Here is a 288,358-nt window from a genome sequence, read left to right as displayed (position 1 = left end):
GATGTTTATACAACTGAGTATCCATCTGGAAGTTTATGGAGAAACATCAGGGCTGCATTAATAGATTTTAAAGTCACCACTGTCTAGATAAAACTGGATGGAGACCATATACTCTTAGCCTTTGTAGGGCATGTGGAAGAATTTTGTCTTTATTCCCAAAGCAATAGAAGCCACTGGCAAGTTTTATGCAAGAAGTTGACCTAAGGCTTGTCTTTTGAGAGGTTCAGTAACTACACCACAAACACCTTAACAGGGGAGAGAGAGAATTGCAGGGAAATAAATCTTATAACTATTTCAGTAGGTCAGATGAAAATGATGGCCTACAGTGCTTTTGAATAAAGTAGGAAGATTTATGAGCTATTAAGAAGGTAAAATCAGAAGGGTTTGTTGATGGATTTGATGTTTAGAATGAAAAACAGTTTCTTCTGGCCTGTGTAACTACATATGAGATTGCCATTCACTGGACTAAGGAAAGTGCAAACTATACGTTAATTTTTTAAATTTATATCTACTTGGAAAGTGTGTAAGCCTTAAGAGAAATTTTTTCTTTTACATTTAAAACATTTGATCTCAAAATTAACGTAAATATAGAAGGAACATATCTCACATAATAAAGGCCATATACAATAAGCCCTCAGCTAACAGCATGCTTGATGATGAAAAGCTGAAAGCTTTTCCCCTAAGATTAGGAACAAGGCAAGGGTGCCCACTCACTACTTTTACTCAACAGTGTTGGAAGTCCTAGCCAATTAGGCAAAAAAGAAAAAAGGAAAAAGAAAGAAAGAAAGAGCATCCAAGTTGGTAAAGAACAAGTAAAACTGTCACTATTTGCAGAAGACATAATACCATATGTAGAAACCCTGAAAACTTACCAAAAAATAATTAGAACTCATAAGTGAATTCAGCAGTTGCAGGATACAAAAATCAATATGCAGCAATCTGTTATGCTTCGCTAATAACAAACTATCAAAAAGAGAAATTCAGCAAATAATCCCATGCACAGGGACAGCTGGGTGGCTCAGTGGTTTAGTGCCTACCTTTGGCCCAGGGCGTGATCCTGGGGTCCCTGGATTGAATCCATCAGGCTCCCTGCATGGAGCCTGCTTCTCCCTATGCCTATGTCTCTGCCTCTCTCTCTCTCTCTCTCTCATAAATAAATAAAATATTAAAAAAATAATAATCCCATGCACAATTGCATCAAAAGGAATAAAATACCTAGGAATAAATCTAACCAAGGAGTGAAAGACCTGTCCTCTGAAAACTGTAAGATATTGATGAAAGAATTTGAGTATGACACAGATAAATGGAAAGGTATTCCATGCTCATGGATTGGAAGAATACATTAATAGGTCTGTGATACCCAAAGAAATATACAGGTTTAATGTAATCCCTATCAAAATACCAATAGCAGTTTTCACAGAACTAAAACAAACGATCCTAAAATTTGTATGAAACTGTAAAAGACCCCAAAGAGCCCCAATAGTTCTTCTTGAAAAAAAATAACAAATCTGAAGTTATTACAGTCTCATACTTCAAGATATACTATAAAGCTCTAGTAATTAAAACAGATACGGGAACAAAAATAGACATAGAGATCAATAAAACAAGATAGAAAGCCCAGAAATAAACCCATGTATATACAGTCATTTAATCTACATCAAAAAAGGCAAGAATATACACTAAGGAAGAGATTATTTTCTAACAAGTTGTGTTGGGAAACTCGACAGCCACGTGCAACAGAATGAAAAAGGACCACTATCTTACAACATACACGAAATAAACTCAAAATAAATGATGACCTAAATGCAATATCTAAAACTCCTGAAAGGAAACATAGGCAGTAAACCCTTGGACATTGGCCTTAGCAACATTTTTCTGGATAGGTCTCCCCAGGCAAGGGAAACAAAAGCAAAGAATAACAATTAGGACTACATCAAACTAAAAATCTTTTGCAAATTGAAGGAAACCATGAACAAAATGAACAGACAACCAACTGAATGGGAAAAGATATTTGCAAATATATTCAGTAAGAATTTAAAGTCCAAAATACATAAAGAACTCCTATGACTCAACATGAAAAGAAAATCTGATTAAAATTGGGCAGAGGACCTGAATAGACATCTTTCAAAGAAGACATCTTTCAGAAGCCAACAGGAACCTGAAAAGATGCTGAGCATTACCAATCTTCGGAGAAACACAAATCCATATCACAGTGCGGTATCACCTCACACCTGTCAGAATGCCTAGTATCAAAGATACAAGAAATACTAAATGTTGAGGAGGATCTGGAGAAAAAAAAGAACCCTTGTGCACTGTTGGTGGGAATTTAAATTGGTGCAGCCCCTTGGGAAAACAGTACAAAGGAAGACGAGTGAAATGAGTTAAGGAGTTTAATAAGTAAAAACATAAGGAACACAGTCAATAATGTTGTAATAACTCTGTATAGTGACAGATAATAACTACACTTATCATGGTGATCATTTAACAATGTATATAAGTGTCAAATCATTATGTTGTACACTTGAAACTAATATGTCAACCATTTGTCCATTAAAAATAAAAACTATAACAAAAAAACTGAAAAAAATTAACATGAATAGCCTGTCTAGACACATGAGACTAACAAAGGCACTCCAGTTGCCTAGTAATATTGTCATACCTTTTAAAACATGATTACAAAGAATCATGCTAATATTGTCACACCTGTCTCTACCTCAAATTTTCCCACACTAAATTGTCAGCGTAATTTCAGCTCCCGGTAAACAACCTAGCCTATTTCTGAGTCTTAGTCCTTCCATAAGTTTTAAAACTCCTTCAGCTTCTGACACTAAGTGATCATATTTATTGCTGTTTACGTGGCCCACCTTAAAAGTATTCATGTGTTACTGGATGAAATATGCAGAATAATGACCTACTGGGGGGACACCTGGGTGGCTTAGTCTGTTAAGCCTCTGCCTTGGCTCAGGTCATGATCTCAGGGTCCTGAGATCAAGCCCTGCATAAGACTCCTTTCTCAGCGGGGAGTCTGCTTCTCTCTCCCCATCTATCTGCCTCTCCCCTTGCTTGTGCTCTTTCTGTCTCTCTCTCTCTCTCTCTCAAATAAATAAATAAAATTTTGAAGTGACCTATTGCTACAAGAAAAAATTTTAAAACAGGTCTTTCTAGCATGTAAATAATTATAATAAGCATTGAGTATTAATATTTAGCATAAAACTTTTGGCAAATTCATTTATTTTCCCTTAAAACACTGATAACATTTTGTAATTGTTGCTCTGTGTTATATTGATTTTTGTGACAATATCTAATTGCTTTCTCATTTCTCTAAAAAAAAGTCATTCATTCTGATAGGTATCATATAAATAAAAGTGCATTTCACAAACCAATGCTAACAATTAGTTCAAATAGAAATTTTAAAGTTAGAAGACTACAGAGGATAAATACGTATCCCGTAATATTAAAGATAACCATTTAGTAAGTATTAAATTATAAAAATACAAGCCATACTAAAGTTACTCAAATGTGAACCACGGACTACATAGCAGTTATCAGTCATATATCATTATGTGATACATCTCACACCTATGTATTTTCAGTGCCTAATTGGAAATGACAAAACCTGACAAGAGTATTTTTGACACTACCTGACAAGAGTATTTTTTAAAAAGATCTATTTATTTAGAAAGAGGGATGGGGAAGGGGTGGAGGGAGAGAATCTTCAAGCAGACTCCCTGCTGCACATGAGAGGAGGGAGGTTGTGGGGGGGGCAGTACTTTATCTCACAATCCATGAGATCATACTAGAGCCAAAACCAAGAGTCAGACACTTAGCAAACTGAGCCACATAGGCACCCCTTGACAAGAGTCTTTTGTGTCCAGTAGAAAAGAACAGCAAGGCATGATAGAGACACAGTATCTGGAATGTGTGGTGATGACCAAGGATGCAACAGTCCTCAACAGTGGCGCCTAGTAGGCATCATGACACCCAGGAAAAACAAAAGTGGTTTCTAAGAGAGCAACACAACCCAGAACATATATTCAATATAAGCAACAAGACTGCTCACTGCATAACATATGGTCATCCAACCAATCTGTCAATGAAAAGATGTGAAGCATTCAGCAGGAGCTCCCAGAAATATTGAATTTAGAGGTAAGAGACTTTTGAAACCAGACGACACCCTACATGAGCCAAGGGAAATCTTGGTTATTATCATTAATATAAGCCCTCAGTAAGGCCTGAAGAAATACATGATTCTGGTGTACTCTATAAGGGAAAAGCAGAAGGGAGAGAAGTTTATCCCAATCATCACCCAAGTCCTTGAGTATATAATCGTTGAATTTGTTATTAACAAAGAAGGAGAAGTAGCACCATCCTCCAATCTCTTCCTTGGTATCAGGACAAGAGGAGAAATGGCTTGGCAATAAAAATGATGTCATGGCTCCTTTTGGATCATGATAGGAACATAGTTGGGCCATCACTTCTACTGTCTGTCCCGGGGAAGCTGAGGAGTTGTTTTAGGTCAATAGAACCTGAAACAGCAGATTGCACAGCAGACAGAGGAGACTACCTGGTGACCTTGGCAATCCTTTTATGTTGTTTCTCTCTTGTTTCTGTCTTCATAAATGAGAGCTTGTGTTTCACTAACCCATCTCTCCTAAAGCAGCACTGATTGCTCAATGCCCCAAGTGCAGCTGTATTTCTTAGTGTAACCAAGTAGATGGATATCAAGAACTATCACATTTCTTTCAGTCATTAGGCAGGCAGAGTTTCTTAAAGAGAACCAATTTATTTTACTTTGTGAAACATTGGGAGTACATAAATGTGCTGACACTTGATCTTTCCTGACTTAACATGTGAGTAACTTCAACCAATACTTTAAAACTCCCCTAGCCAACTGTGACATTACAAAATAAGCTCCATGAAGGCAGGGATTTTTGGCCTGCTTTGTTTAACGCTGTACCTGTGGGGCCTAAAATTGTGTTTGACACAGATTAGATTTTCAACATTTTTAATTAATCAACACCAGTGACTTCGCTCAAGATAAGATGAATTAAGCACCACTAATAACTTAAAATGAGGACAGTGTATTTCAAGTATCTGGGGAGAATAGTAGCATGCATTCCAGGCTTAAGGAAAGGAATAGTTAAAATAAATCATGAGAAATAAAAAGTATGTGGGTCATTCAGATAAAAAGAAAAGATATCCCAGGTAGAAGCCAACAAAGTAATCTAAGTCCCTGGGGCTAAGAAACACACTGTGTGTACAAAGAAGAGCAAGTGATGCAGTGAATTCAAGGAATGGAACATGAAAGAGAGAAAACAGAATGAACATTGGAAAGACAGGTTATGGTTAAGGTTGATGTAAGGCAAATACAGAGACTCAAAGGGCAAGCCACAGGATATGGATTTTATGCTCTCGGAGTGGAAGAGCTGCTTTCTGCTCTGAATGTGAAAATCTTATCTGACTCCTGGAAAAATTAATCAAGCAGCAGTCCAGATTGGTAAGGATAGAACTGAAGACAAAATGCACAATAGAAAGGCGGGTCATACTCTTCCTGAACAATCTAAAAAACAACACCTGATAGCAAGGAGTGGCCTCCTCCAGTCAAATCTATCTGATTTTAAAGAACATGAATTCGTATAACTTACTTCAGATGGGCAGTAAGAATAAAGGCAAAAATGCTATAAAACCAAGAATTGTGGTTTTCTTAGATCTGTCAAAAATTGATTTTTTTCTTATTCTTAAAGGCCTTTAGGCACCAACTGTAGAATAGTAAAACCAAAGAGTAAAAATAGCTTTCAGTACAAAAGGTAGGAACACAAAGAGAAAGGAAAAGCCCAATGGCAATAGACTGCAATGATATGAGAAAGGTGTGTTTGGCAGAAAGAGCAAAAAGCAGGTAGGAGATGAGAAAACACTGAGACGTGACACCTAGAAGTGTATTCTGCAGGACATGATCCATGATACACTGCAAAATCCATAGGATGCATATATTACAGAAAGAGAGAGTTCGGGGAAAAAATGAAATTCAGCTTTAAGAATTTATACAAAGGGTAGTACAGCCCTAGTGATTGATTATCCAAATCCCAAGCAAACAGGAGTATTAGTCTGTCATCCCCCTCAATGCCCAGGAAGAAACCACAGGGTCCAAAGCACTCAGGGCACAAAAGCAGAAATAAAATTTTGACCTAGCAATGTTTGGATAGAGCCAAGACTAAAAGTCAAGTGAGATGAAGTTAGATGGCAAAACTAAATTCACTTTTGTAAAGTATGCACACCAATTCATAATGCCTGATTTAAATACAAAGTAACTCTTGAGCACAATTTTATCTCATGCTATTCATTTTTGTTAGAAATTTCAATTACATTGTTTTGCCATTTTCTAAGAATCATTAATTATCATTAAAGGAAAAATGTCTAAATCTGGTCATGCTCCACCCAATATCTTTTCATTTGAACTGGTGGCCAGGTGACACTTGATGCACATTTGATATACACAATTGGGTCTCTAGGCTTTAGAGAGAAAGGAATGAGAAGAGTGACTATCTGATTGGCCTTCTGAGAGAGGATGGCAACATGAAATGCACATGTTATACGTTGAGCTCTTCCTTTCATATGTGAAAAGATTGGACATTATTCTGTCCCTTCCTTACCCAACACATGCAGAGAGTTTGACCATGATCTCTAATCCATTCCTGATGGTGCTCATGCATTGCTGTACTTCTTTTGTTTAAGATTTTATATATTTATGCACAAGAGACACAGGGAGAGAGAGGCAGAGACATAGGAAGAGGGAGAAGCAGGCTCCATGCTGGAAGCCCGATGCAGGACTCAATCCCAGGACCCTGGGATCATACCCTGAACCGAAGGCAGACGCTCAACCGCTGAGCCACCCAGGCATCCCTGCTGTACTTATTTTTAAGATTGAATCCTTAAAGGATAGGAAGCAGCATGTCATTGATCCACGTCATATACAGCAGCCTGAAAATTGCTCTTTCCTGTTGTGAACCAAGCATCTATGAGTGGAAATGAGTCAAGGGACATCAGTATTTTTTAGTCATAGAAGGAGAGCAGAACATGAGAAAGCTACAGAGAAGGAGACACAGGCTTTTACCCAAAGACAGAGCAGAACATATAATTCACTGGAGGCTATAAGAACCAATGGGTAGGAGGGAGATGTTCTCTGGGAAGAACTAGGAGGAGGAGGAGGATAACCAAAAGGCTGTTTTCTGAAAAAGAAGTTGAGCTAATCTGAAAAGGATTGCATTTTAAGCCACTAATTGACTCAAATGGATAAGTTGAATCCTTTCACACACATTCACATATCTTGCCCCACTCCTGAGAGAAATGAACTAACACATACACGGGTTGTCAAATCAAACAAACGAATCAGTCATATCCAGTAGCATACTTTACGAAATAATTTCGAGTAGACATGAAACCAAGAGGTTCAGATAAGATAAACAGAAGTCTGAATCATCAAAGGCAGCTCCTCAGGTCTTTCCTTCCCATCTTGAACAAAATTAAGGAGGTTTGGGGAGTGCCTCACAGAGCAGAAAGTGTTTAGGTTATAAAACAAGTCTGTTTTACACTCCAGAGTGTTGAAAGCCTTTGTGAAGTTCTCCAGGAAGCTAGGCCTTAACCTCTGGGTTTTACTTGCTATGGCTAATCTTCACCTAGGGGCAATCTGCTAAGGGCATATCAGGGATAAAAATACATCAGTATATTTATTCAAAAGTCCATTTGAGATTAGACTGAGCCACCCAATTCTTTCCACTTCCTCATAAAATCTCTCTCTCCATATCCAAGCAGGACAGATTGCAGGTCAGCTGCTCTAAGCCCCCTCCATGCAGTAAGTGGAACTCTTATAGAAGAATAAGAGTAAAGAAAGTTTTATTCCTGCATCTATGTGTCATTGATTCCAATTTCCTGTGATCTAACTAGTTCAATTTTGGCCATGATCTGTCTTCTCGTTTAAATGCTATTTTGCCATTTATTTCATGAGTCAGCAGCTCCTCTACAGAGTCTTCTTTCCATAAAATCTTTCCATAAAAATCCTATTGCCTATCACTTTGAGTTCATATTTTGGAAATCTTAAAAAGGTCCTTACATTTGGAAGGAATATTCAAACTGACTTCAAGATAGAGTATATTTAGCACATAAAACTTCAGTAACTATTTTTTCAAGTTAAAAAACATTGTCCTGGGCACCTGGGTGGCTCAGCTGGTTAAGCATCTATCTGCCTTTGGCTCAGGTCATGATCCCAGGGTCCTGAGATCAAGTCCCACACGTCAGGCTACCTGCTCAGTGGGGAGCCAGCTTCTCTTTCTGCCCTTCCCCTTGCTCATGATCTCTCTCTTTCTCAAATAAATAAATTAATTAAATGTTTTAAATGTACAGAAAAAGGTCAAATATATTCTATTAAGAATAGAAAAGTCCCTCTCTCCTCCAGCAAGCCAAGATGCTAAAAGGGAAGAAGGCAAAGGGGAGAATGTGGCCCCAGCCCCTGCCGTTGTAAAGAAGCAGGAGGCCAAGAGGATGGTCAATTCCCTATTTGAGAAACAGCCCAAGAATTTTGGCATTGGAAAAAAAATCCTGGCCAAAAGGGACCCCAACTGCTTTGTCAAATGGCCTGGCTACATCTGGCTGCGGCAGCTAAGGGCTATTCTCTAGAAACATCTAAGAAGTGCCTCTTGCATTTAACCAGTTCACCCAGGCCTTTCACCACCAAACAGCTACTCAACTGCTTAAGCTAGCCCACAATTACAGACCAGAGACAAAGCAAGAGAAGAAGCAGAGATTGTTGACCTTAGATGAATAGAAAGCTGCAGGCAAAGGGGATGCCCCCACTAAGAGGCCACCTTTCCTTCGAGCTGAGGTTAACACTGTCACCACCTTGGTGGAAAACCAGAAGGCTCAGCTGGTAGTAATAGCACATGATGTGGATCCCATTGAGCTGGTTGTCTTCCTGCCTGCCCTGTGTCGTAAGTTGGGGGTTCCCTACTGCATTATCAAGGCCAAGCTAGGGCATCTGGTCCACAGGAAGACCTGCATCGTTGTCACCTTCACACAGGTTAACTGGGAAGACAAGAGAGCTCTGGCTAAGCTGGTTGAAGCCATCAGGACCAATTACAATGACAGGTATGACAAGCTCCACTGCCACAGGGGAGGCAATGTCCTGGGTCCAAAGTGGGTGGCTCGCATTGCCAAACTGCAAAAAGCAAAGGCTAAAGAACCGGCCACCAAACTGGGCTGAGTGGATGCTGTTGAATTTTCTGTACATAAAAGTAATAAAACGTTCTCCTCAAAAAAAAAAAAAAAAAGAAAGAAAAGAAAAGTCACCCTAAAATGTGTTATGAAAACATTTTCAATGCAACACAGAAAGTGTGCAGTTCTTTTTGTCCAAATACATGGGATGCATTTAATACTAAAAGGATTCTGAGAATGTCCTCAGTCAGAGTCTTGCTAAAATTAAGTAAGGGATGTTCATAAGCAAGCAAACAGGTATATGGTCCAAAAATGACATAACATAGCTAAAGTCTTCTTAGTTAAAATTTACTCAAGGCATTGCATTTTTTTTCTGGCAATAATTGGAATAGATGTTTTTTCTTGCCCTGAAACAGTTTGTTGTTTCTTGATTAGCATCCCTTACACAATTCTGCGTTGTAACATGACAACACTGCAGTGTAGCCCACTTGATTATCTCCCACATTTCAAAAGAAACTCCTAGTTCTGCTGTTTTTTTAACCAATTTTTGACCTTCTTTTTTAAAATGGTTTTATTGGTTTGAGTGACTAATGATTAATAAATACGTTTTTAGGTTGAATGCCGTTTGGAAATATATTAGAATTGACTGCTTTTTACCTGAATATTTGGACTCAGATAAGATAGTATGATGTTGGGATTTTCTTCAAAATAATCTGGAGTGATAACCTCATCACAAAAGATCTGAAATGAGCTGATCAATATTTTAAGCTAGCTTATTAGTACTTAAAATTCATTATATTTTTCCTTTACTTCCAAATTTTATGCTGGATTTCTTTGGTAACAAAAGTTTTGAAATATCTTAATGGACTAGGAAATCTCATCAGGCTACTCTCTTATATTGTAATATCTTCATTCTACTCACTGGGAGAGAGGACTTCACCATTTATTGCCAAGAAGTTTCTTTCTTGGGATGCCTGGGTGGCTCAGTGGTTGAGTGTCTGCCTTTGTCTCAGGGCGTGATCCTGGAGTCCCGGGATCGAGTCCCATATTGGGCTCCCTGCAGGGATCCTGCTTCTCCCTCTGCCTGTGTCTCTGCCTCTCTCTCTCTCTTTCTCTCTCTGTGTCTCTCATGAATAAATAAATAAAATCTTTTTAAAATTTTTTCTTTCTTAGCCCTGAATTAATACTGTAAGTAAAAAATATTTGGCAAGCTATTCATCTTGTTATTTGTGATGATTTGGCTTTCTGTCCCATCCCTCTGAGTCTCTCAATGCTGGCTTCAAAAAAAAAAAAAAAAAGTTAATTCCCAGAATCCCTCAGGAGAGAGAGTCAGATATTCCACTTTTGTTATTACTTTAGAAGAGCTTTAAAAACTTGTTCAAGGTCACAAGCAATTTGCTATAAAAATCAACCCAGGAACCCTAAACTACGTGGCGCTGAAACGAGTTCTAATTACTGGTAGTTGTCTGGGTTGAGAGTAACCTTGGCTTGTTGCTTTGATTGAGATTAATTTAGATTATAGACAGGTCTGTACTTTTCTGCTAAGTCTTCTCTTCTCTGAGAGTCATTGGTAGTTATGCACTAATTCAAATGAATCATCCTCAAATTTAAATCAAAAATGTGTTTGGCAATAAACTACAGGCTTTTTGGATCCAAGCAGAAGCTTTCTAGCAGTGCTCTCAATCAGTCATAGGTTTATGAGTCATATCAGTCATGGTGAGTAAGGACTGTCAGTATCACCAACATGGACCTTGGCTGAATAATCAGTGTTATGCACCCTAGTGAGGTAAGTTATAGCAGTTAATGAGATTTATGTTGTCATATCCATAAGAACAGTGAAGTTCTTATGATTATTTTTAGAGCAGATGGGGAGAGTATTTCCTGTTCTGAGAGCTATAATCCTTCTCTAATAAATAAGCAACTAAATATTTTGAGTCTATACATTAAGCTTTGACAGCAATATGTTTCAGAATTGGTACCAAGGATATTTCATTAAAATAGATTTCCCAGGAAACAAAATGCCAATGCATTGCCCTGAAGAAAATGTTGACATATAAAATGTGTTTCTATTTCCTTATTTGCCATTAATTAGTAAACTATAGTATAGAACTTTTTAAGAATATTATATTTATTTGAGAAAGAGAGCACGCACATAAGCACAAGGGAGGAAGAGAGAGAGAGGGAGAAGCGGGCTCTCTGTTCAGCAGGGCTCAATCCCAGGACCCCAGGATCACAACCTGAGACAAAGGCAGATGCTTAAATGGCTGAGCCACCCAGGCATCCAGTATAGAGACTTTAAAGTTTCACAAAGGCCTGTTAATATTATGAAATTATTTCATACATGGCCCTGAAAAGGGGAAATGATAATTATTTCCAATTAAATGGCCTGTTTTTAATTGCCACGTAACAAATTACCACAGAGTCTTATGACAGCCCCCATTTATTGGCTTACAGTTCTATAGGACAGAAGTCCAGCACAGCATGGTTAGGTTCTCTGCTCAAAATATCACAAGGCTGAAATCAAGGTATAAGCCAAGCTGAGTTCTTCTTAGGAGGATCTGGAAAAAAGCCAATTCCATACTCAGTCTTGGAATGAGTAGAGTTCTCCTTCTTGCTAAAGTAGGGCTGAGGTCTTGTTTCCTTGCTTGCTATCAGCCAGAATGAACACTCTCCACTCCTGAAGGCTGCCTACATTTTTTGTCATGCAGCTTTCTTCATCTTCAGTTCAGAAATAGCATGTCAAATCTTTCTCTTTTTTTTAAGATTTTATTTATTTATTCATAAGAGACACACAGAGAGAGAGAGAGAGGCAGAGACACAGGCAGAGAGAGAAGCAGGCTCCATGCAGGGAGCCCGATGTGGGACTTGATCCTGGGACACCCCAGGATCACACCCTGGGCCAAAGGCAGTTGCTCAACCACTGAGCCACCCAGGCGTCCCTCAAATCTTTCTCATGCCTTGTGTCTCTGAATTCCATGACCAGCCAGAGAAAATCCCTGCTTTTAAAGAGCCCATTAGATTAAATATGCCCCACCTGGATAATCTCCCTATCGTAAGGTCAACGAATTTGGGAACTGAACTGCATCTATATATACCTCAACAGCAATATCTAGATTATTGTTTAATTAAATAGCTAGTATAAAATGAAATTTTACTGCCTTCAAATATTTATAACAAATCAGACAAACGACCGTCTTCAAATTCCCTTATATACCTTGTGTCTTAGTCCATTTGGACTGCTATAAAGGAGTACCACACACACACACAAAAAAAAAAGAGTACCACAGACTGGGAAACTTATTAACAACAGGAACTTATTTCTCACAGTTCTGGAAGGTGGGACATCCAAGATCAAGACAGATTTGGTGTCTGGAGCGAGCCCCCACCTGGCTTACAGACAGCTACTTCTTGTTATAGTCACACCTGGTGGAAGAGGCAAGGGAGCTTTATGGGGTCTTTTTTATTAAGGCACTAATCCTGCCCATGAAGTCTCCACTCTCATGACCTAATCAACTCCCAAAGGTCTCATCTCAAAATACCACCACATTTGGCGTTAGGGTTTAACATGCGAATTTGGGGAGATATGGTATTCAATTTTAATGACATGCAGATGGCCATCAGACATATAGAAAGATGCTCAAATTACTAATCTTCATGGAGATGCAAAACAAAACCATAATAGGATAGTGCTTCACACCCGTCAGAATGGCTAGTATCAAAAAACCAAGAAATAACAAATATTGGTGAGGAGGCGAAGAAAAGGGAAACTTTGTGCTTTGTTGGTGGGAATGCAAATTAGTACAGCCACCATGGAAAGCAGTATGGAGGTTCTTCAAAAAGTTAAAAATAGAAACATCATGCAATTCAGTAATTCCACTACTGGGTATTTACCCAAAGAAAACACTAATACAAAAAGAGACATGCATCCCTATGTTTATTTATTGCAGTATTATTAACAATAGCCAAGATATGGAAGCAACTTAAGCGTCCATATGGATAAAGAAAATGTGTACACACACACAGCATGGAATATTACTCAGCCACAGAAAATGAGATCTTGCCATTTGTGACAATGTGGATGAACTTAACAGGCATTATGCTAAGTGAAATAAATCAGGCAGAGAAAGACAAATACCATATGTGGTATTTCACTTATATGTGGAATCTAAAAAACAAATAAATGAACAAACAAACAAAACTCAGAAACAGAATCATAAATACAGCGAGTAAACTGGTGATTTCCACAGGAGAAGGGTTTGCGGGGATGGGTGAAATAGATGAAGATGACCAAGAGGCACAAACTTGCAGTTGTGCAATAAGTCACAAGGATGAAAAGTACAGCTTAGGTACATAGTCAAGAATATCATAATGATGTTATATGTGACAGATGGTAACTATACTTATGGTGAGCATAGCATAATGTATAGAATTGTTGAATCACTATGAACGCCTGAAACTAATGTTGTATGTCAACTATATTTCAATAAAAAAGAAAAAATATCAAACAATAAATAAAAGTAAAACAAAAATTCTGATGCATGACTTGTGTGTATATATTAACAGGTGCTATTAACAGGTGCATGTCTTTGCATGTCATTAAAAAATGTATATTCAGGTCCTCTGCCCATTTGTAATCAGATTTTTCTAGTATCGAATTGTATGAGATGTTTAATATATTTTGGATATTAAGTCTTTTTTTGAATATAACATTTTGAATATCTTCTCCCATTAGTAGATTGCCTTTTTGTTTTGTTGATGCTTTCTCTCATCATGTAAAGGCTCTCTTATTTAGGTATAGTCCCAATAGTTTATTTTTGCTTTTGTTTCTCTTGTCTTGAGGGGACATGGCTAGAAAAATGTTGTGAAGGCCAGTGTCAAAGAGATTACTGTCTATGTTTTCTTTTAGTAGTTTTATGGTTTCAGGTCTGTGGTTTTCTTTTTCTTTTTCTTTTCTTTTCTTTTCTTTTTTTTTAGTTACCTGTTTATTTTCAGTTGGCCATATATAATAGTTTCCACCTCTGTAACATAGACCCAAATTTAGCAATGCATTGTTTTATCCATGTACTGATAGATCTAGGTTAACGCATGTACACTTATGTCCTAGCCCAATGGCCTCTAATCAATTTTGCAGATTGTCAGTACAACTGCTTATGACAAATGGTACTATACATAATAAACACAGAACAGAGCAAATCAAATTTGACTACTATACTAGTCTATCGAGTACCATCTGTAGATAAAGGCAATGGTAATGATCGTCTAGATCTCTATCATGTTACCACTTTGTTTTTCATAGGCATTTAGAGCTTCCTCTTAAAATAGATTAAAATCCAAGCATTGTCTGATTGGGCTATCAGGTAAAGCATTATCAGTCTTCTCACTAATCCTGGTAAGAATTAATTTTTTTTTTCTGAAAAAATATCAGGTCAACTCAAGGTTTATCGTGATTCAGAGTCTTTGACTCATCAAAGTGAATTGAAAAGTAATCAGATTTTAGAACCATCATTCTGATAGTATTAATATCAATTACTGACAAGTATAGTCATAGTAATACCTGAGATGAAATAGTATACTGTCATAAAAATCATTGCCTATAAGGAATAATGTAGTTTCCAACAACAAGTTTTGTTGCTTTTTAACCAGGTCCAAAGGAAATAAGTCTCCTTAAAAAACCAATATTGTAAAATACATACATATATATGTATATATATATATATATATATATATATATATATATATATTTGTTTGTTTTGGAAAAATATATATATATAGTTATTTTACTAATTTCTAGGTTTGTTTTGGAAATATATATATATATAGTTATTTCATAATACTGTGTGTATTAGCATGTGATCATGAGGCATGGTAGACAGAACTCATTGAAGAGCTAGGCCACAAAAAAGTAAACTGTGATGTTCAGACAAGAAACTAAAATCAAATACAATGTTGATTACTTGAAATGAACTTGGAATTGAGATCTCTATCCAAGATAGAATACTCAGGATACCAAAGCCATTGAGTCAGAATCTGAGCAAAAAAGGCTGAGCAAATACCTAGTCAGAAACAGAGTTTGCATACCAGTAAAACCTTAGAATTGAGGGACCTCGATTGGCTATAAAAGGAATAATATGACAAAAACACGAACCATATTATTCATAAATCCTTCAATGTCTCCCCCTTGTACTTAGTATTCCAAATCCAAATTTCTTACTGTATCCCTCATGATTTGGTTAGAAGAACAGGAATTCACTCTATGAATTCTTCCTGTGAGGGTTTAATTTAGATATTAGGGGTTTTGTACAACTATAAGAGCTTGAGCAACAAGGGTCAAGGGAGCTGCTGTTGAAGCATGATATTCTCAAGAATCTTTGTTGATTACTGTGAATAAAATACATTTGATTTTTAATATCATACATCTTGAGACATTCCTAAACATGTTATTTACTTCTAGTTATTTTGGGGATTTTCCATTTATAGCAATATATCTGACAATAAAGACACTTTTATTTCTTCCATTCCAGCATAAATGCCTTTAGCCACCCTCTTCTCAATATTCTTTGCCTTGTGAGTCAGCCAACTTTTTCTACAAAGGGTCAAGTACTTAATATTTTAGGTTTAGCCAGTTGCACATTATCTATCACAACTACTCAACTCTATTGTATCAAAAAGCAGCTATAAACAATATGCAAAGAAAAGGGATCAATTGAGATACAAAAAAGAAGAAAGAAAAAGAAAGAGAAAGAAAAGAAAGAAAGAAAGAAAGAAAGAAAGAAAGAAAGAAAGAGAAAGGAAGAAAGAAAGAAAGAAAGAAAGAAAGAAAGAAAGAAAGAAAGAAAGAAAGAAAGAAAGAAAGAAAGACAGTGGCAGACCATATAGGGTTCATGGGATATAGTTAACTGACCCCTGACCTATTGTGCTGACTAAAACCTCTTTAAATGCTGAATAAAAGCGGAAAGAATGAACATCCTTGTTCCTAATCTTAGAAGGAAAAAAGTTTAGTCTTTCCCCATTAAATATGATGTTATTTGTAGGTTTTTTGCAGATCCCCTGTACCTGGTTGAGGAAATACCCTTTAATTGGAAGTTTGCTGAGAGTATTTATTTAAATGGTAGTTAGATTTTGTCACTCTTTTTGTTGTGTCTTATGAGATGACAATATAATTTTTCCCCTTTATTCTATTAATAAATTGAATGAGTTGTAATGTAAAGTTTGTAAAAAAAACTGTTATTTTTTTCTTTAAATATTTGATATAATTCACTAGTGAAGCTATCTGGGCCTGGGATTTTATTTGTATGAATATTTTTCACTACTAAGTCCATTTTTACTCGTTATGTATCTATTCAGATTTTCTATTTCTTCTTGACTTAGAATTTTACTAATTTCTAGGTTTGTTTTGGAAATTTTTGCATTTCATCAAAGTCCATAAACACATTTATAGTTTTCTAATTCATTTAACTTCCATAAGTTTGTGGTGCCCCCTCTTTTCTTTTTTTCTCACTAAACTTATTTTAATGGGTCTCAAAATTCTGTGATAGTTTTTTTTTGGGGGGGGGGTCAAGTTGTTTCCATTAAAAAAGTAGTTATTTTAAAAACTAATTACTTAGAACTGACACACACACAAACACACACAAACACAACACAAATAGTCCAAAAACATTCTCCTTTCCTTTTGAAGGTTTTATGATGCCCTCTCTTTCATTCCTGATTTTGTTATTTCATGTCTTTAGTCATTTATGTTCTTGGTCACTCTAGTTAAAGCTTCCCAGTTTTGTTTTTCTCTCCATTACCAATTTTGACTTTATTGAATATCTCTATCGATTGCATGTTCTATTTCATTGTTCTATTACATTCTGGTCTGTATTATTTCATTCCTTCTGCTTGCTTTGAGTAGAGTTGATCTTTATCTAGTTTGTTAAGGTACAAGTTTAGATTATTGATTTTAGAATTTTTGTCTTTTTTTTAAAGGTTTTATTTATTTATTCATGACAGACAGAGAGAGAAGCAGAGACACAGGCAGAGGGAGAAGCAGACTCCATGGAAGAAGGGATGCAGAACTCCATCTCAGGACTCCAGGATCACACCCTGACAGTGAAGGCAGATGCTCAACCACTGAGCCACCCAGGCATCCCTGTCTTTTTTATATTGGTGTCTAAAGCTGCAAATTTTCCTCTAAACACTGATTTAAATCCATTTGCCAAGTTTTTTATGTTGTGTTTCACTTTTGTCCAGATAAAAATATTTTAAATTTATCTTGTCATTCAATCTTTGATTCAGAAGTTACTTAGAAATGTGTGTAATTTTGAAATATTTGTCAATTTCCTCAAGTTTTTCTTTTTTTGATTTCTAATTTGGCTCAAATGTGTTCATTTGACCTAATACCTTTTAATTTATTGAGATTTGTTTTATGGTCCAAAATATGATCTTTTTTAAAAATCCATATGTATTTTATTTTTTTTCCATATGTATTTTAAAAGAATGTTTACTCTCCTGTCATTATGCAGAGTGATGATATCAATTTGAATTAGGTAAAGTTGATTGATAGACTTGATCAGATCTACTGTATCCTTTCCAATTTTCTGCTCAGTTGTTCTATTAATTTTTCAGATTTAAGAATTAAATTCTCCAATGATTTCTTGAATTGTCTATCCTTTCAATTTTTTCTGGTTTTGCTTTACTTATTTTGTATCTGTTTTTAAGTGTGTACACATTTATAATAGCTATATATTCATGATGTATTGATCTTTTTATGATTAGGTAAAATCTCTTTGTAATATATAATATTCTTGGCTTAATATCTATTTTGTCTGATATAAAAATACCCCAGATATCCTGTGGTTACTTTTTACATGATATATTTTTTTATGTTCTTTTATTTTCTACCTACTTCTGTCTTGAATATATACTGTGTCTCTTCTAGAGAGCAGATAGTTGGATTTTGATTTATTTATCCAATCTGATGATCTCTGCCTTTTGATATGAGCTCTTCTAAGTAAATTTTTACTTATTGTAGTCTTCAAATCAAGAATTTCCATTTGGTTTCTCTTTTTATAATTTTTAATCTCTTTATCAAGATCTCTATTTACTCAGCAAGTGTCATCATGTTGTTCTTTCAGTCTTTAAACTTGTTTGCCTTAATTCTTTGAACATAATTATAATAGCTCCTTTGAAATCTTTATTTTCTAAATTTCAACATCTGGGCTAACTCGCAGTCCCTAATTGCTTCTTTTTTCCTGATTACGGTTACACTTTCTTGTTTCTTTTCCTTTCTCATAACTTTTGATTTAAACTAGCATTTTAAATACTGTCATATATTGTAAACAGTCTAGATTCTGATAACCCTCCCAAGGGTTGTAGTTGTTGTTGTTTGTTTATTTGTTTGCATCACAAGCATGCTATGAAGGCACACACATGAGTTGTGTCTCTCCACGATGTCAGCTTTATTCAATCATAAAGCAAGGTTAGCATAACATAATTGTAAAGCAATTTCAGGATTCCAAACTCAATGATATTTCATTACATGTTAACTTGGTTTCTTACACATCACACAAAGCAAAGCCCAATACAAAATCATACAATAAGGGGTACCTGGCTGGCTCAGTTGAGGGAGCATATGCCTCTTGATCCCAGGAGTCAGGAGTTTGAGCCCTGTTTTGGAGGTAGAGATAGCTTAAATAATTTTCTAGAGATTTATTTATTTATTCATGAGAGACACAGAGAGAGAGGCAGAGATATAAGCAGAGGGAGAAGCAGGTTCCTCAGAGGGAGTCTGATGCAGGACTCGATCCCAGATCCCGGGATCACATCCTGGGATGAAGGCAAATGCTCAACCGCTGAGCCACCCAGGCATCCCTTAAATGAATTTTTAAAAAGTCACACAAGATATAACAAGGCATAGGAAGTTTTTGTTTTATTTTATTTTATTTAAATTCAAGTTAGTTAACATATAGTTTATTATTAGTTTCAGAGGTAGAGTTCAGTGATTCATCAGTTGCATATAACACCCAGAGCTCACTACATCTCCTTAATTTCCATCACCCAATCACCCCACCCCCACGGACCTCCCCTCCAGTAACCTTCAGTTTGTTTCCCAGAATTAAGAGTCCCTTAAGGTTTGTCTCCCTCTCTGATTTCTTATTTTATTTTTCCCTCCATGGGTAGGAAGCTGGTGCACCAAATGCAAAGTCAGTCTGCAAGCATACAATTGAGATGAGGCCTTGGTGCCCTTGAGATCAGTTTTCATGCCGCTCATTATGTTCAAGTAGTGGAGAATCTCTGTTATATTCAGAGATCAATTGGGCAGGTCCTTCAGTAGGAATTGCCCTTTTGATGTGGCCAGATGAAAGGGTCAGCATCTGGAAAGTCTGACAATTTGCTGCAAAAAAGGAGTTTAGCCAGTCTTGGGACTTTGGAGATCTCTCTGGTTCTGCTGGTTGTTTCGGATGCCATCAATCTTCACTGATTTCAGCGATATCTAGTCTTGGCTGTAATGCCATTAGTTGCTTGCATCACTACCTGACATAAGTCACTGCTTGACACCAGCGACTCCACTTTGCTTTCCACAATTTGTTTGGTTGTTTAGTAACCTGCCTGGATTAAATCTGTGGAATTTGTCTCACTTATAGAACATCACTGCTGATGTCTCTACTTGGGGAGTTTTTTTAAATTCTTGTTTTAATTTTTAAGATTAGCTTTCTAGGGACTGGTTCTATAGATAAAATTATGGTCATCCAGTCATTGGCCATAGGTTATGCACAAACACCTTAATCCAAAAAGGGCTTCTACCCTCTGCCCAAGGATCTCTGTACAGGTTCAGCATGTTTCAGGTATGCTCCTGGTTTTACTTTCCATCAGGCCCTTTTATATACTATCTGTGCATGAACACAGTCTCTCAGACCACCTGTGATTTGTTAAAACTCTGGAATCTTTTCAATCTCCCATGAACATTTACATGGGCCTCCAGTTAGCCACGGATATGTAGAAAGTTTATCAAGCCCTCCTATGTTTTCCTCATTTCCTGGATGTTTTTGTTAATTTCTATCTAGGTCATTGCTGGCAGCCAGAGTGACAACCTCAGACTAGCTGAGATGTTGGCTGTCCCTGGTGACTTGCCATCAAGATGACTACTTTTACTGACACTGCTGAACAGAGTTTTCCCCTCCCACTCCAAATCAAGAAACTCCTCCAAAAGTAAAACTTCTGATGTTTCTAGTCTTCCTGCCCTAGTAGGATAAAAGGAAACATCCAAACTAGGATGCAAGGGAATAGCCATAGGCAAGAATGTCACTGATTCCCACTGATCTTAACTGAAGTTCAGTAATTTTTTATGAATTAACACTTCTCATTTTGTTGCATGACTTTGGTAGATTTCCAAAGCTCTAAAATTGTTGTTTCTGAAATATGTGCAGTTTTATGGTTGCTTTTTGAGGAAAGAATTTTCTGACCCCTTTATGATTCCAAACCAAAAGTTTCACCTCATGAGGGACTTTTTTTACCTAAGGTCAAAAGCTCTCTTATCTCCATATTACTTTTAAGCAAAGTACTGCCATGTTTATGGCTTTTCTTCATTTTAATGGAAATACTGAGAGGAAGCAATTTTCACTTTCATTACCCAATTGAATGAGAACAACTCAGTGGCAAAAACAAGTACCAATTAGCTAAATGAAAAGTTCAAGCTGTGAATTTATCTTCAGGGCAAACTGCAATGATTTGAAGGGCAGCAGTGGGAGGCAAAGTATACAAGCAAGATAAAACAGATACTCTGGAGGTGGGACCTGCCTTTGTTGTTCATTATAAATTATAGATTGATTGATTTTATATCAAGATTTATGATATACAATCATATTTATTTAGGCTATAACTTGGACTGAATGAAGGTCATTGAATTAATTTGAATAAATTAGTCTAAACAATATACTTACAGAATTGTTTTCAAGCTTAATCCTTTCACTTAAAAGTATAACATGTTGAAGAAAAGTTTTTTTTTAAACCTATCTGATACCCATTTAACATAATAAAATGATGCCTGGTAAAAAGTAAACTGAAATATATGCTTGTCAAGAAAATTAAAAATATAGAATAATTCGATTTTAAAAATTGAGAATAATTAAAAGTTGGTGCACCTGGGCTCAGTCAAAGTGTCCAGACTCTCGGTTTTGGCCTACTCAGGATTTCAAGGTGGTGAGATCCAGTTCAGTCAGGATTGTGTTCAGCAGCATAGAGACTGCTCATCCTTCTCCCTCTCTCTCTGCTCCTCCCGCCCCCCTTCCCACATGTGCATTTCTGTGCTATGATAAATAAATAAATAAATAAAATCTTTATAAAAAAGAAAATAATTACAAATTAGGGGGTAAAGAAATTTTTTAAATCTCTTTCTACCAAATATTGCCAAAGCTGTGGAAACTCATGGGAACTCTCTACATGCTGGTGGGAGAATAAATTACTACAGCCACTTTGGAGAACAATTCTACATTACTTAATAAAGTCTTTAAAAGCACAATTATACAACTCAGTAATTCCATTTCTTCCAGGGAGATATAAACAAGAAAAGTCAATTAAAATAAAATGCACTAGATCTAAATGTATCAAAACAGAATAGGTTTAAAATGTAATAATAAGTAAAAAAAAAACATAGAAAGATATTTAGTATGTTGCATTTATTTTTTAAATGTATTTGTTCATGTATAAATATAAGAAGTTAATTTTAAGATGGTAAAGTAGAAGAACATATTATAAATTCATAGTAGAGCTTGATTCTGAGGAGGGCATGAGGAGAATATGGTATGGGGAAGAAGGAGAAAAGGGAATTCATATCTCTCAGTAAAGATTTATGAGTTTAGAAAATAAATGAAAATATTGACCCTACTAATCCTCACTGATAGTACATGAGGTAGCTAATATTTTTATCTGTATGTCTAGCTATTAAAATATGTAAGTTTCAAAAATATGGTAAGATAATATCAAAAACAAATGGAGCTATCACACATGACTGTTTGTTGTACCCATCTAAATTACCAGTTTATAGAATGAACTAATACATTTCCAAAGTATTGCTTTAAGGAACCTAAGTGATTTATGGAATATTCAGTAAGATCATCTATACCAACTCTTCTATAGCACTTATATTTATACATTACTTACTTTCAGCACATAATTATTTGGGGTACTCAACTTGGTACAAAAGCATTTTCAGAGAGATCCAATCGAAATAAAATTTGACATCTGATTTCATCTTTTAAAAATATATGCCTCAGGGCACCTGAGTAGCTTCGGAGGTTAAGTGCCTTCAGCTCAGGTGGTGATCCCGGTGTCCTGGGATGGAACCCCCCACAGGGCTCCCTGCTTATAGTGGAGAGTCTGTTTCTCTATCTCTCTCTGCCTGCCTCCTGCTTGTGCTCTCTCTGTCTCTCTCTCACACTCTCTCAAATAAATAAAATCTTCTTTTTAAAAAATAAAAAATATATGTCTTATCAAGAGTCTAGGTATTATAGATTTCTTTTATTCCTCTGATATTTCAAAAGGAAAAGCTGCACTACAGCCAGCATTCTTGTTGGCTGACAATACAATTAGCCTCTAGTGCTCACACTCCCTCCATGAAGTCCCCCCATGTACTCTAGAACACAAAAAACTTTTTTTTGTGTCCAAAGAATTGAGAAGTGAATTTAAACATCTATCTAGGGATCGATTAAATAATTACTGTTTTACTCTAAAGCATGACTCTTTTCATCTGTAGGTCAGGACACCTATGTCATAGCTCTGGATTTCTATTTTGGGAACCTGAACAAATTTGGGCCTTATCAATTAGGGGTCAGTCAGGTCACTTTAATTTCCTTCCTAACATAAAATATACATCAATTTACTTGAGCAAGTCATTTAACATGGCTACACTTCAATTTCCTTATCTTCAAAATACTAACCTACTAAGAAGGATTAGTGTAAAGTTTAAAAAGAAAGGATATGTAAAATATACTTGGAACAGTGTCTGGTTTATATGAAATGCTCAGTAAATGTTTGCTATGATCACTATCATCATCATCATTTTTATTTGTAACAGTAAGAGTTGTAATAACCCAAAATCCTAGTTTTATAAAAGTCATTAGAAACATTCACTTATTGCATCTTTCATCAAATTCATCTATTTTTTTTTACTTTAAATTTTCTGTGTTTTTATGTAGATCAGTGATGCACATCCAATGAATAAGATATTTAAGATAGCAATTATAATTAAACCACCTCAATTTCTCTGTGGAAAAATACACAAGACAAAAATTTACAAATGCATTGAGTGTGAAATTATAGTATGTTTCTAACAGAAGAAAGTATCTAGTCATAAGTAAATACACAATGAGATTTATAAGACTGATAGTAACTTAAGTAATTAGTTTTGTGATCCTTAACCATTTAATCCACTCATATTACTAAAATTCTACTCATGTTGCTTTTTATGTAAGAACAAACTCCTTTCCCAAATTCCCAAACATCTTTCTTCCCTTCTCTCAAATAACAACTAGATGAAGGGATAATATTCTTTTTAAATATTTATTTATTTATTTGTTTGTTTGTTTATTTGTTTGTTTATTTATTTATTTTTGAGAGGATGAATACACAAAAAGGGTGAGGGGCAGAAGGAGAGGGAGCAAGAGAATCCCAAGTAGAGTCCCCACTGAGCACAGAGACCGAGGTAGGGCTCAAAGCAATGGCTCTGAGATCATGACCTGAGCAGAAACCAAGAATCAGATGCACCCTAGGATGACATTTTTATAAGAAAACTCAACCTGACCAAGTGCAGGAGCCAGAATCTTTCAACACGATTACCAAAGGACTATAATCCACCTCCACATTTTACAGTGTAGGCTGATTATATTCTGTATCAATAATTGCTGTTTCCTTTGGGCTCATTTAGTTGTGTGACAGAAGCATTTATCATACACTCTATCCATGTGCTCACCCACATTTCAGAACGCCCCTACAGTTTGGCCCACTGCCATAGGACTAGTTCTGGCCAACAGGCGTTGCACAGAAATAATATGTATTCGTTCCAGACTGAAGCATTTAAAAGCCAATATATAAATCTTCTGCTATCCCTTTACCCGCTGTGGCAACAGTGGGATCCACTTATTGAGATGGCAAAGCCACAAGACTAAAACAGCCTAGATTTCTAAATCTACCCTTAGAAGGGAGCCATCCCATATAACTGTAGACTTAATGTGAGAGAGAAATTAACTTTCATATGTTAAGCCATGAAAATTTCAATTTTGTTTTCTTAGCAAAGCATAATCACTTTGGGGTGTTGCATCTCCATGAAGTACCCGTCTCCATAAGCTAGTTGGCAGCTGTCATATAACTTATGTTCACAGGTACATAAAATATTTTTATCACATTAAGATTATGGTAGCACATTGCTAAGGAAAAAGAGAGGAAGAAATTGGCAATTCTAGAAGGAAAAGATTTATCCCAAGATAATGACCACTCATTTCACATAAATTGTTTCCCTGCACATATTTATATAAAATATAAATATAAAGAGGTGCCTAAGTGGCTCAGTTGGTTGAGCATCTAGCTCTTGCTTTTGGCTTAGGTCATGATCTCAGGGTTGTGGGATCGAGTTTTGCATTGGGCTCCTTGCTCAGCAGGGAACTGCTTAGGATTCTCTCTCCTCTCTCTCCCTCTGCCCCTCCTCCTCCTCCTCTCCTGATCTCACTCATGCTTAGTGTTCAGTGAGGAGTGTGCTTGAAGATTCTCTCCCTCTGCCTCCCCCCCAGCTCTCTCTCTCTCTCTCTTTCTCTCTCTTTTTCCCTCTCTGTCACTCTCAAATGAATGGATAAATCTTTGAAAAATATAGAGAGAGACATAACACATCTCAGATTTATAATGAAAATATATCTTCTAAATAGCAATCTTTCCTCTTGGATATCCAGATAGAAAATTAATTTTACTTCAAGAAATATCTCCCAAAATAAATACCCTTTCCCACATATCCCTCTTCCACATATACTTACGGAATGGAAATTAGTAGCATAAATGTGATTCAGAGGTAACCTGGGAAAAATAACTGAAAGAAAATAAATTGGTAGATCACATAACTATAAGTTTTTTCTTTTATGTTTTTCCTACCAAACTCCAAAAGGATTTGTAGGTGTTTTAATGTTTCCTACAGAGAACTTGAACACCAAACTTAAAAGCAAATGTGTGTTGGGGTCAGTAATCAATTATTCCATCTTAAAATAGCTCTTTCACAATTATCCTTTGTAATAGATCCATATTATAAGTTCTAATGATGAATTGTTTCATAATGCATCAAATGTATAAGTAAATCTTTCCTTAGATTTCCAAATTTCTGTTACATTCCATTTTTGATTCAGATCAAAATTTTCCAAATAGAATCACATTTTTTTCTAGTTTGCAAATTCTTTTTGGAAAGGAAGAAAATGGAGAGGGAGGATAAGGTCCCAAACACATATCATTGTCATTTACTACAGCCTTTACATTATGATGAAAGTAGTGGTGTAAATTTGCAAATAAGTTGTAGGTCAATCAAATTACAAAGACTATGTTTTCTATCAATGTTGGCCATTCTACATAATGACTTTTAATGTATTTTAATAATATGATGTTATGAATATTTTGGAAATTGCAATTTCAAGCCTTTAGGGGAAAGGTATTTCTTGCATGATTTAAAAAAATAAAAAGTTCTGAAGACTATATTTCTACCAGTCCATTTTCAAAAGTATGTAACATCAAAAGATTTTTGGCTCCAATAGACATCCAGTTTTATGCCAAGATCAATTCTATAATTTGTAAGTGACAGTTTTCTCCTTATATAAAGAAAGCAGTGCAAAATCATACTTTATCTAATTAACATCCTTTCCCAGTTTGGCTTTCAATACTACTGCTATTAACTAGTACTCTGCTACCAATCACCAAATCCTACCATCCTTGAAGGCTCTAGTGATGCCAAGCCAGGTCCCAATTCTATTGCTCTTTTCAGGACCTGCTCCAATGTGGCTGCCCCCCACCCCAACCCCTGCTACCACCGCTTCCATTATTGCCTTAACCACTAGCGTCACAGTTCCTCCAATCTCCAAACGAGAAGATATTTCTTCTTAAGTAGAATAGTTATTTCAATACATTAAGAGATATTACAACCTTTTCATTTGTCACCAACAATAATAGCACTATCCTTTCAGAGTGGTATGTCCCTCAGATAATGGGCTTTCATCATATTCATGAGATATTTGACAAGGAATAATTTCTGTGCCACTATTTTGTCAAGTGCTCTGCTTTTCTCAGCACTAATACCCAGAAGCAATCCCATGTTTTCCAAGAGTTCTCTTGTTAAATGAGATGTTCTTGATGAAAGAACAAGCCTCCGTGTTAATTCACTGCTTTCATGTTCAAGCAATTAGGTCCAACGTAAACTTCCTTCAGAAAAAAATCCATGCAATCAGTTGACTTGCCATAGTTATAAACAAGTCTTTACTATGCCTTCATTATCTATTCAACAAAATTTCAAATATAAGATACTTATGAATTATCTCAAATTTGGTCTATATGCCAATGTTATTATAATTTTCCAAATTTGGAAGATATATGTAGCTATTTGGGACTGGCTATTGTGTACCTTCCCTGTGATTTTTATGAGGATTTTTATGAGGTAGTGCATTTTAAAAAATGTGTGTTAAACATGTAATAAATACTTAACATTAGTTACCATTGATTATCACTAGTTATTATTATCAAAATTCTTTCTCCTACATATAGTAGGATTCTACATGTTATAACTTATATCTAAAAAAAAATCTAATTCCCCTGAATTTTACATATCACATCTTCTTTATCCACTCATCTATCAATGGATATTTGAGTTGCAGCCCTATCTTGGCTATTATAAATAATACTACATTATTTATTGTATATATTTTTTCAGATTAGTGTTTTCATGTTCTTTGGGTAAATACCCAGTACTGGAATTGTTGGATTGTATCCTAATTTTAATTTTTATCTTTTGAGTAACCTCCATACTGTTTTCCACAGTGGCTGCACCAATTTACATTCTCACCAGCATTGCATGAGTGTTCCTTGTTCTCCACATCCTTGTCAATACTTGTTATTTCCTTGTTGTTTTTTTTTTTTTTTTATTTTAGCCATTCTGGCAGGTGTGAGGTGATATCCCATTGTGGTTTTGACTTGAATTTCCCTAAGAATTACTGATATTGAGCACCTTTTCATGTACCTGTTAGCTATCTATATTTGGAAGAAATGTCTATTCTGCCCGTTTTTAAATTGGGTTCTTTGTGTTTTTGGTGTTGAGTTATATAAGCTCTTTATATATTTTGGATATTAACCCTTTATTGGATATATCACTTGCAAATACCTTCTCCCATTTGCCAGGTTGCCTTTTTGTTTTGTTGGTAATTTCCTTTGCTGTGGAAAAGCTTTTTATTTTGGTAGAGTAAGTGTGTTTATTTCTAAAGGTTAGGTTTTTTTTAACCCCTCCTATCTCTGAGTTTGTGATGTGTAGTAATGAAACCATTTAGTTATTATAAATACCTTTATCATTGTTATTATTATAGCTATCTTTTATGTAGACTCAATATAATGCAGATACTTTTTATACACACTTTATGCCACTAATCCCTAAATTAGCATACGATGTATCTAATATTATCCACATTTTACATATTGGAGAACAGTTCAGAGAGATAAAATAACTTACCCAACTTTATACAACTACATAACTAGTAGGCTACAAAATCAAGTTTCAAACACAGGTACATCTGCCTCCAAAATCTCAGTCTGACAAGCTTTGTTCTTTTATTAAATGGGTGATGTCTTAATAAAATCCATATATGAGAAGCCCACAGCTAACATCTTACTCAGTGATGAAGAGCTGAAAGCTTTTTGTCTAAGATCAGGACAAGACAAGGAAGCCCACTCTTGCCACTTTGATTCAACATAGTATTAGAAGTCCTAGCCAGAAGAATTAGGCAAGAAAAAGAAGTAAAAGACATCCCAATCAGAAGGGAACAAGTAAAATTTCACTATTTGCAGATGACATGATATTTAGAAATATTTAAAAAACCCTAAAGATTCTACCAAAAACAATGTTAGGACTAATAAATACAGAAAATTTTCAGGCTACAAAATCAATATACAAATATCTATTGCACTTCTATAAACTAATAAGGAATTATTAGAGAAATTAATTAAACAATCCCATTAAAAATTACATCAAAAACAACAAAATACCTAGGAATAAATTTAACCAAGGAAATAAAAGATCTGTACACTAAAAAATAGAAATCACTAAAGTAAGAAATTTAAAAGGACACAAATAAATATATATTCTGTCTTCAAGAATTGGAAGAATTAATATCGTTAAAATGTCCATATTATCCAAAGCAAATTATAGATAGATTCAGTATAATCCCTATCAAAATTTCAATGGTATTTTTCACAGAAACAGATAAATAATCCTAAAATTTATACAGAACCACAAAAGATCTCAAATAGCCAAAGCAATCCTGAGAAAGAAGAACAAAACTGGAGGCATTATACACCATGATTTCAAACTACATTACAAAGCTATTATAATCAAAACATTTCAAAGTTATGTAATCAAAACAAATCAAAATCAAGACACATTGACCAATGGAACAGAAAAGAGCCCAGAAATAAACCCACGCACAATGGTCAATTAATTTATACTAAAGAAGCCGAGAATAAACAATGGGAAAAGAGCAGTATCTTCAATAAAGGGTATTCATGCAAAAGAATAAAATTGGACCACTATCATATACATAAAAAATAAGGGGCGCTTGGGTGGCTCAGTTGGTTAAGCATCTGCCTTCAGTTCAGGTTATGATCTCGGGGTCCTAGGATCACCCTGGTGTTCAGCAACCTGTTCAGCAAGGAGTCTGCTTCTCCCTGTCCCTCTGCCCCCACCTCCTGGTCATGCGAGGGCACATGCATGCTCTCCCGCTCTTCCTCACTCTCTCTCAAATAAATAAAATCCTTTTAAAAAATTCTTTTAAAAAATTAAATCAAAATAGATTAAAGATATGAATGTATGATTGGACACCATAATATTCCTAGAAGAAAACATAGCCAATAAGCTCCTTTTGATATTGGTCTTGGCAATGATTTTTTGGATCTGACACCAAAAACAAAGGCAACAAAAGTAAAAAGAAACAAGTGGGACTACATCAAAATGTAAAGCTTCTGCCCAGCAAAAGATGCTATCGACAAAATAAAAAGGCAAACTATGAAATGGGAGGGAAAAAATATAAGTCATGTATCTGATAAGAGGTTAATATCCAAAATATATAAAGAACTCACATAACACATCATCAAAAATAATCTGATTAAAATGGGCAGAGGATCTAAACATATTTTTCCAAAGGAGCCATACGGATGGCCCACAGACACATGAAAAGATACTCAGCATCATTACCATCAAGGAAATGAAAAACAAAACCACAAGAGATATCACCTCACACTTGTCAGGAATGGCTATTACTAAAAAGAAAAGAAATAATAAAAGTTGGCAAGGATGTGGAAAAAAGAGAACCCTTGTGCACTTTTGGTGGGAATATAAATTTGTGCATCTACTATGACAAACAGTACAGAGGTTTCCCAAAAAATTAAAATTGAAATATATACCATCCAGCAATTCCACTTCTGGGTATGTGCCCAAAGAAAATGAAAACACTAACCCAAAAAGATATATACACTCCATTATTTATTTATAAGAGCCAAGACATGGACACATCCTAAATGTCCATTGGTGGATAAATAGATTTAAAAAATGTGACATATATACACAGTGGAATACTCTTTAGCTGTTAAAAAGATTGAAATCTTGCTATTTGCAACCATGGGTGGACCTTGAAAGCATTATGTTAAGTGAAATAAGTCAGACAGGATAAGAAAAATACTGTATGCTCTCACTTATGTGGAGAATATAAAACAAACAATTAAAAAAACCCATGGATAAAGAGAACAGATTGATGACTGCCTGAGATGGAAGGGTGGGAAATAGACAAAATGGGTGAAGGGTACAAATTTCCAGCTATAAAATGAGTAAGTCATGGGGATCTAATGAAATATACAGCGGGATGACTATAGTTAATAGCACTGTATTGCATAAGTGAGAGTAGCTAAGAGTAGATCTTGAAAGTTCTCTTCACAAGAAAAAGAATTTTGTAATTCTATATAGCAACAGATGTTAACTGGACTGTTGTGTTAATTATTTTGTAATCATATATACAAATATCAAATCATTATGTTGAATACCAGAAATTAATATCTTATATGTCAATTATACCTCAATAAAACAATTTTAATGACATAAATAATATAAATGGAGAATATCTTGATATTTGCTAATTTACAGGTCCCACGTAATGAATGTTCAACTTGTGAATTACCTGTGAATGTAAACAGTAGGTTACACACTACTTTCCCCTCCTACTCTACTCGAGTTTTTTTTATACTCCAGTTTTTTCAGCTAATTTCATTTTTGTTCCCTCACACAGCAACCTATGTGCAAAAGGAAAAACTCAAAGATATCTCTAACATCTCTTGATTCCCTACATGTACACTCCTTATTTCCCAATAGTTTTCTATTCTTACCAATAAACTTAAAAATAACCTCCTTCTCATGGCTCTTCCCACCTTCATTTTTTTTTCTCAAGTGCTTGTTCTCCAACCTTTAAGTAACAATGATTCAATTAGGGCTAAAAGAATTCTACAAATCTAAATTAACCATAATCTTATTAGGGCTACGTAATGGGCTGAATTGCGTGTCCCTCGCCCCACTCGCCCAATACACAAAGTCATCTGTTGAAGCCTAAACCTACTACTTGGAACACGACTGTGTTTGGAAATAGGACCTTTAAAGAGGTTATTGCATTACAATCGGATTGATATCCTTAGAAAAAGAAGATATCGGACATAGAGAGACAGCAAGGATTTACATGAGCAGAAGAAATCCCTGTGAGGACAGAAAGGAAAAACACAAATAAATGGATATTCTATCTTCATGGTCTGGAAGAATTAATATTGTTAAAATGTAGGTAGCAATCTGCAAGCCAAGGAGAAAGGCCTCAGAAGAAAGCCAACCTTGATCTTGGACTTCTTAGAATCTAGACTGAGAGAAAATGAATTTCCATTGTTGAAGCCACTCAGTCTGTATTATGTCATGGCAGCCCTAGCAAACTAGTACACGATAGAAGAATTCTAGTAGTCCACATGTTTTTAGGAATATAAGAATTATGTTAGGAAATTACATAATATGTTTGTAAAGAAATTATAAATGCCTTCAACATGTAAAGTCGAATAAATGTCCAAAGTTTCCTTTCAAAAACTTTACAGATTTCTTCACTTAATTCTATAAACAAGTTCCTTCTCCTTGAGCCCTAAAATGCAAAGTAAATAAGAAATGATTGTTCAAGCTTAGTTTTCAGTTTTAATTCATACTTCCACAACTGAATTGTTTTCATCTATTTTCTGTTTGACAAGATTTAAGCTACATTACAGACTACGTTATTTTCTCACTTGGGCAGAAGACAAAATGTTAATTATAACATTGCTTATTTGAAAAATATATTGTAAGTTTCAAACAACCATTTTAACATTGAATTTTCAGAATGTAATCAAATGTCATTTAAGGTATAACTACCTTATACCTTAATGTGCATATGCCATGAAATAGACTTAGTAAATATCCTATCATACCTTAAAAGTATGCTAATTGTATATAACATCTGACCAAATTTTTTATTACAAGGATCCTAGATTTCTTCTTTTATTGACATCCCCCTTAAATCAGTGCTGTTAAGAATACAATTCAGTTAGAAGCTGTATTTAGATTAATTGTACTTTGCTGTTAGTTTTATACTATTTTTTTTTAATTAACTTTTATTGGTGTTTAATTTACCAACATACAGAAAAACACCCAGTGCTCATCCGGTCAAGTGTCCACCTCAGTGCCCGTCACCCATTCACCCCCACCCCCCGCCCTCCTCCCCTTCCACCACCCCTAGTTCGTTTCCCCGAGTTAGGAGTCTTTATGTTCTGTCTCCCTTCCTGATATTTCCCAACATTCCTTTTCCCTTCCTTTATATTCCCTTTCACTATTATTCATATTCCCCAAATGAATGAGAACATACACTGTTTGTCCTTCTCCGATTGACTTATTTCACTCAGCATAATACCCTCCAGTTCCATCCACGTTGAAGCAAATGGTGGGTATTTGTCGTTTCTAATTGCTGAGTAATATTCCATTGTATACATAAACCACAGCTTCTTTATCCATTCATCTTTCGATGGACACCGAGGCTCCTTCCACAGTTTGGCTATTGTGGTACTGGCACAAAAACAGACACATAGATCAATGGAACAGAATAGTTTTATACTATTATCCTATGTCTTATAGTAACAAAATTGTTCTCTGGCCTTTTTTCCCACTTTTCCATTATCTACAACAGCCTTTCAAAGGACCATGGGGATTTGTCAGTAAGATACCTACTGACATCATCTGAGTTCCTAAATATTAATGGATGAGTTTACTTCTTCCTATTTAGTATCTGCATATGTTTTGTTTCGTAGTTTATCTATGGCATCATTAAATACCTGAATTGTCCTCAAAAGGAAGCTGTTATCACTGGCATTTAATTACTGAGTACATTAAATTAACCTAGATGACATGTGAGCATATTCCTCCAGCTGCTCAAAAAATATACAAGGGAGGGATGCCTGGGTGGCTCAGCGGTTGAGCATCTGCCTTCAGCTCAGGATGTGATATTGGGTCCTGGGATCGACTCCCGCATCGGGCTCCGTGCATGGAGCCTGCTTCTCCCTCTGCCTGTGTCTCTGCCTCTCTCTGTGTGTCTCTCATGAATAAATAAATAAAATCTTTTTATAAAAAAAATATACGGGATCCCTGGGTGGCGCAGCGGTTTGGCACCTGCCTTTGGCCCAGGGCGCGATCCTGGAGATCCGGGATCGAGTCCCACGTCGGGCTCCCTGCATGGAGCCTGCTTCTCCCTCTGCCTGTGTCTCTGCCTCTCTCTCTGTGTGACTATCATAAATAAATAAAAATTTAAAAATATATATACAAGGTAAAACCAGATCCATTTCAAATAATGGAGAAAAATGACTCTATATTTCCTTAAAATCTGTCTCATTTACTTATTTTTACAAAAGCCTCCCTCTTACTGGAGTTATTAATCCCAAAAGCCAGAGGACAGAACATCAGGCAGTCAACATGTGGAAAGGGTATGTCCTTATTTCTTCTACCTGTGATTGACATTTTAATAGACATCTACTACTTTTGTGCCTTTCCTGGGATGCATTCAGATGTCACTTCTCTGCTGTCACCATGTTGTGTTTTTAAAAGCCACACATTGATTTAATTTCCATGTACTATGGTTTTCAGTACTTATGTAAGTCTTCATTTTTCCTCCATGTTTTACTTAAATACATTTACATCTATAGAAAATAGAACCACAGCATGGTAATGATACGTGTCTCCTCACTATCTCAAAAACAACCTGTGTAACTAAGAACAGGAGAAAATTTATGTTCAGATTATTGACACATAAGTATATAGAATGCAAGACTACCATTATTTACAAGTGGTTTATTACTTTCTTTTCTGAGCAAATGTAGAGAGGTTGGTTAATTATACACTGAAAATGTGGAAAAGAGTTTTTTACACCTTTTGAATGATATTTTTTCACATAATTACCTTTAAAGTAAGACAAGCATCTTTGTATATCCTTAACTATAGTTAAATGTATATTCTCTAATATATCTTGTATACCCTAAAATACATTCATTAAATATTAAAATTTTGTCATCAGAAATTCATTTTCCTATTCTAAGACTTGTACAAGTATAAAGGTTCAAATGTGGTAAGGTTTCACTATAATACTTTTCTCAGACTATACCTCAAATCCAACACATAGTCAAGAGCCCACAATATGCAGGGCACTATTCTAAGACTTTAAAGGAATTAGAGATAATTAGGATATTGTTTCTATTCTCTGTGACAGTAAAACTTACACTACCTTGCTGCCAATATGAGATAAATAAATCCTATATGAAAATAGTATTTCGGTAGTTGAAAATAGATGCTTTTAAGAAAAAAAAATAGTGATTAAAATATGAAAAGAGAAAAATTATGTAAAAGTAACTGAAGAATTTATAAAATATATAGCACCTAAAATGAACCAATTGTAGGTAGTTTTACAGGTCAATTGCATGAGTTCATCAAAGAAAGGAAATACATTACATGAAGAGATAACAGGAAGAGAGCTACATAGTCAATTATGGAAATAGATGCTGAAAATACATTTTATAAACATGAATGGGTAGTCTTAATTTTAAAATGTCTTTAATAGGGGCAGCCCAGGTAGCTCAGTGGTTTAGTGCAGCCTTAGGCCCAGGGCGTGATCCTGGAAATCCAGGATCGAGTCCCATGTCGGGCTCTCTGCATGGAGCCTGCTTCTCTCTCTGACTGTATGTCTCTCTCTCTCTCTCTCTCTCTCTCTGTGTGTGTCTCACATGAATAAATAAATAAAATCTTAAAAATAAATAAATATGTCTTTAATAAATTAGAATAGAATTAAAATGCCTTAATATTTTTAAAGTATACAAAAATAAAGAATAAACATTAGTCTTGATAAAACACATGAGGCATTTATGGGGCACCCTAGTGGCTCAGGCAGTTAAGTGTCAACTCTTGGTTTTGGCCCAAGTCATGATCTCCAGTCATAGGATTAATCCCCAAGTTGGGCTCTGCAATCAGCACAGAGTCTGTTTGAGATTCTCTCCCTCTCCCTCTGCCCCTTCCCCTGCTCCCAGTCTCTCTCTCTCTCCAAAATAAATAAATAAATATTTTCCTAAACAATAAATAAATAAATAAAACACATGAAGCACTTCTGTCTAAAGTCAGAATCAATATCAGGAGACCACTATCATCAATCCCATTCAATAGTATTCTTGAGGACCTAGTTGATATACAAATAAAACAAAATTAAAAATATTCTTGTACTAGAGGGGATAAAGTTTCACAATAAACATTATTTGTGGAATTTTAAGAGTTTCTACCCAAAATTCCTAAAGAATACAGCAAATTAAAGTAGTCATTTACAAGAGAAAATAGATAACTATCTTTTTTTTTTCAGATAAAAATACTTCTATTATAATGGACACCATATTGCAAGTGCATTTGAAATTAGCAAGGCCTAACATTTATTTCCTTGACATTTTTCTTCCAAAGAAATCACAGTACTTCATTGTCAGTTGAAACAGGGGAAGAATCTCAGGGAAGAATCCTTCACATCATAATAGGACCATTGATGATAATGTCTCTCATTTCTTTCCAAATCCATAAAGATGCATTTCCTGATGAGTGACTGAGCTTGGGGTCCAAGTCCCTGCTCCGCTGTGTCGGATATAGTTGGACGCAAACTCGAGATTGTAAATAAACCCTCGTGTGTTTGCATGGGTGTCGGCTTCTTGGTGGTTTCTCAGATTCGCAATCTTGGGTACAACAGTCGTGTGTCCCTAGGAGACCGGAGCTCCTGTCAGCATGAACGCAGGCCAAGGTCCCCCTGAAGACTCCCCGCAGGTCCTGAGAAGGCTGTGGCTCATCAGCGTGAGTATATCTTAGTATATCTTATAGTCAGCCACGGTCCAGGAGTTCCTAGAGAACAATGACTTTGGCAATCACCCATGGATGAGTGAGCCTTTGTGGAAGTCCAGGTTTTCAGAGAAGTTCTAGCAATCTATTACTCCATTAGAACAACTACTATATATATATTTATATTTATATATATATAATATATAAATGAGTTTGGATGCCTAGCAGTGGGTTAGAGGAACATTTTGACTTTACCTATATTACTCTTCCCCTAAGGAGGCACAGCTTAGGGCCAAGAAAGTTCTTCCTGTACCCATAATTTAGCCCAGGGGAAAAGGAACAGTGTGTGAGTGAGCACCCACCTTCCGCAGATGTGTGGGAAACTGCCAAAGAGGTTCATTTCACTCTCAAGCCATCCAGAGTATTGAATCATGACTTACATTATGGGTAGCTAGAAGAGGTGGGGAGAGTGGCAGATAGAACTCTCAGAGGACATCAAAGAGATACGGATTCTAACTATATCACTCATTCCATCAAGAATATTGATGCTGGGACTATTTCACCTGCAGATCCCCCAAAACGGCCCACAGGTAACCATAGTGCTCCACATGCCTCAATCATACACACTGCCGCCCTATAGCCAGCTCCCTATATGTGGTCCCAATAGCAGTATGAGTGTGCTTTGTCAAACAGCTAGGAAGCAAACACAGAAAGTCAGCGGAATCTGCAGGCCAGAAGAGACCACAAACCTGAGCCTTAACCCCACTTCTGGGAAAACAAAACAAAACAAAAAACATGAGCCTTGTCCATTACTGGTTCCAGAGAAGGCATATAAATTTAAGAATTCTGCTACAAGAGTGATCAAGAAGCATGAAGCAGGTGTATCCACAGATGTTTGAGATAGCCACAGGATTTTAGCAGGGGTAACCGAAGATATCTCTTTCCAAAGACAGTTAATAAAGACTGGGGAAGGTAACTGCTACTTTAAATATGAGGAAAGCAATGCAAAACTTCAAAGAATGCAAAAAAAAAAAAAACTCAAGGCAACATGATACCACCAAAGATGACAATCTTCTGGTAAATGAACACAAAGACTTCTGCACCTTAAGATATCTTTTGCAGGGGATCCCTGGGTTACTCAGTGGTTTGGTGCCTGCCTTTGGCCCAGGGTGTGATCCTGGGGTCCTGGGATCGAGTTCTGCGTCAGGCTCCTGGCATGGAGCCTGCTTCTTCCTCTGCCTGTGTCTCTGCCTCTCTCTCTCTCTCTCTCTCTCTCTCTCTCTCTCTCGTCTATCATGAATAAATAAATAAATCATTAAAAAAAGATATATTTTGCAGATAAAGATTTCACAATTGCTGTTTTAAGGAATCACAATGAGCTACAAAAATACACAGAAAGACAATCCAAAGAAATCAAGAAAACAATACAGGGGGAAAAAACTAAGAAGTTAAACAAAGAAATCAAAGAAATTATTAAAAAGAACTAAAAAAATTTCAGAACTGAAGAACACAAAGAACAAAATGAAAGATGCCATGGGAAGCATTGCCATCAGATTTTATCTAGCAGAAGAATCTGTGAGATTGAAGACCGGACTTTAAAATTATCCATTCACAGTAAAACAATGAAAAAAGAACAAAATGGAGTGAAGAAATCCTACTTGATCTATGAAATATATAAAAAGGACCAATTTATGAATTATTGGAATTTCAGAGAAAAAAGAGCAGAGGGGAAAAGAACACTTTTTTTCAAAAGGTTTTTGTTTTTAAGATTTTATTTATTTATTCATGAGAGACATGGAGATAGAGGCAGAGACACAGGCAGAGGCTCCCTGCATGGAGCCTGATGTGGGACTTGATCCCGGGTCTCCAGGATCACGCCCTGAGCCGAAGGCAGATGCTCAACCGCTGAGCCACCTAGGCGTCCCAAGAACACTTTTTTTTTAAATAAATAATGGCCAAGAACTTCCCAAATCTGGGGAGCGATTTGGATATCTAATTTCATGAAGAAACTAAACGAAAAAGAAATCTTGTCCAAGACATATAATAATAAAACTGTGAACAAAGACAAAGAGAGAATCTTAAAAACAACCAGAGAAAAAAGTTTGTAACTTACAAGAGAACCTCTATAAAGCTATCAGTAGATTTCTCAGCAGAAATCTTACAGGCTAGAAAAGAGTCCGATATATTCAAAGTGCTGAAAGAAAAAAGGCCTGCCAGTCAAGAACACTTTACCTGGCAAAGCTATCCTTCAGAAATGAAGATAAAGATTTTCCCACACAAACAAAAGCTGAAGGATCACCACTGGGTCTGCCTTCCAAGAAATGCTAAAAAGAGTTTCTTAAGCTGTAATGAAAAGAACCTAACAAATAACATTAAAACATATGAAAATATGCAACACTCTGATAGAGGCTAAATATAAGCCAAATTTGGGATCCCTGGGTGGCTCAGCGGTTTGGCGCCTGCCTTTGGCCCAGGGTGTGATCCTGAAGTCCCAGGATCGAGTCCCCTGTCCGGCTCCCTGTATGGGGCCTGCTTCTTCCTCTACCTGTGTCTGTGCCTCTCTCTCTCTCTCTCTTTCTCATTCTCTCTCTCTCTATCATGAAGAAGTAAATAAAATCTTTAAAAAAATGAATATAAGCCAAATTTAGAATACCCCAACTCTATACTCAATGGTATAATATGGTGGCACGGTTCACCACTTAACTTTTGTATAAAATTTAAATGATAAAGTATTGAAAATAGCTATAGCCACGCTAATTTGTTAACAAATACATAATACAAAAAAATATATTGTGACATTAAAAACCTATAAGAGGGAGTAAAAGGTAGAGTTTTTGTATGCAACTGAAATCAATTTGCTATTAGCATAAAATAGAAATAGACTGGTATATTTATAAAATGTTTAATATAAGTCTCATGGCTTCTGCTAAATAGCAAAATCCTACAGTAGATTCACAAAAATAAAGAGAACAGAATCAAAGCATACCATTACAAAAAATCATTTCACAAAGGATGGGAAGAGGAAGAAAGGAATAAGGGACAATGAAACAGCAAAAAAAAAAAAAAAACAATTAATAAAATGGCATTCATTGCGGAATACAAAATCAACATACAGAAATCAGTTACATTTCTATATACTAACAATAAAACAACTGAAAAAAAATTAACTCTTCCATTCACAATAACAGTGAAACAATAAGATGCTTAAGATTAAATTTAGTCAAGAAAGTAAGATTTGTATGCTAAAAACTACAAGATTTTAATTAAAGAAATTAAATAAAATGAAAAGATAGTCTGTGCTCATAACTGGAAAAATTAATGTTGTTAAAACGCCCTTACTACCCAAAGAAATCCACAGATTTAATGTAATCCCTATCAAAATGCCAGTGACATTTTTCACAGAACTAGAACCAATAATCCTACAATTTGACTTGGAATAACCAAAGCAATTTTGAGGAAGAACAAAGCTAGAGGAATCATGCTTTCAGATTTCAAACAATTCTACAAAACTATAGTTCAAAACAGTCTGGTACTTTCATAAAAATAGGCACATTGAACAAATAGCCCATAAATAAATTCACACATATATGATAAATTTATCTACAAAAAAGAAGACAATCAGGAATGCCATCCCTTAAATGGCATTGAGAAAACTGGACAGCCACATGCAAAAGAATGAAACTACCATCTTACACACTATACAAATTTACCTCAATTTTTTTTTCAAAATTTATTAAAGGCTTAAATGTAAGGCCAGAAACTACAAAACTCTTAAATTTTTTTTTATTTATTTATGATAGTCACAGAGAGAGAGAGAGAGAGGCAGAGACACAGGCGGAGGGAGAAGCAGGCTCCATGCACCGGGAGCCCGACGTGGGATTCGATCCCGGGTCTCCAGGATCGCGCCCTGGGCCAAAGGCAGGCGCCAAACCGCTGCGCCACCCAGGGATCCCCAGAAACTACAAAACTCTTAGTAGAAAACATCGGTGGAAAGGAACTTATCATTGGTCTTCATGACTATTTTTTTGGACCTGACTCCATCAGCAAGTGCAACAAAGGCAAAAACAAAACAAAACAAAACAATCTATTGGGACTATATCAAACTAAAAGCCTTTTGTGCAACGAAGGAAATCATCAACAAAACAAAAAGATAACCTACTGAATAGGAGAAAATATTTACAAATGATATATCTGGTTGGTGGCTAATATCCAAAATATATAAAGAACTTATATAACTCAATAGCAAAAGGAAAAAAAGACTTATTAAAAAATAGGCATTTTTCCAAAGAACACATATAGACGGCCAAAAAAATACATGAAAAGATGCTCAACATCATTAGTCTTCAGAGAAATACAAAACAAAATAACAATGAAACATCATCTCACATCTGTAAGAAATGCTTAAAAAAAAAAAAAAGAAAAGATAAAACATAAGTGTTGGCAAAAAGAGAACCCTTGTGCACTGTCAGCGGGAATGTAAATTGGTGCAGCCACTACGGAAAACAATACAAAGATTCCTCAAAAAATTAAAAATCAAACTACCTTATGATCCAGCAATTCCATTTATGGATATACATTTGAAGAAAATGAAACACTAACTTGAAAAATATATGCACCCCAAGCTCATTTCAGCATGACTTATAACAGCCAAGATATGGAAGCAACCTAAGTATCCAGTAATAGATGAATAGATAAGGAAGATGCAGTACGTATGTGCAACTAAATATTAGCCAGCCATACAAACGAATGAAATCTTGCCATTTGCACCAATATGGATAGACCTTGAGGGTTTAAAAAAAAGATTTTATTTATTTATTCATTCATGAGAGACACAGAGAGAGAGAGGCAGAGACACAGGCAGAAGGAGAAGGAGGCTCCATGCAGGGAGCCCGACGTGGGACTCGATTTCGGGTCTCCAGGATCACGCAGTGGACTGAAGGCGGCGCTAAACTGCTGATCCACCCAGACTACCCGACCTTGAGGGTTTTAATTTTTTTTATTTATTTATGATAGCCACACAGAGAGAGAGAAAGAGAGAGAGGCAGAGACACAGGCAGAGGGAGAAGCAGGCTCCATGCACCGGGAGCCCGACGTGGGATTCGATCACAGGTCTCCAGGATCGCGCCAGGGATCCCCGACCTTGAGGGTTTTATACTAGGGTAAATAATTCAGAGAAAAACAAAATGATTTCACTCATATGTGAAATCTAAAAAACAAAACAAACCAACAAGCAAACAAAAAACAAAGCCAGACTCATAGAGAACAGACTAATGGTTGACAGAAGAGAAGGGGTTGAGGGGTTAGAGGGAAATGGGTGAAAAGGTACAAACTCCCAGTTATAAAACAAGTCATGGGGATGTGTTGTACATTACGGGGAATATAGTCAATAATATTGTGTTAACTTTATGTAGTGACAGCCAGTAACTAGACACATGCTGATCATTTCACAATTTATATAAACATCAAATCACTATGTTACACCCCTGAAACTAATATGATATTGTATTTCAATTATGCTTCAGTTAAAAAAAGTTATTTATACTGCTCTTGCCATATATTCATACATTTGGAATTATTGCAAAATAAAACCTCAGCATTTAAAAAAGCAGAATATGACTAAGTATTTCTTAAGGTAACACTCATAATATTGTACAGACTGCAGTTAAAATATAATAAGGGGGACATTAACTGAAAAAAGTCTCCAAAACAATTGTTTTTCATTTAAATTATTTATATAAAATAATGATTTAGTTTTTAAATATGATATTACATTCTTGCTGTTTTTTATTGTATGGTTAATAATGTGGCTTTATATTACATACATTATTTGGTATTTATCAGGTATTACATTGAAAAATTATGTAAGATACATATTCTTAAAGTATACACTCCATTATGTAAATATAAAAATAGAGACTCCCAAACAAAACTGATTAATAGTATCCTCAAAAAAAAAAAACACACACACAATTAATGATTTCAACTTTTAAAATCATTTTAAGGGACACCTGGGTGGCCCAGTCAGTTAAGTATTTGCCTTTGGCTCAAGTCATGATCCAGGGGTCCTGGGATGGAACCCAAATGTGTCTCCCTGCTCAGCTGGTAGCTTGATTTTTCCTCCACCTGCTGCTCCCCTTGCTTGTGCTCTCTCTTTCTGTCAAATAAATAAATAAATAATCATAAATAAATAAATAAATAAATAAATAAATAAATAAAATCACTTAAAGTTTCTCTAGTTTTTTATATGAATTGGTCATTTTGAATCTTTTATAAAATAAAATTCCATCCAAAGAGGAAGATAAATATATTAGATGAAGTGTTTTTACTTACTATTTTTAAAAAATAACTATTTATCAGTGACTTCTGAAAATGACAAAATATTCAGCAAATAAATTGTATCAGTGTATAATAGACAATACAAAATGAAAGTACATGTGCACAAAAAACACATTTCAGTAACATAAGAATACTATTTTTAAGGAATTTGTTATTTCCCCAAAAATCAAAATAGGATTTCATTAAAAAAATACAACCTTGTTGAATAAGTCATTGTTTTATGATGTAGTATTTATTTTAATCACCAGACTATAAACATAAGAACAATTTTTTTTTTTTTTTACTGTTTGTCTCTGGTGCTTAGAACAATACCTGAGCAGATGTTCAAAATCAGTTTTGAATAAATAAATGAATCACATCTGGAGATGATGCACTATAGTCTTTTTAATACTTAGGAATTTAAATAGTTATAAGTCAGCTCCAGCCACCAAAGTGTACTGTGCTATATTTCAAATCTCAATAAAAAATAATTTGAAAAGAAAAAAAATAATTTAAAAAGTTTCCCTTTTCACTTACAAAATCAACAGTTATGTAGGTGAAAAATAAATCCATTTTTCCTGCCCTCTATTCAATAGTCTTTCCATCTTCATTCTGCTTAAAATTAAGCCCATATAGAAGCAGAAACCCAAAGACCTAAATCTGATATGTTCATTCTTGTTATGGATCAGACATAGCATGAGTGCCTTTGAGGAAAAGAAATTAAGTTGCAAGGTGCTGTAGTAGTGGATTATGGGAAGAGTGTAGAAGGACAAAGAGGCAGAAGATTTTTAATCATAGGCTTTAATTTAAATCAGAAATTTCTGCTGAGAATTCCTTTGATAATTGCTTCTAATTTCTCTATCATTTGTCTTCTGTGTTTTTAGCTATGTTCATTATGGGGAAGATTTTAAATTTAAAATAATTGTGCATACTGAATTCTCTATTGCCTCAATTTTCATTTCATTACATTCCTTTAATATTATAATGAACAATGTATTCTCATGCATCCAGTTATTAAGGAACATTTGACTAGTCAAATACAACTTTAGAAACCTTACATTCTATTATTTTGGTATTCTATTTTAATGCATTCTTATAGCTTTTATTGTTTTTATTACACCAGTTTTCAGATCTAATTAATTCTGCCAGCACAATAGCTTGTTAAAATGCTTTGAGACAGTAAACAGTGGAGATGTATGCTGTGTATATATATATACACAAACGGTTTGATTATTTTAAGTAAAGTGATTGGATGTTAATTGCTTAAAATGAGTAAATTCATTCAAAACAGTTAAATCTGCTGTGTGCACAAAAAACTGCAAGATCAAAATAAAAATATTGGGAGCTCCATATAATGCTACTCTCTCCCAATAATATTTAAAAACAAGCAGTACATTTATATTGTACCCAGAAAGATTATTAAACAGTTTCTAATTACAAAGAATCATATCTCATTTCTAGATAGTATATAATAGATATTGGCTATCTATTATATTAGGATTTTATTTATTTATTCATGAGAGACACAGAGGGAGAGGGAGAGACACAGGCAGAGGGAGGAGCAGTCTCCCTGCGGGGAGCCCGACATAGGACTGGATCCTTGGACCCTGGGATCACGCCCTGAGCCGAAGGCAAATGTTCAACCGCTGAGCCACCCAGGTGTCCTACCTATTATATTAGGATGTAAATTCAGCCTAAATCAAAATCGGATTATACAAAGCAGACATCAGTAACTAAAACTCCTGTTTAAAGTGACCAGATGTCTCGGTTCCTTCTCTCTTGTTTTTACCATCCATCAAGTGTTATACTTCCCCTTTACAGCATAAACTAAAAGTTGCGCACATAACTTCCACTCACATCCCAATGGAAGACCTTTATCAATGGCCACACCTCACTGCAAGGGAGGCTGCCATGCAGTGTCTATTCTAAGCAACCATATCCCAAATAAAACTTGAGAGAATAAGCAATAATCTCTGCCATAAGAGGTGAATACAATAAATCTCACGAATTTATAAAATCACTTTACATTTTAAAAAGTCCTGCATCAGGCTCCTTGCAGGGAGCCTGCTTCTCCCTCTCCCTATGTCTCTGCCTCCCTCTGTGTCTCATAAATAAATAAATAAAATCTTTTTTAAAAAAGTAAAACTTTACTGTATGCAGCTATATGATTCAGAATTTAGAGCCTCCATGTTAAGTGGTCATAACTGAATTTCAAAAAGAAAGCAATAATCAGGGAACATATGAATTTTTTTCAACATGATTTTGAATATTGCTTAATGTAATACTAATGCAGTGCAGTCAGATTTTATTAGAATGTGCCATCCAAAAAAGTTTATCATTAAAACATAATGATATGTTTGTTTTCTTACATTACTTTCCTTTGTTGGACACTGATAATTACCCAGCATCCTTTCTTCCCTTCCCCTCTTTCCTCAATAATCCCAGTTTAATTCAAGTATTCACAGAGAAAGCCTCTCTCTGGGTGTGTCATATACACACACAGGACAAGAACAAAAAAACATAGCAGATACTTCACAATCATGAAGAAAAGGAGCCTGTATGAAAAGCTGCTGTTGCAGGCAGCGGAGTGGAGAGGCTAAAAGAACTTGGATCCTTGACAAGACGATTGAACTCCCAAATCAATCTACCTCGATGCTATATCCCTCATAAGTAATATATTTTCTTATTTTAAAACTGGCTTAAGTCAATTTTTCAATCACTTGCTCCACAAAGCATCCTAACTGAACATTATTCCTAAATAATGGTCTTCACTACTTACAAACGCATTGAGCAATACAGTTTCCAGAATAAACATAACTCTGAAAGACAAAATTTTAACCAAAAATTGTCAAACTTTCACAGAACAATTCCATACATATTCTAAGTAAGTGTGTATGGGACTAAAATGATGCAACTTAAATTTTAGATGATCAAATGAACACATTGTAATTTTCAAGGCATTGATTTCAATAAAAATTCACTGGAATCTGTAAAATTTCTCACCTAACATGTATTAGTATGACCTTCTGAAGTTCAACTGAGTACAGATACAGTCATTAAATCAAAGACAGATGCCTATTTGTCTAGAACTAAAAAACTAAGTGTTTTCCTGCTAAGATATGTCTACCAATGTATTTTTAAGGTGTTTTTACTATTATTATTAGGCTTATCTTTCCACAAGAAGAATTCTGGAAGCTTATCTATTTTCACAGACCAGAAGTGCTGCATTATTTAAATGGAACTTCAAATGTTTTCACTTTGCAGTAGGAATTGCCCTTAAAAGGTCTTACAATAGTTAGATTCTATTGCAAACAAGCATTTATTTCCATGACTGAAAGAAGAAACTATTATATACTATCTGACTGGGTTTCTTTCTTTTTTTTTTTTCTCAGCCTTCCTTCTTCTTTGTGATTACTATTCATGACTTATTTACAATTTATTACACTCTGTATCACAAGACACATCATTATAATTGTTAGTCCTATTTAAGGTTTTGAAAGGGAGTGAAAGAGATAGATGTTTGAGACTTTTGAATAAGAAGCAAAGTAATATTAACATGTTATTGAATGTCAGCTGCTTGAGTAAAACAGATGATCCAATGATTTCTAAAGGGAACACATTCTGGGCTGAGATAGTGTTAACATAACTAACTAAGGCCTCTAAAAAGAATGAAAATAAACATTGATGGGCAACTTATAACTTCACAGAGAACATACTTCTCAGTTCACAGCAATTCACTATAAATTGGTTCCCTACCTGTTAAAAGTAAAAGATTAAAAAAAGCATTGATATATTCTAGCACACATGATAGCAAATTATATAACTGAATTACCTCTCAGACTGAAACAAAAGAAAAAGTTGTATCACAGCTACAAAGGATAAAGAAATAGAAATTGTAGGGGTGGGGGAAGGAGAAAACGATACATTTTTTTGGGCTCATAGAAAGATAATTTTTTCCTTATTTACAAGTAAGCTCGCAAATAAATAAGGACATAATATATTTCACATAATTTAGTAATGCTTTCAGAAATCATCATGATAAGATACCAATATTACATTTGGTTAAGAGCATAAAACCAGAATACTGGGGTTTAAATCTTGGGCTTACCACTTACTGATTGTGTGCCTTTAGGCAAATTAATGAACACCCCTGGTCCCCAATTTCCTCACCAGCAAATTGGAGATAATAATAGTAAATAGCTTATAGGGTTGTTACAAGGATTAAAGAGTAAATAAAGGTAATTATTTAGAGCAGTGCATGTACTCAAAAAACATAAACTAATATTAGTAACTTTATACACATTAAAATTGTCTATTCATTCTGTATACATAAGAAATGTTAACCAAAAGCATACTTTTATGTTTTTCTATTTTAATTTTTAGTGGTCATGCAAATACATAATGATATGTGATTCTACTCGATAGCCTGTTGAGAGCAAAATGTAAACCTGCAGTCTCTTTCCTTACTTGTCTAAATATTGATTTCCTCCAGTATATATATTTTTAAGTAGTGAATATACTGGTTATATTCACAAAGTGTAAGCACCTCAAAAATCTAAAAAGCTTTATTTTAAATATATTCATCACATTTAATATATTCCAACCAGGGATCCCTGGGTGGCGCAGCGGTTTAGCGCCTGCCTTTGGCCCAGGGCGCGATCCTAGAGACCCGGGATCGAATCCCACGTCGGGCTTCCGGTGCATGGAGCCTGCTTCTCCCTCTGCCTGTGTCTCTGCTTCTCTCTCTCACTGTGTGCCTATCATAAATAAATAAAAAAAATATATATATATATATATTCCAACCACTTGGCACTTCATCAAAGATAAAAATAATAATGTTTACTAGGTATTTTCAACTAGTGTATTGGGTATTCTATTTTCACTTAATACATTTAATTTTTTTTTTCTTGAGAGAGAAGAGTTGGGTAGGGCAAGGGGTGGGTAGGGCAGAGGGAGAGGGAAAGAGAGAATCTTAAGCAGGTTTCACACCCAGCATGGAGCCAGACATGGGCTTCATCTTATAACCCCGAGATCACAACCTGAGCCAAAATCAAGAGTTAACTGTTTAACCAAGTGAGCCACCCAGAAGCCCCCCTAGATTGTCTTTAAATAAGAGCTATTTCAATTTGACCTAAGTAAGCAAAATTCATTCATTTTAATCACATTGCTCCCAAAACATTCTGCTTCCCAAATTACAAGTATTGAGATACCACAGTGTTTCCATATAACTTGTTACTTTGTATTTGGAAGTCAAACATTATTCATAATCATCAACTACTTATCCACATACCAGCCAGATTCAGGGCATCTCTTGGGCTGTAGGTAAGTAAGCCAAAGAACTTTAGAACTGGAAGGACCTCAGAATGTGTTGGGCAACTCTCTTTTTTCATTGGTGAAGAAACTGATGCCCATGAAATGAATCAAGAAAAGAGAGAAGCTAAAGATCACTGGTTTTGACAAGGCAGAAATTTCAGATTCCTGTTCACTACATTCCACTGCTTAATATTTGCAGAGTCCCTGTCCTCAGGTTATGGCCAACTTACTAGGAAACTTGCTTTTCTGTAGAACAGCAAATGGATTTGATCCTAAGGGTATTGTTATGGCCTTTCATAAAGTTGTACTGAGACCTACAGAGGGTCCTGTCTTCAACTCCACTAAAGATACAGCATTATTAATAGATTAAAAAAAAGATGACATCCATAGTCCTATCTAAAGTTTGTGATAGAATCATTATGTTATCCTGATTAAAGAAATTGCTCTCCTTTGGTCAATCTGCCCCGGCTATTATCTGAGAACATGTAATCAAAAAGTGCTGGATGACATGTTCTAACAAGAAAAGATGCAGTTGTGAGTTATTAGAAGATGATGGTTGAAAAAAAAAAACAGTACGAAAAAAACAAACTGCAATAAGATATTCTTGTATCCTGACATATTTCTTGGAACACTCACAATTTTAATCTTTTAATCAATCAGAATATTTACGTTATATATGTCCATTTTGCTTTACAGGCAGTGACAATTAGAGGATGATCTTTTCTAAAGACTAAAGATGAGGGTTAAGCATCTACCTAATGAATCTTATCTATGTAGAGACCAAACCCTAGAATTCTGTAGGAAATTTCACTTATTTTTCAATTGCTATTTTTAAACCGAACATACTGATTAATTGCCTTAATATTCAATTCTCTTTGTTAATACAAATTCAACCACAGAAAGGCCAGTAATTAAGGAGCACTTAAAATGGAGAGAATTTCCATACCTCCTTGACTCCTATTTGACAAAATGGTTTTTTGCTATTTCTTAAGACTCATTTGTATGACCGTAATTGGTGAAAGTAATAGGCACACTTACATACAAATTTGGCAGAATATGAATGTTTAAATAATTTGAATATGGACAAAGTTTTTGTTACTCTCCTTTCTCTTTGCCATACGAGACAGATAGTGTACTATCCCCTCCTTCCAGGACTATCTTAAACATTATGCCCTTTGGTTCAAGGAAAAATAGATAATACCTTTGTTGGTAATGATTCAGATTCTGCTTTTATGGTAATCAATATCAAATGTGAAAAAATAAAGGGAAAGTAGAGCTTAAGAGAGGATGTGGATTGGAGATTCCTCTAAATGTAGTACAACCTGTAGTAAGAGAGGTCTGGACATGATACTGTAGATAGAAAACCCAAAAGACTCCACCCCAAGATTGCTAGAACACATACAGCAATTCGGCAGTGTGGCAGGATACAAAATCAATGCCCAGTAGTCAGCGGCATTTCTATACACTAACAATGAGACTAAAGAAAGAGAAATTAAGGAGTCAATACCGTTTACAATTGCAGCCAAAAGCATAAGATACCTAGGAATAAACCTAACCAAAGAGGTAAAGTATCTATACCCTAAAACCTACAACACTTCTGAAAGAAATTGAGGAAGATACAAAGAGATGGAAAAATATCCCATGCTCCTGGATTAGAAGAATTAATATTGTGAAAATGTCAATGTTACCCAGGGCAATTTACACATTTAATGCAATCCCTATCAAAATACCATGGACTTTCTTCAGAGGGTTGGAACAAATTATCTTAAGATTTGTGTGGAATCAGAAAAGACCCCGAATAGCCAGGGGAATTTTACCAAAGAAAACCATAGCTGGGGGCATCACAATGCCAGATTTCAGGTTGTACTACAAAGCTGTGGTTATCAAGACAGTGTGGTACTGGCACAATAATAGACACATAGATCAATGGAACAGAATAGAGAATCCAGAAGTGGACCCTCAACTTTATGGTCAACTAATATTCGACAAAGCAGGAAAAACTATCCACTGGAAAAAAGACAGTCTCTTCAATAAATGGTGCTGGGAAAATTGGACATCCACATGCAGAAGAATGAAACTTGATCACTCTCTTGCACCATACACAAAGATAAACTCAAAATGGATGAAAGATCTAAATGTGAGACAAGATTCTATCAAAATCCTAGAGGAGAACACAGGCAACACCCTTTTTGAACTTGGCCACAGTAACTTCTTGCAAGATACATCCACGAAGGCAAAAGAAACAAAAGCAAAAATGAACTATTGGGACTTCATCAAGATAAGAAGCTTTTGCACAGCAAATGAAACAGTCAACAAAACTAAAAGACAACCTAAGAATGGGAGAAGATATTTGCAAATGACATATGAGATAAAGGGCTAGTATCCAAGATCTATAAAGAACTTATTAAACTCAACAGCAAAGAAACAAACAATCCAATCATGAAATGGGCAAAGACATGAACAGAAATTTCACCAAGGAAGACATAGACATGGCCAACAAGCACATGAGAAAATGCTCCGCATCACTGGCCATCAGGAAAATACAAATCAAAACCACAATGAGATACCACCTCACACCAGTGAGAATGGGGAAAGTTAACAAGGCAGGAAACAACAAATGTTGGAGAAGATGTGGGGAAAGGGGAACCCTCTTGCACTGTTGGTGGGAATGTGAACTGGTGCAGCCACTCTGGAAAACTGTGTGGAGGTTCCTCAAAGAGTTAAAAATAAATCGATCTGCCCTACGACCCAGCAATTGCACTCCTGGGGATTTACCCCAAAGATACAGATGCAGTGAAACGCCAGGACACCTACATCCTGATGTTTATAGCAACAATGTCCACAATAGCCAAACTGTGGAAGGAGCCTCGGTGTCCATCGAAAGATGAATGGATAAAGAAGATGTGGTTTATGTATACAATGGAATATTCCTCAGCCATTAGAAACGACAAATACCCACTATTTGCTTCGACGTGGATGGAACTGGAGGGTATTATGCTGAGTGAAATAAGTCAATCAGAGAAGGACAAACATTATATGGTCTCATTCATTTGGGGAATATAAGAAATAGTGAAAGGGTATAAAGGGGAAAGGAGAGAAAATGAGTGGGAAATATCAGAAAGGGAGACAGAACACGAGAGACTCCTAACTCTGGGAAATGAACAAGGGGTGGTAGAAAGGGAGGTGGGCGGGGGGTGGGGATGACTGGGTGACGGGCACTGAGCGGGGCACTTGATGGGATGAGCACTGGGTGTTATGCTATATGTTGGCAAATTGAACTCCAATAAATAAATAAATAAATAAATAAATAAATAAATAAATAAATAATAAAAAGAGAGGTCTGGAGATCCACAGCAGTGAGGAAAGTCACCCATTACCCTTGGAAAAATTCTTGAGAGGAAGATTGTGATACCTAAGAGAAGAATACTGTGTGGCCCATCCAAAAAGTTTGTACCAAGGCACAAATAAGCCAACTGAGATGATGCTGAGTTGGCCAATATTCTTCGATCTAAGAAAAATATAGATGCAGCAATAAGCTGATAGACCCGAAATATTCATTCTTAATGGTAATCAGTATTGATGGATGATTAATGATTTGTAATCCTCCTTTGACCTCCAAACCATAGCACAATTCTCATTGAAGCTCAAGAAGGAAAAACTTCATTTTACCCTTCACCTAGTGATCAGGCTGTGCTTGACAGAATATCACATGAGGGCAGCCAAGATTAAAAGGCAGATAAGTGACACCCAGGGAAGAGATTGGTGGAATAGTTCTGAGAACAGATAATACGCACACCAGACCAAATGGTACTATATTCACTCATAATAAGAAAGTAGAGAAAGTGTGCACAAGATCCAATCCATTGGAGTGTACCACTCCTAGGACAACAAATTCATTCCACAGCCATCACAGGCAGTGTGGATGCATGAATCCCAGTTTTTGCTGAATTACAAGGACCCCACCCCTCTCCCCTATTGCATCTGAAATACAGAAAGTCTGTGGTGTGCCTATGGGCCATTGAAACATGTAATTTTTTTTTTTAGATCTTATTTATTTGGAGACAGAAAGAGAGAGTGTGTGTGAGGCAGGGAGATGGGAGGGCAGAGGGAGAGGGAGAAACAGACTCCCCTGCTAAGCAGGGAGCCCTATATGAGATCATGACCTGAGCCCAAGCAGATGCTTAACCAACTGAGCCACCCAGGCACTCCTGAAATCTCTTTATTATTTTTTAAAGATTTTATTTATTCATGTGAGACACACGGAGAAAGAGACAGAGACATAGGCAGGGAGGCCGATGTGGAACTCAATCCCAGGACTCCAGGATCACACCCTAGGCCGTAGGCAGGCACTCAACAGCTGAGCCAGCCATCCAGGTGTCCCTGAAACATCTCTTTAAATAGAACAAAGGAGTACATATTGAGTTTGACACAAGGAAAGACATTCTCATCCAAGGCAGTAAGCCCAGAAAGACAGTGAGGGTCCCTATCTCTTGGTAAAGGAAGTAATCCAGGCCTGAGGACTATTCTTAGGCAGCCAAGATGAGATTGAAAGACTGAGGCAGGAGACTGCCTTTCCTAACAGGTTTCAAGAAGTATATCTGGATCATTACATAATCAATTTTTTAAAAGATTTTATTTATTTATTTGAGAGAGAGAGCACAAGTAGGCAGAATGGCAGGCAGAGGAAGAGAGAGGCAGGCTCCCCTCTGAGCAAGGAGCCCAAAGCAGAGCTCCATCCCAGGACCCCAGGATCATGACCTGAGTCAAAGGCAGATGCTTAACCAACTGACCCACCCAGGCATCCCAATTTAACTGCTTTTTAAATAAATAAATGTGATGTGTCCTGCAGAAATTAAAACCTTCTGAACACACATTCAGAGGCAGCTAACAACAAAATAATTCTCTCCTCCATCTTCTATGTTTGCTCTTACTCCTTTTTCTCTATAACCACTATTTCCCCAGTTAGAATTTAAAAAGCCATCCTAGTCTCCTAGTCTTTGTTAACCTCCTCTCTAGTTTTTGCTCATGTACACGGCCAACTTTTAGTAAAATCTGATGAATCTTTAGTAAAATCTGATGAACCTGAATCTTCCATCATCCTTAACATCTTCACTACTTTCATTACTTCTACTTCTCCCTACATCTAGTCACTTCTTTTCACTAAACTAAATTCTCACTACTTCCTGACATCTTACAGTCTGCTTCAATGGGTGATAGCGAAGACCAGTAACTTAAAAACTATAGGTTTTCACCACTCTCTGAGAGTAGAGTGCTCCTATGAAAGCTTTTATAAGCTAAAACGGCATAAAATGAAGAAGTAATCACCATTGCGTAAAAAGTGAAAAGTCTCTTCACATTTCTTTTGAGATAGTGAAGGCAGGTATTAATGCAGGTCTTTTGTAGAAGGGAACTTTAGGAAAGCACGAGAAACCTATATTTGCATTTGTGCAAGAAAGCTATCGATTATATATGGCCACATATTCTAATAATGTTTTACTCAATATCAGTAACTCTTTTGGACTATCTCTTTTTCTTATTCTTTCTTCTTTTTTCATCTCATTCTAACGTACTAACTTCCCAAATGTACCCACACACACACCCAGAGCTGTGTACCCACACAAACATGCATGCACATGAACATACATATACACAAACACACAGAGCCATTTCATCCACTTTGACCTAGTGACTTACAATGATGATTTTTATGGAGAAAAAAATTTAAGACCAATTATAAATAACAATATTGTCTTTAAATACACTATATAGATTCATAATTTCACATAATTATATAGCCAGCCAGCACAGATTGCTTGGTTGACTAAATTCAGAAAATAAATGATTAAACTGCTGGTAGCTTAAAAATAGTTGTTTGCTATTTTATTGTAGGCTATAATAATTATTTGGAGAGACCACTCGTGCTGGTGGCAGTTACTGGTTATCAATAATTAATCCCCTTTGGGTTCTAAGGGATTAACCACTTCTTAACTTCCTCTTAATCATTTATCTTGAACTCTTTTGCTCTACATTTCCTTCACATACGTACATACATGAGTCCTCTTTCTATCACCGAGCAATATTAATTATACAAGCATAGAAAATCTTCTCATTAAAGTCCTGAAGCTCATTAGGGAAGTTTAAGTTATTCTAACACTTCCCTGATATTGTTGTATCCATGTAGTGAAGAGTGCTGACTTTCCTGCCAGTTAATTGTCTTATATGAGCTGACCTAAAGACCAAGTGCATATTCTATGCTGAGTAGAAGATGGAGTTGTAGCTGTTTTTACTAAAGCAACTAATTAATGTCTCTGCCAAAACACTATTCTTCCTTTAGTGCTATTACAGTAGCATGTGCGTGTAAGCTTGTTACAGACATGCTTCATTTTGTACAACGGATGCATTTCTGAAAAGTCAAAGATATTTGGAACCCATCTGAGGTACACAGAAGATTTGAGGCTAAAGGAAACCTATGCAAAATAATTTGTTAAAGGAAGCACTCTGAGGTATACAGCTATCCTCTAATGGATAAATTTTCTTATAAAGTCATTGTGGGAACACAAAAATAATATTCTATTAAGCTGAAAGAGCATTGGCAAGACAAAGACTGCAATGCAAAAAAAGGAAAGGAAAAAGGCACAGAGTCAAAAGAAATACGACAGGCAGATTTGGCAATGTCTGAATGTGGGCAGTGAAAGGAGAAAGTCTCACCTTCAGAAAGCAAGCCCACCTAAGACTGATTGTCAAGGAATTTCAGAAATCATCTAAAGCAATAGTGAACAATTAGGGAAGCTGTTGAAGAAAGAGAAAAAAGACTCTTATGTAGTCTACCCAAGTGGAAAGTATACACATAAAAGATTTCCTCTCTCAATGAGTCAATGCAATAGAAAAGGCATTCATGAAATTAACTAAAGTGAGTATCAATTTTAAAGTTCCAAGTCTTTCAAACTAAAGAGTAAATAGCTTGACAAATGTGAACTTTTTTTTTTTTTTAAGTTGCAGGGCAACCATGGGATTAAACAAGCTAAACAAGTATAATTTTCCCACAAGCCTTCACTTACTAAGTATATTAGCATATATGGTAAGTCTTCAACAGAAAGAGTGTTTCCCAAATTTAACCCACAGAAATTTTTGTTACAATTATTACCAGGATTAAAGATTAGAGCACCATAAATTATCATAAAGTTGTACTGAAATACAAATAAAGATTATATTTAAAATGACATTAGGAGATGAAATAATTAAGTCTAAGTAGTTGATTAAATTTCATTTAACATATCAAGACTTGGGCAGGCCGGGTGGCTCAGCGGTTTAGTGCCGCCTTGAGCCCAGGGTGTGATCCTGGAGACCCTGGATCAAGTCCCACGTTCGGTTGCCTTCATGGAGCCTGCTCCTCCCTCTGCCTGTGTCTCTGCCTGTGTGTGTGTGTGTGTGTGTGTGTGTGTGTGTCTAATGAATAAATAAATAAAATTTAAAAATAAAATAAAATATAAAGACTTTAGTATTCATGTGGGACTAGACACATAGCTAGTGTAGAATAATGTCTATGTTTGACATGACTACAAAGAGAAGAAATGCATGTGTGGCAACCAGAAAAAAAAAATGGGTTTGCCACTGCTAACAGTAGCAATGCGTTAAGAAATGTATAAATAGTGTCTTCCTCCTGACTAGTCTTTGGAGTGTTCTGTCTCAGAGCTGCCAAGTCAAGATGTCTTTAGGAAATGTCAAAATTGGGCACTCTACCCCCAACTTCAAAGCCATGGTTGTTATGTCAGATGGCCAGTTCAATGATATCAGCCAATCTGACTACAAAGGAAAATCGATTGTGTTCTTCTTTTACCCTCTTCACTTCACCTTTGTGTGCCCTGCAGAGATCATTGCTTCCAGTGACAGAGCAGAAGAATTTAAGAAACTCAACTGCCAAAAAAAACAAAAACAAAAATAAAAACAAAACAAACAAACAAACAAAAAAGAATCTCAACTGCCAAGTGATTGGTGTTTCTGTGGATTCTCATTTTTATTGCTTGGCATCGATCAACATACCCAGGTAACAAGGAAGACTGGGACCCATGAACATTCCTAATACCCATGAACATGGTATTAGATCTCAAGTGTAGCAACATTCAGGACTATGGAGTCTTAAGGCTGTTGAAGGCATTTTGTTCAGGGGCACCTTTTATCATTTGGTGATAAAGGTACCCTTCAGCAGATAACTGTGAGTGACCTCCCAGTGGGCTGGTCCCTGGATGAGATTCTGAGACTTCCAGTTAACTGACAAGCATGGGGAAGTGTACTTAGCTGGCTAGAAGCCTGACAGTGATACCATCAAGCCTGATGTCCAGAAGAGCAGAGAATATTTGTCTAAGCAGAAGCGAGCACTGGGCCATTTTAGGGCAGGCTGCAGAGGGCAGCCATGAAGACAGAACCTCTTTTGCCATGCTTAAAACACAAGACTTCAGACTCCGTACAGATGTTGGACAGGACAGGACAGGCCTTTTCTCCAGGGGTTGAGGAGGCCAGGTTCTTCCTCTAGGGAGAATGGCCTGAGCTATGGCTATGGGGCAGGTCAACTGCTGTATACAGTAGTCGGGCATCACTTTTGATCTTTTGTTGCTTCTATTAAACTTGAACTGAGGGGGAAAAAAAGCAATATGTAGAGAAATGAATTCTATATGGCTGATTGACATCCTGCAGATTAAAATTCGGCTGAATGTATGTAGTCACAAGCCTCTATAGGTTTGAGCATGAAAAATAAACAAAAGATAGAGAAGATCTAACTCCCAAGGGTTGCCAAACTGTTGTAGTTTACTTAGCACATCCCAAGTATCACACAACTTGTAAAGTGTTCTTTACTATTTATACACATTGCTGCTTCATACAACATAGAAATTCCTGTATCATAGTATATACGGTGGGTTATAAAAGCCTCAAAGTTTTCAATTACCATCTATAGACAGGATCCTATTAAGATTGTATTTATTTATTTATTTGAGAGAGAGTGCACAAGCAGGGTGAGCGGCAGAGGGAGATGACATGATCCTTTTTTTACAAACATATAACCAATATGATTTGTGGTCTCAGGTCAGAATTTTTTTACTTAAAACTCGGATTTTGACTGAAACATCTGGGTGGGTAGTGAACAAGAGAAATCTGTGGGGTAAGGGTGAGGTGTTGAAGAGTTGGGTTTTACCACACTGGTACATGTAGGTGAAGATTTTTAGTAAGCAAATGAACATCCACATCTGAAGTTCAAAACTAAGTTGACTAACGACTTGGAATCCACTAACAACTGATAGAAAATGAAGCCAGTGAAGTTGTGAAGATCATTCAGATGGGCTGTTTAGTATATAATAATATGAGAAAAAGTCTAAGGAGAGAAAAGCTCATTATTTAATGCTTAACCAGAGAAAAGCAAGAACTCCTTACAGAATGACAATTGAACAAAGCCTGTTTTATAGGAAAGTACATCATATTATTGCCTTTCATTTAGTTTATTTTCTCAGGCCTTGCAAATCACACACACACACACACACACACACACACGCAGAGTTCATAATTGTGGTAATGGTACAAGAATGCTATAATAGCAAAAATGTTTACCAAATATTTACTGTGTGCCAGGCAATGTGCTAAGTGTTTTATATAAAGTAAATCATTTAATATTCATAATAGCCTATTCTAGTCACTTGTTGCCATTAGTAAACTAAACTAAAGGTTGATGTTTTAAAACACAGCCATTTATTATATTTCATGTTGATTAAATCAGTTAAAAACTCAGACAGGGTTAGGATTGATGATACTTACACTCCACATGGAGTCAGCTGAGGTCACTATATGGTATTCAGTTGGTAGATGGGCTGTTCTGAAAGGTCCTAGAGGCTTAACACACATGTGATATACCTTGACTGGAATGGCTGGAAAGTTGAGTTCAGCTGGTACTGGTATCTGGAAGACTTACACATGATGTCTCCAGTGTGGCTGTTAAGAGTAGTCAAATTTCTTATATGATTGTTAAGGACTCTGAGAGACAGTTTTCCAAGGCAAGAATTCAAAAAGGGATGAGTAAAAGTTGCATAGCTTCAGATCTAGCCTCATAAGTCCCAGAATCTCACTTCCATTGCAGTCTATTCATTAAGAGCTTCACAAAGGACAACTCAGACTCAAAAAGATGAAAATTGGACTTTACCTCTCAAAGGAAAGAGTAGCAAAGTATTTATAGCCATCTTTAGTCTATCACAAAGCCCTGTATGATAAATATGATTATTAATACATATTGTGAAGCAATTGTTGTAGAATAGCTATGGCCATTCAGAGGTGGAAAATAGTCCAATTTGCATTAATACTTTATATAGAATATTCTCTCTGCCATGACTACCCTTCTAACCGACTATGCAGCTGTATGACCACCTTTCAAAGTTCAACCTCAAATATTACATCCTCCTGAAGCCCGTCTTCAATCTCCAAACTCTGTGTAAGCTCTCAGCCCTTTGTGTCTCTATTTTATATTGTTTACATTTATCTCAGGATACTTACCTTACCCCATTTAATATTATAGTTATATTCAGACTTGTCTAATCTCTCCTCTGTTAACCAGACATTTGTTTTACTCATCTTTGGCTCTTCTTTAGCACATAGCATTTAAAAAATGAATTGATAATTACTCATGAATTAATGTTGAATGTTAATCTATTAAGGAAGTATCAGATATCCATTTAATATTTACTTATTGTTTATTATACACCAGAAACTAGGTATAGAAAGGTTAATAAAACATGGCCCACCACTTTACAAGAGTTGACAACATAGTTGTCTGTAAGATCTAAACCCAGGGTAGGGGATCCCTGGGTGGCGCAGCGGTTTGGCGCCTGCCTTTGGCCCAGGGCGCGATCCTGGAGTCCCAGGAACGAGTCCCGCGTCGGGCTCCCTGCATGGAGCCTGCTCCTCCTTACTCCTGTGTCTCTGCCTCTTTCTCTCTATATATCTATCATGAATAAATAAATAAATAAGTAAGTAAATCTTTAAAAAATAAAAATAAAAAATAAACCTAGGGCAGCCCGGGCTGGCTCAGCAGTTTAGCACCGCCTTTGGCCCAGGGCGTGATCCTGGAGACCCCGCGTCGGGCTCCCACATCTTTAAAGGAAAAAAAAAAATCTAAAACTAAAACTTAGAGTTCAAGGATTCACACCAAGGATTCACACCAGTACAGTTATGGGCAGCCATGACCATGTCTTGAATCCAATTTAAAGTGAGAGATTTACCTAGCACAAACTTTAAACTTTTATTTATTTACTTTACAATTTACAAAGGCCTAAACATTCAGAAAATCTCAAAACAAGCAGGACCCATTTTTTGTTAGGACCTATTTTTTGTTCAGTTAGGGGAAAAGGTCTTCTTCCTTCATCACCAAGCCATCTTATCTGCAATTTATTTAAAGTTCAGGGCTGAAAATAAATGTTAACATTTGACTGACAACTTCAAAATATCAATGATAGATCAATACCCTTATTAACAAAAGCATGTTAATTAAATCATATTTCACCAAGCCTTTGGATGTATCACCAATATATTTTATTATTAAGGTGCTATATAAATTTAAAAATCTCTTCATCAAAATTTTTAGCATGATTAATGAAAATTAAATCTTGGTATTGTCAATTCACTATGGTTTGTCCATGAGGTTGTTTCTTTTCTTTTTTCATTAAATCACCAGTAATAATTTTCTAACTTAAAAATGAAGACTAAAAATTCAGGCAATGTTGCATGTCTTCTGCACATAAATTCTTTTAGTGGGCATGATCAGTTCTAATTTATCCTGTATAAATCAGTTTGAACTCAAAGTGACCCTCCGTGAAGAACAATTCCACAAATTAATCTCATCTTTCAAGCAAAAAATCCTTTTGTGTCCATTTCCCTAATCAGTGGACCCGCTCACAGCTACTTCAAGCATTCTGCTTGCTCATATCAAAGTGAAACCTCAAGAAACTCAAGAACAAATTCAGCCAATATAAAATTATTATAAAGTTTAAAGCATTAATCTTGCAAAGAAAGCTGAATTTTAGCAAGGCAAACCCTTCAGCCAAAACAAATAATTTCTAATTGACAATTTAAGCAAATGTTAGTAAATAATGGGTAATGAGGGGTTTCTTGGGTCTGTTGGAGACTTGCTATATGCAAAAAGTCATGTTACATCAAAACATAAATTTGGTCATAATATAAAATTAGAGGATAATAACTACCCTACACAGATGGACACCATTCTCCTTTCTTTCTAACTATAAGGTATCTAATATTCTATCTCAGTAGAAGAATGAATTATTAACCATAAAGAAAGCCGTATCTTTTATTTCTCTGACAAATCTCCCATTAAAAGTTACCTGTACTCTAGATAATTTTAAAAGAGCACATATTAGGTACACCTGGGTGGCTCGGTGGTTGAGCGTCTGCCTTCAGTTCAGGGCATGATCCTGGAGACCCAGAATCGAGTCCCACATCGGGCTCCCTGCATGGAGCCTGCTTCTCCCCCTGCTTGTGTCTCTGCCTCTCTCTTTCTCTTTCTCTCATGAATAAATAAATAAAATCTTTAAAAATAAATTAAAAAATTAAAAAGAGGGGATCCTTGGATGGCTCAGTGGTTTGGTGCCTCCCTTTGGCCCGGGGCGTGATCCTGGAGACCCGGGATCGAGACCCGCATCGAGCTCCCTGCACGGAGCCTGCATCTCCCTCCGTCTGTGTCTCTGCCTCTCTCAGTCTTTCATGAATAAATAAATAAAATCTTAAAAAAAAAAAGATTAATCTCTTAAAAAATAAAATAAAAAAGAGCACATATTAGAAGGTATCTATTAAGCAACACTTAAATCGAGCACTGATTCAGGAAGAAAGATTAAAATGTATTTTGATCTACCATGAACTTATTTTTCATTGCAGTTAGTAGTAGAAGCTGGCTTTTTTCCCTCTAAATAAAAAGTACTTGAAACAGATTCATGAGACAGTGGTAAATCACAATTTTTAATATTGCTCTCTAGTCTTCTGAGATCAAACAAGTTTTTTAAAAGAGTAGGAAGGATCTTATTCAAAGAAAGATTATAATTTCTCACCATTATAGTCAAGATATAACAATGCACACAGTATGCAGAAAAATAAAGGTGGTATTATTTCTCCAGTTTAAGGGTCCAGGCAGAAACTATATCAATTCTTACACTTTTCAGGAAAAAAAAAAACCCTGCATATAACCAAGAAACCTTACCACGATCAACAGAAATAACACACACCATAAGGCAAAGGCCACTAGTTTTCTATTAAAATCTATTTTCCCTTTATGCCTAGACATAAAGCTTAACAGAATTTTCCAGTCTCCTTTCATAATAAAGTTCTATGACTGTTTTCTCCATACAATATACTGAGATATATGCCTCTTATGGACCTACATCTTGGGACCATGTCTATGCATCCACCATGTTGTCCTTCTCCTTTTCATCAGCTGGGATTTATAAAGATCCTTCCTCTACCATACAGGGAAAGACAGCTCTTGGGGGTGATAGAGCAACCAATAGAAAGAATCTGGATCTCTGAATAACCTCATAGAACAGAACCATTCCATTTGAACTATTATGTAAAGGAGAAATCAACTTTTATCTTATTTAACATACTGAATCATTATTCTCTTTGTTATAGCATCCTACTCCCCTAACTTATAGAGACCAGTATTTCCTATTCATGAAAGCTATCCAAGAAACTCCATCAGAAGTACTTTTCTTCATTATTTTTTTACGTAATTTCTGTGCCTAACATGGGGCTCAAACTCATGACCCCAAAATCAAGAGTCATATGTCTGACTGACTGAGCAAGTCAGGTGCCCAATTATTCTTGATCAGTATAAGCTTGACTCTAATTGAGAGTGGCAAGGCATTCATATATATAAGTACAAGTTAAAAGACAACCCCACCAATATAATCCAAATATAGTAATAATAATACCTAAATTTAGCTGTATATAATCAAGTTTCATGATTTGACTTTATGTAAAACTTGAAACTTCTGCATTACTTTAGGGCACAGTCTGGTGACCAATAAAGACGAATTATAAAGTGACATTTGATTTTTTTTTAGAAATAATTTAAATAATTTTCAACAAGCAGATATTAATAACCGGCTTAGGTATCTGTATTATTTTAGGGTGTGTTTGATATATACATAATTATTCCCAACCTAATTTAATACATTTCAGGAATTTCTGAAAAGGTCACTTCATAACTTCCCAAAGTATGCCTTGCTTACTCAAAAATGTCTAGATTTCCTTTAGTAGAGTAAAATATCTAATACAGGGAAGATCAAATTTGAGACAATCTTCTAAGGAGAAAGAAAAACAAATTGAATTTATATCCAGTTATAAATGATTGATTTCAGATGCTTTTCTAAAAATAGTTTTTACAATTGGAGAAGGACAATCATCATATGGCTTCACTCACAGGTGGAATATAAGAAATAGTGAAAGTGATTATAAGAAAAAGGAGGAAAACTGCGTGGGAAAAATTAGAGAGGAAGGCAAACCATGAGAGAATTCTAACTCTGGGAAACAAAGGGTTGCTGAAGGGGAGGTGGATGAGGGGATGGGTAACTGGGTGACGGGCACTAGGAGGGCACTTGATGGGATGAGCACTAGGTGTTATATGTTGGCAGATCAAATTTAAGTAAAAAAGTAACAAATAATAAAAATAAAATAAAAATAGTTTTTATGGATTTGTACTAGTTTTTACTAGTTTTACCCAGCATCTGGCTGGCTCAGTCAGTGGAGTGAGCAACTCCTGATTTTAGAGTTGTAAGTTCGAGCCCCATGTTGGGTGTAAAGCTCACTTAAAAAAAAATCTTTTAAAAATGTAAAAATAGGGACACTTGGGTGGCTATAGGTTGAGCATCTGCCTTTGGCTCAGGCCTTGATCCTGAGATCCTGGGATAGAGTCCCGCATCGGCTCCTCGCAGGGAGCCTGCTTCTCCCTCTGCCTATGTCTCTGCCTCTCTGTCCCTGTGTCTCTCATGAATAAATAAACAAAATCATTAATATATATATAAATAAAAATATAAGAATAAATATAGTTCTTACCGAAAGATAGGGCACATGAAAAGTAGAAAGGAGAGAGGTATTTCTTAGCATGAAAAGATATAATTCATTTACTTTCAATTCTGTCTAGAATGGATTGATTGACTCTACTACAAATTCTTACCATTTATCAGGAATTCAATAATTATTTGTTTTCTGTTTTCACTCTTTCATTATTATATAAAATGTAAAGTTCCTCAGGTACTTCCTTTGCCTAAGGCATTATATAATTACTATGACTGTACTAAGTTTGCCAACTTTTCATTATAAGAACAGCTAACAAAAAAAAAAAAAAAAAGAACAGCTAACATCTGAAGAATGTTTACAATTTTATGCTACAATCTTTAAAAGGTTGTCTAGATACAGAAACTGAAATTCAGATAGGTTAAGAAGCGTCCAGATACTACCGAGCTAATAATTTGAAAAGCTGCCATTTTCACTTAGGGAAATGACCTCTAAAGCCCATACCTTTAATCACTATGTTGTACTGCTTCTCAATTTTGTTTTCATAATATCTGCCTGGACATTAAATTGCATAGCCATATTTTCATATTTACTGTCTAACAGTTATTGAAAACACCTACTCTGACTCTCTTTATAAATCGTATATTGTACACAGCCTTCTTTTCATAATTTTCATTTCATTATATTATTGGCCTTAATATATTTTACAAATATTGCCTCAGTTGATCTATGTCAACTTTCTTATGATAAGTATAAGGAAAAGGAGATGTAAAAATGATTAAACATTAGAGCAGAAAAGAGTTTTTAAAAAGTTGACTCTTGGGGTGCCTGGGTGACTCAGTCAGTTAAACTTTGATTCTTGATTCTTGATTTCGTCTCATGTCATGATCCCCAGGTCATGCAGGGACCCTGCTCCCTCTGCCTCTCCCCTTGCTCTCTCTCTCCAATAAATAAACAAATCTTCTTTAAAAATGCTGACTCTTGCTTCTAGATTGTACACGACTCTTAACCATTTAGAACATATTAACTACTGAGCATTTAAATCTCTTAATTGCTCTACCTAAGCCCATTATCTTCCAAAATTAATTATTTGAATTATACTTTTTCACAGTGATCTCTCAATCTCCTGAACTCAAGTCAGTAGTTTTTCTGCTATGAAATCTTTCTTCTCTTGTAATTTTGCAGAACAGTACAGCATTCCAGGAAAATCTTGTCTTAATGAACAGTGGCATCCCCCATTGGATAGCAAATTATTTTTTTAAGATTTTATTTATTCATAGAGACAGAGAGAGAGAGAGAGAGAGAGAGAGAGAGAGAGAGAGAGAGAAAGGCAGAGAGAGAAGCGGGCTTCATGTAGAGAGCCTGACATGGGACTCCATCCAGGGTCTCCAGGATCACGCCCTGGGCTGCAGGTGGCGCTAAACCGCTGTGCCACAGGGGCTGCCCTGGATAGCAAATTAAACAGAAGTAGAAATAGACTAAATTTTAATTATAAGCTATGACACATCTTATTTTATTTTAGCACATCAAAGATTATCACTCCTTTATTTCCTTGCTTCCACTGTTTTTTAGAGAAAATAGTTGATAATCTTATCTTGTCTTTATTAGCTCCTTGAAAAGTAATTCATCTTTTTTTTTCTAGATGCCTTTAAGGTTTTCTTTTTATCTGTAGTTTTCCGAAGTTTTATCATGATTTGCCAAGGTAATTTTGTTTTGTTTTGTTTTACTTTGTATTGCATTTATCCTATTTGGATTCTTAGCACTTCTTGCCTTGATATTTTTAGTTAATGTTAGAAATTTCTTCTATACTATCTCTTTATTATTTCTTCTTAATCTTCACTCTGATCTTTCTCCTTTAGTTCAGATTCTCATTATCAATATGAATTCTTTCAAAAGTCTTCTAACTTTCCTCCCTGCCTCTAATCTGTAAATATATCTTCCCTCACTACTACTACTTTCACAATCAAAACACTCAGTGCCTGTAAGAGAAAGTCTAAAGTTCTCAGTAAATGTATCTATAAGGCCCTCATGATATGATGCCTAACATTAATGGAGAAATAACAGACCAATTCCTCACAACTGAAAGATATGAGCACTTAAAGTACAAAGTAGAGGGCTGAATTACCGTAATTAAGATCTCCACCTAGAGAAGATCATAAAAGCTTTGAAGATTAAAAACAGGTTATCTAAAAAAGTGAGAATGGGTTGATTTAGATTTATCACCAATACTGAATGCTAAGAAAATAGATCAATGTCTTCTATTTTATGGAAAAAAGATTTTAACTCTAGAATGATGTACCCAGTCCAATCTTTCCACCTCTCTCTCTCTCTCTCTCTCTTTCTCTCTTTCACAGGCACACACACAGAGCAGAATAAAGGCTTTTGCTTATATTATATGTACTTACTACCTATCTTTTCTTAGTTTATGATGCTGACTAGAAAAATAAGGGGAGAGAGAGAGAGAGAGAGAGACAGAGAGAGGGAGAAAGAAGCAATGTGATTCAGCAACTATGGGTTCTACCCAGGAAAGGACTAGAGAAGAGAAAATGACTGGAGAAAGGTATCTCAGTCCCAGAAAGCAATTGATTCAGAAGAGAGTGGTATGATCTATGCTGCTAGGAGGAAGGAATTTGGGAAAAGATCTCTGTTTGAGAACATGTGGGGAGAATATGTGACAATGCATATTACCTTTTTTAAAACAAGAAGTATCAATTGCTAATCCAAAGCATGGGAAAGAGTGGAGATAGAGTTTTGTTAAAAGTCATGATTCACATGTGGAGTAACTACATCTTTGGTATGTTTTTAAGTAATTGATAGTTAAAAGAGAATCCATTTCATCATAGCACAGTATATGACCCAGCATAGTCACAAAAATGTAAACTTTCAGAGTCAATTAATGCAGAAAGAGTGCAAAACTTGGTTGCATGTCTCATATCAAACTACAAATGATAAAAATCATAATATATAAACAATAGGTTAGTTGATAAATAGTGAAGAGAGATAAACGTAAAAACATGGAGGAAACAGTAGAGGCAATACTATCACCTCTTAACAATGTATCAGGTCATTATTTATTACCACAAAAGTAACCTGTAGAAGTTATCAAATAAGTAACTCTAAAAGACACCAAAGAGGTCTAATCATATAATTTAGTAATATGTAAGAACCACCAAAAGAAATGAAAGCAAAAATATTTAAAAGAACTTACCCTTAGGGAGCCAATTAGCTATGGAATAGAATGATTCTGCTTTCTTTGATTACAAAATCTTCTAAGTCATTTTTATTATTGTTACATGTCCATGTATTCCATTTATAATTATTTTCTAAATTTTTAAGAGGTATATTAGGTGGCATTACGCTTTCCAGAAAGTCTTCCCTAAATATGAAAATCAAAGTGATTTTCCTGTAGTGTTTCCATAGTACCCGATGCATACCTCCAATGTGGCACTAATTTTACTGTACACATATGACTATATGTTCATCTCCTCCACTAGAATCTGAGTTCTTTTGGAAAAGGAACTAAATTTTATTCATTACTTTACCCTCACTATCTGGTACATTGTCTGGCGCATAGTAGGTAATGATTATACATTTACTTAATGAATATATAGACAACCATATTGGGTAATTTATCTTTTTAAGTAAGCTCTGCACTCAACATGGAGCTTGAACTCACAACCCCAAGTTCAAGAGTCACATGTTCTACAGACTGAGCCAGCCAGGTGCCCCCCATATTGAGTAATCTATGTTAAATTCAATATTTCAATCCATGCATGGGATTTAATATAGATATTCAAGAGATATTTAATCCCTTCCTTACCTCACTGCATATTTTAACTTTGTAATGACAGCAAATGGAATAGAGATAATGTAAAGCCACATGTTTCCAAACCATACGTATTTAACAGACACTGCAAGAAAACTTGAATTATAATGTAATATTCAAAATTCTCACACCTACAATTTAAAAATAAATCAAAAGTTGGTTCTGTCTCGTTTTAAATCAACTTACCAAGTTCAAAAATGTTAATATCCCTCACTAACTCACAGCATGCCACTATCAGCCTTAATTTGGTATTATTTCATAGAAATGTTGCAATTACAATTTAGTCCACATTGATCAGCAAAAGTTAAAGGGCAAAATTAATTAATGGAAATGGTAAAGGGCAAAAAATTAATATGATGACACATCTAAAATGCTTAGAGTAAAAGAGGCACTGTTATTTTGAGATTACCCACATTGATTTGCAAAAGAACAGAAGGAGAAATCTGCGAATAAAGCTGAATATCAACACACTAAATTGTATATCAGCAGTTTAAAAAATAATGACTAAAAATGACAGCCACATTATATATTTGAAACTTCTGACTAATAGGCCTAACAATGACTAATGAAATTACACATAAGCTGCGATGAATATGTACAGCAGCTGCATTAAAACTATGCCTTCCAAGTTGATGTGTGGATTTATATCAAAACCTCATATTTAAAAAGGATGCATTTCTTACTAAAATGCATGAAAAGTTTTGGATACTATATAAAGTATGTAATATTTTTTAAGTTGTCAAGATTTTCTGGTGGTATTTATTTTGAATACTTAAGGAAGAGTATAATGTTCAAGCAATTCAACATACTTGTAGAATATATGAGGATAAAGGTTAAGTAGTGGGTGACAATATATATTCTTATCTTTTGGGGGGTTTGTGAGACTTTCAGAGTCCCAACATAAATCAAATCCAGAAATAAAATCAGAGTATCACATTTGCTATTTATATACCTCCATCACTTACATCTCACTTTCTCTTGAGAATAAATTTCAGAGTTAGACTTGACAGGTGTTTTGAACTCCATTTCAGCTAGAAGGAACATGAGACAGATTAGAATGAGAAGCCCTACATCACACAGTTATTAAGTAACAGAATGGACTCTAGGACTTGAATTTCCTGATATTCAATGGTCTTCCCACTAAATGCTGGTTTCCAGTTCTTGACAGCTACTAAAACACACATATCCCATCAGGTCTCAAGTCATTTTGTAAAATACTGAAACCTGTGGTGAACCATTTTCAATGTAAGTAATTTACTTTTACATTTTTATTTATTTATGATAGTCACAGAGAGAGAGAGGCAGAGACACAACACAAGCAGGGGTGCACGCTCCATGCACTGGGAGTCTGACGTGGGATTCGATCCCTGGTCTCCAGGATCGTGTCCTGGGCCAAAGGCAGGCGCCAAACCGCTGCGCCACTTAGGGATCCCCAATGTAAGTAATTTTTAAAGCCTCTTCCACTTCCTCATCCCAAGAAATAGCTCACCACAAGTACAGTAAATGGGATAAATGATAAAATTTTCATATAACAGCAATATTTTACATTTTCCCAACAAAGCAGTTAGCAGTGATAGTGAATTCTAATAGGTCATGAAAGAAGTTTAAGAAACACATTTTTATAAGTTACATTTAGAAGGCCATCTACCATATCTTTATGTTTAAAATGATCTTTTTGATCAATTTGAAACAATCAATTTCTCTCTTACTCCTCCTCACCGAGGAGATATAAGGGAGCTTTCAGCAGGACATATTTTTTTGAAAAGAAATGCCTATGGGTTTGCCTTAAATTATTTATAATAATGCAAACATTTTTAGAAAAAAATTTGGGGTGCCTGGCTGGCTCAGCTGGAAGAGTATGGGACTCTTGATACTCTTAGTAGTGGAATTGCTGGGCCATAGGGTAGATCTACTTTTAACTTTTTGAGGAACCTCCATACTGTTCTCAAATTCAGAATTTGAGACCCACATTCGGTAAAGATTACTTAAAATAATTAATGTTTATTTATTTTATTTTTTAAGAAGATTTTTATTTATTTATTCATGAGAGACACAGAGAGAAAAGCGGAGACAAAGGCAGAGGGGGAAACAAGCTCCTCACAGGGAGTGGAATGTGGGACTCGATCCTACACCTCGGGATCATGTCCTGAGCCGAAAGGTGGACACTCAACCGCTGAGCCACCCAGTTATCCCTAAAATAATTAATTTAAAAAAAAAAAAAAAGGTCTTAGGTGGGAAACAAAAGCAAAAATGAACTATTGGGATTTCACCAAGATAGGAAGATTTTGCACAGAAAAGGTAACAGTTGTCAAAACCAAAAGTCAACCTACAGAATGGGAGAAGATATTTGCAAATGTCTTATCAGATAAAGGCCTACCTGGTATCCAAGATCTATGAAGAACTTACCAAGCTCAACATCCAAAAAACAAATAACCCAGTCAAGAGATGGGCAGAACACATGAACAGACATCTATCCAAGGAAGACATACAAATGTCCAACAGACACATAAAAAATGCACAACATCACTTGGCATCAGGGAAATACAAATCATAACCACAATGAGATACCACCTCACACTGGTCAGAATGGCTAAAATTAATATTCAGCAAACAACAAATGGTGAGGATGCAGAGAAAGGGGAACCCTCTTACACTGTTGGTGGGAATACAAGCTGGTGCAGCTACTCTGGAAAACAGTATGGAGGTTCCTCAAAAAGTTAAAAGTAGATCTACCCTATGACCCAGCAAATCCACTACTAAGTACTTACCCAAAGGGCAAAAACATAGTGATCTGCAGGGGCATCTGCACCCCAGTGTTTATAGCAGCAATTTCCACAATAGCCAAGCTATAGAAAGAGCTGAGATGTCCACTGACAGATGAATGGATAAAGAAGTGGTATATATATATATATATATATATATATATATATATATATATATAATGGAATATTTTCAACCATCAAAAAAAATGAAATCTTACAATTTGCAATGATGTGAATGGAACTAGAAGGTATTATGCTAAGCAAAATAAGTCAGAGAAAGACAATTATATGATTTCACTTCTATGTGGAATTTAAGAAACAAAACAGAGGATCATAGGGGAAGGGAGGGAAAATAAGATGGAATCAGAGAGGGAGAAAAACCATAAGAGGCTGTTAACTATAGCAAAAAACCGAGGGTTGCTGGGGGAAAGGGGGGGGGCAGGGTAACTGAGTGATGGGCATTAAGACGGGCACATGATTCAATGAGCACTGGGTGTTATATGCAACTGATGGATAACTGAACACTATCTCTAAAACTAATGATACACTGTATGTTAATTATGTGGATTTAAATAAAATTTAAAAAAAGAAAAAAAGGCCTTAGGTAATATGTTAGTGAAATAGCCTGGTATACTCAGGAGAAATATATTATGGTCTTAGTTCCACCAAAAATAATGGTAAAGATACTAAAGAATAAAAGAAATCACACTATGTAATCTTTAAAAATAAATTTATGAAGTATGCTAAGAAAGAATAACAATTAAGAACATATTCACTAATTTTGATAACCAATTTCTCTTCTTGAAGGCACTGATACCCTTTACTTATATGTTAAAGACAATAAATGCCAGTCACTATTCTAAAAGCTTTAAGACCAATTTACTTTATCCCCATAATAATTCCATGTTATTGTTGTTTTATAGTTCTTCGTCTACAGATGAGGAAACTGAGGCACAGAGATTAAGGAATTTGTCCTACATTCCCTGGTAAGTAAGAGTCCCTCTTACTGTCAAACTGCAGTTTTCTATCAACCCATTGGTAGTTGTTACATCACTTAGAGGCCCCAACCAGTAAGGTTTTTTTGTTGTTGTTTATCATCAATTTCTCTCTCTCTACTGGACGACTTCTATCAGCAATAAAACATACTTTTTCTTTTTAAAAACGATCAAAAAAACCCTTTCTCGGATCCATGTTTCCCTAACTAATGCCTCTTCTATCATTTCTCCTTTCACAAAACCGCTCAATAAATTGTCTACACTCTATCTCATAGTCTTCTCTTTTCCATTCATTTTTAGTGATCACTCAAGAGACTTTCATCTCCACCATTCTAACGAATCTGTTGCCCTCATGGCCACCAATGACCTCCATAGTGCTAAGTCAAACCAATTTTTTGTCGTTATCTTACTGGCCCATCAGCAGCACTTGCTACAATAGACCACTCACACTCCATTCCTTGGTTTCTAAGTCACTGTGTACTCTTGGTTTTTAATCTAACCTCAGCTAGTGCTTTTTCTCTCTCCTGTTCATTCTCCCCTTCTCCCTAACCTCTAAAATTAGAGTCTGCTGGACCCAGTCCTTGGTCTTCTTCTCTATTTAATATTCCATTTGTGATCTCATCTAGCCTTACTGGCTTTAAATGTCTTCTATTTATGTGAAACACTCACAAATTTGTATCTCCAGCCAAGACCTAATTATGAACTCCAGACTCATATCCAACTGTCATTTGACATTTCCACTCAGATGTCCCCTACACATCTCAAACTTACCATAACCAAAACCAGTAATCTGATGTCATATCCAAACCTGAAGCCCTCAAAGTCTCCTCATTCTCAGTCATCTGAGACTCTAGTTTTCTCATTGTTCAAGCCAAAACTTTTCTAATCAATGTTGACACATTTTTTTCACATCCCATCAGGCAAATATATAGACTCTACCTTCAAATTACCTACAAAACACAAACTATTTTTTATCACCATTGCTAGTCCAAGGTCCCCATAACTCTCACCTGAAGTTTTGCAATATCTTCTAAATTGTCCACTAGCTTCCCACACTGATACTCCATAATTTGTTCACCGTAGGGTAGCAGGAGGAATTCTTTTTAAAGATTTTATGCATTTATTCATGAGAGACACACAGAGAGAGAGAAGCAGAGACACAGGCAGAAGGAGAAGCAGGCTCCCTGCAAGGAGTCGGATGCAGGGCATGATCTGAGCCAAGGCAGACGCTCAATGGCTGAGCCACCCAGACATCCCAAGAGCAATTGTTTATTTATTTATTTATTTATTTTTATGATAGTCACAGAGAGAGAGAGGCAGAGACACAGGCAGAGGGAGAAGCAGGCTCCATGCCCCGGGAGCCCGACGCGGGACTCGATCCCGGGTCCCCAGGATCGTGCCCTGGGCCAAAGGCAGGCGCCAAACCGCTGTGCCACCCAGGGATCCCCGAGGAATTGTTTTAAAGTGTTGGATTATATTACTCACCTACTCTCAAAATCCTGCACAATGGCTTTATCTATGCATTTACTTTATTCATATTAAAGCTGAAGTCTGGGCAGCCCCGTGGCGCAACGGTTTAGCGCCGCCTGCAGCCTGCGGTGTGATCGTGGAGACCCGGGATCGAGTCCCACCTCAGGCTTCCTCTATGGAGCCTGCTTCTCCCTCTGCCTGTGTCTCTGCCCCTCTCTGTGTCTCTATGAATAAATAAAATCTTTTAAAAAATAAATAAATAAAGTTGAAGTCTTTTCAATGACCTACAAAAGTCTATATAATAAATACCCTCCTTTCCATTGTTTCTCATCTCCTCAGTGTTTTTATTCAGCTATACAGACCTCCCTCTCCAGTACTATTGTTGTTTAAAGATGCCACACATGGGGGGCCTGGGTGGCTCAGTCAGTTAAGTGTTTGCCTTCGGCTCAGGTCATGATCCCAGGGTTCTGGGATCGAGGTCTGCACTGGGCCCTGCATCAGTCTCTCTGTTCAGCCAGGAGCCTGCTTCTCCCTCTCCCTCTGCCAGCCATTCTGTCTACTTGTGTGCTCTCTCTCTCCCCCCCCCCTCTCATAAATAATTAAATATATTTTAAAAATAAATAAACATGAGGCATGTTCAATTTCGTGGTCTTGCAAGTACTATTCTTTCTGCCTACAATATACTTCCCCAGTTACCCACACGATTCATTCTAAATCCTTTGATGTTTGCTCAAATATTACTTCTGTGAAAGGCAAGACTCTAAGAGGTCCCCAAGACTTCTGCTCGCTGGAATACAAACTCTATAATTCCATGTATAACACCCTGAATGACCTTGGAAGATGACTCTGAGTTGTGGATAAGAACCATGAGAACCAGAGCACAGTCAACACCTTGATTTCAGCCTTGTGAGGCTGTGAGCAAAGGATCCAGGTTGCCTGTGCCTGAAATCTTGACCTCACCCACAGAAAATGTAAAGTAATAAACAGTGTTGTTTTAAGCCACTAAGTTTGTGTTAATTTTTGACAGCAATAGAAATCCAATACAATCAGTGGTCTCTCCTGGCAAACCTACTGAAATTTTTAAACATTCTCTTTTACAGTCCTTATCCCCTCTATTCTCCATTATATCTTTCATGACGCTAATTTACTTTGTTTATTGCCTCTCTCCAAATGGAACGTAAGCTCTACAAAAGCAAAGCTGTTTATCTGTCTTATTCACTATTTGTTCATCTGGTACATAGCAAAAGTTCAATAAATATGTGTTGATTGAATGAATAAAATTGTTAGACACATGGGAAAAAAAGATGTAATAGTATTTCCCCCAGAATAGTCATTCATTTAACTTATAAGTCAAGTTAAATTAGTCATTCATTTAACTTATAAGTCTATATATCCAAAATCTTAGCTAAAGGGACACCTGGGTGGCTCAGCAGTTGAGCGTCTGCCTTGACCCAGGGAGTGATCACGGAGTTTCAGAATCCAGTCCCACATCAGGCTCCCTGTGAAGAGTGTACTTCTCCCTCTGCCTATGCCTGTGCCTTATCTCTGTGTCTCTCATGAATAAGTAAATAAAAATGTTTTAAAATCTTAGCTAAATTTGAAGTTTAGTCAACAAAACAGTAATATTTAACTTACCTCTGGATGTGCAAAATACTATTATCTTTATTATTAAAAGCAATGAAAAAATCTTTAAAATTCATAAAGTTGAATACAATAAGCAATAATGCAAGTGGTAAATGTTTATTTTGTGCTTATCATTTTCCTATTGTGTAAGTACCCTCTTTATAAGTTTAAGTTATTTTTTGTCCTCATAAAAACATCATGAGATAGTTACCATTATTATTCTCATTTTACACTTAGTGAAACTATAGCACAGAGAGGTTTAATAATTTACCCAAGGTCACATACCTAGAAAGTGATGGAATCTGATTCAAAGCCTGGCAGTGTAACTCTAGAGCTTGAGCTTTCTAGCCACCATGCATTTAAACTTTGAGGTTTCAACATCATTAACTTTTGAACAGTTGAGTAAATGTAACATTTATATTTTTCTATAACCAAAAGTATAAATTGAAAAGGTCAATGAAAATTTGCAAAACATATATGAGCCAGATGACAAAGGGTTAATATTTTTAATTAAAAAAACTCTGAAAAGTAATAACAAAAGCACAATATTGTAACTAAAATAAAAGATTAAACAGCACAAAAATAGACAAAATACATAAAGATACATCACAGAAGAAGAAATAAAAAATGTAAATAATACTCGAAAAAGATACTTTAATCTTGATGGTAAGATAAAAAATACACATTAAAACAAGTTTTAGATATATTTTTCCTCTTCAGCTTACAAAAGAAAAGTTAATATTTAATAATGGTTCAATAAGACACATACTTTAACAGATTGCCAGTGTAAGAAAATTCATACTGTGAGACCCAAAAAATCCATCCCCTAAAAAAAATCTATTAAAAGGAAATAGAGTTCTGGAAACATCTCAAGTCATTTTAATGATGAAAAAGTAGAAACAACCTAAATGTAAATCAATTCATAAATTAATATAAACATGTTAATCCACAAATTAATAGCAGTTTTCAAAAATCAAAATTGTGATGGGGAAATGCTGATGGTAAAACATTGAATCAAAAAAGGCAGAACACAAAGCATACACACAGGACCATTCAAATTGTTTAAAATGTACCATATAGTATTGTACATTTATACATAGGAAAAGGCCCAGCTTTTAAAAATTATGTAAAATGATAAGTGAGGTTACCTCTGGGTTTGTTTTATTTTATTTTATTTAGATTTTATCTATTTATTTGAGAGAGAGAGCACGTGCACGAGTAGGGAGAGGGGCAGAGAAAGAAGGAGAAGAAGACTCCCCCCTGAACAGGGAGCCTGATATGATGCTGGATCCCAGGACCCCAGGATCATGACCTGAGCTGAAGGCAGACATTCAACCAACTGAGCCATCCAGGCATCCCTCTGGGTTCGTTTTAATAGGTGATTTGTATTTATTTTCATACTGGAAATTTTTGTATAGTGAGTCGTGTTAAGCCAAAATTAGAAGTAAGCAAAAATTAAAGATTTTATAAAATATTTTATTAAAAATATACACTTCTAACTGATATATAAGGACAGAAGAGACTTTAGATTCTTACCTACTGCCTTGATTTGCAAGTTGCAGATAGTGGCATGTCTGCCTAGTAGACCATACCATAACACTACACCATAATAACAAAACTAGAAGGTTCCACTCAGAAAAACCTCCAAGGGAAGAATAAAGCTTCTCACCCAACCATCCAGAATCAGTTTTATATTAGGAAGATTTTTCCAAAATATGGACTATTTTTTCTTTTAATATAAAGATATTACTTAGAAACCCTGAGATTTCTTAGAATTCCTATCAAAAATTAAAGTTTCCAGCAATTATTTTTCAAATATCTGAGAACATGCTGAAATTTATAATTGTCCTATTATAAAGTTTTTTTGTAATCATAGTTTATGGTTCTTCACATTGTTGTAGACAATCTGTATTTTTACTAGACATATCTTCCCAAGAAGCTATGCTGTCATTGTACCTAAATTCATTTCAAAGCAGATAAGGAAATACCACATTGCATACGATTATGAGATGTACATATTTTAATATCTATGAAGTGTGGATGCACCTCACAGTTTATGGCATGTCACAGAAAATTTGCAGCACTTATTTTTCTTCATGATCTATAAAACAATGGTGCACCTTACAATGGACAATGTATTCAATTCAATTAAACAAACGACCCCTCACCTCTTCCATTTGATCACTTCTAGTCAATAATCTAAACACCTAACTGCCAAACCCTTTATAATTTAAGAACATCCTCTAAGTGCAGAGCTCTTCTCTCAAAAATGATAAACTACCTAACCTGACCAAAAAGAATCGGTTTCTGGTGCAAAGAACAAGGGGGACATATACCAAAGTGTTGTTTCATAGGGTCAGTGCAAGGAAAGTACCCATGCAACTTTATAACATGTTAAATGACCTTTACAGGTTAGTCATGAATGATATGGAAAGATTGTTGACACCTATGGCCAAAGACATTTTTTAATGTGTCAGCGCTGGCTCTGGCTGAGATTCTGAAACTAGACCACTAAGCTCACTATGAAAGAAGGGTATGAAACCATCTAAACTTCATATTCAACTAGGAGAGCTAGAAGCTGCTGTTCTAACAAGGAGTTAATACATCTCCAGCAGATGGCTCAGAACTTGGGTGAGGGGTATGGCATTATTCCTGAGGAAGGATGGGCAACTTAGTGCAACCCTAGGTTCCTGATAACACACTCACAACAACTCTTCAACCAATATAACACTAAAAAACATGTATATGTGCACTATACTAATGCCAATACTACTTTGTTATTTGTTTTGTTTTCTTTCCAAACAAATTGTTTTTTCCAAACAAATTTTTTACCTGGGACAAACACTCATTTCAAACAGGCCTGGTACAGAAGAGAAGACCGGGTAATTATACCTGCTTCACTGTGACTGATCATTCTGCCATCCAGGGAAGGAAAAACTCATTCCATTTGACCAGTGGTATCTCTTAGAGCTAACCTGGGGGAAAAAGTAAAAGATATAGAAAGAAAACATAATAAAAACAAAGGGGGAAGGAAAGATAGTAACGAAGCCCATCATCAAGGGCACCAGTAGCATAGGTTTCTGTGACAGCTATTACAGGGGGTCACAAGGTGGCAACCACCAAGACACTCTAACAGAACAGAAGATTGTAATAGAATCAAAAGAGAGATCCATATACTCATCTGCGTCAATTATTTGTATAGGCCCCTACTATATTCACAGCCAATTCATGAATGAATGAATGAATGAATGAATGAAAACCACTGAATATTTGTAGCATACACAGCCCCTATTAAGCTCTAATTATGCCTCTCTTAATCTTAATACCAACATTCTTAAAAACATGGAATCATTATATTTATGATAGGAAATAGCTATGGTAATGCTGTATTACAAAAGAGTATTTTGCTTATTCATTTGTTTAGTGTTTATCTTTCCCAACTAAGAAGCAAGCTCAATAAAGGCAGAGCATCATTTTGTTTTGTTTTGTTTTGCTTTGCTTTGCTTTGCTTTGCTTTGCTTTGCTTTGCAGGGGGGTTTTGGTTTCCTTTTTCCAATGCAGTATTCTCTGCACCAAGAATAGTGTCTGGCATATATCATAATATATGTAATGCCTGATAGATATTTTTTGAATAAATGAGAATGTGTACATATTACCTAGGGGTTTCGTAAAATTCACTGTATCTTTATAACATTCAAGATAAAATGTTTGATATTCCTTAAGATTGAGTCAGTACAGCAAGTTCAGAAGTTTATGGCCTAGTCTCATGTCAGCTGACATATATTTCTGCTTGATAATTAAATAGAAGGTTAATATTTTCAAGAAGTCCTTCCAAACACTCTATCACAAATACTTTGATAGTTAGCTACACTCCTTCACAGCCCAATCAGCAAACTTGTAGGACATGAGAATGTGGTATATAAGCAGCCACAGAGGGTCTGGGTTCTATTTTTAAGTGCTACAAAAACCAACTGGTGGTTAATAAAGCTCCCATATCTTTCATTTGGAGCCAGAGATGCTCTGGGTTAGCACAGATGCGGAAGGCTAGCTAGCTCTAGTGGCTGAATGCCAGTGGAGGGCAGCAGAGAGCCATTTGAGAGACAATACATTCAAGAGGAAGATTTAACAGCTCCCAGCTGAGTCTACGGTCCTTAGCCAGATCTACACAGTGCTACTCAAGAGGCAGCCCATTTGGAAAACCAAGCCACAGGGTAGCCATTAACAGAGGAAGCCAAGAAGCAAAGGAGATGGGCAGGAAACAACACCAGAATACTCAGGATAATCTGGACTCTCAACTAAGCATAACTCTGAGGAGCCATCGATTCAGACAGTGATCTCTCTCCCGAGCTGCTGAAACAGATGATGTCTTACATCCATTGTAACTCCAAAACCTTGGATCCCAAGACATTAACAATATGTTTTGAGTATAATATTTTTGCAAAGATTACCTCTCCTGTAGAAAACATAGTATTATGCTAATAATATAAATTGTTAGTATGAGGAGGATAAAATCATACATGAATGAAGAGTAACGAGCACAGACTCTCTCATGTTCAAGGGGTCCCTAGGATCCTCTAAAAGCTGAAGCTTCTCACACATGTGTGTGTAATCTTAGTGAGGCCTGACAAATGACAACAGGTTCGATCAGTTACCCTGGTCTCAGCACAAGGGCCCTCACCCTCAGGACAACTAGGAGTGAGATACAGCCTATCCAAGGCCAAGATTCATGTTCCTTTTCCATATCCCCTTACTGGAGTGAGCTTAGGTGAGTCATTTAGCCTCTCTAGGTCAGTTTCCTCACTTCTAAAATAAAATTAAAATAAATAAAATAAAATAAAATAAATAAAATAAAATAATAAAATAAAATAAAATAAAATAAAATAAAATAATAAAATAAAATAAAATAAAATAAAATAAAATAAAATAAAATAAAATAGGGCAGCCTGGGTGGCTCAGAGGTTTAGTGCTGCCTTCAGCCCAGGTTGTGACCCTGGAGACCCGGGATCAAGTCCCATGTCTGCTCCCCGCATGGAGCCTGCTTCTCCCTCTGCCTGTGTCTCTGCCTCTCTCTCTCGTGCTCTGTGTCTCTCATGAAGAAATAAATAAAATCTTTCAAAAAAAAGTTTAAAAAATAAAATAAAATAAAACCTGTCTCTACTGGGGAATTCACAGAAGAAAGCATGCCTTGTTAATTTTATACAAATACAGTGTATTTTAATCAGCAGTCTGAGTAGTAGGAAGAGCAGGATGATATGTAAAGAACAACAGAAAAGCATAATAAACCTAAATCTTTGGCAGATTCAGAATATTCTTTGTAATGAACACTGTTCCTTCTACCAATCCAGGCAGCATAGTTCTGATTCTTCCTGTACATGTCTTCAGCCTCACTGGGACTCACGTTAAATGATGAGTATATTTGCATTATGGGGTAATAGTTGCCTCCTGTTAACAGTCTTCTCCTTGCTAAACGTGCATAATGATGTTCCAAGGCAGGCAGAAATGGGGGATATTTTACTGTCACCTTCTGAAGGAATTTATTCATAGGGCCACAGAAGCAGGAAGGAAATGTAGGCTGTTTGCAGCCAGAACACTTTGGCTGTGGTCCCCCACCCCCCCAAATTAATAGTAATAATAATCATTACCATAAGGATATGGGAACAAGATAGAGAAACTCAAATACAGCTGCCTCATCTTTGTGTTCAGCTTAGTCCCATTCCTATGCTGTGATTTTTCTGGATGGACCGCAAGAGAGAGCTGGGTGCATGCCAATGCCTGAGTGAATGTTAACTGGAAAGTCTAAGATTTCTGTCATTTTAAAAATCAGACAGAGGGGAAGATTGGAGGGACAGGGAGAAGACAGTTTCATCAATTCTTCCAGTTCTTATTTCTGATAAGATGCCCAACTGGAAATTTCAGAATTGACATTGAAGAGTCACAAATTATAACAAGGGCACCAACAGAGAGTCTTCCCCAATGAAGGCTGACGATGTATTACTTTATAGCTCTTTCTAGCTATAAGGGACAATGGAGGGTTCAACTTTCTCATTTTTCATATGAGGAAACTAAGGTTAAGGGAAGTGGCATGACTAGCTCAAATTCTCCAAGGTGTTAATAACAAGTCCAATTATCTTATTATTTTAGAATACTACCCGGCTAAAATAGCTATCATACCACTCAGTGGCCAGACTCCATAGTAAAAAAAAATTAAAAAAAAAAAAAGAATGTTGATCAAAACTAAAATGGAACAAGTAAAATTGGCTTCCTTTAAAGTTATGAAACATGGATCCATATATTCCAGGAGTCATCAGCTGCTTTTCTAATAGGAAATTAATCACACTTATGCTTCAATGAGTGCATGCACAAACTATGCCTACACACATGGCCAATTTATAAAGTCATAGGGAATGAGATGAACTCTTCTGTTACCTCTGTCTGAAGTGTTAAATTCCAAGCAAATGCTAAAATTGTTATTCTGAAAGGTCTTGGGCCATTGCTAAGTCTCTGCCATTGTTAAAAATTCACCCATGCCCAGATATTCCATTTAATCTTTGCTATATAAAGAAGAGTTGGAGTCCATCCGGAAATAGGAATCGCATTCCTTTGAATTCCAAAATATTTTGAGCAAAGGTGATATAGACAGAGCATACATGTGACAACTTAAAGGAGAGGTTATCCTTAATCAGTTTCCTGATATTGACTAGACAGCAATCTCAAATCAACTAAATGGTTGATCCAGACAAAAGGAAATCTCAGAAACTTCTACCTTTTCCAATTTTACCAAGTATTTATGCATTAATAAATGTGATTATAACTTTGAAAACTGGGAAATTAAAGCACATCCCACAAAATTATTTTTTTAGAACTGGTATCCTAACATGGAATTTAAAGCAGAAGACTGTTCTTAAAAATTGTAATTGCTCTATGTGCAGATTTGAGGTAAACATCTTTTGCTTTCTGTATATTATTACCATAACACGAACACAGTAAAATATCCATTGATATCAAGAGAATACTGTTTTCCAGACAATCAGGATTTACTAGAAAAAAACACAATTTCTCTCTCCTGTGAAAAACCTATTCCTCAGGAAACTATCCTACACTCTCATCACTACTATTGAGCATTATGGTCACTAGATGTCGCTGCTGTCGTTTGAATAAGATTTCCTTCCTGCTTCCAAAAAAAAAAAAATTCTTATGGTTTTGGGAATTGCTTTTTATTGTTGTTGAGATTTTGGTAAGTGGGTGCTATTTTATATATTAATGAATGCAGATCACTTATTTCTCAGATGAGAAGAGAAAGAATTAGAGTGCTGAAGCAACTTGCCTAAGAATCCGTAGGTAGAGAGTTGGTAGACACAGAGCTAAAACACTCTCTTCTCATGTCTATACTTTATAGGCTTTTAAAAAGCAAAAATGTTCCAGAGGGGAGACATGAAGACAATCATCTTTTTAAACTAAGACCCCATGAATGAAATGTACTACACAGTAAGTCAGTTTTGTTGTATTTTCTCCCTGATGGCCTCCTTGGAACTAGATACCTATGAATCATGAAAACACATGATTTTCCCAGGCCAGAATTTAAAAGTAAGAGAACATGACAAAAGCCATATCTAGGCTCAGGTGATTCCTTCCTTCAGAGTCTCCTCCATAAAGTTATTAAAACTAGACAAACATACAAGACACACAACAACACAAACAATTCTAGACAGAGAGCATCTCCAACCCAGCTTTTCAGCCAGCAGGAAAGAAAACCAGCAGTTTTCTTCAGAAAGCTAGAGCTAAGAAGGGTACAGAGCAATCCTGAGCTGCTTTCACAGATGAGGTGAGGAAGAAGAAAGGAAAGATGACAGAGGCAACCAAGTGCCATGGCTGAAGCTTCCATTTATTTCTGCTCCCAAGGGAAAACCAAAAATTCACAGTCCCTTGGGTGGGTTGGCAGGCAAGAGATAGAGGAAGGAGCTCTCACACACTTGCTCAAAGTTGTTGGACCCCCTTTTTTCAGCCCCCTGAGTAGGAGGGAGGAATTGACATGCCCTGAAAAGAAAAGAAAAAGGAGCCAGCATCGAGACCAGCCTTGGGAAAATCTCCACAGATGAGCATTTTTGTTGCGTTAAGTGGCCCGCATTAGCAGCCTAAACACGTAGGGGAAGGCTAACATCGCTTGTTAATATGATGCGGGAGAGCAATGATAGAACTGGCATTTGAGAGTGGAAGCGCCAGTTGTACATTAAACAAAATGAGACATTTTTGAGGATTTAAGTTCTTAGGGTTTGGGTGGAGTGCGTTTTGGGGCGTGCCTCGTTCCATAGGCCAGGCATGTACTAGGACATCAGTTTGAGGGGCTTGTTATTTTGTAGATTGTACACACACACACACACATTTATTTCAACTATCTTTAAAACAATAATTCTATAGTATGAAAAAAAGCTTCTTAGTCCCTGGTTCTGAAGTTGCCTCTGGAAGAGAGGAGAGGAAGAGTCAGCCCCAGGATATGTCCTTTAAACTCCAGCGTTGGGACTGAGAACTGACACACCGTAGTTCTGAAATTCTGCATAAAAATGGTCACTTCCACCCTCTCAAGCTGCTGCTTTTCTCTTTCACCCACAGAGATGGGGTAGGGATGTGGACAGGAATACGGATAGGGATAGGAGATGAGGGAGAGGAGGAAGAGAGAGAAGAGGGAAGGGAAAGGTGAGAAATTGAGAAAAAACGGGGGAGGGGGAGAAGGAAGGGGTAACAGAAGAAATTAAACCCCCCCGAATTCCATTTATTTATGAGGGTTTTTTTTTTCTCCCCAAACGAATTCAACTTGCTTGTTCCCTCCTCGCCTTTCTAGCAAACTTCCCGTTTTAACAGTATTCCAGCAATACATGAAAGCAAAACAAAACAAAACTTGGGACGGGTTGGGGGGTGGAAACGCCGGAAAGCCCGCGCGCTGCTGTCAGCAGCCTGCTTGCTGCCCGGGTGTCAGCCGGTCGGGAGCGCACGGATCACCCTCGGGTGTCAGCCGGTCGGGAGCGCACGGATCACCCTCGGGTGTCAGCCGGCCGGGAGCGCACGGATCACCCTCGGGTGTCAGCCCGCCGGGAGCGCACGGATCACCCTCGTCACTCTTCTTGCCACAGCCTCGGTTAGCATCTCCTTTCTCCAAGATTGGCTTGAGAGCAGCGAGGCAAGATGAGGGAGTGAGGGTGGCTTTTTCTTCGAAAGAAGCCGACAGGATCCACCGAGACTAAGATACTGCAAGGCCCCTGGTCCCTGCGGGCCCAGCCTCAAAGTTCCCCGCGCACTGACAAAGTTTTTCGAAACTCCGCGACTCGGTGTAAAGACCGGGGCGGGGTGTTCTCCTGGGTTGGTCTCCCAGGCCACAGGGGTCACCCATCCAAACCGATCCTCCCCTTTGATGCCTTTACCTCAGTACATCAAGCACCCCACTTGGAAAACTCGAAGGACCCTTTGGGCTCCAGGAGCTGATTAGAGAGAGCCGGGATCTCAGATCTTCGAGCTTGGGGGTGGAGGGGAGCGGGGAGCGACGGAGAAGCCGGGAACCCCCTCCCGCAGCTAGCAACCGGCCGGCAGAGGAACCCGGGCTGTTTTCTCTAAGGAAGCCCTACAAAAGCACTGGAATGTGGTGGGGTCGGCATCAGACGTTGCTTTACGAGACCCGAATTCGGGCTGCTCTAGGCGAATTTTGGATAAAAGTGGATTATCGCTCCAGACCCAAATATTCCCTGACCTGGTTCCCAACGCGCTCTGGCGCTTTGCTGGGAGAGCACCGCGCTGCCGGAGACTTGGCGCTTCTGTCAGTTGCACAGAGCAATTACTAAGAAAATATTGTGACGATGTTGTAGGGCGGAAGGGGATGTGAGGGGGTGTGGGAGGGGGGAGTTAGTTTGGAGAGCGATTTGCAAAGGAATATTAAGTTTGATTCCCGAGGTCACGGCGGGAAAACGGGTTGGCGTTGGGTGAGCTGCAGAGCTTTTCCTCTAGGGGGCGGACGTTGGTACCGACAACAGGCGGGTGCTGACTCCAAACACAGGATGAAGCTTCTTGCTGGTTAAAAAAATAATAATAATAATAGTAATAATATAGAGGTGTGGGGCTGTTTTTCCCCCTTTTGGATATTTATTTATTGTAGGGAAAAGTCATTGATTTTCCTAAGCAAACTGTGTTTCTCCTTCACTTGGTGGAAAATAAAAACTGTTTGAATAAATAAGTTATTTCTGAACATTTTGTTGTCAAAGTGTTAAATGTTCCCGTCATTTTTATTCAAACACTAACATGATTACAGCCAATTATATATTCACCAGTGTTCTTTATTTTAGAGTAATTGTACTTGTCACTAATAAAACAGAGGCATAATGGATCGCTACTGTTCTGGATTTTCAAGCAATTTTGTGTAATTTGATTGAATTATACATCTTATCTGCTACTTTTTTATTTTTATATTTGGGGATCCTATTTTCTTGAAAATTGCAGCTCTATGCTTGTTTTGTTGTTTCTCCAGTAACGTACACTTCGGTAACACTGATAAATAGAAAGAGTCCTTTTCAAACGTCGAAAATCAGCTGTTTCTTTCTCCACCCCTATCCCCACCCCCTCTCTGCACTTCAGCGCGGGGAAGACCTGAACTCTGGCTGCCAGGCAGTCTGAACCAGTGGTTGCGCTTACCCGAAAAGTCCAACGCCAAGACAGACTCCCCATTCACCCCAAAGGCAGCAGTCTCCCTGCCTGGAGTCTTTGGGGTTTTGTGTCTTTCCTGTAATGATACTGTTGGGTGTCTGGAGCTTCAAACATGCCAAGACAAGCCGACCATGGGTTCAGTTCATGTGCAATATGTATCAAGGGAAAGAGTATGCACATCACAGCCGAAAGATAAACTGTATATATTACTCCAATTACACAACCCCCAAATGTCCTACTTACCCAAGCACCGTCACCGGGAAACCCCTACCCAGCTCATAATTACAATTATCTGTCTACTCGCCTATGTTCTTTTTGGTTTCAGATATACCAAGAGAACTGGGATCAATAGTTTCTCCCTCCTTTTTTTAGAGGCAATCTCAATAATAATAAAAAAAAAACATACATGAAAAGACACAAACATCTACCCAATGTTCACATATCTGAGCAAATCAAGAAATAAACGTGACAGCAGACAGACTGGACATAGGATTTTAAGAGACCATCTCTGCGACTGAAAGGACACAGAATGTGCAATTCTTTTCCCAGTAAATCCCTCCAGTTCTTAGGACGCGACTCAAACGCCCCGCTAGGAGCTGCAGCTGCGAGATGGAGCCAAAGGCTCTGACAAGTGCCTTGTGTATGACCCAATATTTATCAATAACAACAACAACAAAATCAAGTGAAACCAAGGCTGGAGATTTTGAACTGCTTCTAAAGCCCTGGCGTGGATACGCACGTGGGCGAAAAACATCGCTGAGGATGGGTTGGCTCCATTTGTCCGCCCTGGGGAGCAGTCTTAGGGCAAAATCTACGGCTAATTGATCCCAACCAGCCACACCATCAGCTGAAAATGCTTCAGCAGACAAAGAATGAGGAGTGTGTGCTAAAGATACTCTAAACGTTTTCCAAGTAAATCGCGGTGCGTAATCAATAGCGTGTACGTACATATAAATGGGGAAAGGGAATTACTTCTAATTAATGAGAAAAATAATGTTTCATGTGTGACTCCAGACTTCTTTAAAAACCTAGTGTCTCCGATGATCCTTTGACTGTTTTGTGGTCGGACTTCCACAAACCCCGCGGGCCCAGTTCAGTGCAGGGAGCTGGAGAGCAGACACTCGGCCCAATCAGGGGCCGTCCTCTCATCTTCGGGGCTGTTTACTCCAGGGCCAAAGGGTAGGCTGCTTGGGCAGCGGTCCCAGCGCAGCTCTCTCCTCGGTGTGGCGCGCGGCCGCCGAGCAGCAGTTGGGACAGCTCCGGAGCGAGCCCTGCGCGGCTCAGCCCCTCGACTGCGCGCCGCCGCCTGCCAGCTTCACACGCCGCTCTCCAAAGGAGCTGGGCTTTTCCTGCGTTTCCACCTCCTTGGGGCCTCATCTATCTTATCTAACAAGTTCACGCTCCAAAGAGAAAAGAAAAGAGAGAGAACAAGAAAACCTCTTCGCCGTGGTGATTCACAGTTCACAGGCTCACGAGCCAAACTTTGCCGACCGTGCCTTTCTCGGGAGCATTACTCTCTCCCCTGCGTGCCTTAGGACAAACCCAGAAGGAAGATACTACAATTGGTGAACAAGAATCTAGGATTGTGTTTCAGAATAAAAGTGACCATCCCCACGCCCCCACTACCTTTGTCGTAGATTCTGCAACCGAGGAGTCGGGTTGTTTTGTTTCCACCCGCTAACGGAAACCTGTTCCCGGCGCGAGTCTGCGTCTAGCCTGCCCCGGCCGCTCCTCTCCTCCCAGGATGCGGCTCCTTGCAAAGGGCGGGAGAGAGATGGGGTATCACTGGTCTCCCCTACTGGGTTCAACGCCCCTTACGTGTAACCGAATATTTGAATCAACTTCACCTACCCGTACCCTAAGCTTTAACTCGGAGCTGTGCTTTATACAAATGATAAGCTTAAAACCATTAACTGGTCTCTATTTTCTTTTTTTTCCGCCTTCAGCGTAGCAGATGACCTCTTGGCCCAAAAATATTGATCTGTGTGCGTGCCTCCGGCGTGATGTGCAAACACGAGACATCTCGTCTGGAAAGGTAACTATAAGGGGGGGAAATCCGGAAATGAAACCTAACAGCAAGTCCTGTGAGCTCCATTGCGCCCGGCAGGCTCGGCGACAAAGGAGCGCGGGGCAGGCGCGCGGGAGGCGCGGGAGGCGCGGGAGGCGCGGGAGGCGCGGCGGGCCGGGAGCCGGGACTCCGCGACGCTCCGCGCCGGGAACCCGCCCGGTTGAAGCCTCTCGGGGCGAGCGGGGGAGGGAGAAGATCAGGACCTTTTGGCAACACCGCTCCAATAGTTTCCACCGCTCTTTGGAGGAGGAGGGAGGGGGAAGACCCACAGGAACCGCAGTTCGAGAGTGAGCAGGCAGGTGGGTACGAGATACGCAGGAAGTCAAAACTGGCTCATTGGTTTGTCCATCTGGGTTTCTAGAAAGGGAGCTGATCTATTGGATTAGCAAATAGTTTACTTTCTCTCATTTGACTTTCCCAGTGAGAATGACTCCGTGATGGAGGTTTCTCCGCGTGCCTTTTGGCCTGCCCGCCCCAACGCTTGCAGTTTTTTTCTTTTCTTTTTCTTTTTTTTTTTCTTTTCTCATTCCTTCACAGACCCTTAGTGGGTAGGAGCATTTTCTCAAACACACTCATCACTCTCTTATACGGACCCTGGGCTGTTCAGTGCCCTTCGTGGACCTTTGAGAGGTGACCACCTAAGAACCGCGATTAACGCAGATCCATCTTTCCTCACAACGACCGGAGTTTGGGGGGCCTTTTAGAAGGGTGCTTCAAAATAGAGGAGACTGGATGCACCACAGTCTCCGAAGACTGCTATAACACTTCCCAAAGTAGATTATTCAGGCTCCTGCGGGAAATCAAATTGAAGCTCCAACTAATTAAGGAGAACGGTGACAGGATAGTTAGAAGCTCAGCATTTTGAGGCCTGTAAGTTCTTCGTTAAGCCTGATATATATTTATGAAGTCTTTCTTTTTCTCCCTTGTTTGATGCCCCACTGATGGAAAATCCATTATCTTGTGTTCTGACTTTCACCAAGCACTGTCCCTTTTCAGATAGACTCCAGGGTTAAAGCTAAAGACAGACCTCCATCATTCTCATCATTCTCGGTTACCATCACCCTTCCAACTCTTTGTCTTCCTCTTTAGCATTTCCTGACCCTTTGAAGGAAGAGCTGTGCCATTTCCTTGGACAACTTGAGGACAAAAAGGACCTCTCAGAGCACGCTTGCCCAAAAGGTGTGGGAGCATTTCTCCCGATTGGATCAGTTCAAGAAATGGAACAGGCTTGCCCTCACACTAGCAGGGACTCAGCTCCTTCTGAAAATTGTCTACCCTCGGAGATCTTAAGGGGGCTGGCAAATAATGGGAAACAAGTAAAGAGTAATGGGCATTTTGTATATTTACAAAAAATGTGTAGAGTATTTGACTGAAAGACTCGAAGAGACTTTTTAAAAGTCCTTGGCCCTGGGAGATAATATTTCATTGTCCATCTCTCTGTGCCTGGCTCTCCACAAGCTAATATTGGGAAGAAGCTACTCCCGAGTGTATTTTGTTGCAGAGCTCCTGCAGTTTCTTTGGATGAGTGTGTACTTGCCTTCAGAGAGCTTGGAGCCTCTGACAGCATCACGGAAACCTGCCTGTGGAGTCCCAGGGGTCTCCATTCATCCAGCCCTTCTTCTTCTTCCTTTACCTTGGACTTTCTCGCTTCCGAAGCCTCGATAGCTTATACCAGTTAAACATTTCGACTCTGAAATACGAGGCTCTCCCATAGTTTTTTTCTTTTTTTTTTTTTTCTCGAGGTTCTCAAGCAAAATTGCCGGTGCCACAATGTTATGATGGAAGGATGCTGAAATGACAGGCCTAGTAGACGCTTGTCTTAATCATCGGCTTCTTAATTTAGTTTTAGTGCGGTGTGTGTGTGTGTGTGTGTGTGTGTGTGTGTGTGTGTGCTTGTGCGCGCGCACACATGCTCGCACACATGTGCGCGCCCCCGGGGATATTGGGGGTGTGCGCGTGCGTGCTAAGAGCAGCCGCTTGACAACCTGCAGCTCCCTAATGAGTGACGAGGCAGGGCTGCTGCAGAAAAGTAACACTTCCCTGGTGTGAAGACCTCTTACTGAGAAGTTTAGTTCACTACTGTTCTCGCAAACCTAATCGTATAACCTGTAACCAAAACCCACAGAACAAGGATACAACACGCTAAAGAGTAACTTACAATCACTAAATGTTAGCACCATTACCTGCTGTTAGGAAGGGATTGCAGACCTCGGCTCGTCAGTCTCTGGAAATACCTGGATGCCTCTGCATGAGTTCCACTTGTTCCCAAACGTCCTGGGGTCAGGGACTCCCTATGCATCTGCAGGAAGAGAGCTTTAGCCAGAGCTTGGTGCCACTCCAAGGACTCACTGTCCAGGGAGCCAAAAGTAAAGTGGATTTTAGGTAAAAACGGCCTCCCCTTCTTTAACTAGCAGGTAGAGAGGAAAAAAGAAGTGAAAAACCGACAGAAAGCGGGAAGGGCTTTAAGGAAGACCTAATGTAACACCGCCAAGTGAAAAAAATAAATGTGCGGCTCCCTACTCAGAAGCAATAGGCTGTGGAGCCTTGGTTATTAATTAAAACTAGAGGTGAAATCATCTAATTCATTTCCCAACCAATTCTTCTGTTGGAACTGCTGACTCTTTACAAGGCCTGTCCTCTTTTTGGGGGTAGGTGATGGGGTGGGACAGCAGGCAGAGAAGGAGAGATGTTTACCACTATATCTATACCAGAAAATCATGTTTGTTCTGACTTATGCTTTGATTCCTTAACAGTGTACATTTATAGATGTTTGTGTGTGAGAGATCAAGATTAAGCTGATGATGAGAAACTAGTAGACTGGTACAGAATTTGTTTTGGATTTGAGACCACTGGATACCCTCTGTCTTCTGAAAGTAATCATGGGGACTGAGTGAGGTGGAAATACAGAGTTGGGGCTTCATGTGTTTAGGACAGAGGCCCGGGGTGGACATGGGCAGTCCTTCAAATCCAATTTGCACCCACATTGACCAGTAGGATTCACAAAGCTCCATCCAGGGACTTTCAACTTGCACAATGCTCTGCCCAAGTACCCCCCTCCCCCTCCATTTCATCTAGTAGCAGTTCTAAAAAGAAGCCATTGCTGAGACAAATGTGGGCTGCTGAGTAAATAGTGCGTGTTTTGTTGAACAAGCCTACCCCCACACCTATACATTTATATATATATATATATATATATATATATATATATATATATATATGTGTATATACACACACACACACACACAGAGTACTCTATCTCACCATAAAGTCCAATTAAAATTATTAAAAGGTTAATAAAATCACCTCCCCCCAAATTGCAAATGACCTCTGTCATCAGGGAGAAGAGATCTTTAGAGTGATTAAAGTATAAGCTATTTATTCCTACACAAATATCCTATTTTGAGACTTACATCTATGCAATCCTTAAAATAATATAACACATTCTTAATTTGCATGCAAAATATTTTTCCAGTCAATATAAGCTCCTGGCACATCAAACCAGATTATTACAGCTCTCATTAGCAGACCCCCGTTTTTGCTTTTTGAAAGTAAACAAAAGAAAAACTTATTTTCACCTGCTAAAATTTTATACAAGATCACAAAACAATGCACACTCAGCCTTGACCTAAGAAACACCTTTAAAACATTAAAAATTCATCAGTCAGTGCTGGTGTTGTATTCAAGGAATGCTCCTCCAGTTTGCTGCTGAGCTCAGATTTGAATAAAATGTCCAATGTTAACAAACAATACCCACGTTTGGCACTTTGTGTATTAAATTGATCAAACAGATTTTAGGAGGCACAATGCACAATTTGTACAGACCTGATTGAGTTAATATAATATCAGCAAATTTTACATCGAAATGATTCTGTTTCTTTTCTTTGTGTTTAAAACCAGCACAGATTACAAATTTTAATGATCTGAAAATGTTTGGTATACAAAATCATGCTTATTTCAGTATTAGCAAAAACACAAGAAATTTTTCAACACAAACACCCAGCTGTGTCTATTTTAAAAGCAGTTCAATGACAGCTTGCACTTATGAGCATGCAATCAGCTAATTTCGCTTTTTTTTCTTCTGTGTTAATCAACACTTTCCTTCCTGCATATCAGAGTACAAATAGTATAGTTACTCCACATCAGTAAATGTTTACGTAACCTGTCCTTTCCCAAGAATCCGGTTACACCGAATCATTTCACGCTAGACCGACTACGAAAACGTACCGGGCCGTCCACCTCAGAGGGAGCCCTTGTGTGCCATTATAAGTGGTGATGAGAAGGGGGGTTGTGGGGGGAGAAATGGGGAGGAGTAGGTGGAGGAATGGAGCTAGGGAGAGGAATAGGCTGAGGAGAAGGGGGGGTAGTGAGTGGGGAGGAGGGAGGAAGAGGGGAGGAGGGAGGAAAGTGAGTTGAGGAAAAGTAGGAATAACAGGCCCGAGGCAGGGGGAAGAGTGAAAGGAGGAAAGTGAGCAGAAAGAAGAGGAAGGCTCACAGATCTGTCCAGCCGGTGCACAAAGCCCATTAGCTCACCCAGCTCTCTAAGAAATTAGAGCTTAGAAGTCAGTTTGGGGCTCTGTCACCATCAACGTTGATAGCTGGGACCCTTCAACTTTCCCACGTGAAGATACAGCTTAAGTGAGGAAATAAGTAGAAATGGGAGGGGGGATACATCCATCCACGCATACATACATACAGTGGAAGGGCAGCGCAGTTAGTCCGATGTTCAAAGTTTCTTTATGGTATTCCTAACAGATGTGAAATCACTAGCTATTGGTGATCGTCTGTTATTCAGAGTTTATTCTCTCTTTCTCTTCCTCAGGGTTTCAAAGTAGGGAGTGGGGTGCCGAGGGGGAGAGAGAGAGCGAGAGAGCGAGCGAGCCACAACCCCATGTGAACTTGAGTATTCTTGTGTTCATCACCCGAATTCTTTTTATTAGAATTGAACTTTGACACCACCTCTTCTCGCTTCCTTTTCTTAAATACTAAATCTGCCAGACAATTCGATAGTTTATCAGAGTGCGTGAATGTTTACATTTGATGATGATTTTGCAGAGGAGGGGGAAAGTGCCTTTCATTTATGCTTCTCCTCCACCTCCCTCTTCTCTAGGGCTACATCCTCCGTAAAATGTGGTCTGTTTCGTACCCATGTGGGATGAAACAGCCTTTGATCAGTGTGCTCCGCACCAAATTCCAATCCCTGGGAAATGCTGGGCCTTAGCCCTGCCCCTGGCCACGGGATCCTTTTAAAGCCCCCGAATCACAATCTCCCACTCACTTCAGTCCTCAGCCGAACCTCCCCAGTCCTAAGCCCGAGAAGCCGGGGCTGTGGGACCCGCGTCCCCAGGGCTCCCAGCGCCTTCCGTCCGCATTCGGGGTGGGCAGGGCCTGGCTTCGGCGTGCGGTTCTTGGAGCATTAAGGCCCGCACAGATCAAAAGCGTTTGAGAAACGGAAAGAAAAAAGAAACGAGGGAGTGAAAACAGGAAGGCTTAAAAAAAAAAGAAAAAGAAATAGCCGCCCACCCTTATTTTCCTTCCAATGTCAACAAGCAAAATGAAACATTTCCAGGGTGCTCGCTCGCGGCTACTCGCTCCCAACTCGGATTAGAAGCTGAGGAGACGCTGCAGCGGCGGAGGGAAGGCGACACCGAGTCGCCCAGCGCGTGAGCGACGGTCCGGAGCAGGGGGCAGGGGAAGAAGAGACGCACAGACAGAGCATGTGTTACCTGGTTTATTTCGAGACTGTTTGGTATTGTGTTCTGAGCACCGCTCCTCGCGGGAGGCTGCCCTAGGCGCCCACCGAGCCGCCCCCGCCCGCCGCCGCCGCCGCCGCCGCCGCCGCCGCCGCCGCCGCCGCGCCCGCAGCCCCAGGGCCCGGCTTCCCCGCGGGCCCGAGCCCGAGCCCGCCGCCGCCGCCGCCGCCGCCGCCGCCGCCGCCGCGCCCGCAGGAACCGAGTAAGTAGCCCCCGCCCGGCCCCGCGCTCGCCAGCCCACCCCCTCCGCCTCGGCCCTCCGCGTCCAAGGTGCGGGACCCCCCCTCCCCGCGCCAGGGGTGGGCCTTCCCTCCCCGGCCATCCGGGGCCTCGCTGCGGTGTTACCTACGAGGGGCACAGGTTTCCTACGGGCCCAGAAATGCCGCCCCGGGCCTGGAGGGCCGACTCGGGCCGTAGCGCCTCGCCGCTTCCTCCTCCATTTCCTGCCCTCCGCTCGCATCCCGTCCCCGCGCTCCCACACTCTTCGCTCCACCACCGCGGCCGCCCCCGCTTTTAAAACCGAGACGGAACACAAACTTTAATCAATAACGACAAATATTGACGCTCAGACGAAAATGGCCCAATACGGTGAGCAGGCGGCCGGAAGTGTGCGCTCGCTGCCCTGAGAGGGGATCTCGGCGGACCGACCCGCGGGCGGAGGGGGCGGCGGGGGCGCCGAGAGGGCCGCGGCGCAGCGTGCTCCGGGCGGCGTATCCCTACGCGGCTCCGCGCGGCCGCGAGGCCCAGGCCCGCGGCGAGGGGGAGGCGAGCGCCGAGGGGGCGGGAGCCGGCGGGCGGGGCGGGGGTGGGTGGGCCCGGGTCCGCCGATTGGTCGACGGCGCGAGAGACGCTCCCGCACGCCGCCGGCTCTGATTGGCCGAGCGGTAGGAAAGGTTAAACCAAAAATTTTTTTACAGCCCTAGTGTGCGCCTGTAGCTCGGAAAATTAATTGTGGCTATAGCCGCCTCGATCGCTGTCTCCCCAGCCTCGCCGCGGCCGCTCCGGGACGCGCCCGCCCGCCGCCCGGCTCTCCCCCCCTTTGGGCTGCTGCTGCTGCTGCTGTGACTGCTGCTGCGAGAGGAGGAGGAGGAGGAAGCAGCAGAAGGGGGGGGGAGCGGGGGGTGGGGGGGAGACCGAGAAGTAGAGTTGGGAGCGAGGGAGCTTCACCCCCGGGGCGGTGGTTGTTTCTTTTTTCTCTTTCTTTCTTTTTTTCTTTTCCTTTTTTTTTTTTTTTTCTTCTAATTCCTGAGGGGTGGTTGCTGCTTTTGCTACATGACTTGCCAGCGCCGGAGCCTGCGGTCCAACTGCGCTGCTGCCGGAGCGCTCAGTGCCGCCGCCGCCGCCCGCGCCGCCCGCGCCCCGCTCGGCACCCACCGGTCGCCGCCGCCCGCCGCGCCGCCGTCCCGCTCCCGCGCCGCCGCCGCCGCCGCCGCCGCTTCCCCCCCGACGACTGGGTGATGCTGGACATGGGAGATAGGAAAGAGGTGAAAATGATCCCCAAGTCCTCGTTCAGCATCAACAGCCTGGTGCCAGAGGCGGTCCAGAACGACAACCACCACGCGAGCCACGGCCACCACAACAGCCACCACCCCCAGCACCACCACCACCACCACCACCACCACCACCACCCGCCGCCGCCCGCCCCGCAACCGCCGCCGCCGCCGCCGCCGCAGCAGCAGCCGCCGCCGCCGCCGCCGCCCCAGGCGCCGCAGCCCCCCCAGGCGCGGGGCGCCCCGGCGGCCGACGACGACAAGGGCCCCCAGCAGCTGCTGCTCCCGCCGCCGCCGCCGCCGCCGCCGCCGCCGGCCGCCGCCCTGGACGGGGCCAAGGCGGACGCGCTGGGCGGCAAGGGCGAGCCGGGCGGCGGGCCCGGGGAGCTGGCGCCCGTCGGGCCGGACGAGAAGGAGAAGGGCGCCGGCGCCGGGGGGGAGGAGAAGAAGGGGGCGGGCGAGGGCGGCAAGGACGGGGAGGGGGGCAAGGAGGGCGAGAAGAAGAACGGCAAGTACGAGAAGCCGCCCTTCAGCTACAACGCGCTCATCATGATGGCCATCCGGCAGAGCCCGGAGAAGCGGCTCACGCTCAACGGCATCTACGAGTTCATCATGAAGAACTTCCCCTACTACCGCGAGAACAAGCAGGGCTGGCAGAACTCCATCCGCCACAACCTGTCCCTCAACAAGTGCTTCGTGAAGGTGCCGCGCCACTACGACGACCCGGGCAAGGGCAACTACTGGATGCTGGACCCGTCGAGCGACGACGTGTTCATCGGCGGCACCACGGGCAAGCTGCGCCGCCGCTCCACCACGTCGCGGGCCAAGCTGGCCTTCAAGCGCGGGGCGCGCCTCACCTCCACCGGCCTCACCTTCATGGACCGCGCCGGCTCCCTCTACTGGCCCATGTCGCCCTTCCTGTCCCTGCACCACCCCCGCGCCAGCAGCACTTTGAGCTACAACGGCACCACGTCGGCCTACCCCAGCCACCCCATGCCCTACAGCTCCGTGTTGACTCAGAACTCGCTGGGCAACAACCACTCCTTCTCCACGGCCAACGGCCTGAGCGTGGACCGGCTGGTCAACGGGGAGATCCCGTACGCCACGCACCACCTCACGGCCGCCGCGCTCGCCGCCTCGGTGCCCTGCGGCCTGTCGGTGCCCTGCTCCGGGACCTACTCCCTCAACCCCTGCTCGGTCAACCTGCTTGCGGGCCAGACCAGTTACTTTTTCCCCCACGTCCCGCACCCGTCAATGACTTCGCAGAGCAGCACGTCCATGAGCGCCCGGGCCGCGTCCTCCTCCACCTCTCCGCAGGCCCCCTCGACCCTGCCCTGTGAGTCTTTAAGACCCTCTTTGCCGAGCTTCACGACGGGACTGTCCGGGGGACTGTCTGATTATTTCACACATCAAAATCAGGGGTCTTCTTCCAACCCTTTAATACATTAACATCCCTGGGACCAGACTGTAAGTGAACGTTTTACACACATTTGCATTGTAAATGATAATTAAAAAATAAGTCCAGGTATTTTTTATTAAGCCCCCGCCCCCCCCCCATTTCTGTACGTTCGTTCAGTCTTTAGGATTGTTTATTATTCTAACAAGGTGTGGAGTGTCAGCGAGGTGCAATGTGGGGAGAATACATTGTAGAATATAAGGTTTGGAAGTCAAAATTATAGTAGAATGTGTATCTAAATAGTGACTGCTTTGCCATTTCATTCAAACCTGACGAGTCTATCTCTAAGAGCCGCCAGATTTCCATGTGTGCAGTATTATAAGTTATCATGGATCTTTATGGTGGACGCAGACCTTGAGAACAGCCTAAATTATGGGGAGAGTTTTAAAATGTTAAACTGTAATTTGTATTTAAGAAGCATTCGTAGTAAAGGTGCCCAAGAAATTATTTTGGCCATTTATTGTTTTGTCCTTTTCTTTAAAAAACTGTTTTTTTTTTCTTTTGTTTACTTTTAGACCAAAGATTGGGTTCTAAAATGCACTTGGTATGCTAAGTATTAAAACAAAAAAAAAAAAACACAAAAAAAAAAAAAAAAAAAGGAAAGTTGTTTCAGTTGGCAGCACTGCCCATTCAAATGAATCAGAAGGGGACAAAATTAATGATTGCCTTCAGTTTGTGTTGTGTATATTTTGATGTATGTGGTCACTAACAGGTCACTTTTATTTTTTCTAAATGTAGTGAAATGTTAATACCTATTGTACTTATAGGTAAACCTTGCAAATATGTAACCTGTGTTGCGCAAATGCCGCATAAATTTGAGTGATTGTTAATGTTGTCTTAAAATTTCTTGATTGTGATACTGTGGTCATATGCCCGTGTTTGTCACTTACAAAAATGTTTACTATGAACACACAGAAATAAAAAATAGGCTAAATTCATATATATCTTGATACTTTTGTCTCTTTTATTAAATAGAGCTAATTTTTAAAAGACCATTAAAGTCCTAGGGAATTCAAAGGCTTTTTCGGCCAACTAAAATTTAACTGCTCCTTTCATTTGAATTGAGACTTCAAAAAAATTAAAATACTTTTGCTTTTTCCCATTGTGGAATCAAATTTTACAAGGAGCAGGCTATTTAATAAGCACTAGCTTTAAAGAAATTACAGGCTTTTCAGCTGGTATCTTCAAGTCTCTGTAGATATACAGCAAAAAAAAAAATTATAATTTTATGTGCATAGCTATTTTACCTTGTGTTTATTTTCAAATCAGTTGATAGAATGCTTACTTTTTATATATTTTGTTTCAAGTATCCTGTTTATAGCATTTGGCAAATTATAAATAAATATATGTATATGGTTAGATAGAAGTGAATATAATGCACACATATGTAATATATATATATACATATATATATGCATATATATATATGTGTATATATATATATGTATATATATAAAAACACACAGAGCCCTTCAGTTCAGGTACAATTTGCGCTATGAATGCTGCAAATATTTTTGTTTAAATATTTGTATTTATACTTTCTAAGTCAGCATTTATTTTTGTGGCTGTTTACCCACAATGAAAGAGTTCTAATAAAGATGTGCTGAAGTTGCAATATAGATTTGCTGAAGTGATCACCTGTTGTAATGACTTGCAGATCAATGTTTATATTTTATTTTTAATTATAACCACTTAAAATTCTAGATGTTCAGAAGAAGTAAAATGCCTCTCTCTCCTTCTCTTTCATTTTTACGACATAGAGGTATTTATTTGATTCCCTTTTAAATGTCTGTATAATTTAATCTAGAGGTTTGTTCCTTTTGCTTAGTCATAATTTTGCTTTAACTTACAGTATACATATGCATGCATATATATGCATATATATCAGTCGGAAACAAAATGAAAACATTTTTTGAATTGTTTCAGCATCTCAATTGCTATGACTGCAGAAAATAATTAGAAAACCTAAGTAAAAGGTTTAGTAACTAATTGGATCCTGTGGAGAGTCTATGGAGGACAAGTTGTTCATTTGTTACAATTGTATAGTCTGAAATGTGTTCTGCAGTAATGCAATAAGCTGGCTACTTCTTACAATGGGCCCAATGAAAAATAATCTGTCCCCAAGATGTTATCGGCAAACACTTAGAGAGTTGCTCAGGAAAAAAGGGGGGAAAAAAAAAAAAGCCTAGGAGAGAAGCAAGCGGACTCAAATAGATTGAAATAGAAATGCAGAATAGTTCTAATATTGGGACATAGAGATGGATGGGTTGTGGAAGGGAGAGACAGAAGAAGACAGAAGAAAGGAAAAGATATTTGGGGATGGGGGGGTGGAGCATCTCCCACTACCAAAAAGAAAGAAAGAGAAAGAGAACGCTATTTGAGAAAGATAGATAAAGTTCAGGAAAATTAAAAGAGCTGGAACCAAATATACACAAATGAATGGGAAATTGACTAAAATAGACCAAGACAGCTAGTTTAATTATCTCCTTTAAGCAGGCTGGACACGATTTTGTTTTCTTAGTAAAAGAGCAGTTTCGCCAGAGGTCCAGCTTTCTTGAAATGTCACAGTTCTTCAGAATGAAGCATGAAAGAAAATGCCACAAATAAGTTGTTTTAGAAGCCAAATTTATTACTATTAAAAATAGTAATAGAGTCCAAGTGAGTGAGGTTAGGCAAGGGAAATCCCCCTTATATAAATGTGAACCAAAACAGCTCAAAGAAAAAGCATGTGTTTAGACTGAAAAGGGTGATGATGTATTGTTTGCTTTTACCATGGACTTTGTGGAATGAGAATGTATTGCCACAGAAGAAATAGTCTTTTGCCTATCAAAAAGTTAAAAAGAAAGTTGAACTCTTGTTATTGTGGTAAAAAGGGACATAGACTCAGAAGAAAGAGTTCCTCCATGAGGTGTTTTTTGGTTTTTGGTTTTATTATTTTTTTTCTGGCCATATTACATAAGTATGCTTTTTTGTGATAAATGTTTATTTGCATGATTGAGAAATCAAATTTCAATGGCAAACTTCTGAGGTCAAGCATAAAATTGACTTCTTTGAACTCATAGGACCTAAAGACTGGAATGGAAGTTCTATTTGGATACATCTCCCAAGTTAACATAGATAATGGATGTAACTAGAAGTAAGAATAGCTTGTTGAATACGCATACAAGATAGGGGGGAGGATGTACAGAGAGAGAAATTTGCGAAGGCCTCCTGAAGCCCAATATGAACATTTCATTTATCTCAATCTGTCCTATCATCTCTCAAGTTATCTTTTTCAAAATCGTACAGTGTTCTAGCAAGCATGGCGTTTAATTGTTGTTGGTTGTTTTTTTTTTTTTTTTTTTTTTTTTGCAACAAATTGGTTGTAATGTTGTGTTGATATTTGTTGTCACCAACCTTTGCCAGTTAAAAATTAGCTTATGCCAGAAAAGCACTTCAAAACTTTTTGAAGCTTTTCTTCTTTCGTACTTATAATTATTTTTAATGAGATGAAGGTTGCTCTTTTTGAGATTTGGAACTGAAAATGATCATAACTTAAAACTTGAAATCCCAAGCTGCAGTTCATCTCCAGGTTTAAAGTATTTTACTTGAACGTGTCTGATATAAAGTTAATACAGACTAATATATAAAACATTGAGAAAATGATTCAAACAAAAGCAGTGAGAGAACTCTTCCAAATATGTTTCTCCAACTTGTTACAAAATTGGAAATCAAGTGAACATGAAGTCTAGAACTAAGAAGATTTAATTCAATTAGCTTTGTGGCAATGAAAGATTTCATGTGGCTTATATGACTTGCATAAAATCAAGTTGTAGAGAGAGAAAAAAAATGAGTCTTGCAGTGTCTTGATATAATTGTATATATTTAAGTTGATGGATAGTTCACCCAAATAGGTGGATAAATTGAATATCTTTAGAGCTTTAAATATAGAAATGTGGGTGTTTTTTTTTTTAAGTGTGTTTCCTACAACATTGTTGGGGAATTTGCTTGTGTTGAAATAATTTTGCTTTTGAGAAATTAATTTTCTAAATATCTGAAGTGGCTAGTTGTGTTTGGAACCAAATGCCTGCTGGAGAAATAGGCTAACAAAGGGTGAAGGTGAAGATCATTAGAGGTTTTAGAGCTGGCTGAGATGGGTTGCTGGGGTTGTATAACTGTGCCTAGAGGGCGGGGTTCCTGTACATTCCTACTTCACCAGATAACCTGCCCCCAACACCGCTTCTGCCAGACAGATGGAACTCTCCAACGTGAAAATCTGCGCAGCCATTCCTACGAGCGGGGTAGGTGAAACTTGAATTAAAATTCTCCCCTCTCCCCCCTCCCCACTTGAAGCCAATTGAGGCCAGATTCTGGAGATGTGGAAAGAATAGGGGTCATCTAGGTTTTCCTTTCGCGCGAACACACGTCTGCATTCTTCCTAAGAACTACCTACCTGTAAGAGTTCAAAGGCGCTTTCATTCTCGATTTTCTTTCGCGTGTTTTTCTTTTGCGTGTTCTCATCCCATTATCCCCCTTTCCCTCCTCTCCCCACCCCCGCCTCCCCTCCCCCCAGCCACCAGCAGTTAAAATAATCCACCTCTTATTTTTTGGCCCCCAGACCGACCTTTTCCCCCACTCTAATGGTCAGTGCGCCCCGCACCTCGTCCCGAGGATGTAGGCCAAAGAGGCTCCGAGGGAATATGATGTAGTGTTGTGCTTGAGTCTCTTTTCTCCCTTCCGATTTCTATTTGTTTTCTTTTTTTTTTTTTCTTTTTTCTTTTTTTTCCCCCCCTTCACTCAAGACTCTGCCTGGTGTTGGCCGAAGGATGCCGAAGAAAAAGACTGATGATGGACTGGGACGCTCTTACCCCAAGACTGGTAAGTGCAAGTGCTTTTCGGAGGGAGGAGGGCTACGTCAGACTGCTTTTTGACTAAGGCTTCAACCGCGACTTTGAGGCCCGGGGCTAAAGTGCTCCTCCTTTTTTTTTTTTTTTTTGAAAAATTTCCTTAGCGGGCGCCGCTATCCACAGAAGTAGCTGAGGGAGAATGCATGGTTTTTCCACGTCGGCGGAAAGTCACCGTGGATCCCTAAGTAAAGAGGACGAAGACGTGGCAAAGAGGGATGAAGAGAAAACGAGTCGAATTTAAGGGGAGGAGAGGGGTAGTGGGAGGCTGAAATAGGTCCCAAAGTGCAGAGTGATTCAATTCGTGGAAATAAGATTTCTTAGTCTTGCCGCAGCTTCCAGGATACCGTAACGGACCTTTCTTACCGTTCAAAGTCAGGCATTTGTTCTCCCTATTTGAGACAAAGCTCCTTGCTCCAAAGTTCTTTTTTTTTTTTTTTTCTTTCTTTGCTTCTTCTCCCCCTCCCCGCACCTTTTCTTCTTCTTCTTCTTCTTCTTTTTTTTTTTTTTTTTTGGTAGAACGCCCCTCCTCCCCCTATTTTCACACTAACTTCGCCAACGTCTCCCAGAGCTGGCCCTCCGCCCCCAGCTCCGTGGCCTGGGTCAGGCGAGGGTCCCCGCGGGATCTCGCGGAACCGCTCCAGGGACCGTGCGGCGGGACTGCGGAGGGAGGCTTCTCCTCCTGTTCGGAGGACTGGGGAAAAGCGCACCGTTCTGGGCTTGACTTTGTCCCTGATGGGAATATCCCAGTTCCCGGCTTTGGGAATCTCAGGCAAATAATTGATTCTTAATGCACACTTAGGAGACGGCCGCGTGAGCTCGGGAGCCTGGCTGTCCCGGGAGTGCCCGCAGCGCCCCAGACGCAGGTTAGCTGCACCCGGAGCGCGTTCGGGGCCCTCGCCCCGATGCCCTCGTAGCCTGCGCGGCGCCTCGGGGACCCCTGGCTGAAGTCGGAGAGGCGCCCGGCGGCGGGGCTGGAAGTGGTGGCCGCAGGGCCCCGGCGGCGTGGCGTCCCGGGGCTCGGGAATCTCGGAGGAGAGGGATCGAGGCTGCCGAGTCGGGGCGGCGCCGGCGGCGGGGAGCCGGGTAGGGAGGAGCGCGCTTCGGGAAGTGGCGGCCGCGGCTCGGGCGGACGGGCAGCCCGGCGCTGAGCCGGAGCAACAAGGTGAGGGCGCTCTTGCCCAGGACAAGCCGAGCTTGGAGTGGGGTCGTGCACGCGGGCTGATGCCAGGAAAACTGACTCCACAGCCTTGGCTGGCGCGCTTCCCCACCTTTTTTCTGTTTTATTCTTGTCCCCCGCCCATACACACACACACACACACACACACACACCCCTCCTCCCCCCACCCCCCACCCCCCACCCCCCACCCCCCACCCCCAGGTTGTTTCTTTGTGTTTACCTGGTGCGGTTTCAGATCTCAGCACTCATCTGCTACTTGGTAAAACTGTTTTCTCTGTCATAGACATCTTTTCTCTTTTCCACTCCTTTCTGTTCTATTTCGCTTTCTACCCCATTTTTCCTTCTGTCCAAGCCTGTGGTCCAAGGTGAAGGGTTCCTAAAGGAAAAAGTGCTGGCCTGGGGACAGTAGTCACCTAAACTCTAGGGTGGCCCTGGGCTTGGAGAGAGGGCGGCTGGGGTTTGGGTGGGCAGAGGGCATCCCGAGTGAGCCCGGGAAGATTCTCTGGTGGTGATCTTCGGGCTTGGGAAGAGGACGGGAGGAAGGGGACCACGTCCGACTGCCCTCCCCCCCCCCCCACCACCAATTTTGATTCTCTAACTCCATCCCCAACTGGCCGTCTATTAACACTTGAGGTAGGCAGAAATCTCGAAAGTGTTGTCATCAGAAAAGGCATTTAAAATCATATCAAATAACTCAAAATTATGTCTGTGGGGGTGAGAGGGGAAGGAGACACCCCGCGTCCTTTTGGTGGTCTGTTGCTTAACCCGTGTGATCCTCTTCCCCCGTCTTTGGCCTTGCGGAGAAGCTACACGGGAGGAAAGCACATTGCACGTCCGAGATTCGGGGACTCGTGTCCGAACGAAACAGTGTTCCGTTGCCAGACAAGTTTGGTTATTCATTTTCGCCTTAGGTTGAATTTTCCTACAGGGCTGGCACTCCCTGAATTGGGCTGTCTTCTTCAGTTCTATCCCACCCCACCCCACCCCACCCCCTTTCTGCTCTCCTTAGTGTCTCATCCTTTGAATCAGAACACGTTTAAGGTGCAAACACTCCGCGTCTGTAGAGCAGACGTTGTTGATGCCGTTGATTGGGCGGAAAAACCAAAAACTGTAGAGGAGTTAGGGAGAGTCGTTTCTCGGTTCTTTCATTTTCTCACTGCTCTGAAATTTAATGACCTGATCATTGTTGTTTGAAGTTAAATTATCTGTTAAATTAGCCCTAAACAATAACTGATGATATTTTCCATTTGGGTCTGGTTGCCCCTGGATGGGAAGGAGAGGAGTCAGAGAATGCTTGGTCACATAGTAATGTGATCAAAACCCATATTTAGGTGCCACTATGTAAGAGAAGTCACTTTCACAGAAGCTGATTTTCATAACTAAGAAATTCTTTTAAAGGCCCGAGCTCCAGAAAGACCACAGAAATTCAAGAATGAATGTAAATAAGCATCTTTGTTGATTAAGGAAAAAATATGAACACTGTATTTTCATTACTCCTCAGAATGTAAATATTCAAAATCATCATACTCTGGTTCTTGGTAATCTAAATTAATTCTGCCCTCCAAGGATAAATAGTCTCAAAAAAGGAAATTTAATGTTAAGCAAAATCTGAACCATTCTAGATGCGGATTTCTAGAAATCCAAGGCATATTTATTTCTTTCAGTCAGACACTGTTTTGCAATCATTGTATGAAACAGTTTTGGAATAACGCAGATGCTTCCCCCCCCCCCCCCCCCGCCCCGTTTCTTGTTTCAGATTGCTTGTATATGCAGGCATAGGTGTGAGAGCTTCAGGGTATATGGAGAAAATTACATTTTTCTCGTTTGTTTTAACAAAAGGACCAAAGAATCTTTAATCCCAAAGTATCATAGTAGTTGAGGGAAAAAATATTTAAAAATAGTAAGCACTGTTGTGTGTTTTTCCTAGTAAAATGTGCTGAATAATTGGAGGCTTATGATAAAGGTTGAGAAAATCAGGACAAAAAAAGGGAAGTAGTTTTATTATTTGATACTTTTATAATTCTTATAATTAGTAATGTTTTCAAGTTTGATAAGGCTTTCTTAGAAATAGTGGACTACTTCTCCCACCTCTTCAGAAAGACTCTGGATGGAATAAAGTAGCATCAGGTAGAACTAGCAGCAGGGCTTGTTTGTTTGTTTGTTTATTTTCCCGGTAGTAGTAGGAGTAGAGTTGAAAATTTTACTTTTAATTATACACTGCAAACTCTGATTGCAGGTTGGAAGACTAAAATCGATCATCCCTACATCGATAGTGTTGTCTATTACAGCATTGATTTGTGTTTATTTATGCAGAGACTTTCAGTTATTTACTTACATATTTCAGCATCTGCCTCTTGATTATTATTGCAGGTTGGGTTTTAATGAAAGAGCTTATACAGGAAACACATTTGACAGATCACTTTTAAGTAAACTTGATAGTGAATTACGGCAACCCAAAGAGTTTGCAAAATTACTTCTTCATACTTGCTTTTTTAGCAATTAGAAATCTTTTTCTTATTAAAACCTCATGCTACTTGAAAACTTCCATTCTTCTCTTCACATATTGTATTGATGTTCAATAAAATAGAAAAACAGATGATTTTATTATGTCAGATATGATAGAGTGAAACCCACGAGTGAGCCTTGTCTTTTTCTGTTGGCATGACTAGGTTTTTCTCATAACAATAAGCTGGCCGCTGGGTGTACTAAGGATGTAGATGAAAAATCAAGAGGCAGCCGGATCTGAATATAGAAATGGTATTGTTTTAAAACAGTTATTAACTTTAAGTTGTTGACGGGGGGCGGGGGGGTACTCATGCTGAACAGGATATTCCAGAATTCTTCAGTGTATATCAAATGCATATATACACTCATCTGTTTAGTTATTTAGCGTACATGTACGATTCCACCTTAGGAAGATAGGCATTTATCTTGAACTCATAGCTCACATGTCAGTGTTATATATCAGGGCTCATTTGAACAAATACAACAGCTAAGGACCACGGGGTGCGTCTTTCATAGGTACTGGCAATTGTGAGAAATTGAGATTCATTTGTGTTTGTGCTTATTATCATCACAAAATGTTGAAGGAGGACTTGAAAATTGAAAAAAAAAGTGGTCTAATTTATCAAGGGCTATTTACGCCTCATTTTATAGGATTTTTCTTGCAGTTTGGAAGACGAGTCTTTCTTTCCTAGTAATTTGGAACACATCTACCAAATATGGTTAACAGTCATATTCTTCCATCTCTTGCACCCCCTACTCCCGCCACCCCCTCCAGTATTTGAGAGAGAGATAGAAAGGAAAAGCAACCGAATTCTTTCTTGAGAATCAGAGGGCCTTGGGAGACGGAAAGAGAATTAATCTCTTCACCCCGACGAATTTTCCTGAAAACTACTTATCCTCAGCGTCCGCGAAGTGAGAGGTGGAGCCTCACAGTCCGGCAGCTGCAGGCGGAAGGTGGGCGAGCCCAGGGACCTCAAGCTTTGCAGAAGGTTGAAAGGAGGAGTGGAGGGACAGATCTGAGTTTGTTTATTTGGTTTATTTTATTTTTCTGTCCTGTGCCAAGCCCTTGAAATTAACACAGCGACATAGCCTTTTACGACCAAGCACTCTTGGCATTCTTTCGTGATTGAAATTCCAGAGCATCGGAAGAGCAGGACTTATAGCTAAGGCGTGCTCACCCACCCCTCCCTCCGTCTTTTTACGCACGCACCAGCTCATCCTCACGTGCACGGGGTAGTGGACAGTGTTGACTTGAATTGCTCTCGCTTGCTCCAAGCCTTTCCTGTGAATGAACCCGAAAACACTCGACAGGTCGTGAATAATCATTTTAATGAGTGTGCAAAGCGTGCGACGGAGTGCACCGAGCTGTCGGGTTAAACAAACAACTTGTACCCTGACCAAATCCGATTGTTAAAGTGCAAAGTGATGTCAGTACCATTTCCAATGCCCTTCGGAAAACCACAGATCTGACACGCGGGAGTCCAATTTTCCCCATTAAAGAAAAATAACAATATTTTCCAACCGTGTATGTGATCTTCTTTAATATTAATCTGAGCCAAAGGAAACCTCATTTGAGAGTCAGAGAAGTAGTCATGTCACTGCTTCAAAAACAAATCAAAAGGGAAAACGAGGAAGAAATCAGAACCAATATAAAAAGTCTCAGGGAGGATTTCTTTTTGATAGCCCACAATATTGTTAAAAAAAATCTTATATTAAAATTTCATAGCTCACTACAAGCAAATAATCAAGTTCACTTAACTAACCAACTGGGACTGGTAGTTTGCTTCTGTACTGACAATCTCTGTACCTGTAAAAACTTCTCCTATTGAAAATTTAACTAAAATGTTTGCTGTTAAATATTAGCCTGTGAGAGAATGAAGGGACAAGTAGTTTCCGCATTTTATGCTCTTAAGAAAAAACAATTTGAAGGAAAGTAATGGGAAAGGAACCCTGATGGGCCACCATCTAAAACAATAACAAAAAGCACAAGTGAGCTCTTGACAGATCACACACTCTTCTCTTTCTTTGCACAACTGCACTAGGAAAATATTTTTGTTTCTTTCCATCCAGTTAAACGATCTACTTGGAATCAGCCACATGTTCTCCTTTCCTTGTTCATTATTTTATCTTCTTTCACAATTCCAAACACCAAATACTACATGAAGAGTAAGAAAATTAAACCACAAAAGAAGTAAAAGAAATCCCTTTTACATATTCTCTCTAAAAATTTGGTGAAGAGAAATGTGTAAAATCCTTCCCCTGCCAGCACCTCATACACACTCATATGAGTAAAACAAAATGGCCAAGATGCTTGGAAATCAGTGTGTTACTCCCCAATAACTAGCTTCTTCAACTCAGTAACAATATGGGAAGATTAAGGTTTATATTTTCACTGGATTAAGTATTACAGGTTATGTATTTTTCTTTATTAAAGTCTGAAAATATATCACGTTCTATAGTCCGGAAGGTTATTTGTCCTCTAATAATTGTAATCAGCTTGTAGAAATGAAATGTTGGGGATATGGTACACTTGAATATGGGAGTTAGCAGCGTTTGCTCACTTAACTCCTACTAGCCATATTGTCATAGACATATCTTTCTTTCTGACCATCTATTTCACATATGAATATGTTAACATACAACCAATTGCAATTAAATGAAATAATCCGCCTAAAACATGACTGAGGTGTTTGATGGAGTAAGCAATTTCTATGGAAGTCATTGTAGTTTTGTCTATTTTGGCTGCTAGTTTTTATACATCTGTGTTAATTTAGCACCAATTGGATAAAATGGAAGGTATTGAAATTCAGATTCCATCATCAAAACTTGGAAAAGACAACCAGTAGTTTAGGACTGTGTTTTTGTTGATTTTGACTGTTATCTAGTGAATGTCTCTATCAGAATATCAATTCCGAAAATCCTTTATTTTCTAGGAAATTTGACAAAAAATGACTATCAAAAACTAGGGGCTTGCATTCTTTATTGTTTTAAATATTTCTGGGCACACAACAGACTGTGCAGTTATTACCTAAACAGATTTCTTCTCTGTGGGCTGACTGAGTTGAGGAATTTTAGGAGTCACTGAAAGAGCCACATCCATGTCTGTTTTAAATGCACAAACAGCAAAGCTAGAGGGTGCGTCTGTTTTTGTGTGTATATATGTAGTTAAAGAACTACACTATCAAAACATTAATTATATTTGAAAGAGAGCAGAGAGCTTGTTGTGGAGAGAATTGCATTATTGAATTTATATTCCACAGAATCTGTCTGTGGAGAGGGCTGAAATTGTATACCTGTCTTATATGATGCACCCTCTCCAGTGAGGTGCATAACAAGAGCAAAGAGAGGCAAACTTGGAGGGGAGTGAGCTTAGATATTTGGATGGTCCTAAGCAAGGGAATCCACGTGCAAATGCAAATCACATGAAGAATAAACATGGGGTCTTTGTTCTCTGTCAACAAAAGCAAATATAGTATTTTTCCTCTATCAAGCAAATCACAGAATGATCTTAGCTGAATTTGGAGGAGGGGGAGAGGTTGAGTGACTAAGAATGTTTCAATTATCATATTTTTGATCCCCAAGTCCTGTTTATTTCACAGCTGCCAAGTTTTATATCCAAAATTTAGACTCTCTTCCTCCCAAATCCTACACTGGTATGAATCATCCCTGATCATTTTTAGTTTTTTGGCTTAATTACCAGTTTTCAGCTTTAAATTACCAATAAACTAATTAATCTGACTAATCTTTCTAAACTTCTGTTGAATAGTATAATAGCTGCAATAACAACAGAAATAAAATAACAAAAACTGCAGCAATAATGACAGAAATAAAATGTTAATAATAATGCAAGCAATAATAGCAGAAACAATTTTAAAATAATTTCTCTGGTCGACAGGATGAAGATGGAATCCATTTCAGTCTGAAATGTGTTTCATGGCTGCAACGGGCATTCCTCTGATTTCTTGTTTCACTGGTTAGATGGATGATCCATTCCAGCCCAACTCAAGTGTTCTTATAAAGACTCCTTTGGTCTATTATGGTAGGTCTCTTTAATAGCACTAGGGGCTTTTGTACCCATTCCTCTTCATTGCTATAGGCATGTCCCCTTCGGACACCATTCCCAAGTAAATCAGTCTGGGGTGCAGACTGGAAACAGAGGCAGACATGTGAAGGGATTCCTGGGTAGAAAGACCTGGTGCCTTCTGGCTGGAACTCTGCTGATAAATGGGCAAGTTGTCATACTTAGGAATCATGTTCACAAAGCTGAGGAGTTTCAGAAGGACAAAGTAACTGAGGTTCCTTTGAGTCTAAAGAGAACACTGGCCCTGAGGAACTCAGCCCAAAGGGCAAGACACAAAAATCAAGAATTAGGTCCCCCTGATGAACTCTTTTGATTCCTTTCGGGATGAAGGGACAGAAAGGGGCCAATAAAATGAGGGGAGTAGAAGTGAAAGGAAGAAACCAGGTTGAAGATGTTCATAGCTAGTGGTGATCCAGCTAGTAACACTAAGCCTGTCTCCTTAGGAGGAGGTAGAGGTGCTTTTGTCATTTGTAAACCTACCAACGTTTACTGTTCTACGTGCAAGAACAGCCACCAGTTCCTGAGTCTGGGCTGTAAAGAATCTGCCAGTGAGTTTGTACCTACAGGAATCTAACTCCTCTCAGCCTAATGTTCTCCCCATCTCCTAAGCACCCATCCCCCTCCCACCCCAAGAAAAAGGAAATGAAAGAAAATAAAAATCGGGGTGGGGAGGGAATGAGACTCAATGTTTGTCAGGCAGATGTTGGGATTAAAGCAGGTTGTTTGATAATTGCCTTCATTTGTGGAGGGGAAAGAAAGCTGGTTAGGAGATGAAGGGCAGTGTTATAGGAAAGAAGAGCAGGACTGAGATAGAAATTCCTTAGCAGCCCAGCAGCTGAGGCCAAATGGAAACAGACCTCAGTTATGGAAGAATGGACTGGGAGCAAGGAAGGGTGACTATTAGATCTTTATGCTTTGTTCTGTTTTCCTTGCAAATCAACGTAGCCCTGAACATTTACGAGAAAATAAGATCTGTGTGCCTTGCCAAAAAACAAATTACAAAACAAAGACATAACTATGAATAGCCAGTTTCGTCCTCTAGAAAACTTTTTTCTTTAGATACTGTCTTCAACTTCACAAACGTGCACAGTCCATAACTAAAGAGTAGTTGAAGGAAGCAGGGGAAGGGAAAGAAAAGAAGGTCCCGCCTGCCTGCTGGTGGTGGTACCAGGCATCTATCTCTGCACCTTTCACAGCAGGGAGACTGAGCAATCCTTTTTAGTTTCTGTCTAGTCTCTTCATCTTCAAAAGTAGGAAAATATTCCAGTTAATGAGAGAATATTATTTCAGGAAAGATCGGCAAAGACTGAGGAGCTTTCACTTACAGGGATAAATTCACTGGGGGTGATGCTCAGTCTCCAACGGGAGGAAGGCGACTGGCTGAAACGGCATCTTGCTCTGCTCCTCAGTGGTACCCCAGGCTTTCTCTGTGCGTTAATAATAACTAATAACTACTAAGTTCACTTCAACTCTTCTGGAAGTATATAGCTCTGCAACTTGAAATCAAATTGGAGCCTTCCATATAAAACCCAGTTCTAAGTAAAAGAATATTTTAAGGAAAATAATCTCAGTTATTGTGATTTTACTTGAATTTTTCCTTTGATCCAGAGACAACTGCCGTTTGTTCGATAAAAAAAATTACAAGAAATTACTATTTCCAGTAAACGTCCCCTCAATCCTGTTACATATACTCTCAAAGTATGGCTTTTAAGAATTTATTTTCAAACACTGGGGTTTTAGTTGTATATAACTAAGAACCTCTGAGTCATTGGAGACATGCCTAACTAAAAGACACTAAATTAATACTTTTATAATGGGAATTTTTAATACAAAGTAAAGATACAATAAAAGCAGTTATTTCACAAACTAGTAAAAGTCATGTAGACAGTAGTATGCACTGTTTTTGCACTTATTTATCAAAATTAATAGGCTTCTATATTCATATCTTGAAAAATCTTTAACCAACATAACCCAGATATTTAAGCGGTCATGTATTTATACACATACATACACATTATATATAGAATGTTGCATGTAGTTCAAATATGTATGTCCATTTTTTATAGAAACTAAGAACTAAACAAATATTAGCATTTATAACTTTCTAACCAACAGTAATTGGAGTTCATGATCCATAAACAATGAAGGAAAGCCAGAACCACTACATTCTGCTTAGACTGTATTAAGAAGCAAATATAGGTTTCTTTCTGTCTTGGGGTATTGCAAGAATAAGGAATTTAGGGATGAATGGAATTATGATCTATATATGCTTTCGATAAACCAAGATGTAGTCATTTCATTCTTTAAACACTAACATCCTACTATGAAATAAAAAATATATATGCACCAAGTTTCAAAGATAGCAAAGGTAAGGCCAAGTCAAGTGACGATATTTTGAAGGGAATGGTTTCAAATGATGCTAACTTTTTTTTTTTTTTCAACAAAGAACTTTACAAGGCACATGCAGCCAAATCTGTTGCACAAGTGGCAAAGCAAATATTTTAGAAATGGGCTGTGGGGGGATTTAATGGACTAACACACTTGGAGTATTTATAAAAGGCAGCATTTCTTTGAAGAGGGTCATGATGGTCCATCATTCTCCCTTAAAAATGGGCAGTGGGTAGAGGGGAAGGTGTGGGGTCAGACGAGTTCACGCATCCTAACTACTGCTACTAGTGGAAGGCTATGACCTGTGTAGGACAGGAAAGACTTTGGTGCCTTCTCCTATGCCATGAGAGGAGCTGCAAAAGCCATTGGTCCTATCATGTTTAGTCTCTTTCAGGTGCACGTTTCAAAAACATACCCTTTCCACTAGCTTTCGTTTGCAGTTATGGCTCACAGACAGCAGCCAGTTTGTATTAAAATGTGGTCCAATGCATCAATCCAGTTTTGAAAACAGTGGACAGGAAAAATAAAGGTACAGTCTTATCAATGAAATCCTCATTGACAGTTGGAGAATTGGGAAGAGGGAAGCTTGAAAACAGGGTGGTGGGAGGAGAGTAATATTCTTTAGGTGAGTTTTGGGAAGATGCTAAGTAAAATGCTGTTCAGAAATTGGGATTAATCGAGCAGTTTAAATACAAATCTGCCGGAAATCATGCTCTGTACGAATGAAAATGAAGGAATTTATGCATATTCTAATTTTCCCTCTTTGGCTGCTATTTTGGAGGAAGAGACTTCTTTTGCTGATGGTGGGACTTTTTTGTTCCGCACAGGAAATGTGTAAATGAACACAAATGTTATTTTTTTTCTCCTTTCCATTTCTCTTCTCTTCTCTCCTCCCTCCCTCCTCCCCCTTTCATCAATTATAACTTGCTAGGGTCCTCGGTTCTGTGGCCGCTGACCCCAGGGGTTCCCCCCACGTCCCAGCGGGCAGGCAGTGCAGGAGAGGGGAGCTGGGGCTCCTCCAGGCCGTCGGAAGATGCCCCAGGGCTTCCACTTCACTTTTGGACATTCGAAAACAGAACAGTGAGAAGTCCTACGTTTAATGTGAGGAAAGTTCATCTCGAGAGCGACTTCCTCACACGACTGAATTTTCAGAGAAATTGGGCTAAGCAGAGCTTCAAAGTGATCTCAGAAACCAAGTCGTGAGGCTCTGTTGACCTTCAGCCCCGAGTCGGGACAGTCTCCCTCTCACGCCTCGGGGAACAAGCAGGACCCGTGAATGTTCTTTATAGTAAGGCCGGCGAGAAACTCTGGTCAGCCCGATGCTGCACGACGTGGAACGCTGTGGTCGTTCTGCGTTTCCTGACAGACTTACAAGGGACTCCTGAGACGGTTCCACGAGGTGCGGCGGGGGAGGGGAGGGGAGGGGAGGGGGGAGGGGAGGGCGCTTCCGCCCCCGCGGAGAGACAGGGAGCGGGAGACGGCGGAGGGGCGGGGGAGGGGCGCTGTGCCCCCCGGGCCGGCCACGCGGAGAGCTCCGAATCAGTCCGGGGTCCGTGGGCCCTTCTACCCTCGGGATAGACGTCCCGGAGACACCGTGGTTCTGACCAATTTCAGGCGAAGAGCGCCCCGCGGCGCACTCCGCGCCCCCCGCCCGGGCTCCCTCAGCCGCGGCGCACTCCGCGCCCCCCGCCCGGGGCGTCCGCGGAGGCCGCAGCAGCCCCGCCGCCCCGGCCGCGGCCTCCGCGAGGGAGGGCGGCGAGATCGCAGCCCCGCCCCGCCCCGGCCCGCCCGCCCGCCCGGCCCGCACGCGAGCCCCCGGCCCCCAGCAGCCTCCGTGCCCCAGCGGAGCCGCGGCGCCCCGGAGCGCCTGCTGGCGGGCGGCCCGCCGCCCACTCGGTCCTCCCCTCTCAGGAAGGGGGCGCCGCTCGGCCGCGCGGGCCGGGCCAGCGTCCCCGCCACCCGCACGCCGCCCGCGTGACTCGAGCCGAGCGCCGTGGGGGCGGGGTGCAGCGGCGCCGCGGGAGGAGCTGGGCGCGGAGCGCGGCCCCTTCCCTGCGGGCGCGCGGCCAGGTTACAGCCACGCTCAGGAGCCTCTTGGGAAAAGCCCAAAAGTCCCCATTTTGCAGGAAGCCTGCTGGGATGTGGTGGGACCCTGCGGCGAGAGAAACCCCCGGAGGCCTCGAAAGCCCTGGCTTCCAGGGCCCCACCCTGCCTGGGCAAGGCCTCCCGCGCTCCGGGGCCTGCACTTCCGGCCCCCGCGGGTTCCCTGACCCGCGCTACCGGGCACTTCCGCCGCCAGACACGTGGCCCCGGGGCCTGGAGGAGGCTGCTCGGAAGGCCCGGCTCTAGCAGTTGGGGCCTTCACCTGTTCCCGTCCTTTCGTCGCAAGCCCCTGTGGGAAGTGGTGCGGAGGAGGGCCAGAGGTTGAGAGGAAAGGCCCATCGAAGATAACCGTTTTTTTGGGTTTTTTCCCCCCCTCTTTGCAGATCACCTGCCCCTTTCTGAATTCCCTGGACAAATTCACATCAGCAGCTAAGACTCAGGCATCTTTGTTTCCCCCCAGGGCCTTCACCAGTTTCTGTACTTAGGAGGCATGGCCTGCAACAAATGTCGAAAGAATTACTGAATGAATCTGCTGCCTCTTTGGGCATATGGTGGTAAGGGGTAGTGAGCTGATCTCTGACTTGTGTTTTGTGGACACAAGTTAAGAGTTTGATAGATAAATGGTTTTTATAGGCATTTTGATACTCTTTCTTTCTTTCTTCCTTTCTTTCTTTCTTTCTTTCTTTGACTTCCCAAAACTAGTGAAAGGAAGTGTCTTAGAGTTGTTGAAGATGTTCTCTCGGACTTATTCATATATATGAAGTAAAATGCCGTGATTTTTACACTTTGGGGGTTTATCAGCCCTTCTGTGGCTTTTCCTTTCCGTTTTGCTTTTCTTTTTAATGTTTTGCTTTTTGTGATGAGAGAGGTCAAGGCCTTAGGAAGTTAGTCTCTTATACCCAATTTGAGGCAGCAACTAATTTCTCTTTTGCTTCCCTGCTATGTCATAATTTAACCTTTGAAGACCTTGAATTCACTTCTGTGTTGTGTCTTCTGCATCACTCAGCTGTTTTTGTTCTTTACAAAAGCATTTGTTTCTAAATGCCAAAAGAACTTAGAAACAGGAGAGAAATGTTACAGTTGTGAAGTTGTGAGACTGAATTCAGTCCCTCAGCATATATTACATGCATGTTCTGCTAAGCACCAGTTGTGTAACCCATAGACTAGCCCCAAAAGTATTTAACGCCCCACCTTCATTGACTATAAAACAGTGAAAATATATAACCAGTAAGTTGACAGTCATGAAAGTAATTTGAAAGGTTATGATTACTAATCAAATTTAAGGCATATTTATTAGCGTCATTATTAAGAGGCATCAGAGGCCTGCAAATAAGGCCTGTTCTTATCCTCTGGGAACTTACAATCTACTTGAGCATAAACAACGTAAACATAAATTGATAGAAATAGCTATTAAGCAATATTCAGAGTCTGACATATTGAAAACATTCAGTAAACAATTGCTTCACGTATTAACTTGCAGTACGTCATTCTTCTCACAGAAATATGACACTGATGATAAATAAAGGAAGGATTAATTAGGAAAACATTCATGGAGGAAATGAATTGTCCTTTATGTGTCACATAGGAAGATTAGCGTACACAAGCTGTTTGTTTTTGAGGCAGTAAAGGTGGTATAAATGGAGAATGAGAAAGATATTTGGTAAGATGGGGTTTGGTGGTAATTTGTAGGAAACCTTAAACAACATGTGTTTGTATTTGATAGTAGAAGTGATAGAGAACTACTGTGGCCCTATGGCCAGAGGATGGCTTTATTAAAATTAAGATTTATGTTTAGAATGACTCTGGCCAGCAACCCAGTAAAGTAAAAATTGAGGGAGAAAGAGTAGGGGAAAAGATTTTGGGGTAGTTCTGGATTGGAATATTACTACAAAGACAGAGCTATGACAAGACTTTTTCTCCTCAATTTATATGCAGTGGGAATTACATTGAAATGATAAAATCAACAGTGATCCTTGAAAGGAGCAAGAGCCACAGTACTCCTGAAGTCAGTACTACTCCTTTATTCTTCATTGTTGGTGGTTCTATAGGAGATATTAGGTGTTGACTAATGGAAACTAATATCACAGTATCTTCATCGCCAATTAAGCTCACGATATCTTTCTCACAGCATATTTACTCATTATTCATCTGTAGTGGTTCTCAACTGTCTCAACTGGTTGTGATTTTGACACCCTACCACACTCCCTGCCCCCACCACAGGCACATTTGGCAAGGTCCGGAGACATGTTTAGTTTTAACAACTAGCGGGCCACTACTGGCATCTAGTGAGCCCCAAAAGTATTTAACGCCCCACCTTCATTGACTATAAAATAGTGAAAATATATAACCAGTAAGTTGACAGTCATGAAAGTAATTTGAAAGGTTATAATTACTAATCAAATTTAAGGCATATTTATTAGCGTCATTATTAAGAGGCATCAGAGGCCTGCAAATAAGGGATAGATATTGCTAAACATGGGATGCCAGGGATAGATATTGCTAAACATGGGAGACCCTACCCCCATCCCAGCAACAAATTCCCTGGTCCAAAATGAAGCATGAGCTCTAACTCTGGAGAGCTAATACAATGAGTCGCAGAACGTAACTTCTATTATATAACAACCTCAGTTGACAAAATGTTTTGTTTAGTGAGTCCACTGCACTCTGAAGACAGCAGTGCCTCTGTCTAGCCCCGAGGCCTTAGGAACAGGAAAATCAAAAGGGTACCTGCTTGGATTTTCTACTTCTTATAAAACAGAGTTAGGAATTTTCCTTAAGGATTTGCCATCTAAATGTTATTTATTAAATTGGTAAAATGTGCCTTTGGAGTTGCTTAGCAACTTATGGAAAGCTTGCTTTTTAGAAGTTCATTTGTTTGTTTAAAACTAGGGTAGGTTGCATATTATTAGCTACATTACATAAATCAACAAAGAAATGTACACTGAAAATGGAATAAGATGTTTCAACACATTTTCTGCTCTCCGTGTCTGGCAATTAAAACACTCTAATTGTCTGGTAGAATTGCATGAAGTATTTGACAAACATTATTTATGTATGAAACTTCAACATAATATTGAGTACGTAAGAGAACCAAAGGGGAAAAATTAAGCAGGTTTGTCATAAAGTATGTGTTTATCTTAACCTTTCTTCTTCAAAAATCTTATCTACTAAGTACTTTTATCAGACACTAATTATACTCTTTCAGAAAAGAATTTCTCCAACACCCTTCAGTGCCTGCACCCTTTAATCATATCTCATTACATCTACCTAATCCATATCTTTTTCACATTGCCAGGGCTCATTAACAGTTTTAAAAGCCAATCTTGGACATTATTATTCCTTGTAATCGAGATGAAAATAATGCCAATAATATTTTATTTCTAAAATGTAATGGATCATTTAAAATTTGTTCTGAAGCCACTTCTTTAAATATTAATGAGAAATTAACTTTCAAACATGCATTAAGCTAGCAGGAATGGTGAGATGTGTCTGAAAACCCTGAAGCACCTTTTCGAAGGAGAAGTTATTTTTATAAGCTGTTTTAACAGTGGATCATCAGTCACTTTGAAGGGAAGTGATCCTTGATTAACAGTTGGCTGATATTGTGCTTCCACAGATGTGTAGCAGCAATACAGGTGCTACCTATGAAACAGGACAGGTAATTCACAAGATCTGAGCATCTTCTTTTTCTGAGTGAAAATGTAAAAGTTTGAGTGGGCCTTAATTTTTGTGTATTGCCCTATTTAATTGTTGAAGATAAGGCAAACCAAACACCCCACTCAGATAATGAGCTATACGTGGACATCGTATTTCCCATACACTTAAAGATTGTTAAGTATGACTGGTCCTTTATTCTTTTTGATAGCCCCTATTTAGAAAAGGAAACCTGGATCAAATTTGCAGTTACGTGACTGAAGTAGAGCCTCTTGATAATGACTTTTTTTAGGACTTGAAAGTCAAATCCTGGCTCTTGGGCTATAGCTATATAGGATTAACACAGTATTCTCAAAAATAGAAGCTTCTTCCACCATTATAGTTGAGTTTGAGATTCTTTCTTGAAAATCATCATTAAGAGTCTTAGGAAAAGCTTAATAGTGCATTTATTTATTGTGTATACACTATTAAGGTATAATTTTTGGAAAAAGAAACACAAATCCCCTGAAGTCATTGTTCCAAAAAAAAAGGGAACAAAAGCCAGCTTTTTTGTACAAGTACCTCAAGGTGTTATTCCATAGTAATGGAGATGTAATAAAGCTTTCATTCAGCTTTAAATTCTTTTTTCATTAATTAGTTCTGCCAGACAGTAATTAGCTCTTATTTTGGGTGTTTTATTAGTTTTTTTTTTTAACTTTTTTTTTCTTTGGAATATATATCTTTTTCTTTTAGAGTTTTATGTTTCTTTTGATTTCTCCCACTAATATGGTTTAGCTTGTTGTTGACTACAGGAAACTGTTAAAAAGAACCAAGTGAAACCATATGATAGTTGAATTTGATGTGCTGTGTCTTATCTTTCACAGTTGCTAAAGATAGAGTAAAATACAGAATTTTAGGATCAGTCACATTAAAAAAATTGCTCTTGACATTTCATTTTTTCTTTTAAATTCTTTAAAATTTTTTGTTCATAATTTTTGGGAAGGGTATCTTTGCATATGCTCAGTTATACACAACAATTTTTCATGTGTTTTCTTTTTTCCTTTACTGAAATAGTTTGAGTATTCAGATATTACCAAACTTGTACAGTGGTGACACCATAAGCAATGCTTACTTTAATGGAATTTCCCTCATTTTATTATCAATTAAATAGTTTTATTAATAAAAATAAAATTTCGTAAATGTAACAACATGCTATAACACTACAAGAATTTTAAAAATTTCAAATTTTTATAACTTTTGCTTTTGTAACTTAATTTTTATCTTTGTCTGTTTATCTTATTATTACGAAGTTTTGCCTTTTCTGTACTGATCACTTATGTTCTTGTTCTTTTCATGTTATTTTCAGAGGTTTCTCACTGGCCAGCACTATGAAGGTTGATGGCATCATCATTCACTCCACATCAAAGGATATCTACTCATCAGTGTGCTGTTGTCAGTCAGAGGTTTCCAAATATGTGTTCTCCAACTCAAAGAAAAGTAGCTGGATCCAGGCAGAAAGGTGTCTGGGAACTCCTTTACTGTGCAGGGTGTGTCTCCAGAGAAAGCTGCTTCAGCATTCTTCTCGGTCTTTGTTTTCGGAATACTTTTCCCTACAGTATTCTCCAGACTCTAAAATACTAGAATAGTTCCCAAGTTCATCCAGATCTTTCCCATGTTTGAATTCTTGGTCCTTTTCCCACCCCCTGGCTTACATGTAGATGAAAAAGAAACAACAATAAAGGAATAAAAATTGTTTGTTTCTGTCTGACTGAATCATTCCAGTCTTAAAGCACCCTGGTGGTTTAATTAACCTTGTCATTGCATTTACTATCTCCCACATACTTGTTTGTGAGAAAGTACTCCTCTTGGCATTTGCCTAGTTGGAAAAAGAAACACCAGGACTGTGGCACTAGACTTTGCTCTTGAAGTGCATGGCATGGTGGCAGCATAAAGCTTGAACAAGCTTAGTTTTTCACTGATGGGGTACAACTGGCATAGCACCATCTTTCCCTGACACTGTATGGCAGCTTTGATGAATTTTGGGCCATGCTTCCTTCCAGAGCAACAGTTCTAGCTTGGCATGGGGTTTGGTACCATTATAAAGAGAAACATGGTGCCTCTTATAGAAGGAGTTTGGAGAGCTTTAAACCCCAGCAATCAAGATGTGTGTTAAGATGATTAACTGAATCCTGTGGATATGTTGCTTCTACGTAATGTGAAAGAAAAAGAGTACAGCTGCTATTATTTATCCTCACTAATTTCTCATAAATAGGATATTTCAGTGAGCACTATTTTGTCCTGGAATTAATTCTTTCAATTCTTGTCTTTTTTTTTTTCATTATTATAGACTCTCATGAGAGAGGTAGTGGCAAAAGATTTGAAATAAAAGATGCAAGATGAGGTTGCCTTTGGATTGTTGAATTTCAAGATCAACACAAAATAGATCAGTACAAGGATAGTTCTCTTAAAAGATAAGTTCCTATGTAGCAGGTATGACATAAACTAATTGAAGGTATTGACATATCCACAGAAAGAATTTTAGCCATGAAAGCAGATAACAGAAAAGTCAGAAGCAGTATGGGCAAAGCCTTTCCAAATATGGTTCAGAGTTGACGGAGTAGGACTTCATTCCACTGAACCTTATTCCCAAAGACAAGGCCATATATACATATATATATATATCTCCCGATACTCATATATACATATATATATGTATGTGTGTGTGTGTTTATATATATAAGCATTCTATCCACAAAAATATCTTAATTCTGAATCCATATTTTTCAAATAATATTTTGATTATTATTTGGCTTCCAAAGAATCTCTGCTCTAAGGGTATATACTAATCCGCATGAATTTCATATATATCATCATGGTATGTGTGTGTATGTATGTATGTGTGTGTGTGTATATACATATTTAAACACATATGTGTGTATATATATACACACACATATTTAAGTAGGCTTCCTGCCCAGTGTGGAGCCCAATATGGGATTTGAACTCAGGACCCTGAGATCAAGACCTGAGCTAAAGTGTCAGATTCTTAACTGACTGAGCCACCCAGCTATCCCTTATATATCATTTATAATGGTAGTTATCTTTAGGTGAGTAATTAACTATATTCCAGGCCTTCAGTGAAGGTTTTTTTTTTCGTTTAAATTATTCATCATAAATGAATAATTAGATTTATGGGTCAAAACATTAATGATTACTGTGCATCTACCCATAATAGATGGATTTTTGGCATGTTGATAAAATCAGGGTGTAAAGTTTTCACTATGAGGGGCAGATCCAGTATTATAATATAGTTACTAAGATCAACACTTCCTTTTTTTTTTTTTTTTTTTTTTTTTTAGATCAACACTTCCTATCAGCTTTTTTGTTTGTGGTGTACAAAATGAACATACAGCTATACGATTCTGTTTGTGGGTAGGAAAATAGTTGAAGTTATTTTTTTAATAGTTGAGGTTATTATTGCTCAAATAGTAATTGTTTAAAACCAAATATTACACTGATGCAACATTTTATGTTAATAGGAGTGAAAAAAAGACTTTAAATTCTGGATTCACCAGTTATTAGCTGTGAGACCATCTTTCTTTTTTTTTGAAGATTTTATTTATTTATTCATGAGAGACATAGAGAGAGAGGCAGAGACACAGGCAGAGGGAGAAGTAGGCTCCTTGCAGGGAGCATGAGGTGGGACTGGATCTCCAAATGGGAATCACATCCTGAGCCGAAGGTAGACGCTCAACCGCTGCGCAACCCAGGCATCCCAACTGTGAGATCATCTCAATTTTCATGGACATCAATTTTTTCAGTAAAATGAATATATTGTTAAAAACTTTCTCATACTGTTACTTTGACATTAAATGAGATAGTTCATATAAAATGCTCAGCCCTATGCTCAGGATATGGCAAGGAATATGCTCAGGAAATGAATATTAGCTAATGCTTTAAGCATTTATCACTAATATTAATAATACTATCTTAATAAGAGGATATAAATTCAGCATATGACTTGGGGAAACAAGAGTTTGACAGAGACCAATTATAGAATAGTTGAGATCATATACAATTGACTCCTGAACAATGCGGGGGTCAGGGGCACCAACACCAGTGCAGTCAAAAATCTGTGTCTAACTTTTGACTCCTCCAAAATTTGACTAAATACCGTACTGTTGACAAGGGTGGATGCCTTACTGATAACATAAACAGTCAACCAATACATGTTTTACATGTTAGATGTATTATATATATTATGTTCTTATAATAAAATAAGCTAGAGAAAAAAATGTTAAGAAAATCATTGGGCGCCTAAGTGGCTCAGTTGGTTGAGTGTCCACCTTTGGCAAGAGTCCTGATCCCAGAGTCCTGGGATGGAGCCACACGCCACAGGGCTCCCTGCTCAGTGGGGGAGCCTGCTTCTCCCTCTCCTGTTCCCCCTGCTTGTGCTCTCTGTCAAATAAGTGAATAAACTTAAAAAAAAAAGAAAGAAAAAGAAAATCATAAGAGAAAATACATTTATAGTACTGTATTTATAAGAAAAATCCACATATAAGCGGATCTGTATAGTTAAATCTGTGTTGTTCAAGGGTGAACTGTAGTTCCTAAAAACTATTCCTAATCTAATATTTAAATCCAATATAATTACCATCTTTGCCTTTCTCTGTAGTACCAAATTTTATTTTTATCCCCTGTAATTCTTATTATTCATAATATTTGAGAAACAGAAAAATTAATGAATGAATAATCTTCTAGCTTTTCCCAAGTTTCAGTGGCTTAATACTATGTTTATTACTCCTTTTCCCAAGTTTCAGTGGCTTAATACTATGTTTATTACTCCTTTTCCCAAGTTTCAGTGGCTTAATACTATGTTTATTACTCCTTTATGTCACATTCCAGGGTTGGTCAGATAGAGAGTGGGGGTGGGTCTTTATTCCATTATGTCACTCAGAGACCTACTCTGCCATCTTGTAGAGCCCTGGAGTCCTCCACTGGATACTCTGTACTAAATGGAGGGAGGAAAGCCTGTTGATTCTAAAAGATAGTATCTTATCCACTGGCCCAAAGTCAGTCACATGGCCCAAACTAATTGCAGGGGAGGTTTGGGAATGTAATTTAGTTATGTATTAAGGAAGAAAAATAAATGGGTTTGCTGAACGCATAGCATTAGCTCTGCTTTATCAACCATCCAAACACTTCCACCAGCACAAACCAAGTCTTATAATTCTTCTCTAAGTTTTCATTAATTAAAGATGATAAGGAACTTTTGCTTACAAAATTTATTTGCACATAATTATATAGAGCAAAATATCTCATATTAGAATGGCTTTATCAATAGTGATTGGAATCTCAGAAGGCTTTCTACGTTTTGATAAGTTATTGTCCTAGAGGAATTCTCTGGGTAACTTTTTGTGGAACACTTCTCCTACTTCTTCACGTCTACTTAAAGCTCATATGTGTGAAAGAGATTATATCCTTAAATGAGCATTTCCTTGCTTTTATCATCTTGTGTCATTATCTCAACATTCTTTTATTATAGTTGTTATTGAGAGCATACTTTCAGATTTAGCATGGAGATTAACTGTAAGATAAGTAAATAGTGAATTGTAAGAATGAAGTGTAAAAAGTCAATGCTTTTAAGAGTTTTTTTCTTTGTTAACTGCTAATTCTAAGTGACTACAATACTCAAAAAACTGCAGATTGACAACCTTAGATTTAAGAATTTTTTTCTATGAAGAATTGCTGTGACAGTAAACTTCACACATGGTGCAAGCTTTGCTATGATACTTTAAAATATGACTTTTTCTAAAGTTTCACTTTACTGATAAAAGAGTTCCTTATATTAAAACCTATGTAGCATATGGGTTCCCAGGCACTCTCCAAAAAAAACAGATTTATAATGTTTTCTTGATGTTGCTTATTCATCATGGCTAAGGAAATGGAGTGAAACTTCCTATTTATCTTACACTTTACCCAAAAAATCACAAATGATAGCAACTAGTACTCAACATTCACATTTTAGTAATAATCTGTCGGAGATGGGCTATGTCTATTAATGCTTTCATCTCCACTAAGAATATTTTAAATGATATTGATACTATTTAGAAGGTATAAATATTTTAATTATTGTCTCATAATTAATATACACATGCAAAATAGGTCTTTTGTTTTGATATTTTGTTAGAAATCAAAATAAAAGCTTAAAGGGATCAAACTATCCTTTATTTCTGTTTAATAAAAAGATATATTTGTGGTGCTCCTTAAGGTACATTCTTAAATGGCCATCTTATTTTATTTTTTAAAATCCTCTTTAAATTTTTAAAAAGATTTTACTTTAATTTTTAAGTAGGCTCCATGTCCAACATAGGGCTGGAACTCAGGATTCTGAGATCAATAGTTGCCTGCTTTACTGACTGAGCCAGCCAGGTGCCCTTAAATGGCCATGTTAGTAATTAAGTGAAGTCAAAGACTGACATTCTTTAGATGATTATATATTTATGTACAAACTTCCATTTTTAATGGTTATTACACTAATTAGCAATTCTTACATGAAATATTTGTTGTTTTCCAACTGCTTTTTTAGTGCATTCTATAATTTTTTCTGTAATTACCTGTTTGCAAATTAAAAGGTTATAGAACTGAAAATAACATCATGATTTTTAAAAAAGATTTATTTATTTAATTGAGAGAGAGAGCAATCCCGCTGGCATAGGGGAAGGAGCCAAGGGAGAGAATCTTCAAATAGACCTCCTGCTGAGTGTGGAATCCCATGCAGGACTGGGGCTCTATCTCAAGATCACACTACCCATGAGATCACAAACCATGAGATCACCACCTGAGCCCAAACCAAGAGTTGTTGGCTTACCCAACTGAGCTATGCAGGCACCCATAACATTATAATTTTTGTTTTCATGATAGCCTAAGCAACCTTTTCTTTATTAAATGAACATAGAAAAATGAATATCTATGTTATATTAGTTCTTTATTGGAAATGCATGTTATTTAATCGAACAATTCCATGAGAGAAAAAAATCTTTGCAAATACACATTTAAAAAAGTTGAAAATGGCATTTTTATAGTATTTTTAAAAATATTTTATTTATTTATTCATGAGACACAGAGAAGAGAGCAATGGACATAGGCAGAGGGAGATGCTGGACTCGATCTCAGGACCCCAGGATCATGACCTGAGCCAAAGGCAGATGCTCAACCACTGAGCTACTCAGGCACCTCTAGTATTTTATTAAGTAGAAATAAGTTACTAAGTGTGTAGTTGTATAAGAACTGTAATTAATTATTTTAGAAGTTATTCATTATAAAGTCAGTTGTCTTGCATTATCTATCAGTGTATATAACCTTTTATTAATTGTGTTCTATAAATAATTTTCTTTATATTTTAGAATAATGATTGATGAAGATGAGGAAGCATTTACTGAGAAAATAATTTTAGCTATTTTAACCTTTACACAAGCATTCAAAAACTTTCATTTCATTTACTCTAGTAAATGTGCGCCTCTAGAAAAATTTCTAAGTTTCAATCTACTTGGACATAGAGGTTATTGAATATTCATATATGAAATTATCACCTTGAGTGCTGTATATTCTTTATGAGATTTCTATCATGTATTAAAGATTATGGAAGTTTAAGTGTTCTAGATTTTAAAATATTTTGCTCCTATTGTTTCATAACTTAAATTGGTATTATATATTTTACATTTGTATCACTAAACTTTTATATTACAGGACATAGACATTTTCAAGAATTTTTTTTAAAGATTTTATTTATTTATTCATGAGAGACACAGAGAGAAAGGCAGAGACCTAGGCATAGGGAGAAGCAGGCTCCCTGCAGGGAGGCCGACGTGGGACACGATCCCGGACTCCAGGATCAAGCTGGAGGCAGGTGGTCTACCCCTGAGCCACCCAGGTGTCCCGAGGACATAGACATTTTAGCTTAAGATTTTATGCATATTTGACAAAAATAACTTTAGTCCTATAGTAGTTAAGCACAAATTGTTTAGCATTTGCAGTTGTAACATAAATGCTAATTATAATTCATTGGCAAACCATTTAAGATTTTATGTAAGTTGACTTCAAGACATTTCCTTCCAAAACAGTTGTTACATTTCCCCATGTTTCCTGCATGGTGGATTTTGAATTTAGCATCTGACATGTTTTCTCAACTACTGGTTTATAATGAAAACATGTAGGTACTCAAGGGAATGTGTTAAAAGCAAAAATTCTATGATCCTTGAAAGGTAAATGACAGCGCTGAGATTGTCACATCTGGATTAGAAATGTCTCATCTGTTTATCTATCTAAACAAACACAAATAAGATAATTAAGATCCTAACAATGCATATTTTGAAAAACAACTTATGGCTTTGATTAGGTCAGAACCCAGTGATTTTTTAAAATTTTCTTTGTTCCCCCATATGAGTAAAAATAAATTGACCTTTAGCAACAAGTACCTTTGAATGATTATGGCAAATCTATTATTTCATATTTTGAAATCTGAAAGTAAAATTAATCCTCAGCTTTTAAACTATCATATATTTATCATATACTTAAATATAGGTATTTATATGCATATACACATAAATGCACATGCGTACACTCACATATAATCATTTATAGTATGCCTAATTATTCAGCTAAATTTACCTTACCATATTCTCATTCTTATTAGAATACAGCTAATATATTTCTGAGTTGCTAACCTGCAGCAGTGAAAAATCTATCACACACAAAATCAGTCCCTTGGAAGATCACCATTGTTTACATTTAAAATCAATGTTTAGCATCAATAGTAAGCTGTTTCTTGACTTTTAAATTTAGCTTTGTATGTAGATCATTAAGTTAAAGAAGAAATTTTAATGTAAGCTAATATGTTCTAAATTGTATTAGTTTCAGCTCCTAAAAATGCCTATTTTGATGTTCCAAGGATAGGAAATTAAAATATTTTGTTTACATTCCAATCAATTTTAAATTAGTATAATCAAAAAAAAAAAAAAAAAAAAAAAAAAAAATTAGTATAATCATACTTTCTTGTTGAATTGAAAACATTTTCTTTAAATTCTAGTCATATGGCTTGCTATTAAATTAATATAATCATACGCTCTTGTTCAGGTAGTAGTAAAGTAGTTGTTTAATTAAACATGTCATTTGTTTACAATGTAGTGTTTCAAAAATGCTAGTTCAAAAGATAGGATAAGGATTTATATCAAACCTTTCAATCTGACAGGTAAATTACATTTCTTCCATCATAAATAGGAAAGCAGAAAACTGTAGCAGTGATGGAAAGACATAGTCTCATTACTTAGAGATAAGATATGCACGAGTCTACAAAATACTAGCTTTTCCACCCTGAAAATTAAGACAAAATCTCGACAACCACTAAAATAAGGATTTGTCTTGACTTTTAGTATGTTAAATATTATATTAAAATTGTCTTTTCTTTTAGTCAATTCAGAAGGTAAAAACAAATAGCAAGATGTGTTTTGATATGAAAATCTGGATAAAATGGAATCCATGAGTTATTGTACATATATGAAGAAAAAGAAGTCTCAGTTAATGCCATTCAAAATGTCTCCCATTTGCCAAAGTAGAGTTAGGATAATTGTTGCTGTTGTTTTTAAAATTTATATTTTGTTAACTAGTCTTTGTTGTAATTTCTTTTATACAGAATGTTATTATAGCAACTACCATTTCTTTTACTGCAGTAAAAGAATTCACCTAATTTTTGGTGAACTTCTGAAATGAATAAAGCTCAATAAAAATTATATGGGTGAAGTAAGAATTTTATATAGTGCTTAATTTGCAGAGAAATTTGGATAATCTTCTAAAGCCCTATGGAACTAGAGGATAGGTTTCATATTTCGGTTATCTTTTATACAACTAGAGTATAATAACTTTCCGAAAAATATTTCTGGCTTTTATTTTCTCATCAAAATTAAAATGGGAAAACTAAAAGATTGCTAATAGCTATGAATGAATTTGTAGCTTATTGGAACAAGGCAAACTGATGGTACTGTGTCACAAAACATAAACAATCTGATTTTCTGTTCTTTACTCAAAGTTCAGCTATTGTGAGCTTATTAAACATGTTTTCAAAATTACTGAAATATTGCCTCTTTATTCTATGAATTAAAGGTAAACATAAACATCCATTTCCTCATTTTCTATGAGATTCTCTCCTTCCTTCTGTTAGGTTTTAAAAATTATTATGACAGGAATATTGATATTAATATTTATTGAGTGATTATTATGTGCAAGATGCTTTATGCATGTTTACTGTTTGGATACATTTGGTCATATCTCCATGCACACACGCACACACACACATTGTTATGCTCACAATATACTTCTATTTTATTGAGTAGATTAAAATTGTATATGAAAGAGAAATTAGGGGCCAATCTTTTATAATTAAGTTAATAAAAAGGGATGGTTAACATGTGGTGAAACCAATATGGTATTATTTTATTTTGGCAGTTATATTTTTTCTTTCCTCGGTGAACCACAAAGGAAGAAGATGCGTATGATTTTTACAGGGGTGAAATAGGTTGTCTGTCAGTTGGGTTTAGGCGACAGTCTGTCTGCAAGCCGTAAGATGATCTGCGGAGCGCCAGAGGAAAGCAGGCAGGATTCCTGGCTTGCAAGAATAGATATTGATCTACCTTAGCCACCTAAACAATGCCTCACCTGTTTGCCTTGTCCATACCTTATTTTACGCAGTCTAATGCTTGTTTTGTTTGACTTTTCTTTTATTTCTCTGGATCTGAGCTTTGATACACTTTGGGGAGTACATAAACACAGTGTTGTACTTGAACATCACCATACTTCTGAGTCCTCTGGTGGTTTAGGACCACCCCACCCTCTTGAATAGCTCTGTTATTGAAAATTATGAACCCGAGCTAAATTACTAGGCCTCATACAGAAGTAGTTGATTCAGCAGCCTAGTGTCCAATAACACTAAATGTGAGATGCTACTAATTACTACCTTATGGACCTCGTTTAAAATTTCTTAAATTTCAGCTTGTAAAAGGCTTTATTATTATTAATTCTTTTTTTCCTCAGCAGATAAGTTGAAAGATAAGTTACTACAGTATTTAGAATTCTATCCACTTTTTTGGAGCACAACTATGTTACTATGTACTGCCTCAAGCACTAATGAAATACAAAACTACATTCAGCTTCCCAGTAAAGTATAATATAAATATTTTACCAGCACTTATTATTAGTTTGCCATTTCCTGCTGACAGCTATTCCAACTTTGCCAGCAGGCACTGGATCTCACAATTGTATTATGTTTTGAACAAATAGCGACAAACAAAAATTCTCACAAAATAAATGAACAAGATTTCCTGGGAAAAAAACCTCTTCCAATGTTAAATGAATATTTCTTTCAAACTCTGACATGTAATATTATTTAATTTGCATTTGCACATTTCACTTTTACTGGAAAACAATTAATGAGGAACTAAATAATATGCACTCAGGGATAATATAATATTACTTGTGATTTGATTTTAAGGTTTTTTCTTTTTTAACTTTTTGCTATTTTAGAGAAGCCCACATCCAAATCTTTATATTGATAATGGAACACTCTGGTTTTTCAATGATAACAGTTTAAGAACTAACAGGGAGTAGAGGCATCCTTTTTAGAACCACAAAATAAGAAGACTCATATAAAACTTTGTGTTTTTTCTGTGCTGTCAAGGAAGACCATAAAACTTAGCAATTAATGAAATCTGAAAGTATTTAAGATGTGTCTTAGCTCTAAACTGGAATGACTTTCTACTAATGCTACTTGTATCACTGATAATCACTCACCAGCAAACATCATCTACTCCCCTGCTCTATTCTTGCTTCATTACAGTTCACTGGGATAAATCACTACCTTTGTTGAATCAAACCCTTAACTTACTCAACATTTGCCCACTTGCATTTGAATGTGGCTGGAGAAAAAAAATACAAAACAATGTTGACTGATCTCACCTTAAGTTTGGGATCACTTTTCTTAAAGCAGCTCTTTAATACTGTGGAGCACTCATACTACATTATCTTAGTTCATTCATAAGATGCAGATGATTATTTTACATCATCTCTCCTCAAAATTTCCAGCATGTCTTTCCTCATCTTTATCCTAAACCATAATTTCTACTCCACTAAGAAAGAAGCACACAGAAGAGCATTTCTATGAGCTAATTCTACATCACTGACCTATCTCCATTTGTGCAAATTTACTTGAGCTTTTATTATCAACCACACTCCTAGAAAAGGCTAGCTCTCTACTTGTGTACTAGATCCTATCCTTCCATCTCCTCTACAATGTAAATTTAGAAATTCTCTCTTCTTCTTGCACAGCACCTACTTGCCTTGATATTAGATGGTTCACATCAGCACACACTCATGCTATTTCTTGCACTTCTAAAAAACTCACTTTGACTCCACTTCTCTTTCTTTAAAACCTTTCCTTTTCTTTCATTTTTTTTAAAAACAAAATTCCCTGAAAGAGTTTTTATTTGCAGTTCCCGATTTCTCTCTCCTACTCTTTCATTAATCCAAACAGACTCTTAGTGTCAGAACTTCACCAAAATAACTTTTATGAAGGTTGTCAGTGAACTCCATGCTAAATCAAATGGTCAATTCTCAGGCCTCATCTAACTTGAACTCCCATTAACATTTGACAAGATTGATCACTATCTCCTTACAACATTTGGTTTATTTGGCTTCTAGGAAGACACTCTTACATGTTGTTTTATGTCTGTTTTGTTTTCCTACCTCTAGATGTTCCATCTCATATTTTTCGTTATTTCTTCCCAATTTCCCTGACTTTTAAATACTGCAGTGCTTCTGGGCTTAGTACTCACATCAATTCTTTTTGGCCCTTAATAATTACTTTGTCAAACTCATCTACTCTCAAGGCCTTGATATGCTGATTTAACATATAATGTATAAATAATTTGTATAATATACAAATCATTGCAAAGGTTATACGACCTTCCATGACCTTCTTCTTTACCCATCTGATGTCATAACCACTTCCTCTCTTCTTCTATTCCTCTGGCCACTCCAGATTACTAGGTGTTTCTCAAAGGTACAAAAATTGCTCCTGTAACAGGACCTTTGCATTTCCTATTCCCTCTGCTGGGAAAGCTTCTGCTGCCCCAGCCACATACAGTAACCAATAGTTTACTTCCCACTTCCTTTACAGATTTCAATGAGTCTTTTCCAGATTATACTATCAAAAATTTCAACCCTCCTCCAATGCTTCCTATTACTTTTCCCTACTTCAGTTTTGTCCTTACCATTTAACTAACAAACTATATATTTTACTTATTTAACTTGTTTATTGTTTCTCTTTCCCACTAGAATGTAAGCACCGTTATGTCAGGGACTTTGTCCTTTTTATCGTATTTTGTCTGTGATTAATCTCCAGTACTTTAAAACATGCCCTAAGATAAGTTTGGTAAATATCTGTTTAATGAATACATGAATGAATGAATGAGGATTTGAGGAAGGCTGTGTAAAGAAAATATTTTATTAAATTTTAATTTTTTGTAATTACTTACAAATCATGAGATGTCTGATGAATTGAGGAAACAATTAATAATGTATTTTTCTTCGCTGATTCTTCTGGTCTGAGCCTGTCAACCCTCCATTGCACTAGTTGATTTCAAAGGCTCTGATATCAGGCATGTAATAATTCAATCTTATTCAATAATATTTCCTAGATTTCCCACTTGAAAAAGGATGCTAGTTGGTAGCTACTTATAAAACTCATTATGGATGAATGAAAGTACATTAAAATGACCTATTCTAGAATTTTAGAAATTATGATCTGATCAGAAGGAATATGTGATGATCTCTTTCCCCTCTGGGACTTTTTATCGACTTTACTTTTGGCCCAGTATGCTTTTACTCTTTTTTCAAATTTTCAATCTCTGTCCTTGAAGTCTCAGCTTAGATGTCACTTTCTTGATAAAATCTTCTCTTAACAACTTCCAACTCTGTAAATGGAGTTAAGGGCCATACTTACTTCTATCATGACACTACACATTGGTGAAAATGTTTATTTTTCAGTCTCTTATAATAAACAGACTTCAAATGAATTGAAGGCGGGGCTCTTATTTTGTTTTGTATACAACTCACAAAAGTCAATAGCTAAAATATGAACAAACATTTAATGATACTTTAGTATTCTAGGCACTTCTGCCCTCTAGAGATAAGACTTAATTGAGACTCCAGAGAATGAAACAGGAGCTGTGCCTGTTTTGTTCATTTTTGCATTTTGTGTCTGTGTGTAGTAAGTATTTAATATATGATGTTGAATGCAATTCTATGTAGTGAAATTTAAAAAATAATGAATATAAACACATACCATTACTTTCTACTGTCTGTGTTGTTAAGACTCAAAAGGTCTTCAAGAACCATTACCTCATAAATGTACTCTGTTAATACAGGACAAGCATATCACACAGACCTAGAATTTTGTTAGTTTCCTTTACAAGAATCTTTATTTGAGGAAGATAATTTTCCCAAAGGCCAATTTGCAGAAGGCTGATTTGTCAAGTTTGGTTCTTTTAACTCTTTAGCGTTATCAGTTAAGTTTTTATTTTTCATTATAATAGTATTTTAAGTAACGCCCAATTGCTCTCTATCTTAGCTCTCTATTTGTATATGTAGGCTAAAGGGCAGAGAGTGGAGGAGATAGAGAATGTGGAGAAATTGAAGAAAAATCAAAATTTCTTTTCACCAACTTTATATTAATTGCATAATATGAAAACAAGCGTGTTGCTCAACTGTACAAACTGGATTTGCTTTGTTCTAGTCTCAAGTGCAAGATACTTGCCAAGTGAATCAATTTTCCTTCCTGGCACCCAAAAATCATTTTGCATAGCTCTATCCTAAAAATATAATTAAATTTTAGGTTGAAAAGTATATTCTGACCCACAGATTGGGAGAAAATATCTATAAATAATGTGTATAACAAAGGATATGTATCTGGAATATACCAAGAACTCTTACAAGTCCACAATAAAAAGTAACTTATTTTAAAAATGGACAAATAATTTGAATAGATGTCTCTCTAAAGGAGTATTCAAATGGCCGGTAATCCCTGAAAAGATGTCCAACAATATTAGTCACTAGCAAAATACAAATCAAAAGCACTATGTGATACCACTTCACACCCATGAGGATGGCTAAAATAAAAAAGATGGACAAAGGAAGTGTTGATGAGTATATGGAGAAACAGGGATTCTCACATTTTGCTGGAAGGGTGGTAAAATGGTACAGCATTTTGTAAAACCATTTGGCAATTCCTCAAAATGACACTTGTGTCTCTTTCCTAAGTTTGATTCCCTGTGTGTGGATTGCTAGATCCCATTTCCTTGACTCACTTCTTTCAGTTGGTGGAGTAGATCCTTTAATAGCTTCCTGAGAAAGGCTACCTGGAAGGTAAGTTATTTGAGACATTATCTGGAAAGATGATAATCTGTTCTTACACTTGACTGATAGTCTCATAGGAAATACTTTTTTTCTCAGTATCTTTGTTATTTTTCCATTGTTTTCCTCTTTCTATTGAGCGATGCTATTGAGCTGTTGAGTCCTATTTGTGATTTTTGACTGTTTCTTGTTGTTTACTTGTTTATTCTACAAAATATAATTAATGCCTCTAATTCCTCTCAGGCAGGTCTACTCATTAAATGTGAAGTGGAACACTTCTACAATGATGGAGAATGTGGAATAGTTTGAAATCCAATTTAATAGTCTAGACAATGTATATTCCTCAATGAATTTGTCCAATAAAGCTAATTTGACTTTTCTAAGCTTTGCTAGCTTTGCTAGCTTTATTGGCATTTCTTTTGATACACATTAGGTGACATTTTAATCCCACTTAGAATAATGGTAAGATGGTAGTTAGCCCCTGGTGAGGGATCATTAGCTAAAATGAAATCTTCTTCTGTAAAACATTTTTTTCCTTAGATATGACAAAGTCACTCTGTGGAGGAAAAAAAGCTTTCAACTGCTGAGGTAAAGTGATCAGGGAACAGGAGATTAGAGCAAATACTAAAAAAGAGAAGATAATTTTTGAACTGATAACCCATTTATTTATATTTACCAGGTAATTACTTCACCACCTGCAACACTTTGATTATGAAATAAAGGACTGAGGAAATTAACTGGATTAATTTATTCAAGAAAATTGTCAGTTTTTATTTAAATTGTTTCCAGAGGTTTTCAATCAGGTGGGTAGGTGAAAAGATATTCCTTTTCCTTCTGCCCTGGGAGTATATCAGAATCTCAGCAATGGGAGTTGAGAATATAGGGCTGTGTGGGTAATGGGAGAAGGGACATGCATATATTTTGCCAGAGGTCCCTGAGGGATTCGGATTTACCTCTATGCTAGTTTAACCAACGCAGGCTTGTATTTCCACTTTACAGTAGCCACTTTGCTCAGTCTCTCAATTGCCTTTTATCTGCCTAGCTGTGCTACTGCTTCCCCCTCCTTTCCATTTTTGGAAGGGAAACTAATTGTGATAAAGTGAGACATTTTGTAGTGAAAAGGATACAGTTTTAATACTTTTAAAGCATTTCAAAAAGCAATACAATTAGCTAAGCACTTATGTTTTATTAGTAAGAGCAAGCAAAATTAATAAGTAAATTCAACTAAAAATGATTATGTGTCAGAGTGTATAGTTTTTACATTGACATTTCACATAATCTGACTTTGCTTAGAAGAGAAATCACTCGGCTGTTAAAATTACTTTTAAAGAGCTGTCAAAATTGGAAAACCTGCTGTCAAAAATATGATGAGAAAAGTTTAAAAATGGTAAAGTATGTTGACTTAGACAAAAAATATTACCTTAAGGAAGGAAAACTTGAATATTTATCATGATCTTCAAAAGGGATGATTTTCCCTCCTAAAATTGGACATCTTTGTTTTAAAATTTATATCCTGACGCATGTATTTTCACTTTAATAGCAACATGAATGAAACCATTTATATTTGTACCGCAATGAGAATATATCTAGATACTAGAAAATGCTAAAATATTAATACCATCTATGATCCTTCTTACTATTATTTATTTTACTTTATTTTACAAAAAGATTTTTAGAAGTTATTTTAGAGAGAGAAATTGCTGAGTGAGGGGAGGGGTGGAGAGAGATCATCTCAAGCAGACTCTCCACTGAGCAGGAGCCAGACACTAGGCTCCGTCTCATGACCACGAGACCATGACCTGAGCCCAAATCAAGATTCAGATGCTTAGCTGACTGAGCCACCCAGGCACCCCTATTTTGCTTCATTTTTAATTGAAGAGGAATTTTAACCCTTGTCCTAGTTTTCAGCTCCTTGGATTTCTTATACATGGATTTATCAAATAAATATATCTTAACTAATACAAAAAGGCAATTCTATACTTTCTGGAAAGGTTGGTGAGATTTTTATATTTTCATTCTGCCTATTTAAATTATAAGAAAATAATATTATCTCATGCCAGATGCTCAGTGACGCACCACTGAGAGTTTGAATTCCAAATGGTTAATTTTGAGACTTCACACTAATCTTCACTTAAAGATTGATCTTTCTGTCCCTATCATAATATAATTCAAAAGACATAAATATTTGAGGGCCTTGGAATTGAGGAAAGATACATTAGTAAAACTGAGTCTCTTTTAAACTCTTTCCATTTTACCATGAGTAAAATCTGTCAATAATTTAAGCCTCAAAGAGTTGAATTTCTTCTTGAACTAGTCATTAGGATTCTCCAGAATATGTTAAGCATTAGATTATCAATTCTTAATAAAAATAAATAAGGATTTGTAGTTAGGTGAATAAAATATGTGAATATGAAATAAAACACAAGATTTTACCCCTATTTTTCTGCCTATATAAATAAGACTTAAACTTTGTCGGTTAAGTAACTGCTTTGTCCACTTGTTACTGTTGTGTGACCTTAGGTGTTTGCCTCTTTTTCCATATGTAAGATACAAGTAATTGGAGTTAACCTCACCTGGCACATTTACAATAATGTTATGAGGATTAACACAAAAATGATTGTAAAGAGCCTTGTAAGTGTAAATGTTTAAATAGCCCTGTTTCATAAAGAATAAAACCGAGCTAAAGATACAGCTATATTGGAGTGGATTTATTTGAGCTGGAATTGTGGAAGAAAAAAATTTTCCCTGCAAAAAAAATAACTCAATACAATTGTCCCTGATGAGTAAAGAATATTGTTTTAGGGTAGTTACTATCATATTGTCACATGAAATAATTTAGGGCTGGCTATTAGACATACTTATGTTTACATAGCCTTATGTTTTATTGCCACTAGATTTAATAATCAAATTGTAAAAATTGCATTTCACATACCACGTAATACATGTACCCTAAAACATACGTGCTTAAACAATAAAGGTACTAACAAACATTGCCATGAATGAGAGAAATGTAATTTCATCGCATCAACTTGAATGCCAGAATAATTTTAAGAGATGTAAACTATATAGAAAATTGTGTGAGGATTGCAAATTTAAACATATTTGAATCTGAATATATAAATCTCATTGTTCTCAGAATCATATTGACATACCCTTATTACACACATGCATAAGAAACTATAAATTTAGAACTCTAACTGGTAATCCAAAATACGGTATGTGTACATTGAAGAAAAGTTTGTGTTGCTATGGGAACTTTGGCTTTGTTTACATTATATTGCAAACTATATTATGTGCCTTGGTTCACCTTAATGACTACCTTCAGATATTGCTAATTATACTATTTTCCCTCATTCACTCTGATGATTAACTCCTTAAGGTTAATATTGCTCATCTTTATTGAGTTAGTTCATATTTTTCTTGAATACAGAAATATGAACTTACATTTACCTTCATTTGTGAAAATTGCATTATGCATGTCACCATCACCTGTTCATTACATTAAGTAAAAGGAGTTTTAGCTTTTATGAAATTTGCAAAATCACATTTATGAAAATTATAAGCTTGACCTTGTTTGCCTATAGATACAAGATATTCCAAATTGTAGAAAATAAAATTTGTGAACATTTTTTTGTTTTGGATATAAAAATGTGTAATTTCCTTATTCAGAATTTCTTGTAGCATTTTAAAAGAGGAAATCTAGGCCATTAAAAAAATTGTTCACACTTTCAATGTATAGGCAAAGACATGATGAAATATTCATTATGTGTACGCAGAATCCCTTCTGAGTTAGTAGGACTCTATAGAGCTAGTTGGTAATGAATGTGTTACATCATAAATATACCTATGGAATAGATATTGAAACTCAAGGCCTTAGTTACCTTTCTACATTTTCCAATTAAAAAACTTTAAAATCAGAAAATTTTTATAATGAAAACACCATATGGGTTATTTTAATTAGGATAAGCCGGAATTGATATCTTTATTCAAAAATTGTCCTTGGGTTTCTGTGGTGTGCTAGATATGTGCTGGGCATGGGTGTTCATGGTAATATAGATAAGCTCTCATGAGATTACAAATATACAAAGAGGCAATTAGAATATAGTCTTTCAGATTTTGTGTTTTATAAAGCAGTTGTTAAATCCATTAGGATTTTCTTTCCTTTTTTTTTTTTTTTTTTTTTTTTTTGCCTTCAGGAACATATTTACTGTGTTTGAGATGATACATCAGGTGGTCTCTGAGTTATAAAGGGTAAAAAAAAATTCCCTTATTACAAGTTGACATACGTAAAAGGTAAAACATTTTTCACAACAGCACAAACCACATAGTTACAAAGAGATATAGGGTTACTATAAATAACTTCATTCCTGATCCTCTATGTCTACTTTTATAACTTTATGCAGATAATAAATTAGGTTCAAATGCACTATAATATATGATAGGGAGAGTAAGAGAGAGAGAGATATCATGAGCAGAAGGGAAGGGGAGAGGAAGAAGCAGATTCCCCACTGAGCAGAGCACCCAACATAGGGCTCAATTCCAGGGCCCTGAGATCATGACGTGAGCCGAAGGCAGATGCTTAACCAACTGAACCACCCAGACACCCACAAGTAGACATTTTAGACATAACTAATCTACAGCTACAAAAGTCTACTCTTGTTGGCATTTATCCTTTTGGGGGAGTCTTTAAGTCTTTAAGAGATAAAAGCAAAGAAAAGAAGTATATACACTGAAGGGGTTCAGAACAAATATCCCCAAAATGTGCTACTTTGGCATATGGATTACTTTGAGCTGAAGGCAATCAAGACCCAGCGGGCTCAAGAAAAACTTTCACCTCTTCCTTAAACTACCTAAAAAGATTTATATAGGGGGGCCTTGGCCAGAGAAAGAGCTATAACCAGGAAATAACTTTTTGTTTTCTATGAATGGCCTATTTGTATGGCAGGACAAACATCTAATTACTAAACATCTGCTCTTCTTATCTTGTGAAGTACCCTCCTTCCCTTTGAAGGCTCCAGCCTCTATCTCATTCCTTCACTCATGTAAGCTTCACCTACCTGACTTGTCCTGTCATCTCATATTTTTATGGGATCTCCATATGTGTGTAATTAAATTTGTTTTTCTCCTGTTAATCTGTTTTATGTTAATTTGATTATCAGACCAACCAAAAAACCTACAGTGGTAGAAGGAAATTTTTTCCTCCCCAACAACAGCAGAATTCCGTATTGCAAAGGCTATAATGATTTGCAGCAGAGGGGCACCTGGCTGGCTCAGTGAGTAGAGCACGCAACTCTTGATCTCTGGGTTGTAGGTTTGCGCCCATGTTGAGTGCAGAGATTACTTAAAAATAAAATCTTTAAAAATTAAAAAAGATTTGCAGCACAGTGAGTCTCTGTACCTTCACATTGCATAGAAATTATGTGAATGCTGTTCTCTATCTCTTGTCATGTTCTGCTTTTTTTTTCGAGTACCAGTCAACTTTTATTGGATATTAATTGTGAATTAAGCAATGGAAGGATTCAAGGATGCCAGGCAAAAGTCATGGTCAGGAATGCCAAATGTGCTTCCACACTGGGCCCTCTTCAGTGGTACTTGCATAGCCGTTCATGTTTGAGCTCCTTGTAAGAACGACAGTAGTTGAAAAGCACATAAGCAGCCAGCACCATAGAAATCCCAGCAACACCCCCTTTCTTCACATTGATATACTTGTTGTAATACCGGCAGTAACCTCTTTGAAATGCTCCAGCAATGCCCTTAGGGGTGAAATCCCGCATCAGTATCCAGCCTGGCAGCTCTCCTAGTTTCACCTCCATGAGCTTCTTTTCCTTCACTGGTACGGGTGAAGCTATCTTGGAGTCCTGGGTGTCCGCTCTCTCATGTTCTGCTTTGTTGGTCAATACTGAGAAGCAATGCTTCCAACTGTAGTATCTGGAGACTTGCAGTCTGCCAAAGGGAACGAGTCAGCAGCAAAATCTTTGAAACTGTGGAAGTGGGATTCCAGTTTTCTTTAAGGATATTCAGACAGACAAATCCTTGACTGTTGATGTTGCTGTGATAGATTCTGGTGTGGAAAGGAACTTTTGGTGGCTTAAATGAATAATTGGATGAAAGCATGGTATCCAGAAAAACCACAGCACCTTCAATGCATGCAACCTAGTGGGCCAAATATAGTTAATCTCCATTCAGAAATGTTATCTCCTTTAGGCCCAACATGGTAGTAGGGAGGAGGGACATGGATGGCTTCAGTTAGCTCCTTCTGAAGTCTTTTCTCATTAACAGAAATTTAGCAGTCATTTTGATAGAGAGATTGGGGGTTTGTTTTGTTTTGTTTTGTTTTGTTTTGTTTGCTGGGTGACTGAAGATTTTCTTTCTTCTTGTTCTTCAGGCTCCGGAGCAGTGAGATCTCTCTGGTCTGCATCTGAACTACCACTGTTGGTGTTGGTGCTCTCATCATTGGATCTTTACTTATCATTGGACCTCTTGGTGAAGTTACTTCTTGGAAAGTTCGACTGCTTGTCTGGTCTAGTCTGGTCACAGTCCTACTGTGTGGGAGGAAGAGAAGGGGAAAAAAATCCTTCCTTAAGGAAATGCAGGCAGCTGGGAGTGGGGGTTGAGGGAGTAGGGGATAAAAGAAGCCGAGGAGATTCCAGCTGGGGAGTATGGAAAATTGAAAGTAGGGGGGTGGATTGTGCCCCTTGTGAATTTTTTTAAGGATAATAAATCTTTAAAGGGCATATCCATTGATGATGTTTGCAGGCAGGTTGGTTCAGGTCAAGAAGCAGGGATTTGTGGAGATAAGTTTTATATATGATGGAGGAGTGATGGATATACAACATTCTGCCTTTGTCAAAACCCATAGGACTTTTTATAGAAATAGAATGAATTTTGATGTATGCAAATAAAAAAATCTTTCAGAAGGTTGGGAGATCTCAGAATGGAATGCATACTGTCACAGAACAATCTAACTTTATGACATTAACAAAACAACCTCATTGTAGGGATAGGGAGTAAAGGTTCTGGCCATGGTAAGTTTGGAAATGAGTGGAGTCTGTGAGACCAACGGCAAAGGAATTGCACATAAACAGTTATAACTTCAATTAATATTTGTTTTCCATAAAGGTATGGGTTAACAATTCTGAAGCCACTATGCATATATGCTAAAATTCAACAGTTAGGTTGAATGGCAGATGGTAGAAGCCATGTTTCTCACTGTTGGAGCTGGAGAATACAATACCTAAGAAAAGGCTAGAATGGCCTATTTGGTAATAAAATAGAGTGGGAAACATTGGCACTAACTCATCTTAGGTTAATATAGAGTCAGAAGGATACAGATAGTAGTATTTATAGACATTACTATAATATACATATTGCATATACAAAACCCATATATAAACCCATATATTTTCTTACTCTGTTAAATGAGAGGGTCTAGAAGAAAAGACACCTAGTAGCAACAAGCACACTTAGTACACTTAACATGTAGTCTTGGTTTCTAAAGCCATTCTCCTATTAAAGGAACTAGGGCTCCCTGGAGAAAATGCTGATTCTAAGGCTTTGTCTGGGAATATATATGTGTGTGTGTGTGTGTGTGTGTGTGTGTATCTATATCTATATCTATGTAGATAATATATATATATATATATATATACATATATATACATATATATATATATACAGGTGAGCCTGGATAACCTTATACTGTCAGAAAGTAAGGAAGTACTCAACACACACACACACACACACACACACACACACACACACACACAGTGATGGCAGTATGTCAAAGGGATACAGAAACCAACTGAAATAGCCTCTGATGGCCAAAGCTGAAATGATTTGAGCATCAAAATAAAGTGGTATTGAATTATATTCCAAGGCATAAGATAAACATCCATGAATCCAATTGATATAAATAAGTGGTTGAGTCAACGAACAAATGGGAATGAACAGACAAATAGCCTGTGTAGTAGAATTCCAAATGATTTATATAGAGCCTCTACCCTCAAAGAGATAGAATATAACTTTTTACATCTTAAGTGTGGGCTACACATAGTGACTTCCTTCCAAAGGGTACAGAATGAAAAGGTGGGGAAAAAGAGTAACTTTACAGCGAAGAAACCAGACAAATACCACCTGAGCCAGGTGGTCAAGATTAACATAAACAATGACGGTTCATACCAATCATATGTATTCATGACATATGATAAGAATGGCACTTTACCCAGGTGGTCTTCCTCTTTAAAACACATAACTCCCCGCTAGAGGGACATTGAACCTAACCAGTATTCCTCCAATCTGGCAGGATCACCCAAAACAAGGAATGTTTGAGTAACTGTCACAATCATGAGGTGCTTCAGGAGACATGACAACTAATGTGATATCTTGGGTGGAAGTGTGGAATAGAAAAGAGGCTTTGATAAGCAATAAGGAAATATGAATAAAATATGAACTCTAGTTAATCATAATGTATCAGAATTTGTTCATTAATTGCAACATACAAGGCATACCAACATCCGATGTGTATAATGGGAGAAACAACATGTAGTATATGAGTGCTCCCTGTACTACCTCTGAAACTTTTCAGTAAATCTAAAACTACTCTAAAATAAAAGGTTATATCGACAAGTCCGTACTAAACACTCTATTGGATTTCATTCCTGCCTTCTTCCAAGCCAGGATGTCTTCCAGTCTTCCAGTGAACCTTTGAGGTCTGCCAGTCTGGCTCAGTCAGATCAACTCTCACCAAGGGAAGAGGGAATGTGAAAGCAGCTTAAGTGGACAGAGTCCATTACTTCAAGTTTTCCTTTTAAAAATTTTCTGGTGCTGTCTATCTGCCCTTTCTCTTCTCTTCTTCTCCTTCAGTTGCTTTATAAGTTCGAATTTCTTGTAACTTCCTTGTTTATCATTATCTGCGTCTACAGCTCTGATAATGACTACTTGCAGATTTCTTGTTTCTGTTTTTTTTCTTCAAATTTTTATTTAAATTCTAGTTAGTTAATATATAATATAATGTTGGTTTCAGAAATAGAATTTAATGATTCATCACTTACATATAGCACCCAGTGCTCATCACAACAAATGCCCTGTTTAATTACCACCACTGTTTAGTGCCTCCTTCCACATCCCCTGCAGCAACCCTCAGTCTGTTCTCAGTAGTTCAGAGTTCTTATGGTTTGCTTGTTTCTCTCTTTTTTCCTTTGTGTGTGTTCATGAGTTTTGTTTCTTAAATTCCACATGAGTGGAATCATATGGTACTTGTCTTTCTCTGACTGACTTATTTTACTTAGCATAGTACCCTCTAGTTCTGCCCATCTCACAAATGGCAAATTTTCATTATTTTTGATGGCTGAGTAATAGTCCCTTGTGTACATATACCACTTCTTTTTTTTAATATTTTATTTATTTATTCATGAAAGACACACAGAGGCACACACTTCTTTTTTTTAAATATTTTATTTATTTATTCATGAAAGACACACAGAGACATAGGCAGAGCCAGAAGCAGGCTTCCTGCTGGGAGCCTGATGAGGGATTGAATCCCAGAACTTCAGGATCAAGCCCTGAGCTGAAGGCAGACACTCAGCCACTGAGCCACCCAGGCATCCCTATACCACTTCCTTTTTTTTAAAAAAAGATTTTATTCATGATAGACAAGAGAGAGAGAGAGAGAGAGAGAGAGAGAGAGAGGCAGAGACACAGGCAGAGGGAGAAGCAGGTTCTATGCAAGAAGCCCGACGTGGGACTCCATCCCGGGACTCGAGGATTGTGTCCTGGGCCAAAGGCAGGCACCAAACCGCTGAGCCACCCAGGGATCTCCCCTATACCACTTCTTTATCCATTCATTAGTCAATGGACGTTTGGATTCTTTCCATAATTTGGCTATTGCTGACAATGCTTACTTGCAGACTCTGAAAGCACTCCGTGTTTATTTTTATTTTATTTTTTAAAGATTTAATTAATTAATTAATTAATTAATGAGAGACAGAGAGAGAGAGAGGGGCAGAGACACAGGCAGAGGAGAAGCAGGCTCCATGCAGGGAGCCTGATATGGGACTCAACCCCGGGTCTCCAGGATTAGGCCCTGGGCTGAAGGGGATGCTAAACCACTGAGCCACCCGGGCTGCCCAGAGCACTCCATGTTTAAATCTTTCTATTTAAGTAGGGATGTGTGTGTGTGTGTGTGTGTGTGTGTATTGCTAATGTTTTATTTATTTAAAGTAAGTCCCTTTCCTACCTCTCTCCACAGCATCCCTTTCCACAAATTTTGAATATTTTGTTTTGATTTTTATTATTTAAACTTCACCAGACTTTTATTACACTATATATAATAATTTATTAAATACTATTGATTGCTATACTATTCACCACATACTTGTAAATGACATACTTAAACTAAAATTTGAAAAAAAACCTTTAAATTTACAGAAATGTTATAAGAATAGTATGGAAAATGTCTAGATATTTTTCATATTTACTGATTTTTAACTTTTTAATATTTTACCACATTTGCTGTATCATCTCTCCCATGCACACTGTCTTTCATATGTATGTATGATTAACTTTTCTAAATCATTTGAGAGTTGGTTGTATGTATTAAGCCCTTTCTTCCTTTAAAACTCGAGTAATTAGTGTTTCTTAAAAAAAATATTCTTACGTAATCCAAATATAGTTATCAAATTTAAGAAACTTAACTTTGATAAAATGTTTTTATGCCTTTAAAATTTTTTCCCAATAATATCTTTTACAATATTTTTTTAAGTTTATTAATTTTTTTAGTAATCTCTACATCTAACATAGGGCTTGAACTCACAACCCCAAGATCAAGAGTCCCATGCTTTTCCAACTGAGCTAGCCAAGCATTCCTTTTATAATATCTTTAACACTGGTAGAGTATCCACTCTCGGGTCATGTAGTAAGTATATTTAACTTCTATGCTTTTTTTGTTGTTGTTTACTTTAAGCTGGAAACTTCCTCAGACTTAATTTTTTTTTCAGACTTAATTTTTAAAAAATATTTTAAGTAATCTCTACACTCAACGTAGGGCTCAAACTCAAAACCCTGAGATCAAGAATTACATGCTAATTCTTGTAATTCCTGAGACAGCCAGGCACCCCCAGACTTTTTAAAAATCTGTCATAATATTGACCTGTGTCAAGGCCAATTATTTTATCCAATGTTCCTCAATTTAGAGTTGTCTGATTTTTCTTTATGATGAGACTCAGGTTGTGTACACCGGCTGGAATACAACAAAGGAGATATCCTTTTCATGGTATCACATTCAGGGGTCCACATTGTTGATCTTAATTTTGATCATCTGGTTCTCCACTGCATGATTACTATTTTATTCTTGAAACCAATAAGCAATTCTTCAGTTAAGCATTTAAGGATCATGTAAATATCCTGCTGTTTATCCTAATTTTTACCCCTGGATTTAGCATCCATTTGTGATTTTTATTTGAACCGCTCTTAACTACGAGGGTTGCAAAATAATAATTTTCCAACTCTATTACTCTCTCTGTATTTGTGGTGTCATCTTACTGTAATGGAGATAATATTCTTTCTTTCTATCTATCTATCTATCTATCTATCTATCTATCTATCTATCATCTATCTATCATCTATCTATTATCTATCTATCTATCTATCTATCATCTATCTATTATCTATCTATCTATCTATCTATCTATCTATCTATCTATCTATCATCATCATCTATCATCCTTTCTCTCTCTCTCTCCATCCTTCCCCCTATCATATATTTATAAATCTCTCATCTATCTATTTATCATCTTTCATCAGTATGGACTTAGGGATTCTATTTTTATTATTGGTTTACACTCCATTACTATCTTATTTATTTTGAGTCTCAAATTGTTCTAGATTTGACCAACAGGAGACCCTATAGGCTGGTTTCTCTGTCTTGGCATTTGTCCTCATCCTGTTTTTGGATACTATTACTCTTACACAATAAGATGTTCTCGACTCATTTTGCACTTTTCTGACCCACCTTTGATTTTTTTCTTTTGTGACAGTAGATATGCTCATTATTGGTGCATTATTGCCTCTAGACCCTTTCACCAGAACTGTGATATGCATGTACATATGAAAGTAAGAGTGCATATTGATGCCTTCAATTGAAAACTGAATCTATAGTTTTTTTAAAAATTATTTGTATCTCCCTTCTTCCACAGGGAAAACCCTGATTCACAATGACTCACAACTCATTTGTTTGATTATCTATACACAGAAGGACAAATGTACTAAAATAGTTCAAAATTTGTTAGTTCTTTCTCTTCCCTAGATTGACAGTATATAATCAAAGTGTTGTGTTAAAACTTACTTGTATTATTATATTTTCCTTTTTCAGTGCATTTATGTCCTTTATTTGAAATACCGTTGATTTCTTTCTTTCTTTCTTTCTTTCTTTCTTTCTTTCTTTCTTTCTTTCTTTCTTTCTTCCTTTCTTTCTTTCTTCTTTCTTTCTTTCTTTCTTTCTTTCTTTCTTTCTTCTTTCTTTCTTTCTTTCTTCTTTCCCTCTTTCTTTCCTTTTTCTTTTTTGGTTTGCATTTAGTTTTAGGTGTTTCCCTCCATTCTTGTTAAGTGTTGATTTAGTTTAAGTTTTTGATTATGAATACTTCCAAATAGCAACTATTTAAAAATGCCTACTCAGAACAGTGTCACTCTATCCCATATCTCTTCCATGTGATTCTTTCCACTCTGTATATAAAGAGAACCAATTTCGTCATTCTCTAGTTTATATTTCATGTTTTTATTTTCAAAAAAATAAACAGATTTTAATCTGTTTCTTTTATAATATACTTACCTTGTTCAAACATCTGTGTAGTTTCTCCTGTTTAGATTATGATTGACATACTTTCATCACAGTATATCTTCAAGTAATCGTATACCATTTTCCTCCTATGATTTTTGTGCTATTTTTGCTGTACATTGTATTTCTACCTAAAATTTTAAATGAATTTTTAATATTTGTCTTAAACACTCAATTTTTCTTTATATGAGTGAAAATATTTTACATCTGATTCATTGTTAATTTCATCTAGTGAATTTATCTTTTCACATATTGTATTTATTTCTCTAGAGTTTTATATTTTTGCTCTGTATTTCATGTTTTTCTTCATTGTGTTCATGTTACTCTTTAAATTCTTGAGCGTATTTTTGGATACCTATTTGAAAGTTAGTTTTTCTATTTTTTTCATCTTTATCACTTGTGGTCTTTTTCTGTTGGCTGATTTTTCTTTTAACTATGGATTTAATTTTCTTGCTTTCTCACACGTGTAACAATACTTTATTGAATGCTGTACATTATAAATTTCATGCCACTGAGTGTTATATTTTTAAAACTTTCCTTCAAATTGTTATTTGTTAATATATAACTTTGTCTGCCAAGCAGTTAAGTTCCTTACAGTTCAGTTTTATCCTATCAGGACTTTCTTTGAGTCCATGCTAGAGTGGGTTTGGGACAGTCTACATTAGGTCTAGTTTAGCTTTCTTGGTGTCTCTATTGAATGCTCTAGGTAGGTATTCAGTGAGTGAGGAATCTATACTCCGACTTTTGGGAACTTGAACTTTTCACACACACACACACACACACACACACACACACACACCTTCTTTTGTGTGTGTGATTTCTGGGAATTATTTGACACACATTCTTTGTTGTCTTTGCCTCAGACTCATCTACATGACTGAGGTCTGCTTGGGATCTACCTCCTCAGAGCATGGTCCAGGAAGTTCTTCCAAGCAGAAATCTAGTTTGATTATAAAGATCACCTATTTTTTTCTCTTCTGTGAGTGATCAGAATCATATAATGCCTGTTGTGCAATGTTTAAAACACTTTATTTATATTTTCCTATTTTTCTAGTTGGTAATGGTAGGTGGTAAGTCCTGTGCGGTTTTCTCCATCATGTAGAAGCCTAAACCCCTGCAGTCATCTGAATTCTGTCTTTAACACTGACAGGTTTTTCCTTCTAATTCTTTTCCAGGTACTGCCAGCTTACAATTTATTTCATTCTACTGTTTTTCCATTTATTCTTTGACTTCTGTATTTCTGTCTTCCTTCAGAGAGTAGTTTGCTTTGTTATGTTTTTAAAGTTCTTGCCGAAATATTTTGTTACGATTGTATTTTCTTTGTAGTATCTTTTCCTGCTGAGTATTCTCTTTGTTGCCTGTGTTGTACTTTTTTCTCCTTTTAATGTCTGTGTTATTTATTTTTTATTATTCATCACTGACTGATTTTGTATTTCCTCAACTAGCTATTAGTAGGAGATTCTTAGGCTGGAGAACAGTCAGGAAAGAATGGCAAGTTTGCTAGATTTTCACAACACAAAATCTCTTTTTTTTACTCAAATGTCAGAGAAAGACATTTTCAGAACATGTGCAGTGTTTGTGTTATTCTTTGTATCTTCCTGACTCCTCTGTTAGTGGCACTAGACTGGGTCAGTAATATTATAGCTGACACAGTGCAGCTCATGTCATTAGATGCACCAACAACAGAAATAAGAGTTTATAGTTTTTTGCATTTCAGGGGATATATCTTTCCTTCAGAGCTTATTTTTTTGGTGGAACTTTTTTTTTTTAATTTTTTTTTAATTTTTTATTTATTTATGATAGTCACAGAGAGAGAGAGAGAGGCAGAGACACAGGCGGAGGGAGAAGCAGGCTCCATGCACCGGGAGCCTGATGTGGGATTCGATCCTGGGTCTCCAGGATCGCGCCCTGGGCCAAAGGCAGGCGCCAAACCGCTGCGCCACCCAGGGATCCCCATAACTCTTTCTTACTGCTTTATCTCACATGGCTTTAGGATCTTGTTCATCAATTTGGAAAGTCTAGATTATAAGTGTCTCCCATTTTAGTAAAATTGGAATTGTGAGAGTTTGAAAATTTTTCTAATTGAGTTTTAATTATTTTCAAGGAAACAAGTAGTTGAATCCTGATTCATACAGCTATGTTAATACCAGAGGTAAGAGTCAATTTGTTGATTGTTTAGTGCTTTTTAAATGTCATGCTTTAATGCCTTTATGCAATTGCAATTTATAAAATGGAACATACATCTTGAATGTACTCTACATGCTAGATGATCAGTGATATGAGATTAAAATTCTGGGATCAAAGACCCGAGATGGAGGTTGGTAATGTAGTGCATAATGAGGATGAATACACTGTCAAAAATGAGGGAGAGTGTCAAGGATGGTATTGAAGAGGGAACAGAAATGTCAGAACTAAATGACTACTTACAAACTGAGAAATATGCAGAAGTTATCCACATGGTACAATTAATCTAGTCCAGGTAAGGGGCAGAGATACTATGCCAATACCAGAGAATCTTGGAATTCAGAGAAAGCCTATTATCTTTTTCCACCATAGTAAGAGCTAGCAGTACCTTAGTCAGTGTGGGGCCAACACAAGGGTGCATTAATATATGGCTAACACTCCTTGGCAATAGTGCTATGCTAAGCATACTGAGGGTTTCAAAGAATTTGCTTATGCCTGTGTCCATTATAGAGAAAGATTTTAAAAAGTATCATTTAATCTCTTTCTCTCTCTATTATTCTGTTCCATGGTACCAATAAGCCTTATACTTCTAGTTTATGGTTACAAGTTAACTGCCTTTATGGCATAATTTCCAGGCTAATACAATCACACTAGATTTTTACCTTTGTGGAATTGCTGAGGAAGATAATTTGAAGTTTATGGCAAGAACAACGTAAGTAGGACAGATCTTTACAAGATTTCTCAAAATTCAAAAAATAACCACCTAAGTAAGGTAAATACCTATAAGATCCTAGAGGATAGGTCCATAATTTAGAAGGCCAATATACTTTTAAAAGAGGAAATAAAACACTATAGCTTGAAATTTAGAAGCTTTAGGAAGAAAGTCTATAATTGCAGTGTGATTCCCTAATAATGGTATTTTAGAGGACAAGTTTACAGCTACCTTTAGACAGTGTGAAAGAAGCTCACAAGTAATCTCCCAAGAGATGAAATTGAAAGGAGTGGGGCACCAAGACAGATATTAAACTTTAATGAGTTTAGTATTATATCTATTTATCTTTAAAGTATTCACCTCTTTAAAATAATGTGATAAAATATAGCATAATAGGAAAATATGTCCTATTTTAGAAGTATAGCAAACCAGGCTGCCCAATGCAAAATTGTGAGTGAGATAATTTGAAGCTGAGAAAATATAAATACAGTATGAGCCCACATACCATGAAAAGTTAACAAATAGGGAAGAGAAGCAGCGGGGGAAACCCCAGGGCATTTAATCTTATTTTATGGTGGCATTCATGTACTGAAAAGAGTGAAAGAACAGCCCCCACACTTCCAGAAGTGAGTCAGTTTCATGTCTCAAGCTGATTATAAACCATTCAAGGGCGGCAGCCTCCCACAGCTGACTTTAACTGTGATTAGAATAGAAGATGGTGGCTAGTTTGGGCTTACCATATGTACCCTGAAGCCTCAAAGCTTCAGGTAAACTCAGAATTTCTCTAGGACCAAAACATTGGCTTATAAATACTTTCCATTTACATATTCTGAAAAAGACAGCTCATCAACTGGCTACTCATATATGTTTAAACCATGATCCATATACTATTTGGCATATACTTGCCATACCAATTTCAAGAGTTTAGGAACTCCATATTAACTTCAAACCCTTTCTACTCTCTACTCTTATTCTCATCACAAAGAACAGTATTCCATCTGATGGATGTAGGCCATGCTGTTTTGCATAAGTTCCCAGGTTTTAGTGAGAATCAGAATGTTTTTCGAATAATATGGATCCAAGACTATTTGTGGTCTAGAAGGGGAGGAAACTTAATGTCATGGTCTTTGATGACAAAACACTGGGTAGGGATGCTCTTAAAAATATTACAATTTTTTTTCTTTTCTAATCACATAGGGGATTTCATATTTAGAGATTTCCTTTTAATCCTTTCTTCTGAACAGCTCACTTAGAAGACACATAATAAGGGATAAAAACAAAACCAAAAACATCTGCTTTGCAGAGTGGAAAGAATTTCTGTTTTTCCTTAACTAAAAATAGAGGTTTACAACTTGTTTAGGTGATCCTATTTCTGCTACATATTTTTTTTAAAGATTTATTTATTTATTTATTTATTTATGATAGGCATAGAGAGAAAGAGAGGCAGAGATTCAGGAGGAGGGAGAAGCAGGCTCCATGCCGGGAGCCTGACGCGGGACTCCAGGATCGCGCCCTGGGCCAAAGGCAGGCGCCAAACCGCTGAGCCACCCGGGGATCCCCGCCTGCTACATATTTTTAAGTGTTGAGAATCAGCAGTGAAGCTACCTCTTGTTGTTGAAGTTACATTACTAACTTTGAGTAAAACAATTTTGAGTGTATCAGAACTACAAGATAGTATATTTTCTATCATCTACCAGACAATGAAAATAATATATATTGGGTAATCCGTATTCAGGCATATAGAATAGGTTAATAAAATCATACAGGTTAAAAGCATTGCAGGCTGTAATTTAAAGAAAGTTGCCTTTTCTTTTTCACAAAATTGCCATTTTATTCAAAACAAAATGTGGAAATATTTCCCAGTATAATTTGTGGCCACTTCACACCAAACATTAAATATTCTTATTTAATTGTGTGAAAATTCACTGAATTTATGAAAGACTGAATTTAAGGGAAATAGAAGTTAGTTTTAAAAATTATTATCTTTTTCCTGAGCTCAATTTAACCTATTAAATTTGATTTAAAAATGATAAATCTGGAGCAATTGTAGTGGAAATTTCAGAAAGAAAAATTCTTTATCTCCTGTGCTTATCAAAATGCAAGCCAATTAAGAGGGCATAGTGATATTCAAAAGGAAATTTCAAATTTTGAAGATGTCTAACACAATATGGGAGTAATAAGTACTGTTTTTTCAGAGTCTCCTTAGTTTTGTTCTCAGATGAATATATCTAAAAATAAGTTGAATTATTAAGGGTCCAGAAGATTTAAAACCCCAACTATCCCATCCACATCCCTCTAACTTGACAATAGTGTATATAATGGGATCTACTCAAACACAAATTCACTTTTCTTTTTTCCTGGGAAGAGATTTGTAGCAAAATTAAATTTTAACTTATTTTCCTTGCAAAGTAAAAAGTAAGAATGGTCGCTATGCCACTTCATATTCCTCCTAAAGAAAAATAAATAAAGCACATAATTAATCCAGGACAAGTGATCCAGGATTCACATAAGTGGCACTACACATTTCTGAAATGTCCTCCAAACTAAAGGTTTATAATGAGTGAGACAAGAAATTATAATTCACTCTATCAAAAATCTGAAGAGGGAGGGAATATTTTTGCTATGCACAAGCTGAATCAAGTTAATGAGGCATCTAACATTGCAAAAAGAACGTTGTCTATAAATAAATTCAGTCTGATTGGGATGTATTAGTTGTCTGATAATATTCTGTAGCCTACAGATGCTTTGGGTGGAATGTAGATTTCTTAAAAAAGAAAGGCAAATGGAATTACTTCTGTAAAGCTCCAGGTCAATTCTTGTAAGTGGCATTAAAAGAAATTTTCCCTTTAAAGCATGGCTTACCATTCAGGATATTTCCAACATAATACATTTCACATAAGACAAACTGTGTTCTTCAGTGAAATCTACTTGAACCTTGGAATTTGGGGAAAATATCTCCCTACTTACTCATATTTTTTTTTCCATTGAAATTAGCATGTTGAGGTGATACCCATAGGCTGCATACCTAAACTCTAGAGGCTTAAAAGAGGATATAATTCAATTAGAATCTCAGCCTGTGCCTACAATCTTGTACATGGACTTATGCTTATTGTTGAGAGGACTGTATTTTTATTAATGAATACATGCTATTTCTGATTAGCTACCGGGTGTCTCTACAGAGTGGAGCAAATCAAATTTTTTCAATCAAACTGGAGGTTCAGGTTTCCAGGAACTTGTTTTTTTTTTTTTTTTTTTTTTTATAGGATTGAAGGGTGTAGAGGTGGAATATATTTAATATTGGCTAACTCTTTGCTTTTCCTCCAGGGAGCTCTTTGTTCATGTACTCAAATTTATAACTCTAAGACATATCTCCTTGAAAACATTCAGTACAATTTTACTGCTGCCACTTTTATCCTTTTGAAATTATTTTAAAAATGTATATATCTTTATCTTAAAAGGTTCAAAGGATAAGGAAAGGTACAAAGTGAAAAATAGAAGCCCCTTCCCACCACTACTGCTTTTCCACAGACCCAGTCTCATTTGTTAAAATTTTATATTATTAGGGATTTCTTGTTTATTACAAAAAAATTGAAAGATTATATGAATTATTAGGGAGTATCTTTAGATTTATTGACAGATTTTACAGGTTTTGACTTGGAGTTCTGGGAGTTTTACAGACTTTCTTGATGATGAAATCTTTGCTTCTAGTTTTTATTCTTTTTTAATTTCCATATTAGTGTCAGAATGAGGAGTATAATAAGAATATCTTTATCCTGACATCTTTTATTGGAAGTTCGTTTACTTCCCAATCTTTTAAATAAGTCTTATTCTGCCTTAATTGCAAAATTAATTTTTTTTTTTGTACAAAAGTTCTTTCCAGTTACACCTACCTCTTCATCTAATCATTTCCCTTCCTTCAGTTCTTTGGAACTCCACAATATTAAGGTAGAAAGAGGCCTTTAAAATATGCAAGCTAGCCTTTAACAGAGTAAGTTCTTCCTGTGATATTCTCCATAATTGTTTTTACAGTCTCTGCTTGAGAACAAATGACTAGAAATTTCCTACCTCGTGATGCACTAATTTTATTGTCTGCTTTTCTGGAACTACCATTCATTGTCCCTGGGTACATACTCTGGAGGCTTACAGAGTAACTCTAATTCATCTTCTAGTACCACTGCAAATATTTGAAAGCTTGTGTCTTGTTTTCTGAACATAAATTTTCTAGATGTCTAGATAAGATATTTCAAGTTTTTTCAAACATTTATAAATGGCATAGCTTTCCATCCTTTCAAGCATTTAATTCACCCCACAATCATTTATTGAGTACTTACTCTGTCTATACTAGGTGCTGGGTTCACAATGACTATGAGATGGTCTCAAACCTGGAAAGCTTATCTGGGTCACTATCCATTTCCAGCAGAGAAAGGGGGTGAGCAAAGTGTAAAGAAACACATATTTATTAAAACATTAGGTGAATAAAGAGGATTATGACCAAGTAAGTTTAATGTTGGGCTAACAGTGGCTTCTGATTGTGTTGGGAATAAAAATCAAATTTCTTTTGGTAGCCCATTAATTCCTGTGTGATCTGGCCCTTGCCAGCTTCTGTGCCTTCATCCCCTTACAGCTCTCATGTCACTGCTACATGTCAGCCTTATCAGCCTAAAGTAAGTTCTTCAAACAAGCCTATTTCTTTTCTTGCCTTGGTATATAATATTTCTTTTGCCTAGAATGCCCTGAATTTGGTCAAGGTTAGATATGTATTTGTTAAATGGATAATTAAATGAATAAACAAATTTTTCTCCCTTCAAAACCTGGGTCTCTGAGAGATTTTATTTTTTAAAGATTTTTATTTATTTTATTCATGAGAGACACACAGAGATAGAGAGAGAGAGAGAGAGAAGTAGGCTCCATGAAGGGAACCCGACGTGGGACTCGATCCCGGGTGTCCCGGATCACGCTCTGGGCTGGAGGCAGTGCTAAACCGCTGGGCCACCGGGGCTGCCCTCTCTGAGAGCTTTTAGTGTGCAAATATATAATTCAGATTTCTAAGGGGATGGTATGGTATGTAGTGATTCCCAAATTTATTTGATCATGATTTTTTTCATGATTGGACTAATTTATGATGCACATATTTTGAGAATTATGGTAGAACAAAAATGGGATTTGAATCCTGGCTGGCACCAATTAATTTAGGTGATTTTGGGCAAGATACTTAATCTCTCACACTCTTCTATTTGAACTTCTGTGGGAGAGCAGTAAACAGTCAAACTTTCATTTTTCCAGGCTCTGGGAAAATGGGAGTAAACAAGAAAGTACCAGATGGAAATTAAAACATTTTATTTCTAATGGATGTCAGTGGGAGCACAGAGCTTAGGATGAATGACAAATGAAACTGTGAAGTAGATCTCAGTCACAGGCACTGATGGACCATTTCAGGGCACACGGTTTTTCCATTAATAAAGTATACTGCCTGCACTGCAGAGGAAATGATCCATTGGAAGCTCTAGCCCAAGTGAAACACGAGATGGGAAGACCTAGAGAATTCCCAAGAGGGGGAAACAAGAAATCTGCAAGGCATGTAAGTTTTCTGAAATTAAGAAAATCCTTCTGTCTGGTGTGTCACATCATTGCACAGAAACAGAAATGGGTAGTAAACATTTTATTCTGTTACTTAGGTTTCCTCATCTGCAAAATGTTGAAACTACCTATTACATATTGTGAAGAGTAAATAAGGACCTGGAATAGTCTACAGTGGCTACTTTCAGAGTGTGAGAACCCTTTCCTTCCCTTTTTACGCGTTCAAATACCTCTTCCTATTTTACATGTTCAAATACCTCTCTACGTAGAGGATAGTGCACTTGAATCTTTTAAACAGCTCCACTCATCAAATACTGAATCTGGGCAAGTTTTAAAAGGCAGTAGATTAGAAGCCATTATTATAATGTCTAGAATTTTGCAATTTTCCATACATCTGGTATCTGGTCTCCCTACTACAGTACAGACCTTAGGTATGTAAGTGCCGATTAAGATAGCTTTCCTCACCCTCCTCTGGGCTTACTCAGTCCAAACAATTTGGCTTCCATCTTTATAGCTTGCTTAGCCTACCATTACCCTTCTAGGATTAGAGATTTGTCCTGACCACTTTTATTATTGAATGTAGCCTTCATCTGCTTAAGCTACATGTGAGTTATGAAATAAAAGAATATTTTGACTGAAAACTAGAAGAGTGCTAGTTGGTAGGTGCTGATGTTGAGTAATAGATATGTGTCCAAAAGTAACCTTTTCAGAAAGATTTTTCTGACCATTTTAAATAAAATAATAATAACTCTTAAATCACATTCATCATCCTAGTCTTCTTTCCTTGCTTTAAAAGATTATTGGGACCAGCACCTGGATGGCTCAGTTGGTTAAACATCTGACTCTTGATTTATGCTCAGGTTATGATCTCAGGATAGTGAGGTTCAGCCCCACATCGGGCTCGTTGCTCAGTCCAAAGTCTGCTTGAGATTCTCTCTCTTCCTTTCCTTCTGCCCCTCCCCCTGGGTTTCTCTCTCTCTCTCTCTCAAAAAAAAATTTCAAAAAAATTACTGAGAACATGGTATTTCATTTGCTTTAATTTCTTTACACTATAACCCCGAGAATGTGTTATTTGATTTGTTTCCTTGTTTAGTATCTCCTCTAATTGAATGACATGAGGGCAGAGGCTTTGTCTTACCTACTGTGTTATCTCCAGAACTGAAAAGAGTCTTGAGATATAATACCTATTCAATAATATTGGTCAAATAAAATAATGATTGGAAAAAGATTGGAGAGAGGACATAGTAGAGGTTAGGAGATGTACCTGATATCAGTTTATTTGCCTCTCAGCTCCAAATTCACCCATTCTATCTGAGATGTAATGTCTTTGATAAAGTCTGAACCACAGTCTTGTGGAAGGAGCCCTCAGTCCAAGTTTTCACCATGGCCCTAAGCAGAATTATAGAATTTTCTTACATCTCTTATCATATGTTAGTAATTATTTATATTCAACTTCAGCTTGAATCACTGTTGCTTCTATTTCCTAGTGGGACCCAGACTGATTAAGAATGTGGGCACAAGAAGTTGGATGGGTCTCAGGAGACAGGCCCTTGAAAACGGGATTTTGAGGTTGTTTGGCCATCCCTTGAGCTTTAGCACAGTGCTGAGCATTTTTGTCAATGGGAAATGGATGCTGTAATCCATGACTTAGAGTGGCATCACAGTTAATTAAGCTACCAACTGTGGTTGATTGTAATGAAGTGCCAACTGAAGCACATTTCTTGGGAACTCGAGTGGCTGTTACACTTGACCAGATGGAAGTAATGAATTCTATAATGACTAGAATGTGGGATGAAATATTTTTGTGTGTACTTGAGCACTTATATAGAGGAAATAACAATCTTAGCTTCCTTATTTCTAAACTTAACTTACAACTTCATAACCAGAGAGTTACTCTTAAAAATATCTTATTTCTTGTAGCTACATGACTGATATTGGTGAAAATGTAATGGCAAATGTTATTGTGTGAGTTGCTGAATTACAATGACAGGTAAATACACACTCTTGCTAGGTTTCTCATGGGAAAGTGGTAGAGAACAAAACTCTGAAACTTGCATTGGGGACATCTGGTTGGATCTAAATGAAACTGACAATCTTGAACCCACATGCCATTCTGAGACTCCCTTGTTAGTGAAAGTAGCTTGCTCTCCAGTGTTCAAAAAGGTTTTTCTGCTTAAAAAACCTTGTGATAATCATATTTGAACAGATGCCTTGGAAGGGGATGCTTCTTCTAAAGATCTATCACAACTACCTCCTATTTGCAAAACTAACGTCAAATATGAACATTTTCTATGTTGGGTTTTCTCATCCTCAGCACTACTGACATTTTGAACTGGATAATTCTTTCTTGTGTGGGCTGTCTTGTGTATCCAGGATATGTAGCAATAACCTAGGTGTCCATCCACTAGATCCAGGAAATTCTTCCCTCCCTCAGTTGTACAATCAAAGATGTCTCCAGCAACTGTCAAATGTCTTTGGGGGAAAAATCACCACTAGTTGAGAATCATCACTTCAGGGTAAACAGTTATACAATATGAGCAAGGAAGAAATAGTTTATATACCAAGGAAATCACAAGATTTTGTTAATATATATCAGCAAATGCCTAGGAAACATGTATGAGAATGGATTCTAAGGTATTAGGCCCAGGAAGGCAGACTATGACACCATTTTTTGGGTATTATTTACAAGAAATTCAAATTTAATATGTTAGCTCATGTATCTCTAAGAGCTTACTTGGGTTGGCTGAAACTTGGACTTAATATATACCACTTAGATTATGAATGTATGGGATGAGGAAAGTCAAGAGAAATTCAGTCTCATTCACATGAACAGGAGTTGAAGTTTGGAAGCTGATCATGTTGGTGAAAGACATAAAGAATAGCATTGGGAAAAAGAAAAGAAAAATAAATTCAGTTCACTAAGGCAAGAAAGTATCCACCTGATGTATTCAAAATCAAAACATTCACTTAATTATTCGGTAGGTTTTCACAACATTAACCACTTTGCTTACAATTTCTCTAAAATGAGATGGAATTACATTAATATATAACATTTTTGTTTGCAACAGAGGAAACATCACATTCTGTTGTACATGGTATGTTCACACAAAACAGTACATCATCTTTAGCACAAAAATTCTTGATGGTACATACACTATGAAAATCTGACATCTAATTATTTTTCTCTTTTTTTGTTTGTCTTTGTAAAGTAATTCTTTCCTTCTTTCTTGCTTCATAAATTCTTTGTTTTCATCTTCCAAATTCTAGGACAAGTACTATGAACTTACTTGTCGTTCTGATTAACCCAGTATTGGTTAAAGCCAATTTTTGTGTTTCCATTTGTGTGACAAGACAATGCTTTTCCTGGAAGATACATAGACAAATGGTCCTAGAAGAAGGAAATAGAAAGAGTGGGTCCAGTGAGGAAGAGGACAGGAGACTTAGAGAAGAGATAGAGAAGCAGATAGTTACATGCAGCATGTAGAAACCAGCTTCAAATTGGTGAAGCAAAGAACAGTGGGTGAGTTCAAGATAAGGAGAGATAATTTATCTTTCTAAAAGATAGTATGCCTGGGATCCCTGGGTGGCCTAGTGGTTGAGCACATGCCTTTGGACCAGGGCATGATCCTGGAGTCCCAGGATCAAGTCCCACATGGGGCTCCCTGTGTGGAGCCTGCTTCTCTCTCTGCCTGTGTCTCTCCCTCTCTGTGTGTGTGTCTCTCACAAATAAATAAAATCTTTAAAAAATTAAAAATAAATAAAAGATAGTATGCTTTTTGTCCATATACACAGGTTATCCAGAACCGCTGTTAGTATTGAGTTAAATAAATCCCCATCCCAGATACCCTCTCTTCCCCTGCCATGAATTTTTTTGTGGATGCATTTGATATTTTCTCTTTAAACTATTGACTGCCCTCAAATGACTTTATTTATTAAAATATCTATCCTTCAGTGTATTCAAAGAAAAAAAAATACAAATGATTAAGAAATTTAATTTAGCCAAATTATTTGATATGTAAAACCTTTGCAGTTTCTTTATATGTAATTAGACTACTCCAAAACAACTTCATTTGTTAAAAATATTTATTTAATTATTTGAGAGAAAGCAAGTGATAGAGAACATACAAGCAGGAGTGGCAGAGGGAGAGAGAGAGAAAATCTCAAGTAGACTCTCTGCTGAGTATAGAGCCTGATGCAGGGCTCGATCCCACTACCCTGAGATCGTGACCTGAGCTGAAACCGAGAGTTGATGCTTTACCAACTGAGCCACCCAGGCACTCCATAACTTGATCTTTTAAATGTTGAACACTAAAAGCATTAAATGGATAAAAAAATGCTTAAAAAATGAAGTTACTCAAATTATAGGATATATTATTTCAAAAGCATATTAAGGCTTCAGAGACTCTGTGCAATGCATTCTTCAGGTGACACATCTGAACATATTTCTCCCTTCAGTACTTACACAGATGTACAGAGACTTATTATCTAGCAAAAAAAAAGGTGTGAAGTTTCATTTGCTTTAAATATAGACAACTCTACTAGCCCAACTAAATAAGGGGGTATCATGAGAGTTATATAGTATATCATGAGGGTGGTAGTGCACATGGCTGAAAGCCTCCAGAATCTCTGGTTGGAGGCCTGTGGCTGGAGAAGTCTCTACTTGGTGCTCTGTTGGCCTGGTGGAACTGGTCTGACTCCCCTCCCTCACTTCTTAGTATCTAATATTCTCAGGGTGTCTTTAAAGTCCCTGCATGCATCTGGCCAACTTCCTGTTGCTTAGGAAGGTCTTCTGGTTGTTCCTGTTATATTTAGCTGTGTTTGATCTTATTCTATCAGTGTTAGCAAGACTACATTCATCTGTTGTTTTGTTGGTGTGTCTGGAGACTCGATTGTTGTGATGTAAAGTGACTTCCTGAGAATATTTCTGCGTCTTCTGTTTCAGCAAAGATATAGTTTCCCTGATCTTGTGCTGTGCAGTTTGGCTGGTAAATAAATGCTTGATAATTAAGACTAGCATTTTCTCCTCATCAAGTGGGATGAACCCCAGGATGTGACAACTTCTGCACTGTTTAAGCCGTGCAGTTCAATCATGGTTTTGCTATCCTTGCTGGCTCACAGGGCCACTCTGATGTGGATTTTGAGTTTTACCCTTTCTTGGGTTAAACTCATTTATTCTCTGAGTTTCTCTGGATGATAATGATGATGATGAAATGTACTGATCTAGTCAGGGGGAATGGAATGGAGACATTTGCAGAGCAGGTAGCAAAAGAGAGGAAGGAGTATGGTTAAGGATCCTCTTGCCAGATTTTGGAGGCAGCACCGACATCCCTTTCAAAAGAGATCGAGTGCATGAGGTTCTACACTGAGATCAGGTTAACTTGTTAATTAATAGTCAGCATATCATTTCCAAAGATTTTATGCAGATTCTTAATAACCTCTGCCCTATCAGAGATAAGTGGTGTGGGCCTCAGTTGTGCTCTTCAAGATGATTTTTTCCAAGGTTTTAAGGTTTTAAATGTCTACATCTTGAAGCAGTGAGGTTATCTTGGTCCTGTACCATGCTTAATTTTCTTTAGGTTTCTTCCTCTTTTTTGATACACCTTCTACCCAGGCAACTGTAGGCTAATATTTCCAGAGGAATTTCTTCAGCTAGTTTGGGCTCATTAGCCTTTTCTGAATGACTTCAAGACTTGTAAGGCATGCTTCGGAGGTTCTATCTGGGGTGATGTTTCCTCCATCACCGTGGATGGTGATAGACTTCCCTGAATCCCAGAATCCTCCTTTCTGTGGATGAACACACAAGAGACGTTTGATTTAGTACAGTTTTTACTAGCCCTGCTTTCTAATTATTGCACAAACCAGTCTGTGGGGCCCAGAGTCTACAGAGAAATAGCAATCTGTTTGAAATAAGATCCCCTGTGGAGAAATTCTTGCTCCTTGAAAGAGTGGTCTTAATATTGTATGTGCTGATGGGGCCAAAGGACTCACCTTTTCCCCAGGATGTAGGAAATCTGGACAGAGTTGTACTCAAACTGATAAACACTAATCTACTCAATGGATATTTTTACTTCTTTATCTGTTGCACATATTATGACAACAATGGCAGTTTCTGTATTAGAAACTGTATCAAGTGCAGACTTGATCCATCTTGTTTTTGTTTTATACTGTGCCAAAAGTCCATGCAACACCTACAATGGCAAGTAAGGAGAGCTTATCTTTTTTCTTTTTTCAGGATTTAAAAAACTTTTATTGAGTTATACTTTATATACAATATTTTGAAAATATTTAATGCTGTTGATTTAGCATGCTTTAACATAGTTATGTATCCACGAAATCATCAATCACAATTGAAATGATAAACATACCCATCACCTCCAAAATTTGTGTCACTTTTGAATCAAATTTTCTTGCCCATAAACTTTAGGCAACTGAAAAATCAACTCTCATCATTCCCAATGTAATTCCACATTATCCAAGAGAGTGTTAATTGAACAAAAGATGTAATTCTGACAGAGGTAGCTAGCCTCCACTTAAGCAAGACTCAGTCAGCCAAAGGCAGCTTCCTATGCTTATATCTTGGACTCCTTGTCTCCTTTTCTGTCCTTTCTTCTTTTTTGTTCTCTTGTTCTTATTTTTGTTGTTATTGTTCTTCTTCCTTTCCTTTTCCACATTCTCCTCCTTCTCTTCTTCTCCTTCATTTTTTTTTCTCTATCATCTCCCCTGCTCACCTCTCATCCTGGCCATCTGCCTATTTACTGACATGCCCCCCCAACACAGCCTAGCTCCTCCCAGAATAGAAGAAAACTGTTTCTATATTTCATAATGTAAGAATAATAGATGTTCAAATCTATCTGAAAAAGAGAAATTTAAAGTATCACACTTTCCAGAAGCAAGTACATCTAATACTAATTATGGCAAATAGTATTGTTCTCTCTTTCTATAGTTTTGCAATGAGTTTTATTTGCTCTACTGTATCTAGTGTACTGTATCTTATCCCTCTGCATAGAACTAATTCATTTTTAATCTTTAAATAGCTGGGTAACATTCAATCAGTTTCCTGTCAAATAATCTTTTTGCACTAAATAGTGCTGCCACTAAAATCCTTAAACATATCTTTGTGTGTATCTACTATATCCAATGGAACCCTCTGTTGCATTGAAATATATGTTATAAAAATATTTTTTAAAAGACTTTACTTATTTATTCATTCATGAGAGACACACAGAGAGAGGGAGAGAGGCAGAGACATAGGCAGAGGGAGAGGGAGGAGCAGGCTCCATGCAGGGAGCCCGATGTGGGACTTGATCCTGGGTCTCCAGGATCACGCCCTGGACTGAAGGTGGCACTAAACCACTGAGCCACCGGGGCTGCCCTATAAAAATATTTTTTGATAAGCTAAGCAAAATTTCTCCCAAAAACGTTTCACAAGTTTATACTGTAGAAACAGTGAGAATAAAATATTATATTTTATCATTTCAAAGAATAAAATTATTAAACTACATGTGATCAGTACAACATAATAATTTTGCTTAATATAAAATATTTTGAACATTAGAAAATATTTCAAACATTTACAAAATCAAGCCATGCGGCAACTTCACTATAATAAGGATTTCATTTTTGAAAAGACAGATGAAACCTGGGTGAATGTTTCTACTTATCGACCTTAAATACCTAAGGGCTGGGATTTGTTGGAATGTTTTGATGAAACAGATTTGTCTTTGTTTTTGTGTTTTAGAAAAAAGACATTGTGGTGTAAGCAAATTTTAGAAAGGCATTTGAGAGGAAAGAAGGTTTAGCCTTATAGAAAAGAGGTTTTGGTTGGTAGTAATAGCTGAGCCAAAAAGTCAGACATGAGAGTGAGACACACATACTCTGGAAGTTAATCAGCAGTTACATGCCACCCTGGAAAATCTGATTGGGAATAATCAGGCAAAAAAACCCAATAGCTTTGGTAGGTAGGTTTGAATTTTTCCACACCTTGTAGAAAATATTTAGAAGTCCATATGTAGAACAAAAAGAAGTTGAAAGCCACTGTGGCTTTCTAAGAGAGGGAATGATGTTATCCAAACAACACTTATGGAAGATTATTCTAGCAGCTGTGTTGGACTTCTTTAGTTGCCTTTCAGTTATTGCCTGATTGCAAGTAACATTTTAAAATATGGCAGAAGAAACATATGGGAAGTTGGTCTAAAATGTCTCATCTGTAAAAAGCAGTAACATACTGGTAAAGTATATGGTATATATATATATATATATATATATATATATATATATTTTAAGACAAATTAAACATTCGAATAATGTGATTAAAATCCATGCCCCTCAAAAGAGAGAAGTAACCCAGGCAGTGTTTCTGCAAATTTCTTCCCAAATTACATGTATAATAAATAAATTATGTTCTCAAATATGCTCCAAACATTGAGCAGGTGCCTGATATAGACCTCTTTTCCATTTCAAAGCAGTAAAATTTCTTGAATTACTTTCCATGGATTCATTTAGAGGAAAATACCATAGGAATAATTTTGCTTTATTTGAGTACTCCCCACAATTTTGTAAATGACTGTCCCAAGTCTGGATAGGAACACAGTTTATGGAGGGCTATTTGATTAAATATATCCATACCTTTGAAAATGTTCGTAATTATCGAACGGGTGAGCCGTGTATCCTCAAAAGTTCATATGTTGAAGTTCTAATCCACAGTACTTCTAATGTGACTGTATTCAGAGATATGATCTTTAAAGAGGTAATTAATTTAAAATTAGGTAACTAGGGTGAGCCCTAATACAATATTACTGGTGGCTTTATAAGAAAAGGATATTTGGACTCATGTACAGATGGAAGACAATTTGAAGATGGAGGAAGCAGATGGTCATCTACAAGCTGAGGAGACAGGCCTGGGCTAGATCTCTCCCTCACAGCCTCAGAAGAAACCAACTCAGTGGACACTGATTCTCAAATATCCAGTCTCCCAAATTGTGAGACAATATATTTCTCTTGTTTAAGCCACTGGTCTGTGGTATTTTGTTTTGGCTCTAGAAAACTAATAAGATTCTAGAACTCATCCCAATTCTAAATTTTCTAAATAAATAAGAAGGAAATTAAACAAATTTATGTTTAACAAAATTTATTACAGTGCTTATTAGAATTCTGAAAAATTAGCTTGTAAAACTCATTCAATAGAAGAATGGTTATATAATTTCTGATACAAACTTAAAAAGCTACTAAAAATATTTTAAAAGAGTGCTTAATGACATAGGAAAAGGATTTAAAATGCCAAATGAAAAAGCAGTTGATTACATTATTTACACAATGAACCTACTTCAGTAAAAACAATATAATTGTATTTGTTTACACAAAGAGTAGAAATAAATCTATCAAAAGGTAACATGTTAATTTATACTTAGTAGTGATATTTATTTTCTTCTCTTAAACTTTCTGCATTTTTTGTATGTCTACTTGAAAATGTATTTTTAACATTATAAAATATTATTTAGATAAAATAAAGAAAACTGGGAAGAAAAGCAATTAAGATTGAAGTAATTACTACTGTGCTATCTCAAAGTTCAGTAAACCTCTCTCCTGCCATCTACAGTCTTCCACCTCATCTAGGGAATTTTAAAATTTCACATATTGTACTGTTCAGTTTTGGAATTTTCATTTCTTGTAATTTCTATTTCTCTCCTGAGATTCTCCATCTGTTGACTTTTGAGCATATTTTTTCCTTTAAGTTCTTGAACCTATTAATAACAGCTGCTGCAAAGTCACTGCCTGCTGATTCCTATGCTTAGCTATTTTTGCCATTCACTTTTGGTCATTATTTTTTATATCTACTATTTTTTAAAACATATTTCACATGTTACTTGGGTGATAGTATCCTGGAGAAAGGAGAATATTGCCTACATTTTGAGGAATATTATACACAGGGTATGAATTGACATTGACATTTGGAAACTTAAAGTATCATCAAATTTCTTCCTTTAGAATTGAGACTTAAAGGTGCCATGTAATTAAATGAGATCCTGGCTTAAAGTCAAACTTATAGTGTTTCCACTATGCTTGTGGACACATCTAGTACCCATTTCCCAAGTCTCTGAATTTATAATTTGAATTGATATGCTTGATAGTTCATATATAATTTGAATTGATATACATTTGTTCATTGGCCTGTTGGGAAGAGCTGCCACAGTGGAGAAGGCCAAGTGGAAACTTCTGAGATATTCCATGCCCTCCCATCCCCACCAAAATAATAGACTAAAAACAGTATCAGACTTTGTGAGAGATAGTAGAGATTAATGCAGCAATTAAAGACCTAAAAGATGCAGGTGTAGTTGTCCCCCTCATTACCTATTTAACTAGACAGGTTGGTCCTAATAGAAACCAGGTGGGTGCTAGAGAATAACCATAGATCTCAATGGCAGGTACCATGCTAGAGTTGTATGGTTGTTCGAAGAGATGAATACTGTCTCAAGCATATGGTATATGGCTAAAAATGTGCCAAACACAGCCTTTCCTGTTCTAATTTGTAAGGAAAATCACACATAGTTTGCATTCACATGTGATAGACAGTAATACTGATGTACTGTTTTGCCTCAGTACTGTTAATATTACCACCAATGGCATGAAATAGTCCAAAAATATCTTGACTGCCTGGATATCTTACAGCACATCATGCTGATAAATTACATCACTGACATCATCATGATTGGTCCAGATAAATAAGAGACAACTAACAACAGGAGACCTAGGTAAGACATTAATGTTCCAAGGCATGAAATGTAAACTCCATGAAGATTCAGGGACTAACTCAGTGAAGAATTTAGGTTTTCAGTGGTCAGGGGTATGCCCCAATTTCCCTCTAAAGAGAAAGACAAATTCCTGAATCTTCTATTTCCTACTGCAAAGTAGGAAGCACATCACTCAGTAGGCCTCTTTGGTGCTACAGGTAGTAGATCTCACAAATAGGTATATTTTTCTGGTCTATATACTAGGTGACACAAGAGGGTTGCTACCTCTGAGTGGGGTCTAGAGCATTAAGGGCTATTAAGTGAGTTCAAACTGTAGATGAAGCTACCTTGCCACTTGGATCAGATGATCTTGCAGACAGACTCTATGATTTTGGAGGTGTAAGATGCAGTGTGGGGTTTATGGAAAGCTCCAGTAGAAAAAAATCATACTGCCACCATTGGTAGTGGGGTAAGATCTTACCATTCATAGTAGAAAATTATATGCCTTTGAAAAACACTTCCTGTCCTGTTACTGGGTCCTGGTAGAAACAGAACATTAAAAAAAAAAAAAAAGAAACAGAACATTAAAAAAAAAAAAAAAGAAACAGAACATTTGACCGTGGGGCATTAAATGACCATGCATCTGGAACTGCCCAATATGAGTTGAATTCCACTGGACCCATAAAGAAAGATAAGCCTAGAATCAGTTCATCATAAATTGGAAACGGTATATCTGGAATTGATCCTGAGCATGACAGGAGGTCATAAGAAAGCTGCATGAATGAGATTTTCATGCTAATCACCATAGCTGTTCATCTCTCAGCCTTTATGTATAGCTATAAGGGGAGGGGGCATTCATATCACCAGCTGAAAAAGGACAGAACAAAAGCCAGAGTAACTATGTTGCTCATTGAGTTTATCAGCAAATTCTTCAATAGAGGGACCACATTTTAAACTACATAGATAAGCAATCCTATTGTTGATATAGCAGAGAAGGTCTCACACATATTTCTTTGGACGGAAAATATAAGATAGGCTCAGTTCCAAGCACATATGATCCTGTTCCACCAATTTTGGGTAGAGGAACTTGAAGAATTCCTTGGGATCAGCACAAATGAACTTTTCCTCCATACTCAGGAAGAGGTTGTAAAAGGGCAAGACTTGGCTTCCCTGTGTGAAAGATCCTTGTTGCCTGCAACATCCCTGGACTGAGGAAGGTCAGGTTGCTTTCTTCATACAAGAGGCTGCTGTGGCAGTTTTGGAAAGCTACCACCCTGGACAGCATGGTCAGTGAAGGTCTACACAGCAGTGTCCATGTCCTAGTGACAGGGTTCTATCAAACACATCCAGGGTGCAAATGATCTGGAGAAGTCATAGCAGACACTGGTTCAAAAGCACCATTACCTTTTTGATGTTCAGAGGAATAACACTGCTATGACACTGGAGCTTACTTACCAGAAATGGCTGCATAGAGTACACAAGGAGATAAAGAATTGCTTGGACTATCATATCTCTGTGTAGAGAACATGATGCATTGAAAGAAATAAGAGCACAGGATAAACTGAGAGGAGAAGCATGTGGTTCAGAGTATCTCTATACAGCAGGAAAAGGAGACAATCATCAAGTGCATTGCAGACAGATCTAAAGCTGCTGGCAAAGAAGGCTCAAGCACAGCCAGTTCTGTAAATGTATCTATCCCGATGGAGACAGCGAGAAGCAACTGACTAAAAAACCAGTCTGTGACAAAATCTTTCTGTATTGCTGTCTACTGAAGTTACACTTAACCCATACAGTGAGAGAATTAAAACCATCTATTGGCCAAGGGGGTGTTTTTCATCCTTCTTGCTTTGTATTTTGAGTTCCAAGTACACTTTTGAGTAAACAATCTACTTTTAATAAAATTTTGTTGCTTGACAAAAACAAAAACAAAAACAAAAGCCAGAGATAAGTTTCCAGATGGGTTGTCTTGATATGTGAGTGCAAGTTGAAAATGGACAGTGGCTGTAGTACAGTCACATTCAGAGGGAGCCTTGAAAAGGAGTAAAAAAGAAACACATTCTTAGTGGGCAAAGCCATAAGCCCTGTACCTTGCCATTCACTATATGTGGAGTAAGTGATGTGAGAGAAGAATCTAGAGATTTAGGCAAGTGACCTGATGCTGCAGAATAATGAGAAAACTGGATAGGTTTCTGGATGGCTCAGTTGGTTGAACAGCTCTCTCTTGATTTTGGCTCAGGTCATGGTCTCAGGGTCCTGGGATCAGGCCCCACATCAGGCTCCATGCTTAGCAGGGGAGTCTGCTTCAGGCTTCTCTCCTTCTGCCCTTCCCTCTACCTCTCTCTAAAATAAATAAATAAACAAGTCTTTTTTAAAAAAGCCGGAGGCAAAGACGTCTAGGGGAGGAGCATGTGAACGGATATATGATTGGGGTTGTGGAGTGTGAGGATTCTTGACTTCATGTTAAACATCAGAACAAAGTAGACAAATGATTCATCCAGCTGAAAACGGGCTTCGTCACTAGGTAGTCCAGATTTGGCATGACAAGCACAGAGAGGCCACAGTGACAGAGGTGAGGCTACATATACTGGTACCAAGGCATGTACTTCCACTTACTAGAGACAATCTAGATTGCTATTGTCCCTAAATATCCAGTATATTGACAACAGAGACCAGTGCTAAGCTTTCCACATGTCATTATTCCTTGAGATTAACTGGTCACATAATGGCAAGTCAACTACATTGGGCTCCTTCCTTCCTGGGAAGGGTCATCTTCCAGGGATGGATATCTAATTCAGGAATATGTCCTTGAATATGTTTCAGAGCCTCAGTCAACACCACTATGCAAGGACAATTGAATGCTTAATTCACAGACAGGGAATCGCACGCAGTATAACGTTTGACTAGGAAGCTGATTTTACATCAGAAATGTGGGAGTAGGCTCATGACCATGAGATCCACTGGTTATATTATATATTGCATCATCCAGAAGCAGCTGGTCTCAAAGACTGCTAAAGTGGCCTTACAAATGCCTGGCTTATGCACCAGCTTGAAGGCAATTATTCTAGAAGATAGAGTACTATCCTTCAGATTGCAATATATATGCTAAATCAGGGACTTATATGTAAATATACATATCTATCTGTCTGTCTATCTACCTGTCTGTCTGTGGGGAGAGAGACAGCGAAAGAAAGAGAGGACAAGGGAGGGCTCACAAAATTCTCCCCAAGATCATGGTAAACAAAACGTTAAACATAGTCCAGGCAAAAGAGAGTCCCCATAGCTTTTTGTGTATGACCTTGGAATCATCTTGACTTCTCTGGCACCTTGCTTTGTGTGGTCACCAAATTCTGTCAATGCTTCGCCGGTTCCTTCATTCTTGCCAGTTTCCTCATTAAATCTCATGTACACTAAAGCCTTCAGCTCACTGGTTCACAACCTTTCTGGCACAACACAATCATTGACTCAGTGGTGGGGCTCACATATCAGGATACTTCAAAGTCCCCATGGTAACTCTAAAGTACAAAGTTGTGGGACCCTGGGTGGCTCAGCGGTTGAGAGCCTGCCTTCGGCCCAGGGCGTAATCCTGGCGTCCTGGGATCAAGTCCAAAGTCAGGCTCCCTGTAGGAACCTACTTCTCCCTCTGCCTGGGTCTCCTTCTCTCTCTGTCTCTCTGTCTCTGTCTCTCTTTCTCTCTCTGTCTCTCATGAATAAATAAATAAAATCTTAAAAAAATAAAGTACATAGTTGAGAAACATTTTTTTTAAACATTTTTTCATTTATGATAGTCACAGAGAGAGAGAGAGAGACAGAGACACAGGCAGAGGGAGAAGCAGGCTCCATGCACCGGGAGCCTAACATGGGATTCGATCCCGGGTCTCCAGGATCGCGCCCTGGGCCAAAGGCAGGCGCCAAACCGCTGCGCCACCCAGGGATCCCAAGAAACATTGTTAAATGACTCCCCTGCCTCTGGTCTATATCTTCCTTAAGCCCTCTTTTTTCTTTAAATAAATTTATTTTTTATTGGTGTTCAATTTGCCAACATATAATAACACCCAGTGCTCATCCCGTCAAGTGCCCACCTCAGTGCCCGTCACCCAATCACCCCCACCCTCCGCCCACCTCACCTTCCACCACCCCTAGTTCGTTTCCCAGAGTTAGGAGTATCTCATGTTCTGTCTCCCTCACTGATATTTCCCACTCATTTTCTCTTCTTTCCCCTTTATTCCCTTTCACTATTTTTTATATTCCCCAAATGAACGGGACCATATAATGTTTGTCCTTCTCCGATTGACTTACTTCACTCAGCATAATACCCTCCAGTTCCATCCATATTTAAGCAAATGGTGGGTATTTGTCCTTTCTAATGGCTGAGTAATATTCCATTGTATACATAGACCACATCTTCTTTATCCATTCATCTGGAGATGGACACCGAGGCTCCTTCCACAGTTTGGCTATTGTGGCCATTGCTGCTAGAAACATCGGGGTGCAGGTGTCCCGGCGTTTCACTGCATCTGTATCTTTGGGGTAAATCCCCAGGAGTGCAATTGCTGGGTCGTAGGGCAGGTCTATTTTTAACTCTTTGAGGAACCTCCACACAGTTTTCCAGAGTGACTGTACCAGTTCACTTTCCGGCCAACAGTGCAAGAGGGTTCCCCTTTCTCCACATCCTCTCCAACATTTATGGTTTCCTGCCTTGTTAATTTTCCCCATTCTCACTGGTGTGAGGTGGTATATCATTGTGGTTTTGATTTGTATTTCCCTGATGGCCAGTGATGCGGAGCATTTTCTAATGTGCTTGTTGGCCATGTCTATGTCTTCGTCTGTGAGATTCCTGTTCATGTCTTTTGCCCATTTCGTGATGATTGGATTGTTAAGCCCTCTTTTACAATAATGATTTATCGTTCTAGCACACAGATTTTTAAATAGAATTATTCTGTTTAAAATGTTTATATTGCTTTCAATAGTCATAAACATTCCAAACTCTAAAATTACATTTAAAGTCTTCAAGTTTCTGAATTTAATCAACATTTTCACTTTACTATGTTCTCTTACACAGTTTGGGGCTCAGTCAGACTGGACCCACCACTGCTAGAACATGCCATTCATTCATTCTCATGCCTAGTCTGTCCCACGGACTCTCATAATCTGGTGTGTATTACAGAGTATGGAATTAAAAATGCAAATTCAAAGTTCCTGTACTTCATTATGACCCAAACCTTACTGCCACAAAGCAACTTGATAAAATCTTAGATTACCATGCATTGCTGAGGTCACAGGCAATACAGGAATTACTAAGGGCATCCCCTACAGGGGGGAAAATAACGGTTGCTGAATGTGAAGTGTGGTGAGTGAGCAGCAAGCAGATGAGAACTGTGAAGCTTCCCAGAAGTAAATGCCAATTAGCACTGTCATCAGGAAAGTCTTGAGCGGTTCTCAAATGAAGAATTGCTGAACCATAGGCTCTTACATTAGCCAGTGGCTCTAGAAAGAAATGTAGGTAGTTTCAGGTGGATAGTCTCATTGTCATTAGGTGCTAACTTCAAGGAAAGGGACCTGAAACATAGACTCTTATATTAGAAAGGGACTCTAGAAAAAACTTGAAGTGATCTCAGGTTAATAATCTCCTACTAAATAATTAAATGCTAATTTGATGAAGGAGAGAAGACAGGGCTGGTACTGTGAAGAAACTTAGGCTTCAACAGTAGAAAGAAAGAAATACTATCTGCTCTAATAGGGGAAGCTGAATGCTCACAACATGCTATGGTTGCAGAGGGGCATCTGCCATTCTCACATATCAAGATCAAACAAACATGAGCTCTTAATCAAAGATCCCCAAGCATGACAGAAAACAAGCCATTGCGTGTGAATTAGTAGAAACCACCGATAGTAGATTTGTTTCCAGAGTTTTCAGGTATTGACATTCTCAGGATCAAAATATAAAATTTCTGTAAATGAAATGTTTAAGAGAAAAGTAGAGGCAATAACAAACATGAACATGCAGAGAGTAACAAAAACGTGAGTGGAGATTTGAAAGGGGACCAAACTGAAATTTTCAAAATAGAAAATTTGCACCACCCAGGGATCCCTAGAAAATTAACTTTGAAGGTAAAAAACAAAGGGGAATGTTAATAGATTAGATTGAGCTGAAGTGAGAACTAGTGAAATTCAAAATGCAGTACAGAAGATGAGAAGATGAAAAATAGGAGCTGCAAGTTCCAAATATAAAGAATAAAATGAGACATTATCTAATTAATTGAAATCCTAGGAAAAGAGAGAATGAATGAGAGAAAATTTTGCAGAGATTGTTAGTGACACATCTTCAGCATTGACAGAAAACATGAATCTACCAGCCATCAACAAGAGCATAGGTAAATAAATTGTGCTAGATTCACATAATGAAATATTATGAAGCAGTGAAAATGAATAGGCAACTATACAAATCAACAAAAATGATTCCTATAATGTAATGTTGAATTAAAGAAAACAAGTATCAGAAGACAATGCAAATCATTATTCCATTCTTATAAAGCTCACGGCACAGTTCTTTTATTTATATTACTGGATTTGATTTTTTAATATATGAGGATTTTTGTATCCATGTTCCTGGGAGATATTGGTCTATAGTTTTCTTTTCTTGTGATGTGATGTCTTTTCTGGTTTTTGTATTAGGTCATGCTGGCCTCATAGAATGAGTTAGGAGCTTCCCTCTGTGTATATTTTCTGGATGAGATTTCACAGGCTTGATATTATTCCTTCTTCAAATGGTTAGCAGGCTTTACCAGTGAAATCATCTGGGCCTGGTACTCTTTTGTAGATTATTAATTGCTGATTCATTTTCTATGATATAGGTCTATTCAGTTTATTGATTTCTTCTTATGCATGTTTTTTTAATAGATTTTATTTATTTATTCATGAGACACACACACACACAGAGAGAGAGAGAGAGAGAGAGAGAGGCAGAGACACAGGCAGAGGGAGGAGCAGGCTCCATGCAGGGAGCCTGACATGGGACTCGATCCTGGGTCTCCAGGATCACATCCAGGGCTGAAGGTGGCACTAAACCGCTGAGCCACCTGGGCTGCCCTTCTTATGCATGTTTTAGATTTCTTTCTTTCAAGGAATCGGTCCATTTTATTTAAGTTATCAAATTTATGGGCTTAGAATTGTTCATAATATTCCTTTATTATCTTTTCAATGTCTGTAAGTTTAAAAGTGATGGCATATCTTTCACTTTTATTTCTGATATTTGGCAATTTATATTTTCGGATCTCATAAACTTTAGTAATCACATTGAGTTTAACTCAGTTAGCTACTTATATAGGCTGATGAGGGACCTCTACATTTGCACCATTGCTTGCTGAGTGTCTTCCAAGTTATCACCCTTAGTCCTAGAAGCTTGTTTGGCAAAATTTAAGCAAAAATGCTCAAATTACAACCTGTACTGCTTTTCTTCCCTCTGTGGATTTTCAATATGTCTATTTGAGGTTGATTTTTTTTTACAGCTTATTTCTCCTAATTTTTATTTATGAGTTACAGTTTTTAAGTTTTTTTTCCATTTTTAAAAATTCAAGTATAATTAACATACAGTGTTATATTAGCTTTGGCTGTACAATATAATGATTTAACAATTCTTTTTTTAAGATTTTATTTATTTATTCATGAGAGACACACAGTGAGAAGCAGACACAGGCAGAGGGAGAAGCAGGCTTCCTTAAGGGAGCTCGATGCAGGACTCGATCCTGGGACTCTAGGATCACACCCTCAGCCGCTGAGCCACCCAGGTGTCCCTGATTCAACAATTCTATACATTACTCAGTGTTCACCATGATAAGTGTACTTTTAATCCCTTTCACGTATTTCACCCATTTTCCCACCTACCTGCGCTCTAGCAACTATCAGTTCTTTATATTTAAGAGTTTGTCTCTAATTTCTGTTTTTTTTTCTTAAATTACGCATGAGTGAAGTCATACAGTATTTGTCTTTCTCTGACTGACTTATTTCACTTAGCAGTATAACTAGATCCATCCAAGTTGTTGCAAATGGCAAGAACTCACTCTTTTTTAGTGGCTGAGCAATATTTCATTGTGTGTGTCTAATATATCTTCCTTATCCATTCATCTGTGGATGGATACTTGGGTCACTTCTATATTTTGGCTGTTGTAAATAATGTTGCAATAAATATAGCAGTGTATATATCTTTTTGAATTTGTGTTTTCATTTTCTTTTGGTAAATACCCAGTAGTGGAATTACTGGATCATTTCATTTCTAATATTAGTAATTTGTGTTTTATCTCCTTCTTTTTTGGTTAGCCTGGGTAGAGATTTATCTGTATTACTAATATTTTTCAAAGAGCCAGACTTTGTTTCATTGATTTTCTGTATTAATTTCATCAATTTATGCTCTAATTTTCATTACTGTCCTTCTATTGCTTTGGATTTAAATTGCTTTACTTTTTCTAGTTTCCTTCGGTGGAAGCTTAAATTACTGGTTTTCTCTTCTAATCTGTGCATTCAGTGCTATGCCTTTTCCTCTAAGCACTGCTTTGGCTTCATTCCACAAAATTATCTAAGCTGTATTTTTATTTTTTTAACTAAATTTTACTATACTCCTCTATGTTGAGAAATATAGTTCTTTTTTTTTCTTTTCTTCTTCTTCTTCTCTTTTTTTTTTTTTTTAGAAAATTCTATTTCTAGAGCTGATCTGATTTTTTATATGGTCCAACCTTTGCTGGATGTTGAGCAACAAAAAATTTAAAAAAATATTTTTAAAAATCTATGAGTTTAATCTATTCCAATAATTTAATTAATTTCTTTAAGTGTATGTTTACTTTCTAATCTGTTGGATCAAGTAAATATAATTTTGTTTTTACCAAGGGAGACAAATTTTTATCCTTATGATGGAGCCTAGGATTTTTAGAACTGGTGTAGTCAAGCTCTTCTGTCTTGGTATTCTTTGAATCTTCTTTGGATTGGCTGGGAACAGTTAGTCTAAGCTTCTCTCTAGATGGGGGCCTGCTGAACCTAGGTGGTGCCATTCCTGGGCATTCCTTTAGACCTATGTTAATAAATCCTGCCACTGATATAACATATGACCTGGTCTTTAGGCTTGATCGGACCTACCATTACTTCCTGGCCAAACCAAGTCCCATCTCAGCTTTTGTTCATGTTACAGCCCTCTCCAATTCTATGTCACATCTTCCATTCAGCTTCTGGACAATGATGGATACACCATATTCTATATTGTGAGAGGTATACTGAATCCTATCACATAGGCCCACTTGTAGGTTTCTAAATATCCAATCAACTTTGTCCCTATCCAAAAGTTATGGTAAGTCCTGAGTACTTTCCATATTATGCTGTAGCTGAAAATGACTTTGAGACCCCTTCTCTATTTCCATGCAGTGCTACCAAGTTTTCTTTGTTGTGGACATTTCCATATTGGATGTCCATAAAGGACAGCTTTTAATTCCACTTGTTCCTAAGTGGGAAGATAGGTAGAAACTTGAAAATTTGGATGGCTGACAACATCCATAGAACTCATACTTCAGTATTTTGTATGCTAATATTACAGAGGGTATAAGATTAAAAAAATTAACATGGTGTTCTCAGTTCATCTAATACTCATGCTCTTGACCGAAAAAAAAAAAAAAAAAAAGAAGACACATGTCTAACTACCTCCTTTGTCTTGCTTTATCTATCTTCTTCACTCCATAATCCTTTTTTTCCAGAAAGTGTAGATTTGTTCAGAGTTCCTTTGTATCTTATATTAAACTCTGTGGCCAAACTGGCAAGACTGTCTCTTGAAAAATCAAGGGATAAAATAGAATAATTAAGAAAAAGCTTTTCTTTCTTTTAAAGTCATGGTTTCAAACCTACTTTAATACTTGAAAATAGTTTTCAAATGTTTTGGAGTTAATTTTATTTTGGATATTTTAGCTGAAACTCTTTCTTTCCCTCTGCATTTCTATAATTTTAGTTCTTATATCCATTCCTCTTTTTCTATTCATTCCCCTTCCATCCTTCCTGCAGATGACTGCCTTGGTTCTCCTGGAAAGAGATCATCTGCAGAGAAGTACAAAAGAGAACACATTAAAATATTTTTAAAAATAGCACTACCTGTAGTTTAAGTAGCCAACATACTAAAGTTTATGTTCCATAGATATTATTAACTCTCTAATCTTTATAGTCAGAGATAGAGGAAAAAAGATGTTTTGGGTCATGTCACCACATATTTTTAAGTCTGAGGACTAATAATTTTTATTTATTTACATAGGTGCAGATCATCTTACTGCAATCCATCATGCTTTGTGCTAGAAAACAAAACAAAACAAAAAAGGCTTTTTCTAATAAATTTGTCTTAAAAATACCTCTGAAAGTGGAGAAAACTAATTTATCAATCAATTTATATAGAATGAGAGAGAAAATCTAGTGCTTACAATCACATTCTGGAGATAGAAGGGCTGTGGATCCTACTTCTGCCACTCACAATATTTATGACCTCAGACCAGTTGTTTGATTTATTTGTACCTCAATTTTCTCATCTGAAAAGTGGGGATAGCTTAAGAAGATTTAATTAGTTTGAGTGAATCCATGCGACACATTTAGAACACAGCCTGCACATAAGTATGTATATATATCTATATGCGCTATCATAATTGCTAGTGCTATTGTATAAAAGATTTGAGAAAGGAATGCTAATTGTGAAAATATGCTAAAACAAGCTAAAGAGATTTTCAATTAAAAGTGATTAAATTAAAGATTATGAAATATCTCCTTAATCTTTTGATGGATAAGCTTGATGCATTTTAACAAGTAGCAAAAATTAGTCTCTAAGCCCTTTGGCGATGGGGCTTATCTTTATTTTAGTTATTTAACATATCCTGTTCAATTACGCCACCACATACTAAATAATAGCATTATTTAAAGAGTACTGCACAGTGATTCAGTACAGGCTTCGTAGTTTGCAGGCCCAGGTTTGAATTCTACTTAAATTCCAAAATGTGGGTAATTTTGGGTAAGTTGTTTAATTTCACAAAGACCCATGTTTCTCATCTATAAAACAGGAATAATAATAGATTCAACTTCCTGGATTATTTATAGGAATTTATATAACATATGTGAAGTTCCAAGAGAGTACCTGTGTTTGTTAACTACTAGACAAATTCTGCTAATGACAAAAATTATAACAGAGTTTATCAGAGAAAACCTGTTAAATCTATTTTTAAAAACTTTAAGCTCAGAGTTGGAAGATACCTACAGAAAATTGAATGAGAAATTATTATACTCACATCTACAAATCCAGTAGAAGAGCTGCCATACAGTTATGTGGTTTGCTCATATAATATAGTCTCCACGTGATCCATTTTACCTATATGTTAAGGAAAGGTTCTTAAAGACCAGATCAAGTTCTTGTATTTAGCTTCTTAAAGCAGCAACCTAGCCCAGCTGGCATTCTGGGACTCCTTCCATCTTTGGTTTGACTTGATGATTCAGTGAAGTACATACTGTTCTTGCATCAGAAGTAGCAGTGTTAATTCTATTATGCCAAATACTTTCACAGTAGCTCAGGCTGAGTTCCCTGTATGATTGCTTATTGCAGAATCACTGAAGCAGCTGGTGGAAAAGTCCATGTCAATCCCTTTGAGACCTGTGTCTTCAGAAAACATTCTGAGTCGGTCTGCATTTCAAAGGAGAAAGTAACATGGTACAAAACTACCAGGGAACCTCCATTTGTTCTTCACTGGCTTATAGGAACTCCATGGAAAATTTGTTAGCATCCTAGACTTAGGTTGATTGTATAATTTTTCATCCAAGGGATACTCTTTAAAGTGAAAGGGGGCACAGTTAATATTTAATATAGGACTGGGCACCTGGGTGGCTCAGTGATTGAGTGTCTGCCTTTGGCTCAGGTCATGATCTTGGGGTCTGGGATTGAGTCCTCCATCCAGCTCCTGACAAGGAGCCTGCTTCTCCCTCTGCTTATGTCTCTGCCTCTCTCTGCGTCTCTCATGAATAAATAAATTCATGAATAAATTCACTAATCTTTAAACAAATAATTAACATGGGACAAGGAATGTAAAATGGGACTATTCTGAGTGAATTGGGTTGTGTAGTCACTCTATGGGACTTCACAGTCCCTGATTCTGTTGGTCTTTTTTAGTCCAGTTCCAAACCTGAATAGCCCTGTTCCTGTACCTGCTGTGAACAGTTGAAGAATGTCCCAGAATAGCCTATAACTAGTTTTTGTTTTCCTGCTACAGCATTACTTCTGCTACTGCAAGAGAGTATTAATATTTCTCCTTGATTCTCATCAGTTCATCCCAAACTTGCTTCATTTCAAAGACAATGATATGGATATCTTCCAGTAGCCTTTCTAATCACTTATTCATTCCATAGGTATTTTATAGAGTGTTTATTTTGAAGTTGGGCTGTTCTAAGCACAGGAAAATAATGCACATGGCTGACAATGTGCCTGCCTTATGGAGCTTATGTGGACTGTATGTGCAAGCCAAAATCAAGAGTTGGACACTTAACCCACTGAGCCACCCAGGTGCCCCTAGTTGCCTGCCAATTTTAAATATGATTCTATAAGAATCTATTGGTTCTTTTTACAGGAAGCTATTCCTTTGGATGAGGGCAGATTTATAATATCTGGGAGGAGCTTGGCCCAAGTGAATTTCCAGTTTAGTCAACAATATTCATTAGGTTCTGTATATCGGAACACAGCATCAGATTTTATATGGGAAGAGTCCAAAAAGGAAGGCAGGGTGCAGGATTCCTGCCACAGATCACTTTAGCATATATTGGAAAACTAGGACATACATCAAGAAGGTTTGGGCGTACGCTTTTATTAACCAGAATTGCATAAGTACCAAGAAAATGCCAAGTGGAGGTGTAATCATAATCAGGTAAGATTAATCATGAAAAACTTTCCAGAGAAAATTAGTTTTAAGCCAGGCTTTTAAGTAATTCAGAGCTATTAAATGGAAAGAAGATGGACTAATAAGCTAACCAGAAGGGAATTAAATGTCATTCATCACATACTGAATGCCTTGTATGTGCAAGGCACTGTGCACAGAACTTGGTTGATATGCAAAAGACTCCAAAACTGTGCCTGCCCTCATGATCTCTCCATCTAGTGTTGGATAGATAGAGGCAAACAACAGTATGTGCCAACACCAGACAGGTACATAAAATGTTTAGCAAATGGAAAGACTTTCTTTTTCTGCACTAAAGAGTCCATAGAGTAGAATAAAGAAGAGAAGAGGGCCCTTTAGTTGGCAGATGATCTTGAAAGCATATGTATCAGTTAGAGTGAGTTATAGTCCTAAGGGCTATCAGTCAGAAACTCTAATATGTCATCAGTGTTTCAGGTTTCTTCTTTCTATTCCATGATTCACAATGTGAAATTCAAGAAATGATAATCACAGTATATTTTCAGCCAAAGGTACCAGAAGTATATTCCAAGCCAAAAGAACTACAAATAGGTGGCTGTCCCTGTCCCTTTTGAGGAACTTTTATGACAGAGTCACCCTATGACTTCCAGTTATATATTTTTGAACCATATTGTGCTCCTAACTTCAAGGAAGTCTGCTCCTGTGGTTTTGCACCAGTAGCATCACCACTCCCAACAAATCAGTTATGCAATACAAAAGGTGAGAATGACTATGAGATAGGCAGCCAATAGTCTTTACTAGAGTAATATTGAGATTCTTTTTCTTTTTTTAAGATTTTATTTCTCTTAGAGAGAGTAAGAGCACAAAGGAGCATGAGCAGGGGGAGGGGCAGAAAGACAGGGAGAAGCAGACTCTCTGCTGAGCAGGGGAGCCCGATGTGGCACCCCAAGACATTCTTGTTTAGAAAGCATTGAATGGGAACAGGAAAGTGCTGAGTAAGCATTATGAAAAAGAATGTGTTAACAATCGCATATAAGGTGAGTGTTAACTTTTTGAAAAAGGAGAGAACACATGATTATCTTTAGCCTATTTAATTAAAGAACTGAGGTGTCTTCAATTCAAATAGTTGTAGACAGACTCTGGATATGGTAAACATGAGATTACCTGAGGAAATAATCCCAAACGTTTGTTTGTTTTTTTACAAATTTTATTCATTTATTTGAGAGAGAGAGAGAGAGAGAGATAGCAAGAGAGCACAAGTAGGGAGGAGAGGGAGAAGCAGGCTCCCCACTGAGCAGGAAGCCTGATGCTGGGCGGGATCCCAGGACTCTGAGATCATGATCTGAGCCAAAGGCAAATGCTTAATCTACTGAGCCACCCAGGTGCCTCAATCCCAAATATTTGAAAATGAAAAATATAAGAGTCAAAGGAGTATGCGCAGGGCATGAGGAAGAGAGAGAGAGAGAGAGAAGAGAAAGAACTTAGATTTGCATTTAGTTAGCTATCATTTAGTTGTTTAAATTCCAAAGGCTGTGGTGCAATTGTGAAAAATGAAGAAATCACAAATCTTTGAAACAGGAAGAAGGCAAAGATGCTTAAAAGGGAAAGCTACATGAATAGTAGTTTCTTCTTTTTTATGTATAATAAAAAAGTTTCGTAGCAGACATTAGGCTGGGTACATCATCTCTAGAGTTACAAAGATAGATGCATAAGTGGAAACATAACCAACCTGGACTTCCCTCTAGTATGTGTACATGTGCATGCTCTCACACACACACCCATACACACATGGGTGCATGCACACTTTCCCCATCTTAGTTAACTGGCACCCCATTTACTCATACTCAAAATGTAGGGATCATCTTTCTTTCTTCTCCTCACCACTTGTACCTAATCAGCAGCAATTCCTATAAGCTTTGCATCCAAAATACTTCTTGAATTTGGCCATTTTTACCATCTTCACTACTACTACCATCCTGTTCAAACCTCCAACATCTCTTACTAGGTCTACTTACTACAGTAGCATTTTTTCAAGTATAATTAATATACTGTGTTATATTAGTTTTGCTTGTGCAATATAATGATTCAACAATTCTTTACATTACTCAGTGCTCTTCATGAAAAGTGTACTCTTTAACCCCCATCACCCGCTCCCTCACCCACTTCCCCTCATGCAACCATTGGTTTGTTCTCTGTACTTAAGAATCTATATTTTACTTGATCACCTTGAACTCTCATCTCTCACAATACATCTTTTACTGAAAACTAGAGTGATCTTTCAGAGTACAAATCAGATTATGCCACTCACATGCCCCAAACTGTTCAATAGCTTTTGGGGCATCTGAGTGGCACAATTGGTTAAGCATCCAACTCTCAGTTTTGGCTCAGGTTGTGATCTCAGGGGGATCAGATTCAGCTCTGCTTTGGGCTCTGCACTCAGTGCAGAGTCTGCTTGGGACCATCACTCCCTCTCCCTCTGTCCCTCCCTCCACACACACACTCTCAACTAAGTTAAATATTTAAAAAATTGCAAGCAATTAGCTCAATATGATTTGGGAATTATGGAGTAGTTTTATTCTAATAGCTATGGTATTATTATGGTTAGAATGAGATAAATGGATATGCATCACCTATGTAAATATTTATTATTCTCTTGTAATTTTGTTATAAAATTCTTTAGGATACATCACCTACATTGATGATACCTATATTAATTGGAATGTCTAACTTTTGCATAAAGACTAAGACAACCAAATAGAATCATAGGTTTAGGGGGCCTGGGTGGCTCAGTTGGTTAAGCGACTGACTCTTGGTTTCAGCTCAGGTGATCTCAGGGTCCTGAGATCCAGGCCTACATATAACTGGCTTCATGCTCAGAAGGAAGTCTGCTTGAGATTCTCTCCCTCTGCTCCTCCCCTCACTTGCTTTTTCTTTCTCTCTTGCTCGCTCTCAAATAAATAAGTCTTAAAAAAAAGAATTGTGGGGATCCCTGGGTGGCGCAGTGGTTTAGCGCCTGCCTTTGGCCCAGGGCGCGATCCTGGAGACCTGGATCGAATCCCACGTCAGGCTCCCGGTGCATGGAGCCTGCTTCTCCCTCTGCCTGTGTCTCTGCCTCTCTCTGTGATGACTATCATAAATAAATAAAAATTAAAAAAAAAAAGAATTGTGTTTGATACTCAAGAATAAAATAATTTTTCAAAACATTAGTGAATGAATAAGAACAAGCTGAAAAAGCACAAATTATTTCCTTTGCTCAGTATAGGCCCAGATATGCTATGATTTGTAATACTTTTTATTTACAGACAGTTGATCAGAAACTTATTTTAACTTTCTGAAGTTACTTGAACTAAGGGCAGCTACAAATTTCAGCATATTATAGGATATATCCAATTCACTGGTTCGAACATTTTTGAATGAAAAAGGTGTAGCAGAATAAAGGAAATTGAGGGAACAAAACATAATTTCCACTTAACAATAATCTAGAAGTTCAATAGATGAGAACTAAAGATTTCAATTCATTTCCCAGAACAGTGCTTTATTACCAAAATAAACATGAGACTACCGCTTAACTGCAAAGAAAAGTCAACAAGAGATCTAGTCATTAATCATCCTAAATAAACAGTACTTTTTAAGTGCCAAATTGGCATTGCTGGCATACATTTTGTCCTTAGAAATATGCCTCAGATTTCTATCATACACCACATAACTTAATTCAATGCCTGACCACTCTAGGATTTAATATCTGAGAACAGAAATTGGTAAAGACAAATTCTGAATCTGAGATGAAAGTAGCCATGAGAATATTCGGTGGACTTTCTCCTGGTTGCAGTGTGAAAATTTTTGTTATTTTACTTAGTAGGAAGTTCCTAGAAATTTGAAATATTTGGTTACTTTTAACTGACTAATGCTACATATAACTGGTTTCAAAGTTTGTTTTAACAAATTATATTTGTCCTAGTCTGTTTCTTAGTATAGATTTCCATGGTAAATATAAGGCCATGCTATTTACTTAAATCAAACAGTCACAGAATGGAAACTTTATATTTTAGGCAATCACTGAATGACATGGGTTGATTAGTACTCTCCCATAAATTTACAGCAATTGTGCCTTTTATAGCATTTTCCTTGCATTTATTTTCATATTTACTAATGTTTCATAGAATCCTATCCTTCAGACTTACCAAAAAAGAAACAGGCAATTCTTGGGATTTTACCTTTTTCTCTCCTAAAAATATCTACTGTCCTTTTATGTATAACTGCATGCAACATCCAAATACAGCATGCCGGATATTGTTTTCTGTTTTGTTTCTTTTTTTCACCTCATCTCCCGTTAAAAGACACAATAAATATTCCCTGTGCAACAACTTGTAGTTGCAATATATTGACCTGAAAAACCAATAAGCATCATTACCATGGGTGACAAGAACTGGTGGTGCTGTCATACCATATAATGGCAATTTATGTATTGAAAGCCTTAGTTTATCCAATATAATGAATATTTACTGAATGCCGAATATGTTTAGTATTGGTTAAAAGTTTTATGAGACACTTATCCTTCTTTCAGGATCCCACAATCTAGCCAATAAAACAGAGATCTCCATATATATGTTTATCAGCCCTGTAAATCATAATCTTTTGACATGAAACATTAAGATATAATCTGAAGTTGAAAAAATACTGAGTTCTAATTTTGGCTAAGTCATCAATTGTCTAAGAAGCAATCCTCAATTTCCTACACTCCCCAGTGTGATGAAAATAATATTTGTCCTCAACAACCTTAAAAAGTTAATCAAGATGTATGAGTTCCATTGTATACCCAATGTATTGAATGCTTAAAGGTAGAGTTCACCATCAAAATACATGCATCGAGCTCATTGGAAAAAGATGCTATTGATACACAAATTATTCATATCATTATGTATGTAAATATTATTACGTGCCTTATGTTACCATTTTAATATACGCAAGTCAAACAGTATATGCAATAATAATGCAAATCATTACTATCCACAATGGAAGGGTAAACCACTGTCTAACATTTAGCAGAAGGTATTTTCATTGAATTAAGTTAGTAGGAAGTCCTCACTAAAATGTTGACAAATGCTTTAAGCTTCCACAAAAAAAAAAAAAAAAAGAAAAAAGAAAAAAAGAAACGGAAATAATTGGGCTGCCATTATGTAAATGAGATATAACAGGGAAACGCAGGGCATGCAAAAACAACAGGGACTGCCACCTTACCAACCAAAATATCTGATATATTCTCTCTAATGAAAAACATGGGCTTTTATTATATGAACATAACTGAGTGCAAATCTTGAGTTATTCAGGCAAAATAAGTGGCTGCCATTGTGACATATACATTTCATGGTACCTGTGTTACTTCCTTTTAATTTTTTTACATGTGTTACTTCTTAGTTAAAAGTGCCATGAAGCACTTATATAGTACTTATGTTACTTTAAGGCGACACAAGTAGATGGCCATTTTAACAATTATTTTGCTGTTGCCATGTCATGCAAATATCTTTTTCCTTAATTTTATTTGAAATTCCAAAGTTGAATTTGTTGATGGAAAACAAGAAGCAAAAGGTTCTGTTTGTGGAAATAGAAAGGAGTGTACATGAGGGGCAGAGTGTGTTTTGCTTGGCAGTTCTTTTGCTACCATTTTGTTTTTGTTTTTAGTGCTGGAGGGCAGCAAATTGGCAGGTGTAAATAAGGCTCTAGCTAGTTTCATACTGTATTTACAATCAGTTATTATGGGTTAAAATGTCTGTAGTGCATAGGGAATTAGACATGCAACTTCTGTTAAGAATGAGGGAAGCTTAATATCTAATTTCAGACATTGCATGAATATATTTCTTCAGCCTAATCTTGCAATAATTTCTACCAGTTCTCATAAAGTGTACACAAATGGATCATTTTTATACTTGCGTCATGTTTGGAATTTTGAATATACATTTTTGGATCTAAAATTCTAATGTAGCCTATAATTTTCCATAACAAAAAACTGGTAGGTAAAGAAATAAATATTGCTCTATAACTAACTTGAGGAAAAAAAGAAAAATTCCTCGGTTTAAGATTATTTGTTTTATGGTATCCATATAGCAAGCATATTATTATAACTTCTAATTTTTGACAAATTTTGAAAATAGCAAAAAGCTATTTGCCTATCTAGTTTGATGTAAAATGGAATAATTTTATGATACAGTTTGCACTTTGCCAGGATTTGCATGTACCACATGTCAAATCATGTCCCAGAAACATAGCAACCACTAGCAGAGAAAGCCTAACGTCACATGATCACACAGAACACAAAGGTTATAACGTTTGTGCAGATACTGCTTTTTAATAAGAACTTTAATAAAAAAAACCCTCCATTTTAAGGAAAGGAAAGTAAGAATAGTTTTATGCAAAATTTATAGTGGACAACATTTCCACAATACACTAGTCTGTAACAACTTTTTTGAGAGCTCCTGGAAGCATGAATTCCCCATGTCTCTATATTTTCTCTGTGCATTCAGACAAAGAGCCAAGTTAATCTTGACTTTGAGGAGGAACAGTGGGAAAAGATGATAGAGAGGGGTATGAAATAAATACTAAGTAAATAAGCGACTGTTGAATAAAACAATTAGTTTTGCCCCAGGCTTCTGCAATAGCTTATGAATTCTTACCAGCATTAGTTTACAGCTGTAACTTCAGGATATAATAAGAGATTGAATCTTATACAGGCAATGAAACAGATGATCAAATTCACAGGGGATTGTGTCAGGCTTTTTCCAGTACTAAAGAAACATATTAATCCTTGTCACTGTTTTCAGAAACGCTGTGACAGAAATAAACCTGTACTGTAACTTGGCCCTTTTAATGAGCTTCTGGAGTGTGGGCTTTCCACTCAGCACCTGAAAAACACAACAAAACACCTTTTATATTAAAGATGTGAGGTTTGCTGCTGGCTAAATTTGTACACAGAAGTCTATAAACCAGTGCTCAGCCAGCTGGGAAGCAAGAAAGCAAATTCAGATTCTGCCATGAACTTCACAGACCAATTATCTACTTGGAATCATGGGAGTTTAACAAACAAATACCAGCCCCTGCTGAGCCTTTTCAGGCCAGCAGCTTATGGGTGATTCAGTTGCATCCGAGGCTTTTAGACTGATCAATTCTTAATCACAAAGCGCAAAAATTATTCTCAGACTCATGTCAGTTTCTTTGGACACGTTTGTTAACAATCTGCTTCAAATCATTTTTTTAAAAGAAACTGCAGACACTGTTTTTATTGACTCCCCACTTGTAAAATGTTTATAGCTTGTTAATTTATATTTACCCCTTTACTTTTGCCTGCAAATCAACATCACTTAGCACAGTTTGGTTACACTTTGTCCAAAGGAAATTACAGAAGCCTGCTATGGGGCTAAAATGAAGGAAAGCTGCGGAAAATCAATACACTGCTGATTAAACAGATCGTAGCAAATTCACGGCTGTATGCTACAGCATGGAGACATCAGTGTGATGCCTATCTAGCAGTTAATGTGCTTTCAGTCAGGTGAGGAAAATTTCAGAATAAGGCAAAATCACTCAGAAAAGCAAGAACCACCTTACACAAGAATGTGTGTGCTTATATGAAACCTACATTTTGTGTAAAGTAGTAGTTCACTTGCGGAATAAATAGGATGCATTTATTTCGTGAAAGAAAGCAGTGCAGTATCTACATTATGACATTTACCCTTTGTATTATGGAAGGAACTAATGCCATTGCAAGACACCACAAGTCAAGTTTTCTGTTTTTCCTCTTATGAAATATTAGTTTAATCAATGTTTTCTCATATAATTTCAATTTGACAATGACCAAATGTCTGAAAGGTAGATTATCTGTGGAGGGTATCTCAAAAGTCACAATGACATCCAATGAAAATAGTCTAAGAGACTCAGAAAGAATCCCTTTAACATCCAGTTTTAGAGTAGAAGAATAAACATGAAATAAATCAGGTATAAAAAGGGAATGCAATTCATACATAATTATTTTTTTTAACGTATCGGGAATAGATCATAGTAACACAACACGTGGTTGTAGAGGCCAACAGTTGTTTGTAAGTCACAGACAAAGACGGCATTGGGATTACAGGGAAGAACTAAGGCATCCGGACTAAAGCAAAGGTACTCTGAGTTAAGGCATAAACTTTCATTTCCACGCTACCCAATTTGTGGGCTCTGCAAACCGAATACTTCGAAGACGATAGGAAAATAAGCATATCCTACAGACTGCTTAAGAGGTGGTCCCTACTTGAATCTAACCTGAGGAAGTGCACAGGATTGCCTGGGAAGTAGGGAAATGAGAAACGAACAAAAGTTTAAATTCAATCTTTCCAGGAAAGTGTAATAGAGGAAATTTTGTTCCAACCTTTTGTTATGCTTTTTATTTGACATTCACACTTATCTATTTAGGGTACTGTGATGCTGTAACAAGCTTTTTCTTTCTTTCTCTCTCTCTCTTTTTTTTTTTTTTTTTAACTAGATATACTAGAGTGAAATTTGTGGCTCTACTTACCATTGTTCATTCAGGATAGCTGTGGCTTTGAGGCGTTATGGTATCCTGGCAGATAAATTTCAGTAGTAAATCCTTATACTGAAAAATATACTTGAGAAAATTATGCTCTATACACAAAAGCCAACTTAAGTTTCAATCTCTGTTGTTTTTAATTCTCTCTCTTTCAAAATATCAAAGTCTTTCAAATGGTAACATGGTTAAATTCTTTGCCAAATCCTATGTGTTAAAATGAAGGTGTTTTTGAGTCATCAAAGCTTATAAAAAGACCTTTAACAAGTAAACAGCTTCTCTCTCTCTCTCTCTCTCTCTCTCTCTCTCTTTTTTTAAACTGGAAGATGTGGTATAAGAAAACACATTCATGGACACCATATGTGAATCAAGTTTCATCCCAAGATTTTGAGATTTTTGAGAATTCCTAGAAAATGAGAGCTTTACATTTATAGTCTGAAGAAGCTCAGTCAGTGCCACTATTTTCCTCCTGATGTACATACATGATTTATACTGACTCATACTGATTTGTATGCATGTATAAAACTCAAGGTGTTTTATTTTGGTCATTCTGTTGAAAAATCTTTGATAATCTTGTTTCAGAAGAAAGAGGCCATCACTAGTTCAGGAACATGAAAAATAATCATTACTCCAGGATCTCTACTGTCATGTCAAGATTAACTTATATTGTTCTTGTGCTGTGATAAACTATCAACTTTTTTCCCAAGTAAGTTTTAGAATATACACTTAAATAATCAGGACTTTGTGACATTAGGAGAATAAAGCAATAGATACCAATGGGAAGAGCAAGTATTTTAGAGAACGATACTTATATTTGATATACATATTGGTGTGCTAGGTTAATTGCGCTCTCGAGGATGCATTTTAAGATTTTTCTTTCTTTGTGTCATTGAAGGAAAACTAAAATTAAAGGGACAGAATAGAAGGAGATAATGGCCAGACTGGATAAGGCAAGTTTAAACTTCTGAGCAAGAATTATTTTCTAAGTCTCACAGTTTCTGTAGATATTTTCACATTTCTGTAGTTCCAATAAGCTAACAAATGGTTGTTTGTAAACATGCTTTACTTTATTTAAAGTCCGTGCACTGTAGAAATCCAAGAGTTGGCAGGGGTTTGAATACCCTTTGGTAGAAACCCACTTTTTCTTATTAATACATGGTAATTTATCACCATTAAGTATACGATCCTTCTGGAAAAAAAATTGATGCACATTGCTCTCTAGACTATAATTTCAGTGTTCATGATATTAATCTTTAATTAAATTACAGTGATTTTATAAATGTATATCCTTAATTAAATTATACCATGCGCTTAAAGAAGAAATGGCTACAGCATGATTAAAACATGTTTAAAAACGTACCACTGAATTTTGAATGCTGTCTGTCATCCCCAAAGTATGACTAACTAGGCTTCAGAAATGACTAGAAAGTCAACTGAAAAATTGCCAAGTAAAACTGTTTGGCTCTTTAAAGAACTGTGCATTAAAATTTTGGACAGTTTCTCTATTAAATCTAAATATACTTCTTATAGTATATACAGTATTACATTTCTAAATTAATTGCCATACTCCCATTTGTTAAAGAATTTCACTCCATGTGAAAAGCAAGGTCTCACTAGATGTGAATTTTACACTGCGCTAGATCAATCCCAATACCAGTAAATGGATATTATTAAACAGCATGGGGTAGTGCAAACTGGGAAAGAAAACTTGTAGTGTGCTGCCTTTGAGCAGACCTGGCTTGCATGCTGTGACAGGGCAATTGTCGACATGCTTTTTCATGCCAATCTGCAGCTTTTTCAACTCTAGATGCTATGGCAACCAGGGTTTAACAGACTAAGCAGCTAACAAGCTTCCCTGATGGAATTGTCTGGTTGTGTGATTGCCTTGTCTTAGGGAAAATATAAAATAGAATGAAGACGCTTGTGGACATTTGTCAAACTGATTATAATTTGGACAGTTGAATCATAATTGTCTGTTGTGTGCTGTACAGTAGTGACATATGCTATTTTCCACGTTCCTTGCAGAGTACACCACTGCATTCCCGCATAGGCTACGTTTCCCTTGGGAACAATGGGTCCTGGTTGCTGTGGGTTTGGTGCAACATGGCAGTCCGCATCTCACACCAGATCCTCTGGGAAAGAAAAGAGCAGTGAACAGTTCTAATTTTTTTCTCTTTGAAAAGGCTTGTGTTTGATTTGAACTATATTTGTATGAATATAATAAACACAAGTTGATGTGAAAAGATATTTCTCTTTTATAGAATGTTCATGTTCATAGGGTAAGTTGCAGATCAAAATATGCAGGTGAATTAATTTGTTATTTATGATTGGGCATAATTTTAGTTCTTTGGGAATATTGATTTTTTAAATTTGCAACCACTTAAACATGTATTTGTGTCACCAATCATATGCATAATTTAAAACACTGAGGAAATAATCAAGCTTCTCTGATGGAATGGTCTTGTTTTAATACTGCCTTGTCCTATTGAAAATGAATAGAAGATAGTGTCTTTATTGTTTTAAATGATTAAAAGCCTACTAATAAAATTTCAATCCCTTTAAACAGTCAAAGGCATTGCATTTTCAAGATCATTTGATATCAAATCTTTTTTTTTTCTCTTGAAAGGGATACATCTTTTAAAACACTAAAATCATAAGAACAAACATTTCAAATGAAATGCGAGTTTTCACAGCACAAAATTTCCATTTCCATTTTATGGATAGACATTTTAAATAAAATGAACTATTTTTCCAGACAACCTTACTAATTATTTTCTAGGACATTGTGGGATAGATTATGTTATACTTGGGAAAAATCAATGTTATGTCATGAGGATGAAACTTTGATGATGTTTTCAGTAGGCTCTGAATTAGTTGAGGTTTAAGTAGAAGTTGAGGCTAACAAGATTTTGGCAAGTGCATAGCAAGAGTGCAAATGATTGTGTTAGCTTATCCATCGTGGCCACATCTCACCAACCACAGAGTTCTGCTGGTTTTTTGTTTTCTTATTTCAATTTTAAAATACTTCTGATAGATGCCTTTACTTTGAGACACCAAGGCCTTCAATAAAAGTAGGGTTCCTCCTTCCTCTCTTTCAGAAAAATGGGTAGCAATCTGAGTTGCCTTTTAAAAAAAAAACCTTCAGAGTCACATACATGACTTCTGTCTAGATGGTGCAATTCCTAGAACAGGTCCATTTCTAGTTTGAAAGACCTATTCTTTTCCTTAACCAGAAAGATCTCAGCCTGAGAACACCTTCTTCTATGCTGAGTGGTGCACCCAAGAAGGGTGAGAGATGAAATTGGGAACATTTTGTTCTCTTCATAAAGAAGCTTCTCTAGCCTAAGCTGTAAAAAATATTTTTGCAGAGTTACGGTATACTGAAATTAGTGAGCCAAGAGTTACTGCCATAAAACCTTATTTTATCTTGAGCGTCAATCATTTTTCATAAAAATAGTCTTTATTTACTGGGCTGCCCAGGTCTTACCTTCTAATTCTTAGTTTTGAAATTAGCCTCTTTTATGAGTCGCCTTTGTGCTGGCCACATTCTCCTCATCAGGCGGTGTTGAACTGAAGAGACCTCTGTTCCATTTATTTCCATGAAGAATGTAACTTTTTCCTCTTCTAATGGGGAGCTTCCGTTGAGCCAGGCTACAGTAATGTCACCTGAAATGGAGGAAAATCATATGTTTTCAGTCGAATGAGAATTTTGATTCTGCTCTTTCTTTGGAATAGCAAGAATTCAGACTTGATAGATGTTACTTTTGAACTCATTAAAACTCTTTTCAGTAGATTCAAACTTGCAACATGATAGATGAGTTTAAAGAACTATGCTTGAAAGCAAAGTCATTCTTTCAGTCACTACAGAGCAGAGATGAGAGTCAGGGTGCTTTATATTAGTTCAATGACAACTTTCCAAAGGATTAAGGAAAATTATGGTTCAAGGTACAAGTATTCTCCTTCTCACTTGGGAAATAAAAGCATATAAAGAGATGATATTTACTCAGTTACTAAAGCAAACTCCAGCAATGTCCAGTGGTCAACCTTAGTTTGTGAAACATTTTATATCTACAAAACGTGCTTTATACCCGCTTTTTGGAGTTATCATCTATCATCTGAAATAGGCCAAGGTTGATAAGACCATTTTAAAGCTTAGAATAAAATGAAAACCTTGAGTTTATGTATTTGCTCAAGAGGATATCTAATTACAAAAACAGGCATGTTTAAAAAGATATTTTCCTTTTTTATTCCTAAATGTCACCGGGAATTATAATATGCCATTAGTTCTGTAGCATTAAGGTCAATGCTTCATTTTGAAGGTATCATAAACTATACCATCTGTACAATCCCTTATAGTGGCTTTTTGGCAAAAAATCTTCTCATTCTTCTATTAAACTAAGGCACTAAATTATGGCATTTGTAACAAAAACATTACATGGAAGTCATTAACATTTTAGTATAAATTAGTTCCAAACCACTATCATCCTGGTAATACTACCAAAGTCCCACTTGGCAGTTCAGTAGAGAGGCACCTCCAACTCCTTACTCAGCCACATACTTCTATGCAAAATTCACAACCTGAGAGACAGTAGGGGTGGGGATGGCAGAGAAGGGCAGCGATGATGGTGGTGGGCTATTCCTCTCAAGCAGCTTAGAAGTACCTGACTTCTAAGTCAGTGAAGTGAGCAAAGATTAAAAATAGAAGTGAAACTTGTTCCTGGAAACAAACATATCTCCTCCTGGAGTATGTCAGAAGGGGAATTTTGAGGAAAAGATAAAGTGTGCAATAACAAGTATGCACTAAGATCTAGCAGCACTCGAGTATTTTTGCAAATGGGACTACTCTCAAAGTCGCAGGCAAGAAACGTGATGTTTAGCCTTTGAGTAATTTTTTTCCCCATAAGGTAGAGTTGGACTCTACCTTATGGGAGTGATATTCACTTAAGTTACTAGACCTCTAGCAACCAGGAGAGGTTACTGCTATGTTGTGGAAACCTATGACTTTTAAAATGTCCCCGCTCAAGGTCCATATTTTTCCAATAATAGATGAACGCATATCTTAAATGGATTTTTGTTTCATATAAAATTTTCAGTTGAGCTAAGCTTTCTAAAATATATCATATGGAGAAAAGTTAGGTTTCTTCCCTAGAGTGTAGAGTAAGCTTTCTTGGCTACACACTGCTGCTTATCCCCTTGGCAGGCTGAAGAGTCTACTGTATCAGTGAAACTAATTAATTGGGTAAATATTCTTTTGAGAATTCTGGTCAACGACCGGTACATTTGGAGTGATACTGGAATACACTGTAGGGAGATGGTGGGCTATGGAGGACAGAGGTGTGGAGAGGCAGGTAGAGTGATCGCCCGAGGATACAACCACAGAGGTAGCTACAAGCCTTGTCTTTTCTCATGAAGGCATTCTGTTCACATTAGCCTCAGAAGGATTAACAGTTAAATATCTTCAATCAGATTCAGAAATATTGAAGCAGTTTTTTGACATTTATAGCTCTGAAGTTTACCCGCATACAACATTCAGCCTCTTTCTGAGTTTCTTCTTCCTTTAATGTGAGTAGGGGTTAAAAATGAAATCTTTCCTTATTATTCCTAAAATAATTCACAAAAAAAAAAAAAAACATTGGGAAGTTACTTTAAAATATCTAGTTGTAATAGCGGCATTTTTTTAACTTTCAAAACTCTTTTTCCTCCTAAAGAACAAAAACAAAATTAACATAATGATAATAATAGTGTTAAACATAAGCATATTAATGAAAATAGGTAACATTTACTCAGCACCTACTATATTCTGGGTTTCCTTTTAATGATTTGAAAGTAATCCTCTCAATAATCCTAAGAGGAAGGTATTATCCTTTCTAGTATATAGATGACGAAACAGGCATTAGAGAAGTCACTGATTCGCTTGATGTCACACGTCTAGTAAGTGTAGAACAGGTATCTTAACCTAGTGTACCTGATTCCAGTGCCAGGACTCTTAACTCTCAGAAATCCTCTCTTGGTAACTCAAAAGCCATTTTCTAATGCCAGGTACTTATGAGTAGATTTCACTGCATGCGTTTACTACACTCAATGAAGATGGCAAAGTTTGTGTCCTGACATCATCTGATTGTGTGTCCATGACGCTTATTCTTAGGCAGAACACTTTGCAGAGTACTAAACAGAGTACAGTTAAGTAAAGTCAATAGTAAAACTGTATCAATATAACTATACTTATGTGGCATGATAATAATGCCATTTTTGGGGTACCCACAATGCTCTTGATATTGTCCTAGGTGCTTCAGTGATGCTTATGCCAACACCATAAAGGAGGTACTAGTATCCCTATTTGCATATAACACTGAGGCATAAAGAAATTTTCAAATAAAGTTAGTAAATGACTAGAAATGAGTTTCTAACCAAGGTATATCTGAAGACACAGCTTTCTCCCAAGGTTTAATATACCTAAACCTAGGCATTTTATATTTTAGAATTCACAAATTGTGGAAATGAGAATTTAAACCTTTCTCCAGTCTTATTGGTGGTCAACTTAAAAGGAAAAGTGAAGCCATTTGTGACTTCATAGAGGTAGTATAGATTCAGTCTTTTATCTTTACCCTGTAGTATGGGTGACAATTTACACATAACATGTAAAAAAAAATATAGTTACTGTTATTATGTACTGATCTTGTTCTGGAGCCTAAGCCCTGTTGTTGAAAGAAACAAGTTTTAGTTTGTTAATTATAGATAGCTCATTTCTTCCAGTTTAAAACAGTTGTCATGGTTGTAAAACATGACCATGTATTCTTCTAAAGGGATACTTCTCTCTTCAAAAGGTAGAACCTAATTCCCCTCCCCTGAATGTATGCTGGCTTAGTGACTTGCTTCCAAAGTAAAGAATATGGTGGAATTGACAACGTGTAACTTCTGAGTTTAAGACTTAAAGGCATTGTAGTTTCTTCTTTGCTCTTTCTCTGGTGTCACTCACTTTGAGGGAAGCCAAGTGCCATGTTATGAGGATACTCAAAAGCCACAGAGAGACCCATGTGGCAAGGAACTGAGGCCTTTAGCCAATAGTTAGTGAGAAGTGAGGCCTCCTGCCAACAGCCATGTGAATGAGCTTGGAAGCAGATCCTGAAGCCAGAATCAAACTTCAGAAGACAGAAGCCTTGGCTGACATTTTGTTTGCAATCTTATGTGAGACCTAGAGCCAGAAGCACCCAGCTAAACCTTTCTGAAATTACTGAGCCATATAGATTTCGCGATAATAAGTGTTTGTTATTTTAAACCACTGAGGTTTGGTGCAATTTGTTGCACAGAAATACATAATTAATATAGTAGTCTCTGTAGGGTAACATTCACTCAATTTTATATTCAAACTACCTGATAGGTTTAGCTCTCCCAAGTTCCTCAGAGTGTCTCCTTCTCCACCTACCTTTCAAGATGGAAGCTTTCTAGAGGAGACCTTAAAATGGACGTGTCTTGTACCATTCTCTAAGGCTCTGTCCCAGGTAGAAAGAACCTGGTCACTTTTTAAAAATGAAGTCCACTGAGGGACTCATTCCATTTGAACATCATTCTGGAATCTCCTCCTTCTGATGGTGAACTTGGTAATGACATACCATCAGTCTTTGCCTGTAGGCCTCCTCTGATCTACTTGCATTTTCAGCTGTTGAAGATATGAAAACTTTGGATGACCTACGTATCAGGTGTGGGCCCCAAGAAACCTATTGCTCTTCCCCCACAGACTGTTCCTAACCTTTAGCACTTAAAGGACCATACTTTCAGTGCCCGATTTGATGTGGAGTTTGTTTAAGATTCTAAAAGTTTTCCAAGGATATAATCCCGAGGACATAGGACCAAATTCTTTCACTAGGAATCTCTTAAAATTTTTTTTCAGAAAATGTGAAATACTGGAAATAGACTAAATGCCCACATATAAGAAACTAATTGAATAAACTATGATACATCTACACAATGGAGTAGTATGCATCTATAAATAAGAATGAGTAAGATATTTTCAGGATATATTGTTCCATGATAAAAGCAAAAAGTTATCTATAGTATATGACCATTTAAGCGAGAAGAAAGTATAAGAAAATATACATGCATCTGCTCATCTGTAGAAAAGACACATTCGAAAGATAAAACAGAAACAAAGAAGACTGATTGCATACGGGGGTGTATGTAATGGGAACATAGTGTAAGGTTGAAGAAGACACAATGCTTTTGTGAATATACATTCTTAGTAGCTTTTATTTTGAGAATCATGATATGGTTTTGCATACCTCCCAAATAAATGATTGAATAAACTAGGATGTGAGTAGAACCCAGAATGGAAACAAGTAGTACCAAGTGGGCCCAATTATATTATAAATGAATAAAATAACCACAGTGAAGAGGGTGCGGATAAAGGAAGGAATGTAAGTAATTTCAGAAAGCTGTATTTTGACTAAATATAGTAACATTAAAAACAAAAAAAACAAGCTTTCCACAAATGTCATATTCTGTATAATAAGTTCGTGTCTAACATGGATATACGTCAGTAATTCTAAAATTATTTTATGTTCATACTAGGGTTTGAATAAATGAGCTGATATATTATTTATAATAAGAGCCATGTTTCTTTACTGTCAGAGAAAGAGGTTATAAACGAAAATGAGGAAAGACTGAAATGAACCCTGTCATGTTAAATTAGAATAAAAAGTATCAGTATAAACTCATAATTTTAACATATATTATACATATTAATATATATGTAACGATGGATACAGAAATAAACAGGCATGTTCATGTGTTATTTTACATAAATATATTTCTCAGCTCTGTTCTCTGAGAGGGCCTAGAAACCACAACATCGCTAGTAGCAATGAGCACACTTAGCTTTTAAATATTGGACTCTAAGTATCACTTTCCAATGAAAGGGAGTGGGGCTCTTTGGAGAAATGGCTGATCCCAGGAAGGACCAGGGCAGGGAAAATACAAGATGAGACTGGAATATTTTGAGGTAACAGAAAGTACTCATAAAATGATGGAGGCATCCCCCCAAAAAACCCCACAAAAAACGTATGAAGAGCTCCCAATGGCCAAAGTTGGGCTGATTGTAAAACAATTCAAATAAAGCTGGATTTGAATTGAACCTCTAGATTAAAATAATTATCAATGACTACACAGATATAAATATATAAATGGAATAGTAAATAAATATGAGAGCACTTTCCTTTACAGCAGGGTATATATTAATAAATCTCCAAGGAATAAGGGTAATAGAAAATTACCATTAAACAAAACATCACAGTAGTATTTGTTGTATCTACTCATCTGTATACATGTTCAAACCCTCAGTGACTGCTAAAATTAGTGAGTGATGAGAAATAGGGTATTTACATAGTTTTAAAGTGTTTCCTCACAATATATTTATTACAAAGTGAAAGTATTAAGATTACAATGAAGCTTAGCAGACATGATTTAGCCATGTGATTAGAGTTAATGTTATCATCAGTAATAAAATACAATGCCATCATATAGCCCATTAGATGATGTATTGAGAAGCATATAGCATCACTTCAGTCTTATTTTTTGGCAAAAAAATCGTAACATCTAACTTGTCACTTGAAATTATAACATCTAAAATTGTAACTCTCATTATGAGAAAGCATAAAATAAACAAAAATTGAGGGACATTCTAAAAAATAACTGGCATGTACTTTCCAAAAGTGTTAAGAACATGAAATACTAAGAAACTGTCACAGATTGAAGAACCCTAAAGTGACATGACAACTAAATTCAATATGGGACTTGGATTGGGTACTGGACAAGAAAAAAAGATATTAGGGAAAAACTAGCAAAATTCTAATAAGGTCTGTATATTAGTTAATGTTACAGTATCACTATTAGTTTCTTGGCTTTAATGATTAGACTACGCTTACATAAGATGGTCACATTTAGGAAGCTCGGTGAAGAGTGTACAAGAATTTTCTGTACTGTTTGCACAACTCTAAGTCTAAATTATTTTTTTAATGTTAAAAAAAACTTGGCAGAAGTCAAACTCTAGTGAATTTGCCTCAGCTAAAATAATCCAAGTAATTTGAGAGAATGCTTTCAGTATGTGTCAAGGTTAGTTGGATCCAATGGTCTGAAAAAGAGTATCATGTCAATTGAACTACCACAGGTTAAACTGGTGTTCTGGCCAAATTGAAATCAATAGTCTTTATGTGACTCAACACACACACACACACACACACACACACACACACACACACACAATTATATATCACTCCTGGGTCCCCTTCACTCTCTGGAGAATGGGGGAGTGATAAGAAAGGATCTTCAAAATTGACTTCATGTCTTTCCCTTTATTCTGTCTTTCTAACTTCCTCCCATAGGGAGGGAAGGCTTTCTTAAATTTCCCAGTCCCTGTCTCCTTCCATGCCCTCTTCCCTTCCTTTGGCATTCACTCTATCCTTTATTGGGACAAAGGAGCAAAAGTGTTTCAGGGAAGGAAACTCACAGATGAGTACCTCTCGATTTGCATAGAGATGTACTTAAAAATATTACCCCTGTCTGCTTATAGACTGCTCTGGACATTTTAATACCTGATCATTCTCCTGAGTTAGTTCTTGAAGTCTATCTTCCTGGATATACTGTAATGTCATTGAAGGTCAGATTGAGATCTTACACATCATTTGAACCCCCAAAGCATGCAGCACTAACTAGTCAGGGCGTATTTTGTTGACTGTTTGAAGTAGATGATCACAAATCATTTTGGGTATAGTATTAAAGAAGAGTGGAGGACTGATCTATGAAGAGCCGAGTCCATGGTTCAACTTCCTGCTTGTTTTTTTAAAGGTTTGACAATCTTTTGGAAAAGTTTGCTCATTGTCCACTTTAAATTTGCCTCTTTAGAAAGGTTTTCAGTTATGGAAAAGCATCAGACATACCCTCTATTTAAAGATCATACATATTATAAATAACTTCAGGATCCTCTATGTGAAAATGACAAATAAAATATGCTGTAGTTTGAGGGCATATGGACTGAAAAAGCTATTCATGACCTGAAGCTATTCATGCTTCAAAATTTTTTTTTTGAAAAAAACACTGTTTCTATCATAAGAATCCCATCTCCATCCTTTGAAATGTGAGTAATTTAAAGAAATTTTTATTTAAATCTAATATGGGATCAAAAGGTGACTGTAGACAAATAGAGTAATACACGTGAAAATTTAATAGCATACAATATTAGAGTTTGTTGAGAAATCAAAACCTTTGAGTCAAATATATAGCCATTTTGGCAGGTACAGAGAAGAGAGAAATGTGAAAATATTTACTTTAAAGACATCAGGATTTTACTTTCTAATTTTTATAACTTTTAAAGTATGATTTGTGTGTGTGTGTGTGTGTGTGTGTGTGTGTGCGCGCGCGCGCACTGAGATGCTAAGAATGAGCTTGTATTTTTACAGGATTATATACTTTAATCTCACTGAAAATTCTAAATTCACACTGAACAGAAATGGTAAACTATTTGCTGGAAAAAAGAGGACATCTCATCTTGAAGGTATCGGTTACTTTTGCAAGCCATTTTGAGAACATTGCTATTTTTTATAAAAACTTTTCTTTTTTCCAATATTACATCGTAGGTGGGCAATAGTGATTTCCCCCTCAATGTTCCCTATTTTGGAGGTAGAGTTTACTGTGAAAACATAACTTTTGGACAATTTAATTTAGGGTAAATAGTTGCAATTTGGATATTTATTGTATTTTGAAAGACAAAACAACTGTTAATTACTTGCAAAATTCTCTCACCCAATTATGGGTGGTTATGCTTGTGAAAGAGAAAACATATTTTAGCTTTACTGGGTATTGTTTGTGTATGAGAATAGCAATGTCAATCCCAGACCGATTATTAGGTGCTCCTTCAACTGAGAGACACCTTCCCTCTATCATATCTTTGGTAGCTAATTGAATGTTTGTCAGATTTTTTTTATTGCTAAATATTACTATTGCAACATTTAGCATTATAAACGTTATTGATAATTAAGAAATAATTTACTCTTACTGTTTAAATACTTAGGAAGAGATGAATTGTTACTATGTTGAATGTATAATTAAACAGAAAGGGGACATATTTGGGTGGGAACAGAAGCTGTAAAACAATAAATTATTCAGCTTGTTCCTAGTATACGAAACAAGTGTACCCTTGTGTCAATTGACCAAGGAGTTTACACTCAAGATGGAAACAAGTAATGAAAAGATAGTACTGCTTATATAACATAGTGATGATGAATGGTGATAGCTAACATACACTAAGGACTCCCAAGTAAGTTTTATTTAGCTTATAAAAAATTGAATCAAAGTTTAATCAGAAATAACAGCATCAGTATCGTCATTTTCAGTAAGAGTAATAAAGTTAGAAATGTGTTTTATATTCCTTAAAGTTCTTTAATTTCAAAAGGTTTAGTCATCCTGCTTCATATTCAAGAATTTGTATGCTTCCTTTAATTATGATTTTTATATGTTTTCTCTTGTTGTTATCCTATGTGTATTATATACAATGCAAATGCACATAAAATAGTTGCAAGCAACAATGATTGGTTTTAATTTTCAAGCTCTTCTGAGGTAAGAGCTGCAATTGAAGAATTTATATTTTGAAGATAGTTTTGCGATATTATAGGAATCAAAATTCTCTTTTCATATAGGAGTATTTCCCTGCACTACCTACTCAACTTAGTCTGTTATTTCCTAGTTTGAGAGTATGAGCAAAAATACTGTACCAGGTTAGATGCATTTCTGATTTACTCTGGTAAAAAATATATATAAAGGAGATGATGCAGCCAAACATGTTAAAAATGATACCTAGCCTGTATTTTAGTGTTTAATATATGCCAGGCACTGTTACGTGGATTTTATCAGTTAATCTCATCTTCTCTGGTAGTTCATGTTATCATCATCATCATCACATTTTATAAATAAAGACAGGTATTTAGAGAGGTGAAGCAATTTTCCCAAGGTGACACACAGTACAAATGTTAGAGCAGGATTTAAATCCAAGCATTCTAGCTTTCCAGTGCATGCTACATTATTAACATCTTGCTGAATATATGCAAGATAAAGTCATTTGAATGCTCAGATGAGATACACTTATCAAATTATTACCTAAACAGAGTCTCTGCGTATGTCACTCCAGTATAAAGGGTAACTTAACACTGTGGGTAGATTCTAAAAAGGTTGATCATTTATTTCTAACAAGTTTCGTTCATACTAAATAGGGACACTTTCCAACAGTAGATGATAGCTTTAGGATGGCTGTTTAAAATGGTGATTTCGAGGATGCCTAGGTGGCTCAGCAATGGAGCATCTGCCTTCAGCTCAGCGTGTGATACAGGGGTCCCATGATCAAGTCCCACATCAGACTCCCTGCGTGGGGCTGGCTTCTCCCTCTGCCTATGTTTCTGCCTCTCATTCTCTGTGTCTTTCATGAATAAATAAAAATGATGGTTTCAGTGAAATGAGTCTGGGAGAGGCTGGGTACAGTGATTCAGCAAACCCCAGTGGTGCATGATCATTTCAACTTTAGTGTATATGCTATCCCAGAAATGGGAATTAGTTTGTATTCTTCCTTAGATTTGGGTCTCCTGCTTTAGATCAGACCAATCAAGACAATGTGAAATCTTAGGAGAACATTTCAGATATGCTAATTCTGGACCAATTTCTTGGAAAGAGTATGGTATCCAGCGTTATATTCAAAATGTGTGACATCAATGCTTGTCCTCCTTTAAGTAAATTCCCTGTTCAAACTGTCCCCTTTTACTTTTCAGGGTTTCTTGCCTGAAACCAGTTGTGTATCTGAATAATACAAATAAGTTAAGAATGTAATTTTTTGGCATTAATAATTCATGCACTGCAGGTGTGTTAGCAAAGAAAAATAAGTTAGCAACAAGTTTTTAGGTTTAGAGACGTGGCTACATGATAAACATCCACTGAGAGTTCTTGGTCATATACTTAAAAATCTATAGCAGAATCCTCCGGTAGGGTAGTTTAATCTCCAGGTACTGGGTCTGGGTTTAACTTGGGATACAAATTCAGGTTCACTGTGCTAAAGGCCAAATGTCTGATCTCTTCTGACAGCAGCATTAGAAAGAGTCTTCACATTTGGTCAAACATAGATGGCAGGAAGTAATGGAGCATAGCCATGTAATGGTGTGAGGAGGAAAGTAGAAACCTACTCAAGATCTATTCAAGAAAGAGATATTACAAACACACTTCAAAGATCACATGCTGGAGTGTCTGAAATATCTTAGTGCTCAAGAATAAAAGATGATGGAAAACTCTTAGGCTGCTTCTCTGTTTATGAAAGCCAGGGCTTGCCAAATTCCACCCACTTCTATGGCACTCTCCCCAAATAAATAAATTTTGTTTCTATAAGTAGGAATTCATTACCACTGTCATGAAATACATTCTTGCTAAAAATTGGGAATATGGACTTGTATTTTGAGATTGAGATTAAAAACGATTAAATTTAATGACACTTTAAAATTGTAGCTTTAATTAACATGTTAGTCCCTCAGTACCAAAACTTATAAATGTTTTTTATTCAGTTATATTGTATCAATACTATCAATACTAGTAAATAAATGTTAGCAACAGTAAATAAAGCAAAGTTAAATAAAGTTTTGATAATTTAAATAGGTCTGTAATTAGTTTCATGATATAAAAGGGCAAAAGGAAAGAAATATTACCTTCATATTCTATATTTTCACTATAGGTAAGTCAGTTTCATATTATTAATATGAATCATGTTATTAAAGAGATTATAAGGTTTGTAGGTGAATGTAAGTATGTGATAGTTTCTTTCTTTCTTTCTTTTTTTTTTTTTTTGAGAGAGACAGAGGAGAAGGAGCATGAGTGGGGGTGGAAGGAGAGGAGGGGCAGAGAGAGAGAGAAAGAAAAAAAAGAGAGAATCTTAAGCAGGCTCCATACTCGGCACCCAGCCTGATGTGAGGCTTGATCCCATAACCCTGAGACCATGACCTGAGCCAAAATCGAGAGTCGGAGGCTCAATCAACTAAAGCCACCCAGATGCCTCAACATAAGTTTTATTTTTTAATAGAAAGATTAAATTTCTCAATTAATGTTTGGCAAGAAATGCCTTTTTGATTTTTTTTTTTTTAAGTTAGTGTCAAGTGAGTCCTTTTTGAGAAATATTCTCTATATACACCAGGAAAAAAAAGCCTGAAATTTCAAATATAAATAAAATACGAGTTTAAAAAATCCTACTGTAGGATTGAAATAGTTTATCTCAATTGAATTAGACCAATTCAATCAATCAGTCAGTCAACAAACACCTGTAGTGCACACATTCTTTCCAGACACTTCATATGATGACAGCAAGGAGCCATCAGTTAGGAACATGGTCTTCACCTCTGCAGAGCTAGCGATAAAGACTGGCTACTTGATCTACTTTACCTTTAATTAGGAGTAAAATAAGGCTTTGTCTTAAAATACACACTGTTTAGTAAATAGCATGGATTACATATTGAAAAAAGCATTTGAGGCTCTGAATTACACTTTTTTTTAGGTGTGTTGGTGTCATGAAAGGGGTTGAAATTAAACAAACTTCTCATTTTATAGTTTTAAAACAACGACAGTATTAAAAATATGTAACATTCTATAAAAATTAAAACATGAATATAATTTTGACCATTTAAAAATTCAACTTGTACTTGATTCTCTGAAGTAGCTGGTGTACAATGGGCCTATGCAATATCAATGTGCTCAGTGATAGAGAAGATGGTAATTGTGTACTAAGGGAATGTAGGCTGTATTTTGATGATGTGGTCAATTACTTGGCCTTTGTGAACATTCATGGAATAATTGGTTTTATTTAATAAGTCCGTTTATGAAAATAGTCACTGTTGTACATTGGTGCTTATCAAAAGCATTTTTCCTTGAAGAGATTGCACATGCAAAGCACCAAACTACCAATTAATGTAATTTGTTTAGAGCTATTTTTCTTTCTGTACCATCAAGGCATTAGCTATCAAAGGTGAATGGTAAAATATCCAGCCCCAAATGGGTTGTATGGCTACCCCAACAGCTTAAACAAAGACAGAGAATACACATGTGTTACATTTACCCAGATTTTTCCTTTAACTGAAGCTTTTAAACTAAGATTGATAGAAAACAGTGTTTAGGAAGAAATAATGCATACTGATTTATATAAAATGCTATTTGCTGTATTTTTCTTTTTGTATTAGCTTTAATGAATATATATACCTTTTTATTTTGTGGTACCCTACCATTAAATGATACCATCATTTTTTTTTCTGCTTAAATAAATTCAAATTCTTGTCACCTACTATCTGTACAGGAAGATTTGAGACATTATTCCTAATTGAGATTTTTACTGAATATCTTTTAAAGATAAATTTGTTTTATTCTTTCACCCACTATTTAAAAGGATTTTCACATTTTTATCTTCTAAAGGAATTGTCAATGAGAAACTAAAACTGCATAGACTATACATTAAAATCACTTTAGTTTTTAAGCTGTCATGAACTGTTTCAAAAAATGCTAAGTTGCTATTGTTTAATGTCTGTCATTTTATAATGCTTTAGAAGTTATCTATCCTGTAAAATTATTAACTGATGCTAAAATTGCCTTGTAAGTATTAGGACAATAGCAATTTTGTAACAGCTGGGACACTGCCAATGTAAGATAAGTACATTTTGCTCTGTAGATTCATAAAGTGCTTTGAAATGGTTTGTAACTGATGGATGGATGCATTTTCTAAGTGTAGAAAGCAATATTTTGTAGAAGGAAATGGCTTGAAAGCTGACACACATGCATGCAAATGCCATTCTCTTCAGTAAGTAATTTGCTTTTTCTTTCAAAAGCATAAATGGCATAGTTAGACACATTATTTTGTATATTGCACATAACAATACAAGATGCACAAAAACAGCAAGTACAAAACATTTCATATTGATAGAAGAACCCATGGCTGTGGTATATGATTAGCATAAATGTATACACACTGAAGTAATGCCTTCAGGATTAAAAAGTGAAACTGAAAAAAATAGGAAAGTTCGACTAAACTTCAGGAATGGCAATATTTATTATGCTTTCCCTCTTTTAACTTCATTGTGCTACTTGATTGGAATGCTAGATCACTTTAAATGGATATGTTTTCCTTTCAGCTCTAAATATTAATCAGGGTGCCTCTGCAGAGTTACAAAGCTCTCATATTGTTCTGCATACCTACTTAGGACGGCTAACATTTTTTCAGCTTTTTAAAAGTAAAAGTGAATGATATCTTTTCCTGTACTACGAGTGTTCACACAGGACTAGTTGTTTGTCAAGTTAAAGTTGTTCTGTGGCCTGAATTGGGTGTTTAAACACTTTTTACGTGTAGTTCCTGTTGTATCCTGAGTACCTAGAAGAGACCGGCGGAAAGTATATAACCGATCTACATTCGCATCATGAACTTCTGAAAGCCTGTACAAAGAAGACCAAGTCTGAATTGTCTTTGAGAAACACGTGATTTAAAACTTCCCTTAGCAACTCTGTATTTGTTAAAGAACGCAAACTTTGGAGTCAGGCTGGTTGGGTTTGAGTCCTGGAATCAACATTATCAGCCCTATGAACTTATGCCGACTTTACACTTTGCTGAGCTCCAGTTTCCTGCTTTATGTGACATGAAGAAAGTAACATCCACTTCTCAAGGTTGTTATGAGGAGCCAATCTATATAAAGTGCTTTTGCACAGTGTCAGGCACCTGTTAGCCCTTGATAAATTATAGCTTTTGCATATGAAATTATTATTGTCAAACCTCTATCAGTAATCACATTATTATTTTGTTTGCTGTATCAATACAGAATTATCTCAGTTCCTTAAAATGTCCTCAGTTTCTTCCTTGATTTGGACAGTTTCTGTGAAAATCACTTCTATTAATTCAACTTATTAATGGGAATAGCATATGGTCAGAGAGGAAACCACACCCTCAAGCTTTAACATGCTTTTAATTTTATTTAACTGAGTCAAAATTTTTCCTCTTTGATACATATTTCTTTCAACATGTTCAAAGGAAATATAGAAATTAATAAAACCGGGATTGCTCAGCGGTTTAGCGCCTGCCTTCGGCCCAGGGCATGATCCTGGAGTCCCGGGATCAAGTCTCAAGTCGGGCTCCCTGTGTGGAGCCTGCTTCTCTCTCTCCCTCTGCCTCTGCCTCTCTCTCTGTGTCTCTCATGAACAAATAAATAAAATCTTAAAAAAAATAAAGAAATTAATAAAACCTACTGGTTTGGGTCATATTTTGGATGACAGTAAGGCAAATTTCCAATTTGTACTTTGAAATGTGCCCCTTGTTAGGTGTTTTATCTCAGAGATCAGATATTAGAGCACCTGGACATCTTTGGCCCCAATGGTTAGTAGAAGACATTATACAGCATGAATTAATTAACAGGTGTCTGAAACAGTGAAATTCTTTACCTTCTCATAAGGTGAATTCAGTACTTTACCTGCCAGATTTTGTCACAAAGATATGCCAGAGGAATGCTTTTAGGCCACAGGTGTTTACATCTGAGTTATTTCCTCTTGAGGCCTCTGATGGGACACCTTAACGTAAAGACTCTTGACATAAGAATGGAAACAAATATTGGTCCTTTGATGGAAAATCTTATAGGCTGATTTTGAAGACTTAACAATTTTATGGATTTGGTAAAACATACAGCTTATTGAATAGCTATAGTATTTCATGCTTAAGAAATTTTGTCTTTTATTTTATTCATATACTTTTTTATTTTACTCTGCTATACCTTTAACTCTTGGTGAGGAAGTCTGTGGTTTATACATATAGTTTCAGTTAGAGCTGTGCCGCTTGGTGTTTGCAGTATCCCATGTATCATTATAATAGTACTCCTCCAAATCCTTCATGTGTACAAGTGGCACAAGAGTATTTTCCTAACTAACTTTATGTCAGATGGAGGTCATATAAATTCATTACCATAAGCCCAAAGCTCCTCAGTAAATATCAAAAGTGTTTAGTGATGTCCTTGATCATGGTCCTAGAGTTAAGGTCACCTACTTTTTCTATTATTGGTATGGGTTCACTGAGGAATAATTGTACTTTTCTACTGACCACCTTCCTCCATAGCAAATTCATCTGATAGAGGGAAAGATCACATTATCCTTAGAGAAGATTTTTAATCTCAAAACCCTGTCACTTACAACCTGGGTTTCTTGGGTATTTATATCCTATAACCAGCCACAGCAGACTTTGGATACAGTGATACTATCATGGATATTTTTATACTCTCTCATTTTGTGGATAAATCTACTGGAACAACATAAATTTGTCCATGCCTTTCTTATCTTTGATTTCATGAGCTTTGGGATAACCTATAATAATGGCGATTTAAATCCTTAGTTATTAATGCTTATATAAAAACTTTTGCTACCTTGTGAAGTAAGTGTTGACAAGAAGCTTAATGGCAGATGTTCCAGTGGAATAAACCAGTTTTGTATTCTTCTATCCCTTGTCTTTATGTCATTTGACTTAATACCACTTTCGTATGAGTTGGATAAATGACACTATACTATAAATGACGAAAAGATAGGCATTCTTCCATATGTTGTGCATAAGATCTTAATTATCACAAACTTGCAGGGCTCTGACTTACGGGCTGATCCTGCTCTCTATTTATTTCCAGGAAAAAAATAGTGCTACCAAATTGCTATTTTTTTTTTTTTTTACTGAAAAATAGATCTTTGAGGGGAGCCTGAATAGCTCAGTCAGTTAAACATCCAACTCTTGATCTCAGCTCAGGTCTTGATCTCAGGAGCATGAATTCAAGCCCAGCACTGATTTCCACATTGGGTGTGGAGCCTACTAAATAAATAAATAATAAATAAATGAATAAAAAATAAAATCTTGAGAATCTTTTATCAGTGCTCATAGTTCTTCTTCATTAATTTTGACTGCTGCACAGTGTGGGTAGATAATATTTGCCATACTTCTACTGATAGACATTTAGGTTATTTACTGTTTTGTGGTACAATACTGCAATGAACCTCCTCATATGTCCCCTCTAGTGTACATGTATGGCTTTTCTTATGGTGCATAAAAATAGAGTTTACTAGTTTGTATAGATTCTGTCAAATTGACCTTTCAATTTATGCCCTCATGTTTGATATAGCATAGTACATATTTCTCTATGTATTAGACATACTGGAGATCAACTTTTTAATTCTTGCTAACCTGATGATGAGTTAAGATACTCTCCTTTGGAGCGCCTGGTTGGCTCAGGTGGTTAAAAATCTTTTTTTTTTAAAGATTTATTTACTTGTTATGAGAGACAGGAGAGAGAGACAGAGAGAGACAGAGAGACAGAGACAAAGACATAGGCAGAGGGAGAAGCAGGCTCTTTGCAGGAGCCCGATGCGGAACTCGATCCCAGATCCTGGGATCACTCCCTGAGCCAAAAGCAGACACTCAACGGGGGGGCCACCCAGGCGTCCCAAGCATTTAGTTTTTGATTTCTGCTGGGGTCATGATCTCAGGGTCCTGAGATCAAGCCCTACATTGGGCTTTGCACTCAGCATCGAGTCGACTTGAGGACTCTCTCTCAAATAAATAAATCTTAAAAAAAATACCCTCTCTTTTTTTTACTTATATTTCTCTTTTACATTAATTTGATAATCTTTTATATGTTTATTTGACATGTATATTTATTCTTTTGTGATTTTCCTATTCACATTATTTGCATATTTTTCTGTGTTAGTCCACCCTACAAATGAACAGGAAAAAACTATCATTCAGTTGCATATCTTCATTATTGGACTATATGTCTTTTCAACTTTGACTACAATTGGTGTCCTGTTAAACCATACAGACTGCCTTTAATTTGTAAGGTATAATTGAGTTCTCTGCACTTCGAATCTGTCTAAAGCTTGGTTTTGATAAAATATGTTTGGAAACTTAGTATTAAATATTTAGTCCCTTCCATTACTTACAGATATTTTAAATTTTATCTTTGGAAATGTCTAAGTAAGTTGTATTCTTTTGGCTACTGTGGCCTGAATTGATGGCAATTAGTTTTTTAAAAGGGTCCTATAAAAGGTATTACTTTAATGTTATAATTGTAACATCTATGGAAAAATTATGGCTGTTGTTCATTCTGTCATACTGTCAAGTTCGTGATCACTAAAACTATTTTTCAAATCTTGTTATCAGAAATGAACATTTTCTGAATAACTGCTTTTTAAAAAACGCCCATAGTTTAGTTTTCCTTCTTCATACTGGCTGCCAGAAAGTTAAGAGCAAAATTTATAGCCCATCAGAAGATAGGTCCAAAATAATTATTAACACACTTAATATATATATTAAAGTTTGTATACTTTTTTTACCTTTATTTCCCTGTCTTAATTTTCTTGTTTTTCAGGAAATTTTTTTTAATTTTTTTATTATTTATTTATGAGAGTCATAGAGAGAGAGAGAGAGAGAGAGAGAGAGGCAGAGACATAGGCAGAGGGAGAAGCAGGCTCCATGCACCGGGAGCCTGACGTGGGATTCGACCCCGGGTCTCCAGGATCGCGCCCTGGGCCAAAGGCAGGCGCCAAACCGCTGCACCACCCAGGGATCCCAATTTTCTTGTTTTTTAAAAAAAGTATATTGCATATATAATTGTAAGTTATGTAAAGTTTTGCAAATGAATTTTATGTAAGTATATAGATAACAACCTGATTTTAAACAGATGTTATATTGAAATTCATACTCTATTGTGCCAAAGCTTTAAAGTGTTGACTCGTGTATGAATTTTATATTGTACAAATGAAGGAAATGTCCTCAACTATTAAATAGAAAAAATATAAAATAAAGACAATTTTGTTCTTGCACCTATTATATTTACCTTTTAATGATATATTAGTAAAAGATTTAGAAAGTGGCCAAAATCTGTGTTGACTGAGGTTATAAACATGTCTAAAAATTTTGTCATGGTGCCGTTTTCTTTCATAAACACATTGGCTCAGTTATTTAATAAAGTAAATGTTTTATAGGTATGAAAATCAACTATTAATAAGTAATAAAGTAGTGATTTGCAGTAATAGAAAGTAGATTTTAGGACCAGTTATTATAGGTGATTGTTGAGGATTAACTTGTGTTCCCCTAAGAGATATGTTAAATCCTAAATCCCAGTACTTATAGAAGTGGCTTTATTTAGAAATAGGGTAGTTGCAGATGTAAATAAGTTAGAATGAGGTCATAATAGATAGGAATCCTTATAAGAAGAGGCAAATCTGGACACAGACACATGGAGTATGCCATAAGTCTACAGAGGCAGAGGTAAGAATGATATATCCACAAACCATGGAATGCCAAGGATTTTAACCACCAGAAGTTAGGAAGATGCAAGGAAGGATCCTCCTCTAGAGCCTTTGGAGACAACACAGTCTTTTTTTGTTTAAGATTTTATTTATTCATGAGAGAGAGACAAAGAGAGAGAGAGAGAGGCAGAGACACAGGCAGAGGGAGAAGCAGGCTCCACTCAGGGAGCCCGACGTGGGACTCAATCCCTGGTCTCCAGGATCACGCTCTGCCTGGGCTGAAGGCCGCGCTAAACCTCTAAGCCACCCGGGCTGCCCTACAATCTTTTTTTTTTTTTTTTTTCTTTTTTTCTTTCTGAAATTTTATTTATTTATTTATTTTAAATAATAAACTTATTTTTTGTTATTGGTGTTCAATTTGCCAGCATACAGAATAACACCCAGTGCTCATCCCGTCCAGTGCCCCCCTCAGTGCCCGTCTCCCAGTCACCCCCACCCCCCTGCTCTCCTCCCCTTCCACCACCCCTAGTTCGTTTCCCAGAGTTAGGAGTCTTCATGTTCTGTCTCCCTTTCTGATATTTCCTACCCATTTCTTCTCCCTTCCCTTCTATTCCCTTTCACTATTATTTATATTCCTCAAGTAAATGAAAACATAAGCCTCCACCCCAAGATTGCTAGAACTCATACAGCAATTTGGTAGCGTGGCAGGATACAAAATCAATGCCCAGAAATCAGTGGCATTTCTATACACTAACAATGAGACTGAAGAAAGAGAAATTAAGGAGTCAGTCCCATTTACAATTGCACCCAAAAGCATAAGATACCTAGGAATAAACCTAACCAAAGAGGTAAAGGATCTATACCCTAAAAACTATAGAACACTTCTGAAAGAAATTGAGGAAGACACAAAGAGATGGAAAAAATATTCCATGCTCATGGATTGGCAGAATTAACATTGTGAAAATGTCACTGTTACCCAGGGCAATTTACACGTTTAATGCAATCCCTATCAAAATACCATGGACTTTCTTCAGAGAGTTGGAACAAATTATGTTAAGATTTGTGTGGAATCAGAAAAGACCCCGAATAGCCAGGGGAATTTTAAAAAAGAAAACCATATCTGGGAGCATCACAATGCCAGATTTCAGGTTGTACTGCAAAGCTGTGTTCATCAGGACAGTGTGGTACTGGCACAAAAACAGACACATAGATCAATGGAACAGAATAGAGAATCCAGGAGTGGACCCTGAACTTTATGGTCATCTAATATTCGATGAAGGAGGAAAGACTATCCACTGGAAGAAAGACAGTGTCTTCAATAGATGGTGCTGGGAAAATTGGACATCCACATGCAGAAGACTGAAACTAGACCACTCTCACCATGCCCTACAATCTTGTCAACAATTTGATTTGGACTTCTAGTGCCTAAAATTAGGAGATAATAAATATCTGCTGCTTTGAGCCATCTAAGATTGTGGTAATTTGTTATGGCAGTCCTAGGAAACTCGTGATGGTCAATATTTCTGTATATAATTATATTACAATCCAATGTCTAAGAGAGAACCTTACCAGGGACTAGTAAGATTTTGTGTTCTCCATTTTGTTTCTATACAAGTGAAATCATAAAAGATGCATGTTTGTGAATAATGAGACTAAAATGTAAATTCTGATACCCACAAATGTCAGACTGGAAATTTGGAAAAAAAATTGAAGAAAATTTATTCCATGAGTAAATGTCAAAAGAGCTTCAATGTTCAAGTTATAAAGACTGTCTTAGGAAAAATATGTAAATTTAGGTCAGAAAAGCATCTGATCTCTAGAAATGAAGGTTAATTGCTATATATGTATATATATATATATATATATATATATATTTAAGATTTATTCATTTATTTATGACAGACATACAGAGAGAGAGAGAGAGAGAGAGAGAGGCAGAGACACAGGCAGAGGGAGAAGCAGGCTCCATGCCAGGAGCCCGACGCGGAACTCGATCCTAGGACTCCAGGATCACGCCCTGGGCCAAAGGCAGGCGCCAAACCGCTGAGCCACCCAGGGATCCCCTAATTGCTATATATTTTTAAAAAAGTATTGTAGTTTTAATGCTAATAAAGGTTTTGTACACAATATGACAAAAGTAATTTACCTTATTGGTCCATTATTTGTAGTTCTGTATTGACAGTAAAATTAATCACCGAAGCTTTTCTTTACTTTCAGTTGACTGTTTTAGGATTTTATTATATTTTTACTTAATCATTAGGGTCCAAAAAGCTGTCATGAGCTATTCTAAAATTAAATGTCATAAATACAATTCTACTGCTATGTAAGTAAGGAACTGCATTGTTTTATGACTGACAGTGTCAATACTTGAATGACCCTTATTACTTCTGAAAGATTGATACTCTTGGGCTTTTAAAGATACCAATTTAAAGAAGCACCAGTCTTTCATTGGTTACTAGGTATGTCATAGCTTTTGAAAAGAAAATAAATAATATTTATTATTCTTTTCAGAATATAGAGATATTATAATCTTTAGTGACCATGTGTAAAACTACCTTGGATAGATAATCTTGTCACTTTGGTGAGTATGGAATTTTTCTGTTCAGGATTGTTTCCCTAAAAATTCATGTAAGACATACTATAGCTGTACTTTGCCTCAGGTACTTTTAACTTCTTCACAATGCATCCCAGCCATAAAACTCATTAATCAAATTAGTTGGGAGAAGACAGGTTTCCCATGGCTTAATCTTAAATTGTATTCATGACGATTAATCATTGCACAACAGGGGTGAAGTCACTGAAAACATGTCATTCGCAAAGTCCATCATTTAGGTTCAAAGAGATGAGCAATAGCAGAGTAATGGTCTAGCCAGAATACCTTTAAAAATGGTTCATAGTACGAAGCCAAAATTTTTTTTAGAATGTATCAGTGAATAATAGTTTTCTTTCTTCTTTGGGATTTTTTAGCTATTATTTTTCTGCAGAGATGTTTACTACTTTTAGATGCTTTCATAAAAAATTTTTCATACACATATCCAATTTATTAACAGTTTTTGCATAATTTCATAGGAGGAAGACTTATTATGAAAGTGATTCTGGCACATGTTACCTCATATTAGTATCTCATATTTGTGTAGCACTTACAGATTTCAAAGTGTTAATTAATTACTCTGTTCCCAAATTTGATGACATTTTTTTCTTTTTCTTTTTGTGGCAAGTTCTTAAAGACTCATAGTTGAGAAATAATTTTGAATAGACATTAGATTGGCTACAGTCTGTATTACTCCCCATTTCTGACACAGTAGGATAAATAACAAATCAAAAGCTGCAGATATCCATGCATTTCACTACCTGTCAATTTAACTTCAATTTAAAAAGATCTACACATGAAGATTTACCAATTTTCTATTAACAAAAATTTGTTATGGAAAAATGAGATTAAAATTTCCAAATAATAGCACTTATTACATATTCCCAAATACCTTATAAATGATGGTCTGATTTCCTTGCAAACATATGCCATTCTGAAATAATAGAGATATTTGCTTTCAAAATAACAATTACTGCAATTATTTTCATGGAGAGACCCAGGAAAATAAGGACCTTTGTCATGAGGTACTTAACACCTCTCTAACTTCATTTTTCATGCCCTCTCCTTCTTGATACTCCCATATTACCAAACTACATTCTTACATTTATTTATTCCTTTCTTCTGTCTACATTTTCACATGCCTTAACATCACTGCTATGTAACTGTCTATGCTATAACCTAGTCTAGGCAGTCTCCATGTTCAACATTTTCTTTTTTGCTAAATTCAGGGGATGTTTCTCAGTCTGTATCTTACTTCATCCCACAGCAGATTTCAAATATGGAGGACTCCTCCCTCCTTTGAAGAAAACTCATCCTTACTGTGACACCACTATGTCCTGATTTCCCTTTTGTCTGTTTCTTCTAATTCTTCTTTCTTACTCCTATACTGCTTTTTAAATTTTTGGTGAGTGTACTTTTCAATCTTCTGATAACTTCATCTTGGGACTCCTCTTATCTACCCATAAACTTTGGAAACAGATACCTGGTGTTCCAGTTCCAGACTTAACCCTTATTAGCTGTGCAACTTTGGGCAAGTCTCTTACTCTTTTTGTGCTTCAGTCTTATTACCTGTAAAATGGGGATATTAATAGTACCTGCTTCATAGAGTTATTGTACTAAAGGAGGTCATACACACCAAAGGCTTAGAATAGCACTCGACACTTGTTAAGTGCTGTGTAAGTGCTGGGGATGTTATTACACTTTTACACTTTCTCCTTAGAATACTTTCTCTAATGCCATGGCTTTAGTACTATTTCCATGCTGATAACAACCAAATTTATATTTACTCTAAGTTTTGCACACAGGTTTCCAATACAGATTTTTAACCGCAATTTGGTATTTCCACTTGTATGTCAAAAAGCATACCAAACTTCACATGTACCAAATGGGAGTCTTGATATCTTTCTTTCAGACCAATTTCATTCTCTGTTTTGACACTACCATCAATTCTATTGCTAAAGAAAAAAAAAACTTTAGACTAATTCTTCACAGTTCTCTGTGGAAGAACTTCCACATTCTTTCCACAAGCAATTCCTTTTTGTTCTATCCTAGTAAATAGTTTAAACCCATCATGTCTCTGAATCTTTAATTGCAATCAGTCTAGTCAAAGTGACCAACACTGCTTCCTTGACATTATGTAATAGCAGCAAGCTGTCTGGCTTCTACTCTTGCCCTTTTGCGATTCATCTCTATACATCTGCTCTCATAAACCCTCTGAAACATAGATTAGGTCATATAACTATGCTAAGCACGTGATAGCAGTTCAACTAATATTCGTTGAATGAATGAATTAGTATGTTATTAATTGGGTGGCAAAGAATCTTAGTGGTTTTTTAAAAAAGATTTTATTTATTTATTCATGAGAGAGAGAGAGAGAGAGAGAGAGAGAGAGAGGCAGAGACACAGGCAGAGGGAGAAGCAGGCTCCATGCAGGGAGCCCGATGTGGGACTCTATCCCGGGACTCCAGGATCACACCCTGGGTTGAAGGCAGGCGCCAAACTGCTGAGCCACCCAGGGATCCCCTTAGAGGTTTTAAATATCAAATATTGATTGAGAGCTTACTACAAATAAAAGAATAAAGTATTATGAGACAGAATAACCTGGAGATATGAAATATACTTAAAACAAGATGGCTAAGGAAGTTACTCCGAGCAAGTATATTTTAAGTGAACACTTGTATACTTAGAAGGAGATGCTCTGGTGAAGATTGTGTACAAAGAACTCCAGGCAGAGGATCTCTGGGAGGGTGAGCTCTTGCCCATTTCACAAAACTCTGATGGTCAATGTGCCTGAAGCTTTGTAAGGAAGAGAAATGAGTTTGGAAATGAGGCAGGAGACAAATCTTTCTGGACCTTAGTCTGGTAATTGGCAGTGAATTTTTATTAGCCACAATGAGACCACCGGATGTTTCAAGCAGGGGCATTACACAATCCAGTTTGTGTTTATAAAAGATAAGGACTGTCTTCTTTGTGGAAAGACTGGAAGGAAATGAGTGGAAACAAGGATACTATTGAAGTTGGCCAGAAGAGACAAAAGTCACAGTGGGGATATATTTTGGAGATAAAAAAAATCAGGTATCAAGAGGACTTACTGATGTATGGGCTATGGAGAATGGGGAAAGAAAACAATTTAGGATGATTGCCAGGTCTCTGGCTTTAGCTACTGTGTAAATATTGATGCCAGTTAATGACCTGGGTAGTGAGAAGTTATATATTTGACCCTGGAGTTTGAGAGTTTGCATTACAGATATGTTTGAAAATATTACAGATGTAGCTAGCACTTATGACCAAGGAATAATTTAAATGTCTTAGAAAGAAAGTATTGAGGAAGAGGGGAGGAACTCCAGCTTTTAAAGCCTGATAGAAAGGGGCTATCAAGAATGTTACCACATTTGCCATATTATTTTCTACATTGATTTCTTGCATAGTGACACCTTCATAATCTGCTTAGCATTTTCCATCATCTGTAACATTAAAAATGCTATCTCTACTTTAAATAATGATTATTATTTAACATTTATCAAGTAATTATTAATACCAAATGTACTTTAATATGTGTGTTGAATGCATTATCCCACCTAAACCTCATTAAAACAACTGTGAGGTAGATACTATTATACTATTTCAAAGATGAGAAACCCAAAGTAACTTACAACTGGTTACCATTGGAAGTGGAAGTTGAGGCCAAACTCAGCCATTTACATCTATGGATGCAATTTCTACATTACCTTGTTTTGTACATAGCTGGTATTTTATCTCCACAATGTAGTATATTTTGTATATGCATATTAGTGTAACAAAAGTAAACAGGAATCTAAACAGAAATTCATACTTATTTTTTCTTTGTCTTTCTCTTTTACCAAAATAGGAGCAAACTGAAGGTAGAATTCACTGATTACTAAATTTTGTAGCCTACAGGCCATGATGGTGTCTGATGTATAGAAGATATTATTAAAAAAAAGAAGATATTATAGATACTTGTTACATGATTAAATGAATATACATCCTCAATTCTGAGAGCTAATTCTTAAAAACGTTTAAGTTCCTCTGTTTAATCTCTTGTTTACATATCTTTATATTCACTATTTCAATGTTAGAGGTGGAATCCAATTTCCACAAATGGAATTTGGAATCTAAGCTCTGAATAAGTTTATTAGACCTATGATTTGCTGTGTGCATCTTCTCTCTACCAAAATTACTTTTTCAAAGATTACATCACCAAAATATCATGCTGGTTGTTTATTAAATTATTTTATGTAATTTGTTCTAAGTTGTTATTTCATGCAATTTGTTCAAGCCTATCTTTTTTTTCTGGATTCCCCACCATTTTGAAGTAGTCTTCTATTACTAAGAATTTAATTTCATGCTGCTCTCAAGTATCTTGAATGGAGACCAAAATGTGTGTGACTTCTGGAATGGTAAAATACTAATTTTGTATAATTCACCAAAGATAACTGTGTTAAATGTTCCTTGATGTAAAAATGCAATAGAAAAAAAGATAAAGAAATAATCTTTTTAAGTAATATTCAGCAAACTATCTTTTATTGTTAGAATTATGAAAGAATTAGTTTAACATGGACTAGAATTATTACTGAATTAAAAGATAAAATTGTCTCTATTTTAACAATGACTGGTTTCTGCTTCAGAAAAGTTGACATCATTAAAATGTTTCACTTTGTCAGGCAATTTCCAGTTTCTGTTATTAAGAAGCTTTCATTGCTTTGACATACTTTCCAAAATGCATACTGTTTTCCCATATAATTGAAACCAAAACACTCCAAAACAAAATGTTTCCATGCAGTGCAATATTTTGCAATCGCAAGGCTGTATCTATTATTTCAAATGTACTGAGCAACAACTTTTTCTATCTTATTTGCAGCAAAGTTTTGCTTTCCTCCCCTCTCCCAGGTGTAAACATTTAAGGTGGGATTCAGTTAGTGGGCTCTTTTTGGATACAGAAAGAAATTATCGAAGGGAATTGTATACCCCTTCTAAGGCGTTTCATTTTGGAGATAAATTTTAAATTGAATAATCTCATGATAGCCTAATCCCTGTTTTTTTTTTTTAAAGATTTAATTTATTCATGAGACAGAGAGCAAGAGAGAGAGAGAGGCAGAGACATAGGCAGAGGGAGAAGCAGGCTCCATGCAGGGAGCCCAATGTAGTACTTGATCCCAGGTCCCCAGGATCAGGTCCTGGGCCCACGGTGGTGCTAAACCACTGAGCCACCAGGGCTGCCTGCCCTGTTTGTTTTGATACCTAAGTATATGTACTTGGCAGTCGAACTTCTTCATTATCACTCACCCCAAAAATGTATCAATACATTAACCATAACTTAACTATTTTCTAAAGACACTTTGTATCTGGCAGGAGGTGAGTCACTTTCGATGTTATATATCCTCTAAATGACTACATCCCAGACAGTTCTACCACCAGGGATAACATAAGTCATAAAGTGATTTTGTATTTTGCGGCCCCCCTGCTTGGCCATTTGCTATCTTTCTTTTTCTTTCTTTCTTTCTTTCTTTCTTTCTTTCTTTCTTTCTTTCTTTCTTTCTTTCTTTCTTTCTTTCTTTCTTTCTTCTTTCTTTCTTTTTTCTTTCCTTCTTCTTTCTTTCTTTTCTTTCTTTCTTTCTTCTTTCTTTCGATTTTATTTATTTATTCATGAGAGACACACACACAGAGAGAGAGAGAGAGAGGCAGAGACACAGGCAGAGGGAGAAGCAGGCTCCATGCAGGGAGCCCAACATGGGACTCGATCCTGGGTCTCCAGGATCACACCCCAGGCCGAAGGCAGGCGCTCAACCGCTGAACCACCCAGGGATCCCCAATTTGCTTATCTTTCAACTAGCTCTTCTGTGCAGTGCACAGAGTGCTAGATGAATTTATATTTTCTAATTTATAACTTGCTACCCCAACTCCTTCATTTCTTTCACTTCTGTGGAACTTACCTCTCATCTTCACAATGAGTTTTACCTTCCCATTTGTATAATATATTGTTCTACTTTTGCTTAACAGGAAACTTTATCATAATCAACCATTCAGAGAAACTCTTAGAATTATCAAATATATTATCTCTTTGACTTGGTATCTACAGACTTATTAGGATTACCAACATTACCTCAAATAATCTCCATCTTCCATGTAGTATACTCCATGACCAAGCTGGACAGCTATATTTAAGAATTTTTTAAATTTTTAAATTTATTTAAGAATATTTAAGAATATTTATGTATAAGATCCACTATAAATGCATATTAGTTAACTTTATCTTGATCTACATCAGAACAATTATATTTTTATTTCTCAGAAAGCTTTTCATTCCCTGCTAACTACAGTGAGTTCAGAATTTTGCATAACCTTAAAAAACAAACTTATATTGGTTATCATACATAGAGAACAAAGTATCTCATCTCCTATTTTTAAAATTGAAGGCAATGAAGTATATTTTGCCCTATTCTGTCCTCCCTTTATTAAAATATATAACTATAATTTGTGTTTCATATTCTTTCTTAGAAGAAAAAGTCTTCCCTCGCCTTCATGAGTTTGACCATGTCCCTGTACTCTTGTTATATTCCCTTTTATCCCTCCTGTGAATTATCTTTCACTGCACCATCAGTCTCTCCCCACTGGATCATCTTCTTTTATCTACAAAGAGACTAAGGAATCTTCCAGCCTAAAAATACTCCAGTTTCTTCCATTGTCCCGCCGCCCCTTTTTAGCTGCCAAAATACCAGGGAGACTACAAACCATTTGTAGCTTTCTTTTCCACATACAACTGTTTTTCTTTTCCTATCATTCTCAGAAACTACTTTCTAGAAAGTGAATGATGCCTTCTCTGGAGTATTTCATCTTTTGCCAACCTGTTTTCATGCTGTGTCTTTCCTTGACTCTCCAATACATCTCTTTCAACTTCTCTGATAATTAGTTACCTCCTATTTTTGTATCTTTTTCTATTCTTGTCCTTTACAATAGGTGCTTACCACATTCTGAGGCCTTCTCTTTTCTTCAATCCTTTCTTCCTTCTTTATGCACCATTTCTATGTCTATATATCATTTCTATGTGAATAATCTCCAAATCACTATCTCTAGGTCTACCTGCCAGGTGAGACTCTAGCTATTTGCTGAACATATTTTACATAGATCTGTTTGAGGCCTTTAATTTATTAAAGCATTGAAGGCCTTCTATTATCTGCCCATAACATGAATGCTTTTCACATCTCAGTAATTAACTCTCTCATGCACTTGAAACATTTAGTCAAATTCAACAATTTTGCCTTTCAGCAAACACTTGTTTCACTCAGCAAGTGTTTTTTCTTCATTTTCTATTTGTTCCTGCATCATCTTCTCTCTGTGAAGTACTCATGGCTCTTCAAGGGTCACTCCATGGGCCTCCTACTTGAATATTCTTTGAGCAGGGTCAGATATTCTCTTCCTCTGAATGCTCAGTGTTTTCTTACATTTTTCTTGTCTGTGACCTATGCACAATAGTCAAATTTCAAAGTTTAAGTGAAAAGAGGGTATTAGTTTTACTTGCTGAAGTCTACTAGTATTTTAGCTATTTGTGTTCAGAACTCAGCCTCTGGAGCAGTGATTCCTAGAGTCTAGAAAAGGAGTTTTCTTACTCAAGTTTTATCCCTCCAAAGCTCCTGGAATAGTGCTTTTTCATCTTCTAAAAGGACATTTAATACAAATATACAGGATATATAAATATTCAGTTTGCTACACATGAACTTACCATTTAGGTTAGAAAAACAACTTGTTTTCTCTCTCCTCTTTCTTACTCAGTGAACAACTTTCTACATATTCCTGCAAATTTGCTGTTATGCCTTTATTATTCTCCTGCTTATTATTAAAAATGCTGTCAAAATACATCCATACCTATTACCCTTTCCATTTAAAAATCCCAGATATAAACACACAGTTAGCTGACTTATTAAATTTTTCAAGTGGAAGAAAAATCCTCCAAAACATTCTTAACTAATTGGTTACCACCAACTGAGTCTTGCAAAGGGATAGGCTATATCTGTATTCTATCCAGTAGGACACCTTATGGATGGAGATACCATTCGTTTTTCAGGTGAGTACAATATTGTAAAGTTTAATTTAAGCATTTAAAGAGTTTTGGTGAATGATTACCTTTAAATCAATAAATGCTTAAGAAATATGGAGTAGTCAGCATCAGCTATAGTATCAGAAAGATAACAGGAAAATGTCACTTAGAGAACAATAATCATAAAGTTTATTATAGGCTCGAAACAAAATAATAATCAATAATTCTCAGGAAATGAAAAGATACTCGTATTTCTGGTTGAAATTGATGTAGTAATAAATCCTCAAGTCATGAATATCAAGGTCTCATGCTGACAAATACATACATGTCTCCAAAGAAAGTGTCTAGAGATGCTTTATTAATTGTGGCATGTTCTGCAAAAAGACCTTCCAAATTTGTGTAGTTCATGTAGGAGAAGATGCCAAATAATCTGGTGTACATTCAGAACAAATAATGAAAGAGTTTCAAACTGAAACAGATAAATCACGAAGCAGAAGTGATTTTTATCAACTTATTCTTGTATTTATCAGTGAGTTGGAGCACTGTAATTACAACAGACTTTATTTATAATAATTCCTGGAGTCGTTTATGTCATTGATAGAAAAATTAAAATAAAATTTAGTGTATCTTGGCTGTGGCAAAAACAAACCATTCTTTACTTTTCCAATGAGATAATTTCTAGGAAGTTAGATTACTTTTACATTGACATTATAACAAAAAACTTTTATTTTCCTAATAACCTTTAGAAGTGAAGTACTTAAAGCTTATAAAAACTGATTGTATTCTTTTTCTTTTTTTTTTTTTTAAGATTTTATTTATTCAGGAGAGACACACAGAGTGAGGAACTCCCATGGGGAGTTCCTATCTGGGATTCCGGATCAGGCCTGAGCCAAAGGCAGATGCTCAATCACTGGGCCACCCAGACATTCCAAAACTGACTGTATTCTTTCGGGTACTGTGATAAATACACAATAGCAAAATGATAAATTGACAACATAGTGGTATTATTCTTAGGAGCTTTGATCAAGTTTTATATTTCCTAACTTTTAAATGTTCTTAGGGCCCATTTATCTCTCCAACCATCACTCTTTGTAACATTTAAGGACAGTGTAGCCACTGCTATTTTGTAGACATTAATAGGGCTCCAGTATGGTACATAAATAAAGTGGCCTGTCAAGGATGCTTGAATATTTCCTTACCCCAGGATGAAAGAGTTTTAATGAAATATTCAGAATTACCTCTGCTTAACCATTTTGCCTTGTCTGTGTAGAAAAGGCCTATGTGAGATAGGTATCCTAAAATAATAGGTCAGGGTAGTGATTAAGTACAAGTAAGACTGTATGGATTCATTTCTTGGCTCTGACACTTATTAGCTGTTTGGCCTTGAGAATGGTTCTTAACCCCTTGTGTTTCAACTTTTCTTTTTTGTACATTTGTGGAAATGGTACCTATCTCATAGTACTGTGAGGATCAGATAAGCTATGTGTCCAATACATTCTGGTCACTTGCTGTGTCAACTGTTTGTTATAATTCACTAATTATAATTATTCAAGAAATATTTACTGCAATTATTGTTAATACTAGATACTATTTTAGGTTCTGACTCTCCTTCAATAAGCTCACAGTTTGTAAGAAAAAATGGCCAAGAGAAAGAGTAATACCAAGGTACAATTATTTTTTCCTAAGTTCCTTTTTTAAAAAATTTATAATCAAGTTAGCTAACATATAGTGTAGTATGGCTTTCAGGAGTAGCATTTAGTGATTCATCACTTACATATAATCCCCAGTGTGCATAACAAGTGTCCCTGATGCCCATCTCCCGTTTAGCCTATTCCCCACCTACTTCTCTCCAGCAAACCATAGTTAAGAGTCTCTTATGCTTTACTTCCCTCTCTGTTTTAAGAAACAGAATAGATGAACATAGGGGAAGGGAAGGAAAAATAAAATAACAAGGTACAATTAAATGCTAAATAAATGTTGCTCAGGGTATTATGGGAGTACAAAAGGAATTTATTTTTTTAACAAAAAGAGATTTGGCCACAAAAGCATTACATGGACTATAGGATCAGAATTTGGCAAAACTGACATAAATAAATAGAAAAAACCCCCCACATTTTTAAAAGAGTAATTTTGACAACTTATATATATTTTCCTGTGAAAAAAACAGAAAAGAGGACTACAAGTCTATAGCTTAAGTCATAATGGCTCTGATTATTATTAATTTATGTAATTTCTACTTTAACAAAAAAAGGTCTTAAATTTTTTTATAAGAGGTAGGTAAGCATTTTAGATTCAAATCACATAGTCTATACTCATCTCCTATATATGTAGTCTTACATACTGTAGCAAGTGGTTAAAGATTATTCTGCTGAGTTCCTACCTATGGTTATACAGCATTATAATATAGATTTGCTTTCATTTCTTTCAAACACCCTCAAATCCCACAGGGCAGAACAAAATTTTCAGTGAGCATTATTGTACTTGCTTTATAATCACCACCATCACACTCCTCATTTAAAGAAGTGCCAAGGAGCTCCTGGGTGGCTCAGTCAGTTAAGCATCTGCCTTTGGCTCAGGTCATAATCTCAGGGTCCTGGGGTTGAGCCCTACACTGAGCCCCATATCAGGCTCCCTGCTCAGCGGGAAGTTTGCTTCTCCCTCTCCGGTTGTTGCTCCCCCTGCTTGTGCTATTTCAAAATCTTTATATAAAATAAAGAAGTACCAATAGAAGACAATATATAAATATCAGAGTAACATTTTATATTTTTAATAATTTACATTGATTTCTCCTTGCTTAGAAAAAGAAATAATATGTCTGTTATTTCCTAAGATCCTGAATGACTGTTGTTCCATGATACACACATTTGCTGAAATAGTCCTAAACTTGGAGCCATGTGCATAAATTTCTGGTCTTTATTAAACCTGTTTAAAAGAGTTTAGCTCAAAGATACATAAATGACTCCTGGTAGCCATTTCATTTCCTTCCAATAAAACATTTAATTGAAGAGCCAACCCAATTATACCTCAGTTTAAAATGAGATTCATAGTTTTTGTTTCTTGGTTTATGATTGTGAAAAATAATCCTAAATTGGCTCCCCCCAAAAAAAGACCAGATATTGGTTATGATTCCATCAGTTATTGGCTATGGAGTTTAGTCATTTAAACTTAATTTTGGCTTCAAATTTATTTCAACACAAAAAATCTAAAGATATAATTGAATCTTCTGAGAAGAATCATCTCAAAAGGCTCAGGAGGTAGATGTCATGGCATCTTACAAAACTTAAAGCTTTGAGAATCCAAGTAAGTTAATTTTGAGTTTTCATAGCAACATATTTTGAGGTCAAACATCAAACTTAAGGTATGTTTAAGTTTTTAGAATAAAAGCTCAACTGGGTGTTATATGTAAGTGACAAGTCACTAAATTCTACTCCTGAAACCAATATTACACTATATGGTAACTAACTAGAATTTAAATAAAAAGCTTTAAAAAAAAAAAGGAAAAAAAGCTCATGGTCTAACACATTCTAGAGATCCACTCATCACATACTTGATTTTTTGAGTTTTTTGTTTTAAACATTGTACTTACCATTTACAATGAGATCATACAAGGAATTTACATTGTTCATATAACACTGAGAATATATGATTGACCTGATCTAGCAAAATCTTGTTAGAATGAGAGAAGTGATTATATTATAAATTATTAAATAGAGGGCAGATTATTAAAAAAAATCAACATTATACTAGATGTTGAGATCCTTGAACTACAGTTAAAATTTTAGTATAGTTTAATAGGGTTTTACTAGCTAAATAAACTCACTGTACATGGATTATCTTCCTTATTTGTGCAAATGATAAATCAACCTATTCTTTATCTTTGGAGATGGCTTCAGAAGTAAAGGCTGTGTTTCATGAGATAATAGAGGATAAAAGCGGCAGCATATTTTTAGGGTATCTTAAAAAGATAAAACAAGGTGAAGATCTTGCCAACAATTTAACAACATGATATCTGTAAGAAAACATCTATCAGTGGTAAAAACTCAATCACAAATTGAATATAGATATTTGACTTAGCTTCTCTGTTCAACTTATAGGAGATTTTTTGCGTTGGTGAAACTTGTCTTTAAAATTTTTTAAATAAAGTGCTAAATAAATTGAATTCATTGTATTTATTTTTAAATTTGGTTAAAATGCAATTTAAAATTATACATTAAAAACTTCAATGAACAATTTCATTGGCAATCATTAAATTGAATATCTAAGGGGATATAGGAATAAGAGATTAATGAATCAGCCATTTTCTTACTACTGCTGATGTGAACATAAAATATTACATATTTAGTATGTAAACTGTATATATTCTAAAAGCAATAAGAAATGGTCTTTCAAAAAAATGGCAGATGTTTGACAATTTCTCCTCTTAAAGTTTGCTGTACCATCCCAAAAATACAACAAATACTTAAAATCCCAAAACAAAGAAAACCTACTCCAGAAAATTAACCTTAACAACCAGGAAGTTAAAAAAACAAATCTCAGGTTTGCCTAACTACAAATCCTATTGTGCCAAGAAGATGAAGATGAAGATTCCGGTACTCTGTAGAAGTACTTCCAGAAGTCACTTCCAAAGGTGGCTTCTATAACTTCATCTGAACAGGAAAGCAAATGATCCTATGATCATAACTATTATCTTAGAAAAATTAAAAGAATAATTGCAACCCCCAAATAGAGGTGGCATTCTGAAAAACTTCGTAAATTGTATACTTTACATAGCAAAAAAAAGAAAAAAGAAAAGAAAAAATTAGTTCTGTAGAAAGAAATAATGGAAAAATTAACTTCATCTACATGAATTGCTATCTTTCCCCTTTCCCTTTCTGTTTCTGCCATCTTGCTCTTTTTATTTTTTTAATATTTTATTTATTTATTTATTCATGAGAGAGAGAGAGAGAGAGAGAGAGAGAGAGAGAGAGAGAGAGAGAGGCAGAGACACAGGCAGAGGGAGAAGCAGGCTCCATGCAGGGAGTCTGATGTGGGACTTGATCCCGGGTCTCCAGAATCACGCCCTGTGCTGAAGGCGGCACTAAACCGCTGAGCCACCAGGCTGCTTCATCTTGCTCTTTTTAAACATTTTTTTTTAATGCATCATGCTCCTTGTCTAAATATATTCGAGAATAATATTTTCTCCATTTGTAACCATCAACACCATTCCTGATGTGCAGATTCCCATTCATCCCATTGGCTTCTCAGACTAGATTAAGTCTCCTAATTATCCCATACTTTCTTATTTTAACAACCTCACAATTATATTTTCTTACTGTCTATTTTTGCACTATACTATAAGCCCAAGGAGGTTGGGGACCACATTTGATTGGGGGCCAAATTTACCTCATTCAGTAACTGATGCGTCTAGTACCTCGTATACTATTTGGCACAGTTTTTGATATATCCATTTATCTAGCTGTTAAATGAAAGAATACATAGAAGATGAGAAGGTTATTAGTTCTCAGTAAAGCACCTCCTGAAAAAATTTGTAGCAAGAGGAATTTAGAGATATTACAGACAAAACCCCTAAAGCCTGAAGAGGTTAAGTGACTAGCTCTATGATGCTATAAGTTATCAGTTAGTGGCAAAGGTTGAATTAGTCCTCAGTGAACCTAGCTCTCTTAGCCACAAGAATACTGGGCACATGAACCACAGAAGCTGTTCAAATTCACATCTCTGGCCTCTATACCTGAAGAGTTCCTACTCAATATGCAGGGCCAATATAACTATTAGCCACAGTAAACACAGGGCCTAGAGCCTACACACTTTTAGGGAGGTATGAAAATATTTTAATATTTTAAAAAATCATAAGAAAAATATGAGCCTTTAGGTCAAAGTAAAATTTTAAATGCATAATATGAATATATTTGTCTTTATACTAACAAAAATATAAGAGAAGGGGGGGCCCACGGGGGAAAACGGTAAGGCTCATAAAAGTCATAAAGTGACCCTGTGAGTAAGTCTGAGGTGGACATTTTTAGGAACTTTCTCAAATGATTTTGAAGAAGGTAACCCTTAGGACCACATTCGAGCTATATGGTAGATTTTTCTGCTCTAGTACTAACTCAGATTTATTAGAGAATAATCTGAGTTATTGATTTTCTAAAGAAAAAGATCCCTTTGTTAAGAATATTGTTTATTAATACAGAAAATGATTCAAATACACAGAAAAGAATGTAAACTTCTCTTTGTCACGTTAGGAATAAACACATTAAATCACATAAGAAGATTGAAACTAAAGAAAGTAGCAGGTAACTTCATTAGTAAATAGAGAAATTGAAATTATAAATAACATTTTAACTCACTTCAGGATAAAAATAATCCAATATGTATTTTCATTATGACTGAATGGGATTTAGCACAGACAAGAAATTCTGGTATAACACAGGAGAGATTATTATTATAATTCATTACATTAGTAGGAAAGATAGTAAAAAAAATCAATTATCTCAAAAGATGATGAGAAGAAATGACAAAATTCTACATCTATTCTTGATTAAAATATCAAAAATTATGTTTGGAGTATTTCTTTCTTAGCATGACAAAGAGTACAGATTTAAAACTGAGAGCTAACACTTTTTTTAAATTTCATTTATTTATTCATGAGAGAGAGAGAGAGAGAGGCAGAGACACAGGCAGAGGGAGAAGCAGGCTCCATGCAGGGAGCCCGATGTGGGATTCGATCCCGGGTCTCCAGGACCATGACCTGGGCCGAAGGCGGCGGTAAACTACTGAGCCACCCGGGCTGCCTGCTAACATTATACTTAATGGAGAAACATGGTTATTCTCTTTAAAAAACAGGAATAAGATAAGGATATACTCTTTTCCAACTCTTATTTAATAATATACCAGAACATACTAAGCCATGACTATCCAAAAAGGACAATAATTAAGATACAAATATAGGAAAATTAAAAATAGAAAAAATGTTCTGTGAATAAAATCATTATATACCTGAACTCAAGAAAATCAAGCAAAAAATACAGCAATAAAATAATAAAGTAACAAAGCCTCTATAAACAGCTAAATATCATGGTATACATGGAAACAAAGTGTAGAGGCAGAAACATGAAAAGCTGGTAGCTCCACTTTTTCCACATCCATTTCAATTTATGGTGAATTTATATGACGTACCTTGAACTAGATTCAGAAGCCAAGATATAGCTAATGCATTGGCATCTCCAAATTATCAGCACACAACTCACCATCTGTACATATGCTTTGTGGGAGAAGGGTGACATTTGTTCCCGAGCACTCACTCAACCATGCATAAACACAAATGCATGCACATAAAACATATACACCCACTCACAAGTACACACACGAAAACACAAACATATACATTTATACACACACAAACACATATACATTCATATAGGTTTGCACATGTACATATAAGATGCATATATATATACACATGCCCCTCTCCTCTTTCTGAGGATATTTGGCAAATGTCCAAAAGGATTAAAATCAGAATTTTCATGGACAAAAGCTAGAAGGCAATGGAAATAGAGGTCACATCCCTATAGTCTAGATATGAAATTCATGTTACTAATCACAGTTCTTTGGGGCCACCTCTATAAACAGAGAGTGAGAATATTTGCCTTAAAGGGGCTAAGGGCTATGAGTGATAGCATTCATAAAGTGATTAACACAATGCTGGCACATAGTGTATGCTTAACTGAATGTTAGACTTTTTTTAGTACTCTTTCCTATGTAATGTCATTATCTAAAATTCATGTGACAGCTCTACAGCAGTCTCCAGCAGTCTATAGTCATTCAGCAATCTACTTTTCTAAATCTCAAGGACCTGGACATCTATCAAAAGAATAAACTTCTAACTTATGAAGATCAAGTATTTTATTCCCAGGCCAATGTTTTTTCACTATAACATAGTGTCAGAAGGAAATGTGGTTAGTCCACAGACTGGGTAGGTTTAGTGGTAGAAAAAAATGGTAGTAAAGTTGTAAGTAAAAATGTGGAGGAGCAATGCTTCAAAGGGAGAGAGAAGAAGGTACTGAATGTAGGACATAATGAAAGCAATAACATTCGCTACATGTGATTTGAGAAGAAGGTGAATGAAGAGGAATCCAAAGATACTCTAGGTACATGCAAGGAAACTGCTATTTGAGGGAAATTTGATAATGTTGTTATTCAAGTGTTGAGGTTGAAGAGGTTATCAGAAATCAGTATTATCAAAACGAATAAGGTAGATTTGCCATATTGTAAAAAGTTTTAGACCTTGAATCAGAAGACTTGAATTTACTGTACAGCCAGTCACAAGTCATTTAACTTGAGTACCAATTTTCATAAGTGTAAAATGGAGAAGATAATTCTTTATTATCTAAGAGAGTTATTGTGGATCACAAATAATATCATATTTATTTACCTTAAATAATCCTTAATTGTAAAAGTTTTTAATGTAAGAATTGAAATACCACCCATTTGTTTCCATAAGATATTTGTGACCTGTTTCTGGTATTGGATATTGTGGATGTAGTTTTATTTTTTAACAACTTGCCTAGAACCTAGTAAGAAAACTGTCAAATGAACAAATTGTTATAATATGGGATATAAATTTTAAAAGTGGATGCTGACCTCTATCTGCAAGAAATAAGAAAAATCTATAAAATAATTAGATATGTAGATGGAAAGATGAGGGATTTTTATTATATGTTTGTTTTTTTTCTGTCTTTGTTTTTACATTTTTCTTCCCTACACTCAACCTGACACTTTGCTTAACTTAAGACTCCTGATTATCAGGTTTACTCAATGTGGAATTATTTTTACCCCAAGCGCAGTTGTATTAGGCTAATAAGAATGTTGTGGGATCTGTTTATTAGCTTGGCCTCCTCATTAATGAGACTCATGTGGCTTTCAGTGTGTAATTATCCACCTTAAGGGAATGAGGTGGTTTCCTGCCTGAGAGTCAATCTGGCTACCAGTGAAGAGTGGCATTATTCAATCCCAGCAGTTCTATTCTCCTTGGAGATAATGATAGAAATGACATAATATCTTGCTCATAATTCTCAGTGTATTTTATCAACACTAACTGATTTATATCTAACAAGGTTGTTTGCTGATCTGAGAATCCAGTTACTAATATAATTTTGAAAAAGGTGCTTTTTGAGGCTAAAAGCTAGGGAAGTTAGACGACTGCCCTGGAATTAGAAAATAGTGTAAACTATCAGTGATGCTGTCTTATTTCAAGGACTCATAAAAAATATAGGTAGCTTTTGAATTGCAGTAGAGCTCTGTTTAAAAGTGTGGTTACTAGTCATTTTTAAAGCATGCAGTATTCATTTTCTTGAGAAATCTACTTAAAATGCTGTTTAGGTACTCAGGTCCACCAAAGTACATTTACTGTTTAATGGACTGGAACTATAGGTAGTAATTCACCTATTTCATACAAACTAACCCCAGTGATTTTATGGGAAATTACATTCCAAATTTCAACTTTGATATTACAATATATGGCATGGAGAAAAGAAACCCTCATTCCATGTTCACTTAACTCTCATCCATAGAGAAGAATTAGAGTCTCTTCTGGTTCCTGGAGAGTAGCAGCAGCTCTAGTTAGGAGGGCAAAGGCGTTAAATACTCTAGGGCACAGATTGACCAGCTTTCCATGTAAAAGGCCAGATAGTAAATATCTTGGCTTTGTGGGCCAAGAGGCTAAATCAAAGCTATTACGTAGGTATTTATAAACAACAGAGAAACTTCCACATTTTTAATCGAGAAATTAAAAATATATTAATTGAGTACATTTTGTAATTCAGGTCTACTAACAAGGAAAATAGAAATTCTATTCTATTGAGCATTCTGCTTAATTTTGTTTCAGTTAATATTTTCCATCACCAAAATCAACTGCAAATATTTATCGGGTAACGCTGATCTACAAGGATATTTTTACACATTTCAGCTCTAAAAAATTTTTTTCACACAGAGCGGTATTGATAAATACTGGTAGCAGGCCATGGGTTATGACCTTAAACATATTTTTTCACTTGGAAGCATTTATAGAATTCTATTATTCTTTTGCCATCAACCATTAACCATGTCATGTCATTGCTGTTGTGCAGATTAGTCACTTCCAAAACAAAATTAGGTGGAAGCTCCTCAATTGCATAGTTAAATGGATTTTGAAATACAGAAATTTCTTTGGCACTTGTAGTAAGGTCTGACGATGCTACTGAAATTATAGTTTGAGTTCCTAAAATATAACACTAAAACATTTTGTGAAAATGGACGTCTTGCATCTTATTTTAATTTCTGACTGGTATCATGGGAAGTATAGAAAGCAGTTTGATTTAGCTGTAATCCACAGTGGGTGGCTGCTGTTGCAAAAGGCAAGATTTCATTCTTTTTTATGGCTGAGTAATATTCTATTGTATATATAGATCGCATCTTCTTTATCCATCCATCTATCAATGGGCTGCTTCCATAATTTGGCTATTGTAGATAATGTTGCAATAAGCATAGGGGTGCATGTATCCCTTTGAATTAGTGTTTTCATATCATTGAGTAAATATTCAGTAGTGTGTTTGCTGGATGGTAGGGCAGTTCTATTTTTAATTCTTTGAGGAAACTCCACACTGTCTTCCACAGTGGCTGACCAGTATGCATTCCCAACAGTCCACAAGGATTCCTTTTTCTTTACATCCTCGCCAACACTTCTTTCTTGTGTGTGTGTGTGTGTGTGTGTGTGTGTGTGTGTGTGTGTTTCATTCTGACAGGTATGAGGTGACAATACATTGTGGTTTTGATCTGCATTTCCCTGATGAGTGATGAGCATCTTTTCATGTGTCTGTTGGCCATCTGTATGTATTCATTAGAGAAATGTCTGCTTATATCTTCTACCCATTTTTTAATTTGATTATTTATTTTTGGGGTTTTGCGGTACCTTTATTTTTTATTTAAATTTTAATTAGTTGACATGCAGTGCAATATTGGTTTCAGGAGTAAAATTCAGTGATTCATCACTTAAACATACAACACCCAGTGCTCATCACAGCAAGTGCCCTTTTTATTTTTTTAATTTTAATTTTTTAAAATTTTTTTAATTTATTTTTTTATTGGTGTTCAATTTGCCAACGTATAGCATAACACCCAGTGCTCATCCTGCCAAGTGCCCCCCTCAGTGCCTGTCACCTAGTCACCCCCACCCCCCACCCACCTCCCCTTCCACCACCTAGTTCGTTTCCCAGAGTTCGGTGTCTCTCATGTTTTGTCACCCTCACTGTTATTTTCACTCATTATCTCTCCTTTCCCTTTACTCCCTTTCACTAATTTTGATATTCTATTTTTGGGGTATTGAATTGTAGAAGTTCTTTATATATTTTAGATACTAACTCTTTATTGGTTATGTCATTTGCAAATATCTCCTCCCATTCAGTAGGCTGTCTTTTAGTTTTGTTGATGGTTTCTTTTGCTGTGCAGAAGCTTTTTACTTTGATATAGAGGGAAGAATACAGTCTTCAAAGATGGTGTTGGAAAACAGGTACATGCAAAAGAGTGAAACTGGATCACTTTCTTACACTATACACACAAATAAACTCAAAATGGATTAAAGACCTACATGTGATAAAGAACTTATTAAACTCAACACCAAAGAAGCAAACAATCCAATCATGAAATGGGCAAAAGACATGAAGAGAAATCTCACAGAGGAAGACACAGACATGGCCAACATGCACATGAGAAAATGCTCTGCATCACTTGCCATCAGGGAAATACAAATCAAAACCACAATGAGATCCCACCTCACACCAGTGAGAATGGGGAAAATTAACAAGACAGGAAACCACAAATGTTGGAGAGGATGTGGAGAAAGGGGAACCCTCTTACACTGTTGGTGGGAATGTGAACTGGTGCAGCCACTCTGGAAAACTGTGTGGAGGTTCCTCAAAGAGTTAAAAATAGACCTGCCCTATGACCCAGCAATTGCACTGTTGGGGATTTACCCCAAAGATTCAGATGCAATGAAACGTCGGGACACCTGCACCCCGATGTTTCTAGCAGCAATGGCCGCAATAGCCAAACTGTGGAAGGAGCCTCGGTGTCCATCGAAAGATGATGGATAAAGAAGATGTGGTTTATGTATACAATGGAACATTCCTCAGCCATTAGAAACGACAAATACCCACCATTTGCTTCAACGTGGATGGAACTGGAGGGTATTATGCTGAGTGAAGTAAGTCAATGGGAGAAGGACAAACATTGTATGTTCTCATTAATTTGGGGAATATGAATAATAGTGAAAGGGAATATAAAAGGAAGGGAAAAGAAATGTTGGGAAATATCAGGAAGGGAGACAGAACATAAAGACTCCTAACTCGGGGAAACGAACTAGGGGTGGTGGAAGGGGAGGAGGGCGGGTGTTGGAGGGGAAGGGGTGACGGGCACTGAGGTGGACACTTGACGGGATGAGCACTGGGTGTTTTTCTGTATGTTGGTAAATTGAACACCAATAAAAATTAATTAAAAAAAAAAAGACCTACATGTGAGACTTGTTGCCATAAAAATTCTAGAAGAAAGCACAGGCAGTAATTTTCTCTGACATTGTCCATAGCAACATTTTTCTAGATATGCTCCTGAGGCGAGGGAAATAAAAGTAAAAATAAGCTATTGTGACTGTGTCTTGCAATTTATTCTTGCTGGGCTTCCAGTATGATGTTGATGCTTTTTAAATTTTTTATGTATTGATCTAATTCAATAATAATCTACATTCTACTGTGTCTTAAAATTATCAGAAGTCCACTTTTCCCTTCTTTTTCTGTTTTAACATAATGCGTATGCACTGATAATAAAAATATTACAGGTTATGGGATGGAGATATGTGTGGCACTTAAAACATTGAGAATTTAAACTACATTACTGTGATTGGTAGTACTTTGAGCAGTAGTGTGAAACAAAGGGAGAGCCACATGTGGTCTCTGTAGCAACTACTCAACTCTGCTACTGTAGCCCACAACCTTAGAAAATATGAGGTAAATTTGTATGGCTGTGTTCCAACAATAACACTTTATTTATGATTATGAAATATGAATTTTATACACTTTTCACACATCATGAAATCTTATCCTTCTTTTGATTTTTCTCAAAATGTATGTACCATTCTTTTTTTTTTTTTTTTAAGATTTTGTTTATTTATTCATGAGAGACACAGAGAGACACAGAGAGAGGCAGAGACACAGGCAGAGGGAGAAGCAGGCTCCATGCAGGGAGCCCGATGTGGGACTCGACTCGATCCCGGGTCTCCGGGATCACACCCTGGGCCGAAGGCGGTGCTAAACCACTGAGCCACCCACGCTGCCCCATGTATGTACCATTCTGAGCTCTCAGGCAACACAAAAACAGGTGGCAGACTGGATTTGTCCCATGGGCTGAGGTTTGCTGACCCCTGATCTTAGTGATAGGAAATATCTAGGGAGGGTGAAAAGGAGGAATAAAGGTTTCATATAAAGACCTAAGCCTAGGGCAATGGGCCAATACCTTAACATATATTCTTCTGAGAGAGGACAAGTCTGTGTATATGCGTGTGTACTGTGCCCATATGTGTATATATGGGTGAACAAATATTTAAGTGTGGCCAAATGTATGCATATTTAGGTGTTTGTGTCTATGTGTGTGTGTAAATATGTGCATAATTTTTTTAATACTCAGTTGCACGTAAACACACAAACATGTAAGGGCTCAGGAGCGAATCATAATTACCTTTTTTTTTTCCCCACAGGTGTATGAACAGATAGTTGTGTGTTGATAATTTAAAGATGCCATATATCAGTAATATCTTGATTATAGGATTTATCTCAAAGTTCTACTTTGTAACCTGTTTCCAAAGAGTCTAGATAAGTCTCTTTCAATAACATTGTTCTTTTGATGAGCTAGCCAGAAACTGAATTGCCACATAACTCTTCAGACAACTACACCAGATTTAGTGCCAAAATTTAAATGTCCACACTCCAAGCCACATCTCCATTTACTCCTAATTTAAAAAAAAATCTCATCTTAAAATATATATCTCCCTGGGAGTTACGAAAGTTAATTTGTCTTCTAGTTTCATTTTTTTTGTTTTTTTTTTCTTTCAAATGTATTATTTAACTTTCTGAAGTGTTTGGAGGCACTTTGGATAAATGGGGAAAATATCAAATGAAAAAGTTTTTTTTTTTCATCCTGTGGGACTATATGCAGGGGGTGACAGGTCAGCACACATTTTCTTGCCAATTCCATATGTGAAATTCATGGGATACTCAGAAATAGTGTGTGCCTCAATCTACTCAGCTGGAAAGTTGGATTTTAAAAAATGGCTTGCAGAGAGAATATGGAAGGTATGGTGCCTGGCAATTGAAGTGGACTGTAGGAGATTCCCAACACATTACATGTCTCAAATGATGAGCACTCCAAGTAATATAACAAGGAGAGAAAGGTTATTATCAAATACAGCCTTAGTCAACAAGAGGATTTCCTGCTGTCTGTGGACACAGAGGGATGAGAAAACATAAAGTCACAGTGAGTACTGTTTGCTCTATGATATTTAGAAGTAATTTTATCATAAAATTTACTTCTATACTTTAAGCTGCCAGAAACCTCTGAAATGAAACAAAGCTTTGAGTGAAGGAACAGTCCCTAGACCTATCATGTGAAAATCTCTTCTAATAATATACTTTTCATTTATTCAACATCTAATTATTTCCTGTCTGTGAGTTGGCTTTTTTGAGGGGATGGATCTGACTTCTGTTCATATAAAAATATTTCCTTCTTTTATTTCCAAGAAATATTCTAACGATTGATTTTTACCCTTTTTTGAAATTATGGCATTTTTTCTTGTTATGCTTCTAATAATACATAGCAAAATAGGAAATCAACCTCATAAATAATGTATCAAAACTTTCACCTTTTAAAAGTGATTTACCTGGCTCAAAGAGGACAGATTTGCACCTATAATTAAATAAAAAAGAAACTGCTGTCTCTCAAATGTGCCTGTGCTCCCCAAAGACAGTAAAATAAGTCAGTCTGATCAATTATAAAAGAGTGAATATCAGTCATTATATGTAACTCTAAATAAATATAGAAAACACAACATATTAGATACTATGTAGGAAAGATGGAAAATATCCCTCAGTTATGATGTCAGTGAATGCACAATTTCTGCTGTTCAGAACTGTTTCTGTGCTAAAATTACCGGTTATATGGATTTTTCAGAATATATGGAAACTAGGTTCTGAACTGCAACTGAAGTGGGTGTTTACTTCTACTCTTATTTAGATCTGAAAGTCAATTCTGTTACAGGTCAGGTTTGCAAAGCTAAATAAAATTAGTATATGCTCTCCCAACCAAATGGCTCAAATATCTGTGATTCTATGTACCTCAACAGTATATGAGTGTCTTACAACTCTGTTTTTGGCATCCTTAAGAAGGAAATAAGTGAAAGCAGGAGAACTAGACAAAATCTACACTAGACTACATTGCACTTGATTAGCTCATGGATTGATCAGACATTGATCTTTTGAGTAAACTATGGGTGACTTAACCCTACCTCCTCCCAGATTAGACCTTTGTAATCAGTCAGTATTTCAGAAATGTACATGACCCATGACTGTTTTTGTCTCTTTAAGTATCTCAGTCTGACTTGAAAACTTTGATCTCTGATGAGATTAAAACAAAAATTAAACCAATATATAAAGATTCAATGCTTGATCTTAGCTGAATCTAACTATGAGTTTTCTTTCTGTTTACAGATAAGGACGTTTCCTCCTAAATTGTTAGATTTTTATCATATATATGACATGTATCTTTTCATCTCTATACTATACTATGAAAAAATCCATATGGAGATGCATCATTGTCTTTCAGGTATCAAAATTTGTTGATAAATATATAGTTTATATGAAGCTTATAAATGGCAAGTAAACAACTGTGACTTAAACTAATACGAAATTTAAATAAAAATGCATGTGTGGTCTAACAAATAAAATAGATGGCCGAGGTTCAAAGTTAGGAATGAACTAGTTCTGTGGGTAAAGCCATTTTACCTAGCTATGGCTGTAAGACAGTAAGAAAAAAAGCAAGAACTTATTGAATATTACAACTAAATTTGGGTTCTTGATAAATCAGTCAGTATACTTTGTACAGAAATTATCTCTTTTAACACCTGATTGTTTCCAGTTCATATTATGCTTACAAAGGATGGATTTTCATCACATCGAATGGCTTAATTTGGTTAATTGTGTTTCTTTCTCAATATACCATCTGTTTGAGTCAGGGTTAAGTTGAAGATAACTGAAACACCTCTGGTTATTTTAAGCAGAAAAGGATTTAATACAAGAATTCAGTTTGTGCAAACTTATTGGAAAGCCTGGAGGGAAGTCTCTAATACCATAGAAGTAATCCACCAGGTGAATCTCTTCCTTTGTTATACATAAGAATTTAGAGCACTGTCATTTCAACCATAGGGTTCAGGAATGTATTATTGTAGCTGCTGTAGTTTCTAGATTAGAAAACTATGTACTTTGACTCCAGTGTCACATTACACCTATATATTGGCAAAAATTGAGGCCCTGAGTCTTCTCAATATTCACAAATTAATTATGTGTCACTGGGATTTCTGCAAGTGTTGTTACAGAAAAATTCAGGGCCTGGATGAGTATGATGACCAAAAAAAAAAAAGGCAGAAATGGTAGACCTGTGGCTTCCACATTACTCTGCTTTACTTTGACATGAATGTTGCTTAACTGTCCAAATCTAAACCACATTCTGAGCTTGTTTGCAAAAGTCTTACAAATGTAGATTTAGCTTCTTAACCTCAGTAGCATGGGAAAGCACAAGTAGAAAAAGGTGAGTGGATATTGAACAATAAGAACAGAATAACTCCCACTGTCCAGCAATGTTCACTGACCATTCATGTTACTCTTCCCATACATAAATTTCCAAAAAACAGTAGCGGCAACAACTGATTTTTCATTCAATACAACTATTCCCCCCATATAAATAAAAACATACTGCCCCCAAGAAAAGAAACCCAGGCTTCTAATAGTCATAGAATCCTTCTTTAAATGATGTTCCTTGGGGATCCCTGGGTGGCTCAGCTGTTTGGCACCTCGCTTTGGTCCAGGGCACGATCCTGGAGTCCCGGGATCAAGTCCCACATCGGGCTCCCAGCATGGAGCCTGCTTCTCCCTCTGCCTGTGTCTCTGCCCGACCGCACCCCCCCCCATGTCTGTCATGAATAAATAAATAAAATCTTAAAAAAATAAATGGTGTTCCTTCCTCTGCTAGTTCATTAACCTTCCCATCTATATATCCTACAAGGTTATCAAAGAATAATTTACAATATAAAATGAGGGAAACTAAGTGGGAGAAAGGAAATATATTTACATAGACATAACTACCTAAAGAACAAGAGGCTATTCCAGCTTTTGTTTCTCCAAATGGTCACAAGAGTATGTTTGCTATTTAAAGTATTATTTTACATATTCTGAATTTCATGCTTCCATTGCCCTCAGCTGTTTGAGGTTAAATGATGGGTGAGTTAAGGCAAACCTTCATTCCTGATGAGCCTGAGCCATTACTGGTCACGTCAGTTTTGGATTACTGGAATTGTACATGAACTTACACCTGGTAATACAAAGGGCGTGGTAATATAAAGACGCATCTATACATCTATACATACCCCTTCCGTTCTAGATACTCACATACTACTGTCCCTGACACATCTTAGTAGCAGCTCTAGGTCTCTATAAAATTAATATTAGTCTTCTTATCCAACAGAGAAACCTCGTTTTCTCCTGTTACTTTAAGGTCATAAGGAGCCCAGAAATGGCTAACAGCAGACTCATTTTCCATGTCTAGAAACAAGTGTGTCATCTGATAGAAACATTTCCTTGGATATTGTAGCCTCTAAACTAGTAGAGGTCAAAACTGTGAGAACAAGGACATTTTTGCAAGAGGACACATCATTAAATTCCACATTATAAATTCACATTAAAGATGCACCAAGAATCAATGTCTGACACCTCACCTCTTAACATCTATGAAGTTGATGATTTGACACTGGGACCTCTGCAAATGTTGCCACAGGACAGTTCAATGCTACTGTGACCATGCTTGCCACCAAAAGAGCAGAAGTAATGGGAGCACAGCTTCACTCTTCTGCATCCAAATGTCAAGTGAGTGCCTCCGATTCTTTTAGCCCAGAACATATATAGACCCTAGCTGGAAGGGATACTGGAAAACACAACACATTGGAAGGAAGGTGGAATGGAGGTTGAGTGTCAGTCCATTCTACTTACCACACTAATTTTACCACTACAACATTCTTTTTAATTCAGGTCATGGGTTATCCAATTATAAAAGCCAAAGTGATGTTCACTTTTTTTCTGTTCATCATTCAAAATGGCATAAAATCCTTCTTTTTACCCAGTGTGTTCCCCAATTATTCAACTGTTTTTATTTCTTGTTTTATTCTAGATCCTAATTTTACTTCTGCCAGGCAAGCCTTCCTATCCAATTTGAATTTTTTCATTTGGCAACCAAGAATTCAATATCGTATTATGTTTGCAATGGATCACCCCAGGTTATCTTGCTCCTAAGGCCCTTATTTGTGTCTCTTCATTGTTCTTTGCTACAGGTTATGCATCTCTCTTTTTTAATAACTTTCCAAATGAAGTTTTCCCATGCCAGCTCTTTGAGAAATTGGCCACCTAATTCCATGGACAACACTTTGTATCACTAATTGTCTTCAGCCAAACATTGGATGTAAATATATACTATTAAATATTCTTGAAGTGTTTACTCTGAATGTTTAATTTATATAACCATAATATCCTTTATATAAGTATAAAAACTTTTTCCCTTTTTTTCCATTCAACAAATATTTACTCAGTGCTATTATGTGCAGAATGAATTAATTGTATCTGTGGGGATAGGAAAATGTATAGCCTGATAAATATAGACTAGCACTCTATACATGAAGGTTGTGAGTGATTATGATTTACTTTATATACTAAGAGGTACAGTAGAATGTTGGCCACAGACCCAAACCTGTAACTCTAACTCATACATTTATAAAGTTATACATCATATTTCAGATTGAAATATAAAATTAAAGAAATGAAATTTCATGGGTTCAAGTATTCTTTACTTTGCCATCCAAGTATACAATCTTGTAAATGGAAATAAACACTAAATAGGTAATAAAAAATTCAGCTACTAATAGCATTATTATACTTTATATTACCAGTTTCATTGTTTAGTTCTTTTGAATTCAAGGATTATTCCACAAAGGAAAAATTAAATATTTTTTTAAAGAACATTTAGGCAGTAATTGATTCTTTTATTTCTCCTTTCTGCTTAGTGGGCTTTAGGAAGTCAAATTTCTTCATAAAAAGGAGAGAAAAACATATCAAAATATTACCTTTTTCCTAACATTGCTTTAGAAATATCTAGTAATATTTATTTTTCCAAAGTAATTTGCATGAGTTTTCTCTATGTTTTGGTTGGTGTTTGGGGCCAATTTGGCTCAAGATTTTAAGAACAAAACTGTTAATTGTCCATATCAGATTGTAAGGTCTATAAAATGCTATAAAATGATCAAGCTGACTATATATTATATTTATATAGCTATATATCCTCATATGCAGATAAAACTGATAGGACTATATATTATACCCATATAACTATATATCTTTATAGCCACACACATATGCATTAAAATATGTAGTTTATTTAGGGAAAATGCTATAGAATATACTAATGAACTCTTAAATTGCTGCCTACATCTATTCAGTTCTTAAAAGGAGAAACTGCCAGTAACTTACCTTCTCCCAGAAATTAAATGAATTATTGTGCCCACTGAACTTATTTTTCTTACTTCTCATTATACTCATTTAACTTATCCAGATTGTAAGAATTTTATTTCAGCTTCTTTAAGGAGTCACATTTAGCCTATAGCCAAATACTGTTTATGTTTTAGGAAAAGTAGAATAGTAGTTGTAGATTATCAAACTTATTTTAAAATATTTTAGGTCACAAACAACAAGTAGTTAGGTTTAATCCCATTAAATATCTTAAGACAAAAATCAGGATTGTATTAGCATATTCACACATAAATCAATTAACAATACAGAACTGTAGACTCATATCTTTATGTCTCTGCAATTGTCAATTGCTAATACAGATATCAGGATATAATTGGACCATTTCATAGTGTGAAGCGGTGAGGTCTTGTTTTTAGGTCCTTGTACCTATAAATCATAGCAGAAAACACATCTTAAAACTGAGGTGGCAAGACTGACGTGTGCATTCACACGCACTTGGTGTAAGTCTTCACACTACGTTCTACAAAGTGCTGTAATATTTGTCAATTAATATCACTGATACTTAAAGGCTTTAAGTATATTTTGTTTCCTCAAAATTACTTGGAAGAGTTTAGAGTCATAAACAAGAGTCACTTCTTGAGTCTTGGTCCATTCCTGGGTTTTAAAACTAGTTTTAGATGGGCCCGAGTAACTTAGTAGATGGAGAAGGGACATATCTTTTGTAAGAACTCTTGTGAACTCTATGTTTCCCCTCAGGTTCAGCGGCCAGGTTCTTAATTTGGGACCCCGTGTCTTTCCACAGGTTGTCCTGTTAGCCTGTTGTGAAACTTGAAAAATGTGACCAGCCTGTAGTTTAGTCTTACAAGGAGCTAACAAGTTAGGATTCATTCAAGAAAATAGACTTATTCCAGTAAAATATCTTTATTTTCTAGAGTATTCAGATATTTCTTGATTTAATGAGCATTAATCAGCTGCATTGGTGTTATAGGGCTCATCCTAAGATGTGCAGCTCAGGGGCCTTATCCACCAGACAAATGTATCCGAACTTCTGGCAGTGGAACTTAGTGATTATTTTATACTCCACGGTTTGTTACTTACTAACAGAAAAATGAGAGGCAGTGAATAGTTACACAATAGAGCACATTGAGATAGTGGGTGGAAATCAGTATGAAGAGTTTGCTAGTCAAATTCTCCTGGATCTGGACCCTTGATCTAAATGTTATTCATCAGTGACGTGGTACTCTTTGGTTTCCCCAGTCCAGAGGTTATGGAACCGCCTGGGGATTACTCACAAAATGAGAGCCTCAACAACAAGGCCTGTTGTGATATAGACCCCAGTATCTGATAGTCAAGCTGTATTATTAAGATTAGAGTCAGACAAAAGTTAAACAATATGTTAAACAATATGTAGACTAATTATGTTTGCAAAGAAAATAGAGGCCAAAATAAAAAATGGATTAGGATGAATAGTGAATATATTACATTTCATGCTTTTAATAGGTAATCATAAGATGGAGATGAATTATAGTAGGATTTAATTTCAAGAGCACCTCTAAGTCATAATATCCCATAAAATATCCCTGGAGAAGATAATTCTACTCTTTAACCAAGTATAAATTAACTAAATGTATTCCAGGAAGAAAAAGAAAATGCTCCTCCCCAAAAGAAAACTATTTTCTCTTCATTACTTATAATAGCAAGATTCAATTAATTATGAAATTTTGGTTCTTGATGATAGAATGGCAGTTTTTAACCAATATTTTTTAAAAAGTATAAAATACTTCAATATTTATATTAATCAGAGAACTAAAAATAATCAAAACAGTAATTTATAGGAAAGGTCTTTAACATATAAATGGACTTCTCTTTGGTAGATAAACCTCTAAGCATGGATGTCACTTTGAGACACTTATGGCCTGAGTATAGAATTACAATGGCATTTTATTTTAATGTTGTGGTAATTAATGCTAAGTTATGATGATAAAAGTACAAATAGCAATGAATAGCAAATGAGCTAATACAATAAATAGCAAATGAATTAGTCCTGACACAGAACTTATCAAACTGATAAAGTTATAATTTTTTTAGTTACTTGGAAGTATTCTTTGAATTAAAATTTTTTTTACAACAAGCTACAGCCTTTGAGGTAGGTATGCAGTAGTAGAATTGTCATTTCTATCAAAAGTCTCCTATTTCTGAGGATACATACTCTTAGGCCAATCAAGATTCATCTTAGTCTTTGATTTTTTTTTTTTCTTTTTTAGTGACACACAGATTCTTTAGCCTTACTCAGTCTACCTCCTCAGATTTCAGCCTTTCAGAGTAAACAGAATAAATAAAAGTTACTGTTAATCTGCTCACAGGATTAAAAAGACTATTAGGCCACATCCATCTTTGTAGCCAGTTCTATATTCTAACTCATTGATTTTAAAACTATGACTGGCTTTATTTCTGCCTACATAGATCATATTATTTTCTTCTTGCTTTATTATCTAAATGATCTCTATGTAATTTCTTATTTATTTATAAAATATTATCTTTAATGACATTGTTTATTGAAATGATAGTTTTCTTCTTAGATTCCAACCTTGTTTTCACTCATTTATTTTTATGTAGCACTTATTAACTTGGTAGGTACCCTTTTTATATCAATTTTGTGCTGAGAACTAGTGATAAAAAATTATTTAGGCTCACAGTTCATCAAGCACTATTTGCTTGAGTCTTGTTTCTACTCAGATACAACCTAAGATAGAGGTCAATTCTTTGCTCTAGAGAAAAATCCATCATTTAATCTAAAACATATCATAAGTAGCATTTTTAGGAAAATGGAGTCCTGCTGTTTGCCTTTTTTCCTGCAGAACTATTGCCCATTTGCCTCATATGACATTTAAAATTCCTCAGCTTCTAATCTAGTACCCATCATGTAGTCCTAGAATGCCCCTGATGTAGCCCTCCACTTTAATCACAACCCCTTACAGAGGGCTCTACTACCCTGACAACTCCATGCATTAGTTTGTTCCTCTCAATTATTACCAAAAAGAACTATTGAGGACCAAGTTGAGGAGCCACTCCAAGTGGTTTGGAGTGAAGAAGGCCTACTGAAAGGATAAAGAGGGGTATAAACTTTCCTCTTGCCTACGATTAGAGTTCTCCAGGTAGGCCCTGGAGATTATGCTCTTCAGGGTGCTGAGACCTGTGAGGATAACCAATTGAAACCACTTTGCCAAACCACAAGAGTACACAGTGATTGTGATCTGATGTGTGATCTATGAAGAACTGGGGGGTGGAGACAGTGGTGAAAAATAGTGGGACAGAGACGCAGGAGATAGTGTAGACAAATTCTGGTGCCGAATGTCAGAGTGCTTTTTTACACAGTCCTTCCGTGGCTTTCCTAGTGAGGGTTAGGCTTACTAAAAAAAGTTACTATCTTAAGGGCCATGACCATTTTACACATTTCATTGGGGTCCCTAATACAACTTTAAACAGTCTGTGCTGTACTATTAGTTACTGGTTAATAAAATTGGATTACCTTGTCTCCCTTTCTATCTCTTGATCATAAAAGGTTGAGTATACAATTAGCAAGAAAAATTCTAGCTGATAAAGGCATATATTGATTCATTATATTTCAATGTGGTGATTTCTAGGCTCTTTCCATATTACAGAGCATTTTGTTATACTTGCATGAGTAGGAAGTACAAAATTGCAAAAAGCTCCAAATTGGTAAGACGTCTCCAATTTTATTATCAGCATTTTCATTAAAGGAAAACATTAAATGTCTGCTCCTTTTTGAATAATTCATATTCGTTTTGTATTATTAAACTTTTGCCTCTCAGATTGATCTTCATTCACATAAGCAAATTTCTGTAATGGCTTGGTTGGTGATATACAGTAATTTCAAAACCACTTTTCATAAGACTTTAAAAAGAGTTAACTAACTTCCCTTTCAAAATATAGTCCTCTATGTATAGACTATGTTGACATTAAATGAACATGATAGGGCAGTTTTTCATGTAATATAGTAGTGTTAGACAAAACAATATCTTATGAATTAGTGCTATATATTAATAACCGCTCCTCATGATGTATCTTTTCATTATTAGTGTCATTGCAAGAGCAGTTTAGACAAGACTAAAAATCTGCAAGATGACATCAGTTAATACAGTGAAGACAGCTGAAAATGCAGAGCATTCATACAGGAGACAATGTATTGTAATGGAGATTTCCGTTTCATCTCTCAGCAGAGAGCAGCCACTGTCTTTTGTGTTTAGATAGACATATGGATATATGAAAAATTATAGAATAGGAGAGAGGACATGCTAATCTAATGAGTGTTCTGACCGAATGTTCTAACCTAGGAAATTATCAGTCCATAACTACATGTTCGGAACTTAGGAGCAACATTATCCTGCATTATATCAGTAAGCACGTTAAAGGAAATAGCCAAAGAATAAAATTAAGAAAAAAAGATTTTTACTTAAAAAAAAAAAAAGCTTCTTTTCAGGAATGGTAAGAGTTTTTCCCTGAGCCACCTTAATTTTAAAGTATGGCTAGGAGAACCCAGAGAGTGGTTCTAACTAACTAAGTCTCTTAGGAGATACTCACCTTTCAAAGCTATGGCCGAGATTCAAGTTAAATTAAATGTGTTCAAAGAAAAATGTGTAGAGAACGATTTTAATAGCCTTAACTATTTGCTCTGAGCCGGACCCTTTAGACTTCTTTTTGCTCTTCCTAAGTCCACATTAATGAAATGTTAAATCTTAAATTAAGAAAAAATAAAATGGACACATATTTCCCGGAGAGTCCCCTTCATTCCTATTGAGAAAAGCATTAAGTCTCAGGATATACTACAATAGTAAATATTGTTTTCTGTGGTAGCACAGCTTTGGTAAATTAGAAGCTACCTGTTTTTTAGGGGCTTAGAGGAAGTGTCATACCATTGGTTGCTGGGTAATAGAACACCAGTTACTCAACAGTGTTTGCATTCTTTGGCATACTTATGAATATGTACTTGTGCTATATCACACTCACAAATTGGTTATTGGTGGATGCTCTGTTCAACTCAGGTGGACAGCACGAAAGGTTACCAAAAATACAAAGATGGAAAATTAATTGTAGAAATTATGTAAATTAAAGTCTATATTGTACAAATATTCTTTGATCCTTTTGATTCAGTAGCAACTCAAACCACACATGAGTTGGATTTATCTAATGCTTTACAATAACCATGCACACGACAAATAACAAAGATGGAATACTTTTCCCCTACCTGAATAGAGGAGGTGGAAGCCTATATTGCTCTGAGCCCCATGTAAAGGATTAACCTGAAAACAGCATACTTTCTATTTTTTCTTTTGCCATACACTTTCAAGTTTTGCCACTTTTAAAATTACGCATGGATCCATTTCATCAGCAGGTATATTGTGAGCCCCATGTGCCAGGCAGAGGGTGAGGTATTGAGGGTGTCAGGTCCCTTTCCTACTAGGACATTCTGAGAGGACAAGGAAGGCAAAAGAGAACCATAGTGCTAAGGATAAAACAAGGTATAAAACACAAAAAGAAAAATACTGCACAATCTCATATGTGGAATTTAAAGTCAAATACGTGGAAGCAGAGAATAGAGCAGTGTTTACAAGAGGAGGAGAAGTGGAAAAAATGAGCTGTTGGTAAGAGAGTACAAAGTTGCAATTATTTAGGAGGAATAAGTTCCAGACATCAAAAGTACAACAAGGTTACTATAGTTAACATTAATAGTATATACTGGAAATTTACTAAGAGAGTAGATCTCAAGTGTCCTCATCACACATGGGCACACACAAATAGTAATAATCCGAGAAGATGGGTATGCTAATTATCTTGACTGTAATAATAATTTCACTATATATATGTACATCAAAACATGCTGCATATGTTAAATATATTCAGTTTAAAAAAAACAGTTACAAATGATTGCTGCAAAAATTTGAGGAAAGAGACTTCGATGAGATTTTGAGGACTAAAGAGAAACAGGAGATTTATAAATTTTGAAATAATGGATTCATTGAACAGTAAGGGAATAACTTTCGCTATATTTACTCCTAGGTTTCAATGTGAAATAAATTTATTGAAATTGTTCCAATAAAACTTCAGTTTGGGACTGATTTTTATTTTAAAGTTTAGGAGGTAGAAAATGCTTGGGTTAGAGGAAGGGGTTCCGTGGGAGCATCTTTAGATTAGATGGTAAGGGATGGCCTTTCTTAAGAGCTGACATTTGAGCTGCGAATTGAAGGATAAGAAAAGGTAGAGCATGAGAAAGTCAAGGGGAAGGACATCCGGGCAGAGGGAACTGCAGGTGCAAAGGCACAAGACAACAATGAGGAGGGGCCGTTCAGGAAGTGAAACAGGTTGATGAGGCTGGAGTCAAGAGTGCAAGTAGAAAGAGGTATAAAAAGGTTAAGAGAGGCAGGCAGGTAACATACCATCTGCAATTCTGTAGACATGGTGAAAGTCTGGATTCTACTTTAAAGCACTGGGAAGCTATTATATAGTGATGGGCTGGAAAGCAAGGTCATCTGAAGTACTCATGGTTTCTATTTCGTTAATGAAGGAAGAAGGTGAATTAGGGATGAATGCAGATGATTTGAAGAGAAAGTAAAGAGGCCAAAGGCCAGTTTTGGAAACTGAAAAGTGAACATACTTAGGCAATTAGGAGGTCTCGTGGAGACCTGCATGTACAGGATCAAACCACTGTTCTTTGATGTGGATTGAAGCAGACTTTAGAGGATCATGGTCTTTATCCCTCTATGGATTCTTATTTTCTCTATCAATGACTTGTTCTACTTCCCATTTGAATCCATTTTGTAATGCATTCAGCTATGCCTCCCCAAGTTTTATAAGTTCCTTGAGGACACAGATGAGGTCTCCTACTTTATCATATGCTCTGCTGTCCCTTACAATACCTTTAAAATAACAAGGCACTCAATATTCTCAACTAAGAGGAACTTGCAGTCCAACTGACCTAGTCTCTGAAGATAACATGTTGCATCTAAAAAATGAACAAGACCAGTGCCAAAATACATATTTCTTTTAGTGCCACCTGCAATATTTTCCTAAAGAAATTGATGAATATGTATGCACAGATTGAAATGCCGGTCTTCAATGGAGTATTTGTCATTACATTTTCAAATGAATCCCTAGCAAATGATTTCAGGAGGATGTTCCTCTTTGACAAACCCAGCTTAATAACACATGTTTTGTGTTCAAACCGGAAGCTTTCAAACTCCATCCCTCAAAAAGACTTCACTTCTTTCAGATTTTTAATCTGACCAATTACTGGACAGAGGAGATGTTAACTAACATAAGTTCAAAAGGCATGTGTAGCTCCTGCAGGTTCTTTAACTCCTGTTTTAACTCCAACACCTTTTTTTTTTTCCTCCCGTACTTCACTCAGAGAAAAGGGAAGGGCAGGTTGTCTGTGTTTGAGAGTAATCATGGTTTCCTTCAATTGTCAGCCATTATTGACATGGTGTTGCTCTTTCAAAGAGTGCAGCAAACCATTTTCCTGGTCAGTATTTTAGAGAAACTTGATATGATGTCACAGCATCATTGAAAACTTAGGGCAGAAAGGGCCCCTGTGAAGTCAGCTGCGTGCTCCAGCCCCTGCAGGATGTGAATGGATTCCAGTGGATACAGGATAGATCCAATTAGTCTGAAAAACTACAAGTTGAAAATTTTAAGTGTTTTTTCTTTCTTTTTCACATATAGCCAAGTTTTTGTATTCCACGGTTGACCTTTCTGCTCATGTGTTTTCTACGACATAAATTAGTGTTCCCTATCAACTTAAATCCAATATTTGATGGGATCATTGCCAGAGAATAAAAATAATTCCCCTCCATTTGAGAAGCATTATTTTATATATCTTATGCTAACATTACGTCCATCCCTCTTCCTCTTCAAATTATCTAGGCTGCGTATTTAGCTGCTATGCATTCTTAGATTTGATTTCCTTTCTCTCTGTTTGTCATCTTCTTTGTTTACTGATTGGGTTATACAGCTGTACCTATTAACATTTTGGACCCAATTAAGACTTTAATTTCATAGTATTCTGTTGCTTTAGTGGGAAAATAAAATCACCGGCTTCTGATATCACATTAGGACTTGTGTGGCATGCTTCTTCCCAACAATTTTACAACTGCCATGTTTGTAAATCCCAAACACATTGCTGGTATAGCAGGACTTTTTCCCTCCACAGCCCTACCCCTCTCACCCTATCAGAACAGATAACAAAAGGACTGAAACTGAAAGTTAAGTTCGTGGAATATCTGAAAAAGCTCCCCAACTTGAAGATGGTCATTTCTGGAGTAGTGGCCAAGTGGTGGGCTTTGGTGCATGACAGATGTGAATCTAACCTCTCGCTTGATATTTACTTCTGCAACCTTGGCAAGTGACACAACTATTAAGGTATCAGTTTTCTTGTCTGCAAGATGCTGGCCCATGGGTTAGAATTTAACATAGAGGTCTTTCTGAAAGCACGTAGTCTTTCAAGTGTGTGTCCACGATTCGACGAGCCTAGTACAGACAGTACCCTTTGATACTTCCACGTATGACTTCATTTCCTCTGCGTGCTTCCCCCTTCAATCTTCTTTGTCCATGTCTTTGCCTTTAAGACTCTGGTCAAACATCATAAGCTTAAAGACACTTTACTTCTCTGTTGCCTCTCTAAGTGGGCTAATTTTCCTTCTTTTATGTTCCCATTGTACCCAATGCATCTCTAATTGCACTCAACAGATAAATGCTGGTAGTCTGTGACTCTTTGAACCACAAGCTCCTGGAGATCATAAGCCAAATACTACTCTTCTTTTTATCTCTCATGCCAAGTGTAAAGTGACCTCTACCACTTTTGCTTCGGTTAGGTAAGTTAGTAGAAATCCCATAGCCATCAAGTGGCAAACGGATTAATATCAGGCCCTTCAGAGATAACCCTCCAAGTATTTTTACTCTTTAGAGTGAAGAATGCCTCTGCACCCCTATCCACTCGACAGGGAAGTCTGTGTGGCCCTACAATGAGATATTCTGAAAGACCCGTGAGAAAGGCCTTTGAGGACGTGGAGAGCTGCTTACCTGGAATTTGTTCATTTTTTTCAAAAGTCTTCAAAACTTCCTTACTTTGCTTTCTCATTGGCCATCCCTGTCCCGTGCTTCCCAAGAAACTGTTCATGCCTCTATTTTAGCCTTTACCACACTGCATTGTAGTGATCTGTACCCGTCTATCTCCTCCTCTGGAAGGTATGTTTCCTCAGAGCACACAGGGTATGTCTTCCTCATTTATACTCTGCAACTGTTACCAGGCCTGGCATATCATAAACACTCAGTAAGTGCTGAGTAGATGGTTCAAGTCAGCCAAGTAATTGTTTGAGTGAGTTGACTCAATATTACATGCTGGTCAGGAGGAATAAGAGTATAAGATGCATTTTAGAGAGCAAATAAAAGACTAGCTCCTCAGTCTGCTGAGTGTGTTTCATTCCCTTCTTAAATGTCAGCGGGTGAATCAAGTTCACACTGTTCCAGGGAATTTAACATAGAAAAAAAATTCTACGCATGTCTTACATATGCCAGGGCTCTTCTTTTTCCCAATTTGAATGTAACTTTTTTTTGTACAGTAAATAGATTCCACTCATATGAATATAAGATAATTTTCTGAATATACTGGACCCTCCAGCTGCTGGTCGTGATTCTCTTACAACTGTGGTACTTGCTTCCACATTCTTCATGTTCTCACTTGCAATTTTTTTTAAAGTAGAATTCACCTGAAGCCAGTTTTCACACTGCAGAGCTAATTTCTATGCAAAAGTGAATGATGTCTCACTTTAAGTATTCCTTAGAGCATAAATCTGACATTGAATGTATAATTTTCAGCAGCTGAAGCAGTATTCACTAAAGGGTTGACATAAGAACAAGGATCACAGGAAACTGTAGGTGAGAAGAACGACGATACCAACGTAAAGGCTTTTCCCATCATCTCCATGCCAGCATACCCTCATTTATCTTGCTTTTTACATGGGGTTCAATTTTTATTTTTTATAACTGGGTCAGATCCCTTAGGAAAAGTGAGGCTTTTGCACAAATTGAGATTCATGAACTCTCTGAGGCCACCAGGAAGATTGACGTTGCAAAAAGGGCAATAACACAGTTTACCGTGTGAATAGCATCTTTCTTTATTGTCTGAAATCCAAATGAGAATTTTTCAGTACAAAAGCTTGAAATTCAAAGTAACCACATTGTGCTACAGGTAAAGCTTACACCTCTAATTCTTACGTGGACATGTTATGATGAGACTTATTTCACACAGTGGACTCACAAGTGAGTAATCCAAAGTATGCAGAGTTGGAGGCAATTGCCATACATTATGGCATAATGGAGTTAGACACCATGCACCCAGGACAATTCTGGATTTAGTTCAGGCAGAGGCATTGTATTTAATAAGTAACTTAAGGGACGCCTGGGTGGCTCAGACTGTTAGGTTTCTGCCTTTGGCTCAGGTCACCATGTCAAGGTCCTGGGATTGAGTCCTGCATCAGGCTCCCTGCTCAGAAGGGAGCCTGCTTCTCCCTCTGCCCCTGCCTCTGCCTCCCCCCCCCCCCCCGCTCATATTCTGTCTCTCGCTGTCTCAAGTGAATAAATAAAATCCTAAAAAAAAGTAATTTGAGACCACTGGCCTTTTGCAAAGCATATTAACTGAAGGGAAGAGTGTGCATTTGGCTAATTTCATGCACTGTGAGTTACATAAGAACTCTACAAATACTTTTAAATTTATTGGTAGCACAATATATACATATTGATTGTCCTTTGTATTTGAAGGTGATGCTGCTGTTATTGTCTCCGCTGTTTCTGTGTGTTTAGATCTAGCTGTTTGATTGGCAATTCCTACTGGGTACAGCCTGCATATGTGTCAACTAACAACTGCAGCCATTGCCTGGAGGGCTTGATTGCTGGGTTGTTCAATATTTATTAAGCACCCAAGAAGTGCTAGGTGCTGCACTGAGCAGTGCAAGTGTATGACTGATGCTTCTTCCCTCTAAAAATTTTATTCCTAGGTGACTAGTGGAACACACGTGCTTTTTATTTTTTTGTGGGAGTTCCCTGAAACTGTGCGGCTAGAAATAGGAACTCCATTTACCAGATGCTGTTCAGTAATATGAAAGGAAGGTGGATAACGTCTTTCCTATTCACTTGGAAGTGTCCAGGTTGGAAAGTCATGTTTGAATGATCCTAGTATAATGGCCTACTAGACGTGAAGACCAAGGAAGAATGATGTGAAAACATGTTATCATTAGGGCAGAATGAGATTTGAAAAGAACTCTGGATCAGGGGAACTTTGTTTATAGAGAATGCGGAGAAAAGAATTCAGTAATATCTTCAAGATTTGGTAATGGTAAGCTTTTGGGTCAGGTTGAGCCACCCCACCTTTGACCACTGCTCACACTGAATTCTGATGTAATTTTTCCATATTTTAATCATAGTATTTATGGTAATGGTATTTTATAAGATAATGATGGAAACCAGTGGATTCAATATTTTTCTTTCTTTCTTTCTTTCTTTCTTTCTTTCTTTCTTTCTTTCTTTCTTTCTTTCTTTCTTCTTTCTTTCTTCTTTCTTTCTTCTTTCTTTCTTTCTTTCTTTCTTTCTTTCTTTCTTCTTTCTTTTCTTTCTTTCTTTTTCTTCTTTCTTTCTTTCTTTCTTTCTTTCTTTCTTTTTGGTGCAAAGAGGTGATTTTATTAAAGCACGAGGACAGGACTCATGGGCAGACAGAAATGCTGCACTGGCGTTGTATTTTTTAAATTTTTTAAATTGGAGTTCAATTTGCCAACATATAGCATAAAACCCAATGATCATCCCGTCAAGTGCCCCCCTCAGTGCCCGTCACCCAGCTTTCTTCAAGTATTTGACATCAATCATAGCATTTCCTCTTAGTGACAATAGGATTTAAAAATAATTAAACAGGAATTAATATTCAGGATAGATCTTTAAAAAATTCGTTGAAGACTTAGGCAGTACTATTTATGTCAATGGTAACCCATGCATGTCATTAAAAAACAAAAATGTATTCCAATGTATGACTAAAATCACTGTATTTTCAATGTACTTCTTTTAACTCAAGCTTGAGTGTTTACCCTCAACAGTTATTTACAAGTTGTGTACTAAATATATTTAGAAATATATTTAGCCAATATATCATACTTTGAAGTGTTTTTGTAGAAAACATGAAGATTTTGTGTATATTAAAGCGTGTTGCATTTTCATTCCAGTTGAAGAAAAGAGCAGATTTAAGTTTAAAGTTTAAGAATTTTTGTTTTGATTTTTTTCAAATGACAAAGATGTCACCTACATAATCAAAACAACTCTTATTTTTACATTCAAACAATTTAAAGGCATTTGGTTCAAAATAGCCTTAATAAGATCTAATAAAGAGTGCTAATGCAATGTCTTTTCTTTAGTCATAATTATAACAAAGTGAATGTTACACAAAGAAGCATTGGACAGGACATGAGTAATAATGCAGTATTGACAGCCAAACTGCTCTCTCTTTTGATGATCTTAATTTTCTGGGATTTAAGTAGAGAAGTATAAGAATGCCAACACCCACTTTGCTGCTACTCATCTAAGAGCTTCTTACCTAATGGGTTATGCATTAATTCTTTTAACTGACGTAAGTATTATCCACATTTTAGTATAATTATACGGCCATAACTTACCTTTAACTATCTCAGTAAAGTAAGAAAAAGTCAACCGCAGATTTGCAGAAAATCCAGAAACCAATTAGAGATTTGATACATGAGCTGGAAGGTTCTAAAGGTGAAATGAATAAAGTGAAGGTGGCAGCAGGAAGAGGGGTAATGTGAGAGGGTGCGAGTCAGTGGGGAGACAGAAGATGCTATGAAGGAATTGGTCAAAAAATAATATAAAAATTTGAATACCGAATGGAATCTTACAATCTAAAATGTTTTCAAATGTAGACGGGTTCCAAGCTTATGTGAATAATACACTATTATTCTCAGTACAATTATTTTGGGGTTTTGCCTCAACTTATGGTCATTTTTATTTTCCAGTCAACAATCATGAATGCAAGGATCCGTCTTAATTCAGAGACGCATGGGGAATCTCTAAATAAGAAATTTATCAGTAGAGAACAATATATTTTTCTCTCTCTCCTTTTCTTTGTCCCGTTAATGAAGGATTTCATCAAAATTCCAAGCCTTTACTGAAATAACCATGGGCCCTAACTCTAGTAATCATTGTAACACTATCTTTATGAAAGCTATCTTTTTGGTGTGATCCCCATTTCACAAGAGAGGAAATAGATTATATGAAGTTTGCAAAAATACACAGGCAATAAATACAGGAACCAGAGTTAGAACCCCAGAACCAGGGCTGTTGGCATCTTGAAGAAGAGTGTTTCTCAGCTCTCTTCAACAGAACTGTAGACTGTTAGACTCCCTTAGTAACAGCCAGGCTGGAAGAGAGGCAGGTAGGTAAGTGGGTGTAAGGATGTTTCGCACATTGCTTACTTTCACGAGAGCAAATCAACTTTGATTTGTTGGATATGCTGCAGCTTCCCTGCTCTTATTTTTTGAAGACATAAAAATAGGACTAAATAAATTGGTCCAAAGTATTTAGATACTTTTGCAAGTTTCTGCCTATCTGTAATTGAACCAATATATCATCATAGTATATTTAGGAGTTAAATATAGTTAAGGTTTGCCTGAGTTCCTTGTTGCAGATAAGAAAACAGCGGCTCAAACTGTGGAAGGAGCCCCGGTGTCCATCGAAGGATGAATGGATAAAGAAGATGTGGTCTATGTATACAATGGGATATTCCTCAGCCATTAGAAACGACAAATACCCACCATTTGCTTCAACGTGGATGGAACTGGAGGGTATTATGCTGAGTGAAGTAAGTCAATCGGAGAAGGACAAACATTATATGTTCTCATTCATTTGGGGAATATAAATAATAGTGAAAGGGAATAGAAGGGAAGGGAGAAAAAATGTGTGGGAAATATCAGAAAGGGAGACAGAACATGAAAGACTCCTAACTCTGGGAAACGAACTAGGGGTGGTGGAAGGGGAGGAGGGCGGGGGGTGGGGGTGAATGGGTGACGGGCACTGAGGGGGGCACTTGACGGGATGAGCAGTGGGTGTTATTCTGTATGTTGGCAAATTGAACAACAATAAAAAATAAATTTATGGGATCCCTGGGTGGCGCAGCGGTTTGGCGCCTGCCTTTGGCCCAGGGCGCGATCCTGGAGACCCAGGATCGAATCCCACATCGGGCTCCCGGTGCATGGAGCCTGCTTCTCCCTCTGCCTATGTCTCTGCCTCTCTCTCTCTCTCTGTATGACTATCATAAATAAATAATAATAAAAATAAATAAATAAATAAATTTATTATAAAAAAAAAAAAGAAAACAGCGGCTCTGAGAAATAAAGACCCTTCCCCTGAGTCCCCTAGAGAGTCAGAGACCCAGCTGAATACCATTTCCAAGACCAGGCATTTCTGTTTCCTACTTCTATCCGCTAGACAGCACTACCTCTGCTTTCCCAATTGTTTATGTTTGGTTTCACAGCAGTTTTCATTAATGCCCCTTAAATGATTGAAATATAGTTTCAAAAACCTGAATTGTTACAACTGCATTGTTACCTTTGTCTTTATTAGTAAAACAATCTTTTTCTTGTTTACTCTGTTAAGTGCTAATGTAAATAACAGCTTTTATTTAGCATATTTTTGCTGACTGTTTTTACACTTTTTTGCTACCTCTAGCCTAACCATATTTGTCTCATTCTTTTGCAAATCTTCTAATTCTAAATTAATTGAAGCTAGGATTTATTCTAAAAGGAATGGTACATCAGTGTTCTTGTTTTCCAATTAAAGCCTTCAGCTCCTGTGCACTTACACTTTTGCAAATTCCATCACTGCTGTACAAATGCCTTTGCAGTTTACACAGGAATATAATTAAAATGATCTTAATATATTGTTTGAGGAGAAACTAAATGTATTCTCATTGGACACTAATCAATTTAACTTCCAGATATCAGAGTAAAAATGTCACATTTATAATTTCATGGCTCCTAAAGAGTATTCCTATTCTTGATATGGTCATTGAGGTATTTTTTTTTCCTCCCAGCACTCCCTGGTTGCTTTAAATTACAATTCTGGTGTTAATAATCTGTATGGTTTTAAGAATGTCACTTAATCTCCTCAAGGCTCTTGTTTCTCCAGAGAAAGGCATATTAGAGAAACACTTCCTGCCTCCTTGTAGCACAGGGTTCGTAGAGGCAGTGAAGGGGGCTTCAACCTTACCACCTTTCCATTGGGTTCCACAGGGGGAGTCCCCACCCCTTTGGAGTTAAAGCTTTCACATGTTTCACGACAATTTAGCACTGATGGGGATGTGCTTGTGCGGTTGACCCCAGAAAAGTGCACAAGCATGGCCACCCAGTTGTAGCACCCTTCTGCTTTGGGCATAAACTTTCATGTCCATGGGGCCAATAGTCATTAGAGGCAAAAGTGACTATCATCTCTCAATCACTAATAAAGTCTTTAAGTAGTCTGAGTTCCAGTGTAACCGAAAGGTAGATGTGTCAGTACCTGAACGTATGACTTTCCCATTTTCTGGAATAACGCAAGAAGCCCCCAGATCACTAACCTGAAATAACAGCTACAAAGAGCAAAGGAGAACCAAAGTGAAAGTGCAAAAGGTGGCCATTTTCCTATCCTGTCTACACAGGAACCACTTTTGGTCCGATTTCTCAGCTCCTTCTCAGGCCTACCACCTTGGGTCACACATACGGTCTCTTTCACAGGATGGCTGTTCAATATCTGTGGGCTTTTCTCACCTTCTCCTGAGTCAGCCTTCTGAACAACAGACTTTTTGCCACTGCACAGTTGTCCCTTCAGGACGAGAGAGCATCTCATCCCTTTACTCAGGGCTTTACTGGCATTCCTTTTCTTCTTCGGCACCTGTCATTTATTCATTTACTCACAAGAACAGTTACAAACATGAGAAACAGATGTTGTTGAGCTCATCAAACTGCACTTTTCTTCAGCTGAATCTCACCTAGCTTCAAATGGGAACAAGATGTTCTTTCTGCTATGGATGTTCTTCTACTGCTAATTTCTAATTCCTATGATTTTCCCAGGTCTCATTTCAGTAAAAGACTTAAATCTCTAGTAAATGATGTCTGTGCGAGGGCAGGACCTTCCTTCCATTAAGAAGAAGAGGCTTTAGGAATGAATACTTATTCTTTAATAGCAATTCACACTTTTCCAGGAATAAAAATAATAGAAATACAGAATTGTACTCATTGGAAAGAATGAGTAACTTTCAAACTTTTTCCCCCCACGAACCTCATTTTCCAACAACTGCTATACAGTATAATATGATAGATATTCCCAGTCTTTAGTTTTCTTTTTTTTTCTGGTCTCACAGGTTTTTGTGTAGTCATTCGAGTCTTCCTATTATTTGCAGATTTGATAGCTAGAGGAGGTTTATTGTTTTCAAAACATGAAGATTTTAGGGGAAGCACCCTAGGGTGTTCTTTCATACTGTCTAACTCACTGACATCACAGGAATTCAAATCTAATAAATAATCTAAGGAATAACAGTCATTTGTATTATTCAAGCACTCATAATAGTAGCAATCATTTATTAAACACTATGTCAAAAAAATAAATAAACACTATGTCAGAATCTGAATTAGATTTGACCAATCAACAAACACATATGGAAAATATACTATTCAGCAGGCATTGTTAAGAACTCTTGGGTTGTAACAGTAAGCAAAATGAAATTCCCTACCTGTATTGTGTAGTAGGCAGCCTCTAAGATGGCCCCCCAATGATCCCTTCTTACTGATATTCACCTACTGGTGTAAAACCCTTTCCTTGAATGTGGACTGCACCTAGTGACATATTTTAGAAGAATATGGCAAAAGTGTCCCTTTAGAGATTACAAACACACTATGGCTTCCAACTTGGAATTCTCTCTCACTCTTTTGCTTTTTCTCTGAGGAAAGCAAGCTACTAGGATATGATTGTTTATGGAAAAGGGTGTGTGGCAGAAAATTAGGGGAGGCCTCTGGCCAACATCCCAGGAAGAACTGAGTTCCTCAGTCCAACAGTCCACAAAGAACTGAATCTTGCCACAGCTGTGTGAGTGAATTTGGATGTGTTTTTCCTGGAGCAAGCAGGCCCTAAGCTTGACTGAAATCTCCTGTGAGTCTCAGAACCACAGACATCTAGCTGCAGTATGCCAGGAGTCCTGGCCCTCAGAAAATGTGACAAATAAACAGCTTTTTAAAATTTTCGTGTTTTTTAAGCCACTAGGTTTTGGGGTAATTTGATATGATTTGCAATAATAGATAAGTAAAGAACAGAGATAGAAGAGAGGTAAAGAAGAGACATAGGTAGTACTGAAGTGCAGACTAAGGATGCGGCAAATTTCAATAGCAAGGTCACAAAAGTATTCATTTAGTAACATATAAACAAAAAACTAAAGGAAGTAAGAGGCTACACTGTCATTATATCTGGGGTAGCAAGTCTCTAGAAAAAAGGAAGAGTAAGTTCAAAGGCCCCGGGGCAGAAGTAATTCTATAAGGTTAAAGAATGCAAGGATGCATGCCAGTATGACTAAGAAGGAACTAGTGAGAGGCAAATGATCAAGAACTAGGGGATGAAAGACGAGAAGCCGTGTGTGTGTGTGCGTGTGTGTGTGTGTGTGTGTTTGTGTGCGCGTGTGTGTTTTGGAGGCGGTTTAGAAATTTTAGTACTGTTGGTTCACTGTAAGGACTGTGGATTTTTATAAAAGCAAGACTGGAAAGCTTTTATGGCTTTTAATAAAGATTCTATCAGAATCTTCCCCTAAGCCAATCAGAAGTGTTGTTAACTAAGGAGATACAATGCATATCAAATATTATTTAATTTACTCCTTAGAACCCTGAGAAATAGATATCACTAACTATACCTTAAGGCAAGGAAACAATTCAGAATACTGTAGGGATGTCCCCAAGGCCATAGAACTAATTAAAGGGAGAATCAGAATTGAACTCATGTTCTTCTGCCTCCAAACTGGAATCTTTATATCAGAGTAATATCTACCATTTTCTGCTCCTCCCCACCCCTATAATGTAAAATAGTGAAAGATATACAAACTAGAAGAAACAAAAGAGAGAAAGGGCAAGTAACAAATAGAGAGGAAAGAACAGGGAGTGGAATTATCTAATTTTTCTACTGAGCAGCAATCAAGAAGTACTTTTAAAGCAGGAAACATCACATGTGAAGAGCACAGCCTACGTTATGTGACTTATCTAAAATCACTGAAGTCAATGGAGGGGACAGAAATAGAACTTAGTTCTCTGAACTCTCAATTTCTTGTTTAGCCACCAGAGAACACTCCTTTCCTATTAGTTCACCTGTATAAGGTATTTTGCTGGTGAGAAGTGCTATTATTACCTTGGAACTTAAAAAATTAAGACAAACATTTCTAAAACAATTATAATTGATTATGTCATCCTTGTACTTTAAGCTGAAGTTCACCAAATTATAGTGCACTAATAAATGAAGATAGTACTTCATTAAAGACTTTAGACATTTTCTGAAATGAATTGAAAATAACAAAAACATTTAAAGGGTGAAATGCAAATCTGTATAATTCTTTTCTAAAAAAAAAAAAAACTGTTCAAAAGCCCAAGTGATTAATACAGCAGATTAGTATGAATATAAAACAACACGAGTGAACTTTGAAATCAAATAATGAAGAGTTTTTACATATTTTTTAATGTCCAGACACCATTAACTTATTACACCTTAGATTTTATTTTATTTTATTATTATTTTATTTTACACCTTAGTTTTTAGCTGATAAATTTATTCTGTGTAGGAACACAGAGAAAAAAATAATCTCTAAGCTGAATCTATCCTATTTCCCTGAGAAAATATTATCAGTTGGATGGGTACCTTTTGGTTTATTAGATAAAACCTCATTTCAAGTAATAGTACCTGGTAGGTACAGGCAATGTGTGTAACTCTGGCCATACATAGCTTCTAATTCTTGCAAACAATACTGAAAATAGCATTAGCCTTGAGATAATGAAGATAAAAGTATCACACAACTAATAAATGGGAAAGCCAGGATTTCTATCCTGATGACCTAGCCACCAAAGTCCATATATTTCTTTATAAAGAAATATATGTATATTATATATATATGTATAATACATATATTATATATGTATATGAATATGTATACATAATATATATGTATATATTATTGAAGTTCGGTTTGCCAACATATAGTATAACACCCAGTACTCATCTAATTAAGTGCCCCCCTCAGTGCCTGTCACCCAGTCACCCCATTCCCCTCCCCACCTCCCCTTCTATTACCCCTTGTTCATTTCCCAGAGTTAGGAGTCTCTCATATATTTCAACTAAGACTTTAGAGAGTGAGAATTCTGGGTCATTTCTTATTTATTTTCGGTTTTTGGGGTTGTGTGTGTGTTTGTGTGTGTGTGTGTGTGTGTGTGTGAGCGTGCACACACATGAGTATGAGAGAGAGAGAGACAAAACCTCAAAACATTTGAATTTTAAATAATTGATTGTTTACATCTCCTCTATCTCAGGTATAAAACACAAAGGGATAATCAAAAAAACGTTGCGTCATCCTCCCAGTCTGGATTATTCAGCTCAACCTTTTGTGAAGTTTTGTTACCTGATAGAAAACTATTCAAAATATCCTCCAAGAATGCCTCCTGTGAGTATGTAAGTCAAGGTACCGGCAAATTTCATTCACTGCTGATTTCAGCCTCAATCTTACTTGATGGATGTTGCTCTTTGATATTATTCCTTTGAAAAATTTTACTATTTAAGAATCTTCTATATGATCCTTTCTAGGATTCAAACTACTGTGTTAGTATTGTTTGTTGTTTTTTTTTTTAATCAAAACAAAGCTGATCAACCCAAAGAGAGTGGCTCGCTATCAGCCATTACCGTGCTGTATGTCATTTTCTCTGCAGAGACCTCTTAGCATCTCCAAAATTATCTTCCACTCTAGTTCTAGCCAGGCTTTTTAACTACATGGCTTCCTTTTGGAAAAGGTTGAACAATTACTGAATTCCCTAAGCTATTTTTTTTTATTTTAAATTTTGAAAAACTGGAGAGACTGGGTGGCTCAGTTGGTTAAGTGTTTGCCTTCAGCTCAGGTCATGATACCAAAGTCCCAGGACTGAGCCTCACATCGGGCCCCCTGCTGAGTGGATAGCCTGTTTCTCCCTCTCCCACTACCCCTTCCTTGTGCTGTCTCTGTCAAATAAATAAAATCTTTAAAAAAATTAAATTTGGAAAAATTTAAGATTTTAATTTTGTTTACAGGACTCAGTGCAGTGACTAATGTAACAGAGGCCCCTGAACTATTTGCTGAATAGCAAATGGGATTTAATTCAAATAAAAATATCCATTTGCTAGGAATCAAGGCTTTGCTTGCTTTGCAACACTTTCCTCCAAAAACATTAAGCTCAATCTCCCAACAAGGAGGAAAAGTGTTAGAAAAATGGAGCTTTCTCATATGCTAAGACAGTATCTGTTTCTTTATGGCCAACATTAGGTGGCAGTTAGAAGTGGGACGTGAAGATGAGCCCCTAAAGAACTTTGGAACATGAGGCTCCTACTTGAGCCCTTTATGCTCTCCACATCTGTCAGTTAGTTGTTTTTTTCCCTTTGGTTTGGTAAGTCTCCTCTCAGAACTGGGTTCCCTCCTTTTGATTGAGCTTTCCAACTCTAGTAGGCATTTAAAGGCTTCATCCTTTTTGTGTAAAGGCTTTGCCCCTATGGCAAATTTTTTTTAAAATATCTGGCCTTTTTTTAAGATTTTATTTATTTATTCATGAGACAGAGAGAGAGTCAGGCAGAGACAGAGGCAGAGGGAAAAGCAGGCTCCATGCAGGGAGCCCGATGTGGGACTTGATCCCAGGACCCTGGGATCATGCCCTGAGCCAAAGGCAGATGCTCAACCGCTGAGCCACCCAGGTGTCCCTAACATCTGGCTTTGAATAATGGGATTCCAATCTGCTAGATTCTCATCCTCCTTCTGGGACCCTTACTGTTTTTTGATTTTTTTTTTGTTTTGTTTTTGTTTTTTTACATTGAGAAATGGTATTTATTTTTACTGGTTTTATGTTTAGAATATGTGGAATAGAAGAAATAGTGAAAGGGACCATAAGGGAAGGGGGAAAAACTGAGTGGGGAAAAATTAGAGAGAAGACAAATCATGAGAGACTCCTAACTGGTAAACAAACAAAGGGTTGCAGAAGGGGAGGTGGGGGAGGGATGGGGTAACCAAGTGACAGGCACTGTGCAGGGCACATGATGAGATGAGCACTGGCTGTTATACTATATGTTGGCAAATTGAATTTAAATAGAAGAAAAGAAATCAAAGGTTCTTTGAAGTGCCTGAGTGTCTCAGTTGGTTAAATGTCTGCCATAGATCCTGGGATCTAGCCCTGCATCGAGCACCACTGGGCTCCCTTCTCAGGAGGGAGCCTGTTTTTCCCTCTTCCTCTGCCTCTCACCCCTCTCGGGCATGATTATTATACGCAGCTCCACATTCTTTTTAAGAAAAATTCTTACTTTCCTATAGATGTTGAATCCACTTGGGTATACTACGTTCATTAACAGGCTGAACTGGGATCTCTCCCTTTTAGTTAAAAAGACAAGAATGGAATGGGAAACTACATCCACACTGGATTTACTTAATTTAACAAATCAGTTTGCCTGCCCTCTAGATGATTCAACTAAAGGGAAGAACACTAAAATCCTTAATCTTCAGTTCCAAAAAAGGAGTCCCCTAAACAAAACAAAACCCCACCTGGTCTTATCATTACTGTAGAGCCAGGACACTGGCCCATTATAGGACTCTGAGGAACTAGAGTAGCTTTTCCCAATCCTTTTTAATAAGTTTAGAAAAACAACTCTCCAGATTGGGAATGAATCTTATCAATACTGGAGCTATTGTCACGGTGCTCAACCACACTGTTATGAAACCATTTCTTGGAGTACTAAACTGGTTGTCCTTAGTTCCCCCACCCCTATTCATTTGTTGGGCTGCAATTTCTTAGATGAATATCATGGCAGAACTTCTTTCTCCCGAAAGGGAAAATAATTCTAGGATTTGAGAGTGACAACCGAAATGGTCAACCAGGTGAAGCAAATGAACCTTCAACATCTTTTACTTGTTCCATAGCTTACAACACTAAAGTGAATTTTAAGGATACTATTTGTCAGTATTGGGTCAGCTGTAAGGCATCAAGCCCCTAATAGAAGGTTACAAGCCTCCAGGCCTCATTATCTCTGCACTAGTATCCCTTGTCACCCCACCAGTCCAAATTCCCATGCTTTCTTAGCCCCCATCCCCGCTGAAAGCAAATTTTTCACTGGCTTTAATTTAGGCACCACTTTCTCTAGCATCACTGTGGATAAGGCCAGCCAGTATCTCTGCCTTTATTTGGGAAGGAAAAAAGTCCTCCCTATTTCCCCTCAACTTTATTTTATTATTATTATTATTATTTTTTATTTATTTATGATAGTCACAGAGAGAGAAAGAGGCGCAGAGACACAGGCAGAGGGAGAAGCAGGCTCCATGCACCGGGAGCCTGATGTGGGATTCAATCCCCGGTCTCCAGGATCGCGCCCTGGGCCAAAGGCAGGCGCCAAACCGCTGCGCCACCCAGGGATCCCTCCCCTCAACTTTAAAAACTGACTTAGGGGGCACCAGGGTAGCTCAGTGGTGAGCGTCCGCATTTAACTTGGGTTGTGATCCTGCAGTCCTGGGATCTGGGATTGAGTTCCGCATCGGGGCTCCCTGCAAGAAGCCTGCTTCTTCTTCTGCCTATGTCTCTGCCCCTCTCTCTCTGTGTCTTTCATGAATAAATAAATAAAATCTTTAAAAAAATAAAAACTGACTTAGATGCTCAGGCCTCTGCAGAAAGACATTATTCACCTGTTAAAACTTTTAACTTTAAAGTGACACAAAGTCTCCAAAGAGAAATTGTAGTTTGTTAAAACTCAGGTTCTGTAATGGGGCACCTAATTTCAGAACAAGGGCTACATTTAGATCATGGCATCCTGAATTTCCCTAGGCCCCAAATTAAGAAAAAAGACACAAAACCATGACCTTAGTATTTCGGAAGACCAACATGACTTAGCCTTTAAAGCCCTAAAGGAAAGCTTGATAAATCTCCCTATCCTTGGGTCAAATTCTCTTTTTTTCTTTTTGTATTTGAAAATGAAGGGAACCTCCTTGGGGTATTCACACAAGAACATGGGGACCACCATCAATCCAAAGCCAACAGCTGGACTTTGTGGCACAGGGGTATCCCTCTTCAGAGCCATTCCTGTCAAGGAAGGTCCTTTTAATTAAGACCATTAAAAAGATAGCTATGGAATCCCCTCTAACCATCTTTGTTTTTGTCATTGTTTTAATTGAAAATTTTATTCTGGAATTTACATGCAAAGATATGTGAACACATATACACAAAATTTGATAATGATAATAAAATAAATCTCCACATATCCACCACCAGGTTAAGAAATGGTACTTGCCTAGAGCCTTAGAATTCCCCTGAGTAGTGCCCCTCTGATAAATTTTTTGCAATTGAAGTATAGTTGACAGTGCTGCATTAGTTTCAGGTGTACAACAGTGATTTGACAGGTTTATACCTTATGCTATGCTCACCACAATTCCACCACCTGTCACCACATTACAATATTGTTGACTATATCCCATATACTGTGCCTTTCGTTCTGGTGAATTACTCATTCTGTACTGGAAGCCTGTACCTCATGCAGTAGAAGCTCTTCTGAATTCTCCTCATACTCAACACTTTTTGGGAACCGTTTCTCATACAAATCTTTCTCTTGTAATAATCTTAACCCCGCCACCCTTCTTCCCTTCTCTGTGGACAATACTCCCAAAGACTGTATGGCTCAGATAGATTACCTCCTGATAACATTTTTCATGGTTTACCAATGGTTCTTATTTAAAAGGTGAAAATGGTAAATATGCTGAGTAATCTAATATAACTCCTTATAAAGTTGTTGACGCTGTACCTCAGCTACCTCAGCCCAAGAGGTCAAGTCATATACTCTTGGTTGGGCCTGCATTTTAGTCAAGGGCAAAACTGCAAATATCTGTATTGACAGTAGGTATGATTTTGGAGTAGGTCACAATTTTGGAGTGCTATGGAAAAAGAGATGCTTCCTCATTTCCAGGGGACAAAATTAAAAATGGCCTTTATGTCCAGGAATTGTTGGATGCTTTAATCTTACCAGCTGCTTTATTTTTAAGGTCACTAGGCATTCCAAACTTGATTTCCTGGAAGCTAAAGGAAACCACCTCACTGATAGTGGTTTCCTCCACTGATTGTGGAACTGACTGTTCCACAAAGAACATTGCTCTCAAAGGAACCAACAATCAAACCTCTGTCATGGTCTAAAGGCATGTTCCCCCAAATGGTAATCTAGAAAAATTGACTAGAGATGTCCAACAATTGGCCCCAGAGAAGGAAAAACAATATTTGAAATTTAATAGCTATTGGTTCAATTAAAACAAAAAACTCTGGCTGGGTCAAATAATAATCCAGTCCTGCCAGAGATTTTAAAGTTTCCATTACTGACCACTGTGCATGCATTAAGTCATTGGTCTACTAATCAAATGAAAACCTTCATGAATTAGTATTTGTGGGGAAGTATTAACAAGGCACAGGGTGCCTTTGCTTTACTTTACTTCCCCCATCTGCCTAAAGTATAACTCAGGAAAACATGTCTGCTCTGCTCCTGGACACTTTAAATTGCCCAATGGACAATTCAAGCTTTGGCAAATGGACTTTATACAGGTTCTCCAGTCTCACAGGTATACATATATCTTGCTAATAATTTGCATGGCTTAAAATTTCATCCCTTCCTGGGGACCACACCTCCTCGAACTTCACAGTAACTGGTGAACTAATCTTACCAGTCAATGCTTCAACAGGTCAGGATTCATCTCGCCAGTCAATGCTTCAACATGTTTGGTCAGTTTTGTAACACTTTCATTGCGCTTACCACTCTCAATCCTCAGGGCTAGTTGAACACACTAGTGACGTCATTCAAAATTTGTAGAGATCTCCAAATACCTTAGCCAAAGGCACTGGCATTAGCCCTTCTAGTGTACCCCTTTTGAAACCCATAAACTCTCACCTTTTGAGATAATCACAACATACCCAGTGCACATAACTCCTGCTTCTTTTGATCCACAGCTGGCAAAAAGAGGATATACTTCAATATTGCGAAGTCCTACTTGCTTTTATTGAGAATGACCATGCGTTAGCAGAAATCTTTCCTCAGTGTGCTCCTGGAAGATGAAGATCTTAAATATTACACCTCAGTCTACAGATTTTTCCTGCTGAAAAAGATACCTCCAGAAAGACTCTTTTCAACCTCGTTAAAAAGGAATCAACCCTTGTGCCACCAAACTCAAGGAATAGATCTTGGATCCATGTGTCACATCTAAAGGAAGCATCAAACCCTGACTGAATCTGCATACCAACTGGTAACCTGAAAATAAAAATTTCCATGAATTGAACCAGACAACAGCTGAAGGAGACAGCTTTCCGAAGATGACTAGATCAGGATATATACCTTTTACTCACTATTGCTTTTTATCTTAATTCTCCCTTCTCTTTCTTGGTCCAATCTATTGCAAAAGGGGGAAATCTTCTTGGCCTTTACATATGTTATAAGAAAAAACTCAACTATCCCTAATGTCAGAGATCTCTTGATGTTTGAGCTGTTCCTCTGCACTCAAGAGAAATACAAACAAGCTAAATCTTCTTTGCAAGTCTTCTAGGAAAGAAAGACCCCGTTTAGGCTCTCAGAATGCATGATTCTCATTCAATAGAATCATTTTTAGGCTTCATACCTGTTGCCTGTCAAATTCTGTAGAAACAATGTGCCATCAGGGTGAAGTTAGCTCAGTGTTTCGAGGTGATCTCCGATTAAGATATAGAACTCAAATAGGAGAAAGAGAGGGGTCTAGTTTCATTCTTCTGCATGTGGATGTCCAATTTTCCCAGCACCATTTATTGAAAAGGCTGTCTTTCTTCCAGTGGATAGTCTTTCCTCCTTTATCGAATATTAGTTGACCAGGTTGAGGGTCCACTTCTGGATTCTCTATTCTGTTCCATTGATCTATGTGTCTGTTTTTGTGCCAGGACCACACTGTCTTGATGACCACAGCTTTGTAGTACAACCTGAAATCTGGCATTGTGATGCCTCCAGATATGGTTTTCTTTTTTAATATTCCCCTGGCTATTCAGGGTCTTTTCTGATTCCACACAAATCTTAAAATAATTTGTTTTAACTCTCAGAAGAAAGTCCATGGTATTTTGATAGGGATTGCATTAAATGTGTAAATTGCCCTGGGTAACATTGACATTTTCACAATATTAATTCTGCCAATCCATGAGCATGGAATATTTTTCCATCTCTTTGTGTCTTCCTCAATTTCTTTCAGAAGTTTTCTATAGTTTTTAGGGTATAGATCCTTTACCTCTTATGTTAGGTTTATTCTTAGGTATCTTATGCTTTTGGGTGCAATTGTAAATGGGATTGACTCCTTAATTTATCTTTCTTCAGTCGCATTGTTAGTGTATAGAAATGCCACTGACTTCTGGGCATTGATTTTGTATCTTGCCACACTGCCAAATTGCTGTATGAGTTCTAGCAATCTCGGGGTGGAGGCTTTTGGGTTTTCTATGTAGAGTATCATATCATGGGCGAAGAGGGAGAGTTTGACTTCTTCTTTGCCAATTTGAATGCCTTTAATATCTTTTTGTTGTCTGATTGCTGAGGCTAGGACTTCCAGAACTATGTTGAATAGCAGTGGTGAGAGTGGACATCCCTGTCTTGTTCCTGATCTTAGGGGAAAGGCTCCCAGTGCTTCCTCATTGAGAATTATATTTGCTGTGGGCTTTTTGTAGATGGCTTTAAAGATGTTGAGGAATGTTCCCTCTATCCCTACACTCTGAAGAGTTTTGATCAGGAATGGATGCTGTATTTTGTCAAATGCTTTCTCTGCATCTAATGAGAGGATCATATGGTTCTTGGTTTTTCTCTTGCTGATATGATGAATCACATTGATTTTTTTTTATTATTTATTTATGTAGTCATACAGAGAGAGAGAGAGAGAGAGAGAGGCAGAGACATAGGCAGAGGGAGAAGCAGGCTCCATGCACCGGGAGCCTGACATGGGATTCGATCCCGGGTCTCCAGGATCGCGCCCTGGGCCAAAGGCAGGCGCCAAACCGCTGCGCCACCCAGGGATCCCCACATTGATTTTTTTTACGAGTGTTGAACCAGCCTTGTGTCCCAGGAATAAATCCTACTTGGTCATGGCGAATAATTTTCTTAATGATAAACTCAAAATGGATGAAAGATCTAAATGTGAGACAAGATTCCATCAAAATCCTAGAGGAGAACACAGGCAACACCCTTTTTGAACTCGGCCACAGTAACTTCTTGCAAGATATATCCATGAAGGAAAAAGAAACAAAAGCAAAAATGAACTATTGGGACTTCATCAAGATAAGAAACTTTTGCACAGCAAAGGGTACAGTCAACAAAACTAAAAGACAACCTACAGAATGGGAGAAGATATTTGCAAATGACGTATCAGATAAAGGGCTAGTACCCAAGATCTATAAAGAACTTATTAAACTCAACAGCAAAGAAACAAACAATCCAATCATGAAATGGGAAAAAGACATGAAGAGAAATCTCACAGAGGAAGACATAGAGATGGCCAACATGCACATGAGAAAATGCTCTGCATCACTTGCCATCAGGGAAATACAAATCAAAACCACAATGAGATACCACCTCACACCAGTGAGAATGGGGAAAATTAACTGTTGGTGGGACTGTGAACTGGTGCAGCGACTCTGGAAAACTCTGTGGAGGTTCCTCAAGGAGTTAAAAATAGACCTGCCCTATGGCCCAGCAATTGCACTGTTGGGGAATTACCCCAAAGATTCAGATGCAATGAAACGCTGGGACACCTGCTCCCCAATGTTTCTAGCAGCAATGTCCACAATAGCCAAACTGTGGAAGGAGCCTCGGTGTCCATCAAAAGATGAATGGATAAAGAAGATGTGGTTTATGTATACAATGGAGTATTACTCAGCCATTAGAAATGACAAATACCCATCATTTGCTTCAATGTGGATGGAACTGGAGGGTATTATGCTGAGTGAAATGAGTTAATCAGAGAAGGACAAACATATGTTCTCATTCATTTGGGGAATATAAATAATAGTGAAAGGGAATAGAAGGGAAGGGAGAAGAAATGGGTAGGAAATATCAGAAAAGGGGACAGAACATAAGACTCCTAACTCTGGGAAACGAACCAGGGGTGGTGGAAGGGGAGGAGGGCGGGATGGGGGTAAATAGGTGACGGGCACTGAGGGGGGCACTTGACGGGATGAGCACTGGGTGTTATTCTGTATGTTGACAAATTGAACACCAATAAAAAATAAATTTATTATTAAAAAAAAGTAAAAAAAAATAGTGAAAGGGAATAAAGGGGAAAGGAGAAAAAAAGGAGTGGGAAATATCAGAAAGGGAGACAGAACATGAGAGACTCCTAACTCTGGGAAACGAACTAGGGGTGGTGGAAGGGGAGGTGGGCAGGGGTGGGGGTGACTGGGTGATGGGCACTGAGGAGTCACTTGATGGGATGAGCACTGGGTGTTATTCTATATGTTGGCAAATTGAACACCAATAAAAAATAAATTTATAAAAAATAAAATAAAAAAATTTAAAAAAAGATCTTGATCAAAAAGGGTAAATGTTAAAATAAATAAAGCAAACCTCATTTAAAATGGAGTCAGGAAGCCCTGAAGGGAGATCTCTCACACACTACCATCCTCTGTAAGAAGCACACCTTTAATTCCCCAACAGGAAGAGTGTTTTACATACCCAGGAGGAAGAAAGGCCCAGCAACAGCCCAATCAATGAGAAGCTACCACACTCAGCCAATGAGAGGCTGTTATAGTCCCCTCTTAGGTTCCTCCTTTCTCCTTAAACCAAGTTGCTCTCCTCTGGTTCTCCTGACTTGCCTATGGTTCCTCATAATATTTGCTTGTCTTGAGTTGCAGTTTTCCACTATTCTCAAATAAACTCTTTGCTGGTAAAATAGCTGGCTTTTTTTAAAGGTATTGTATCATATCTTATGTTTGCAATGGAAAACTTTGGGGATATCTGTGTGTGTGTGTGTGTGTGTGTGTGTGTCCAAGTGGTTCCATTTGAATGGAGAAGGGAGTAAGCCAGAAAGATTTCTGACTGTTTGATAAATAAGGCTTCTTATACTTTTCTTGGGAAAAGATTCTCATCTCAGTGGTACTCAGAGGATAATTAAATTATAGGCGTTAGCGTAACGGAAAATTATGCAGTATGGAGATACATACAATGTCGTCTTATTATACCATTATTTATAGTTATCTAAAATCTCCCTGCCACTATGCCAATGCCTCATCCTTGACCTTTATTGGAACAGAGTAAAATTGGGAGATTAGGCAATTTTGGCTTATAAAAAATCTTTGAAATCTCTGAGTTAAATCTTGAATCTCTGAATTCAATCTTAAATTGAGCTAATTTTAGATTCACATAACATATTGTAAATCATGTCCAAAAATGTCTCCTATAATTCTGGCAATTAATAGTTTCTTTCTTTTTATTACAGTTTTCTCAGAAACTAAAGGGCAATGACTACTAGGGTGCTAAGTCCTGGAATATTAACTCTCCCTGAATTTTGCGCACTTTCCCCCAAGTTTCTTTTAGTCTATGGTATTCCTTAGATTGATTCTCACTGAGCTACAGACAATAATCAATCCCCTTTCTTTTGCTTACTTCTTCTCAAGCTTCATTTCCTGAGAAGAGCAGTCCAGAAAGTCAATAACCCCACTAGACGAAAAAGAATACCCAAGGTATATTCCATCTTGAATGAATAAGGTTTAACCCAACTGTGACCACTTTGGATACATGGCAATTGTGGAAGGACAGCACTCCTTTCTCTGAGAAAACGTGGTATGAATTGTTCCTTCTACCTAAAATCTTCTATCCTTCATCCACCTGGTGACATCCTGCTTTGATCCTTCAATGTCCAACCCATATCAGTTGCTTTCACAGCCTCCTCCAGGTCTCCTCCAGACTCAGTTAATAAACAATGTCTCTTCTGTGCTGTCATTATTCTTTGTATACATACTATTACATGTCTATTACCCCAACTGACTGTAAACATTTTATTGAAAGAGCTATATGTTATTCAACTTCATTCAATAGATGTTTGTGATAGCAAGAAGAGTGGGGAAGAGGAGGCACAGAAGAAGAAAGGCATAAAGAAGGGAGATGAGGAAGTAAACATGGAAGAAAAAGAAGAAGGCAAATATATTAAGATTTGGGTTGGAACACTTTGTATTATCTATTTGCAGGACTCTGGCACATGTTTTTTAATGTGCTTTGTCTCTATAACCACAACAATGAATAAATCTTTGAAGAATGGATGTTTCAAAATATCCACCTATTCACACTGATTCTAATTTATGGATTAAGAATTATTAGAACTCAAACCAAAAAAGCCATGTAGCTTTTTGTTGTTGTTCTGTGTCCCTTATATTACGATGGGTAATGCCAGTACTGAAAAATGTTAGGTAAATTTAAACAAAGCCTGTTTCATTAAAAATTCAGAACAACAAATTTGAAAAGCAAAAAATAGCTTAACACATTTGGTTGGAATAAAAATGATGCCTTATGTATCTATATTGGAGATTTACATGGAAAAGTTTATTCTCCCTATTTGGATAGGAATAAAACATTTTGATCTAACAGAAATGATTTATCAAATAGTGGCTATAATGGCTGAAGCATTAATTACTGATACAGTTCTAGAGAGTATGAATCCTGGTTCTTCCATCTGTCTACTCATTTACCTAATTGTAGTAGAATGAATGCATTAATGGATTCTCTCCTCCTTAGATTCCTCATTTTGTTCCAACATGAGTCTGTTTGAGCTTTGAAGTCAGACTTTTCTGTCCAGCTCATTAGGTTGCTTTCCCAATCCAGTTATAGCTCAATTTATAACCCAAAGAGAATGTTCTTCATCTAAAGCCTGAACACTAACACTGAAATGTATTTTGAAGTGTCCCACATTTAAAACATTCGCAATCTTTCTAATGCCTATGGAAATTTTTATACTAATAATTTACTTTTATTGTAAAATATATCTTTTTTTTGTATCAAGTACATCATTCATGTATTTACTTTTCTTCAAACTAGAATGTGTTATAATCTGTTTCTACTTAATATGTGATAATAGCACAGAATGTCGCACCAGATAAATGAACAAAATGAAGGAGAAAGTAGGCATTGAGCCAGTTTATTTGATTACTCTAGAATTCTGGTCTATATAATTCAGTCTCCATAGTTTTGTATTTTTACACTTGATTTATATAGTTCAATCAATTGCTAATTGTTAAACAAATAATCATCCTTTATTTATTTATTTTTTTTATCATCCTTTATTTTTTTATTTTTTTTATCATCCTTTATTTTAAAGCAACAAAGGTCTTCAAAGCACTAGGTTTAATTTTGACGAGGAAAGTTGTGATAGTTTACAGTGACAAAATTGTTTAAGGTGTCATAGAAAGAATCAATGCCCTGGGGAAGCTATTAACAATTTAGTTTTTCCAGTGCAGGTGGTAATATTAATTCTACTTTCCTAAGACAATTTTATGGTTGTGTTTAATAATATGAAAATATCTCAGCTGCCAGTGGGCATCTCTGCTATCTCTCCTTAACCTTATCACCAGACATTATCAACATAAGCACAAGCCTTTCACCAGGCCTTACATAGTTTGTTATATTAGCCAATTTATACATAGGCTGATTGTTTTAATTAATAAAAACACAATGAATAGAAAAAGTTAATATAGAGTCCCATGGAACAGTAAACTTTCAAATCATTTACTGATTCTGAAAGAAAGAAAAAGTGATTTAGTTTCTAGTTTTGGAAATTTATCTGTTACATTTACAAAAAACCAACAACTTTGATTTTGGACAAGATCTTTCACATCTACAACTTCCTAAGCTGTGCTGCAATTGTGCTGTGTTATAAAATCCTTAAGCTTCCTTCTGGATCTAAAATTATTTGTTGTATTGTATCATATTATATCATATTTTACTATATTGACAATCCTCTCATTTGGGAAATAATGGGGTTGTCCAGAAATGTAAATGGTTATACTTAAACACATTTTGAAATCGGATGTAAGACCATCAATAATAAACATGAATTTAACAATATTTATATAAGCTGTATTTCCAATACCTTTCCATAATCATCTGATCTGATCCTCTCAAAATACCCATCATACATTTTGCTATTATCCACATTTTGTAGTTAAGGAAACTGAGGCATTGAGAGGTTAGGTAACTCTCCCAAGTTGGAATAGCGAGGAGCCATGATTTGAATTCTAGTATCAGACTTCAACATCTACATTGTCTGCTTCTTAGATCACAAGATATTGTTTAAGACAGTTTGTCCCTGCAGCCTACTGTTTTGAAATCTAACAACCGGCCTATCATCATTAAGAAGGGTGGTAGAGCCATTTTTTCTTTAGGGAGGAACTATTCCTTGCAACCTTTAGCTGCATGGTACTAAAATACGCTCTATTCATGAATCCAAAAAGGCCAAGCCACAGAGCAACATTCCTTCCCAGATTTCTGAAGTGATAAGTCTTCAAATTAGGGGATGCAGAATCTGAGTTCAGTGCTCTATCATTTAGAAAAGGCCAAACAAGATAATGAAAAGACTTTAGTTCCTCTGGATAGTTTTTCAAAGTTTATATTCTTTTTTAGAATTTTTCATGTAAAAGCCTAAAATTATGGGTAACTTTTACTTTCAAATATCTTCAAGTGCTTTCATCCTTCAACTGCCTTGGAAATATTACACAGCTAATATTTATACCTCCTTTGAATTAATTCTCTGTCTCTTAAATATTTTATTTCCTGGATTATGGGTTGAGATTAAGTTACAGGATTTGTAAATTACAATTGGGGAGGGTAGATTAAAGCTCAGAGTTAAATGAAAAAAAACCCCACAAAATGTCTCATTTTTGCTATAGTTTTCTGTTTTCTGTTGAACAAATTGCGTACTGTATGTTGATGATCTAAATATACATGTAATTACTGCCTTAGTTATACATACAATTGCTGCTTAACTTTATTATATATTGTTATCATAGAACTGAGAGATTTCAATTTTAAAAGAAGGTTTTATATTAATTTCCCTTCATTTTATGAATCTCTTTTTTAGCAGTTGTTTTAAGGAAAAAAATGCCACATCTATTGTGGCATTTATATAGTTGTATACGTAATGTTCATTTAGATTCTATTAAATGTTCTTGCAATATTGAAGAAAGTTTTCGGCTGTGAAAAGAATTGTAATTTCCAAATGAGATTTAATATTCACTTTTCCTTTTTAATTGTAAACATTGAGAAATGGCTCTGCAGGGACACATTTTTTTCTATACCGTACTGAAAAGGTCTGGTGTTCAGAAAGGCATTCATGCTCACGTGAATTTATAAAGACACATAATTAGCTATATTTTCCAAGAAGACAGTATTATTTATGAAAGATGATTTGCCATCAGACATATTTCTTACTGTCTCATTTTTCAAAGTTCACGTAGAATTAGGTATCTCCCCGATCCATATGCTTTTCCCACTGCATTAAAACCAAATACCGGGGATCCCTGGGTGGTGCAGCGGATTGGCGCCTGCCTTTGGCCCAGGGCGCGATCCTGGAGACCCGGGATCGAATCCCACGTCGGGCTCCCGGTGCATGGAGCCTGCTTCTCCCTCTGCGTGTGTCTCTGCCTCTCTCTCTCTCTGTGTGACTATCATAAATAAATAAAAATTAAAAAAAAAAAACAAATACCGTATAGAACTTGCTCTATGAATGGATCTATATATATACATTATGCTTTGAAATAACTCCCATTATCATTTTAAAAAATACTAATTTTTCTCCCTCAATAATAGAAACTAAATTATTGGCCAAACCTTCAGGGTCAGGAGGAAGCAGAGAGCCCAGATAGTTGGTAAGATCTTGCAGAAGTGTGACAGATACTAGCAGGTATAACAAACCCATTGTAGTCCCCACATTTGACACTGCCCCATGGCTTAAATCCTCCAAAATGATTCCTTTCTCTATTTTATTTCATGTGTGTGGTGCATACACAAGGCTGCAATTGGATGCTGTTACCTTGTCTGCCATTCACAGGAGGAAGGCTTCCCTCTTCAACTATAATGGAAAGATTGAGTTCTATAATCAACGTTTCTTTTATCCTTATTCTATAAAATTCACATTTCCTCCTCCATTCCTGACTGTTGGCACCTTACTCTCTCTAGGAATACAGTGCTGTCCTTCCTTTTTCTGTCTTTGGCTGCTTTCCCAATAGGAGAAGATAGAATTAGCACATACTCCCTGAGGAGGAGGGGAGGGGACTCAGCAGGGTGCTTCCTTAGTCCCTTCAACCACTGGCAGGGGAGTATTCACAAAGGCACCCCTGGAACCAGCTAACATTGTATTTTGGGATGAGTAGTACCAGTGCCTCTGTATTCATGTATAGCCAGCTAAGGGAAATAATACACAAATATTAATTATTTAGAGATAATAATATGTGTACAGCACTTGATCTGTGTGTACAACTCCCATTGATATTCCATTAAGAAAACAAAAACACATTCACAGTCAATGTTTGCCCAACTTATTTTTAAAGAAGTGTGGGTGTCTACTAAAGGGAAAGGTATAAAGAATCACTGCTTAATAAAAACACATGCCTGTGTATAATTTTAATAGTCGAAGTTAGACTATAGCCTTAAGTGTTTTGCATGCTATTAAAGAGAAATAATGCTAAACTACTACTTTTTCTATGTAAGCAAAATCTTTGAATTAAATGAATGAATTTGATCAGGTTTTGCTTATACATTCTAGATCTGCAAAACAATCTAGAGGTAAGAAAGTGATTATAAAATATTTATCCATATAATTGGAGGTCAAATCATATGAAGAAGTTTTAATGTACTTTTTCCAAGAATCTGGGATGGCTATGTTTTCTAAATGGTGCAGATCATTTTTCATCTCTCCCAGCTTTACTTCATGGGGATAATCAAGGGGACTTCTAAATATAGTGTTGTCCTATGATTTGCCTCTCTGCTAACACCGGTAGATGTTTCTCCAGAACTTCCCACTAGATATATTTGTAATAGTTCCATTTTACATCTCTGCTCCAATATAATTCCATGCTGATATATCTCTCTAGAGAGAAGAATGCAGCCTGGTGGTGGCTGTACACATTCTAAGGGCCAGAAACCACTGAGTTCTGATCTCAACACAAGGTCTCTCAGTGACTGAGGTAAATCATCTCCTTATCCCCTAGGTTCCAAATCTATAAAGAAGAGATAACAATGCAATGATGATATGAGCAGTAATTAATGATGGCAAAATGCTACAGTAATTCTAAATATTTTTATCATTACTTCAACACAGTTGGTTCATTTGAGCAACTTCCAATGAATTCAAACTTGTTAGTTGATTAAACTATAAATAAACATGGTATGTATTTTCTGCAATCAGGTATATGCCAATAGTCTTATGAACTCATAAACACATTATATTTAAAAAATTTATTGGAAGGTTATTTATGTTTAATTTGGGATGGATTTTCCTGTAGCAAGTGTCAATAGTAATCTCTGCAAGCCTACAGTGTTCTGTACATTTCATGATACACATTTGCAGTAAAATATTGGAAAATGGTATTGGTTTTATCATGAATGCGGGATGATAAATTATCTTTAAATTTTATATTTAATAAGAAAATAATGAGAAAAGAGCAAAAGAAACGTTAAGATTTTCTAGATGGTACCTGATGACATTGGTTTAGAAATCATTAATTCGACATGTATTCCTTCATTTATTATTTAAGAAACAATACTTGAGCACACCTCTGTCTCAGACATTATTCTAGGTGCTGGGGTCATGGTGAACATCAACAACAACAAAACACTATTCTCATAGTGGAGGGAAGATAATAAGCAATTTTGGACAGGCATAAGTGCTACAAAAATAACAAAGTAAAATAAAGGTTGGGTGATGAGAGTAGGGGTGATAGTTTCCATGGGGGTACTCACAGAAGACATGCAGTTAGATGATATTTAATCATAAACCTGAATGAAACTCGAAAGCTTGCACGTGAATATCTGAACATAGAACATTCCAGGCCGAGGACAGATCAAATGCAAAAGCCCTGAGATCAAAGTGCACTTGGCATATTTGAGGAATAGCAAAGTGACTGACATGAAGGGTCTGTGGTGTTAAAAAATGTTGGAAAGGTCATAGAGGATCAGGCCATGCAGGGCCTTTAGACTATTGTAAAGTCTTCATTTTTCACGCTGTGTAAAATGGCAAGAAAATGGAAAATTTGGAGACTAGGATTGATTGTCTCCTGATTTTTTTTTTTTTTAATTCTGGGAGTTCTCAGGAGAATTGATTATAAGAGTATAGTAAGATGAATAATTTTTCTCCCAAAAGATGTCCATGCTCTAATCTCCAGAACCTGTGAATGTTACTTTATATGGCAAAAGGACTTTGCAGATGTGATAAAACTATTCTGAGATGGGGAGATTTTCCTGGATTTTCAGGTAGGTCAATATAATCACAATGGTGTTTATAAGAGGGAGGCAGGAGATCAGAGTGAGTAGTAACTAATGTGACCAGGGAAGCTGGAGTGATACCAGGAATGGGTCATGAGGAAAGGAACACAGGTGGTATCTATAAGCCATAAAAGGCAAGGAAATGGATTCTTCTTTCAGATCCTCTGGCAGGAACCAGCCCTGCCAACATCTTAACTTTAGCCTAGTTAAAACTAATTTCAGACTTACGGCCTCCAAAATGGTAAGATAATAAATGTGTATTGTTTTAAATCACTAAGTCAACATAGTCACAGGAAATGAATACAGGGAACAAAGATACAATACTACCTCAGCTAAGAGGCCTGAGTCTGGGGAGTGGGATGACTTGCACTAAAGTGACAATGGTGGTGAGAAGGGGTAAGATTCAGAATAGATTTTGAAGACTTGCTGATAGGACTCAATAATGAGTTGGATATGGAATGTGCATGAGCAAAAGAAATCAGGGATGACTTTAATGAGTTGGGCCTGAGAAACTGGTATGTGTGTGGGACTTCCATTTGCTGAGATGGCAAAGACTCTGGGGGAGGGGACTGGGTAGGTTATAAGCAAACATTTTTTTGTATACCGACTAAATTCCAGGCATTGTTTGAGGGAGATAAAGGTAAAGATAGCCATGCCTTCACAAAATTTGTAATCCAGTACGGTGTTTCTTAAGTGTGCCCTCTTGAACACTTACATCAGAATCATCAGAGGGGGATGATTAATAATGCAAAATTTTTAGACCTTAACCACAGAGAATACATTAGAATCACTTATGCGAGGGGCCACTGATATGCTTTCTGATAAACTCTTCAGAGTTTCTCATGTTCACTCAGGTTTGTGGAATACTGATCTAGTGGCATTTCATTATTTTATTTCAGAACATTTGGTTTTCTTTCATCAGGATACTGAAATATCATGAACAGTTGTATTACAAAGTTGTTATTTAGCTCAAAAATACAACAGTTTTTGTTTTGTCTGTTGTGTGTTGGAGTAATGGAAGAAGCAAGGGAAATTAAATGATATACAAGTACCTACTTAAATGATATTGCTCAGGGTGGAAGGAGCAGAAATGTGACCAAGGCAGCAGATGCATGATTACCCTGGAAGAAAGGGATGGGGAAACTTCACAAGATATGAGCAGAGTAGAAATGTTTTCATATGGGGTGGAAAAGGGAAAAGAATAATGTGTGGTTAGGGTATATATACGATCTAAATATGTATAAATCTGAGTGTTTCCCGCCCCCCCTTATTCGGTTCTAATGTGCTGTTAGTCAATTGCTGAACTGTGTACGAGAAAATGCCCCCTTGTGTATTTTATCCCCACACTAACAACTGAGAGGTAGGTAGGTAGCAGTGGTGACAATAGTTGATGGGATTGAGATTCTAGGATTACTTGTTATCCCTGTTTTACAGATGAAATGTCAGAGCTTCAGAGAGATAGTGCAGTACATTTATAACACTGCCATCATTAAAAAATTTTAGCATAAAAATACAAACTAACTTTGTGCCTAAATTGTTGAAAAAAAAATCAGTTCTATATCTCTTTACCCTGACACTTAAAACTATAAACCTGGTGCAGAATCTGGATTTGTTTAAAGCCTGTCAAGTCCGCTAAACACTGTGTTAAGCAATTTATGTAAAATGGCTCACTTAATCCTCGTAAACATTTTTTAGTTATATGATATGACCACTTTATTTACTATTGCTGCAGAATTTGTAGCATTGTGTCAATTAATAGTTTCACAAAATTCTCTAGGTGGTCTCATGGAACATTAAAGGTTTGACATTATCCAATTAATGAGTTTAATATGAAGAGACATTCCTTTAGTAATTATATGTGGAGTTGGAAATGTCCCTATTTTATAATGTTGAATTCCCAATTTTATGTTTGTCAATTGGTTCTCAAAGACCAAAAATATGGGAATCTCTGTGTCTGAGCTACTCAACTGCAACTTGAGTTCTTTTACCTTTCTATATTTCTGATTTATCCACTATTTAGGACATAGTTGGTTTTGTCCACCTTTCAGTGTAGTTAACTGCTTTGAAATCTGTGACTTCTATCTGCAAAATTCACCACAATGTTGTTGGGGAGGTGTCATGATTTCCCTTTGTTATTTTCACCAGTCATTAGTCACCCGCCCTCTTGTCACCCACAATGCCATTTTCTCTTATTTCTATTTTTAAAAAGATTTTATTTATTTATTTTAGAGAGAGAGAGAAAGAGCATAGGCAGTTGGGGGTGGGTGGGTGGTAGGTATGGATGGGCAGAGAGAGGAGACACAGACTCCCTGCTGAGTGCAGAGCCCAGGATCCAGGACCCGGGGATCATGACCTGAGCCAAAGGCAGATGCTTAACTGACTGAGCCACCCAAGTCCCCTGTTGTTTCTATTTTCCAGCCTGTACTACAGTCACCTTGCACCGATGTGCAGATATGTTTTCAAACAAGGCCTCTCACGGTCCCCTGCAATATGGTGGTTATTCTGTTTAACCTTTACTTGTGTACACACTATTCCCACAGCATACGAAGTAAAAACCCTCTGCAGTGCTTCTGAAATAAAATGTACTGCTTAACCTATATAGTCACAACTCTGATACTTAAAGTGTAATCAACCTCAAAGCAGGGTTATTTTTTGCAATTATAGCTTTAAATTTATAATTGTATATTCATTGCAAAACTCTTTATAGCTATAAAGATATAACTAGGAGAGAGAGAATTGATATTACCTAAAATAGTCTATATTAAGATACAGGTTTGGCTGCTATAAAAGATGACTCCAAAGAAACTAGCTTAAGAAAAAACATTTTGATAAATACAGGAGTGTTGCAAGAAAGAACTGAAGTCACCCTGTCCAGATCCACTCCCCAGTATAATCACCCTTAAAAGAAATACTTTAAAAAAAAAATCTATGACCTCTACATCAACACCAGGGCAGCACACTGGCCTGTTACTCCTACCTCCAGCCCCCAAAATATAGCCTAGGTAATTAGTCAGGAAAGGTATAACTCTTTGATGGTACCAGGGATTCTTGCTACTTCTGTCTTGTTCCATTACTGTTGAGTTTGCTCTCATACATTTGACCAAAATGACTTAGCAAGGTATCAGCAGGCCAGTATCTATGCAAAGAAGCAAGAGGAGGGATACATATTCTTTCCCTTTAGGAGCATATCCCAGAAGTTGCACATACCAGTTCTCTCACATTTTATAGATAAGAGACAACTACTTCCATGGGGACACCCAAATGCAAAAGAGGCTACACAACAAATTCTTTAGATAGACTAACCTATGTTCAAGTAAAGCTTCTATTACCATATAAAAAGAGATCATATGTTGGCAGACTAACTGTTAGTTACAGCCACAAAGGAAATAATAAACAATTTTGCATTGTGTACTGTGAGGTTTTCTCACCTTTGCATTTCACTCTTTCCTCTACATATGCTTTCCCTTACTCACGATCTCATTTGTCAAAATTTGACTGAATCATTAGGCCCAGCTTTCATCTCTCTTCTGAAGCATTATGTGGTAGAGACAGTAATATTTACTAAACATTAAATCTATTTGTCTTTATCTCCCAGCTATCATCTTACAGTGGATTGGAGACAGGGGTGAGTGGAAGCTGGTGGGAAGACTGACTAGTCCTGACCCATCGGCTGTGAGCTGTAGTAATGTGGGCCTCCTTCCCTGTTACCTTGCCAAGGTCAACGTTGAGCTTTGTGTTCCAGATGAGGAGGCTACAAGAGGGTGGAGCCTTTTTCAGTCTGGATTCCTGAATGGCAGCCCACCTTAAGTTCGATATTGTTTACTATCTCAATACAGCCATGTCTTTCCTTGGTCCTTCCAGTTGGATTTGGTTGCTCTCTCCTTTGTATATATATGAGCTTTGCACTTACTACGTTATGTTTTTTGTCTGAGTGTTTCTGGTTTCCTGGGAAAACTGGTAAGTTTGAATGATGTCTGGCATACAGTAGAGCTCAATAAAGGCCGAATGTTTAGATATTTTTTAAAAACGGAAAGTGGAAGCATGAAGCAGGGGTGTATCAGAGAAGATGAAACTTTGAAAATAGGAGAATTTTATGTAGCAAAGACATGTAATAATGTAATAATTTAGATACCTATACTTAACTAGAAGATAATATTCCTGGTTATTGGCCTCTGCCTGTATTTATGAAAACTTATAGACAAGATTATCTTTCTACTTTTTCTGATGGATAAAATATCTTCATTTTAGCACAGCATTTTTTTCGTTTTACAAATTTCAAAATTGCTTTTGTGTTGAAGGATTACAGTAAAATTTATCCACCTATTTTAGTGCCATAAGGACTTACATATTTTATTTTATTTTTTAAGATTTATTTATTTATGTATTCATGATAGATATATATATAGAGAGAGGCAGAGACACAGGCAGAGGGAGAAGCAGGCTCCATGCAGGGACCCCGAAGCGGGACTCGATCCCGAGACCCCAGGATCGCGCCCTGGGCCAAGGGCAGGTGCCAAACCGCTGAGCCCCGCAGGGATCCCAGGACTTACATATTTTAAAATTATAGAGCTATTCTTTCTAATAAGAAGATCAGAGCACATGGTACAATATCCCAAACAAAAATACAGTGCTTTGTATATTATCTTGCCTACTACTCACCATGATTCCGTGATTTAGGGGTTATCAATATTCTCATTTCATAGGTCAGGAAAATGAGTGGATTTTAATACTGTTGACTAAATGTCTGCATTATTATGGAACCACTCAATAATTTGTGCAATTACTTCATGCAATCATACAAAAACTTACAATAACATAAATTCCAACAATTGAGGTATTCTTTGAAATTTCCCCTATTAAATATATTTCAATCCTTCATTTACCTTTTTCTTTATCAATAATAAAAATTGAATTTACTTTGATTCATCATTTGGGCTTAAAATCTGAATTACTTTGTATGAAAAGATCAACAGATACAATGAAAAGTGCAGAACCACTGTCTGAAAGGCTTGCGCTTAAATTTTTTTTTTTTTTTTTATCACATTGAAGTGGTTGCTCAAGGAAAGCCAGGAGAAAAGAAAGAAGTAATCCAAGAAGTTAAAATGATCTTTCTCACAGACATTTAAAAAGAGCAAAGACCTGTATATTAGATCAAAACTTGTCAAAGTTTATCCACTCCCTATATGCAAGTGGGTTTTATAACTTATATTTACCAAGATGATATAGTAGGAAACCCACAGTTTAAGTTTACGTTTTATCAGCAACAACACAGTTGTTTAAGGCTAAAGTTAAAGAATTTGGAGTTGCTTTTCAAGTCAGAGTCAAAAAAACATTTTAAGAAACTGAGATGTAATTATTTAAATATAAGCCTGGTTAAAAAGAGGGACAGGGAGAGAGAAAGAGAGAGAGGGAGGGAGGGAGAGAAAGAGAGAGAGGGAAAGAAAGAGATAAATCAGTTATTTCATCTGGTCTCTTTTTCATATGACATGAAAATTAACCTTCATCATTATTTATACCTACTCTCTTTATTCCATGAATGTATTATAAGGCATTGAAAAATTATTGTTTGTAGCATATCTTCAAAGAGAGAAAATGGAAGATTATTCCACTCAGTATAAGATATACTCTTGCTGAAGGCAGCAAGAATTGCTGTGCATATTTTAGAGGAGACTTTGGATCCCTGCCACAAAAGTTCAAGTAACCACTTAGAATTTCTCATTGAGAGCTACTGTATTCAAACATATGAACTGTAGATTGATTCTTATTTAATTACCAGACCACCAACTTTGCCAGTGCCATTAGCTACAATATAATCTGGGACAATGTGAGAAACCATCATTTTTCCTTCTGATCTCCCTGATATGTTTCAGACCATCTATGGAAGCTTAGAAGTAGTACATATAATTTCACAATTATGTGTCAGGTTGATGGAAAAAGTGGGCATGCTACAATGCTTTCAGAGTTGCAATTCAAGTGAGAAATCCAACTGCATATTAAATTCATGGATGAACAATGGAAACTTGAAAGCCATAATTTGAAGTTTTCTTTCTGTAGATATTGGCATATATGACACCAAATTATTAAATCTAGCACAATATAAAAGTAAACACATGAGAGATTACATAAGGTTGAGAGCACTGTGAAGTTTGGAGATGTGCAAAAGCTGTAGAATACTTCCATAATATCAAATTTTATGAAATATAAACTGAACAATAGTTTTCAAATACAACTCCCACCTAATTTCTATGGTAACTTACATATGTGTACCCTCACATAAATGTGCAAGAAGGTATTGAAATGCAAAAATGATGTAAAGTAGCACATAGACACTTGTTAGCTTTGGTTGCTTATGCATATGAATAGCTAATAATCCCACACACAAAAAAAGTATCTTTAGCATACATAATTTTCTGGATAAAGGATTTTTGTAGGTAATATTCTGCCCAGAAATTGATCTCTTTATGCTTCAAATGAGGGAAGTTTATATATCAATTCCTTTATAATGTCAACAGTGAAGAAAGTATGTAATTGAAATAAAAACCCCTGCACTTTTACAAAATGGCATGGCAGGTATATTTGCAGTAACAAATAAAAAATTACTCAAGAAATATAGTTCACAAAGACTTTAAAGCATAGATTATAGGTCAGAAGATTTAATATTTTTAAGATGATGGGAAGCCTGGGTAGCTCAGCGGTTAAGCAACTGCCTTCAGCTCAGGGCGTAATCCTGGATCTAGGGATTGAGTCCCACATTAGGCTCCTGGATCTAGGGATTGAGTCCCACATTAGGCTCCCACATTAGCCTGCTTCTTGCTTCTCCCTCTGCCTGTGTCTCTACCTCTCTCTCTCTCTCTGTGTCTCTCGTGAATAAATAAATAAAATCTTAAAAATAATTTAAGATGATGATATTTTCCAAAGTGATCCACAGATTCAGTGCAATCCCTGTCAAAATACCAACTGACTTCCTTGTAAAAGTTGACAAATTGATTCCAAAATTCATATGGAATAGCATGAGGTCCAGACTAGCCAAAACAATCCAGAAAAAGAGCAAAGTATGGGGACTCATATTTTCCAATTTCAAACATTACTACAAAGCAATTGTAATTAAGACTCGGTAGTGCTGGAACAAGGATAGACATATAAATCAACAGAATAAAATTGAGGGCTCAGAAATAAACCTATGTATCTATAGTCAACTGTTTTTTGACAAGGGTGGCAAGACCATTCAATGGGGAAAGAATAGTCTTTTCCACAAATAGTGCTAGGAGAACTGCAAATCAAAGCCACAATGAGAAACCACTTCACAAGTACCAGGACAACTATAATCAAAAAGTCAGAAAAGTACTGGTGAGTATATGGAAAAACTGGAGCCCTCATGCTCTGCTGATAGGACTGTAAAATGGTGCAGCTGCTTTGAAGAACAGTCTGGCAGTTTCTCAAACAAACACAGAGTTAGCCTGACTCAGCAGTTCTACTCCTAGATATATACCAAGAGAAATGGAAACATATATCCACACTAAAATTTGTATACAGATGTTTATAGCAGTATTATTCATAATTGCCATAAGGAAGGTACACCCAAATGTCCAACAGCTGAATGCATAAACAACATGTGATAGATATGTACAACGGGATAGTTTTTAGCCATAGAAGGAAATGAAGTACTGATACATGTGCCAACGTGCATGAACCTTGAAAACATTACCCTGAGTGAAAGATACCAGTCACAAAAGTCTATATATTATGAGTCCATTTACATAAAAATTCAGAATAAGAAAATGTATAGGGACCAAAAATTAGATTAGTGGCTGCTTAGGGCTAGGGATGGAGGGCAAAAGAGGAGCGGATGAAGTAGTAATAGCTAAAGGGTACCGGGTTTATTTACAGGTGATTAAAATGTTCTAAAATTGACAATGATAGTTACATATATCTGTGAATATACCAAAATGTATTGATTTGTGTCCTTTAAATGGGATAATAATACCAAGTGAATTATATCTCAATAAAGCTATTTTTCTAAAACAAGGAAACATTAGTAGATTTGTAAATTCATGTAGTACATTTAACTTTAAGGCTAAATAGCAACTACACAAGAGATGAATAATATGAATTCTGGGAGAAAAAGGCGTAAGGTGATGTGTCAAATTCTACAGAACTGAATATTCAGTTCTTAGAGATGGGCAAGAATACAAAATATTCTTCTTTTTTTGTAATGAAGCAATATTTGCCAATATTAAATAAATGAGGTAGGAAGAATTGAAGCCACAGATCTGATTTCCATTGAGAAAAGCAGTCATAAACTGGAAGCTATTGTGAACACTTACCTACATTGAAATTCAAAAGAGATAACAGAGATGACCTCTGAAACAGTTCTTTCAGAAAAAAATTTCCTAGAGAAGGAACAGAAAGAGAAAAAAGAGAAAGACCAGAGACTGGACTCATGACAGAAAAGGAAGAAAAGGTGACTGAAATATATATGCTATGAAACTACTGAAATGTTATATTCAAGAGGTATGGTTGATTGTTCTAGACAAAGCAGATCAGAAGATCAAGAACATTACTGTAACTGAGGAACAGAAATGGGAAAGTGAAAGCATTCCAAGTCAATATATAATCTTGAAAAGAGATGTGGTCAACATTTTCAACTTCAAGGCAGTAAAAGTTACCTATTGCCTCAAAATTTTGTTATTTGGTCAAAGGCACACAGAGGAAGGACTGAGGCACTTCCAGAAAGAGCGCTGGGAGCTTTAGGGGGGAGATCTTGTCCTACTCGGAAAATATGGCTTCATTACTAGGTTGTAGGTGGGCCTATATTTAAGAGTGTGCTTCTCAGAAGTAGGATTTAAAGCTCTTTATGACTAAAACAGAGAAATTTGAAATGTTATATTTTGGATAATAATCCAAATTTATATTGGAAAACAGTTTTACATAGAGTGATAAAAGAATAATGGAAGCATAAAAGCTGTTTTTAGTTTTTATTATAGAACCGATGTCAAAATGGGTATATAATAAAACAATTTGGTGGAGGTTATATTCCGAACAGAGGTAAAAAGACTGAAATGTAGAAGGACCAATGTAGAAAGGAAAGCCAATACAAGACTTTAGAAATACTGTCCCACTGTAATTTATGTGTATAGATTTTCTTAAGAATTTTGCCCTAATTAGAGACAATTAGTGTCTTGAGTGGCTCAGTGGTTAAGCATCTGCCTTCAGCTCAGGGCATGATTCTGGAGTTCCGGGATTGAGTCCCACATCGGGATCCCAGCAGGGAGCTTGCTTCTCCCTCTGCCTGTGTGTCTGCCTCTCTGTGTCTCTCATGAATAAATAAATAAAAATCTAAAAAAAAAAAAAAAAAAAAAAAAAAAGAAAGAAAGAATAAGAAAAAGAAAAAAAAACTTTATGTAAAAAAAAAAAAAGAATTTAGCCCTAATTTAATCCTACTTTACATTAAAGCCAGGGGTTGCTCAATAATTATCAATTGAATGAATGAATCTCAGTTATTATGCCAGAAATATACTGTTGATCAGAATTCCTTCCTTCCACAGTACTCCTCATTCCTTATATTGCCTCTCTCTAGCAGTGTATAATAGGAGGTGCGTTTGCAGTGTATCAGACAGGCCTGGATTTAAATTTCAACACACCAACCTACTAGCTCTGTGATTTTAATGCTCTCAGTAAGGAATTATTTTAGCATACTTATTTGCTTATGTACTCTCCATTGTAAATATGGTGGAAGTAGAGATGAGATGAGGATCAAGGACAAAAAGACATGGGAAAGATGACAGGGTAGATGGAGTTAAAGTGACTAGGAAGATAGGACTATAGGTTAACTAAGAATTCTGATGCTTGTGGCAGTCCAGCTAATTACATCTTCTGCAGAAGTTTTTGCTAACTCTATTATACCTATGACTCCCCATTCCAGGTTAAATTCAGGTCTTTCTTTCTTCTTTTCTCTGCACAAAGCTCCATGGTCTTTGTTGGAATCTTTTCTTTTCTTTTCTTTTTTTTCTTTTTTTCTTTTCTTTTCTTTTCTTTCTTTTCTTTTCTTTTCTTTTCTTTCTTTTCTTTTCTTTTCTTTCTTTTCTTTTCTTTTCTTTTCTTTCTTTTCTTTTTTTCTTTTTCTTTTCTTTTTTCTTTTTCTTTCTTTCTTTCTTTCTTTCTTTCTTTCTTTCTTTCTTTCTTTCTTTCTTTCTTTCTTTCTTTCTTTCTTTTTCTTCAGTCTTCTGACTCACCTGGTAGGTAGTGTTAATATGCTAAGGCCACTGTGTTAATGATAAAACAGCAAGAGAGTATCCCCTCTCCACTATTGTTATGTGGGCATGATTTAAAAGTAGATGTCTTAGCAATACATGTACCCTTGTTCTCTGTCTTTGGAACTGATTCTACAATTTTAGAGTAGGGTGGTAGCAGGATGGTGGGGAAATAGGACAGCCATTTGGCTGCTGATGAGGACTGTGCTGTTATCTATCACATTATCACATTTTTTAGTGGCTACACTACTCTGATTCTTTCCAGGAGAATACAATATAGATGATCTTTCTATTACAGGATAACCAGAAAATAGACAAATGCCAAACTTCTTGATTGGACTTAGGAAAATTTCAGTTCACTCTTCTCCAGGTCAGAGACCACATGAAAATGAGAAGCACTGAAACCCACTTGAAATATGAACAGGCACATGTGAAAGACCTGTGAGTTTTTGTCCAATTTATCTAATCAAAACATTGTTTGGTAAGAGCTATTGATAGTCAAGTAGCCTTTTAAACGATATTACCTAAATCAAGAAAGGTGACTTGGAAAGCCTGTATCCTAATATTATTGAGGTGATTAATATTATTATGTATCTGCTCTATCAAAATTCACTTCTGCAACAAAGGGCTATTTGTGTAATATCTCTTTTCATTTTCATCAAAGTACTTTAACAAAGAAAAAGCAGAATTCCAGCCTCAAGACGTTTTTGCATAGTGTGATTTGTTTGTTTGTTTGGGCTTTCAGTTTCCATTATTTTTAAAAAAATGTCTTAGCAGATGGTATAATCCCAATATAATATACACATAATCTAAAAACAAAAGTTTCTTGAAATTAGGCTTTTTTTCTAGGAAATAAAAGGAAAGTGAGTTATTCGTGTATCAGTGATAAAGCAAATTATGAAGACATTCATGCAAGACCTGAGATTAAATAAAAATTACATCTGTTAATATGATTCCACTGGAAATGTATGTATTTATACAATATAATTCAATTAATTTGTTAAGACTTAACAGATTTATTTTCAGTTCTATTTAGGGTTGCCAGATTAAATACAGAGGCCCAATTAAATCAGAATCTCAGATAAAAGCACTTTTTTGGCCTGAGTATACTGTATAGCCAATATGAGGCCTGTATTGCGTGGGCTATCCTAATACTAAAAAAAATCATTGTTTATCTCACTTTCAAATTTAATTGAGTGTCCTGCATTTTATTTGGAAGATAGTTAGTCTAGAAGCCTTTTTCTCTCCTTCTCTACTCCAACCTATGAATAAAAAACAAATCCTAAAATAAAATTTCTGCTCTCATTTAAATTAGTGCTTTTCTCTACAGTCAACATCATATACATATTTCTGCTTTTATCTGTATATCCATTTTCTTCTTTCCTTTGTGCTTTCTGTTTCTTCCCTCATTCTGGTCCTCTCTCCTCCTCTTTCCCTTCCTTCAATCATTTCTCTACTGATAATGATTTCATTCTTTCCTCCACTCTTAAAAACTACCCTTTCTTTACAGATAATTAGTTCCAGACACACCTTCTCTATAGGTTCCCCCCCCTCCCGGATCTTTCTTATGAATTCATTAATTGCTGAGAAATGTTGTTGATCCTATTAGACTTTATCATATATTTCATTATAGAAAACAACATACTATAAAATGTAAACAAAACAAAATAAGCTATTTTCATGAATTAAAAAAAAAACTCCAAACACTTAAGACCCTGCCTTAAAGATAAAACTAGAAATAAAATATATCTAGCTTCTGTCAACTTATAAAATGCTAATAACATATACAAAGGTACAAGAAAAAGAAGAATCAATTTCCCTTTTATAAAAGAACATTTATTCCTGGGAAGGAAATGGATGTTTATGAAATGGGAGCTTAAATCTGTTCTCAGGCTGATTTTATGCAATACAAAATAAAATCTCTTGACATGCTCTCAAAGCTCATTAAAGAACAGTTCACAGTATTGAGACTTCCTATCATTATACCTCTTTTGTTGCTTTTGCTTGGGTGAGACCCCAATCCATCTTTAGTGTTCAAGCAGTCTCTTGTCCAGGTGGTTCTCTCTGTACACAACTTCAGGGTTATCTTGAACCTCTAACTCTTCTTTTCTACGTTAGTTTTAAACTTAAAGTGATAATACATTTTGGACAACAGATCTGAGTCCAAATTCATTATGAATTCAAGAAGTCTCCTCTAATTACCCTATCTACCCCATAAAGGGTAGGAAAGAGCAAAACTAGACCAGGGAATAGATGCTGGGTACAATGAACCCAAGTTGCTTCCAAATTGGTTCTGCTCAGCCTCATAATTGTAGGACAGCATCCAGATTTGGACTGCGAGATTACCTTCTGTAGACCACCCTTTTGCCTTTGACTATAGTGTTTCATGGTCAATTTACCTATAGCTATCAACTATCTGTAATTAGATATATATCCTAAGCAAATTATAAATGAATGAACTTATCCATATTCACCATGAATTTTACTTGTAGTTGACATACTTGTAGTTGACATGCAGTTTGCTGCATGGGGAGTGTTGTATAAGAAGTAGGTGTAATGCTTGCTACCATGTCTTATACTACAGTTGACCAATTCTAGTAACTTTTTAGAGTTCAAGTCTATTAGAGACTTTTGTTAGAAGAACAAAGACTCTTCAAGACCCCCATGTATCTAAATATTAAAGAGTATAATAATGAAAAACACTGAAAATTATTTTAAAACTATTAAGAATTCAAGAGGAATATATATTATAAATTAAGAGATAAGCAATTGGATTGTTTAAAAATTGTTTATACCTTAGGATATCACTTTGACATAATTCAATATCCAAGCCTCTGCTATGTGAATTTTCAGCTAGATTCACACAACACAGGAAACTGATGGTCAGAGAGTATAATCCTTGCATTAAGCAATTTACATATTTCTTTCTAATAACTCTGTGAGATAATTTTTTAAAATATCCATTCTATAGATAAAGAAACTGAGGCCAATAGTTCGGGTAACTTCTCCAGAGCTATTAATCAGCAAGGCTGGATTTGAATGGAGATTGACCATACGCTTTTTCTGCTATATAATGCAAATTCAGAATTTCACAAATGGAACATAATGAGGAAAGACTGACTAAATTACAAGTAATTACCACTGCTATATCCAAAATTTCTTAAGCTTTTCTGGAGTTCTTCAGAAAAATTCCTGGAGTTTTTGTACAGTGTCTATAGGAGCTACCTGGTAACTCATTTAGTATAGGCACTAAAAGAGAGAGGGAGGAAACGAGAAGATAAAGTAGAAATACAGAAATGACATATACAGGAGAATATCACTATTACATTTTAAGATGATTTAATAAATATCAAGGATCATGGTGAAATGGAAGATAAAAAAACCTGAGGACCTGCAGGTTCTAGCCCTATTCCTATAGAAATTGAACTTTCCTAGTGTTGCGCTAAGTAATTAGGGAAAAGCAGTGATTGTTACTAGTTTCCTGCACCTGAAGGGTAGGCAGAGGATGTAGCTAGTCAGTTGGGAGAAGAAGGTAGCAAACCTCCATGAGAAAGGCAAAGGGAGCTTCCTTAAGGTCTAATGTGGTACTTATGGGAAGGGTCTGCGAATATCAGGAAATCTTTTCCCTGGCTGTGAGTGAGATTGTCTCTTACTCTACAAGTGTCTGCTGGCATATTTTTGTCCAAATTATCATCACCCAGATGTGACAACTACATAGGGCCACGGAGGACAATGCCAAAGCCAATGAAGAGAGAAAGAAACTCTGATATAGGGAAATATTCAATAGCAGGTTCACCTGTTGGCTACCTCACTCTAAAAGGTCACCTATGATCCTCTCACTATTGGATCAAGAGACTTCCATATTTCTCATTCTTTCTGTCATTACATTTGATATTTTCCCTTGAAAAGTGCTTCCCCTTGTTTCCACATACAGTACTGTCCTCATTCCCTGTCTATCCCTTTGAATCCTTCTGCTTCATTTTGTAATTAAGGCTGTGGATGTTTTCCAAGAATATGTCATTGGCCCTTTGCTCTTTCTCTTTTGTACACGCTTAATAAAATATTCACTCTTATGGCTCTTATTCTTGCCCTGCGCTAAA

At 36.9% G+C, this 288,358-nt stretch overlaps 1 protein-coding gene, 1 long non-coding RNA gene and 3 pseudogenes across 2 annotated transcripts; 4 read left to right on the top strand and 1 right to left on the bottom strand.

The window, feature by feature from the left end:
* Positions 1–5,837: 5,837 nt before the first annotated feature.
* Positions 5,838–9,253, top strand: LOC121492574 (annotated as a pseudogene).
* Positions 9,254–55,184: 45,931 nt separating this feature from the next.
* LOC121492573 lies at positions 55,185–55,893 on the top strand (annotated as a pseudogene).
* A 36,748-nt stretch (positions 55,894–92,641) lies between these two features.
* FOXG1 (forkhead box G1) lies at positions 92,642–95,594 on the top strand. Its single transcript, XM_041759428.1, has one exon. It carries the CDS (start codon positions 93,168–93,170, stop codon positions 94,647–94,649), a length of 1,482 nt encoding a protein of 493 aa, XP_041615362.1. The 5' UTR covers positions 92,642–93,167; the 3' UTR covers positions 94,650–95,594.
* Positions 95,595–98,848: 3,254 nt separating this feature from the next.
* LOC121493704 lies at positions 98,849–117,182 on the top strand. The gene is made up of 3 exons (XR_005988535.1): positions 98,849–98,936; positions 99,438–99,513; positions 116,796–117,182. It is a non-coding gene; the product is annotated as an uncharacterized LOC121493704 (long non-coding RNA).
* Positions 117,183–136,359: 19,177 nt separating this feature from the next.
* Positions 136,360–261,652, bottom strand: LOC121492572 (annotated as a pseudogene).
* Positions 261,653–288,358: the final 26,706 nt, after the last annotated feature.

Source organism: Vulpes lagopus, chromosome 6 (genome assembly GCF_018345385.1).
Source record: "Vulpes lagopus strain Blue_001 chromosome 6, ASM1834538v1, whole genome shotgun sequence".
NCBI lineage: Eukaryota > Metazoa > Chordata > Mammalia > Carnivora > Canidae > Vulpes > Vulpes lagopus.
Note: the sequence above shows the minus strand (reverse complement) of the source record. Positions and strands in the feature narration are given on the sequence as shown.

Coding starts and splice junctions, on each gene's coding strand:
- FOXG1 (XM_041759428.1), top strand. CDS start 93,168: ATGCTGGACATGGGAGATAGGAAAGAGGTGAAAATGATCCCCAAGTCC.